We start from the raw sequence: 288,358 nt of genomic DNA on the forward strand, positions 1-288,358 counted from the left end.
CCTTGCTGCAGTCGCATGTGCAAAAGGCAAAAGCCTTCTGACAGCCAAAAACAACGTGAAGCTACTTTTATAAGATCCTCAATCCCACTAATAAGGGAACAGCCCTCACAGCCTAATCAACTCTTAATACTTAAGAGGCCCAGCCTCTAAATACTATCGCATTGGCAACACCTGAATTTTGGAGGGACTACATTCATACCATAGCAGTAGGTAAGACAAACTTAGATGATGGCGGATCAGTAAACCTACAAATAACAATAAATAGACAAAAAAAAAATTCTTCCTAGGGATTAGTGTCCAGAGAGGCCCAGGAACTTGAAAAAAATTGTGCTGTGACACTGTTATTCCAAGCTTATACCAAATTATCATTATTATACTTGGATTCCCTCTCTTCAGTACTCCTCTTCCATATAGATACATTATTTAAATGTTAACAGAAATAATACACAAATGGAATTTCCAATAAAAAAAAAAAAAATCTAGTCCGGGCGCGGTGGCTCACGCCTGCAATCCCAGCACTCTGGGAGGCTAAGGTGGGCGGATCACGTGGTCAGGAGATAGAAACCATCTGGGTTAACATGGTGAAACCCCGTCTCTACTGAAAATACAAAAAATTAGCTGGGCATGGAGGCAGATGTCTGTAGTCCCAGATACTCAGGAGGCTGAGGCAGGAGAATTGTTTGAACTGAGGAGGCAGAGGTTGCAGTGAGCCGAGATCACGCCACTGCACTCCAGCCTGGGGGACAGAGCGAGACTCCATCTCAAAAAAATAAAAATAAATAAAATAAAAATAACACATCAGTCTTGTCTCTTTCAAGTTTTGTGTTTGTAATGATAATCAAGGTTGATGTCAGTATAGCACAGAAGCTGCGTTGATTTCTACATGAAATTTTTGTATCTTATTAGTATTTTGAAGGGATCACAACAAGCTTTCTCGTAATTAAAGAGAAAGTCTTAGTAACATATGAAGACCTCGACAGAAAAAAGTGGAAATCCTGTGGGAGTGCCTTCCTTTAGTCCAAGTAGTAACTGGTCTGACTCGATTTCCAGACCTTTGTGCTATCTGGTGAAGCCAGGAGTGCAGATAAAGCAGTTGTGAAGGACATAGTTTCCCCTGGGTTAAAAAAAAAGTGATTGATGAAGAAAAGCTACTCCTTCTTTTTAATTTGATGAAGCTGGTCTCTACTGGAAGCGAATGCCCCGAGGACGCCCTGATGAGGAAAACGGGAATCAGGGTTTAAGGCTACAGGGATCTACTGACTGTGGTTGGAGAGTAACTGTTAAAGTTGGTTTTATTGGTTCTCCACTTATACAGTTAGATAGATTTTGGATACTTTGTCCCAATCCCATCTTTTTCATAAGCCTGGCTATAGTGTGCAATTTTACAAAACATTCGGCTTTTCAGGAATACACATACCGCTTTACAACAGAACGATCACTCTCACAGGTTGGGTTCTTTGGGAAGTAGATTCTGGGACAGACTTGAGTGTGCAGAATGTTTGCTGTGAAGGACCCTTGAACAACATCTGTGGAAAGGAAGACAAGGAAACAGAGCAAAGGGGGAAATTAGCCACAATGCAGGCTGAGCAGCCTCAGCTGATTCCACTGGGTGGCTCTGGAGCTACAATGGCCAATAGAGTGCTCAATATTGATCCAAAATAGCTGGGCCTTTATACGCTGCCATCGATCTGTTAGTGCATGTGGGCCACCCACTCCTGCCATCTGGGGCTGTAACCTTGAGTGAGGCCGCTTTGCACCTGAAGCAACCGCAGAAGGGGATGGCAGTTGGAAGCTGTCTGCTGAAAACATTGTGACTGGCAGCAAGTCCTTCCTTAAAAGGGGATCTGGACAACATACTTCCATGTCCACTTCATCCTGAATTATCAATAAACTAGAGATTCACAACTTCTACTCCCACAATTAATCATTCTTAGGATTTGGTGTGATCCTTCCAGACCTTTCCCTCTGTAGTAGTTTCCTGTTCTCTGTGTCTGTATGCATGGATGTGCCTGCATAAATGTCATTATACGATAGGTTTTTTTCATTCATCATGTCTCAGAGATCTATCTCATTTGATTCTTTTGGATCTAGCACACCCCTAACAATATTCCACTTATGAGTATTGTTGAAGGAATAGCTGTTTGCCAATCCAGGATCTATTCTACCCTTCCTCCTTCCTCCTGATTTTATTTAGAATCACAACATGCCCACATAAAACGCTATATGATCTCTTGTAGCTAGGGTGATACGTGACACAGTTCTGGCCAAAATCTGGAAGTGGAGGTCACTATGTGAGGCTTTTAGAAAAGCTCTTCAAATGCCACTGACTCTGCTGTCACAATGTCCCGTCCCTTCCTCCTTCCTTCTGAAACACAGTTGCGATGCTCGGAGGGAGGGGTCAGGAGCCTCCTGTGACCTTGCGGTTGGGAACACTTACAGGCAGCAGATTGGAAAGACAGAAGGAGTCTGACACTTGGATGATATTTTGAATTTGCTATACCAGCCCTGGACCAACTACCTCTAAATTGTGCAATGTGAAAAAATAAAAAATAATAATAATAATAATAATAATGCATTTGGTCAGAACACTCCAAATCGAATTAATTGTGTAGAAACAGGAACCAATCCCCAACTAATGCAAGTGTATTTGTTTACTTAGCTGTTCCAAATTGATAGACAATTTGTTTTCGACTTTCCCTCTTACAAAGCTGCAATACGTATCCTTGTGTATGTCTTCTTAAGCATATGTGTGAATGTTTCTCTAGAGTAGATTTAAAAAGGAGGAAACCCAGGCTGTTAGGATATACATGTATTTAGTTTTAACCAGTGACCTGAGAGATTATGATATTTCCACGGTAGTGAATGAGGACTCTTCTTTGCCCTCATCCACCCTAGATACCAACTTTGATGTTATTACTTTGTATTTTTTTCTAATCTGACAATAAAACAATTATTGCTTTATTTTGTGTTTTTCTGATTATCAGTGAGGCTAAATGTCTTTTCATATGTTTGTGGGGTAATTCTGTTTCCAAACTGTCTACATTTTTCCACATGGTTGCTTGTCTTTTTCTTACTGATTTTAGGAATTTTACACTTGACATTTATCTTTCCCCCTGATATCATGATGTTTTAAACATATAATATAAAATTAAATTCTGGAATTTCATCAATTTTTTCCCTCAAGTTTTAGTTGATAATGTCTTAAAATTTGTTACTATGATAATTACAATTATAAAAGTAACTTTTTTACAGTAAAGTTTCACTGGATCTACTGAGAGAAACCAGACTGAATGAGGGGAAAGCCCAATTTACAGACTAAAAATTAGTGATTATTAAATTGCATTAAACAGTAAATATTTGCTACAGTACTTCACTATTGAAAAGATACTTAAAATTAATAAAGTAATTGTTTAACGTCGAATAGGTATTGCCACATTATTCTAAAAACATTTTGCATATTCTATAATGCAGAATTTATCAAAATCTCCACCAAGGATCTTTTTGGAATTCGTATGTCAAAATTTACAAAGTTGTTTATCTTAGTTCAATGTAATAAATATTTATTCAATATAACTAAAAATGAATACTAAGTGCTAGAAACCATGGCAAGGACACATCAAATAAAAAGTCAGCAGTGAAAAAGATTAGAATGATAATTGTAATAATTATAAGAACTAAAATGTACTGTCCATTTACAGTACATATCCAGGCACAATGCCAAGTTATTTACCTTCAATAAGGAGAAAACAGTGACAAATCAGAAACTGTCAATCTAGATAGATAGTTATCCTTGAAATAGAGTTTCTCTCTAAATCCTGTATATGAAATTCAAGAGTCAAGGAATCAAAATATTTTTGTCAATTTCCTCTCTGAATCCCCAGCAAATTATATTTTACCATATGTTTGGTAGATATTATGGAGTTATATAAGTTTCAAAGTGAACTTCAGTTTAGAAAGGTTTAAATTTTTCAAAATTTCTGGATAAGTAGAGTACAAATTAATGTTTACGGTACCTATGGTGCTCGTTTGGCCCTTAGCTAAATTAATCCTGAGTTTAAGGCCCAGCTTTATAGAAACTAGCTTGTGCTAGGAACGGTCTGAGGGTGCCTTATGCATACAATCAGCACCCAGATATCCTAGAGTTTTCTAGCTCCGTTACCCATTACAACTTTTCAACATGCCTTTCAAGCTGTTATTGTTCTTTGGGGAGGAGTACAACATGTTATAATCGAGATTATGGGATTTAAGATAAAAAGCATATATTCAAGTCCTGATTTGGGGACTTAATGACCTAAAATTCTTGAAATCATCTGAGCCTCAATTTTTTCATCTATGAAGTAGGAAGCATAATAAAGCCTTCTTTATATAACTTCTATGAATATCAGATGAAAAATGAGTGTCAAAGTTCTCTGTAAACTGGAATGCACTGTACAAATGCCATTATTTGTGGTTGTTGAATTAAATAATTGCACTGAATGAATTCTGCCTCAAGGTGTTAAGTTTGCCTAGGTGGAGAACAGAATCATTGAGATCTGTCAGCATCTCCTTTACGTTCCTGTGATAGCCACAGTGGCTCTAGCTCTACCTATACCCACATCTCAGTTTCGTCTGCATCAGTGCATCTTTATATCTTGTTAAAAGAGAGTGACGAAACTATGACAAACTGGAAAATCCATATTCTGCCTCGAGAAGGCTGTTGTCACTCAATGGCAGCTCACTAGTTGCTGCCCAGTATTGCCTCAGTCTTTAAATTTCAAGACAAGATAAAAAAATCCATGTGATTTTTTTTTTAATTTTTAAAAAATGCTGTGGGTACCATAAATGACTGGGTCTGGCCCATCAGCTTCTTGTTTGGGATTCATGGCCTAAAACCAATGCAGGCAGAGCTATAATACTTTCTTGTCCATTCCCACTCTAGTCATTATTCAATCTTAGTCCTTCATGTTTTATCACTCCAGTAGGAAAGCAAGGATTGTCTAGGATGAGTCAGCATAAAGGCTGCCATCTACTGGATCAGGTGCCCAACCTTGGCTGCAAATTAGAATCACCCAAAGAGCTTTAAAAAGTGCTGAAATCTGGGTCCCAATCCCAGATATTCTGATTCACATGGCCTCAGGTATAGCCTGATCTTCGGGATTTTGTAAAGCTTCCTGATCAATACTCATGGGCAGCCAGGATTGTGGTCACTGAAGTGATGAAGGGAAATTGGGAGAGTTCGCCCAGTGCCTGGAGCAGTGTTATTAGTAGGTGATTGGGGGTGCATTCTCCAGCTGGCGTGGGAAAGTGCCAAAGTCTTATGGGGATCATGTTAGTAATAGGAATAGTCCTGAGGACTTGCAGAAATGCTCATGGATGAATGAATGGATAAAGAAAATGTGAGATATATATATATGAAATTTCTTAAATCATATTTAATTATTAATTCTTTAAGTACATATATACTTAAATAAATATTATTCAGCCATGAAAACTGAGGAAATACTTCTATATGAGAAAATGTGAATGAACCTTGAGGACTTTACGCAAAGTGAAATAAGCCAGACACAAAAAGACAAAAACTGCATTATCTCATTTGTACTTGGAATCTAAAGAAGTCCAATTCAGAGAAGCAGAGTACAGTAGTGGTTGCCAGGGGCTGTGGGGTCAGGGGAATTAGGAGATGTTTCTCAAAGGGTACAAACCTATAAAATGAATAGATTCTGGGGATCTATTGTGCAGCATGGCAACTGTAATTAATAATACTGTATTGTATGCTTGAAAATTGCGAAAAGAGTGTTCTCGGCCTGGCACGGTGGCTCACGTCTGTAATCCCAGCACTCTGGAAGACTGAGGCAGGCAGATCACAAGATCAGGAGATTGAGACCATCCTGGGTAACACGGTGAAACCCCGTCTCTACTAAAAATATTTAAAAAAAAAAAAAAAATTAGCCAGGCGTGGTGGCGGGCGCCTGTAGTCCCCCCTACTCGGGAGGCTGAGGCAGGAGAAAGGCTTGAACCCGGGAGGAGCTTGCAGTGAGCCGAGATCGCGCCACTGCACTCCAGCCTGGGCAACAGAGTGAGACTCCATCTCAAAAAAAAAAAAAAAAAGTGTTCTCACCACAGACACATGTGAGGTGATGGTTGTGTTAATTAACTTAATTGTGGTAATCATTTCACAACGTATACACATATAAAATCATCATGTGGTATCTCTTAAACATGTAGTTTTAATTCATCAATTTCACTGAGAGATGACACCGTGCCAGCAGCCCATGCTCGCTCTCGGTGACTCCTTGACCTCGGCCTCAGCGTCGGCTCTGGCTGTGCCAAACAGTGTACCTAGTCCTTTAAAAGCCAGGGTAAATTTAAAACCTATAATTGATCATTGAAGGTCTTCGCTGTAAACCTATAACACTCCAATACCACCTTGTTGACAGTGTAAACAAGGGCATAGCCAGAAAGCACTGAGGCCACTGACAACCCGTAGCCTTCCTATCAAAAATCCTTAACCCAGCAGGTTTCCTAACAGAAGATCTAAATCTTAATTAATTACCCATACGAAGGTCCGACCAGATCTAGGAGGAACTCCTTTCAGTACAGGACTACAGACAGTTCCTCCGGGGCAATTAAGGAAAAAAAACACAATGGGTATTCAGTAAGTGATAAGGAAACTCTTACAGAAGCAGAGTTAGGAAAATTGCCTAATAATTGGTCTGCTCAAATATGTGAGCTGTTTGCACTCAGCCAAACCTTAAACTACTTACAGAATCAGGAAGGAGCCATCTATGCCAATTCTAAGTTAATATGGACTGAACGAGATCTTCTTAATGGCAAAGAATAACTGAAATCCCAAACTTACAAGGTTTTCAACAAAAGTAAAGTTGCTAAAAGTTAACAGTGTAACATATATTATCCTAACTTTTAATCTTATGGAAATCAGACCCTACCAGTGCCCCTCAAAGTTCAAGTCTGTCAGTGCGGGGCCATACAACGAATACCCCTATTTATAGGGTTAGAAATGGCCACTGCTACAGGACCCAGAATAGCCAGTTTATCTACTTCATTATCCTACTACTTATACACTCTCAAAGAATTTCTCAGACAGTTTGCAAGAAATAACAAAATCTATTCAGGAAGGATAGTAACTACAATCCCAAATAGACTCTTTGGCAGCAGTGACTCTCCAAAACCGCCGAGGCCTAGACCGCCTCACTGCTGAGAAAGGAGAACTTTGCACTTTCTTAGGGGAAGAGTGTTGCTTTTACACTAACCAGTCAGGGACAGTACGAGATGCCGCCCGGTGTTTACAGGAAAAGGCTTCTGAAATCAGACAACACCTTTCAAACTCTTATACCAACCTCTGGAATTGGGCAACATGGCTGCTCTCCTTTCTAGGTCCCGTGACAGCCATCTTGCTATTACTCACCTTCGGGCCCTGTATTTTTAACCTCCTTGTCAAATTTGTTTCCTCTAGAATGGAGGCCAGCAAGCTACAGATGGTCTTACAAATGGAACCCCAAATGAGCTCAACAACTTCTACCGAGGACCCCTGGACCCACCCGCTGGCCCTTTCACTGGCCTAGAGAGCTCTCCTCTGGAGGACACTACAACTGCAGGGCCTCTTCTTTGCCCCTATCCAGCAGGAAGTAGCTAGAGCGGTCATTGGCCAAATTCTCAACAGCAGTTGGGGTGTCCTGTTTAGAGGGGGGATTGAGAGGTGACAACACAACGTGCTAGAAGCCCTTGCTCGCTCTCGGCGCCTCCTTGGCCTTGGCGTCTGCTCTGGCCTCGCTCAAGAAGCCCTTCAGCCCACCATTGCACAGTGGGGGCCCCTCTCTGGGGCTGGCTGAGGTTGGAGCCAGCTCCCTCTGTTCGCAGGCAGGTGTGGAGGGGGAGGCACAGGCAGGAATGGGGTCTGTGTGCAATGCTCGCGGACCAGTGTGGGTTCCAGGTGAGGGTGGGCTCGGCAGGTTCTGGGTGGGCGTGGGTTCCGGGTGGTTGCAGGCTCAGTGGGCCCCGCACTCCGTGCTGCCGGCTGGCACCTGCTGGGCTTGATCGGAGACTGGGTCCCGTGCATGGACCACCATTCCCTCTTCGCAGGATCATTGGCCATGATGGCAGGTCTCCATCCCATTCTCGCTTCCCCTCTTTTCCTCTTGGTTGCCTGGGATGAGCTCTCTCTGGGCTGCCAGAGTGCCTGCGATAGGTGCTGCAAAGTCCCGTGGTGAGTGCCAGTGAGAGGTGAAGCCAGCTGGGCTCCTGGGACAGGTGGGGACTTGGAGAACTTTTCTGCCTTGCTAAAGGATTGTAAACGCACCAATCAGCACTCTGTGTCCAGCTAAAGGTTTGTAAATGCACCAATCAGTGCTCTGTGTCTAGCTAATTGGGTGGGGACTTGGAGAACTTTTCTCTCTAGCTAAAGGATTGTAAATGCACCAATCAGCACTCTGTGTCTAGCTAAGGGTTTGTAAATGCACCAATCGGTACTCTGTCAAAACGGACCAATCAGCTCTCTGTAAAACGGATCAATCAGCTCTCTGTGAAACAGACCAATCAGCTCTCTGTAAAACAGACCAATCAGCTCTCTGTAAAATGGACCAATCAGCTCTCTGTAAAATGAACCAATCAGCAGGATGTGGGTGGGGCCAGATAAGGGAATAAAAGCAGGCCACCCCAGCCAGCAGCAGCAATGAGCTCTGTTACTGTTGTGTGCTGTGGCAGCATGGTGCTTTTGCAATAGATGTTGTTGTTGTTCACTCTTTGGATCCACGCAGCCTTTATGAGCTGTAATACTGCAAAGGTCTGCAGCTTCACTCCTGAAGCCAGTGAGACCACGAACCCACTAGGCGGGAAGAACAACTCAGGACGCACCACCTTTATAAACTGTTAACACTCACCACGAAGGTCTGCAGCTTCACTCCTGAGGCCAGCGAGACCACGAACTCATCAGAAGGAACAAACAACTCCAGATATGCCGCCCTTAAGAACTGTAACACTCACTGTGAGGGTCCACGGCTTCATTCTTAAAGTCAGCGAGACCAAGAACCCACCAATTCTGGACACATTACCTCAGTAGATCTAGGGGAAAAGTCCTAATAGGAAAGGACTCATACAGTATTTTAGACCATGCTTAAATTTAAAAAAAAATTTTCAGACAATACCTAAAATTTGCATTAATTGTATAATAGTTTTGCAGTATTTAACAAAAGGTGCTTTGTTTTACTTTTGTCATTCACTCTCTACCATATGTGATGTGAAATGAGGTTCAGTACTTTTGTAACTTTAGCACCATGTGCTATTCTTGTCTGTTCAGCTCTCTTTGCCTTCTGGAAACAGAACTCCTCTCTGCTGTAGTAAACCCATTTCTGAGATTCGGGAGAGGTTAATCACGGCTCCCCAAACAGCGTGCCCCCGTCCCACAACATACACCAAGCGAAAGAAGGTGTGTGTGAGAGCAAGGCTAGCCATACCTTTCACCTTCGTAGCCACAGTGGCTGATACAGACAACGGTCCCAAGCAGCACAGGCTTCCCTCAGATTTGATACATGGGTGTTGGTGGAGGGGGTGGGAGGAAGTGAGTCTTTTTCTTGAGGATGGAGAATTGGGTTAGATTCATTTGTGGCCATCTATCTCAGCCTTAGGGAGGGCACTGAAGGAGAGTATAAGGCCAACGTACAGTGAGAGAAACAAAGATGAGAGATGTGGAGAGCTGATAACATCATCATTTGAGCCCTTGTATCCAGCTGTTTGCATGTTTAAGTTACATATGTGAGGATATTTTCCTTTTTGCTGAAGCTATGTCGAGCTAGGTTTTTTCTGTTGATTACTCTACTGAAATTCTCATCTTCCATTCCTAAGCTGATGTAAGCAAAGTTGTCAATTTACCTGAAATAATGATATAAACACCTGCTAAAATAGGACTTAGTCTAGAAGACAGGAAGAGAGAGCTTTATTTTTTATTTATTTTTTTGGAGACTGAGTCTCGTGCTGTCACCCAGGCTGGAGTGCAGTGGCTCGATCTAGGCTCACTGCAAGCTCCGCCTCCCAGGTTCAAGCGATTCTCCCCCGTCAGCCTCCAGAGTAGCTGGAACTACAGGCGCCCACCACCACAACTGGCTGATTTTTAAAAATTATTTTAGTAGAAACGGGGTTTCACCATGTTACCCAGGTTGGTGTCGAACTCCTGAGCTCAGGCAATCCACCCACCTTGGCCTCCCAAAGTGCTAGGATTACTGGCATGAGCCACCACGCCTGGCTGAGAGCTTTATCTTTCATACCAGATTAATATTTTATCAGAAAATAATCATCCACATAGAAAAATAAACTGTATACAAATTAGACCAGACAGTAAATCTGGAGAGATCCAAGCTCTGGTCAGATCCGGCTTTACTCTTTTTATAGGACGTAGGAGAGGAGCTCACAGAGATAAAAGAGGAAGATACACACAGTGTGCTGTTGTTACAGCTCACATTTTTTCTCTTTCACTTTTACATTTTTGTCTTTCACTTTTCTTTCCCCTGACTGACCTATAAATTCAATGTTATTCTCATAGACAATCCCAGCAGTGGTTTTGTGAAAATTGGCAAGCCGACTTTACATTTTACATAAAAATACCAAGGGTCAGGTATAGCCAAGGAAATTGCAAGAAGAAAAAAGAAAGCAGATATCAGATATCAAGACTTATTGTAATGTTATAGTAATTTACAGAGTATGGTATTGATGCAGGAACAGACAAATAGATCAATAAAACTGAACAGAGCATTTATTTTTTTAACCTTTAAACTAATTTTAGACTTACAGAAAAGTTGTAAAAACAGTACAAATAATTCCCTTATATCTGTCAACCCCCTTCTCCGAATGTTACCATCAGATTGATTTTAAAGCAACTTTAAATTTGACGTATAAAATTGTTTCTGTTTTGTTTTAATTTGTGGGTTTTTTTCTTATCATCTGTGACCTTGAAACGTTTTTTTGTATATTTAGTAGTCACTGTATTTTCTCCTTTGCAAATTTTCTATCCTGATAGTTTCCCCATCTTTGGAATCTTCGTGTTGTTCTTGTGAATTTGTCTGAGGTTTTGTATTTTAAATGTGTTAGATGTGTTTGTCATACTTGGACAAATGAATTTAATTTATTCTTTTCTGTTTAATTTTTTGATTAAATAGTTTTGTGTTTTTAAGTATTTTAAAAATCTATTTATATTTTGAGAACCATTTTGCGTTCAGTGGTGGCACATTATTCTATTTTTTTAGAATATATTTTGAATTCTGGAAAAAGCCAGAAACAATTCGTAATCAAGTCTGGTGACCAGAGTACAGATAAACAAATGTTATTGTGGTAAGCAAACTACAAATCAAAAACCAAAACCATCAGCAGCTGGGATAATATGGTGATAGCATTATGATTTTCTTGCGTGATCAAGCAACTGCTTAAAAGTCAATTTCAAAAATACTTCTTAAATGGCAGCATCAGTTGGATGATATGAGCTCCCATGGAAATTAATTTGAAGGATAATGGAAAAAACTATTTTCCCCATTATGACTTCTGTGATCTAATGAAGGGGTACAGGGTATGAAAGACTCTGCAAAAGAAAATGAGTTTTGTTAGCTCTGCCACATTTAAGGTGTATAATGATTGACAAGGTTTGTACTTCCTCTATTCATTCAACGTATTTGTTCAGCATGTACTATATGTGCTAGGCTGCATCATAAGTGCTGAGGATCTGTTAATAAAGTAAAGAGCCAAAAATCTTTGCCTTGTAGAATTCATATTCCAAAGAGAAACAAAGAATAAACAAAATAAACAATGGCGTAGTAGGTTAGAAGGTAGCAAACACTACCTTCTAACACTACTTCAAAAATTAAGTAGGGTGGGAGCATAGAAGGTGTCAAGGTGAAGGAAATGGACATTTGCAATTTGGAAAGGTGGTCAGGAAAGGCCTCATTGAGAAGGTTACAATTTAGCAAAAGCTTCAATGGAGCAAAAGCTTGATGGAGGTGAAAGAAAAAGTCATGTTGATATTCTAGAGGTAAATATCCCAGGCAGAGGATAGCAAGAATCAAATCCCTGAGGAGGGCTGTGCTTGGAGCGGTTTAGAAGTGGCCTCTGTGGCTGAAGTAGAGTGATTGAGGGCGAGAGTGGCAGCAAATGAAGCGAGAAAAATAAGGGGAGAAGAGCGGGTGGATTATGTAAAGCCCCAAAGGCCACTCTGAGAACTTTGGCTTTTATCTTGAATGAAAATAGGAGCCACATGAGAGTCCTAAATCAGGATCTGCCTTATGCTTTTTTAAAACAAAAATATGTATTTTTATTACAGCATAATTTTTTTTTATTCCGCAACCACTCATGAACATTTTCCTGTGTCAATATACATTTTATCTATAAGTAAGATTTTTTTTTCTTTTTTTAATTTATGCATAATAGATATACATAGTTTGGAAGTGCATGTAATACTTTGATATATTCATATAATTTGTAAAGATCAAGTCAGTGTGCCTTGTGCTTGAATTGGATCACTCTGGCTGCTCTATTGAGAATAGACTGTGGGGACAAGGGTTGAAGTAGGGAGATTAGTTAGGAAATTGCTAGAATAATCCAGATGAGACATAGTGACAGCCTAGCGTGGGCCGGTGGGGTAAGAGGTGGTATCTTGGTACAGAAAGGGTTCTAATTCTAGACATATTTCCATTTAATTTTCTCATATATACCCATCTGAATAATAGATATTAAATGATAGTCATAATAGCTACATGTATATCAAAATAATCTTAATGAATTGCTATCAATTTTGATGTTAAATGCTCCTTAAAAGTGTAAGTTATTACAGAAATGTGAAATGTATGCTTGGAAGAAATAAACATCTATGCTGGAGTAATATTCATGTGTGGAAAAGAGGCCAACCATGCCATCTAATTGTAAGACTTTTCTGTGAAAACAGGTGAGGGCTCAGGGTCATTTTAACAACATGGGGAAAATCTTAAAGATTGGTATAATCTTTATACCAATGATGGTATAGTTTGAGCACCAGTCGAAAGGGCCTGTTGGTATTTGATATATTTTGTCCATCCAGAGATAATTGTTTATAGAGGGTTATATTCTTAGACCTCATTGGAATGGCCAATTAAATGAGACTAAAGAGCCAAAATATTAAAGCGTCTTGGACAAGTATATAGCCTTCCTCTATGTCAGACCGGGAAATATTCCCTAAGAAGCAACCTTAGCTTCATGTACCTGAGGCCTTAAAGATTCTAAAAGTTGGAGGTGCCAGAATGCACTGATACATGATGAGGGCCGAGCACCACGCTGGACATTTATGTGTGTTAGCTCATGTCATCCACACAGTAACCCAACCAAATATCCGAAATCTCATTTCATGGGTGCGGAAACTCTGGTTTATCAAGGTAAAATGACTTGCCTAAGGTGGTAGTGAGTGATGGAGATGAGATTTAAGTTAAACTGCATGCATGGAAGTCTGTGACCTTTTTCCTGTATCTTACAAAGGAAATATGCAGAACTCTATGGCCCCAAGGTACTTTAAAGGTCAATGCTAGGAGATAGAGTGTGGATGGACTCTGGCCATTTCCATGGCAACCGGGGATGGGATGCTCAAAGAGATGTGAGAAGTTATGGTTTCCACACCTGCTCTTGCTTTACAATCACCATGACTATCAGAGATATACATTTCCTTTCATGTTGAAAGATTTCCAGGTAACTTCTATGTAGACAGCCTAATCACTGACCTGCCATTCCATGCTTGATGAAGAGCACTCAGAATTAGGGATAGGGACAAAAGTAAATCACCTGTGACATAGAGTCCATAGGTAGCAATCTGAGACTCAGTGGCCAGAAGAGTCCAAAGAAATCTGGGCTTGCAGTTTGCATCAAATGTTAAGAAATTTTCCTCAATTTTGTTTCTAAACAATCCTTTTTGAGGTGCTAAAGGCATCATTTCCTGCATTATGAAAGTCTCATGGAATGATACAATAATAGAGGTGGAAGGAAATTCAGTGATTGTTTCTCTTACTTCAAGAGCGGACACAACCAGGGCTCAGAGGTAAAGTGACTTGTCAAAGGTCACTAGAATCCAGATCTGGTGCTCACTCCAGTGCAGCCGTTCTGCCTCCCTAAATACTTTTCTCAACGTTGTGTGCCATTCTGCTGAAAAAACTTGGTATTCTCAGGGTTTACTTTCAACGTTCAGTTTTGTCTACCTGCGGCTGTCCCCAGAAACAAATTCTGAGTTCTGAAAAAGCTATTCCCTGTCCACCCAGTTTTAATGATTTAGATTTCTTCAGCAAGCACAGGACGTTCGCTTGGTTTTAAATGTCAGTAATTTTTTTCTGTATTTCATTTTCATTTTTAAAGGTTATTCTAATATAAATGGGGGTGGGGGAGCAGAGCTTGCTCTCTCCACACTCGCATTGTTTCTTTAATGCACTAACCCTTCCTGTAGGTCTCTTCATTTGCCTCTCAGTCATGCTTTCAGTGTTAAACAAACCACATTTTCTCATTTATTTCCCCAATAACTTTTAGTCCAACACATTTTGGAAAGAAAAACGAAGGAAACATTTGCTACACCCCATTTCCTATCACTCTTCTGCTTTAAACAAACACTTCTTTAGCTAAAATGTTCTCTGTTCATGCCCAGAGAACCCAGGCTTCATTGAAGGAGCAGTCGCTGATTGGCTGCTGCAGTGTGGGGAAGCAAGGGAAATCAGATCAGTGCTGTCCTTCTCCCGGACCAGCAGCAACTCGTCTGTTTCCCTCTCTCTTTATTTCTCCGTATTTTGGGCCAAAGAATCGGGGCATCTTCTTCCTGGTGCCTCTTCAGTTATACAGAGAAACTTGAGTAACATGCTGTTAGCTTAATATTTAAAAATTTTTTCTGTCATTTTTATAAGGCAAAAATTATTACAAGCTTTAGTTTCTTTCTTTTCGTCTTTCTTTCTTTTTAAAATAATGTCTCTTAAAAAAATAGTAAAAAAAAAAAAACAACGTGTTACTTTCCCCAGGAAGCTCTTCTTGACTGTTAATACAGGTTAGATTCCAGTTATATGCCCTCATAGCCCCTTGTATGTCAGCTTTCAGCATTTAACTACAATTACAATGAATTATTCAATCATGTAACTCACTGATGTCTCTTATCCACTATGATGGCAAGGACAATATATGTCTAATTTACTGCTTTATCCCCAGCCTCGTACAGTGCCATGCACCTGGAAAGTATTCAGTAAATATTTCTTTAATGAAAAAAGTAAAATAAAATAATATCTCTTTACTTCAAAGCATCAAAAATTGTAGTTAAAAACAAAAACAAAAAAACAGGAAAGTAATAGGAAAATCTAGGTTCTCCTTAAACAGTGATGTCATTCTGGTTTGGTCAGTGCTATTTGGTCAATGGGAGTCTCGGAAATTAATTAAGGTTCTTGAGGTTCTTCAGACACGTGGCCCACATATCATGGTTTCCCTTACTTGAAATGTTACTGTATAGCCATAAGAAGGAAAATTCACGGAATTCCAATTAAACAATAAAGCTGAATGAAAGTTTTTTAAAAAGTCACTGGACAGTAGGCTCTGCTTGAGGTTTATCATCTGAAAGAGGAAGACACTTATTTTAAAATATTTGGTTTATTAAAATACCATGACTTGATAGGTAGATTAGGACTATTCCTTTGGACTCAGCATCATGTTGTTAAATTGCAGAGAAAATGACAGAGAAGGAGCAGCACTTTGGTAGAGATGACTTTAAGGAGACTTGAGGGAAAAAATATGGCTTTCCTCCCACAGTCTCTCTCTCTCTTTTCCCCCCACCTCACCTAACCATGAACCTAATGTAATCTTTTTTTTTTAAATTTTTTTTTTTACACAGAGTCTTGCTCTGTTGCCCGGGCTGGAGTACAGTGGCATGATCTTGGCTCACCACAACCTCCACCTCCCGGGTTCAAGTGATTCTCCTGCCTCAGCTGCCCGAGTAGCTGGGATTATAGGCGTGCACCACCACACCCTGCTAATTTTTGTTTTTTGATAGAGATGGGGTTTCACTATGTTGGCCAGGCTGGTCTCGAACTCCTGGCCCCATGATCCGCCCGTCTCAGCCTCCCAAAGTGCTGGGATTACAGGCTTGAGCCACCGCACCCAGCCCTAAAATTATTTGGCTCTTGAATTTCTGACATATCCTTCTTTGGACCACCCTCAGAAAAAACTATAACATAGATATTGTTTTATGATTTGTTTTCTTACGATGAACAGTTAGTACCTTCACGTTCTCCCAATCCACCAACCAGTGTTTTTTTGTTTGTTTTTTGTTTTTTTGGGACAGGGTTTTACTCTATCAGTAAAACCTGGAGTGTAGTGGCATGATCACGGCTCACTGCAGCCTCAATCTCCCAGGCTCAAGAGATCCTCCCACCTCAACCTCCCAAGTACCTGGGACCACAGGTGCACACCACCACACCTGGTTAATTTTTGTATTTTTTGCAGAGATGGGGTTTCACTATGTTGCCCAGGCTGTTCTTGAACTTATGGGCTCAAGTGATTCTCCTGCCTCAGCCTCCCAAAGTGCTGGGATTATAGATGTGAGCCATCATGTCTGGCTTCAACAAGTTTTCCTAAGAAACCTACCAGGGTGTGCTATGGGACACCAAGAGAGGACACACAGATAGGACAGAGCTATTCTTTGGAAAGGGAAGTGAGTACCCCTTTCACTTCTCTGCTATGAACCTGGGGGGTCAGTTTGGGAGGCAGAAGACCTGGAGTGAGCTTTGGGTACAGCGCACAGAACAGAACTTAGAAATCTAAGAGGCAGCATCTAGGGAAAAACCGAAACCAGATCTGGGCAAACTACACAAACCAGTCATGATGCCAAGGGGATTATATGCTGAGAGAGAGGATCAAGGTATGAGGCAGCAGAATGACGGGAGCCTGGGGAAGTCAGAGGGAAACTACAGGGTTCAAAACAGACAGTGGCAGGCGGGGCCCAGGCTAAACCTGAGCTTGGGTGCTCTTAATATGCTACCTATGATGGTGATGGTGTCTGGACAGTGTCTCCTTGGCTCATCCTACCCATCCCATCTGTGCTGGTCATTAAGTCATACACTCTCAGCTCCAAGCCCATCGTTCTATAATAGGCTCTGTGATGCTGGGTGGAGCCCTGCTGACAATTCTCCTCTGCCAGTTGTTTCCCTGGTAGGCTCAGCCCATAGCAGGTGCTAGAGGGAAACTGCTAGGTAAGAGGAGGTAGAACAAGCTGATCCCTCCTGTTCCGGTCAGCCTCGCCTCAACAACAGCCCTGTCCTGGCAGTGATCGTTGATTGCAATACTTTTCCTACATTCCTCTGAGGCACCCTGTGTTCCTTCCATGGAAAGCTGGGTCCCAGTTCTCCTCTTTCAAGCTTCTGTGTTCTAATAACCTCAACCTCTTCCCTTTGCTCCCCTAGCCTAGGATGGTAGCTGCTTCCTGCCATTACTAGTTCTGTGCTATTTCAGTGCCCTCTCTTTGCATTTCTAGTCTTCCAATGCCTTTTAAATCAATTCCTTATATTAAACTCCCTCTGTTAATGTAAGTGTGGTTTCCTTGTGTTTCCTTGACTGGATCTTGCCTGACTGAAGGGTCAATCCTGTTGAAGGTGGGGAACCCACCCGCTTCTTTTTCTACATGCACTGAGTACTTACTCTGGAATTTTGCTGAGGGGACTTATTTAATCCTAATAGTCCAGTGATGTTGCTGTTTTCCCCATTTAATTCTGGTAGCTGAGACTCAAAGAAGTCATGTCATTTCCCCAGAGTCACACAGTACATGCTGTTAAACATGCTAATAGAACTCGATTCAGACCCAGACTTGCCTGACCCCCAAACCCTTCTCTTGTATTCCAACTTGCTGCCTGCTGTTCCTGCTGGTGTCCCAACTTCCCCTTTGCACTGTCCCATCATCTCCATCTCTTTCCTCTGAGTGGAGTGTGTGGAGGTGGTTGAGTCCTGGGGCAGAGGAACAGAAGGGCCCTGAGTGCCCATGAAAGATGGGTGGAGGGGAGGATGTTGAGGCTACAGAGGCCACTGAGTTGAAAGGATCCATGAATACAACACTTTGCCTGGAGTGAGAATGGCACTGCCAGTAGTGAAAATAGCCAGACCAGGGAGGGAAGCATTGGGTGGAAATTCTGTAAGCGAAAGCCAAGATGGGGTGAACTTGGCAAGCAACAGCTTCTGCCTTGAAACTGCTGCCTTTTCCCTAAATAGGTTCAGATATTCTGAGAAAGATTAAGCTACAAGGAAAATGAGTTCTCTTTAGCTTTATCCTTATACAGAAAAGACAGAAAAGATGGAAGTATTCACTGCTGTTTCTCACTTTCTTCAAAACACTTGTGAACTCTGCATTTTAACTTCTCTGCTATACTTGCATTTGCAAATCTTAACAATACATGGAACACTGGACAATTTAAGGCATAATGTCATCTGGCAACACAACAACTTTGTGGGATTGTTTACCTGGCTGATATTCTGGCTCTTACAATGATGTTTCGATGTTTCCCTTTTCACTTCTAGGAGGCTCAGAGTCCAAAGAGTAATACACCTTTTGCAAACAAGTAAACTTTGTGTCACCACAGCTACAATAATTTTCCTTATATTATCTGTGATAATTTTATTTCAACATTTTATCTTGCGTTGTATACATCTTTGTGAATCTCCTTGAAATCTTTTGGGAAAAAATTCTGAGGACATTTCTACCTCCATCTATATGTTCATCTAAATATTTGTCTATAACTTTTTCTCTATCTCCATTTATACTTCATTTCTACTGCCATTTATTTCCTCTGTGCCTCCATCTCTGCACTGATCTGCTCAGACAGCTCTGAGAAATGGACAGTCCAACTCTCTCTTTGTAGTCTTCCAGTTGTGTGTTTTTAACCCAAATTTGAATATGAAAGCCTAATTATGAAGCTTTTGACCTAAAGATGGTTCACATCTGGTCTTAGAAACCTCCTCTGTGTTTCTACAAGAAAGCCAGTCATTGACAGACATACTAATGGGCCTGTGATATAGAACTCAAACCTTAAAAAGTTCTAACCCATCAAGAAGTCCCATTCATCATTTCATTTTCTGGAAAGGATATAAAAAATGAAATGTCAGAGCTATAATGTCAGGATCATTTAAAATGTCAAGTGCTTGTTGTTGCATAGCCTGGCTGTCTGCTGTTCTGATCAAACCTCCAACTGGCATAATAACTACAGAGGATACATCGCATTTTCATGCACAACTGGATGCAAATTTATAATGAATCATATGAAAACATTCTCACTGCCCACGCTGAAGTTTTCTCCTCTTACTACATAGCTTAAGATTTTTCTTTTGAAGCAGAGCATCATTACTAATGCAAGACAGCATTCACCAATGAGAAATAGGTGCAGAAAAAAAAGTTTCTCAAATAAACCAGAACTCAGTCATTTATAATATACAGATGCAACAAGAGCAAAGAGGCAGCAAACACATTTACCACATGCACGTTTAATCTGAGAATGCTAAACTGTGGAAACACTTTCCAACTGATAATCCAGTTCTATTTCAAGGTGTAGATTTAGTGCACAAGGAAACACATATGAGAGTTCTATTTTGAATGGATAGGTATGGAGACAATCCTTCAGTGTAATTATTATGTTTTAATCTGCAGAGAGAGCACAGAAAAGCAACAATGCACCTGTTTAGGATCTTTATGGAAGTCTCTATTGGATTAAAATAAGTGCTATATTCACAAGCCTATATGAATGATAACAAAGACCTGAAATCAACAGCATGTACATGGGTAAGATTCTATTTCTTCTCTATTGAAGTATTGTGCTCATTGATAGCTGGGAAAGGTATTCTCACAGAGACTTCATTTTCACCTTCCCTAGGCCAGCCTTGTCAGGAGATTTGGAGGAGTCTATCTCCGTGTCTGGCTGCTTCCCGTTACAGATTACTCTTAGCACATTGGAGAGGTCGAAGCTCTTGTAAACAATCTCCAGGAGATCCTGATCTTTTGCTATGCCATTGATAAATTCTTCTAAAGTCAATTCTCCTGGAAAATAACCAAAAAAAAAAAAAAAAAAAAAACCAGTTAAGAAGGGACTTTGTCTATACCACTCACTGGCACAAATGATATACTCACTGGTATGTTTACTGATATTCTTTTGATATCCTTTCCCCTCAACCAGACTCTAAGATCTTTGAAGATCTTCATTAAAAAAAAAAAAAAAAAGCATTCAGTGGTGGGGTTGCCAATGAAAATAAAGATAATAAACCTATTTTTATGTTTAGTTGAAAACATCAGGTAATGCCCCAGATGAAATAAGAGCACATATACAATTATATCTCTGCACAGTATTGGTTTTTGGACTTTTAATCTCGAAGATATGACCAAGTCTTAGGAGCATGATAGACTGGAGATTTTTAAGATCAAGACAAAATGACTACTCACAAGGCTATTTTCAATATTCTTCTCTCTGAAGAAATAATTCTTGGGACTGTCCAAAGCTGTGAGAAAGCTTCAACATGTGTTCATTCCACAAGTTATTATTGGTCATTATTTCTCTTCTCTTTTTCTGGTTTTTGAGTCCTAATCTTATCGTCTTGACTTATGTCTTAAGTCTGTGCTGGCCAGCCCAGTGCTATAAATTTATCGCCTTATATCCATGTGTCCTGGCTGCCATGTTTTTCTACTACCTTCATCCCACAAGATGACTTTTAAACATTTTTTAGGGAGGTGGAATTCTCTGTTGATATGAATCATTTGGGTTGGGATTATGAGTGTGTTCAAGTTGAAGGGTACAGATGCAGTTACTGATCTCAAAGAGACTGTACCCAGGGGAGGTTTGTGGATGGGTAGATCAGCCAAAGACAGGTCAAGTGCATTCAAGGACTGGAGAAAGTGCATTCAAGGAAGGAAGTCAGCAGGGACTGAGTCAGGTGTTATGCTGTACCTATACTTTTTAACGGAGAAGACAAATATCTAAAATACCACAACATTGATTCAAATGTCAAAAAGCATGAATCATCATATATTCGTAAGACACCTCCCTTTTGGTTTCAAAGCAAAATGCTAAAATGCATTTTTTAAGAGAAAGATCTAATCTGTCTTCCTTATGTTATGCTTATGCCAAAGAAAGGTCTGTGAAAAACCTCAGTTAACAGCAGTCAGGAGTAGGGCCCCATGTGTGTCACAGAAAAGGTCCAATCGTGGAAGAAACCATAGGGAGTAGAGAAGATTGCAAATTTTGAAAAGTGGTACGTGCGTGGCTGGGGAGAGTCCCATGGGTCAGTGGCAACGGGGCAGGGAACCTCAAACAATCACAGAATAACTGCCCTTTGCAAAAGAAGATCACAGCTGGTAAATTCCCAACCCCAAAGACTTTTCAAATGTATTGGGGCTCAGCATGACCGAGAGAGAAGTGGAAGTGGAGCTAGAGACAGTTTTGACTGTTTAGTTATAAAACTTCTCTGCTCTAACTACTGGCTACAGAAGAGGCAGCATCTGAAAGAACCGGGATATAGTAGTGGTCTCAGCTGAAAAGCAATGCAGGTTACTGACATAGATAAGAGAGAAAAGATGGAAATATTCACTGCTGTTTTTCCACTTTCTTCAAAACACTTGTGAACTCTGCATATTAACTTTTTCATGTTACCTAATCACTTACCATAAAAAAAAATCTCTGTTGCAAATCATCAAACTCTACCTTTAGTAACACATTTACTATATCTAAACTACTTCTTTTGAAATTTTCTTCACTGTTTCCCTCTAGCAGTCAACATTCATTCATTTATTCATCACATTTATTAAGCCCTAACCACAATTACCATTTCTATTACCACACAGTTACCACCAGTATAGCCGACTACAGTGCTATGAATATGGTAGGAGCTCAGAAGGCACACACTGACTAATTGCCTTCCTTTATCTCATGTTCTTTAACATTGCTTTCTATTCTGCTTTAATGTGACTGTGGATTTAGGCCCCAACAAATTAAAAGAATGCTTTCTGTATTTCCCTGGAACGAGTCACCTGTGGAGGTCCAGAAGCTTCCCACTAAAGAATCTACCAGCAAGGCCGGGCACGGTGGCTCACGCCTATAATCCCAGCACTTTGGGAGGCCAAGGCAGGCGGATCACGAGGTCAGGAGTTCCAGACCAGTTGGGCCAACATATGGAACCCCATCTCTATTAAAAATAAAAAAAATTAGCCCAGCGTGGTGGTGGGCACCTGTAGTTCCAGCTACTTGGGAGGCGGAGGTTGCAGTGAGCCAACATCAGGCCATTGCACTCCAGCCTGGGCGACAGAGCGAGACTCCATCTCAAAAAAAAAAAAAGATACAAGATTCTACCAGCAAAAAGCCAACGCCTGTGAGAGATGATAGTGCAGGGAGATCATGGGACTTAGAAGGAATCTAAAGTCATCATTGAGTTTTTATTACTTTGTTTTATATATATACAGACACATTTCAATTTTGAGTCTCCCCCCGTTGCCCAGGCTGGAGTGCAGTGGCGCTATCTCAGCTCACTGCAAGCTCCGCCTCCTGGGTTCACGCCATTCTCCTGCCTCAGCCTCCCGAGTAGCTGGGACTACAGTCGCCGCCACCACGCCTGGCTAATTTTTTGTATTTTTAGTAGAGATGGGGTTTCACCGTGTTACCCAGGATGGTCTTGATCTCCTGACCTCGTGATCCGCCCGTCTTGCCCTCCCAAAGTGCTGGGATTACAGGCTTGAGCCACCGCGCCCACCCGACACATTTCAATTTTTGTAGGACATTATTCAGAAACCTCATGATTTTATTTTTATAAACTGAAATATATGTACTTGGAATCTACATTGTTTAGTGCTGTTTGTTGTATTAGTGGGTGTACTCTGTATGTCTGGGGACCTTGAAGGTCAGTATCACTGGTGCTCTTTCATCACTCACTACCAATTTCAGGAGTTTCATTAGTAATAGAATAGCTACCCAGGAATATTTTTACTTAGTCCTGTTTTTGCAATCCAATTATCCTGCTGATATTCCTAAATCATGCATTTCTTCCCATTTACATCTTAATCTTTTATAAAAAAACATTCTCCTTCACCCCGCAAACCCCCACCAAAAAAAAAAAAAAAAAAGCAGAATTTACTGTGCATGCCTACATTAGTATTTCTGGTCTAAACTGGATCCCTTCCCTACAGCTTATACAAAAATTAGTTCAAGATGGATTAAAGACTTAAATGTTAGACCTAAACCATAAAAACCCTAGAAGAAAACCTAGGCAATACCATTCAGGACATAGGCATGGGCAAGGACTTCATGACTAAAACACCAAAAGCAATGGCAACAAAAGCCAAAATTGACAAATGGGATCTAATTAAACTAAAGAGCTTCTGCACAGCAAAAGAAACTACCATCAGAGTGAACAGGCAACCTACAGAATGGGAGAAAATTTTTACAATCTACTCATCTGACAAAGGGCTAATATCCAGAATCTACAAAGAACTTAAACAAATTTACAAGAAATAATCAAACAACCCCAACAAAAAGTGGGTGAAGGATATGAACAGACACTTCTCAAAAGAAGACATTTATGCAGCCAACAGACACATGAAAAAATGCTCATCATCACTGGCCATCAGAGAAATGCAAATCAAAACCACAATGAGATACCATCTCACACCAGTTAGAATGGCGATCATTAAAAATCAGGAAACAACAGGTGCTGGAGAGGATGTGGAGAAATAGGAACACTTTTACACTGTTGGTGGGAATGTAAACTAGTTCAACCATTGTGGAAGACAGTGTGGCAATTCCTCAAGGATCTAGAACCAGAAATACCATTTGACCCAGCTATCCCATTCCTGGGTATATACCAAAGGATTATAAATCATGCTGCTATAAAGACACATGCACATGTATGTTTATTGCGGCACTATTCACAATAGCAAAGACTTGGAACCAAACCAAATGTCCATCAATGATAGACTGGATTAAGAAAATGTGGCACATATACATAATGGAATACTATGTAGCCATAAAAAAGGATGAGTTCATGTACTTTGTAGGGACATGGATGAAGCTGGAAACCATCATTCTGAGCAAGGACAGACTTAAATGTTAGACCTAAACCATAAAAACCCTAGAAGGGTTCTCACCCATAGGTGGGAATTGAACGATGAGAATACTTGGACACAGTGTGGGTAACATCATGCACCAGGGCCTGTCATGGGATGGGGGAAGGGGGGAGGGATAGCATTAGGAGATATACCTAATGGAAACGACGAGTTAACCGGTGTAACACACCAACATGGCACATGTATACATATGTAACAAACCTGCATGTAGTGCACATGTACCCTAGAACTTAAAGTATAATTAAAAAGAAGAAGAGGAAGAAGAAGAAGAAGAAGAAGAAGAAGAAGAAGAAGAAGAAGAAGAAGAAGAAGAAGAAGAAGAAGAAGAAGAAGTCGTCATCCTGGTTTTAAAAGAAATCAGCCCGTGTAGAGGATTTTTTTCAATTTTAATTTCTTTTCATTATAACTTCATAAAACATTGAGCTGGGGCTGGAACCTTAGCAAAGATAGGGTGGGGAAGATTTGGGAGATGAGAATAACCAAATTTTCAAGGGAGGATGCTGGTGAAGATTTTGAATGACACAATATTGTGTTTATTAGCACGGTGGCACTAGAAGCATTTAGCGACATTTTACAGGAGAGCTTTCGCATGCAGTAGTTTCTTTTCCTTTACGTGGAAACTCAATTCCCTCTTATCTCCTGGTAATTCTCAGTTTCCCAGTTTGATTCAATGTGACCCTCATGGCTTTTCACAAAGTTCTAGTCTAAAGCACTGGTCTTTCTTTTTAGTTAATCAATAAAATTTCTTTATGTCCTGCCCTTGTTTTTTTTTTTTTTTTTAACCCAAAATATCTGCTCACTAATCACCCTTCTTGGCCAGGCACAGAGGCTCATGCCTGTAATCCCTGCAGTTTAGGGGACCGAGGCGGGAGGATCGCCTGAGGTCAGGAGACTGACACCAGCCTGACCAACATGGCGAAACCCTGTCTCTACTAAAAATACAAAAATTAGCCGGGCATGGTGGCGGGCGCCTGTAATCCCAGCTACTGGGGAGGCTGAGGCGGGAGAATCACTTGAACCCAGGAGGCGGAGGTTTCAGTGAGCCGAGTGGTGCCACTGCACTCCAGCCTGGTGACAGAGAGAGACTCTGTCTTAATAATAATAATAATAATGATAGTAATAATAATCACCCTTTTCATTTCCTCTTTGGCCTCTTTTCACCTTCACCATTTGTTATTACGAGCCACTTAAGTCTCCCTTATCCCTGTGCCTTATTTGGCTCTATGTGAAACTAACTGAGGCACTTTCTGCACTTGATGTTGTGAACATCCATAAATCTCCCTAAATCATGTCAAGAATGATGCCTAACCAGAGCATGGTAGAACATGGATTGCTGTTCTTCTGGTGGTAAAGCCTGCAGAATTCCACACTTAATCATTTTACCTGACTTGTCTCCTCTGTTTTCATTTTTCAATAATATAGAATGTTTAGCTTCAATTTTCTGCCTCTGTCTCTTCAAGCTCTTTCCTGATGCTTTTGTTCGTAATATAAAAATAAAACTAATTTGTTAAATTATAACAGTAATATGTCCTCATGATTAAAAAAATTGAACAATACAGAAATATAATGAAAAGAAAAAAATTCCCCTTTAATCTCTTTCGGGCACCTGGTCTGACTTCCCATAGGTAATTAACTCCTGCTAACTGTCAAGGTTTATATTTTATGAAGTTTTTAACATATATGCATATATTTGTTAATTTCAAAAAAAAAAAAAAATTCTAGATACCTTTCTTCCTATAGATAGAATTGCATATTGTTCTTGTTTCTTAATTGAATCTTTTCTTTATTCCTTATATGACATCTTCTTAGCAGACACTCTTTCATTTCACGGTTACTTATAGAGCACCTACTGTGTGCCAGCATAGGAAATATCAAAGTACACAAAACGGAAATGGTTCTTGCTTTCATGGACCTCATAGCTCTTCATCTTGTTATAAATCTAGCATTAATCCTGTACCTTTATTTTGCTTAACCTTCTAACTTTGATTTACTATTATAAGATTTATGCTTAGAATACTTCACAAAAGTTGTGTATTTTTCTGTCACAACAGATATGATGTTGACCATTCTTTTGCAAACAAGTTACAATCAAATTGGGATTTTCATATATGTACCTAAAGTCTTTTTGTTGTATATTTGTGGGCTGTTATCATCTTTACTTTTGGTTTCAATATTCATAAGATGATCGGCACAGTGATGTGCTTGTTTTTTATTTTGAGAAATAAAAAATATATATACATATATATGTCAGCGTATAGTCAACAGCATTTTGGTATACTTAATTGAGCATCTCTATTTCTATCAATACTGATGTTTTGATAAAAATGATAATGAACAATAAAAAACTGTATTTGACGTATACAGAGTTGAGCTTTTACAAATGCGGATAGACATTCTCCTCTGTGGTGCTAACTCCCCCTTTATTTGTAAATGAAGCACTTCATATTATTCTTCTCTGTCAAATACTAGCCAAATCCTTTTGTACTTCTGCAAATATCAACTTTTTATATCTTCATTACTTTTTCTTCCTTGTCTTTGGTTACACTGGGTTCTCTCTGTCCACCAGCACATTTGTTAGCATCTTTTTCTTGATGTGTGGAATGATCCAGCTGTCTCTTGATGAAGCGATGTAACAGCTGTCAATAATTTTTTATACAAAAGCAAGTTCTATCAGTTTTAGTTCTGTATATGCATTTGCTAAGAAATAGTGATTCATAGTTACTCCGAAGTGTATACGGATGTGGATGTGTGTATAATTTTTTAAATTAAAATACAAGTTTTGGGGGCTGGGCATGGTGGCTCACACCTGTAATCCCAGCACTTTGGGAGGCTGAGGCGGGTGGATCACAAGGTCAGGAGTTCGAGATCAGCCTGGCCAATATGGTGAAACCCCGTCCCTACTGAAAGTACAAAAATTAGCTGGGCATGGTGGCAGGCGCCTATAGTCCCAGCTACTTGTAGGAGGCTGAGGCAGAAGAATCGCTTGAACCCAAGAGGCCAAGGTTGCAGTGAGCTGAGATCACACCACTGCACTCCAGCCTGGGTGACAGAGCCAGGATATTATTTTAGGATAATATTATTATCCTAACAATAATAATAATAATAATTTTTATGAGAGGAAACAATTAGTGTATTTAGTTTTATAAACTATTCTAGAAACCATAATTCATCCCCTTTTTCCTGTCATTGACTTATTCTTGTAGGTCAAAGAGCCCATCTCTCTAACTTCAGGTGACCTCAGCTATTGCCCAGGCACAATTTCTCTTTTCTGAATTCACATCTCTTTTAACCCAGCCCTTTCTATTTCAAGTTCCTTTCTAATCACAGTCCCCATTTTATTGATTCATTATACTTTGCCCTTGGGGAATCTTCTTGGATAGTAAACAAAAAGTCTTGAATTATATTCACATTTTCTGGAATACATTATCTGTGTCCTCAAACTAATAGAATCTTAGTTTTTTCCTAAGAATACCAAAATCTTCGTACTTCTCCCGAGGAAGGTCACTTTCCTATTCCCCTCACTCCTAGCACTAGAAGCAGTATTCATGGATATTATCAAACATTCTTGACCTGCCCTTTTGAAAGTCACTGTCTAAACCAAGTCTTAAAACTGTGACGTCCCATCTATTTCCAGAGTGCCCATTCTTCTACATCAATGCTTTCAGCCCCAGGCCGAAAGGGATTCTTTACTCTACTCCAATCCCTGCCATCCTGCAGCACCTCTAAGATTAAAAACAAAGTGAAACAGAATAAAATCTACGGCATTTCTCCAGTTTGATGACCACCATTTTCAGTTGCATATTCCAAATAAAGTCTTCATTGTCCTCACCAGACCCTCCACTCTCCATTTCTCTGGTCCTTTCCTAGCTGCACTTAGCCACCTTATCTACTCTGGGTAGTCTGATTCTGTTTCTTACAAACTTTCACATGTACTGGCATGTTTCATTATGTGATGTCGTATACTAGTAAGTGAGCATACTGAATTGAGATTCAGGAGAGGCAGATCTAGACTGAAGTCCTTAAGAGAAGAAGATTGATGCAACTGATGCATCTTCAAATTGCTTTCTTGAGCAGTATACTCTTGTCCTGTCATTTGGCTTGTTCACAGCAGTGGCTGCATTTGAGCTTCCTCCTGGCCTCACCATCCCATCCTGCCACGCTGAGCTGCCACATTTTACTAGAACAACCTGCCACGCTCAACATGGGAACATGCGTCTCTACTGCCTTCTCGTGTCCACCAGAAGAAGTGACGCATGATGGGCAGGTCGATGCCTTTGGAAGGAGTTTTGGAATGATGACAACTGTGACTGGCATGCCAATGCCTCTTTTCCATTTTTTTAAACGTTTTACTGATATCTTGTATTTTTAACAATGTCAAATTTTCTGTTTTTCAAGGACCGTTCCTAGATCTTCTGCCTCAATCTCAAGTCATTATGCTCACCTACCTGTTTGCTGATATCAAAGCTATATGGTAGAAGCACTCATTTCTCTTGGGCTGTCTGTGTCTTCCCTCTTCACTACTACCTCTGAAGAAGAAAAGCACCTCCTCTGAGCTAAATAGGAACCCAGATTACAGAGTAGAAAGAGCAGATGGAGAAATAATCAGAAAGAGCAGAAATGTAGATAGAAAAGGTAGAAAAAGCAGAAATGGAGGCAAGTGTGGACTCTTCTCCATAAATGTTTAGTCCAAAGGAAGAAAAAAGTCTGACAGTAGAAGAAGATAGAATAATTGAAGGAAAGTTTTCGACAGTAGGGAAAACTTGAGTCTATTTATATGCTGATGGAAAACCTCCAGTGGAGAGGAACTGGTTAATAGAATGTGTTTCAGAGCAAACAGCAGAAGGTACTTCATCCTATATGCTTCCGATTTATTTCCTCGTCTCACCTTTACTCTTTACATATCCCAACATGTCAAGCATCACACATTGGAAATAAATATGGTCAATAAATATTTACTCAGTTGAATCATACTGAGAACATTGGATTGGTCCAGTTATGAAGCCCAAGTCACAACTAGGGTTCTCTTGCATGGTTCCTGCTTTTGTCTAAATGACACTCCCCACTACCACCATCTCCTACTTTGTAAGAAAAGTGATCCAGAAGAGAGTAGCTCCATTACCATCATTGTTTATATCGATCTTACGGAACACCAAGTTGGTGAATTCTTCAGGACTCAGGGTTTGCTGGCCATTGAGGGCTTGTACCGCCTGCAAAAAGACATTAAATCAAAGAGGTCAACTTTTCTGGAAGCAAATACATTTTGCAACATTTCTGCTCCAATGTGACAGAATTTGGGGATGTGTTAATGTCAGTTGCTATCCAACCTGTACCAGTTGTTAAAAGTAAATAAAAAGAAAAGATTGTATGTCAGTTCTGTGTAATGAGACTTGGAAATTAAATGAACTAAATAAAGACTGAAATCCTATTTTATACAGTATAAAGGGATCCATTCAACATATTAGATCACAACAGATGCAATAAGCCCATTGGAGAAAATATTGTAGTGGTCATGGTCATAAGAATTCCAGACCCAGAAAACAGACATCGCTCTCAATTTCAGACAGGTTCATTTGGGTCTTATGGATGAAAGTAAAAGGATGACCACAACGCTGTAAGAGTCTCAAGCTTCCTCTCGGGCTTCCACTGCTGGCACCCCTGGTTCTTTGTGCCTTTTTGTAGAATGATTGACTGGGGAGACAGATATATACAGCTTCAAAGGGCACTGAATTTCTCCCACATTCTGCCAGAGACCAGCGGGCAAATGACATTTCCAGCCTTCCTAGAGGAAAGACGTAGCTAACCTCCCCTAACCCCAAGGTGATTAAATTAAATGACCCAGACTTGGTATAGAACTTCATAATAAAATGAAAGAGGATTATTCATTTGGGAATTTGAACATAACTCTCTTGATTGAACATGAAGGAATCTTTAGAAAAACTTCTAGCTATGTATTTCAATTAGAGGACACAATCATAAATATGGCTGTCTCTCTCTTGCTGCTTCCCAAGCATTACCCACGTTAAGTCCAGGATTAATCATAATAAATGGTGGTAAAAAACCAGTCCTGGCTTTAGCAAGTTTAGGTCTCACAGATCTCATGGTTAAATATAGGACAATATTTAAAGTAACTGTTACATACATATAGCATCACATTTGAAGAAGATTTTAAGGATTTCTCAGTGTTTGGTCAGAGGGCTTCAAAAGCCTAGAAAATTTGGCCAGATATCCAGTATCCCCACGTTCTGAAGTGATATTAGACCACATAAAGAGTCATAGCAAAAAACTGTGAGATCTTGATTTGTTCATCACCAATCTTCAGGTCATATAAGTGCAAGTGAAATATGGAAAGTGGAGGAGCACTGAGGGGATATTTTTGGAGGGAATCGTCAGCTTGCTCTGTTTTCTTTCTTTTTTTATTAGAAGCAGCAGGATCAGGGGACAGGCAAGAAGCTTTTTCTTCTTCCTCTTCCTCCTCCTCCTCCTCCTCCTCCTCCTCCTCCTCCTCCTCCTCCTCCTCCTCCTCCTCTTCCTCTTCCTCTTCCTCCTCCTCCTCCTCCTCCTCCTCCTCCTCCTCCTCCTCCTCCTCCTCCCTCTTCTTCTTCTTCTTCTTCTTCTTCTTCTTCTTCTTCTTCTTCTTCTTCTTCTTCTTCTTCTTCTTCTTCTTCTTCCTCCCTTCCTCATTTACTACATTCATTCTTCCTTCCCCAGTTGCCTAATGGCAGTATCTGAGCACTCCCTGTGTGGGAGCAGGAGGACGCAGGAGAGAAAGGGAAAGCAGGAGAGTTCTCACATGGCAAGTACTGTCCTGGTTAGCTAATTTCAGTGCTCCCTGGCCTGAAAGGTGTAGACGCTCTCTCCTGCAATTCTGTAGGCATGAATCATGCATCTTGATTCCAGCTGTTCCCTTTCCTGCTTAGAATTTCTTAAAATCTGCGGCCGGGTGCGGTGGCTCATGCCTGTAATCCCAGCAATTTGGGAGGTCGAGGTGGGTGGATCACGAGGTCAGGAGTTCATAGACCAGTCTGGCCAATATGGTGAAACCCCATCTCTACTAAAAATACAAAAATTAGCCAGGCATGATGGCAGGTGCCTGTAATCCCAGCTACTCAGGAGACTGAGGCAGGAGAATTGCTTGAACGGAGGTTGCAGTGAGCCGAGATCATGCCATTGCACTCCAGCCTGGGTAACAGAGAGAGACTCGGTCTCAAAAAAAAAAAAAAGAAAAGAAAAAAAGAGTTTCTTAAAATCTGCACAATTGCCGTTTTTAGATTAGGCAATTCTTTCTTGTTCAGGCCTGTCCTGTGCATTGTTGAATACTTAGCAGCCTCCTTGGTCTCTAAGCAATAGATGGCAACAGTACTACCGCATTCTCTATTCTCCAACTCACCAAAATGTCTCCAGACAATGTGCAATGTCCCCTAAATAGAGATTCTCCTGGTTGAGAACAAGTGCTCTAGGTCTGCCTGCAGCTTTGAGTTTCTTCACATCTTCCAGTGGCCCTGCAGGATAAGATCTAACACAGATCTATGCCAGCTTCCTCTCACAGTGTTCCATACCTGATCTATGGAAAACACCCTAGCATACTTTGTCCCAACAAATTCTATGCAGGCAGATACTTCCAAAGTGTGCACTCTTGCTGCCACTGTTTGCTTCTTTAGGCTTCTCACTCATGACTCAAACACTCACTGTTGTGATCCTCAAATTGCAGGATACAACCACAGTTCAATGGTTTCCTAACATACTCGTGTTATTGACCTGGGGGGGTCCTACTAATTAAATTTTCCTCAAAAATCCTTAAAAACCTTTCTCTGGACTGTTTTATACCCTTGAAGTGAGATTAAGCTGTAACTATCTCCTTTGTAGATACTGCCTATGCTCTGGTACTTCCTTGCAATCTCTTAATGCCTGGGCTGAATTGCATTTTAGCGTCTGTATTGTATGTAGAGAGAACTTAGATTATACACTTTTTATTTACCTTGCTGATTTTTTTCACTTGCCTGTTGTATAGAAAGTATGTTTCTAGGCTACCAATTTCTTAATAAGTGTATATTTTATTGCATTAATTTATTTAAACATTTTCCTCTTTTAGTTTTTTAGAATTTTTTGCTATCTTAAGAGATTCTGTGATGTAAATCATAGGACTTTCATCTCTAATATTTGTTTTCCCTGACTCAAAATAAGTAATGCTAACTCTAAAATGAAGATCAGCTTTCAGCCTCTCGACGCAGGTTACCACATTTCCCAGAACGTTTTATCCACTTACACTCTCTCCACAGTGTGTAAGATGCCTTCCTTACCACGCTCTTACCAGAATTTGCTATTATTGTTTTCAGTACTGATTAATATAGAGACAAATGGTATCTAATTATTAAATTTCTGTTCTGTGCTTTTATTATTTCAATTTTCCTATGTTCTTTTTTTTCCCTTTCTAAGCACTTTGAGGGAAAATTCAATTTGCGACTTACTACTTCTCTTTCCTTGGCTCACTAACTGAAGTTATACATTTTAACCAATAAAAATCTACAGCACATTTCCCCGTAAGTTATAGACAAAATCACGTTTATCCTTGTTGTTCCTAATTCTTTTCAGAATCTGATGACTCTTTCCTTCACCCAAAAAAAGCATAACATACAGGCAAAATTTTGTCCTTAAGTTTAAGGGCTAAAATGACTCCTGAAGGCCATTGATTCTTAGATCCCAGACTAAAAACCCTTGTTTCAAGAAATGCTTTGGTGGCATCCTAAGATCTGTATGCTGTATTTACATTTTCATTGTTTTTAGAAGAAGCTGAGTATTTAAAAGAACATTTTAAAATTTACATGGGGTTGGGTATTCTCCATAGAATATTTGATTTCTAATTTTGTGTTGCAATATATAAGGTATAGGCAGAATTTCTAAATCGTTCACTTGCCAAGTGAATCCTAGCACATTTTTTGTGTGAATGATCTATATGAAATTAAAATATTAGCAATATTGGTATTATCCTACCCTTGAACTCTTTCCATATGTTGTTTAACTCTATATTTGCTTATTTAGCTTTCCATTTTTTATCTGCTTTGAACATTTGTTGAGAAGTTTAATTATAAATGTAGTTCTACTCACTTATTTTTCTGGCATTTTTGCTAATATTTCTACTATGTATTTTATTTGTAACTCAGCTCCTTCATCTATGAAACAAAGAATTTGGACCAGATCATTTCTAAGACATCTAATTCTAATGCTCTTTGAGTCTGTGTTACAAATTCAATGTCTTGGATTCATAATATTAATTTTACCTCTTATCTTTATTTAGGTATAGTGTCCCACTTTACCAATTTTTACTCTGGGCTCTTTACTGTTTCATACCATGATAATAACTATCTCCTACTCCATTGGGGTGATGGTATAGGGGCTTAGAAAGGCACTTACTGAACTTTAGATATGGAAAAGATCTGAGATCCCTGAACCAACTATTAGAAATATTTCAGTATAGCTCCCAGAAAGATCAGTCCTCACATACCTTCATTTTTAGTCCATGTCTCTTGTTAAACATATATAAACCATCTCATAGTTTAGCTATTCCTCATGAGGCATTCTGCACTGAGGCAGAGAAAAAGATAAGTTGTTTTACACTATCATATTTGTTTCATTTTTTTCATTGCAATGCTCTGTTAAATTTGTGAATGCCAGGGTGGATTGCACCAAGAAGGAATAGCTGATTTGCTGCTGTTGCCCATTCAGCAATCAATAGGTTAAGTAAAGTTTACATTACTTCAGCAATTCAAAATGTATATCCCAAAAACAGCCAACCCCATAGACAGCTGTTACCTACTCCATAGGAAGGGAAATTGGGTTAACTGTATAGTGGCCTGAAAAGGATACTTTACTGCTTCACTTACCACGAACATGTCCAGTAGTTCATTTTTGTCAATAGAACCATTTCCATCAACATCATACAGCTTAAAATACCATTTTAATTTTTGCTCCATTTTTTCTTGCACGATTAGATTTACAGCAGCAATAAACTCCAAAAAGTCAATAAATCCATCCTATGGAAATTAAGGTGAAAAGAAAAATAAATATTTAAGAAGAATAATTGTTTTTTATTTGAGAAGTCAGCATTCATGAACAGGGCCTTTAGTATAACTTAAATCAATCCAAAAGATTTCAGCATAAAACTTTTCCCTAGTGTTTCATTTAAAAAACGTTTACAGACACAAGTGACTTTAATTTTACAATTAAGTGCCTTAAGTAAATAGGCATTATTTTTTAGTGTAGTTTTAGGCTCACAGCAAAATTGAATGGAAGGTACAGAGGTTTCCTATATACTCCCCTGTCTCCACACATGCATAGCCTCCTCCATTGTCAACGTCTCCCACCAGAATGGGACATTTGTTACAATTGCTGAACCTACACTGACACATCATCATCACCCAAAGTCCATAGTTTACATTAGTGTCCAGTCTTTGTACTTTACATTCTGCAAGTCTAGATATATAATGCCATGTACCCACCATTATAGTGTTGCATAGAGTAGTTTTGCTATCCTAAAATTCCTCTGCGTTGTGCCTATTTAGTCTTCCCCTAACTCCTGACAACCATTAATCTTTTAATGGTCTCCATAGCTTTACCTTTCTAGAAAGTTACATAGTTAAAATTATATAGTGTGTAGTATATGGTACGTAGTTTTTTCAGATTGGCTTCCTTCACTTAGTAATATGCATTTAAATTTCCTCCTTGTCTTTCCAGGGTTTGATAGCTCATTTTTTTTCAGCACTAAATAATACTCCATTGTCTGGATGTACTTCAGTTTATTTATCCATTCACTTCCTGTAGGACATTTTGGTTGCTTCCAGATTTTGGCAATTGTAAATAAAGTTGCTATAAATATCTATGTGCAGATTTCTTGTGGACTTATGTTTTTAACCCCTTTGGACAAATACCAGGGCATTTGGATGATATGTAAGAGGATGTTTAGTTTTTAAGAAACTGCCAAACTATCTTTCAAAGTAGTTGAACCATTTTACATTTCTACCAGCACTGAATGAGAGTTCCTGTTGCTCCACATCCTCACTGGCATTTGGTGTTTTTAGTGTTCTGGATTTTGGCCATTCTAATGGGTGTGTAGTGGTATCTCCTTGTTTTAACTTGCAATTCCCTAATAATATATGATGTTGAACATCTTTTTATGTGCTTGTTTACCACCTGTATTTCTTCTTTGGTGAAATATTTGGCCTATTTCTTAATCAGATTGTTTTCCTTTTTTCAATTTTTTTTAAAATTTCAATAGGTTTTTGGGGAATCGGGGGCATTTGGTTACATGAATACATTTTTTAGTGGTGATTTCTGAGATTTTGGTGCACCCATCACCTGAGCAGTGAACACTGTACCCAAGGTGTAGTCTTTTATCCCTCACCACCCTCTACCCTTTCCCCAAAGTCCAATGTATCATTCCTATGCCTTTGCATCCTCATAGCTCAGCTCCCACATATGAGTGGGAACAGACACTGTTTGGTTTTTTCCATTTCTGAGTTACTTCACTTAGAATAATAGTCTCTACTTTTATCCAGGTTGCTGTGAATGCCATTATTTCATTCCTTTTTATGTCTCAGTAGTATTCCATGGTGTATACACACACACACACACACACACACACACACACACACACACGGATAATTTTCTTTATCCACTCATTGATTGATGGGCATTTGGGCTGGTTCCATATTTTTGCATTTGCAAATTGTGCTGCCGTACACACGCATGTGCAAGTATCTTTTTCATATAATGACTTCTTTTTCTCTGAATAGATACCTACTAGTAGGATTGCTGGATCAAACAGTAGGTCTACGTTTAGTTTTAAGGAATCTCCACGCTGTTTCACATAGTAGTTACATTCCCACCAGCAGTGTAAAAGTGTTCCCTTTTCTCTGCATCCATTCCAACATTTGTTGTTTTTTTGATTATGGCCATTCTTGCAGGAGTGAGGTGACATTGCATTGTGGTTTTGATTTACATTTCCCTGATAATTAGTGACGTTAAGCATTTTTCCATATGTTTGTTGGCCATGTGTATATCTTCTTTTGAGAATTGTCTATTCATGTCCTTAGCCCACTTTTTTATTATTATTATACTTTAAGTTCTGAGATACATGTGCAGAACGTGCAGGTTTGTTATACAGGTATACACATGCCATGGTGGTTTGCTGCACCCATCAATCCGTCACCTACGGATTAGTATTTCTCCTAATGCTATCCCTCCCCTAGCTCCCTACCCACCGACAGGCCTCTCCCTATGTCCATGTGTTCTCATTGTTCAACTCCCACTTATGAGTGAGAACATGAGGTGTTTGGTTTTCTGTTCCTGTGTTAGTTTGCTGAGAATGATGGTTTCCAGCGTCATCCATGTCCCTGCAAAGGACATGAACTCATTCTTTTTTATTAACCCACTTTTTGATGGGTTTGTTTGGTTTTTTCTTGCTGATTTGTTTGAGTTCTTTGTAGATTCTCGCAATTAGTCCTTTGTCGAATGTACAGATTGTGAGATTTTCTCCCACTCTGTGGGTTGTCTGTAAACTCTGCTGATTATTTCTTTTGCTGTGCAGAAGCTTTTTAGTTTGAGTCCTATGTATTTATTTTTGTTTTTGTTGCATTTGCTTTTGGGTTCTTAATCATGAAGTCTTTGCCTAAGCCAATATCTAGAAGGGTTTTTCTGGTGTCATCTTCTAGAATCTTTATGGTTTTGGGTCTTTAAGTCTTTGATCCATCTTGAGTTGATTTTTGTATGAGGTGAGAAACAAGGATCCAGATTTATTCTTCTACATGTAGCTTGCCAATTATCCCAGCACCATTTGTTGAATAGGGTGTCCTTTCCCCACTTTATGTTTTTGTTTACTTTTTCAAAGATCAGTTGGCTATAAGTATTTGGCTTTATTTCTGGGTTCTCTATTCTGTTCTATTTGTCTATGTGCCTATTTTTATACCAGTGCCATGCTGTTTGGTTGACTATGGCCTTATAGTATAATTTGAAGTTGGGTAATATGATGTCTCTAGATTTGTTCTTTCTGCTTAGTCTTGATTTAGCTATGCAGGCATTTTTTTTTTTTTTGGTTCCATATGAATTTTAGAATTTTTTTTCTATTTCTGTGAAAAATGTTGGTGGTATTTTGATGGGAGTTGCATTTAATTTGAAGATTGTTTTTGTTCTATGGTCATTTTCACAATATTGATTCTACTCATCCATGAGCATGGGATGTGTTTTCGTTTGTTTGTGTCATCCATGATTTCTTGCAGCAGTGTTTTGCAGTTTTCCTTGTAGAGGTCTTCCAACTCCTTGGTTAGGTATATTCCTAAGTAATTTTTTTGCAGCTATTGTGAAAGGGGTTGAGTTCTTAACTTGATTCTCAGCTTGATCGCTGTTGGTGTATAGAAGAGCTACTGGTTTGTGTACCTTAATTTTGTATCCTTAACTTTTGCTGAATACATTTATCAGTTCTAGGAGCTTTTTGGAGGAATCTTTAGAGTTTTCTAGGTATATGATCACATCATCAGCAAATAGCAACAATTTGACTTCCTCTTTACTGATTTGGACTCCCTTTTTTTCTTTCTCTTGTCTTATTGTTCTGGGTAGGACTTCCAGTACTAAGTTGAACAGAAGTGGTGAAAGTGGGCATCTTGTCTTGCTCTCAAGGGAAATGCTTTCAACTTTTACCCATTCAGTATGATGTTGGTTGTGGGTTTGTCACAGATTACTTTTATTACCTTAAGGTATGTCCCTTCTATGCCGATTTTGCTGACGATTTTAATCATAAAGGGATGCTAGATTTTGTCAAATGCTTTTTCTGTGTCTGTTGACATGACCATGTGATTTTTGTTTTTAATTCTGTTTATGTGGTGTATTACATTTATTAACTTATGTACGTTAAACCATCCCTGCATCCCTAATATAAAACCCACTTGATCTTGATGGATTATTTTTTTGATATGCTGTTGGATTTGGTTTGCTAGTATTTTATTGAGGGTTTTTGCATCTTTGTTCATCCGGGTTATTGGTCTGTGGTTTTCTTTTTTTTGTTATTTCCTTCCTGGTTTTGGTATTAGAGTGATACTGGCTTAATAGAAGGATTGAGGGAGAATTTCCTCTTTCTCTAGCTTTTGGAATAGTATCAATAGGATTCGTACCAATACTTTTTTGACTGTCTAATGTAATTCCGCTGTGAATCCTGGACTTTTTTGTTGGCAATTTTTTTGTTACCATTTCAATCTTGCTGCTTGTTATTGGTCTGTTCATAGATTCAATCTCTTTCTGATTTAATCTAGGAGATTTGTGTATTTCCAGGAATGTATCCATCTTCTCTAGGTTTTCCGTTTTATGCACATAAAGGTGTTCATAGTAGCCTTGAATGATCTTTTGTATTTCTGTGGTATCGGTTGTAACATCTCCTGTTTCATTTCTAATTGAGCTTATTTGGATATTCTCTCTTCTTTTCTTGGTTAATCTAGTTAATGGCCTGTCAATTTTATCTTTTCAAAGAACCAGCTTTTTGTTTCATTTATCTTTTGTTTTTTTTTTTTTTTTTCAATTTCATTTAGTTCTGCTCTGATCTTCATTATTTATTTTCTTCTGCTGGGTTTAGGTTTAGATTATTCATGTTTATCCAGTTCCGTGAGGTGTGACCTTATTTATGCTCTTTCAGACTTTTGATGTAGGCATTTAATGCTATAAACTTTCCTCTTAGGACCACTTTTGCTGTATCACAGAGGTTTTGATAGGTTGTGTCACTATTATCATTCAGTTCAAGGAATTTTTAAATTTCCATCTTAATCTCATTGTTGACCCAACGATCATTCTGAAGCAGGTTATTTAATTTCCTTGTATTTGCATGGTTTTGAGGGTTCCTTTTGGAGTTGATTTGCAATTTTTTTCCACTGCAGTCTGAGAGAGTACTTGATATACTTTCAATTTTCTCAAATTTACTGAGACTTGTTTTGTGGCCTAACATATGGTCTATCTTGGCGAATGTTCCATCTGCTGATGAACAGAATGTACATTCTGCAGGTATTGGGTAGAATGTTCTGTAAATATGTGTTAAGTCCATTTGTTCTAGGGTATAGTTTAAGTCCATTGTTTCTTTGTTGACTCTCTGTGTTAATGACCTGTGTAGTGGTATCAGTGGAGTATTAAAGTCCTCCACTATTATTGTGTTACCATCTATTTCATTTCTTAGGTCTAGTAATAATTGTTTATAAATTTGGGAGCTCCAGGCCAGGCATGGTGGCTCATGCCTGTAATCCCAGCACTTTAGGAGGTCAAGGCAGGTGGATCACCTGAGATCAAGAGTTTGAGACCAGACTGACCAACATGGTGAAAACCCGTCTCTACTAAAAATTCAAAAATTAGCCAGGCATGGTGGCAGATGCCTGTAATCCCAGCTACATGGGAGGCTGAGGCAGGAGAATCATTTGAATCCAGGAGGCAGATGTTGCAGTAAGCTGAGATCGTGCCATTGCACCCCAGCCTAGGTGATAGAGCAAGACTCCATCTGAAAAAAAAAAAATTGGAGAACTCCAGTGTTAGGTGAATATATATTTAGAATTCTGATATTTTCCTGTTGGACTAGTCCATTTATTACTATATAATGTTCCCCTTTATCTTCTTTAACTGCTGTTACTTTAAAGTTTGTTTTGTCTGATATAAGAACAGCTCCCCCTGCTCGCTTTTGGTGTCCATTTGCATGGAATGTCTTTTTCCACTCCCTTACCTTAAGTTTATGTGAATCCTTATTTGTTAGGTGAGTCTCCTGAAGGCAGCAGATGGTTGGTTAAGTCCTATTTATTCTGCCATTCTGTATCTTTTAAGAGGAGCTTTAGGCCATTTATTTTCAATGTTAGTATTCAGATGTGAGGTATTATTATATTGATTATGTGATTTGTTGCCTGAAGCTCTTTCTTTTTTGAGATGGTGTATCACTCCATTCCCAAGGCTGGCGTGCAGTGGCATAATCTTGGCTCACTGCAAGCTCCGCTTCCCAGGTTCACACCATTCTCCTGCCTCAGCCTCCCAAGTAGCTGGGACTACAGGCATGCGCCACCACACCTGGCTAATTTTTTGTAGTTTTAGTAGAGACGAAGTTTCACCGTGTTAGCCAGGATGGTCTCGATCTCCTGACCTCGTGATCCGCCCTCCTCGGCCTCCCAAAGTGCTGGGATTACAGGCGTGAGCCACTGTGCCCTGCCTTGTTTTTTCTTTTTTTTCTGTTCATTGTGTTATTGTTATATAGGTCCTGTGAGATTTATGCTTTAAGGAGGTTCTATTTTGGTTTATTTTGAGGATTTGTTTCAAGATTTAGAGCTCCTTTTAGCAGTTCTTGTAGTGCTGGCTTGATACTGGAGAATTCTCTCAGCATTTGTTTGTCTATAAATGACTGTATCTTTCCTTCATTTATGAAGCTCGGTTTCACTAGATACAAAATTCTTGGCTGATAATTGCTTTGTTTAAAGAAGCTAAAAATAGGACCCCAATCCCTTCTAACTTGTAGGGTTTCTGCTGAGAAATCTGCTGTAAATCTGATAGGTTTTCCTTTGTAGGTTACCTGATTCTTTCGCCTCACAGCTCTTAAGATTCTTTCATTTGTCTTGACTTTAGATAAGCTGATGACTATGTGCCTAGGCAATGATCTTTTTGTGATGAATTTCCCAGGTGATCTCTGAGCCTCTTGTATTTGGATATCTAAATCTCCAGCAAGGCTGAGGAACTTTTACTTTACTATTCCCTCAAATATGTTTTCTAAACTTTTAGACTTCTCTTCTTTCTCAGGAACCCAATTATTCTTAGGTTTGGACATTTAACATAGTCCCAAACTTCTTGGAGGTTTTTTTTTTAACTTTTTTTTTTTTGTCTCTGACAGATTGGGTTAATTCAAAAGCCTTGTCTTTGAGCTCTAAAGTTCTTTCTTCTGCTTATTTGATTCTATAGCTAAGACTTTCTAGTGTATTTTGCTTTTCTCTAATTGGGTCCTTGATTTCCAGAAGTTGTGATTGTTTTTTATTTGTGCAATCTATTTCACTGAATAATTTTCCTTTTCCTTTCATATCCTATATCTTTAAGTTGGTCTTCACCTTCCTCTGGTGATTCCTTGATTAGCTTAATAGTTGACCTTTTGAATTCTATTTTGCAGTTCAGAGATTTTGTCTTATTTTGAATCCATTGCTGGTGAGCTGGTATGATCTTGGAGTCTTGTTTTATCATACTATCAGAATTGTTTTTCTCGTTTCTTCTCATTTGAGTAGACTATATCCAAGGGAAGATCTGAGATTCAAAGGCTGCTGTTCAGAATTCTTTTGTCCCATGGGATGCTCCATTGATGTGGTGTTCTCCCTCTTACCCTAGGAATGGAGCTTCCTGAAAGCCAAACTGTAGTGATTGTTTTTGCTCTTCTGGGTCCAGCGACCTAGTGGAGCTACTGGGCTCTGGGCTGGTACTGGGGAGTATCTGCAAAAAGTCTTGTTATCTGTCTTCAGGCCTTGCAGTCATGGATACCAGCACAGTTTTTCAGCATCTCAGGGAGCCTGCAGCAGTGATCTAGTTCCTTCAAAGGGTCTGTGGATTACCTCGGCTTTCCTGGTATGTACCTGTGGTAGTTCTTGGAGCAAAAGTCCATGATGTGAGTCTCCACACACTGCTCCATCCATCCGAGCAGGAGCTGCAAGCTCGTCCTGCCCCTCTCCACCATCTTAATCCAGATTGTCTTCTTATTGTTGAGTTTTAGGAGTTCTTTTTGTATTCTGGATAATAGTCCTTCATCAGCTATGTTTTTTGCAAATATTTTCTCCCGGTTGGTGGCTTGTCTTTTTATTCTCTGACAATGTCTTTTGCAGAGCAGAAGTTTTTGATTTTGATAAACTCTAGCTTATTACTTTTCATGAATTATGCCTTTAGCATTGTATCGAAAACATCATTACCAAACCCAAGGTCATCTAGGTTTTCTCTTAAGCTATCTTTTAGGAGTTTTATAGTTTTGCATTTTATATTTAGGTCTCTGATTCATTTTGAATAAATTTTTGTGAAAAGTGTAAGGTCTTTGTCTGGATGCTTTTCTTTGCACATGGATGTTTCATTGTTTCAGCACCATTTGTTGAAAAGACTGTCTTTTCTCCACTGTATTGCCTTTGTTTCTTTGTCAAGGATTAGTTGACTAGATATATGTCGGTCTATTTCTGGCCCTCTATTCCCTCATATTGATTGATGTATCTATTCTTTCAGAAATACCACACTGTCTCAATTACTATACTTTTACAGTAAGTCTTGAAGTCAGGTAGTTTCAGTACCCCAAATTTGTTCTTCTCCTTCAATATTATATTGGCAATTCTGGGTCTTTTGCCTCTCCATAAAAACATTAGAATCAATTTGTCAATATTTACAAAGTAACTTGCTAGGATTTTGATTTGAATTTAATTGAATCTACAAATCAATTTGGGAAGAAGTAACACCTTGACAACACTGAGTCTCCCTTTCCATGAATATAGAATCTCTCTCCTTGCTGGGCGTGGTGGTTCATGACTGTAATCCCAGCATTTTGGGAGACTGAGGCGGGCAGATCACCTGAAGTCAGGAGTTCAAGACCAGCCTTGCCAACATGGTGAAGCCCTATCTCTACTAAAAATAGAAAAAATTAGCTGGGCATGGTGGTGGGCACCTGTAATCCCAGATACTTGGGAGGCTGAGGCAGGAGAATCACTTGAACCCAGGAGGCAGAAGTTGAGCCGAGATCGTGCCATTGCACTCCAGCCTGGGCAACAGAAGTGAAACTCTGTCTCAAAAAAAAAAAATCTCTCTCCTTTTATTTAGTTATTTGATTTCTTTTATCAGAGTTTTGCAGTTTTCCTCATGTAGATTTTGTACATATTTTGTCAGATTGATACCTAATAATTTCATTTGAGGGTGCCAATGTAAATGGTAATATGTTAACTCCACTTATTTATTGCTGGTATATAGGAAAGTGATGACTGATGACTTTTGTATAAAAAAACTTTGTGTCTGAAACCTTGCTAAAATCTCTTATTAGTTCTAGGAGATTTTTTTTTTTTTTTTTTTGCCAATTCTTTTGAGTTTCCCAAAGTTGAGTTATCATGTTATTCGCAAAGACAGTTTTATTTTCTCCTTCCCAAACAGTTTAAATTTTATATTCTTTTCTTGTCTTAATGCAGTAGCTAGGATTTCCAGTAAAATGTTGAAAATCAGTGATGAGAGGTGACATCCTTGCCTTGTTTCTGATCTTAGTGGGAAAGCTCTTAGTTTCTTACCAGTAAGTATAAGGCTTACTGTCAGGTTTTTGCAGATATTCTTTATCAAGTTGAGATTAACTACCTTTTTAGAGAAAATGTTTACTTCTTATGCCAAAGAAACAAACATAAAATTCCTCACCACTGAACTTTTTCAATGTCTTTCTTCTTCTGAATTTCTTCAGATTTTGTCCTCTTCTGAAGACCAAGTACCATTTTTTAATAGAAGGAAAACATAGCAAGCAGACAAATTTTATATTCCTTTTAATAGGAACTGGTTGATATTTTTGGACTGCTAAATTGCAGGTTAGGATTTAAGTGCATAGTTTTAGGTATGAATCAAAATTAATGAGGCTCTTTTTCTATAAAGATTTTGTCCTATTCATCAATCTTGGAGAAGCTTATTTAAGGACTGCAAGTTTAGGTGGTATGCCTTATCCTGTTTTTAATTGGTAAAACATTTTCAGTTGAAACAGAAACAATCTGTGTCACTCTTTAGAATCATATGCTTCAAACCTGGCATACGTAAATGTTCAACTGTCTTAGGAAAGGTGGCCAGCTCTAGGGAGGCATGTGACTCATTCTTCGCTATTTTCCCACGTGAGTTCTAATGCTGACGGTGGCATATCCAGCACAAGAAAACATGCTGCAGGCTGTAGTCTTTTTGGAGTATTTGTGATGCCAGGGTCTGTTTACAAAACTGGGATGTGACAAAAAGTAAACCACTGGAAATAGAGATTTAGATTTATCAGTCTGTAAAGTGCTATGTGTTTGCCTGCATCTTAAGCTTTTGTGAATAGTTTCACGAAGTCTATAAAAAAAGCTACTGAGAAATAACCAATAGTTCTGAATTGGGAAGCAAAGTCTATTTGGCTTTTTAAAGGTTTTTAAAAATAAGATTACCACAATATTTCAGACGTTGGAAGCTAATGTGGTAATCACTATAGCATTGTTTTCTAAACTTATTACACTTTTATTTTCTACACTGTGGATATTTTACTTTTACAGTCAGAAAGTGATAAGAAAACATTTCAAAGTCATTTTACTGCATTTAGTATTAGATTTTTGTGTTTTACGACTTAGACCTCTTTACCCCATCAGTAACTTTGATCTTCTTATAAGAGATAAGATTTCTTCTGACAGATAGGCGTCTATTTCAATGGGTCTCCTAAAAGAAATTCGTTCAAAGACACAAAACCTAACTGATTTGACCTTATTGCTGCTTGCCTTTCCTACTGCTCCCTGCCACTTCACTTTGTTAATCCCCAGCAGAGCTATGACTGAGACAAGCGAAATATGTTATTATAGGGTTGAAATTTATTTAAGATGACAACGAGGTATCATATCTCCAGATTCGGCAGGACATGACCATTATTTTTCAGAAACAGGTCTGGAAGTGTGGATGAAATAAGCTGAATGGACAGTATCCAACCAGAGGTACATTGACTCCCAGGCCTTCCTCCGGGGTCTTTAGGGTTGACCAATCAATTCAGCAGTCTCCTGGACAGTTATTGTGTGAATTTACCAAAGAGTCACAGGAGCATCCTCCCTGGAAGCCTGGCTTGTTATTAAGTTGATCCTCCAGAGTTTCCATAAAAGCCTTTTATTTGATGATGGTCTGTTTCACTTTACAAGTTCCACTTCAGTGACTGCATTTTTCAATGTCACCTGCATGATGAATGGCAAAAGGCTAAATAGAGCAATATTGCCCTTAGAACATTTGGTATTTTATTTTTAGGTACAGTGCATGGGTGGTATTGATATCTTTCAATTCAGGCTTTAAGAGCTCTGGGCAAGCCCTTATCATGAGATGCACATAAGTATTTTCACGGTGTGGTTTTTAAATGAACCACCTGGTTAATCAAACCTTTCTACTTAGACAAGGGCATCCTCTTTCAAAAACTTCTGTAAGCAAAACATTTTGTGTTTTCATTTCAGTATTCTGTCATGCACTCAGGCAAATTGATCTTTATAATTTATCGTCAATTCTTCTGTTCCATTATCTTTCTGTTAAGATTTTGTAGAAATTTGCATTGGTGAAATGACTTTGGCAAATGTGATTTAATGACTTGTGTTAGCGTTGAAGAGGATTTAGGGTACATGCTTATTCTATGAATCGGGAGGGAAAAAAGTATTGTTTTCAGTTAGTCTATGGATTTCAAGGGCTGGAGAGGGGGATAATTATCACTGCGAAGGTGAGATGTCCCTGCAAATGTGACTAAGAAGGATGTAATAAAGTCCAAAGGTGAACCAAAGGAACACTCTTTTTTTTTTTTTGAGATGGAGTCTCCTTCTGTCACCCAGGCTGGAGTGCAGTGGTGCGATCTTGGCTCACTGCAACCTCCACCTCCCGGGTTCACGCCATTCTCCTGCCTCAGCTTCCCGAGTAGAGTAGCTGGGACTACAGGCACCCACCACCACACCCGGGTAATTTTTTGTAATTTTAGTAGAGATAGGATTTCACCATGTTAGCCAGAATGGTCTTGATCTCCTGACCTCGTGATCCACCTGCCTCAGCCTCCCAAAGTGCTGGGATTACAGGTGTGAGTCACCGCACCTGGCTGGGAACACTCTTAACCTCATGTTTCCATAGTTGAACTTCAGAGTTCATAGTTGAACTCTGGCATACATAACTGTTTGGAGATGACGAATTTTTATTGGCCTGAACCTGAGTGGGGTTCATAAATTCCTTTCATGAGAATCATATGGGGGATAATGAAACATGCAGATTCCTAGACCTCCCACCAAAAAACAAACAAACAAACAAACAACAACAACAAAAACCCAGTATCAAAGCTCCTTGGAATATAGTCCAAGAGTCTGCATTTTAAAATGCTCCTCAGATAAGTCTTACATATTCTAAGAGTGAAGAACCATGGACCTAAGCTGTTTTTCTAATCCACACCCTTCTCTGTAGGCAATTTTATCATCTAGCCATCTCTCCAAGTGGCTATTTATTTATTCCAATGTAAATTTATGTAACCTTATTAAAAGTAATTTGAAAAATTATGACCCATATGGCTCAGTCTCAAAATGATATATGCCACAAGAATAAAGTCCAGCAGGCCAGGCATGGTGGCTCACACCTGTAATCTCAGCACTTTGGGAGGCTGAGGCAGGTGGATCACCTGAAGTTGGGAGTTCAAGACCAGACTGACCAACATGGAGAAACTCCATCTCTACTAAAAAAGCAAAATTAGCCAGGCGTGGTGGCGCATGCCTGTAATCCCAACTACTTGGGAGGCTGAGGTCGTAGAAATCACTTGAACCCAGGAGGCGGAGGTTGCGGTGAGCCAAGATCGTGCCATGGCACTCCAGCCTGCACAACAAGCGTGAAACTCCATCTCAAAAAAAAGAGAATGAAGTCCAGCAGTCAAAAATTAATTTCAAAATAATGGAAGGTCTTTGCTTGCATTTCTGGAATACATATGAGTTGCAAGAAATTTTAAGGATTTCTTCAGAACACCCCCTTCCCTTCATCTGCTTCTCCACATATGTCATACTGCTCAATTTTCAATAATCTCCATTTCCTAATCTTTCACTGCCAGCCCTAGCATGAGAACATTTTATCCTTTTACCTCACCAATTTTTCTTATAATTCTACATCACAAAATTGTAAAGAATTTATTTGGCAATGGTAGAATCCCCCTTTGAAACTGAGGAGGGGAAGAAATTAAGAGCTCACAAAGCCAGAACCCATTCTAGTGAGCCTCAGGAAAGGAGAGTTTGGGAGCATACATATAAAATAATTTTAACCCCAACATGTTCATCGATGTATACATCCTGTTCTGGAGTGGATTCCAGGGAAAGTTTAATGGGGGGTTAGAGGAGGAGGTGTCAGGATATGAAAGCATAACAGCTTCTCAGGCCCCTACGGGAGTTTGGCTCCATTATAAATTATGAATTGTTTCATAAGCGGGAAAGGAAAGAAAGAAAAACTATATGGAGACTTCAAATATAAGGTTTCTTCTGGTTTCTAAAACCTGTGGAAGGTCAACATCACTAATCTTCAGAGAAATGCAACCAAAACCACAATGAGATATCATCTCATACCAGTCAGAATGTCTATTATTAAAAAAGTTAAAAACCAATAGAGGTTGGCAAGGCTGCAGAGAAGAATGAACATTTATAAACTGTTGGTGGGAATGTAAATTAGTCCAGCCACTGTGGAAAGCAGTTTGGAGACTTCTCAAATAACTTAAAACAGAGCTAGCATTTGACCCAGCAATCCCATTACTGGGTATACACCCAGACGATTATCAATCATTCTACTATAAAGACACATGAACACTCATGTTTATTGCGGCACTATTCACAACAGCAGAGACTTGGAACCAACCCAAATGCGCATCAATGATAGACTGGATAAAGAAAACGTTGTACATATACACCATGGAATACTATGCAGCCATTAAAAAGAATGAGTTCATATCTTTTGCAGGGACATGGATGAAGGTGGAAACCATAGTTCTCAGCAAACTAACACAGGAACAGAAAAGCAAACACTGCATGTTCTCACTCATAACTGGGGGTTGAGCAATGAGAACACATGGACACAGGGAGGGGAACATCACACACCTGTCAGGGGGTGGGGGGCAAGGGGAGGGATAGCATTAGGACAAATATCTAATGCATGCAGAGCTTAAAACCTGGATGACAGGTTGATGGGTGCAGCCAACCATCATGGTACATGTATACCTATGTAACAAAACTGCACATTCTGCACATGTATCCCAGAACTTATAATTTTTAAAAAGTCAAAAAACAATAGATGCTGGCAAGGCTGCAGAGAAGAACGAATGTTTATATACTGTTGGTGAGGATGTAAATGTGTTCAGCCACCGTGGAAAGCAGCTTGGAGATTTCTCAAAGAACTTAAAACAGAGCTACCATTTGACCCAGCAATCCCATTACTGGGTACATATCCAAAGGAAAACAAATCATTCTACCACAAAGACATACACACCTGTAAGTTCACCACAGCACTACTCACAATAGCAAAGACAAGGAATCAGCCTAGGTGCCCATCAGCAGTGGACTGGACAAAGAAAATGTGGTGCATGTACACCATGGAATACTATGCAGCCAAAAAAACAGAACAAAATCATGTCTTTTGCAGCAACATAGATGAAATTGGAGGCTATTACCTAAGGAAAGTAACACAGGTACAGAAAACCAAATACCACACGTTCTCACTCTTAAGTAGGAGCAAAATATTGGGTACTCATGGACATAAACATGGCAACAATAGAAACTGGGGACTACTGGTTAAGGGAAGAGAGGAAGGGAGCAGGGGTTGAAATACTACCTATTGGGTACTATGTTTACTATCTGGATGATGGGATCAGTAGTACCCCCAAAATACCCAGATAACAAATCTGTACTCCTGAATCTAAAATAAAAATTGAAAAAAAAAAAAAACATGGAAAATATAAGCACATTTTTATATCTACAAAAAAAGCATAAAGGCCGAGTGCGGGTGGCTCACACCTTTAATCCCAGCACTTTGGGAGGCCGAGGTGGGTGGATCACGAGGTCAGGAGATTGAGACCATCCTGGCTAACACGGTGAAACCCTGTCTCTACTAAAAACACACACACACACACACACACACACAAATTTAGCCAGGCATGCACCTGTAGTCCCAGCTACTCAGGAGGCTGAGGCAGGAGAATCGCTTGAACCCAGGAGGTGGAGGTTTCAGTGAACCAAGATCATGCCACTGCACTCCAGCCTGAGTGACAGAGCAAGACTCTGTCTCAAAAAAAAAAAAAAAAGTCAAAATAAGGAAATAATCAAAATAATCAAACCAGAAGTGGAATATATGGTCTTCAGGCAATGTTCATGAGCGCCCAGAAATTACAGGTGTTTTCAGGATACGATCAATTTGTAGGCAGGTAAAAAGTTAAATTATAAGGCTTATATGAGGTGGGGTGTGGCGGCTCATGCTTGTAATACCACCACTTTGGGCAGCTAAGACAGGTGAATCACTTGAGCCCAGGAGTTTGAAACCAACATGCCTGGGCAACATGGTGAAGCCCGTCTCTACAAAAAATACAAAAATAAACCAGGCATGGTGGCGTGCACCTGTAGTCCCAGCTATTTGGGAGGTTGAAGTGAGAGGATCACCTGAGCCCAGGAGTTGAAGGTTGAGATGAGCCATGATCGCAACACTGCACTCCAGCCTGGGTGACGGAGTGAGACCCTGTCTCAAAAAAAAAGGCTTAGGTACGTGTGAAAATATTATTTTATTATTTATTGCTAAGTATAAAAGCTACCATTACTTTAAAAAAAAAAAAAAAAAAGCCTATGTCCTGGGCACTGTGTGAGTCCCTTTCAATGCATTATTTCTAATTGTAACAGTAATTTTGCAGGTCATCTTATTATTCTTACTTTACAGAGAATAAAACTGATTTTCAGAGACATTAAATAAAGGAATTAAGGTAATGAAAATGAGGATGGGGTGAATGCAGGGTTTAAACCCAGTCAGCCATACTGTAAGGCCCTGGTTTTTTGTACCACCCACCGTTACCCTCAGAACTCATTACAATTGAATTCTCTTTCTAGGAGAGGCGTCACAGACTTGAGTAGATGGGACACATTCAGTGCAGTGCGCTATTCTGGATTCCTCTGTGTGAGCTACTTAGTAGTAGGTAGAATTATATAAAGTAAGGAAATTCAGAGGTGCTTGGAGATGAAGATGCTGCACCTTGGAGCCTATGCTATTTTCATACTAGCTCAAGGGAAGTCTGGTCTGAGTACAATAATCTGCTCAGCCTCATGGAGACTTTGAACCCAGACAGCTCTTGGGGCCACCACTTCTAGGGCCCTCCCACACCTCACCTTCAGTGCCATCTGGCTCATTCTCTTTTTCTCCTCCTCTGCTTCCTGGTGTATTTTATGAATATTTCTTCCGTCCGTTTTGGAATCCTTAGCCCTCTGACCCCTGCCCATAAGTTTAACCTCCAGCACCCCATAGACCATAGTCTCCCTCAGCCTACAGTGTTCCCAGGAAATGTTCCCAAATGCCCTTCCAAGGCCTGATGTGTTCACCCTCGTCCAGCCTCAACTGATCTTGTTGTTAATCTTCACCCACACTCTCAACTAGGAATCCACAGTTGGCTTTTGCTGTGCAGTCTGTCTTTGCTTTGATTCAGCGTCTCTCCACCCACCTGGATCCAGCAGGCCTCGTAGCTGCATTATAGGCCCGACTAATTCCTCCATTCTCCCCACCCTGTGCAATCCCTGGGTGAAATTTCACTGCAGATACCATCTGATATGCCCAGTATGGTCCCACCATTGCTCCCTCTCTGTTTGCTTGAGTAACTCCAGAAACAGATACTAAAATGTTATCTTAGTGTATTTCAGAGACATCTGCATTGGGGCTTTTGTCCCAATAATAGAGCTATGAATTTATAAATTGAGTAACGTCATTAAGGGAACTTGGCTTCATTTCATTGCTTCAAATCTTAGAATTTTAGTTCTAGAAACAGTCCTTTGTTTTTATATGGGAAACAGACTGAACTAGTAATAATAACAATCATAATAACAGTTATCACGATGACAATTATAATTACTGGTGTTGATGTAATACTTGCTATCCATATAAGACCAGGCATTGTGCTTTGCACACATGAGGCCAACACAGCATTAATGAAGAGTTCTAATAAGACCCTACACAGTGTTAACCAAGAACCATAGCATCTAGAGTTCTAGTCATATTAAGACTACAGAAGGGCTGGACACGGTGGCTCACACCTGTAATCCCAGCACTTTGGGAGGCTGAGGCGGGTGGATCACAAGGTCAGGAGTTCAAGACCAGCCTGACCAAGGTGGTGAAACCCCGTCTCTACTAAAAATACAAAAATAAGCCGGGCATGGTGGCAGGCACCTGTAATTCCAGCTATTTGGGAGACTGAGGCAGAGAATTGCTTGAACCCGGGAGGCAGGGGCTGCAGTGAGCCGAGATCATGCCATTGCACTCTGGTAGAGCGAGACTCTGTCTAAAAAAAAAAAAAAAAAAAAAAAAAAAACCCACAGAAATAGAAATTACTGTTATTACAGCAACTAGGGATAAACCCATTTATTCTATGTACCCTCTAATTTAGGAAAACAATCCAGGTCCAACAAAAATTCACCAAACTATAGACTTAGATCAAAACTGATTCCTCACACAGCATTAACTTTCAGTTATTTTTCATAGTATCGCTATCTGTGAAAAATTCATGAATTTTCACAACCCCATAACCTGAAGACATTTGCATGCTTTCTTTAACATATGACACTTTTCAATGACATTTTACCAGCTGTGGTGAATTGGTAGCAACATATGAATTGAAATGTCTGTCTGAAAATGGTTACTCAGATGGTCAGAAGTAAGGAAACCCAGATGGCTAGCATAAGCACACTTCACAATTGATCAATAATTGTCAGTGGTAGGCCGGGCGCGGTGGCTCAAGCCTGTAATCCCAGCACTTTGGGAGGCCGAGACGGGTGGATCACGAGGTCAGGAGATCGAGACCATCCTGGCTGACACGGTGAAACCCCGTCTCTACTAAAAAATACAAAAAAAAAACTAGCCGGGCGAGGTGGCGGGCGCCTGTAGTCCCAGCTACTCGGGAGGCTGAGGCAGGAGAATGGCGTGAACCCGGTTGGCGGAGCTTGCAGTGAGCTGAGATCTGGCCACTGCACTCCAGCCTGGGCCTCAGAGCGAGACTCCATCTCAAAAAAAAAAAAAAAAAAAAAAAAAAAAAAAAAAAATAATAATTGTCAGTGGTATTTAATTTATATTTTAGCAACTTTAAAAATAGGCAATATAAGGTCCTGTCATGTTAAATATATGTTAATACCTTTTGTGAATTTTAAAAATCCATAAGGGAAATGTTGTGTACAGGATTTATGACCTAGCCTATTTTCACCCATAGATACCACTAATATTAACAGCAAACACAGTCTCTATGAAACATGGAACTGCTGGAATGTCCTGATGAGAGGCTTGCCTCTGTGAGATCAGAAATACACTGCTGGCTTGGTAATTGGTTACATAATGTGATCTTTATGCAGATCTGAGATCAGACACTGTTGTTCTTGACTTGACCATGACTGCAATAATGCAAGGGGTTCTGAGACAAATGACTTCTCATAATATTTACCAAACGAGCTCCTGATTATTAATAGGTTTTCTGGATATCAGAAAGCCCTAACCATCAGCCCCTAGAATGCAGCCAGCTTAGCAGGTCCACTGTGAATCAGAAGTCATCTCATGTGGGTTTGAAGAAGGAAGACAATTGTCCAAGTTTGACCACTTCTGAATGCTATAGTTAATCACTGCAGACCTAGGACTATAGTCACAGTATCCTTTTGCAACGAACTTCCTCAGATAGGCATTATGGGCTTCCTCTTGTAAGCATCTGTCCTCCTAAACGGATAGTGCAACAGATAAAGTCAAACCCAGCTTTACCCTTACTCAATCGGCCTGTCTCCTACAAGTGTTTCCTTTCCCTTGTAACAGCCTGGATCCTTGCTCCTTAATGAATAGAAGAGGTGAGTTGAGGATGTAGAAAATGGCAGAATTCGATGGTGGGATGGATATAACTATTAATACACTACTTGCTTCAAGGCTTTTTTTTTTTTTTTTGGAGACAGAGTCTTGCTCTGTTGCCCAGGTGGGAGTGCAGTGACGATCTCACTGCAACCTCTGCCTCCCGGGTTCAAGCGATTCTCCTGCCTCAGCCACCTGAGTCACTGGGATTACAGATGCCCACCACCATGCCTGGCTCATTTTTGTATTTTTAGTAGAGACAGGGTTTCTTCACCATGTTGGCCAGGTTGATCTCAAACTCCTGACCTCAGGTGATCCACCAGCCTCAGCCTCCCAAAGTGCTGGGATTACGGATGTGAGCCACTGCGTCCGGCCAAGGCTGATTTTTTTCTTTAACCAGGACTGTAACCAAAAGTCAGAAGAACTGCTTCTGAATTAGTAGTTTTGGACTTAGAATCCCCTTTCTTTTTGTACCCATGACACATATATAGACAGCCCCTTAGTTTTCTGCCACTTAGACTGCAGTCTTTCCTGGATAGCAGTGATCCTCATGTGTACCTACACATTGCAATCATCGGGCAGCTTAAAAAACAAAACATTGTTTTGATTTAGTTGTTCTGAGTTAGAAACACAGTCACTGGTATTTTTAATAATGTCTCTAGGTGCTTCTCACATATAGCCAGAATTAAGAACCACGATTTCAATAGATTTTGTTAAAATACATGAATTACAACAGCTTACATTTAAATGTATGTCAGCGGGTAAAGCTGATGTCTTTAACGGGTAAAATTCTGTGAGAAGCTTAACCAAAATGTGTTTGATAGTATATATGAAAATTCTTTGTAAATTATGAAGTGCCGAGCAAATATGACGTATTTTATTATCACAACAAATGCGTCCTGAGAGCTTCCATGCCAGTAGCTCTGAACCCTTGCTCTTGACCCTTAAGAGATTGCAACTTAATGATTTACAATGTAATATAAGATTTGTTTCCAGTAAAAGTATCTTACGAATATCAACAGTTAATTGTGGTCACTTTGTAGGCCAGAAAACCCAGTATCATAGGGTTGCAGGGTAGCCACGGGTTAATGAACAGCAGTGATTATGACACAAGTTAAAAGGCATGTTGCCTGCTCCAATTTTTAAGGGCTCCTACACAAAGAAGCCAGGGAGCAGATAACCAAAGGTCACTTCTGAATTTCAAGTAGACCTGGGGCTCCCAAGCATGAGTCCTGGGTTATAGTAAGATGACAGTCAAAATACTAAGATGATTCCCATTTAATGAATTTCATTCCACGATTGGCAGCCATTGCAAGGGGCAAATGTTGCCCAGAACAGCACAAATAAATGTCCAAAGCATTGAGAAAAATTAAAAACAAGAAATGGCAGGAAAGCAACTCCTGCAACTGTAGAAACATCTTTCATTTGGAAATACAATACAAGCTTGATAAGAAGTACTGTTAAATCTGCCCTGTTATCAAACCTGTGGGGGCTCAGGTCAGAGTTATCTGCATTTTACAGATAAACATTCTGTTCATTTGTGGACTAGATTGCACATTTTTTCAAAGTTCTTTCAACTGCATTATATCACATGAGCTCAATGATAATGCAGGCAGCAGAGGTCTTGTCCCAGTTTTGGAAATGAACGATTTGAGACACAGAGAGGTTAATGGTCTTGTCCAAGATTACATACCCCATGTAAGGGTCAGAGCGGGGACAGGAGGCCAGACATTCTGATTGTTCCCAAGGTGCTGCCTCCACCGTCCTGTTGTTGGGCTGTGATTTATATCATAAAGACATTCCCTAAGGGGCTCATTGAAAAAAAAAAAAAAAAACCAGCAAGGACTTCTGCTACATTAAAGCTAAGATGTGGTTTATGAACAGATTTGTAGGTAAACCTTCACCACATCCACTGTAATAATCATTATTCAAATCCCACAGCCCCGCTGCTTCTCATTCCTCTTCCCGTCCAGGATAGACCTCTGCCCTGTTTCTAAGAATTCACTCATCATCCCTCACTCCTGATGCCCAGGGTTTGTCCGAAGCTGCTAACTGAAAATAACAACCTAAGGATTTTCTGGGTGTTTTGTTTTATTCTGGAGTTTACATGGACCTAGTGCTGATAACTGCTCTTCTGGCTTAAACTGGCACTCCATTGGTGGTTTGAGTTCCAAACCCATACATTTAGAGAAACCATTTTACCTCCCTCTGTAAGATCTTTGGAGTCCCAAAAGAGGCAAAGACTTTTGACAAGTCTTTTAGACCCCTGTTTTCCTCCTCCATTTCATTCCCCTGCCACCAAAAATCAGACTTCTATTAGTCCAATTTTGCCCTTTGGAAATGGGCTCATCCCTGCCTTCCTGCATGTGACAAGTGAGTATTCTTAGAGGAGTTTGGGCCTAGTTTAAGGGTCAGTAATGACACTCTATTTGGATAAAACCCAGATGCCTAGGTGTGGTCCTGAGGGCCATTTATTTACCTTCACACCTATTACAGCAACCAGAATATGGACCAGAAGCTAGAGGTATCATCAAAGACTGACTTTCTGCTCTGAGACTCTCCAGGCATCTCAGCGCTCAGAGTGCCTCATTTCTCAGCTAGGTTGTAAGTGTAGTCCTGACTACTGTCTGGTTACCCACATGGAGCAAAAGTTCTAGATGAGACACCTCGAGTCTGTGGCCAGTTATGCTCTAGCCGTAACCCTCTGCCTCAACTAGGCCCCCACATGCCGTCTCCCTCTTCCCTCCTATTCTAATTAGCGCTGTTTTCTTCATTGCAATTCTCAACTCCTTTGTTAAAGGTGGAATAACACACCAATTCAAGGGTGCAGTCAGCATTCTAATCCTGAGGTGTAGTTTCTGGCAAATTACTTAACTTCTCTGTGCCTCAGGTTCCTCATGTGTAAACGCAGATGAGAAAAATGGTATCTACTCTATAATATTGTTGTAAGGATTCTATGAGATAATAAACATAAAATGCATAAAAGAGTGACTGGCACAAAAGTGTTGAGCGTTAGCCTTTATTAGTAATAATCACAGTTTTTCACTTCTTTCAAGATCCCCAAATGCCTCAACTTCTCCAGAAAGCCTTACCTAACTAAATCCATCGCTCAACCTCTGCTACATCTTCTGATCCCAGTAAATGAGCCTTGGATCACACAGTCAGTCCTGCTTCTACTATCTTGTTTTATTCTTTGGTTATATAATCTCGATATAACTTATTTCCTCAATTAGGTTATAAATTCTTTGAGGGAACAGAAAATCATGTTTTCTACCTATTTACACACCCCTAGCCCCACACAACCCTACTATTGGAATGTAATTTTTCTATTCTTATCTGCCCTGCTGGGATGGGATTGAAGAATTTCCCTAGGGGACCCTTGACCACATTACCAGGTTTAAAAGCAGCCCTCAACACCACGGGTCCATTTGGAACCTTGAAACCACAGAGTTAGTACAATGTTTTCCCCCCCTCAAGCTTTGATTCTTTATTTACTTCGTTTTATTTTTTGAGGATGTGCCTGTCTTCCCCACTAGATTGTAAAGTCAATTTAGGACAGAGACCAATTCTTATCCATCTTTGTGGCATCCTTCCCTCCTCCATGCCTCCAAGTGCTTAGTAAATATTTGCAAGTGCAGTGAGATAATAATACAGAATGTTAACTATGTGAGTTTGCTCCTGGTAATCCCTCCTGTCATCCAGCTCTCCCCACATTCATAAAGACATTCATTGCCTAAGAGATAGGTCACTGTAGCAGAAAATTAAGCAGGAATCAAGAGTTCATTCTTAGCTCTCAAGTTTCAATGGTTGAAGCCATTCAGGATTCAGAGCATAAAGTTTATGCCATAAACAAAAGATTTAGAAGAATGTATAATTAGACACAGTTTTTCTAGTTTCTCCAGTCTACTCCCAAACTACATAAGGATTCCATAGGCTGGGAGGGTGTGGAATAAAGGAAGGAAGAGAGAGTTGCCAGATACTGAGGGGGAGGGAGGCATTGATATGTGAGAGCCAAGAACGGTTGGATGACAGATAATAGAAACACAACGTTTGGCAGTTGTAAGAGCAGAAGCACCTGTGATTCACTTCCTGGGTAGAGATACACCAAGTTCCCCTGCACCTAATGTAGTGGGGGAGAAAAGGCTGTAGGTGTATTTGGCCAGAGAAGCCTGACCCAGACTAAGAGGCCTTGGAGTATCAAGTAGCTAAGAGAGAATCTAATTTAGGAGGCATAGCTGTGAAGAAACAATAGCCCTCTGCATGAATCAGGAGATACAGAGGGGGACTATCTCCACAAATACTGGTGTAGAGAGATTCTCCCCCAACACCTTGAGGTTTGGATGCACATTCGGGGTTTACATGCAATCCTGGAGAGTGGCGGGAGAGCCCTCCTTGGTAAAGGAGGACTCAAAATATAAATTTAGTAGAAAACTAAAGTAACATTTCTTGAATGCCTGAGTATGGAAGTTGAAATTCTTAGCAGATACACAAATAACAAATGCATTTTAGTCTTTTATCCCTCGCCCCCCTCTCACTTTTCCCCACGAGTCCCCAAAGTCCATTGTATGATTCTTATGTCTTTGCATCCTCATAGCTTAGCTCCCACATATTACTGAGAACATACAATGTTTAGTTTTCCATTCCTGAGTTACTTCACTCGGAATAATAGTCTCCAGTCTCATCCAGGTCACTCCACCTGTACCCCAATAACTTATGGAAAAAAAATTTTAATTAAATAAATATATGATAAACCAAATTTAAAATAAGCATATAAATTATGTGGACAAAACAAGAAATCCAAATAAAAAATAAACATGTAAAGAAAATAAATATATTTTAAACTTCTTCTTGAGATAATTACTCCAATTAAGCACTAACTTACAGTTTGGAAGATATGGTGGCCTCCTTTGGAATACATATGGGGGGAAAAAGGAGGGAAAGAGAGGAATGGAAAGGAAAGAAGTGCATATGTAAAACTGAGGTCACTTCAGTTGTTTCCTGCAGGGTAAACGCACCTGGTAGGAATAATTTCAGAGAAACCTGAGGATACCCCTGTCTGGCAGATGCACCTGAATGTATTCTGAGCTAGAGAATCGGGAGTGGCCAACCCGGAGGTTTGTTTCTTGTCTATGAGGAACATCTAAGCCCCTGTCCCGTACTGTGGAACATGGGTCACAGGTGATTGAGGCAGGAGTTTTAGGTTAAATGAAGGTTGCCAGGTGGAGGTCATTAAGGGGAGGATCTGAACTGAAAACATTATAGCAACCGCATGCTGTTGGGAAGCAACTGCAGTTTTCCTAACCAGCCTGCTGCCACTGGGCCATGCAGTTATGTTGTCCAGCCCCTGCCACCGGGCTCTCTCTCTTGTATATAAGACCCTAATGAAACCCCATGTCTCATTTGCTGGCTCTGGGTGGCTTGTTTGGCCTCTTTAACCTGATGCCTTCCTTATGAAGGTTAACAGGGGTTCAGCACATCTCCCTATCATTTTATTTAATCACTCGGTAAATATGTTTGCTGTCTCCTGTATGCCATCATGCTATAATAGGTGCCCATTCTGGGGAAATGTGGGATTTGAGGGGGTCAATAATCCTCTTATTCTTCATATTTCTGTACTGTTGTTTCATGAGGATGAATTGATGCACCACTTGCTCTTCAAAAGAGAAAGGAGACTTGGAGAGGAGTAAACGGAGGGTGAGAAAGAAGGCAGCACGCCTAAAGTGCAGAGTGCAGGATGAGTGGCAGGGCCAGGTGCTCCTTCATCCTCAGCCTCTGCATGGATGTCAGCAGAGCAGAAGCAAGTTCCACTTTGTGCACTTCCTAGGAGCAGAGCCAGAGTGCAGGTGCATTCCCAGAACAGCAAGTGCTTTCCCGAGAACTGAGTGCTTGGTATCAATCTCCAGGTGAAGCCTATAGATGCTTAGGTGAGAATAGTGCAGCCCCTGCCCCACTTTCACTACCTATAAGGAACCAATGGCCAGCAACAAAAATCTACAGTTTCTGTTGTATCTGTGCTGTCCCGCACCTGGCCCTCAAAGGCTCACTAGGCTGTCAACAGATTTTGCGTTGGCAGTGGTGGTTGCTGTGGCTGGTCTTTGGAGCCCACCTAACTTCAAGTTCCATCATCTCACCTGACTTAGGTGTAACACTGACCACAGAGCCGCATACTTTCATTTTGGACTCATCATGGAGACTTTATGTTTTGACACGTTTGCACCAGTCTAGGACATCGGCTTTCAAGTCAGTAGAATTTTCATAATGGAATGGACGATTCCCAGTTGTAGAAACTAAGGAACTTGTGTTGCCAAGTCTTTCCCAGAGACAGATCTTAATTTTGAGAGGAGCAGTTTCCATCACTGCCCTCACCTACTCCGATTTGCTGTCTTCTGTGCTATCTTTAAATTTTTAAAGAATCCTGTTTTTAAGCATGTACATAGAACATGTACATATTTAAAATGAAATACAACTAAAAGGCTTATAATTAAAAACACTGAACTTGTGGGGTTTTTCCTAGTCTTTACTCAATGTTTGTAATTAAGATGCTTATTCTTATATCTTGATTTATTAATTTTAGACATTGGCTTCCTGTTATACTAAAAGAGAAGTATTTAATTTTATGACCCTCATATAACCCAATGATGTGCTGGAGCGTATTTCATCTGCCAGTGTGAGCTGATTGTTAAATTGTATAAGCTAAGTATTAAACAGTCATTAGCTTGAAAATTGGCCACCGCGCGAGTATTTATGGAAATCAGCAAATGTCACCAGAGTTACCTGCCCTTGAACCCTCTGAGCTAACGAAGCATTCACCAGCACACTATTGTTCTCTCACCAGATTCCCTTAATTGTAGTTAATCTGAAAGTCAGAGTTTCATTTTAATGATTGTGGTAATTTGTTTTTTGAAACAGGGTCTCTATCACCCAGGCTAGAGTGCAGTGGTGCAATCACTGCTCACCACAGCCTCAACCCCTCTGGACTCAAGCGATCCTCCCACCTCAGCCTCCTGAGTATCTGGGACTATAGATACTCAGTCCCAGGTGTGAGCCACTGTGTGAGCCACTGTGTATAGGTGTGAGCCACTGTGCCCAGCTACATTTTTTTGTATTTTTTTAGAGACAAGGTTGTGCTATGTTGGCCATGCTGGTCTCGAACTCCTGCACTCAAGCCTTCTTGGCCTTTCAAGAGTGTTGGGATTACAGGCGTGAGCCACCGTGCCCAGCCTCTAGTACATTTTGTTCTCTGCATAGCTGTGGCATACCAAAATTATTGACTTCCTTGTTTTACATGGAGTTAGTAATTGCCTTTGTAATCAACCTGACATCACCTGAACCTAGCAGACAATTCACTGAAGTAAGACAACCAATAATTATGTGCCTGTGAAGTATTCTTGCCAAACAAACCTCAATCTGTTTAAGTTTCTACAGCTAAATGCCAGTTTATAGGTAATATGAAGAACCAAAAGCAAGTTAGATGACACAACAAGAGGACAATCAGATACATTTAGAATGCGGGATATTCTACAGAACCAATGACTCACTTTCCCTAACAAATCATTGGCATGAAAAGGGAAGGAGATGATTAGAGAATTATTGCAGAAAAATAATGAAGACTTGAGAGTCATAACCACAATTGCAACATGAGCACCTTGTTTGGATCCTAGCTCAAATCAAGAATCTAAAGAAAAAAAAAGTGTATGCTTGAAACAATCAGGAAAATTTGTCCATAGACTGGGTAGTAGATGATATTAGCAATTACTAGTTAATAATAATGTGTATTTCAAAATCACTGAAAGAGTAGATTTTAAGTGTTCTCACCACAAAGAAATAAGTATGTGAGATGATGGATATTTTAATTAGCTTGAGTTAATCATTTCACAATGTATTAACTACTAATAGCCTGCTATTGCTTGGAAGCCTTACCTATAACAGAAACAGTTGATTAACACTTAGTTTCTGTTATGTGTACTGTATAATGTATTCTTACAATAAAGCTAGAGAAAATAAAATGTTATGAAGAAAATAATAAGGAAGAGAAAATACATTTACTCTTCTTTAAGTAGAAGTGGAACATGATAAAGGTTTTCATCCTCATGTTTGAGTAGGCTGAGGAGGAGGAAGAGGAAGGGTTGGTTTTGCCGTCTCAGGGGTGACAGAGAAGGAAGAAAATCTGTGAGTAAGTGGACCCTTACAGTTCAAACCTGTGTTGTTCAAGGGTCAACTGTATATCATACTATAGCATTGTACCCCATAAATATATACCATTATTTGTCAATTTAAAGTTTAAGATACAATTACTGTTATTTTTAGGTATGTTAATGGCATAGTACTTATGTTTAAAAAATGTCCTTTTTGGTATAGATGAATAATAAATATTTTTAGGACAGATTACATAATGTTGGAATATTTGTTCTTTTTAAAAAAACAGAAAACATGTAGGAGGACAAATGAAACAAAAATGGCAAAGTTTTTATAATTGCTAAAGCTGAGTGATGGGTCTATGAGAGCTATTCTACTTTTGTATGTGGAAAATTTTCATAATAAACATGTTTAAGGTATTTCATTTTAAATTTTGGTAGTTTTTCTTGTACTTAGCCTTGTTATTTTTAGTCAAATGCAGCACCAGATTTGTTAAATATCTATTAACAATTTAATATTGCTTATGAAATCCACAAACATAGTAGCTGATTCATCAATGTCATTTTTTAAGGTCTTCCTCCCAGGGTCCCCCTTTTTCCTTCTCAATTGGGATTAGCAGCTGAATGGGTTTTCGGCATATAGCTGTTGATCTGGACTTTCCTGTTCTATGATCCTGAGACTGTCCTTACCTGATTTCCTACGTTGGATTCCTCTTTCCTTGTTTGTTGATATATGTCCTCTGATATGGTTTGGCTCTGTGTCCCCACCCAAATCTCATGTTGAATTGTAATCTTCAATTACAATGTTGGGGGAGGGACCTGGTGGGAGGTGACTGGATCACGGGGCAGTTTTTCCCTTGCTGTTCTCGCAATAGTGAGTGAATTCTCACGAGATCTGGTTGTTTAAAAGTGTGTAGCACTTTCCCCTCCACCCTCTTTCTCCTGCCACCATGTAAAGAGGTGCTTCACCCTTCTGTCATGATTGTAAGTTTCCTGAGGCCTCCCCAGCCATGTCTCCCGTGCAGCCTGTAGAACTGTAAGCCAATTAAACCTCTTTTCTTTATAAATTACCCACTCTCAGTTCTTTATAGCAGTGAGAACAGACAAATAAACCCTCATTTTTGATGGAGCACCTACTCCAGAGCTTCCTTAAAAAAAAGTAAGTGTGAAATAAATTTTCCAGTCTTTGCATGTCTTTATTCTCTCTTCATGTTTGATTTGGCTCGGTAATTTCCTCTCAGAATTTTGGAAGGTTTTTTTTTTTTTTCCACTTTTAGCTTCTAGTGTTGGTGTTAAGAAGCTCAATGCTATTTTGGTTTCTATTTCTGTCTTCCTTCCTTTCTTGAAGACTTTAGGATTTTCTCTTTACCCTTCTTATAAAATTTCTCAGAACATGCTGTATGTCGATGTTTTTCTGCACATTGTGCTGGGCCTTGTGAAACTTGTGTCTAATAGATCTGGGAAATTTTTCTGGTTTTTCCTTTTTTTATTAATTTTTTCCTGAGACGGAGTCTCACTCTGTCACCCAGGCTGGAGTACAAGGGTGCAATCTCAACTCACTGCAACCTCCACCTCCCAGGTTCAAGCAATTCTCCTGCCTCATCCTCCCAAGCAGCTGGGATTACAGGTGCACCCCACCACACCCAGCTAATTTTGGTGTTTTTAATAGAGATAGGGTTTCATCATGTTGGCCAGGCTGGTCTCGAACTCCTGACCTCGTGATTTGCCTGCCTCGACCTCCCAAAGTGCTGGGATTACAGGCATGAGCCACTGCAGTGGCCATTTTTTCTGATTTCTTTTGTCATAATCTTCTATTTTCTCTGGCCTCTTTTTCTGAGAGTCTTATTAATAGGATAGTAGACCTATTCAACTCAATTTAAGGATTTTACTTGGAGAAATGCATGTGCGGAAGGAAATAGGGAGGGAGTCTGTAACAGCTGAGCCAGCTGTCAGACCATGATGTTAATCTGATCCAGGTGAAGAAGAGAGGGAAGGAAGGTTGATAGAAGTGTCCTAGGCATTCCTGCAACCCAAGGTCTGGCAAAGCTGCCAGGGAATCCCTGAGACAAGGCCTGTAGACAGAGGACTCTCCTGTCTGTTAGGAATAACCCAGCCTTAGTATTTTTGTTGCACTCAATCATTGGCAGTAGTCTAAGCCCTGGCAGCATGGACTCAGGGCAAGCACAATTTGAATTCTAAAGACCCAAAGGTCTGAGGTGCCAAGGCCATGGCCATTACTATAAAATAGGTTCCATTACCATTGTGATGGTTGAATGTGTTCATCCATCCATGGTTGATGGTTCAGTGCACCTAAAACAGTGTCAGGCACAGCATAACCACTCAAAAAGTGGGTTTTGTTTTCCAGCTTTATTAAGGAATAGTTGACAAACATTATATATATTTATGGTACACAATATGTTATTTTTATATGTGTATACAATGTGAAATGATTAAATGAAGCTAATTACCATATCCATCACCTTATCACATACTTATCTTTTTTGTGGTGAGAACATCTAAGATTTTCTTAGCAATTTTCAAGTATGAAATATTTTATTAACTGTAGTCACCATGCTGTACAAGATGCCCAGAACTTACTCATCCTGCATAACTAAAATTTTCTACCCTTTGACAAACATCTCCCTATTACTCCTCTGCCCCATCAACCCCAGTCTTTGGCAACAGCCATTCTATTCTTTGCTTCTATGAGCTTGACTTTCTTAGGCTCCACGTATCAGTGAGGTTGATTACGCCTTACTTGTCTTTCTGTGTCTGGCTTATTTCACCAAGCATAATGTCCTCCAGGTTCATCTATGTTGTGGAAATGACAGGATTTCCTTGTTTTTTAAGGCTGAATAGTATTCCATTGCATTAAGCACAGTTTCTTAATCCATCCATTTGCTGATGGATAATACTTGGGTTGATTCCATATTTTGCCGGTTGTGAATAGTGCTGCAACAAACATGGGAGTGCAGATAACCTTTCAACGTATTGATTTCATTTCCTTTGGACATATACCCAGAAGTGAGATTTCTGGTTCCTATGGTAGTTCTATTTTTAATTTTGTGAGGAATCTGCATACTGTTTTCCGTAATAGCTGTACTAGTTTACATTCCCACCAACAGTGTGTAAGGTCTCTCTTTTCCCCACATCCTTGAACTCAGAAAGTGTTACTGTTATTGAATGCCAAGGAGAAACCCACCATGCTGTGTGATTAGCTAAAAAATATTATTATAAATTTTATGCTCTAAATCTCAGAATGTATTTACTTTTATTTTAAGCACTATCCTAATAGGGTTACTTAGCTTGAATACAATCCAAAGCCAGGTTAGAAACGGCACATCAAAAATCAAAAGCTCATGAATATTATAACAATAAGAAAGCTGTGAAATGTGAGTTTGACAGCAGGAGAAAAGACAGAACAACAAGAAAAAGCAAACACAATGATAAAAGCACAAATTTTCAGGGTTTTTAACATTAGGAAACAGCTCCAGAAACTTCAATGGGAATAGGTGTCCCACGGTATTACACAGAACATAACAACTGCTGTTCATAATAATGACCCTGATATATCAAGAAAGTGCTTTACCAGCACTTTGAGGAGGTAGAAAAGTATGACATGCATTTTAAAATAATTTCCATCTATAGCACATAAAAGAAAAAGAAAAATATTGCATGATCTCATTTACATGTGGAATCTAAAAAAAAATCAAATAGAGTGGTTACGAGGAGTAGGGTGGGAGAAGAGGAAATGGGGAGATGTAGGTCAGAGGATAAAAGCAGCACATATGTAGGAGGAACAAGTCTGGAGATTCATTACACACCACGAGGACTACAGTAACAAAATTGTACTTATATGCAACTCATGCTAAATGAGTAGATTTTACTGCTCTTGCCACAAAGACCAAAAAAAAAATGGGTAACTCTGTGAGATAACGGATATGTTAATTTGCTTCAGTACAGTAACATTTTTTCCTATCCATATGTATCCCATAACATCATGTTGTATACCTTAGACATATACAATAAAATTCATTTTAAAAATAAAATTTAAAAAATAAAGTCAAACTTATAAAAACACAAAGGAAAAAAGAAAACTGCAGAGAAGTTGCATAGAAATAGTAAATCTTTGGGGATTCTGGACAGATGCTAATTTTATCAATTCATCTAATTAAATATATGACTTTTTCTGTGCATAATGGCACATCATTTCTTAGTATCACTTGATAATGAACAATCCTTACTCTTGTCATTTTACCACCTGATTTTATGTTGAGATTCCCCACACCTTTTGTGGCATTTGTCATTACTGCTTCGGCTCACTTCCTTCCTAAGCAAACATAAAATGTCTTTGAGGAATAGCAGCAGAACTTCCAAGCCATCTAAATTAAGCTCCCGGGATGGGTCACGCCATTCCTGTGGTGGACACTGAGAGGGCTCTCACACTGAGGACACACACACCTGTCTGGACATTGCCCCTGCTTCCTTGCCAGTTTGCTTCATCTGGCAGCAGATCCTTGCTTCCACCCAGCACTCCTTTCCGCATGTTCCTGTTCTTGCATGTGAACCCCTGACATGTACCATGTTCACAAATACTGGGCTGGCAACCAAACTGCTGGCATGGGATATGACATCAATGCCTTTGGAGTAAAACTCGATGATAGCTCATTTTCTAACCTCTCAGGAGTACTCAGAGCCTAAGAAGCTGCTGTCTAGAGCAACAGACTTCCATCTTGATATTGGGCTGCTTATAGCAGCCGTACAAAGAGTGAAGCACAGAGAATGACAGACAGAAAGAGAGAAGTGAGATTGAGAGCTGAGAGACACATACATAGGCAGAAGCAAATAAAGTCAACATGGCAGCATGCTTATAGTATCTGGAATACATTTCAGGATTAATAACAAAAGCGGAATCTGCCACATTTTCCCATTGATTTGTCAGCTCCTTTAAGATTGCCTTTTGCTTGCATCTACACTAAGTAAAATTTATGAGGAGGAAAGCACTGTCATGCTAAACAGGCAGTGCTTAACTATGTTTGGTAACGAAGCACAAAAGACCATACCATAATGTCCTAAAGAAATCTGTTCCTGACATTGCTACAAGGATTAAAATAGCTGTTAATTTTGCACAGGTTTAATTTTCCCAAGTTCCTGCCTGATACCTCCTTTTAAGTCACCTGCTTCTTGGTTTAAAGGATTGTGCTAAATTCTAAACATCCTATCGAACAACCAGTTTTTTAAAAATTTTATTCAATTTACTTCCCCTTCTTTCTCTTCTATTATCAATTGGATGGCCTTCTAAAGTCATTTCTTTTCTATTAGTATTTTCTCTGTTCCTTTTTATTCTAATCAACATCTACACATTTTGAAATATACAAATCCACAGTAAAATAACCAAAATAAACAAGTAAAAGCAGGCAGAACCTGAGCCTGATATTTCAGGTTGTTGCTTTTTTGTCTCTCTCTCTTTTTTTTTTTTTCAATTCCATATCTTCTTTTCTCTTGTCTTTCTATTTTTTCAAGAAATGAAATTAAATGCACTACAGCTCCTCAGAAATGAGTAAATTCAAGACAATAGTTGAGTAACAATCTTTAGAAACAAAAATTTGTCTGAATTTAAAACTGTTAAGTTTCCATTTTCCCCAAACTAAATTGGTCAACTATGGGGAAAAAAGTAATATGAAGCATTCTAACTTTCGATTTGAGTACAGACAACATGTTGGCTAATTTGTGTTGATTATATCTGCCAATCTAGATGCAATCACTTTTAAAAGCAGAGTCCTGTAATTCACTTTTCTATAAAATGTCACCAATGCATTAAATACTTCGAAAACAGTCTTTGTAAATCAATCTGTACTTATTAGATTTATTTAAATGATAGCATTAGAGTTCCATGCCGAGATTTAATTTGGTTTTAAAATAACCCCCTACATGCAGAACACTTCCTAGGGTGGGAGAGGTTAGTTCCCAATTATTTTCATGCCGTCAGTACTAAAAGTGTTTAATGACTCACTTACCTACAAGCTGTGAGTTGTCTGAAGACCTCTCTATTCAGTGGGATGCACACATTTTACTTAAGGCTATTTTATAGGGAAAAAAAGGAAAGAGAGCAGAACCATAGCATTTTCCAATGAAATGAAAAGTAAAAGACCTTACCTTGTTCGTGTCAAAGGTATTATAAACTTGATCAACATGTTTATTGGCCTTCTGATTCAGACCTTGCAGACCCAAAAGTGTCTTAAATTCATGTAGTGTTTGCAGGCCAGATGGATATTCCGTCATAAATGTTCTGTACCACACATGGGTCCCTTGTGTAGGAACTGCTCTCTGATCACCAGCTACAGATTTGCCATTCCCCATCTTGACTCACAGTCTACAGCTTTTCCTCAGGTTGTTTTCATGTAAGTTTTCGCTGGATTTAGTCCCTTACTCCTCACTAAAACTGAAGGCTAACATATGCCCTCAGAAAGCTACTCTAAACCTCTTACAGCAACAAGCTAAATAAGAATAGAAAGCCAGTGAGATTAACTCATCTGCCCAGTTTTAAAACCAAGGTCACTTGGCAGTTGGTAACTAACATGCTTACAGTCATGCAGAGACATAGTTTTTTGGGAAGGGAAGAGGCAGTATTTTAGAGAGGGTGACCCTTGTTATATTGTTAGCCATCAATTTTGCCTATATTATGGAGTGGTACAGTGGGTCTAATGGCAGGAACTTTGAGGTGCAATCAGGAAGCCTAGATTCTATGCTTTGTTCTACCACTTATTAACTACATTGAAACATTACTCACATTCTTGTCTGTTTCCTCATCTGTGAAATAGGAATAAAAGTATCTGCCTTTTCGTACCTGAGTATTGTGAAGATAAATTTAGATAACATTTTTACATGAAAAAATCATACATTGAGTATTATTAAAAAGAAGTCTATGTATAAGAGAGAAAAATAGGTAGAGAGAATCAAATAGTAGTAAGAAGAACTTTAGATGTAGTAGTCAGATAAAGGAACATATTGGGCTGTGTCTTCTGGTGTTGGTCTTCCCTTCTCTCCCCAACCCTCTGTTCTTACCTTTTTCTGGTCTCTCAAGTATCTACACATGCTATTGGCCTGCGAGCTTTATCTCACTCCAGTTTTCTAATCTGGCTAATCTTGTCCTAACCAAGCCCCATTTGCCAATGAATTTAAGAACAGGGTCAATGGACCTAAGAACTGTATCCAAGGTCCAGTAGTGGAAATGAATGCTTTGTGTGGTCCTCAACCCATTTTGCTACCAACCATACTTAGAACCAGATAACCCCAGGTGGAATATAATTCTGTTACCCCTGAATTATAGTTCCTTGGTTTTTGTTGTTGTTGTTGTTGTTTTTTTGAGATGGAGTCTTGCTGTGTCGCTCAGGCTGGAGTACAGTGGCGCGATCTCAGCTCACTGCAAGCTCCGCCTCCCAGGTTCATGCCATTCTCCTGCCTCAGCCTCCTGAGTAGCTGGGACTACAGGCGCCCGCCACCACGACCGGCTAATTTTTTGTATTTTTAGTAGAGATGGGGTTTCACCGTGTTAGCTAGGATGATCTCGATCTTCTGACCTTGTGATCCGTCTTGACCTCCCAAAGTGCTGAAATTACAGGTGTGAGTCACAGTGCCTGGTCTACAGTTCTCCTTTTCTAACCTCACTCAATTCTTTCTTTTATTTCCATTTTGGCCCAGTTCATACATCTGGTTTCTGTCTTTGTCCCTATTCCTTAGTCCTGACTACCTGTTTATTATAAAATCCTTGATTCCTAAGAAGAAGCCATCGGGGCCTAAATTAATTGTGTTGACCAGAAGTGGTGGTGGTTATGGTGAATATGGTTAATTTTGTTTCAAACATATCAATGTAGACTCTCAATGGGACATTTTGATGTCACAATTAAATAACAGGGCTGGGCACAGTGGCTTATGCCTGTGATTTCAGCACTTTGGGAGGCCAAGGTAGGTGGATCCCTTGAGGTCAGGAGTTCAAGACCAGCTTGGGCAACCTGGTGAAATCCCATTTCTACTAAAAATACAAAAATTAGCCGGGCATGGTGGCACATGCCTGTAATCCCAGCTACTCAGGAGACTGAGGCAAGAGAATCATTTGAACCCTGGAGGCAGAGGATGTAAGTGAGCTGAGATTGTGCCATTGCACTCCAGCCTGGGTGACAGTAAGACTCTGTCTTAAAAAAAAAAAAAAAAAAAAGGGTGAAAATAAGGTCATAGAATGTGAAACTTATCATACCAATTTGAAAGAATTACCTGAAACCATTAGAGTGAATGATATTCTTTTTTAGACAGCAAAAAGGACAAAGGGGAGACAGTGAGGACTCAGCCTCGAGATTATTCAGCTTGGAATGAGAGAAATATCCTGCTAGAATTTTCAAAAAACATTCTTTGGGGAAGTCCCCTTTAAGATTCTTTCTAAATGTCTGCCAGAGGATGCTCAGAGGCACTGACTTCTTATCACCATTAACATTTATTAATCACTAATTTTTAAATTAAAGAAAAAATGGATACAGACGATGGCAGAGGAAGGTAGTAAAAGTTTTCAAGGAGGCAAGAGAATCCTTTGAGGAAGGAAAACTTTGGATGGATCAAGAATATAAGGACCTGAGATCCAGAAACTGTTTCTTCATATAAATGTACTTTAAAGAAAATTGGCCAAGTACAGTGGCTCACACCTGTAATCCCTGCACTTTGGGAGGCCGAGGTAGGTGGATCACCTGAGGTCGGGAGTTCAAGACCAGCCTGACCAACATGGCAAAACCCAGTCTCTACTAAAAATACACAATTAGTCAGGCATGGTGGTGTGGCACCTGTAATCCCAGCTACTCAGGAGGCTGAGGCAGGAGAATCGCTTGAACCCGGGAGATGCAGGTTGCAGTGAGCGGAGATCGTGCCATTGTACTCCAATCTGGGCAACAGGAGTGAAACTCTGTCTCAAAAAAAAAAAAAAAAAAAAAAGAAAAAGAAAAAAGAAAAAAAAGAAAACCTGCATAATGATCATTTGCTGATGCAGAAAATACTTTAAGGTTATTTGTAAAATAAGAATTCTAATATTGAATACAGTATTGAAGTCCAAAAATCAGGAGTCTTGCTGTATAGAACATTAGCCAGTCATAAGATAATGGGAAAAAGCCTCCATTTATGATAGGCTAAAAAATAAATCTAATTGCAATAAATATAACTAGGAATGTGCAAGATGTATTTGAAGAAAATTTTAAAATGGTAGTATAGGGTTCCAATGGAGACTTGAGGATATGCAAAGGCATATCTTGGTCTTGGGTAGAAAGACTTAATATTAAAAACATATCAGTTTTCTCCATATTAATCTGTATTACCACCACAAACCCCCATCTAAAAAATATAAATAGAATTTGAGGGGTAGTGGTGGCTACAAAATGTAATTCTGAGAATCAAGCATAAAAAAATACACAAAAAATTTTGAAAAATAAAATTATTAAGTAGCCCTACCAAAAACAACATGAATCTGGCATGAGAAAAGATGAAGCACTCAATGAAAAATGAATAGATTCTTTTTTTAACTAGGCTCAATTACAAGTAAGAATTTAATATGCAGTAAAGGTGGTATGGTAAGACATAGGAAATAACTGATTATCAATGAATAATTCTGGTACAAAGCTATGGCTATGAGGAGATGCACACACACACACACACACACACATACACACAAAGGATTTCTAACTTACTTCTCACTCCAAAATAAATTTTAGATGAATCATAGGTTTAACAATATAAATCACTATAAGAAAACAAAGCAAAATTATTTTATAATTTTAGCATGGGAGAGTCCTCTCTAAATATGACCATAGAAGCCATAAACAAAAGGAAATTCAATCATAATCTTTTAAAAAATCCCAGATGACTCAAAACACCATAAAAACAAAACTTAAAAGTTTGTTAGAAAGTATCTGTAATATATATCACATAAAAAAGATAATATCCCTAATGTGAAGATAGTTCTTACAAATCAATAAGAAAAATACCCACCACCAAGTAGAAAAATTGAGAAAGTCCAAATTTAAAAATCTGAATGACTTTTAAACATATGAAAAGATGCTCAATCACACTCAAAGTATAAGAAATGTATGTTCAAACTACAAGGATATACCACTTTTCACCTGTTTGATCAGCAAGATAAGAAAGTTTTGTAATCCACCAGGTAGGTGAAGGTGTGAGGAAACAGGAACTCACACATTGCTGTAGGAGTGTAGACTAACACAATTTTTTCAAAGTGCTATTAGGCAATATCTATTCATAATAAAATGCATATACCCTTTGATCCAGAAATTCGTTTGCTGAGACATTCGACAGACATAATTGTACCTGTGTGAAATGAACAAATTTATAAGGATATTCACTGTTGTGCATATGTAAATCCAAACGAACAATAAAAACCTAAACATGCATTGATAAGGAAATGGTTAAACAGATTTAGTATTTCCATTGAATGAAATAATAAGGAGCAGCTGAAGATAATGAGAGGTTATCTCATTATCTCTCGATATATATGTATTATTACATGTATTGGTCTCAATATGGAATGATCTTGAAGGTATATTGAGTGGAAAAAGCAACAGCCCCATCTTTTGGATGCCATTACATCCATATCTATAGCTATATCATGATATATATGGTTTTACAGATAATTGATTGCAGACAGATTTACAAGTAACTGGTAAAAACATGCCTCTTGAGAAGAGTATTTAAGTGGCTAAAGGCAAAAATGAAATAAAGAGTTTACCATATTCCATTTCCATGTTCCAGGCTTTTGCTATGTTCATATACATAAATTAAAATTATACAGTTTCACAAATGAATATTAAATGTTTTATTGTTTTTGTCTAAAGTTTCAGACATTTCTGAACAAAAAAAAAAAACCACTTATCAAGAAAAGTGTAAAAACATGCTTATTTATGTATATGTAAATGTGAAACAACAATTTTTACCTATGTGTAATATGTATACATATTATGCTTAGGAGATTTATTATTTTACTATGACAAAATAATAAAATTATATAAGCTATATCTCAGTTTTGAGAGGATTTGTACTTTCTGCTTTACTGAGTGTTGGCTATAGTGGAGAAAGGGTATAAAGTCTTTCTTTTTCAACATCTTCAAGAGGAGGTGAGTCTGTAGTCCTTTGCATATTGATTTTGAAAACATCTGCTTTTAAATTTTTTTAAGGAATAACAAAATTACAATGACAATATTTTAAGGAATAACAAAATTTAAGCTTGAGTGACATTTTCATTTTTTTCAGTAGCTCACAAGAAAATTAGAGAACTCTAAATATTATTAATATTTCTAAAAGAAAAGGAAGATTTAGACAATAGGATTAGGGGATATATAAATTGTAAATCGGTCTCCATTTCTAGAGTATACAATTTTCTTATGTGAAAAAAATTATTTCTTATTTCTTACTGTTAAACAGAATAGACTTTACAGTAACAACAAAAAAGAAAAATTTTTTAAAGAATCTTCCAATTTTCTTATCAGCATTTTTTAAAAGGGAATACCTTCTCTGACTTAATATTCAGGAGTCTTTTCCTTTTTTTTCTAAAGGGAGTCTATGTCTTGTATCTATAGTCACTTTATTTAAATTGTTCTGGAGGAGATTATCTTCTTTAAGCAAAGCTTCTAAATAAGTGTCAATCTGCTCCAGGTCACCTTCTGGACCACCCTGGAAAAGAGAAGCAACAGTCACACCAGGGAAAGAAGCTGTAGAGCTTATTCCTGTAATTTGGGCAGCTTCCTAACAGTCTTCCCTATGAATCATGCTGCAACAACAGCCACCTTACATTTGAATCATGCTTTTAACCTTTCAAAATGTTTTCTCATTTAATGTCATTTTATGCTAACAAGTGGTTAGAAACTTGGTTCTTTTTTTTATTCTTTAGTGGAAGTTAGTACAACTGTTTTTTCTCTTTTAAAAAATTACTTGCTATATTCCTAAAGCCCCCTCAGTCTAAGCTCATCCTTCTCTGTTATAGGCTGTCATCTCCTATTTTTAAAATTAATGAATCTTTAGCCTTATAGGCAAAAAATAGACAAGTAGCCAAATTTTGTCTTCTCTGTTTCTTCTATTTCCATTGCAGTGTCTTTTCCCTCAGTTCTTGGCTTACTACCCTGGTCTGTCTCCTCTTTATCCTCCCTTTCTCTCTTTTACTCAGCTCCCTATTGAGGCGATTTCATGCTCTCCTTTCCTGGGCTTCTTGATCCAACGAACAGTTAGACGTGTAAGGGGGGGGGGTCTTCAAAAAGTTCATGGAAAATGCATATTATGAAAAAACTACATAGGCACGGATTTCAAAATTTTTGAACAAAAATAAACTCACACTAAGTTTTTATGACATATTTGACCAGGATGTAGTTTGAGGCACTAAAAGGATAAGATAACCACTTTGAAAGAAGCCACGATCAGACCAACATGGATTCTGCTGCAATTGAAGCAAGAACAAAGATCAAATGTATGGTGAAACTTGGGTGGAAGAATGGTAAAATCATTCATGCTTTACGAAAAGTTTATGGGGACAATGTCCCCAACAGACAGCCTATAACAGAAGGATGAGATTAGACTCAGGGGGCTATAGGACTATGGCAAGTAGTTTTTAAAAACAGAGAAATCAGCAGTTTATAAACAGATAACTTGAGAATGGATGAGATGATGTTGAAGAGGAAGCTGGCAGTGTCAGACTGTTCACATCCCTTTGCAAGGAAAAAGTTAATCTTGTTCATGCTCTAACTGGAGAAGATGGATGGTAATTAATAGCAGAAACAATCGCCAACACCACAGACATCTCAAGTAGTTCCGCTAACACGATCCTGACTGAAAAATTAAACTTGAGCAAACTTTCCACCCAATGGGTGCCAAAACCACTGTGCCTAGATCAGCTGCAGACAAGAGCAAAGCTTTCAATGGAAATTTTAGACAAATGGGGTCATGATCCTGAAGGATTTCTTCAAAAAACTGTAACAGGAGATGAAATGTGGCTTTGCAAGTATGATCCTGATGACAAAGCAATGGCTACCTAGAGGTGGAAGAGGTCCAGTCAAAGCAACAGTGGTTGGTCAAGAGCAAAAGTCATGACAATAGTTTTTTGGGATACTCAGGGCATTTTGCTTGTTGACTTTCTTGAGGGCCAAAGAACAATAACACCAGCTTATTATAATGGTGTTTTGAGCAAGTTAGCCAAAGCTTTCATAGAAAAACGCCTGGGAAAGCTTCATCAGAGTCCTCTTCCACCCTGACAATGTTCCTGCTTATTCCTCTCATCAAACAAGGACAGTTTTGTGAGTTTTGACGGGAAATCATTAGGCATATCTTATCGTCCTGATCTGACTCCTTCTGACTTCTTTTTAAAAAATCTTTAAAAAAAATCTGTAAAGGGCATCCATTTTTCTTTAATAATGTAAAAACGACGGCATTGACATGGTTAAATTCCAAGAACTCTTAGATCTTTAGAGATGGACTGAAAGGCTGCTGCCATTGTTTACATAAGTGTTTGACCTTGATGGAGATTATGTTGAAAAATAAAGTTTACATTTTTACTTTTAACTTTTAATCCCATTTTTCCACAAACTGTTTGAGCTCCCTTTGAATGTTCCCTCTTAGCTGACTGATCCAAATCTCATTCCCTTGGGCCCAACTAAGGGATCAACTAACTCTCCAACTAAGCGGATAGATAAGAGGATTTTTTAGGAAGGGCCATTCAGAAGCAATCCCAGCACTAAGTGTCTAGCACCATTAACCTCGCCTCTGCATCTCTTCCATAAAATGTGCTTCAGCTTTACTCCCTCCACCATAGATTTGCTCTAACAAGGCTGGATTGTACTGAGTTCCAGCTTTTGACTGGGATACTGTTCCTACAGATGGATTACAATGATGCTGATATTTACCTTGACTTCCAAATATTCGCTGACCCTGAAGAATGCCCTGTGACCCTGACACAAAGCACTTCTCATCCTGTTAGATATAATCTGATCTTTTGGCTATTATCCTCTGCCTGGTGGACTAAACTTCTTCCAGGATGCTACATTATTTCCGTGCTCGGCTTCTTCATGTGCCTGCCCCACCTCTATCTGCTCTGGTCCCTCATCTCGATTCTCTGCTGTACTCTACTGCAGTGGCTCTGGCAATCAGAGACTGTGAAATAGAACTTTCATGTGGGGGGATGAGAGTAATACATTTGGGCAGGAGCCCTTTAAGTACCTCTCCACTGAGACTAGGCAAAAGAGTTTCATACTCTGCTGGCTGAAGCCCTTCACCCGCCTACCAAACTTTGTGAATACAGTAAATTAAATTAGTATGGTTACTCTGGCTGCTGCTTAAGAACCTAGAGGTTTGGCAGAGGAGTAGTAAATGATTATTCTTTCAGTTTTTCTTAGCCAAATGTGGATTTGCTATTATGAAAGTCAATTATTTTATAAACTTGTTTAATAGTCAGGAAGTGGTATTCAATCTCTAGGATACAGAATTTCTTTGGTCTTTCTAGTTTACTTAAGTGAAACAATAATCATCACTGAAACACTACCATGTGCTAGGCTCCATACCAGACTTTTAACACAAGAAAACATTTGACATCCTTCACAGCCACAAGAACCAAAAGGAGCTCTACTGAAATCCTACTCTCATAGCAATAAATAAACTACACAAATTGGCTGAAGCGGTATGGTTGATAGAAGCACAAATACAATTACCTTTATATAAGAATTAGCATTAAACATCCTTTCAAATTTTAATAACATAATATTTTAACTGTTGCCTAGACCATCAAAGGGGAGAGGGACTTTTCTTTTGGCAATATACTTAAATTAAGCAAAAAACAACAACATAAAAGCTTTTCTGCATTTTGTCTTGTACTTAATATAAATTTCAGATAAATTAAAAAATTTATTTCTTTGAAGTGGGAAAGGACTCCCACTTTTAAATGTTTACAACCAGTACTGAGACCCAGGCAGTCTGGCTTCAAGGTCCATGTTCTTCACACGTTATACAGATGTATGTATGGCGAGTTTCCTTGTCTCTCCCCAGCGGGCAAGGCAATCCAGTCCTCTAGCCAATTCTCCATAAGGGTCTCAGTTCCTGTCCCCTCACCTTCCGTGGCCCATGAAGGCTCTGTCTCCTGTTCCAGCACTCAGGGCCTATATTTGAGGACAAAATGCCACAGGCTCCCTAGGCTCACTGTTCTGGCTTGGATTTCTCAATTTATTTGTAGAATCCACAGGAAGACTTTCAATCTTGACTACATATATTTTCAGTTTTGTTGTATTGTATGCAGCATTTCCATGTGCTATAGAAGATGGGCTCTTCCTCATTAGTTCAACCTATCACATAACTCAATTCTTTATACATTAAAAACATACAAGGGAGCAAGATGGCCGAATAGGAACAGCTCCAGTCTCCAACTCCCAGCGCGAGCGACACAGAAGACCCGCGATTTCTGCATTTTCAACTGAGGTACTGGGTTCATCTCACTGGGGAGTGCCAGACGATCGGTGCTGGTCAGCTGCTGCAGCCCGACCAGCGAGAGCTGAAGCAGGGCGAGGCATTGCCTCACCTGGAAAGCGCAAGGGGGAAGGGAATCCCTTTTCCTAGCCAGGGGAACTGAGACACACAACACCTGGAAAATCGGGTAACTCCCACCCCAATACTGCGCTTTAAGCAGACAGGCACACCAGGAGATCATATCCCACACCTGGCCGGGAGTGTCCCACACCCACGGAGCCTCCCTCATTGCTAGCACAGCAGTCTGTGATCTACCGGCAAGGCAGCAGCGAGGCTGGGGGAGGGGCGCCCGCCATTGCTGAGGCTTAAGTAGGTAAACAAAGCTGCTGGGAAGCTCGAACTGGGTGGAGCTCACAGCAGCTCAAGGAAACCTGCCTGTCTCTGTAGACTCCACCTCTGGGGACAGGGCACAGTAAATAACAAACGCAGCAGCTCTGCAGACGCAAACGACTCTGTCTGACAGCTTTGAAGAGAGCAGTGGATCTCCCAACACGGAGGTTGAGATCTGAGAAGGGACAGACTCCCTGCTCAAGTGGGTCCCTGACCCCTGAGTAGCCTAACTGGGAGACATCCCCCACTAGGGGCAGTCTGACACCCCACACCTCACAGGGTGGAGTACACCCCTGAGAGGAAGATTCCAAAGCAAGAATCAGACAGGTACACTCGCTGTTCAGAAATATTCTATCTTCTGCAGCCTCTGCTGCTGATACCCAGGCAAACAGGGTCTGGAGTGGACCTCAAGCAATCTCCTACAGCTACAACCTACAGCTGAGGATCCTGACTGTTAGAAGGAAAGCTATCAAACAGGAAGGACACCTACACCAAAACCCCATCAGTACATCACCATCATCAAAGACCAGAGGCAGATAAAACCACAAAGATGGGGAAAAAGCAGGGCAGAAAAGCTGGAAATTCAAAAAATAAGAGCGCATCTCCCCCGGCAAAGGAGCGCAGCTCATCGCCAGCAACGGATCAAAGCTGGACGGAGAATGACTTCGACGAGATGAGAGAAGAAGGCTTCAGTCCATCAAATTTCTCAGAGCTAAAGGAGGAATTACGTACCCAGCGCAAAGAAACTAAAAATCTTGAAAAAAAAGTGGAAGAATTGATGGCTAGAGTAATTAATGCAGAGAAGCTCACAAACGAAATGAAAGAGACGAAAACCATGGCACGAGAAATACGTGACAAATGCACAAGCTTCAGTAACCGTCTCGATCAACTGGAAGAAAGAATGTCAGCGATGGAGGATCAAATGAATGAAATGAAGCGAGAAGAGAAACCAAAAGAAAAAAGAAGAAAAAGAAATGAACAAAGCCTACAAGAAGTATGGGATTATGTAAAAAGACCAAATCTACGTCTGATTGGGGTGCCTGAAAGTGACGGGGAAAATGGAACCAAGTTGGAAAACACTCTTCAGGATATCATCCAGGAGAACTTCCCCAACCTAGTAGGGCAGGCCAACATTCAAATCCAGGAAATACAGAGAACGCCACAAAGATACTCCTCGAGAAGAGCAACTCCAAGACACATAATTGCCAGATTCACCAAAGTTGAAATGAAGGAAAAAATCTTAAGGGCAGCCAGAGAGAAAGGTCGGGTTACCCACAAAGGGAAGCCCATCAGACTAACAGCAGATCTCTCGGCAGAAACTCTTCAAGCCAGAAGAGAGTGGGGGCCAATATTCAACATTCTTAAAGAAAAGAATTTTAAACCCAGAATTTTATATCCAGCCAAACTAAGTTTCATAAGTGAAGGAGAAATAAAATCCTTTACAGATAAGCAAATGCTTAGAGATTTTGTCACCACTAGGCCTGCCTTACAAGAGACCCTGAAGGAAGCACTAAACATGGAAAGGAACAACCGGTACCAGCCATTGCAAAAACATGCCAAAATGTAAAGACCATCAAGGCTAGGAAGAAACTGCATCAACTAACAAGCAAAATAACCAGTTAATATCATAATGGCAGGATCAAGTTCACACATAACAATCTTAACCTTAAATGTAAATGGACTAAATGCTCCAATTAAAAGACACAGACTGGCAAACTGGATAAAGAGTCAAGACCCATCAGTCTGCTGTATTCAGGAGACCCATCTCACACGCAGAGACATACATAGGCTCAAAATAAAGGGATGGAGGAAGATTTACCAAGCAAATGGAGAACACAAAAAAGCGGGGGTTGCAATACTAGTCTCTGATAAAACAGACTTTAAACCATCAAAGATCAAAAGAGACAAAGAAGGACATTACATAATGGTAAAGGGATCAATTCAACAGGAAGAGCTAACTATCCTAAATATATATGCACCCAATACAGGAGCACCCAGATTCATAAAGCAAGTCCTTAGAGACTTACAAAGAGACTTAGACTCCCATACAATAATAATGGGAGACTTCAACACTCCACTGTCAACATTAGACAGATCAACGAGACAGAAAGTTAACAAGGATATCCAGGAATTGAACTCATCTCTGCAGCAAGCAGACCTAATAGACATCTATAGAACTCTCCACCCCAAATCAACAGAATATACATTCTTCTCAGCACCACATCGTACTTACTCCAAAATTGACCACGTAGTCGGAAGTAAAGCACTCCTCAGCAAATGTACAAGAACAGAAATTATAACAAACTGTCTCTCAGACCACAGTGCAATCAAATTAGAACTCAGGACTAAGAAACTCAATCAAAACCGCTCAACTACATGGAAACTGAACAACCTGCTCCTGAATGACTACTGGGTACATAACGAAATGAAGGCAGAAATAAAGATGTTCTTTGAAACCAATGAGAACAAAGATACAACATACCAGAATCTCTGGGACACATTTAAAGCAGTGTGTAGAGGGAAATTTATAGCACTAAATGCCCACAAGAGAAAGCAGGAAAGATCTAAAATTGACACTCTAACATTGCAATTAAAAGAACTAGAGAAGCAAGAGCAAACACATTCGAAAGCTAGCAGAAGGCAAGAAATAACTAAGATCAGAGCAGAACTGAAGGAGATAGAGACACAAAAAACCCTCCAAAAAATCAATGAATCCAGGAGTTGGTTTTTTGAAAAGATCAACAAAATTGACAGACCACTAGCAAGACTAATAAAGAAGAAAAGAGAGAAGAATCAAATCGACGCAATTAAAAATGATAAAGGGGATATCACCACCGACCCCACAGAAATACAAACTACCATCAGAGAATACTATAAACACCTCTACGCAAATAAACTGGAAAATCTAGAAGAAATGGATAATTTCCTGGACACTTACACTCTTCCAAGACTAAACCAGGAAGAAGTTGAATCCCTGAATAGACCAATAGTAGGCTCTGAAATTGAGGCAATAATTAATAGCCTACCAACCAAAAAAAGTCCAGGACCAGATGGATTCACAGCTGAATTCTACCAGAGGTACAAGGAGGAGCTGGTACCATTCCTTCTGAAACTATTCCAATCAATAGAAAAAGAGGGAATCCTCCCTAACTCATTTTATGAGGCCAACATCATCCTGATACCAAAGCCTGGCAGAGACACAACAAAAAAAGAGAATTTTAGACCAATATCCCTGATGAACATCGATGCAAAAATCCTCAATAAAATACTGGCAAACCGGATTCAGCAGCACATCAAAAAGCTTATCCACCATGATCAAGTGGGCTTCATCCCTGGGATGCAAGGCTGGTTCAACATTCGCAAATCATTAAACATAATCCAGCATATAAACAGAACCAAAGACAAGAACCACATCATTATCTCAATAGATGCAGAAAAGGCTTTTGACAAAATTCAACAGCCCTTCATGCTAAAAACGCTCAATAAATTCGGTATTGATGGAACGTATCTCAAAATAATAAGAGCTATTTATGACAAACCCACAGCCAATATCATACTGAATGGGCAAAAACTGGAAAAATTCCCTTTGAAAACTGGCACAAGACAGGGATGCCCTCTCTCACCACTCCTATTCAACATAGTGTTGGAAGTTCTGGCTAGGGCAATCAGGCAAGAGAAAGAAATCAAGGGGATTCAGTTAGGAAAAGAAGAAGTCAAATTGTCCCTGTTTGCAGACGACATGATTGTATATTTAGAAAACCCCATTGTCTCAGCCCAAAATCTCCTTAAGCTGATCAGCAACTTCAGCAAAGTCTCAGGATACAAAATTAATGTGCAAAAATCACAAGCCTTCTTATACACCAGTGACAGTCAAACAGAGAGCCAAATCAGGAATGAACTTCCATTCACAATTGCTTCAAAGAGAATAAAATACCTAGGAATCCAACTTACAAGGGATGTAAAGGACCTCTTCAAGGAGAACTACAAACCACTGCTCAGTGAAATAAAAGAGGACACAAACAAATGGAAGAACATACCATGCTCATGGATAGGAAGAATCAATATCGTGAAAATGGCCATACTGCCCAAGGTAATTTATAGATTCAATGCCATCCCCATCAAGCTACCAATGAGCTTCTTCACAGAATTGGAAAAAACTGCTTTAAAGTTCATATGGAACCAAAAAAGAGCCCGCATCTCCAAGACAATCCTAAGTCAAAAGAACAAAGCTGGAGGCATCACGCTACCTGACTTCAAACTATACTACAAGGCTACAGTAACCAAAACAGCATGGTACTGGTACCAAAACAGAGATATAGACCAATGGAACAGAACAGAGTCCTCAGAAACAATACCACACATCTACAGCCATCTGATCTTTGACAAACCTGAGAGAAACAAGAAATGGGGAAAGGATTCCCTATTTAATAAATGGTGCTGGGAAAACTGGCTAGCCATAAGTAGAAAGCTGAAACTGGATCCTTTCCTTACTCCTTATACGAAAATTAATTCAAGATGGATTAGAGACTTAAATGTTAGACCTAATACCATAAAAATCCTAGAGGAAAACCTAGGTAGTACCATTCAGGACATAGGCATGGGCAAAGACTTCATGTCCAAAACACCAAAAGCAACAGCAGCAAAAGCCAAAATTGACAAATGGGATCTCATCAAACTAAAGAGCTTCTGCACAGCAAAAGAAACTACCATCAGAGTGAGCAGGCAACCTACAGAATGGGAGAAAATTTTTGCAATCTACTCATCTGACAAAGGGCTAATATCCAGAACCTACAAAGAACTCAAACAAATTTACAAGAAAAAAACAAACAACCCCATCCAAAAGTGGGCAAAGGATATGAACAGACATTTCTCAAAAGAAGACATTCATACAGCCAACAGACACATGAAAAAATGCTCATCATCACTGGCCATCAGAGAAATGCAAATCAAAACCACAATGAGATACCATCTCACACCAGTTAGAATGGCGATCATTAAAAATTCAGGAAACAACAGGTGCTGGAGAGGATGTGGAGAAATAGGAACACTTTTACACTGTTGGTGGGAGTGTAAACTAGTTCAACCATTATGGAAAACAGTATGGCGATTCCTCAAGGATCTAGAACTAGATGTACCATATGACCCAGCCATCCCATTACTGGGTATATACCCAAAGGATTATAAATTATGCTGCTATAAGGACACATGCACACGTATGTTTATTGCAGCACTATTCACAATAGCAAAGACTTGGAATCAACCCAAATGTCCATCAGTGACAGATTGGATTAAGAAAATGTGGCACATATACACCATGGAATACTATGCAGCCATAAAAAAGGATGAGTTTGTGTCCTTTGTAGGGACATGGATGCAGCTGGAAACCATCATTCTTAGCAAACTATCACAAGAACAGAAAACCAAACACCGCATGTTCTCACTCGTAGGTGGGAACTGAACAATGAGATCACTTGGACTCGGGAAGGGGAACATCACACACCGGGGCCTATCATGGGGAGGGGGGAGGGGGGAGGGATTGCATTGGGAGTTATACCTGATGTAAATGACGAGTTGATGGGTGCAGCACACCAACATGGCACAAGTATACATATGTAGCAAACCTGCACGTTGTGCACATGTACCCTACAACTTGAAGTTTAATAATAATAAATAAATAAATAAAAAAAAAAAAAAAAAAAAAAAAAAAAACATACAAACAAAACTGACAGTAATCCATACTTACAAGATGTTTCCTGACTTCTCCCAAACTGTCCACTAAGATTAAGAGGGTTTATTTTTATTTATGCATTAAAATAAAAGTAAAATATTTCGCTGTCTGAAAAAACTGAAAAAATTACCTACTGGTCACATGTTATTAAGGGGACACCAAGGGTGATCATGCTATACCAACAGCACAAGCAAAGATTCTGAATTAAGATACAAAAGAACGTGCGCCTGTAGTTCCAGTTACTTGGAAGACTGAGGCAGGAGGAATCACTTGAACCCGGGAGGCAGAGGTTGCAGTGAGCCGAGATCACGCCACTGCACTCCAGCCTGGCAACAGAGCGAGACTCCGTCTCAAAAAAAAAAAAAAAAAAAAAAAAAAGATATGAAAGAACAGAGTTTCTAAATGTTCTAATATATGCTTTCACAATTCATTTATTTCGGATTTTGAAATCCTTATGTGGAGAGAAAAGGCTGACTTAAGTGACTTGTCCAGGTCAGTAAGTGAATGACAATGTTAAGAGAAGTTAGCTGAGTTCTCGTTCCGTAGAGTCTACTCCTACTGCTCAAATACAATTTTTTCACTCACCAGTTGAAGTTTCTGCAACAATAGTGCCAGTTTTATACGAAGATTCTTCAGCTTATCCTCAGAGATTTTTCTTTTATTTTCACATTGCCCCAGAGAGATTTCATTATGTATTCCTCTTGTATTTGAATCATAGATAATGGACTGCAATTTCCTCTTTATTTTTTTTTCATATTGGACCATGTAAGTATTCTGTACCTGGGAATGTTTTAAAAACAGTTTTAGCATGTTTTAAAAATATTACTTTCCCCCTAGTATCACTAGACAATTTCATATTCCAACTCTGCCTACATGCACCAAGTGTCAACTTTGTAGGTAAGTACTACAGGTAGTCTAAATTTAGGAAATGTTGATACCCTTAAGGAACTTACATACACTCTGATGGAAGACTAAGAAGAGAAAAATGTTTCTAATTATGTAATTAATTATAATTAATAAGTAATTGTAATTATGAGGAGGAAAGAGACACATGACAGTGAGCTTGGGGACCTCTGCTCTGGAATGAAGAAGAAACCTTGTAAAAGTTGAATCTGTTCTCCCAATGGTGATCACCAGATTATTTAAGGCACAAAATGAGCAGGTGCCTGTGACTCTCTCTCCGCAGCACCAGTAATTCACAGGCAATGACAGAATGGCCCATCACCTGGGGCTGTCTGGCAGATGATGTAGTGTTACTTGTGAGGCAAGGCTGTAGCATCTAGAAAGCACAGAAACTACAGAAAGAGGAATTCCTGTTCTCACTCTCTTTGGGTTCCTTATCATGATACAAAAAGTACAGGCAGTTATATATATGACCCTCATTAATTGAAGAATCTTGGTTGTGTTCCAAAATTTCATGCTGTGCCTGAGGCACTCATGAAGTAGAAACAGGTAATGGAGAGGCCAAATGCTTAAGTTTCAGAATGACATTAATTGCTTGTATAAACATTTCTAGAAGGCCAAGTGACATTCTGAGAAAAGAGATACAGGGCAAATTCCACTTTGATAAGCATTTGGATGTTTATGTAATAAGGAGATTTCTGGGTTCTAATATGACTGGGTTGCCAAGAAAGTTGTGAGGTAGCCTCATTTGTCTTTTGGGCCTATCTTTCCCTCTTCAGACCCTCCACTACATTGACTATGTGCAGACCCTTCTCTGACGTCCACATCATCTCCTTTAGCATTCACTGACCTCACAAATTTCCCCTTTTTCTACAAAATCCTTTAAACAAGCAAGCGAAAATCCCTACATGTAGGAAATTCTGTTTAATAAACATTCATTAACTAGTTCCTAACTTGAAAGCACTGCATTTGATTATAGATGATGTGGAGATATATAAGGTACAGTCTTTGCCCTCAAGAACTTTCTAGTCTACAGTGTGAGATAATACAAGTGTGCAAATAAATCTACAAGTTGATGCCTTAAAACTAAGGCAACCACCACCTCCACCAGGAAGCTTCATAGATGCTTCCTATAGAGGCTGCAGGCAAACCCAGGGAGAGACATCTACTGCCCGAAGGTGGAGTAGGAAGAATAATCCAACTCAGCTGGAATAAGGAGAACAGCGTTACATACAGTTCACATGTCACTAGTCACTTAACAGTTTTCAGAACTCTAGAATGTTATAGCTTTTGCCACGCTGAATAATAGTCAGAAAACACTTTTTTCATAAAAATAAAAGCCACAGTAAAATAAACCAAAACAAGTCAAAGAAATATCAAAAATGGCAAACATTATGGAAATATTATTTGAAAAAACAACAGTATTGCTCAAATCAGTCATAAAAAGGAACCTGCTATTGACACACTTAAATGGACCTGAAGTGATGCTGAATAAAGGCAATTGTCAAATGACACATACATATGATTCCATTTCTACAGCATTCCTGAAAAGACAAAACGATAGAGATGGAGAACAGATTAGTGGATGCCAGGAGTTAGAGTTGACTGTGGAAGAGCTGAGTGGATATGACTATAAAAAGGCAGCATAAGGGAGATACTTATGGTAATGAGAATTCTGCATCCTGATTTTGGTAATGGTTATACAAACTTCCATGTATGATGAAATGACATAGAACTATACACACACATTTTACCAAATTCAATTTCCTCGTTTTGATATCGTACCATAATTATGCATAATTATGTACTGGAGGAAACCGGGCGATGAGTACACAGGACCTCTCTGTACTATTTTTGCAACTTCCTATGAATCTATAATTATTTTGAAATTAAAAGAAAAAAGCAAAAACAAAAAGCCTCAACACTATTAATACGAGATGAGACCAAGAATGTTTATATAGTACACTACAAAGTCATTCAGTCTCTGAAAGTTTACCTTTTAGTAACCAGTAAACTATGTTTTTGTCAAATACTACAGGCCAGCTTTTTGGTTTACTCTCCTGCCTTTCTCTCCAGGAGGTTCTGCTAACCTCTCCAGGAAGTTTCTATGAAAGGTAACGATTTTGACAACTTTTCAAACTCAGTGTAAAAGGACATCTAGTTGTATTAGCTTTTTTTTGTGTTAATATTTTAATTAAGGTGAGAAAATAATTGTAGCAAGATGAGAGGCTTAGTTCTGCTGGTTAAACCCACTCTTGTAGAGGTATCTGCAGATCACAAACCAAATTCTTTCCGAACTACATTAATTCAGAATGGAAACAGGATTTGAAAGAAAGGATATTTAACTGAGATTTTAATTTTCTGCCTTGAATTCAAAGAGTAGGAGCTCTAGCAGTTTCGCAGCTCCAAAATCCTAATGAGTTTGTGCAAAGTAAGGAAGGCCTACAACATCTATAGATTTTGTAGCATACAAACAGGAATATTCATTTAAGTGTTTATGTTGGCAGGTACTAAAGCAGAAACAATCGACTTTGATTCAACATTAACTATGAAGATCCAGATGCATTCAAAGGCACTGGTTGATTGCTGCTAGAATACAGAGTTTGATGACAGGATTATTAACTTCAAAGATTCTATCATCTGAGGAGAGAATGAAATATAATAAACTATTATAAGGTAGAAATGTTAATTAATGCTAAACAAAGTTTTAACTTTCTCCCAGAACACAGAGAGGTCAAGATTAATTTCTCATGGAAAAACTGAGTCTTCACCTAAAAGATAATATTGACTAAGCTCAATGGGGATGGATTTCAAGAGGCTGACTGTGTATTGGGAGAGTGGATAGGAGTATTTTGGGGAATATTAGGAGGGGAAAGGCTCAGAGGTAGACCACTGTAAGTAAGTTGGAACAACTCTGGGGCACTCATTTTAGCTGGAACAGACGGCTTCTGAGGAAAGAATAAAAGATAATGGTTTGAGTCAGGTGATGCAAGACCACCAATGCCATTATAAATCAGCTACTACTACAATAGTAGTTATGAAAACCACGGTTGTGACCAAGGAAGCCTGTCACTTATGTAAGTTTCTCCTATGCTGTGATGTGGCTTTCTTCATTAAATGTACACACCTTCAGCCAAGTTGTTCTGTGTTTCACTTACAAGATCTCATTTCAACAGGAACTTCTAGTCTCCTGACTGTTTATCTTGCTTTGATTTTTTGAACCCAACTTGCTCTGCATGTTAAGGGGATACTGCTCATCATCTACACTAACACTGTTCACCCCGAATAAACACGAATCTTATTCACTCTGGTTCCATTACTAATGGTGTAGACGTTGGAAAAAATATTTGGAAACAGATATAAAAGGGTATATATAAGCTTGGATAAACAGCTATATAACAGTATAATTCTTAGCACATTTTTCTAAGTTTTACAGTGTATTCAAATCAGAGTCCCCTCCCAATAAATGGAGAGCTACAGGAAGATCCAGGAGCCTTCCTGATAAGCTCCTCAAGCTGACTGCCACAGACTTTCAGTTGGGACAATGAATTCCTGGTGGGCCAACAAGCCAACCCATCTACCACACACACCCCACATAAATATATCACTGTCAGCATCTCCTCCATATATGTCTCATGATGTAATGTCAGGTCTCCAGTCAGTTAAAAATAATTCTTCTACACCAACAGGTTGAGAAGTTGTAATATACTTATTGCAAGTAATACATGAGACCTCTATCACAAAGATGAAGTATTAAAGTCTGGATGAGAATAAGATGAAATAGCCAGGTGTGCTGGTACAAGCCTGTAATCCTAGTCACTCTGAGGCTAAGCCAGGAGGATTGCTTGAACCCATGAGTTCAAGACCAGCCTGGGCAATGTAGCAAGATCCTATTTCAAGACAAAAACAAAGCAACACAAAAATAGAGGGGGTGGGCAAAAAAAGTTGAAAAAAAAAGTAGAATGAAAAGAACTTGGGAGTGGGAAAATCAGGGTTCCAATTCTGAATCTGATCATGACACTGGAATATTATCTTTCTGAATCTCTATTTCCTCATTACTGAAAGAGATAGTGGTACCTACCTACCAAAGTTGTGAGGATAAATGAGTTAATATAGAAAAGACCTAGTTCAGTGCCTGGCTCTAGTGGCTCTCAATCAATTAATCCCAGTTTTACATTATTGATGAAAATAATATTAGTGGTAGAACAGCATCAAAATATATTGAAAGTAAACTTTGTCTTTTATTCTTGTTAGGAAATGTTGACAAGTAACTCTTCAAACAAAATGTTCAGTTACTACTTTTTCAGCAAAATTTTATTCAGAAAATAAATTCACTTTTTAGTTGAACAGTAATGGGAGACCAATAACTACACCCCCCTCTTTCATTTCCAGTTGTTTATCACCATCCAGTTGATAGAAACATCAAAGGCAAACCTATCAACAAGGGTTGTTAAATTTAGGCCCAGTCTGAACTTTAAGACTGTCTTTGTAAGAAGGAATATGGTTTAGGTTCTACTTGTCAAGTTTGCCTTCGTTGTATGTCTCTGGGGAATTTATTTCACCATTCTTTTTCAATTATAAAACAAAAATATTCAGATGTCTTCCATTTTATTTGCTTCTTGGACTTTTGGCTAAGATCAAATGCAAATGTACTCCATTACCTATAAAAATTATGAATGAGGCAGTGTCTCTGCTTAGAGTCATTCTTTGCACAACTCCAAGAAGTGCCAGTCACCTCTTCATCTTTACAGATTTTCATGTTATGAGAGCTTTCCAAAGTTGGCTGTAAACATAAGCATACAGAAGAAGATGCTAATGTTTGCACTAATGATGGAGCTGGTGGCTAGGTGACAAAGCACAGGTAACGTGTCAACAAAGACCCAACATTTCAGTATGATCCTGGTGTCAAAGTTCTTGCCTGTGCGATGAATCTGGGAACCTTCATGGCCATCCTGGCTCCAACATTCATCCCCTATGTCAGCTTGGCCAAGTTCACAACTTGGAGTCCCAGGGTTTTTTTTTTTAAGAGTAAAATAAGGGATTTGAGGGCATATGATTTTTTGAGATATTTCTGTAGTAGAACTGAAGGGCACTCTGGACTCTTTCTCCCCCAGGAAATCCTTAAGGACTAGATACACAGTATTATTTGATAACTGTTAAAAAAACATCTACCCAGAGAAAGAGAAAGTTTGTAAGGAAATACACAAAAATATTAGTATCAGTGATCTTGGAATGGTTTGAGGCTATGGATGAATTTTTAAAAACTGCTTTTACTTCTTATATTAGCATTAATTACCTTTATGTCTACTTTTAGAATGGAAAAATCACTAACTTAAAAAACTATTGCTAAGGTACTTAAACAACTCAGATATCAAATTGTTTGAAATAATTTAAAACTTTAATCTAAAATTTATGCTTCAGTCTAGCATTTTGAGGTTTCAGTGAAAATATTTCTTAAAAGCTCAGAATGTCCTGTTTCCTATTCAAGATACAGTCCTATTCCAAGTGTTTCATAGCTTTATGTTATAGAAATGTTAGTATTTTAAAATTCAAAAAGATATTGCTTTATGACATCTGATACGCTATACATTAATATAAGTCTCGATAAGTGAATGCAAATTTGATTTCCTTTCAAACCTAACATTTGGAAATGTACATTATTTATTCTTTGGAACACAGGATCATTTAGAATATAAATGGCGATACTGAAAGGACGCTTACCTGGTTGAAACACATTTTCAGCTTTTGGTTTATATGCTCTGGGCACTGCTCCAGCTGTTTTCATAAATGATAATAGAACAGGATATTAGCTTTTAGAGAACCTGCTGTCTACAGCAGAGTTATATCATGCAAGCATTGAGTATAAAAAGCATCAAAGTCTAGAACTGGCCAACATTGGCACTATGGGCCTTTTAAGTCTGAATCTAATTCAATTAATTAACTAAATTATACTCAGCTTCCTTCCAAAAAAGGATTAAGTCAGCTTACATAAATGAATACAGCACAGTTAAAAAAACTGTGCAGATACAGAAATCAAGGTGAAGAAAAATGAAGCGATAAAATAATAAATATTCAAAGGGAGATGTCAAGAGGGCAGCTGGAGTCTGGGTTTCTTGGAAGGGAGTGCCAGAAAAACAGATGGGGAAGTCACTGGCATGTGGGGGGTAGTATTAATGTTTTAAAGTTAGAGATTAGATGAGGTCACCTACAAACAGCATTTAATAGAGAAAAGAAAGTGGCCCAGGAACAAGCCTTCAGACATGCCAACACTGAGAAACCACGTACAATAGGAGCTGCCACAAAGAAGATGGGAGAGAGGAAAGCAAAAAAATGGGCAGTGTGCAGTCAAGGGAGCTACAAAAAGAAGGTGCTTCAAGAAGGTGAAAGTGGTCACCTGGGTTGAAGGCCTCTGACAGGTCAGGTAAAAGTGACACTGCACTTATCAAGAGGTCACTGGTGGCCCTGACAAGAACAGTAATAGTTCAGCTGTGGAATCAGAAGCCCCATGGGAGAGGATGAGGTGAGAGTAGAGGGTAAAGAGGCAGAAACAATGATTACAGACTAGAAAATTAGGGATGGTGCCCAGGATCAGACTCATATAGTCCTTCTTGCATTCATAATTTGTGCTGTTTTCACCAATACCAACTATATCCATCATCTCCACAGGCAACAGTGAGCATGGAGATGGAGAAGAGACCTCCCATCCTCCTGCACTAGGCAGCTCTTCCCTCCACTTCTGCTGAGCAGCTTGCTTGTAAGGCATGCGCACCTCACTCAACTTCACCGCAGCCCTGCGGGAGCCCTTTGTAGACTACTCATTGTTACTGAAGCATAGCCCATAGATGTGAGGCTTACTCTTTGCACCCCAAGTAGCTGTTGGAAGGTTTTTTTCCAATCACATTTGGTACTGTTTCTGAGAGGTTTGGTCGACACAATTTTCTTCATCTATCTCAGTGATGTCTTGGTGATTTCAGTAAGATGAGTGCTTTGGATACCTAATGTGCCTGACCTACCCAATCCACAGCTCAGCTTCTCATAATAAGCAGCTGATGAGGTGTATCTAAGGAACAGAAACTTTGTTTTTGGTAGGGGAGAGGGAACTCAGGGACTATGTCCTGTTTCTTTTCATCTCTGCAACTATCTGTCTGTAAGATCTTTTCCACCTTATGTAACTCACAGTCACAATGATTTCAAATATAGGTTTAATTACGAATCACCATTTAGCGTAAAGATGCTCATCTTCATTCACTTAAGCCATTCTAGGTCCTCTTATTGGAAACACTTTACATTTTTCTTTACTGAGGATTAAATTCAGGATATTCTATCATTCCCGCACAGTTCCAAAAAAAAATAAAAAATAAAAAACAACTCACCTCACAACTTAATGCAGGTTCTTCCAATTCTGATGGTAGCTGATACTCAGGAAAAAAATACAGAAGAATCTCCCTAGGAATACAAGTAGAGCAGATATGGGAATACACGAGGATAACAGAGGTAGCACTCACCTGTCAGAACTGGATTTGTCTTCTGGGTATCAAACATCCTGGCAAAGACGAATATTAGTTACCCCCAAACATTTTGTTTTTAGAATTGACATCAAAGTGTTTTTCAGAAAGCACAGACGGGAGAGGAAGGTGAGTGTGGCTATAAAAAAGGCAATAGGAGGTGAAGGAACTGGTCTGTACCTTGACTGCATCAATGTGAATATCCTGATTGTGATACTGTTCTACAGTTTTGCAAGAAGCTAGGTGAAGGACTCAGGGGATCTCTCAGTATTATTTCTTACAACTTAACGTGAACATATATTTATCTCAAAATAAAAAGGTTACTGAAAGAGAGAAGGAAGGAGGGAGGGAGGGAGGGAGGGAAGGAAGGAAGAAAGGAAGGAAGGAAGGGAAGGAGGGAGGGAGGGAGAGAGGGAGGGAGGAAGGGAGGGAGAGAGGGAGGGAAGGAAGGGAGAAAAAAGAAAAGAAAAGAAATCAGCCAACCTCACAATGCCTCGCAGTCCATAAACAACCAGTCCAGGAAAGGCCTGTACCTAGTTAAGTGTTCTCTTCTGCAAAGAACTCAACATTGCAAATTTCCTGGAAGAAACTAGGCTGACTACAGACTTACTGACTTTTTTCCTGAGAAAACCAAAGAGTTTAAGTCTCCAGAGTAATTTTTTCATGAGGGACTCCAAGACTGCTCTTAGAAATCATACGTGGACCCTGCTCTTTCTAAATAGTGGTGGCCGCTGTTCTGACAGGTGCTTCATTTTGTCAAAAGGCAGTAGCACCCATCCTTCTACTGTGACAGTTTTTCTAGGATTAATCACCTATATGACACATATTTCATTCCTGGGAGAATATGAGATCTAGAAATTTATAGCCACCACATCTTAAAAGTGCATAGTATTCTAATGCTGACGTGTTCCAAGAGCTTCATGTATATTATCTAAGGGATTTACAACATCTTTCCAGTTGTAAAATAATATGGTAAACCAAAAACAAAACAGCTCTTTCTTATACAATTTACATTCCTCATACTTTAAGTATATTATTTGTATTAATACGCATTTATAATTTCAAGAGGATTAAAACCAAAAAGCTGAAAATTCTTGGCATTGCCCAAACATTAAATATGACATACAACACCCGTCAGAGTTATTTGTCTGGCTAGCAAGAAGATAAATGGGGTAGGAATGGGATTAAAAAAAAAGTGGGGTTGGGGGTTTCCGGGTATATGAGATGAGAAGAAATCACATGGCATAGAAAGAAAAGTTGCAACAGGAGTTCCTGGGAAAGGCCACCTGGGTCAACATTATGGCCATTTTGTTGGAGCAGGAGCGTGAGAGACCTTTTACACAAACTAACCTTGCTACTCCTCAAATCCAGGATCCCTTTCCCAATCACAGGCTTGAAACCTTTTAAGAGTATTAGTTCTTTCCATTGTGAGTATAAATTCTTCTGTCTTTAAATTTACAGCAAATCAGAAATCCCCTAAGAATATGCTTTTAGACAAATAAATATTAGATGGCAGCATTTACTAGCGAAGGGGAGAAACCAAAGGAGAAGGTTGGCGAGAGAAAAAAGTTCTGGATTAGTTCTCAATTACTTTCCATCTGGCATCTCTGTTTCAAAATCTATAGCAAACATCATCTATAGTCTGAATACTGTCTTACGTATGTACTATTATTTCTAAAAACAGACACATAATAGACATCTTTAAACATGATTTCATGTTTACTGAAATCACAGTACCTTTTGCCATTTTGCATTTTCTCAACTCATTAATTCCACAGGCATTCTTTAAACCCCTACTAAAACAACACTTTTGACCTTCAGTGCCCCACAGAGCCTGGCATCATGCCCCCATGCTAGGAACCCAATACAATCTTACTGAATTGATTTGGTCTAGTGGGGAAATAGAGACAAGAAAGCAAGCTGTTCCAACACCATGTGATAAATGCTTGGAGGACAATGAGAAAGGTGCATCACGGAGACCAGAAGAAGGGGCTCTAACTCATATTTCAGTAGCCATAAAGGAAGAGTGGGAGTTAGCCAAGTGTAGTGGTTGGGGGTATGTGAAGGAAGTATTCCAGGCCACTGGCACCATACACCAGAGAATTTTGTATTTTTCTTTGGTAAAATATCTGACCAAAAAGTTAGTCAGATTCAAGTATTTTTTCTTTGTGGTTTTTTTTGTTTTTTTGTTTTTGAGACTGAGTCTCACTCTGTTGCTGAGGCTGGAGTGCAGTGGTGTGCGATCTCAGCTCACTGCATCCTCCGCCTCCTGGGCTCAAGCAATCCTCCCAACTCAGCCACCTGAGTAGCTGGGATTACAGGCGTGCACCGCCACACCCAGCTCATTTTTGTATTTTTTTAGAGATGGGGTTTCGCCATGTTGCCCAGGCTGGTCTCAAACTCCTGAGCTTAAGTGATCCACCCACCTTGGCCTCCCAAAGTTCTGGGATTACAATTGTGAGCCACCGCACCCAGTCAATCCAACTATTCTTTATAAAGTACTAGAATTGTGCCAAGCACCGCTGTAATTTTCTACACATAATTTCATGCAATCTTTAGGGAAACTCTTTGATTGAGGAATTATTCCTATTTTCTCTGATTTCCTGGCTATTAAAGACACCCCCACCACCACACCCAAGTCAGTTCCCTGTACCCTCCTTCAACGTCTGTCTCCCTCCTGGACTCCCTGGTATTGAGCCTTTTACTCTCTTCTACATCAGATTGCTCCTAAATCACTTCTCCCTTGGAGATTCTGGTCTGTAAGACTGACTAGAGAGGAAGACAAACTACCCAGCAACTTGCAGTCTCTAAACACAAACACACAGGCCTTTCCCTTTTCCTGCATATTTAATTCAGGAAAACAATTAGATTCTGCAAAAACCTATAGGATACCAAAAATCATAGACTTAGGGTCTGATTGTAGATGCTTAAGAACTCTTTAAAAATTACTTCAGTTTTATTGTCTTAAGTCCCTTTCTTTAATGATATTCTTCAGCAATACTTTCTTTGTTCTTGAGGATACATCTTATCAAACCTCTCTCTATCCTCAAACTTGGGATTTCCCCTAGAACAGACACAGTGAGCCATGAATCCATAAAGTACATTTCAACGTGGGCCAGGAGACACGAAGCACAAAATTATAGGAATAAACCAGCATTCATTCACTAGGAACCACTGCATCAAGTAGATGCATCTGGGGCAACTCCTGAACCAAATGCTGCCATTTCAATAGGACTTCTGTCCCACTTAGGAACAGGAATAGTCCTTCCCTTGAAGCATTTACTCAGAATTTTAACCCCAGAGTTGATAATAAAATCAGAAATTTGTTTTTGTTTAACATTGTCTTTCTTCTCAAGAATTCAAGAAATAAATATCCTAAAGATTTCCTCCAAAGTTGTTACTTTCATCCAGAATCTTGGCTATGATACCCATCTCAGCTGAATTTCTGTGGAATCCACATTCATATCTGCAAGTTTGAATTTGAAGTTTTTATAGAGTTCAATTAAGTGAGCTGAACCACTAAATCAACACTATCTCTATAAATCATGGCCAAGCTTTGAAAGGTTCCAGTTAAGGGCCATTTCCATTTCACTCCATAGTCATACTCCTTTCTCAACAAAATAATTTTTACTAAGAAAAATCTTTGACTCATGATGATACAACTCTACTCTTTCTAAACATGGTAGACATGGGCAGGAGTCCATAGAGTTACCTGGTCATCCAGCTTGTCTTTTTAAACAATAACCTAGTTAATTAGCTTAGTCCTGGCTAAGGAGAAGAGCAAGCCTCCTGCTGGAGGTTGACCAAAACTTTCTTCCTCAACTCAGTAAAAGACTAGTATGAAATGGAAATGGCACAGTTCTAATAATGTTTTTTTGGCAGACCTCAACTGCTAGTATATGTATTTTCATGGCCTTTTCCTTTAACAACTGGCAGAAATGTTAAAAAGTGACTTTCTTTTTAAACTTATTTTTGGTATTTTAAAAATCTAAGATAACAAAAAGCATGTTTATATTTTTATAGAAATGAAATAAACGGAGTCTGCCTTATCAAGTTTACATATACAACAATAAACCAAAACAAGGCATTACAGTTCAACAGTTAAGAGCAAGGACTGTGGGGTCAGATTGCCAGGAAGTCAAATCTAAGCAAATGCTAGGCAAATTACTTAACCTCTACATGTCTCAGTTTTCTCATCTGTAAAATGGGGATAATAAAAGTGTATATTTATAGGATTGTTGTAAGATGACTGAGCTATCATATGCAAAGTCCTTAGGACTATGCCCAGCATATAGTTAGTGCATAACAAATATGTATTGTTACTAATATTATTGCTATTATTATTATTGAAAGAGATTTGAAATGTAATACTACTCCAACATTTAGGATCATCTGACAAAATTTAATAGTCTGGAACCAGTTCAGCTTATTTACCACTAACTTAACTCAGTTGCACTCCAATATTTAAAAGTATTTTAACATTCAGTAATACTACCTACTACTTTTTACATGAATCCCTTTCAATTAAATTAAAAGTATTATTTAAATACATGCCGATATATGTTAGACATACTGTGGACAATTAGATCTGTTTTCAAAGATGTTACTTTATTTGGGAAGTCAACAAACGAATACACAAAAAGCAAGAAGTAATATAAGATAGGAAAATGCCTAACTGAGCAAAATTAGGTAATGAGTATGTACACTAAAAACTGTACTTTAATTGTTAGCATTAATTACACAGAGATGGCCAGACACTACCTTGGCATTGTGGAAACGGATAAGGATGATGTCACATCCAAAGTGGCCCAAATGGAGGAACACCCTTCACACTTAAAAGGTCTCTAACTACTACTCTTTTTATCATATGACAAGAAAGGTAAATGTGGTAAACAATTCTGAGTATTTCTTTATACTTTATATCCTTTACATTGTACACAGCGAGCCACATTCTTCATGCCTTGAAAAACTTAAAGTCTAGTAAATTCAAGAAATTACATGTGGACCAGATATAAAATAGCAAATAATACTACAAAAACAACAACAAGAAAAATAACAAAATACCTAACAAAGAAAACAAGAAATCTGTTTTCACTGGTGAAATTTGAGAAAACACACTACATGTTGCTGAAGGCAAAAGAGAAAACTGGTATGACAAGGAGCTCATTTTGTTTTAGTTAAAGCTGTGTTCTGTCCACATTTTTTTCATCATTGACTATTTTTAATAAAATAATCACACAAAATTTAAGCTGATACAGAATAGAGCTGATATATTAACACATTCGGCTTTCAGAGTGCTCAGCTGATAACAGTATGATGATTCTAAGCAGTAAAGAGTCTGTCTGTTCATTAGAGAGATAGTTTCTGGGAAATTTTAATTTTCTAGTGATGCCTAATGATAGAAGTGGATGCAATTTAAAGTCTTAGTACACTCAATCAGATTATCCCCTTTTTGTTCACATGTAACTCACTAAAATAATAGAAATGTTACACTTAGACAAACAAAAATTAGCCAAGAAAAAAATCAGGAAAATAATGAATTTGAAAAAGAAAGTTGATCTATCTGAAAAAGAAATTTAAGTAGCTATACATCCAAACTCTGCTGCAACACACTCAGATAGGTATCTATAGGTCTCCTAGTGTGAAGAGAGGGTATGTACTACCTATGATTAAGAGCATGGGATTCCAAATCAGAAAGCCTTACCTTAAACCCCAGCCCCATCCTTCGTGTTTATGTATTGTCCATGAGACTTGTAATGTGTTAGTTCCTCTAAGCTTCAGTCTCCTCATCCATACACAATATTTAAAAATAACACCAATTTCATGAATTTGTGAGAATAGAAATTAATTTATAAAAAGTGGGTGGAGGCCTGAAATATACAGGTTCAAACCTTATAACTATTATTGTTTAGCTATTGTTATTATTATTTTTATGGAGACAGGGTCTTGCTACGTTGCCCAGGCTGGTCTCGAACTCCTTCTTTCAAGCAATCCTCCCACCTTGGCCTCCCAAAGTACTGGCATAACAGGCATGAGCCATGGTGCCTGGTGTGACAATTACTATTATTAAGAAGGCCTGGTTCACTTGTAGAAATGTCCAAATAATTGGATATGTAGTCATATCCATACATTTTTAATGATATTCACATTTATTCAAATATATACAGGCACACGCATATATAACTTACTGTATACTACTATGCTTTAGTGACCAACCAATAGGCCTGAGTTTTAGGACCAGTAACACATCAGAATTCAAATTTATAGCAACCCACCTTCAAAGTTGAGGACCTTAAATACTACTTCTAGAAAAATACAGGCAGAGGGTAGGAAACTAGTTAGAGAATCCCATTATTTAGGGATTATAGTGTAAGCTACAGCAGTATAATACTGACATCTATCTAGATCATCGGATAAGTGGCCTTTTTCAACCTTATAATGCCTGAACCATGCTGAGGTCTGGCCTGCTTTTGTCCCATTTCCAGGCTAGTGGAAGACTGCCAACCAGACAGAATGGGATATTTGGTGGTCAGAACTTGGTGTTCTGGAATGTAGCAGTCTGTCTTCATTGCTCCATCAACAACTTGTCTCTGGATCCCTAGTGTCAGTAGTGAAAATAGGTCCCTCTACAAAGTCCAAGGTGGGTCCATGCACATGTAACTAAGAGTGCTTCCTCCCTTCTGGGGCAGGACTGTTGTTAGGCATGAGACAGCAGGTGGGGCCTTCATGCCCATGTCATAATCATAGCCCTGCAGCCCTGGATGCTGCTACAGAGACTTTCACCAAGCCCATGGCATCTGTAGAACTGGGTTCAAGTCTACTGAGGTTAGCAGTCTCCTCTCACAAACGGGACCACAGCCTGAGCCTTAGTAGAGGCTACAGTTCCTATGTAAGTGTTCTCCTCCATCTTTCTCTTTCTTCCTAACTGCTTCTACTGTTTGAGAACTCTCATCTTCAAGAAGATTATGTCAATCACTGATGAAAAAATCAAGCAGCTATCCTAAGGAAAAATACTATTCCAGCTAGGGCATGTGTTTGTTTTCCCTTGCCCAGAGCCTCTTACCCCACACAAGACCTTTAAAAGCCAACAAAAGTGTGTGGATCCCAACAACACCAATAAGGTACACTGATTTAGTGGTGCTACTGGCCCCACCTCCCACCCTCCCACATGGCACCTATTTTAGAGCATGCTTTGGTATACAGACTTCTTTGACTTGATTTTAAGGCCCCCATCTATTATCAGTCTCTATTTGAAAAAACCCTGAATCATGAACTTTTCCCTCTCCTTGTCTCCATCCTTTGCGAAATGAGACCCAGACATTTAAATTCCTCAAATAACATGCCCACAAATGTTAACATTCTACACAGAACAAAACAAGCAAAACTCAATTTCCCTCAATAAGTTCAGTATCCAAAACTAAAACAAACAAACAAAAAACCCCAGATTTTTTTAAAAGGCCATATAATGTCATAAGAGTCTTTGTTGGGGAAAAAAGAAAGAAAATTCAGTAAAAATTATTTATTACATTCAAGAGAAGACTAATGTCTACCATACTGCCAAACTATGTAACAACAGGCAGTTACCAGTTCTATTATAAGGGACATTTAACCCATAGCAAATCTAAATCAGCATAGTTAGGAGAAAAGTCATAATGTCATGCCATTGAATTTATTCAGTATCATTAAAACTCAGTAGGGAAAACAACAGGAGTTGTCACTCCTTAGAAAGTGAAACAAAGCACGTGGAAATATTGTGAGTAAACATCTTTACCTTAATTTAGACTTCAGTTTTCTCACTGTTTCCTTGACAGGTGTGCTTTGAGACGACGCTGGCAAAGAAGCAACTTTATCACTGCCACTCACACAAATTCTGTCTTTGCGTCCAGAACTTAGATTCACATCTTCCATCGGCACATTAAGCAACCTGAGGTTTATCATTTCAAAGTAGAAATCATGTTAGGTATTAACAATTTCAGAAACATTAATATACAAAAAAGAGTGAAATGTTCATATACAACAAATGAGAACAAAAACATATGTGTAATGCTAAAAACTGCCACCACTGTAGTTACATGAAACAAATTCTCAATTAGAAGAATTTATATTTATTCCAGTCACATATTTTTTTCAAAGTTTTTAGGTAGTAACAACTAAGTAGAATTCGTAATAATTTATTTTTAACAGTAGTCATATACCACTTGTCTCTCATTTGCTGAAAGAGACTTTTGAAACCTGTTAAACTACTACAGAATATTTTTTGTAAGCCTCATGGTAACCATACAGCAGAAATCTACAATGGATATACTTAAAAAGCAACAAATTAAAACATACTGTAACCAAGTAGCCCCATTTTTCTAAGAAAAAGAAAATGAGTTACTATTATTTTTTATTATTTCTTATTTTCTCTTTTCTCCATTTCCCCATTCCCCACTTCCTACATAGTCCTTTAGAAATGCAATTAAAACCTTTTACCTCCCCTTCACTAGAAACTTCCTAGAGGGCAAGTTCATCTAACTGTATGCTTAGAAGCTGGGTGGAACTTCCAGCCACCAGGAGACTGCCTCCAGAGATAACAGTTGATTTACAATCCAAAATCCCACTACGAAACTCTCCCCCACCTAGAAAGTTTCCAGGCACCTTTAAAACCTATTTCTGCCCATGAAATGCTAACTCTACTGCCCAGTAGATAAGGCACCAAGCTAGCATGGGGACCCACCCACCTGCTCACCTCCTCCCCTGAGGTGCCATTCATGATAGGCCCCCTTTAAAAGTGTCCACTTTCTGCTCCAAAGGTGAAGTGGTACCCTGAAGGCAGTAAGCCTGTACTTCTTCCCCTAAGCTAGCTTTGGAATAAAAAGTAACTTTCTTTACACCAGACCTAGCTTTTGTTAATTAGACTGTAAGCAGCGGGCAAGTGAACCTGCAATGTGGTTACAATACAGAAAAAAATCACTTAACCACGAATGCAAGAGACTTTTAAACTAAAGTTTATTTTAGCCTGAGAGAAAAGCACAGAAATCAAACAAAAAAAGAACCAAGTCAGTTGAGAGAAATACTTAGTCATGACCTGGAAGAGGAAGAAGAATGTTCAGAGCTACTGGGGTGGAGTGAACAGGAAGCAAATGGAAAGAGATGAGATGAGCGAGGTCAGTGTTGGGATCACAGGGCATCGTGGGCATGGGGAGGGAACTAGAGTTTCCTTTAAGCAGAGTGGGCACTACCATTGGAAGTTTTCAGGCATGGGAACGAGGTGATCTGATGCAGGTTTTAAAAAGATACATGGCTGCAGCATGAAAAATAACTCACGGTAAGGATGTGCAGTTTGTTGATGAGACGAAAGCTTTCAGTATCATAGGGAACAAAAAGTACAAGAGTCTGGGGGCAGTACAACATGGGAAATGAAGCTGGGGAGGGCAAGTAGGGGTCAGATCATGACGGGTTTTGTTTGTCAAGTAATAAAAAGATTTTTTTTTGTAATCCTTTCATGCTGATGTCCATAAATTAAGATCACAGCTCCAGAGACTTTTACATGTTTATAAGATGAGGATCTTTTAAAATTGGATAACAGTTTATATCAAATGGAATGTGCTTCTACTGTCAACAGCTCTTTGGCATTAATTATACTGTCTAACTTCAGCTGATTTTTTTGAGATTAAGAACATTATATAAACTAATGCTTAATTGCCTGTTAAAGAATACTTACACAACGTCTGAATGCTCATTAGTTATAACCTCCTGTATGCTGACATTTTATTAAAGAAGTCTTTTTCTTTAACCATTTTAGGGATGTTAAAGACTCATTCATGTTGGCATTGAGGTTGAAGGGTAAAAAGTACTATACTAGAGCACAGGAGATTCCTCTCTAAACCTCTGTTTCTTGTTCTGTTGAATAATAATAGGGCCTACTTCATAGAGTTATACTGAGGATATACAAAGAATGTAGCTCAATGTTTAGTGTAAGTGTTCAGTAAATAATACCTATTATTGTTGTTATGATCATCTTTATCATCACCATCATTCATAACGCATTTGATAAGTTTCTTCCATTAAGATTATTTTTCCCTAGAAGAAAACCTAGGCAATACCATTCAGGACATAGGCATGGGCAAGGACTTCATGACTAAAACTCCAAAAGCAATGGCAACAAAAGCCAAAATTGACAAATGGGATCTAATTAAACTAAAGAGCTTCTGCACAGCAAAAGAAACTACCATCAGAGCGAACAGGCAACCTATAGAATGGGAGAAAATTTTTGCAATCTATCCATCTGACAAAGGACTAATATCCAGCATCTACAAAGAACTTAAACAAATGTACAAGAAAAAAACAACCCATCAAAAAGTGGGCAAAGGATATGAACAGACACTTCTTAAAAGAAGACATTTATGCAGCCAACAGACATGTGAAAAGATGCTCATCATCACAGGTCCTCAGAGAAATGCAAATCAAAACCACAATGAGATACCATCTCACACCAGTTAGAATGGCGACCATTAAAAAGTCAGGAAACAACAGGTGCTGGAGAGGATGTGGAGAAATAGGAACACTTTTACACTGTTGGTGGGACTGTAAACTAGTTCAACCATTGTGGAAGACAGTGCGGCGATACCTCAAGGATCTAGAACTAAAAATACCATTTGACCCAGCAATCCCATTATTGGGTACATACCCAAAGGATTATAAATCATGCTACTATAAAGATACATGTACACGTATGCTTATCACGTCACTATTCACAATACCAGAAACTTGGAACCAACCCAAATGTCCATCAATGATAGACTGGATTAAGAAAATGTGGCACATAGATACCATGGAATACTATGCAGCCATAAAAAAAGATGAGTTCATGTTCTTTGCAGGGACATGGATGAAGCTGGAAACCATCATTCTGAACAAACTGTCACAAGGACAGAAAACCAAACACCGCATGTTCTCACTCATAGGTGGGAAGTGAACAATGAGAACACATGTACACAGGGTGGGGAACATCACACACCGGGGCCTGTAGTGGGATTGGGAGGCAGGGGAGGGATAGCATTAGGAGAAATACCTAATATAAATGACGAGTTAACGGGTGCAGCAAACCAGCATGGCACATGTATACCTATGTAACAAACCTGCACGTTGTGCACATGTACTTTAGAAGTTAAAGTCTAAAAAAAAAAAAAAAAAATCACCCAGATCAAGTTATGGGACATTTCACCCAAGAAGTCGTTAAAGCCCCTTTCCAGTCAATCCTCACCCCATTCTCACTCTGGCAATCACCATTCTGATTTCTATCTCCATGGATTATTTTTGCTGCCTCTTGAAATTCACATAAAGGAATATACTGATTTTGACTTTTCTTATTGCAAAAAAAGATTGTTTTTTGTGGATTGTTTCTAACATTCATATTGTGTTTACAAGTCAACAGTGATTACAAAAAAACCAACAATCTCATAAAGACCAAAAAGTATTGCATGAAATAATATATACATGCATATACACACTCACATACACACAAAGTGTTTTAGTTTGTTTTTGGATGAATTTTAAATTGTAAAGCAAATTTTCATAAACAATTCTAAGTCAAAGTATCAGCCATGAGAAGGCCTGGCAACAGCACTGGGGAAAAAAATTATGTCACTTATTTAATCAACAAATATTACTGAGTGCCAAATATGAGTCAGTGTCATTCTGGATATTAGAGACACAGGGATAATAGCAAGACAGTCCCTACTCTCAAGGAGTGCATTGGCATCTAGTGAAAAATAGAGAAAATAAGCAAGCTACAATTAAAAAATGGTAAAAAGAAATAGGTGGTAAAGGGGATACTTTAAAATAGTAACATACTTTTTGAAAAAAATAAAACAGGATGATAAAAGTGTGGCTTATCAGAAATGGGATGGGCTACTTTAGATGGAGTTGTCAGAGAAGATCTTTCAAAAGCTTAGAATTATGAAGAAGACAAGAAGGCCTCTGTCCTTTAGGAGCCTGTATGCAATGGGAAGACAGAGATTCAAACAGATAACTTCATTTGACTGTGATCACTGCTCACCACTGCATGTCAGAACACAGAATTTAACAAATAACTACTGAACGAATTACAATACAATCTCAACATTGCAACCGTGCCTCTGTGAATACCTGAGTTTGCTGAGGAGAGTCAAGAAGACCCTAAAGAAGGGAAAACTTGAACTAAGACTTAAATGAAAGGGTAACACACTGGCATATGAGTTGCTGAGGCATTCAAGTAAAGGAAGTGGTACAGACAAAGGGATGAGATGTGATAAAACAGAACTACTAGTAATTTAGAACCTTTGGGAAGCAAAGTGGGGGCTAAAAGTAGAGGCAGTAGAGAAGAGGATTTGTGCCATGCTAAGGAGTTTGTAACTTACCTTAAAAGTAGTGGGGGCTGAAAAGGCTTTGGAGTAGAAGAGTAAGGTGATGAGGTATGAGTGCTGGATTGACTCACTACCCTGTCAGCAAGTGCAGGGAAATAAAAGCCCCTCTCCGTTTTTTCTTGCTCTTAATTCAATGTGCTCCTATGCAAAGAGCACAGGATTTGGATTCAGAGAAACTGGGTCTGAACGCCTGGAAAGCAGCTTAGGTTTGTAACAGAGGATAAGGGTTTGCTTCTTTGAAAACATTCTTTTAATTCTATTGGATATCTAAAACATTCAGCTGATTTCATTTTAAAAGTGATAAAATTCTTATGTCAAGAAAATTCTAGCATGCAATGATTATAATTACATGTATGTATGACAATAAGATAATGAACCACAGGGGAAAAAAATCAGTTAATGATTTCATAATCATACCTTATATATGTGTGACATTTTCAGTTCTTTGACTACATTAAAGTAATTTGAATTGGTTACTTGCTGTGGGTAGGAAGTTAAGCCAGCTCCATTTCATTATTTCCAACTCTTCACGAAAGAAATGAAAAGGTTTGGGGGAAAGGTGTATTGCTAATTCTTTCATATCTCTGTTGTAAAATTTGGTTCCATTCTTGATTGCTTTTGTTGCTATTATTTTCTTTCTTCTTGTATTTAAACATTGATAATTACTTTTCAGCAGTATAATTGCACTCACTTGGAATTTGTATAATTGTAGTACACTCACCTTTTCCAGCTAGGTAATGAAGAGCTTCTTTTCATTGCTAGAACATCATTGCACAGCTCCTGTTTTTCTTCAAAAGAACATAGACAAACAATCGCATTTGGATGATCACACAATAAACTGAACCAAAAGAAATGTTAGCGGTTCATTACCTACCTCTGTATAATATGGATTTGTATTCAAACATCCATTTATAAAACTGTACCAATTGTGAGGAGATTTATAATATGTTCTTAAGGTAGTTTATAATGTTTCAAAATAAAGTTTATGTAGTATAGACAGTTATCCAACAGACTCTGTAACTCTTTTTTGATAATTTTTAAATTGACATTTTTTACCAGAGCCTGGAGTACTGATCAGAACTTTTGATTCCCTGCTTTCGCCAGCCTCTACCAAGACAACCATCTTCCCCCTACCATCCCACTCTCTCCTATTTGGGGTTCAGGTTCAAAGACATTCTGACAGATCCTAATACAAAATGTGTCGCCAGTAGGAAGGTGAACTTTAAAGCGGGAAGAGACCTAGAGTCATTTAGTTAGTCTCCTCATTCAGAGGACCTCAGAATTATAGGTTCACAGAGTTTGGTGATTTATTTCCAGTTCACGGCAAAGCAGAAATTCTATGATCCACTTGGATTGTTCTAAGAGTGTCTTGGGGACAGTATAAGCAATGAGTCAATGTGTCCGTCTTCCATGTAGAAGTCTTTATTGTAACTGTCTAGATATCTTGTTCCACTAAGTAAACCTTTACCAACAAGTTTAGGGTTATTGAAGGCTAAGTAGCAGAGGACATCAACAAGCAAAGTTCTAGATGGTGGGTAAATGGCTGAGGATCTGCCTGACCCTTTTAAGGAAAAAGAATGAATGGACAGATATTTTCCACCCATGCTGCAGGCACCATTGGTTTTACTCACTGACTTGCAATGCAAAGTGAAAATTTTTAACCCAACAGCTAACTAATTCAAAATAACAGTCATTTGAAAACATTTCACAATTTGTTCCTGCCAAACCTAGGAAGAGTATTTAAAATTAAATACTAATTTTAGGATAAAATTACATTAGCAATTTTTCTAGTACAATTTGGAAATCCAACAGAACCATACTTGAAGGCACAGTAGTAGTTTGAACTGTCTATAAAAGATTGGCTTTAAAATTAAGACACCCTTACAAAAGAAATCCTGATGGTGGAATTGCAAATTATTGTAATTAAGATGAAAAAGAAAAAGTGTGATTTCTTAGGGACCTCACTAATGGGCTCAAACATAAAGTTGTGAATGAATAGCTGATTAGGTTACCTAAGCAACAAAGTATGAAGGAAGGAAAAACATGCCACCAAAAGAGAACATAAAACCATGACATGGATTGATAAAAAAAAGGATTAGGAATGATGAAAACAAATGAGCTGAGACTAAGATCTTTGAAAGTTATTTCAAAATAAGACAAAGACAATGAAAATAATGGATGTGCTTCTTGGGTCCCATGGTATAATATCAAAATAAAAAGATAATGGCGTAATAATATTAGAATGCATAATAAAAGAATTACAGTAATAACAATGAACACTAAGAAAATAAAACATTTTGAATCCAGTTTGTTTTCAGCTTCTCTATCCAGGAAATTATTACTGGATTGAATATTATAAGATGGCAACTTCATGCCTTAAATAAGTTCAAGTCTTTTACCTGAGACACATTACATCGCCTGGACATGAAGAAACTATTTAATAAACGTGTTTATTGAACTACTTTTAGGGACCTCAGAAGAATCATGAAAAGCAAAAAGTTACTAAAAGATGAAAACACGGGAACTGTCATCATCATAATTTTCAAAACAGATTTTGAAAAGTATTGACTTGATTTCCATCCTAATCAACATTAGAATGAGAATTCAAGACAGAGAGTGGCGTAAGTCTATGGAAATTTCAGGCAGCGTGGCAGTGCTGGGGACGCTGTCCTCAGTCAGAAAGTGTCTCTCTGCTCTGCCAAAACACACAATGTTGGCAGCTCACCCTCTCTCTACTCCTGTCACTTCTAGAACAACAAACTTAATTTTTTAAAATCCAAGTTGCTGACAAACTTCTGATCTATATATTAGGCTGTCAAGCCATATTGAAAACGTCTCAAACATTATAGCTAATATATATATACGTGAGCTGATTTTTTTTACCTTGGTTTATCAGAGGAATTTCCTTTTTTTCTTGTTTCAGTGAAGCATCAGTGTTGCTTTTATCTGAAACCTGAAAAATAAGCTCTTTATTTAAAACTGTACAGAAACATAGGACATATTATAAACCTGATAAAAGACCTTGAAAAGCAGTGTCCCCAGCAGAAAAGAGATCATAATGTTAGCAGCAATGCACTTGTTATAAAGGGAACAAATGGTACATGTACAAAACAATAATGGCATAAATCTCAAGGATGATTGCATTATCATAGTCATGTTTACTCATTTGATTTCTTTAAAGGGATTTTTGTATTTCTACTAATATTTGTGCAGGTATTTAAAAATTGATATTACACATGGAGGTAATAATGTCTACAACAAATGGGTCAAGTATTTGATTCACCAGAAACAACCATTGAGCCTCTATTGTTTTGAAGAAGCTTAGGGTACCTCTGGTTGCTGCAAAGCAGACAGAGTAGGAGTTCAGCATCTGTGCAATGAAAACTTTGGAGAGTTTGGGGCTGGGGCCTGTAGTTTCAAAGTGTAATAGATAAGGAGATGGAGATGGGGAGTTGACCTGGAATACTGGGGGATGGGGTATCTCATCTTCTGACAGAATCCCAGGCAAGTTGCCTGAAAGGAGCTGTAGAGCCTTAGTGTGTTGATTGCTGGAGCCAAGAGGGTTACTGGCACCTGGAGAGAGAGGATGGATATGTGTTCGTGTGCGATTGGGAGGCTGAGAGGGTGGGAGTGGATAGGGGACATTTGAGGGGTGGAGTGCACCATTCATAAGCCAGGTCTATGATCACTTTGGGAATTCTGTTAAGATCCATTTTACAAGGCTCACATAAAGCTGACTTACACTTTGGGAATATACCCTAGATGAGAGACAGAGAAAGAGAGAGAGAATGTGTCTGTTTATGCCTTCGGGAAAAGACAACCAGAATGCTCCCTCTATGTATTTTGTAAATCTGTGAGAAGGTAGAGGAACAGGCAGTTATGAAAGAAAGAAAGCAAGCAGAAGGCAAAAGCTCCTGTCTGCTCCTTGTTCTGAAGACCCCTAAACACACACTGATACACACACAACCACGTCCCCATCTGCAGGGAGCTGTCAGTTTTTTTCAAGTTTGCTCATTGTAGATATATCTTTCATCTTTCATGCCCCCTCCAACCTGCTAAACAAATGTGGTCTAGAGAGGATGTCAACTCGCTTTTTTCCCCCCCTCCCAGGAAACAAAGGAGTATTTTTACATAGCATTCTGGAAACTGTGCTCTCTCAGGAAGCAGGTTAAATGGGCACACACGTAGCCTAGCAACACAATAACTGTGCAGCTGTCTATCATTGCCATTTTCCATTTCACCTAAATCAAGAGCAAGAAAAGCCTTATGGATAAGGGGGAAAGAAATAAGACTACTTATAAGCTACTTTTGTCTATTTCAAAAAATTTTTGTACTTAAACTGTAAATAAGTGACTGCCCCAGGAAGTAATCAAAACGCATATTTTTTAAAGATTCATTTTGCAAACCATCTTGAAAGTGACCTTAAAGTCTATGCTTTATTTACTTCTGATCAACATAAAATTTAAAGTTTTTTTCTGACGCGCTGATATATAAGGAAAATCTACATGATATTAAGTGTCTCCAACTTTGGACTAAAGATTTTTCGGACCAGTTTATAAGCAGCAGCATAGACTATTATCAACAATAGCTAATAGGAACCACAAGATAGGCTTATGAGAAGAACTACTTAATGCGTTTCATTATAAGCACTTTGTTATAATCCAAGATGATTATATCAAAACGTGTTAATTTTCTTGGTAACTTTCTTTTATGATAAAATCAGACAAGATGAAAGTATCCAAGGTTAACAAAAATGACAGCACTCCCAGAAAAGAAATTTTGTTGTTGGTGTTATTAACACAGCCTCATGAAATTAATTATGTTTGTATTCTATTGTTTAGTTCTCTGCTTTGAGCTCTGAAGGGCTGTTTTTTCTAGGATCAGATATGCCCTCTTACCCCAAAAATGTTACTTGTACAAAGCTCTGCCATCTCTATAACATGAAAAATTTCTTTTCTTTTCCTTTGTTGTATTATCTTTATTCTAATGTTTAAAAGATTTTTGGATAAATGATTTAAAGCCTACAGTATTTTCTTTGAAATAACATTGTGTAAATCTGATTTTATAGGATGCTACCTTCTGTTACAATATAGTTGAGAATCTGAATTTTTTCAAGATGAGACAAGAAAACACACAGCTGTTTTTTCAATTACATTGCTTGTATATTTGATCTTACTTACAAAGGTCTTTCATTTACATTAATTGGTTTCCTTATAGAAATGTTCTTCAGTCACTTAGGCTTAACTGTGTCTCATATTCTGAAGCTGGAGGAAACCTCTTGCCTGAGATTTTTACCTATATCATGAAATAGACAACACCTCACACAAAGTAAGTGAGATTATAGTTAAGTCCTAACATAGAGTTTAAGACACCTTAATTAAAAGTATGTTAACAATGAGCAGGGTGGGATTTGTCAGTTCTCCAAGGGATGCAATGGATCAACATAATACTGCATGCTCAATTTTGTAAAGTATCTACTTAAGAAGATAAATAAATCATAAATAAGTCAGATGAAAAAAAGAACACACCACAGGCAGCTGTGCAACACCTACTTAATTTCATTGCTGTTAAGGAAACTTAAAAACTGGGTAATATCACTTTATCTGATTTCTTTACTTCTACTCCTTTACCCCTCCACGCCTACTTCAAGCACTTATTATGAAGGAGCCATAAGGGCTATAAGACCAGTAAATACCTTTCGGCCAACTTCAAAGACCCCTTCTGTTTGCACTCATCCGCAGTTAACATTATGTTCCAGGCCCTCCCCTTCACTCAGTAATTTATTCACTAACATTGGGTTTCTAGTGTGGGCCAGGAAGTATTACGGGGAAAAGGTCAAAGTCCTGCTGATATGGTTTGGCTGTGTCCCCACCCAAATCTCATCTTGAATTGTAGCTCCCATAATCCCATAATCCCATAATTCCATAATCCCATAATCCCGTAACAGGGGGGACCTAGTGGGAGGTAACTGAATCATGGGGGTGGGTTTTTCCTGTGCTGTTCTTGTGATAGTGAGTAACTCTCATGAGATCTGATGGTTTTATAAAGGGCAGATTTTCTGGAGGCCAAAAGTAAAGCAACAACAGCTCATGGAAGGGGTTGGTGGTAAAGTTATGACCACAACCATATTGCTAGAGTAATAATCTTGGACAAGAAAAATACTTTCTTTTTTAGAAGCTAGGAACTAGTGGAGACCCCAAGAAGATGAGCCTCATGACTATGACTGGACTCTAGCTTGACTAGAAGGACAAAAGCTGGGTCTTAGAAGAAAAGAACTATTAACACATTGTTTAGGTCAGATTTAGGGTGAATACAGAGAGAAATGGGCTTAAGAGAGCTTAATCTGGGCAAGGCATGGATGATGGATTGGTCTTTTAAAATTGATTCAAGATACTTGGCTGGAGAGGCCCATCTAAAAAACTTTGGAAACACAAGCCAAAATGCTGAATGTTAGCCAGTGCAATATATAGGTAGACCTTGAAACTCTCATGACTGAGTAAAGTATATTTATGTACTTCAACTGACCCAAGTGGAATGGGCTGATTGAATGGATGTAGGGGACAGTTATGAAGGTGGGAGGTAAAGGGAGATGTCACATGAAGAGTGATTACACAAGGAGGAGCAAAGTCTAAAAGCTGGGGCTCAAGGTGCCCACCTCCTGGCAGTGTGACCTTTAGTGAGTTTAATTTTCCCCATCTGTGAAATAGGGGTGAAAAGAATACTTGCCTCTCAGGCTATGAAGAGGTGACATGAGATGATGGAAGAACAGTACCTGAATTTCATCATGGCCACACAGAAAGAGAAAAGACCGACTCTACTAGAATACACATGCCTGTGCGTGCACACACACACATGAATTTCTGGACAATTCAGCTTTACAGGGTCAGAGATAACAAATATGGACCACCCCAGCTACCCTAAAATGGTGGAGAGGGCTGTAGCTGTGCTAACAAGATTATGAAAAATAAGAAGTTTGCTGAAACGCAGAGTCCCATACCAAATATCTCCGAAGGAGAGGCTATCTAGAGCATTTGGAAGAGGATTAAGATTTTTTAAAGAAAAACTCCTCATTATTTTCCTGGCAGTTTTTTTAATCTCCAGAAAATGCCTGGAGCTTTAACCAAATCCCAGTTGGAAACTTCTACAGCTCCAAATGATGTGCAAGGTCTTGCCAAGAACACGCTCATTGCATGGACTTTGAAATGAATGGCCCACACTGGCTAAAAGGCCAAGCATAAATATCAGAAAGAAAAAATGTGGTCAGACGTGGTGGCTGGCACATGTAATCCCAGCACTCTGGGAGGCCAAGGCGGGCGGATCTTGATGTCAGGAGATCGAGACCATCCTGGGTAACACAGTGAAACCCCACCTCGACTAAAAATACAAAAATTAGCTGGGCGTGGTTGTGGGTGCCTTTAGTCCCAGTTACTTGGGAGGCCAAGGCAGGAGAATGGTGTGAACCTGGGAGGCGGAGCTTGCAGTGAGCTGAGATTGCGCCACTGCACTCCAGCCTGGGCGACAGGGTGAGACTCTGTCTCAAAAAAAAAAAAAAAAAAGAAAAGAAAAAGAAAAAATGCTGTGGAAGCAATACCAACAAAGAATATGAGCAGAAGTAACTAGAGATGTGACAAATGAAGCTTCATACCACAGGAATGATTTGGAGCATGTTAAATGGGAGGCATGGTGCAGAACCAAGTGCCAGACATTAGAAATGATCAGAAAATAAGGATTGTCCCCACTGGGAAAAGAGGAAACAAGAAGAATGTGGTTTTTAAAAATTACTTCAATAAGGCTGGGCATGGGGATCATGCCTGTAATCCCACCACTTTGGGAGGCCAAGGTGGGTGGATTACTTAAGGCCAGCAGTTCGGGCCAGCCTGGCCAAGACGGCAAAACCCCATCTCTATCAAAAATACAAAAATTAGCTGGATGTGGTGGCACACGTAATTCCAGCTACTCGGGAGGATGAGGCAACAGAACCACCTGCAGTGAGTGGAGATTGTGCCACTGCACTCCAGCCTGGGCGACACAGGGAGACTCTGTCTCAAAAAAATTTTAAAGGTAAAATAAAAAAATAAAAAATTGCTTCAATAGGCCACAGGCCTTAGAATAAAAGTAATAAGAAGAACATTCAATCAAGAATTGAGGGGCTCAGTGGTGGTAGGGAGAGAAGAAGTTAGGAAAACAAATAAAACATAACAGTAAGCCACAGCAGTGAGGTAATTTTGGAGAATGAACGATCAGATGGCTGAAATAATCAGCAACAGTAGGGTTAAATATGAATCTGGAAAGTAACAAATACTTTTGTCATTTCACTTGAAATTGCATAACTATAAGTACAAGAACCAGAGTGAGATGTTGCCTGAAACATGGAACAAAGAAAAATAAAGTGCCTTAATATGAAAAAAAAAAACCATTTCAAAAGGCAGACTGATAGACATTTATTAATTTTATTAACATAGCAAAAACAAATCTGCCAGTCAGAATGGAGTTATTTTCCTGAAAGCATGAAAAAAACAGTTATAGGAGCACAGGCAGGAATAAGGCAAAGGTTCCCAGAGTCAGTGCTCTTTTAGTATTATAGTTGCATTGGTAACATCATCTGCGTCGTGTCTGTTGGGGAGGTGGACACAGCAGGCTGTCTTAGCTGGACGCCTTTTAAATATTCAGGCACCCAGCTCACCAGCAACTGTCAGATTATAATTGGCCAGTCCATGCAGATGGGCATAATGGGACAGAATGCATAGCTTAAGTCAATATGTGCCTTCCGATTGAACTGAGGCTGTATTTATCTTTTAAATAACTAAACTGATATTATGCTATAATACAACAGTTTTATGAATTTGGATAATGTGAAGTCATCCCTGTGAGATGAAGTTTCTTTGGTGTGCTGAATATACTATATTTCTTAGTTTTCTTAGTTTCTTATACCTAAAATAAGACCCTGGGTCCCACATCTAGTAAATTTGCCAAAATAATAAATGCCACATTTAGGGGTCAGGGGAGGGAGTCTTTTGTGGTAGCTAATTATTCTTTCTTAAGTGACAACTTCCTGCACCACCATTAGCACTGAGTGCCTTCCTTCTTGAAATTTAATAGACACAGGGGCACACACACACTCACACATGCACACAGATACACGCTATAATTAGAAGATAACTAGGAAGGAGCACGGGGGATGGGATGATCTTTTTTTAATTTCTAGGTTTAAGAAAGTACAGACAGACAACATTGAGGAGCAATTATTTCCTACTTGCATTATTGCAACTCCAGCCAAACAGAAATTAATGTGCATCTCTGGATAATATGTGTTTATCCAAGTTAATTAGACACCATGAGTATGAAAACAGACATCTTGCTAGGATCACAGAGACACAAATCATACCACATAGCTACACACAGTAATATAAGAACTTGAGAACTACTACCTAAAAAGTCAATATTTTAAATATAAATGCCATCTCTAATTCATGAAAAGGCACTTGCCAAAAGCTCTGTGCAGAGCTGAGAGAGGTGACAAAGTAAAGGCTACATGAAAACTCACACAGACTTTGAAACTTCTGAAAAGCAAGTGGTGAATAGTAATATTCACAGGTACAACTATATTACATTTTGCTTTGAAGAGGTCAAGAAAGGTGGCATTATTTACAACATCAGTTGCAGTTTTGTCTTTCTTTCTAGCCTCTGATTAAATTTTGACCCTTTTCCTTTTGAAAATACTTCGGTGTTTACTTTTTTCATTTAGTTGTTCTTCACTGTTAATAGTGAGGCTATTTCTGTTCCCATTCACAAATCATGTCTATACCTTTTTAACATCCCTTTAAATGGCTTCTTCAAATGATTACAATTTATGGATGAAATGATATGATGTCTGGGAGTAATGGGGGCAGGGAGGGGATATGGATGAAACAACAATGGCCATGAGTTGCTAACCACTGGAGCCGGGAAATGGGCACATTTCCCATGGTTGCACTATGTTTAAAATTTTCCAAAATGAAACAACTTTTAAATAAAACCTTCATTATAGTTATGTCATGTACCTTGTGACAATAATTTTCTGGTGAAGGACATTATCATAAATTAAGCTAAAGTCAGAAGAAGTGATATGTCTCTCATTGGCACAAGTGCAATTTAAACCTAATCCACAATTCTACATAGCATTTTGAGGGACCTTACCCTAAAGACATGTCCAAAGAGGCCATGTCCTTTTCTAAATACTCTCACTTATCATGTCAAAAATAGAACCATCCAGGCTACTGTAGTTGCTCTTACGCAGGTTCAAGTTTAGCTATAAGCTTCTTGGCAATCAAGGTAAAAAGGAAACTATAATGAGTAATAAAATTTATATTCAGATAAAAGAAAACATCAGATTTTTTCCCTGACATTAAATTCTCATGTGTCAATTACTTTTAGTGATTTTTTTAACAGAAAGGACACTATATAACATAATGAACACCATGGCTTCACAGATGAAACATTTCTCATATAGTAAGTCCTTGAATCATTTCTTCCTAAACACCAAGGGCTTTTTACGTTTGCTTTAGTGAAGGCAAAGCAACTCGATTCTACAGGAGCCCAGACAGGTCCTCCTTGATATCAACTATCAAGTTAGAAATAGGAACACATTATTTTCCTATAAGGAGAAAATGGGGAGCATGCCCATAATCCTTGAACAGACTTTTCTCTGCCTAATTTAAGTCAATTCAGAAGTAAACCTTCTGGTGAGAGTCCAAATTACAAATTATAGAAAGGATCATATTCTTCAGATTTGGGAATGAGTTTTCACAATGACCTTCAAGTTATATATATAACTTTTGTAAATTTTTGTATATTTACATATATATTAAGGCTTTCTTAGCCTGATAACTAAAACAGAAAGGGGCCGTGGATTAGGGGTGGAGATGCGTAAGTTCCAGATGTATCTCTACTAGTTTATGTAGCCTTGAGCAAGTAACTTAAACTTTTCTGAGTCTTATTTCTTCATCTAAAAACTAGGTTATCCAACTAAATGTTTCCATTACTTTGAGGCACTAACAGATCCCTCTAACCTTTGTGAATATGAAAATGTCAAGGTGTCATTTAGTGTGTAGTTTATCTCACCAGGATAATATCTGAATCACTCTTGCTGTTGTCATCTTCAATCAACACCTTACATTCCTCTACAAAGTTCAGACTCTGCTTCTTTTTCATTTCCCAAAAAGCGGCCTATACCAAGGAATTAACAAAAAAAAAAAAAAATACAAGGATTAGTTGCAATCAATGGTACCATTAAGCTACCTTCACTCTTCATTCTGCCTCTACATACTGTAGACTTTTGTAGGATATATAGCGAAAATTCAATTTCTGATCTTTGCATATGATAAGCATGTGGTAAGATTTACTCAGAGCATATCTGCCTTCTTAATTGATGCTTAGGTTAATATTAAAATTAATTATATTTCCTGAACCTTCTCTGTTGGTGGTAATGCCTAGTGTGTTTATTGGACAGGATATTAGAAATTTACTACAAATAATCCTCGAGTAATCAAACGTTGTTTCAATTACAGTTTAAAACCTGATTAAATTAATTTTTCAAGTGCTTATAAAGAATTTCACAATCTCCTGATTTATCCAGGAGAAAATGGGGATTTCTAGATTTTCTTAAATATATAATATCTTCTGGAATGAAATTAGCTTATCTTTCTATTTTTGTTTGTTTGTTTGTTTGTTTGTTTGTTTTGAGACGGAGTCTCGCTCTGTCACCCAGGCTGGAGTGCAGTAGTGCGAACTTGGCTCACAGCAACCTCCGCCTTCCAGTTTCAAGCGATTATCCTACCTCAGTCTCCCGAGCAGCTGAGATTACAGGTGCCCACCACCATGCCTGGGAAATTAGCTTATTTTTCTAAGAGCTGATATGCAATCTGTCTCCATTTCTTCATCTTCCACTTAGCGGTAAATTCATTACTTTTAATGGCAAAAACAGCAATTACTTTTGCATGAATCTATAATCTGGTTTCTACCCTTTCTACTCCAACAACAAAAATATTCCTGAGATCATCCCTCTTACCTCTAAATCATTAAGTCAACAGACAATTTTTAGGTCTTTGGCCAGTTGAGATGGTTTCTCAACAGAATTCAGCCTCCGTGACAGTCTCTCTTCAAATCACCCTTTTCCTCCATTTTGGTTTTAATGAAACAGTAAATTCCTGGTTTCTTCTCTTACTGCTCTGGCAATTCCTTCACAATCATCTGTGCACAGCTGTACTCTCGTAGCTAGCCACAAAATGCTAAAATTCTGCAAGTTTCTGTCTAGTCCTTCTTTTCTTCTTACCCATTCAACCTCATTCATCCTTAGGCATGTAAATACCTCACAAGACTGTCTCCTATTTAAACTTCACCTCTGAAATCCAGACTTATGTTTATGACTTTTCACTTGGCACATCCTCTTGGAAGTCTCAAACTATGTAAGCTGAACTCATGCTGTTCTCCAGAAGCCCAGTCACCTTCTACAATGACCAATTTCAATTAATGGAATCACCATTCAACCTGGTGAAAGAGCTCAAAATTCTGTAGTCATTCTGCCGTTTTCCTCTACATGATCCTCTATATCCAATAAAGGCAGCCCCCAGGAAAGGGCAGTGTTACCTCCTCCATCACCATCATCCTAGCCTACACCACTGTGATCTCTCCAACAGAGCACAGTCAAGTCTCCTAACTGCTCTGCCCACATTCACTTTTGTTAAGCATTATCTGTGAAACAGAAACACCATGTACTGGTTATCAGTTCCAGAGGAGGAGTCTCAAAACTTCTGCCTATAGTATCTTGCTTATTGGAGTTGCCAAAGAAAACACAATGCAGTCAGGCACTAGATGGAACAATACTTTACTCACATAGAGAAGAGCAAGATCAGCCTCAGAAGTATGTATCAGTCCCCCATGCCCAGCAGGCTCCCCCATCAGCTAATGCTAGGCAATTGGCTACATGCACCCTTCTCATACTACAGGAGAAAGATGCTGTGTTCCCTCCCTAAGGAAGACAGATATAGCAGTGGGGTTGACCAAGGTTTCATGTGACACACACATTTAAGTAGAACAAAAGAGCATACACTGGACTTGCAACAGAGAAAATATTTCCATACGAGGCAATAAACCCAGCATAGGCCATGTGTGGTCTTCATCTCTTGGTAAGAGAATGGCTCAAGGTCCATTCTTATGCAGCAAGGTGGAGGCCAAAATGCTGTACCCCTGAGACTGTCTTTCCCAACAACTCTGCTCTCTACTAACCTTTCTTCTATACTCAGCCAACGCAATCTTCACTAAAGAAAACTCTGGTCATGTCACTTCCCTGCTTGAAACTCTTCAATGGTTTCCCATTACTTACAGGATAAATGCAAAACCCCTTATGGGTAGCCTATAGGACCTGCCCTACTCCTTCACACCACAGTCCCTTTCCATCTCTTTTCCCTGCCATAGATTACTTGTCTTTTTAAAGTTCTTCATATTCACCATGTTTCCTCTTTTTCCATTGCTTAGAAGTGCTTTTCCTTCCCTTTTACCAATGTAATTACATTTCAATCCTAAAAGGCTAGTTACCATATTTTCTGGGAAGATGTTCCTGTCCTACCAGAATCAAAAACCCTTATTATAAACACTCATGCTACTGTGTCATAAAAACTGCCATAGTAGCAGTTGACGTTTGTCTCTGTAATTATTGGGTGTCTGTCTCTATCACTAGACTGTAAGTTTGATGGTGGCAGAAACCATATGTGGTTTTATTCCTAAATCTCCTGTGACTGGCATACTGAATAGCACATAGTAAAATTATACATATACAGACACATCTATGTATATACTGGTATAAGTATATATATCTACATGAAGTGTGTGTATATTGCTTCATATAGCTTTACATATTATATGTTTATGCACACACACATGCACGTGCATACTGAGTCCCTGTATTTAATGTGTAAAATGTTTTGTTCTAACACTTGGACACACTCTCAACTTCTCAATGGACTGTATGTTTTTAGAGCATGTAACATATCTATACAATAAACTGACAAACCCTAAATCTTGAAATTGCACAGCTAATGAGTCTTTCTGGAATTCTGAGTTAAAAGAGGTATGATTATAAAGTGATAACATGCAGGAGTTCGAACACAGCAAGGGTTGAATATCTGCTGAATATATAAAATGTTACATTCAAGTACAATACATAATTCAAATCAACAAAAAACTTGAAATTCTGTAGGTTGTAAACAGATTCAGCTTGGCTCATATAGTCTCAAGAAAAGATTTGGGCCAAAATTTCAAAATTATAGGAAAATGGACTTGAAATACTTTAAGAGGATGAGCTACCCAAAAAATGGTATTAAGGAAAGGCTGCCTTAGGAAGTAAGAATTTTTACTAAAGATTTTCAGAGAGTCTGTATATCATTTGCCAAAGATATTATAAGGAATGTGTGAGAGATTTCTATAATGTAACTACTATTCAAAATAATTCCTTTGGAAAGGATCATGCATAAAATATCTTGCCTCCCACCACGACTAATCCAATGTCTTACACTGGGTAGAACTCAGCAGATATTTGCTAATTAAGTAAGTTTATGGCTTTCAGAGCCTATAGCAGTTCATTTGAATATTTCCTATGGTGAACAATATCTACTCTTTAAGGTTGAATTTAATTTGTGGAAATAGTAAAAGGGCATTAGAAGTCAAATGTGATGGACAAGGTAGATAAACTAGGCAGTAAATTTTGGCTTAAAAAGATATAAAATGAAAGTTATTGAGATGATGTCTATAATCATTCAGCACTGAACCTAGCACAGGGTAAATGCCCATTCAATTGTAGGCATTCATATTGTTATAAACTGAACCTGAGGGCAAATCCTCAAAAAAAAGAATTAAATAATGGCAACTCTGTAAGAATAAATGTGTTGTGATTCTTTTCAAAGAAATAAACTCATCTGTACACATGAAAATTTTAGAGTGGTGCATTTGTTAACATGACTCTTAACACTTAGTAACACATTATATCCCAGTTTTTTCAGAACCTTGATTACAGGGTAACAATATGTATGATTTAGCTAAGCATTTTCCTATAAAGCATTGAATGCAAAACTTAAAGATTAAAGGTTTATCCTATATGAATATTTCTCCCTTAAATCCAAATTTAAAAGCCTTTTCCCACCTGGGCATCCTTCAGGGCCTCTTCAGTTGGTTGGGCTCTCCAGACACTGGTAATATTAGCAATCTGACTTTTCTTTCAAAACAGAGAATACAGAAAAAAAATTAGAAATTGGGACCTTGTCCAGGAAACACACACTGCAATGTATATTTTATAATTAGAGTGTCTTAAAATGTGAAGATGAAGCAAAACCTTGACCGAATGCTATTTCCAGAATAAGTGAATTGTTTTGTGAACAAGAAACAATGATAATACCTGGGATCTCTCAGCTAGTTTGACATTTTCTGGCAGAGCTACTGGAGGTCTCTGCTGTTGAGAGTTCATTTTCTCCTCCATAGACTTTTTCATAATTTTCGTTTCTGAAATATATTCTACATCAGAGTCTGTCTCTTCTATGTTTCTTTTCTGTCCTCTATGGCTCACTGAAAGCTCAAAGGATGAAAGAGATTCATGCTTCAAGTCATCGCCCAAAAGCCTGATTCTCTGGGTTTTGGTGTTTTCCTTAAATAACAAAGAACATGTTTTTATTTTTTGGTAGATAGCTTATTTATAATTAGTCACCACTTCTTTCATAACCTCATTATAATAGGTATTTCTTATTACTAATAAAAAGTTTAAAAATCAAAAGTTTAGAAACAACTTTAGCAAATGTATAATGCCACAATGGCTTATTAAGAATTTGATTCCTAAATAGCTGCAAAGTTGTGCTGGGTCAAGAAATCTGATTTTGAGGATAAAAAAGCCCAGCAATTGAGAACACACTGTGCATTCTGACTTCATCCCAATAGAGGTTCACTTGCCTTTGGCTCCCTGCTGCAAACAAGGCTGGTCCTCATCCCTATTCACATTCACATCCTGCTTCCTGCCCCTTGCTAGCTGCTACTGCAGTCAATGAAAGATACATTTGCTAAGAGATCTAGAATACACGTGCCTGCTTGTTAGAGCCTATTCTCTTTTGTAAGAAACCAAAAATAACTATTAGAAGGAGAGGAGTTGAGGGCAGAGCACCGAGTGACATTCTAGTTATTCTAAGCATATCATTATCCTCCATAGCCTTAGTGTCCACTAGTCAAGTAACCTTCTCCGCAACAGTGCTGAGGGCTCAATGAAACTCTTTAGCTCCCATTTTCCTTCACATAAACCACTACCATTTTGTAAAGTTACGATACAGTCGAGTATACTAGTTTGTTCATAGCTAAGTCAAATCTCAAGGCATGAGACAATGTTATTATTACGGAGGACTTACAATGACATGTTACAATCTATTTCCCATGGCAAGTTACTTGCAGGTGATTTTTACTGCTTTCCACTCCAGAAGAATCCCTTTCTTCATCTTGCTCTCAGACTCTGGTGATAATTTATTATAAAATGGGTAGGTTCTAAGTCTGGTTTTGCAATTCAGGTATGTGGTGATCTTAGATAAATTACTATAAAAGGAGGGAGCTGGATTATAAGACTATACCAGCTCCAACTTATTACTGGGTTCATTGGTCTCTGATTCCTTGATATAGTAGCAGAAGGTGCAAATTAAAAACACACACACATAAACTAAAAAGACAGGACAGAAACAACTGTTCCAATATTTAAAGTGAATAGTAAAGAAATGCCAAAGATACAAAATAAATTATGTATATCAGAAATCTGTTTATTTAAAGGTTGTCTGAGTTTATAAATCTCATCATCTGCCTGTTAAGAAATGTGAACAATTAAAATTATAAAGAGTTCCATATTTTTGTGTGTGACTGATATAACTGAGAAGCTCTAACTAAAGGCTCAAAAATGTTCCTCTCTAAATTTTAAATTCTACATAAGAACAGATATTTGAGGAATATAATGTAATATGACATTTAGCAAACACAAGAAATGATATAGGAACTACATATACAACATATTTCTAGGCAAATACACATCCGTAGACAAAAAACATATATGTATATATCCCTAGAAAGTACTGGAAAGAAATACATCATTTTAAAAGGTTATTATGCACAGGAAGGAAGATAATGGGTGATTTAAATTTTGTTTATGTTTTATTTTCTAACTTATCCCTAATAAACATGTATCACTCTAACAATAATAAAATGGCAGTTAAAATCTATTAGTGCTTCACTGTGTGAACCTCATAAACCATGAAGACCGTTGGCCCTCGATAAGGCTTATCCTTCACATGGTTAAAACATGACATAAATTGCTTAATCCTACATTAATTACTCACCTTATCTGCTGAGGTTAGGCAGGTGGAAATGACAGTGATTTCGTCCACTGGTATAAATTGAGGCTTTATGGGAAAACAAACCATTAAGGCAAATGTAAGTAAAAATAACCTTCAGTTGGCATAGGGTAATAATTCAGCATTCTCCATTTCTTAAAGAAAGGTCAAGATAGCAAACCCTCATGAATAATTGTTCAAGAAGTGCATTTAAGTTTAGATATACTGTAGTAATGTTCTGATTAGTAGTGACAAGATAGTGCAAGAAAATCCAATGGTTTGTTGAAGCATTATGGATCAAACGTCTTTGAACAAGGCATTGCTCTGTTGAACTGAGTCTCGTGTCCAGCCTCCACAGCCCTTGTCTCTTTTCTCTCAAGACTCTCTGTTCCCCAACTACAGGGTCCCGGGTCTGGAAGGAATCCTGACCTTAGGCAGCAGCACTGTCTAGTTCAGAGCTCTGGGCATCAGCTTCAATGGACTCTTGAGGGTAAACTGGCCCTGCCTATGTCCCTAATGCAGTCAGTGCCCAATCACATTTACTATTCCTCAGGCTTATTTTCATGTTTCCATACTTTGGCCTGAAATGACTTTTCCAAACTTGTCCATTTGTCAAATTCCACTCATCCTTCAGGTCTCAGTTCAGATAACTATCCTGAAGGTCTCCTCCAATTCCCCAAGGGATAATTAATTGCTTTATCTTCTATGCCCTCATGGCATTGTTTCTCTCTACATGTTTATAGAGGTAATGTAGTCACATGTGACAACACATTTTTAGAAGTATATTAAAATGAAGCCTCTTTACTACTTCAATCTCCACTTGTCTAATTCATATTCCATTAACATGTGACCACTGATACCACCATCTTGTTCAATGTTTCTGGAGATCTGTTTATATTTCATATATATAAGCATATATATGTGTGTGTGTGTGTATATATATATTTTTCCCACTTTTTGTGGCAGGGAAAGATGGTAGTATATTATACACACGGTCTGCATCATGCTTTTTTATTTAAGGATATATCCTAGAGGTCTTTCTCTTTAGTACATAAAGAGCTTCTTATTCTCTTTTACAGCTGTATTGTTGTATTCCAGTGTATTGTTGCAAAAAAATGTATTTAACCAGGTCTGTTGATTGACATTTGGATCTCCTTAATCTTTTACTATACAAACAATTTTGCAGTGACCAACCTAGTAAATAGGTAATTTCACATTTGGGTTAATATGTCCATATAATCAATTTCCAAAAGTGAACTTTCTGGGTCAAAAGGTACATGCATTTATAATTTGGATAGACACTGCTAAATTGTCTCTGCCAGGCTTTTTGGTGGCCTAGCATATAGTCATCCTGTGATTATTCCAAGAGTACTTGAAAAGAAATACATACTCTATTTTGAGAGTGCAGAGTTTAGATAGATAGATAGATAGATAGATAGATAAAATTATATGTATATTGCTATTATTATTATTATTTAGGTATCCCTGAGCTGAGAGTAAGTTAAAGTTTCCTATTACTAGTATGATTGTCTCTTTTTTTCATATATCACTTGTAATTATTGCTTTATTGACATCATATACACGTTTGATATTGGTTCAACCATTTTATTTTATCCTTTACTTTTATAATTTAAGTTTTCAATGATACATAGTATTTTCTCTTTTTCTAGTGACCTCCATTATGGTGATAACTTTATATAATATTTTTAGTTTTCTCTGTCTTTAGACAGGATCTATGTATTTCCTACTCTGAACAGTGGCAAAATTTATTTTCTCTTCCCTCTTTTGTTCCCCTGATTTTTATCAACAGTATGAGCCTTCCCAGTGTCTAACTTAGTACTAAGAAGTATGTTGAAATCAAATAAATGACACCTCTTGGTCTCCTATTACAGTTGAGGCAAACATCAAACTACTTTTCCCCTTCTATCACCCTTGCCTTTCCTTTTTTGTTAGCCGAATTATTTTTACATTGCCAGGGTATTTACACTCAGTCTGGTATTTAATGTCACATATATTTTAGGCTTTTTGCTTTAATTAAATACAGTCAATGCTCACATCCAGTTCTTTGCTGTAGAATTTTCAGACATCTCTTGCTGGTTGAAGTTTGATCCCTGGTAGTTTCCTCAAAAAGAGATCATGAGAATATTTCCTGAGTTCTTTCCTATTTTTATTTTATTTTATTTACTTATTTATTTATTTGAGATGGAGTCTTGTTCTGTCGCCAGGCTGGAGCGCAGTGGCACAATCTCCTCTCACTGCAACCTCCACCTCCCGGGTTTGAGCGATTCTCCTGCCTCAGCCTCCCAAGTAGCTGAGACTACAGGCGCACACCACCATGCCCAGCTAATTTTTGTATTTTTAGTAGAGACTGGGTTTCACCATATTGGCCAGGATGGTCTCCATCTCTTGACCTTGTGATCCGCCCGCCTCGGCCTCCCGAAGTGCTGGGATTACAGGCGTGAGCCACCATACCCAGTTCTTTCCTATTTTTAAAACTATTTACCTGTAGGCTTTTTATGTGAAGAGTAATTTAGTGAATATAAAAGTCTTGGTTCACACTTCCTTTCCGTGAGGATCTTACAGTTTTTACTTCATCACCTGGAGCTGATTTTTTTTTAGCGAAGTTTGAAGCCAAAGTGAACTGTTTTGTCCCTATAGGTGACTTGATGTTTATACCTGTTGGTCAAAGGAATCTATATTTTTTATAGTCGAGTAATTTTATTATAATATACATCTTACTATTGACTATTCTCGGGGCAGTTTTTCCCTATTGTGTAGCATACCATTTCAAACATGTAGCTTCAAGTTTCACCCTTTTCCTGAAAAGCATGCCTGATTTATATCTTTAAAAATGTGTTCTTTCATTATTCTGTTTTCTCTGGGTATTCAAATTATGCAAATATTGTGTCTCCTTCTTACTTCTATCATTATCATTTTCTGTGTAATTAATTGTAAGCAATTCTTTCCTAATTTCTATTATTTTTATTTGCTTTTTACTTTTATCCTCTACACCAGGGGACAGCAAACTTTTTCTGTAAAAGGTTAGATAGAAAATAGTTTTGCAAGTCAGTGTTCTCTCTGTCTCTCCTCTCCCTCTTTCTCTCTTTACCATCTAAAAATGTAAAAGTCATTTTCAGCTTGTGGGCCATAAATGAACAGAGGGTGGACTGGATTTAGCCTATGGGTAATAGTTTGTGACCTTTGCTCTATATCCCCACTGTCCTTACCAAAATGATAATTTTTCTTGTGTTCTTTCCAATTGTATGATTTCATTTCTTCTGTTTCTTTAAGTTCTGAAAATTACGTTTTATTTCATTGTCTCCTACAGTCTCAGCATCTCTTCACAAATCCTTATATTTCTGTTTTAGAATCTTCTTGCATAAAAATGACTTTTTTCATTGAGTTTTAAAAAATGTATGTATAAATGTGTATGTTTAATTTCCTTCCGATGTGCATTTTAATTTTTCTTTTTTCTGATTTACAGCTTTAGTGACATATAGCTGACAAACAAGTAACAGCACAAAATTCAAATATATAATTTGAAAGCCTTTGATATATGTATAATAATCAAGATAATTAACATACCGATCATCTCCAAAACTTTCTTGGTCTCCCCAGCACCTCTTCCAACCCTGTCCCATTCCTAAGCAACCACTGATCTGCTTTCTCTTGCTGTCAATTAGCTGCATCTTCCGGAGTTTTATATTAAGTGAAATCACACAGTATGCAATCTTTTTTTTGTTTGACCTCTTTCACTCAGAAGAATTATTTAAAAACTCATCCATATTGCTGTGTGAATCAAGAGTGCATTTCTTCCTGTTACTAAGTAATTTTCCACTGAATGGACATGCCATAATTTGTCCTTTCACCTTTTGATGGTCATCTGGATGGCTTCCAGATTTTGGCAATTACAAACAAAGCTGCTTAGTATAAGCACACAAGCACAAGTTTTGAAGTGGACATATGCTTACATTTCTTTTGACTAATACCTCGGAGTGGAATATCTGGGTCATATGATAGGCGTATCTTTAACTTTTTAAAAACTGCCAAACTAGGCTTACCCCTATAATCCCAACCCTTTGGGAGGCCAAGGCAGGAGGATCGCTTGAGGCCAGGAGTTTGAGACTGCTGTGAGCTATGACTGTGCAGTCCAGCATGGGCAACAGAGTGAGACCACATCTCAAAAAACAAAAAAACACTGCCAAACTGTTTTCCTAAGTCATTTTACCATTTTGCATTTTTAATGGTTGCTCTCTATCCTAGGTCAACATAGCATAATCATTTTAACTTTATCCATTGTAGTGAGTGTGTAGTGGTTATCTCATTGTGGTTTTAATTTGCAGTTCCCTTAATTATTAATGAAATTGACTTTTCATGTGTTTATTGGCTATCTGCAAGTCTCCTTTGGTTAAGTAGCTGCCTAAATGTGTCTATTTTTTAACTGCATTGTTTTCTCACTATTTGTTTTTGTTTTTGTTTTTGTTTTGAGACGGAGTTTCGCTCTTGTTGCCCAGGCTGAAGTGCAACAGCACAATCTTGGCTCACTGCAACCTCTGCCTCCCAGGTTCAAGCCAGTCTCCTGCCTCAGCCTCCCGAGTAGCTGGGATTACAGGCATGCACCCCCACGCCCGGCTAATTTTGTATTTTTAGCAGACATGGGGTTTCTCCGTGTTGGTCAGGTTGGTCTTGAACTCCAGACCTCAGGGGGTCCACCCGCCTTGGCCTCCCAAAGTGCTAGGATTACAGGCGTGAGCCACCAAGCCCAGCCGAGTTTTAAAAGTTCTCTCCATACTCTAGATACAAGTCCACTGTCAGGTATTGTTTTGCAAATATTTTCTCCAAGTCTGTAGCTTGACTTCAATTTCTCAACAATGTCTTCTGAAGAGCCAAAGTCATTAATTTTGATGAAGTACAATTAAAAAAAAATTCTTTTTATAGTTCATGCATTTTGTGTCATATTTTAGAAATATATGCCAAATACCAGGTCACTAAAATTTCTTCCTATATTTTCTTCTAGAAGGTTATCTTTTACATTTAGCTCCATGATCCATTTCAAAATAATGTTGTATATAACAGGAAATAAGAATAAATGTTTATTATTTGGGGGGATATATGACTATCCAAATGTTTTGGTTCCATTTGTTGAAAAGATTCTTATTCTCTCATTAAAATATCTTGGTCCCTTAGTTGAAAATCAGCTGGCCATATACTTGTGGGTCTATTTCTAAACTCTCTATTCCATTTCATTGCTATATTTGTCTCTTTTTACACCAATACCACACTGACTTAACTACAGTTTTATTACGAGTATTAAAATTAGGTAGTATGATTCCTCCAACTTTGTTCTTTTTTAAGGTTATTCTAAATTCTTTGCACGCCATATAAATTTTAGAATCAGTTTTTAATTTCTATCAAAACACTTGCTTGAATTTTAATTGATGCTAACTGGGGAGAATAGATATCTTAGCAATGTTGACTCTTCAAACTCGTGACATAGAATCTCTCTCCATTTATGTGTTTTATTTAATGTTTTCAGCAGTGTTCTATAGCTTCCACTGTACAGGTCTTACATGTCTTTTGCCAAATTTATCTCCAAGCAGTTAATATATTTTAATGCTATTGGAAATGGTATTTTTCAATTTCAATTTCCAATTGTTTGCTGCTAATATATAGAAAATTAATTTTTATATATTGATTTTGTATCCTGCAACCTTGCTCAAGCTCATTTCAGTAGTTCTAGTAATTTTCTATAAATATTATCTGTTTTCTATACAAACAATCAAATTTTGAAAGAAAAAAAACTTTTACCTCTTCTTCTGCAATCTGAGTGCCTTTTCTTTCTTTTTCTCTCTTTTCACACCATCTAGAACCTCCTGTACAATGTGGAACTAGAGGGTGAGAGTGAAACTCCCTTGCCTCATTCCTGACCTTAGTGGGAGAACATTGATTCTTTCACTAATAAGCAAGATTTTAGCTGCAAGTGTTTTGTAAATGCCCGTTATCAATTGAGAGAGTTTTCTTCTATTCCTGTTTTTCTGAAAATTTTATCAGGAATGGCTATAGTTGCTTCTTTTTTGTATTTATATTTTGCTAGAATTCTTTAACATTTTTCTTGCAGTATTTTATTTGTTATATAATTATATGGTTTCTTATTGATATTTTACTGGAATCTTTTTTTTTTTTTTAATGTATCTGTTTAGATGCTATACTAGTTGCTTTTTTAAAACATGTCATTCTAAAAGTTGGATTTTCCAGGACCAGCTCTTTCCCAGAGCTTTCTATAGAAAGGGTAAGTGGAGGGTAAATTTCTAGGCAAGTTATTTTTCACAAGCCTAGCTTCTTTTCCTCTGATCTCTACAAAAAATACCGCTTCTGAAAATTGTGCCTTATTTGAGTCCTTTCATGTGCATTTCACATTTTCTACTTCTGTGAATCAAAGTTGGTCTAGTAGGGTTCCTGTTGCCTGCTGGCTATTGCAGATAACGGCTATAGCTTTTCCATCTCTAGATGTATCCTTCTTCAGTAAGTGTATTTGTATTGATTCTTTTGATATGCCATCGCTGGGCTCCTCCTTCGATTTCTCTTCCGTTCTTCCTGTGGAGCTCCTGCATCATCTCGATTGTTTTGAGCAGCTCTGAGAAACATGCTGATATACATCTATGCTATGGCTTGAATGTGTCCCCCAAAAAGTATGTACTGGAAACTTAATCTGCAATGCAACCGTGTTGGGAGGTTGGGCCTAAAGGGAGGTGTTTAGGTTATAAGGATTCCATTCTCAAGAATGGATTAATGCCAATTATTATAGGATTTGAGACTGCAAATTCAATCTCTCTCTCTCTCTCTTGCCCTCTTTCACTCTCTTGCTTTCTGCCATGGGATTACACAGCAAGAAGGCCCTGACAAGATGCTGGCACCTTGATATTGAACTTCCCAGCCTCCAGAACTGTGAGAAATAAATTTCTTTTCTTTATAAATTACCCAATCTATGGTATTTTGTTATAGTATCACAAAAGAGACTAAGACAGTTTCCTACTTTGACTAAAATTTCAGTTTGCATTTTTGTCTTCCATTTTCTGTGTTGCTCTTAGAAGACTTTCAGAAAAAGAATGGGGAAATGCTATGTCTATATAGCCATATTTATACCAAAAGTCCCCTGTAATACTTTACCTACCTTTATCATTGTATGTATCACAATATCTAATAGTTATATGTTGACATGTGGGTCTCTTTCAATAAATTGTAAGCTCCCAATTATTTGTTTTTATCTGTAGTACCTCGTACAAGATTTTGAGTATTATAGGTTCTCAACAATATGTTGATGATTGGCAGGATAAACAGATGCTTCTAGAGCCTACTGCTCATCTCTTTCATAGACAAAACAGTGCCATAAGTCTACTCTATATTCAAAAGGTGGTTACTTCTCCACTACTTGTTGGAGCTTATCACAGTATTTGGATGCTTTATATTAAATTCCAGTGTATACTCTCTTCCAGTGTTTGCATCACTCTGGGATGAGTCTTGTTCCTGATACAGTAAAATGGATTTCACAATGTACAATTCTCTTAAATTATCTGGGTTTGTAATATTTTGGGTGCTACCTTGAAGATAATTATTTTGTGCTAGTTTTATTGTAATGGATTTTGACCTGAACTATTAATCACATCACTAAACAGAATTTTGAGTAAATAAAAATTTTATAAGTTCTATTTTATGTTCCATAAATTATACTCTTTCATTTTAATATCAGAGTTGCTTCTACAAAAGAACTTGAGATATTATAGAAAAACACAGCAAAGATGTCTCAACTACATTTTGAGTAGAAAGACATTAATAATTTGTTTGTTTTTTGAGACAGAGTCTCACTCTATTACCCAGGCTGGAGTGCAGTGGCGCGATCTCGGCTCACTGTAACCTCTGTCTCCTGGGTTCAAGCGATTCTCCTGCCTCAGCCTCCTGAGTAGCTGGGATTACAGGCTCCCGCCACTACTCCCAGCTAATTTGTTGGTATTTTTAGTAAAGATTGGGTTTCACCATGTTGGCCAGGTTGGTTTCAAACTCCTGACCTCAAGTGATCTGCCCTCCTTTGCCTCCCAAAGTGCTAGGATTACAAGCGTGAGCCACCACACCCAGCCCCAAATAAAACATTTTATGTTAATACAGAAGCAAGAACAGACACAGTAATGACCTCCAGTAACACGATGAAGGCAAAAATTCACTCATAATTGGAAGAACACAGCAGGAGACAGAGGAAGAATTCAAAGACAGCTGCACTGAACACCTTTTCTACCTTAGATCTATACCTAGAAGGTTTTACCATAGTCAATGAATGGGTTATGTTTTAACTATATATTTAGTAAAGTGCACCATATCCTTAAGAATGTTGGATATATTCCTCCCACCCATTTGAGTCCTGCTCATCTTCTTTAATTCTATCACATGCTTTCACTTTGTAACTCCAGGGGCAGCTCAAGTTCAGTCACCTTGAGCAACTTACATCATCTTTTCATCTCTTAAAAGTTATCCACCTCTGTGGGCCGGGCGCGGTGGCTCAAGCCTGTAATCCCAGCACTTTGGGAGGCCGAGATGGGCGGATCACGAGGTCAGGAGATCAAGACCATCCTGGCTAACACAGTGAAACCCCATCTCTACTAAAAAATACAAAAACCTAGCCGGGCGAGGTGGTGGGCGCCTGTAGTCCCAGCTACTCGGGAGGCTGAGGCAGGAGAATGGCGTAAACCCGGGAGGCGGAGCTTGCAGTGAGCTGAGATCCGGCCACTGCACTCCAGCCTGGGCGGCAGAGCGAGACTCCGTCTCAAAAAAAAAAAAAGTTATCCACCTCTGAAATGCTTTTCTCGTCTTTGTAATTTATAGTTCTTCTAATTCTTTCAGGATTATTATCAATGTTCCTCATACGCATAGAAACTTCTTTTCCCACAGTTCTTTCTCCGAATGTATTATAACCCTCTTGACTTCCCTTCCATTCCCAATTCTGTCTGAGAAAAAGCGTCTATCACATCAGCTATGCTCTGCCATGCCATCCTCATAATTCTCAATCTTGGATCAACGACATCATTTCCCATCTTTGCAGAAATTCCAGGCTGCTAAAATTTGTGCAAGTTGAGTATCTCTTATCCGAAATGCCTGGAAACAGAAGTGATTCCCAGGACAGTCTGTCTGGGAATCAGATTTGGGACTTTTTGAATTTTGGAATATTTGCATATATATAATTAGTTATCTTGGGAACCCAAGTCTGAACATGAAAATCACTTATGTTTCATATACACCTTATACACAGTCTTAAGGTAATTTTATACAATATTTTAGACACTTTTGTGCATGAAACAACGTTTTGACTGTTTTGACTGCAAACTGTCACATAAACTACATGAATTTTCCTCTTGTAGTGTTGTATCGCACTCAAAAAATTTTAAATTTTGGATTATTTTGAATTTCAAATTTAGATCAGCGATGCTTAAACTATATATAACCATTGAATCCACACTACAAGAAATATGCATAGTTCTCATACTCTTCTGGACAATCTTTTCACTTGTCCCTAACTAGCTTCTGTATCCATCTCCACAAAGATTGTTCCAAATCTTTACTGTACCCTCCACACAAAGCCCACCTTTTTCATAAAAGTTTTAGGTGTGTGTGAACACCCTTAACTTCTTTTCCACAATCTCAGAGGAAAAAAATGTCCCTCCTCCTGCCCTAACTTAAACCCTGCACCTCGGTTCTAGTAATCCTTTCTTCCTGTCCTTACTGGACTCTTTACAAGAAAAAGGTCCCGGGCTGGGTGCGGTGGCTCATGCCTGTAATCCCAGCACTTTGGGAGGCCAAGGCGGGCAGATCACTTGAGGTCAGGAGTTCGAGACCAGCCTGATCAACATGGTGAAACCCTATCTCTACTAAAAAAATACAAAAATTAGCCAGGCTTGGTGGTGGACACCTGTAATCCCAGCTACTGGGGAAGCTTAGGCAGGAGAATCGCTTGAACCCCGGGAGGCGGAGGTTGTAGTGAGTTGAAATCGCACCACTGCACTCCAGCCTGGGTGACAGAGCAAAACTCCATCTCAACAAAAAAAAAAAAAAAAAAGAAAGAAAAAAAAAAGAAAAAGGTCCCATCACACCTGTGTGCTATACTTCTTCAATTTTACTGCCCTTTTCCTCTTAGTCCAGAAGCATTGTCTAATCTCTCCTAACCACGAATTTACCTCAACCCTACCTAATGCTCTAGCTATAACCCCATGTTTCTTTGCTCCTTTAGTACAAAACTTCCTAACACAGCTTATTACCCATGGCTTCTACTTCTTTACTTTCCATTCACCATTTCCCCTCATCCCACCTGGCTTTCCCTCTGAAACTTATCTTGCTGAGGTTGGCAATGGTCTTTCTGTTATAAGGCCCAATGGACTTAGCACAATGCTTAGATCATAATAGATACAAAGGAAATACCTGCACACTTAATTTAATAATCCAATGGAATTGAAGTGAAAAAGTCAAAGCAAAATAGTAAAACACAAGATCAGGAGAAAGTTTTCTAAAGCATTAAGACAAAAAGGATTTTTGGTTTATCTATTGAAGCATCCTCTGTGGAAAGAGTGATTTACATATAATTAGTGCACTAAATTTGCACATGTTAAGTGTACTAAATGAAGTTGACCTAAATGAAAAATGTAAATAGTTCCCCTAAAAGTTTTCCTTCTGGTTCTAATTAGAGATACAGATTTCCACTAATAGATACATTTCAAACAACAGACAAAGATTTTCAGCATCAGTTTTGGGGTTGGCCTATAGTTTTAAAAATACATTTTTAAAAAATCATGTGTGTACTTTTTTTGAGGAATACATTCTTACATCTTTGATTGCATTTTTGTAAAATAGAAATCTGAATAACACAGTTAACCTACTTCAAAATCTGAGTTACTTAATGAGTAGCTGTTTACCAATGATAGCATCTTTTTTTTATCATTATCATCATCTTTTCAGATTTCAAAGAAGAATCATTACCCTAGAAAGCTTGAAAATATCAGTATTCATTTTTAAATGACACTTATAACTTCTCCCAGCAAGACTATTACATTTCTTTATGAGTTTAGAAAGTCCCGCAAATCGCAGACTGAATCAGTGAGAACTGCATAAGATGAACTGTCTCTGGAAGTAGAAAAACTGAAGAATCCTTAAACCAGGAATAAAGAAGTGAATATTGGTGGTGCATAGAATCATCTGGGAAGCAGCAGAAATGCAGATTCCAAAGCACCAGACCCAGAGATTCTTGTTTAGTCCGTCTGGTGTAGATCTCAGGAGTGAATATTTCTATAAAATTGTGACGTTTTCAGACAGACAGACTCACAGCCCTGAAAAGTAAAGAATGCTCCTTTCTAATTTTCTATCAATTCTTTGTGGGACTATAGAGAAAATACTTTTATGTTTCTGTACAGTTAGGATTTTCTGATTAAATTTACTTCACTAGGGACTTGGACTAAAAGAACAAATCTTAGAATTTAATCTGCAACTGATTATTAGTGGAGAGGGCATGTGAAGAGATTTGCCTCCAGAGACATTTACCTCCCTGGAAATATGTGTTTATATTTTAAGGGAGGAATAAAACCTGGGACCACAGAGACAAGACCAGAATTGTAAAGTTGGAGAAACTAGTCTTATCTTTCCCTACCCCCAGGGATCTGTTTACATTCCAAAGGGTAGGAGTTATAACTCAGGGCTCTTCCCAAAGAGCAAAAGAGTGTGGAGAGCGTGGTTGCCGCTCTCCTATAGAAATGTCCAGATACATTATCTTAGGATTCTTTGCCTACAGTACAAATTGTAAGATATCATCTGATCTGACTCTTACCCGATCCATTGTTCCAGGGTAAAAACTGGAGCAAAGGGTAATTAGCATGATTCCTTGTATTATATATAATACTTTGCTCTGCTCCAGAAATATCATGTTTATATTCAAAATGGTATCAGTAAATAAAGATATTTGAAATGTAGCCGCTTGTGATAGAAGATTGGCAACTAATACTCACGGGTTCTAAAATTTGAATGGGTCTTTGCAAACATCTAGCTTAATTCCCCACCCCCACCTTTTTTATTTGTTAAAATAGGAAGTGCTTGACTGTGTCCTCTCCCTATTCCCCTCCCAAAGGAAGAGAGGAATGATCACCAATAGCAAATGAACGGCCAGTTGCAGTGAAGCAACACAGCAATTCCACGCTCAGGAGAGAACGCTGTGCCTCCTCCTCGTGGTTTCCTGTGCCCTAAACGTTCAGAGAAGCTTCTCTAGAAATGACCTATAGATATAGTCTTACTCTGCTTCTTTTCACCAGGCTGGGGGTACTCAGACCAAGGACTACAGACACCAGACAGACCTCAGGCCTGAAGGCAGGGATCCTAACGCCAGGCCAATGCTTGTCCACCACATCCTGCTGCTTGCATCTCCTCCTTCAAAGAGCTCCTAAGCATTCCTCCTTCTGTAAAGCTTTCCAAAGTCACCTTGCCTTCCAAACCTGCCCACCATAGACAGAGCTACTGAGAAAAAGACATTATGATTACTATTAGCAGTTAATTTCTCAACTTCTCTCACACAGAAGAGCTACTGAGCCAAACTGAAAACAGAAAAGCAGAGTCGTTCAAACAGCTTTGAACTAAGAATCAATCCTACATTTCAGATCTACGCCGTATTCCTACATTGTTTATATCACGTTGGCCAGAGGGGCAATACAGTTTAGTAATAGAATGAGGGGTCTGGAGCCAGTCTGCGTTGGCTGAAATCATGGTTCTGCAGTTTCCTAACTCCATCTTTGGCAGATTATTTCTCTGTGACTCAGTTTCCTCATCCACAAAATAGGAATCATAACGATCATAGTATTGTACTAAGGATTAAATGTCAGTGCATTTACAGCACTGCTAATAGAGGCACATTCTAAGTGTTATTATCATTTCATCCCTCCATTCATCCTTCTCGTTAGGTTTCTTCATCCATGTAATACGTACAGTTACAGGAATTCATTTTAGAATTCACCAAAAGTATACATAATTATGGAAATCGTGGGGAAGAGATTGGAGAGAAGAGAATTGGAAATACGAAAAATATGTAATTCTCCTTTATTACAAAAAAACCCTGCAGTGACCACATGGTATAATACATGCAAAAACAAACAGTGGGTGAACCGTGAAGTATATATAGCTTAAGCAGCAACATCCCTCCCTTACACAAGCCTCTTCCATGGCACTGTCCTAACTTCTTATTTATAATTTGGCATTTTCTGTTTTAAAAGGGACCCCAAAAATTGTAGGAACCTCAGACTCAAACAAAACAAAACAGAAACAAACTAGATCTGCTGCTGTTCAGAAGCGCTCTAAGCAATACTTCGTTTTATTTTCAAATGCCAGAAATTATTCCTAGTGGTCTTGGCTTGTGCCTACGAGACCTTTTTGGGGTTCTGCCAAGTGGAGGAAAAGTTATTCTAGACCCTTGTGAAGCAAAGTTCATGGACAAATGTCAGTTAGTTCTTTAGGACTTGATGCAAATCCCTGATGTATCAGGAGACCTAACAGCCTGGTTAGAATGCTAGACTTGGTGGGGGAAGACTAACGGAAGGAGTGGAGACGTTAAATCACATGTTGGTAAAGTCCAAGGTGAAAAATAGAGCCCAATTAAGATTAAGTATGAATTTTACTCTGGCCTCCAGGAATTGAGACAGAGGGAGCAGATTCAGATCACATACATGGTCAGGGGACAAGGATGAATGAGGTTGAATCAGGAGTACAAGATACAAGCTTTAAGTTCAAAATCAACAACAGTCATGAAACACAGTTCCCCAAACTGAATTCAAAATGTAAAGTTAGGTCCTAAGTAAGAAGGACATTGGGTCAAGCAAATTGAAAAACAGGATTCAAGCTCAGAGAGGCAGGGCTCGGGTGGGCTGGTGCCCAGAGCGTACAGGCGCGGAGGCACAGACTTCCTTGAGAGGGGAGCAGCGAGCAGCCTCCTGTGGAAGGAAGCTGAAGACTTATATCTTACTCTGAGCAGAGTCAGGAAACAGACCCTGAGGTGTACCTTGGACACCAGGCAGCCTCTGATAGTCCCTGATTAACATGCACACTAACTGGAGACTGGTTGTACATGGAGTTCAGATGCTTAAGGAGTTTTTGTAGGGTAGAGATCAAATAGGTGTATTCGCATTAAAACCCAAATTAGTATTCCCTGCAGTGAAAATCATTTCAGGCAACACATCTGAACCTCTACTCCTTGCTCCATCTCTGCTGTGAGATGTGAACAGGAATGACTGACTAGTATGCAAAGGGAGGGATGTAATGTGCCAAGACTGCCTGCAACTGCCAAAGCTATTACTGTCCTTCTGGGAGGAAAAATGTGTTCCCTCTGGATTCAAACTCCTCTTGGCCTTTGACAACAGCATTTGGTCACTTCTGTGAAACCCAGGAGTAGACACAACGGATGGCATTCCTCAGTGTCAACCCCATGGTAAAATAAAGTTGCTTATGAAGCCAGGAGCTGAGAATGTCCTGAGTTCCCTGCACCACATTGTGCCACAATGCCAGGCTGTTCTGATGCTCTTTAATCATTAGTGTTGTCTGAGTCTTCAGTAAACCACAAAAGCTGTTCCATCAGGAAGTATGATGTCAGCTTCTCAAGAAAGGACGAGTAAGAAAATAATTTGGAGAAGCAGTGCAAGTTAAAGAGTTGAACTCCTGTTAGACACCTACTGTGCCCAACATTGCACCAGGTGTGGTGGTAGGAGGTACACAGAAGAAAGCAACACATGATATCTGCCTTCAAGGGACTTGCACACTAGTTAATCACAAGCAATTTGTTTAATGTCTCATTTGGTATGCCATGAACACAGGGCATAGGACGCACAAGTGTGAATATATTATGCATTATCCCTCTTCAAAAAGCAATTCATTACCATAGAAAAATGAGATATTTGTAGTAAGAGTAATAAAGTAAAATATTTCATCTACAATAACTAGAATAGCCTCTTGTTAGACAAGGACCTTTAGGTGTCACAAATTTTGGATGATGACAGTTTATATAAGGAGACTGAAAAGCACTCTTGAAGAATAAATATATTTTCTATGGCATCTGTCACTATAGTTATACAGATTTGAAACCTCAGCAGCCTACACAATAATGACACATTAAAAAGATTAAGTTCTACATGGAAAAATGCATTCACATTCTTCATCACAAAGCTGTACTCAGATATGCCATTCAATTTGAAAAACACAGCTAAAAGTTCGGCAAGACTACTTTGCTCTGCATTTACGGCTAAAACAACCAATGTGGGAATTGCCAGATTACACTATTTCATTTCTGTGTGTATGTGTGTCCACATGAGCACTGAAAAAGAACAGAATTCTATTGCTGGAGTTCCTTCACACCAGGCATGAAGTCTTATAAAGGCTATATATTTGATGGGATGACTATGAACATGACAAATGAAATCCAAATGCAGTCTCTGTATTCCAATCCAAATACGACAGTTTATTGTGACCAGGTATAAGAACATTTTGGTCTTCAGTAATATACGCAGAAGGTGGTAAGTCTAACCTATGTAGAGTCAACCAATCCAATCAAATATAAAATATTCATCTTTTAGGAATTCTGCATAAATCAAATTATTCTTTCCATCCTTCACTGTTTGCTAAATACTTATTATATGAAAGCTGCAGGCCTAGGTACCATTGGAAATACAAAGATGAATAAAAATAGTCCTTCAGTTCAAAAAGCATATAGTCTGATACGGGAGACAGATCAGATACATAAGTAACTATAATATTAGACAAAAAGTGACCATAATACCAGGTAGAAAGTAAAACACGCTCTAAGAAAGACCACATGGGACAAAGGGAACTGGAAGGAAGGAGATACTTTGACTTCATACAGGGATTGGCAATAGTTTTGGATCTTGAAGGACTGGAGAAAGACCAGAGGCTGCTCCAGACAAGAATACAGAAACAAAGGCCTGCAGAGCAGCATGGAAGTGAATACTCGTAAGGAACATGGAGAAGCTCAGTAGAAGCACCATACAGAGTGGAAGAAACCAATGCTATTATATTAATAGAAAGGCAACTAGTGTCAGATTATAGACAGCCTGCACTGTATGCCAAGAAATGTAGAGTAAATAGAAAAGATTAATTCAGAAAGACCTAGGGGACACATAAGCAATTCATCACACATCGCACAAATATATTGATTATGCAAATATGCTACTCATTAACATTACTTAGGTATAAAGGGGTAAATACAGGGTAGCTTAATTCAGGGATAAAGGTATGATCTGTCTTTTAATGATTGAGGGTATTAAGTGGATTTTAGATGGTACCATAAAACTCTGAATAAAGTGTAACTAAAACTAGATTCTGTGTGCATAATGACACAATCATCCTTGTCATACAATAGAAGGTAGAAGAGAAATTGTAAGTTAAAACTGAGAAAGAGGTAAATTTGGGAATAAGGAGGTCCTGAAACACAGATAAATTTATTTTATAACATTATGGTTTTAAAATTATTGCCTAGGTTTACCGAAAAATAACAATTATCCAGCTAATATGCCAATAACAACTGAGCAATCCAGTGAAACAATGGAAATAAAAGCTTCATCACTTGGCCAGCAGGTGGCACTTGTCACTCGGTATAGAAAACAGCAGGTAATGTGGAATGAAGCTGAAAGTAGTTAGAAACAGATTACTCATTCATCTATTCAGAAGGATTAAGATGGGGACGGGTTGTATTCAGAAGTACAATTTATAATGAGGATCTTGGTTTGTTGACATAGCTTATCAATTACATGGAGGACAACCCCTTTACTCTATAAAATGCACCGCAGGAGACGGATCTTGAATTTGAGCTCTCCTATTAGGTTTACTGAACTTAGGTATTTCCCTTAACAAATATGATTTGCAATATATAAGTTTGTTGCTACTGTAAATGTTCTTATGTCCTTTTTGTCTGTATTTTTCCTACGAGACTGTGAGAAAAATGGTGCTGGAATTAGGCAAAAAGGAAATAAATTCCAACTTCACCATTTAAAGCTATTTGACTTGATTAAAATTATTTAACTTTTTTGGATTTCACTTTCCTCTTTGTTAAAATAGATATCACTAGCTGGAGTGTTGTAGGAATTAAATAAGATACCATGTGGAAACGATACCTTTAGATCTAGCTACTTCATTTTCTCCTACGGGACAACATCTAATGATTAGGATAACTCTCTTACCATCTAATCATTAGATACCCATAGAACCTAAAATACAGAAAGATCTTTGATTTATCTAGTCAACCCTTCATTTTCCAGATCAAAATGCCTGCTACCATTAAAGCTGAAATGCAAGAGAGTTAAGAGATAGGGTGTGCAGGTTTAGGTCATTTTTATACTCACTACCCAGGTCTGGTCAATGGATAAGTGGTCATTGGGAGTGGGAGGGAGGAAGAGAAGGGCAAATAATAACTACATGGCATATATTATATGATTTTGTGATACTGAATGGGCGAATGGACACCAACAATAGACATACAGTGAATCACAGTAATGAATTAGCCAGTTCTTGATTTTCCGGTGATGTCTAGCCTACACCCGAAACTGAATGGGGCCAACGATGCCCTGTTTTTCTAGCTTTCCCATCCTTTCTTATATCACATTCCAAAATTTCTTCTAAAGGGTTTTAGAAAGAGGACAGGAAATTTACATCGAACACTGCATGATTTTTAGTCCTATTTTTGGCATCAGATAAATATCACCAAAACATAGTTTTTTAACACGTTCATGGATTATTTTGTAAAAGGAGGAATCAAGGTCATCTTCCAGAGGTCTTCTGTTCAGTAATTACCATGTCATAACTATATGAGAGTTGCATCATTATAACAAGACACGCCATTTTTAAAAGAGAGATACCACACAAATACTGAGTTTAATTTTTAAAATAAGTAAAATATGTAATTTTTAAAATATGCTTAGCATGTAATCTAAGTGACTGGTTCCATGAAAGAACAAATCAGTGCTCATCTCCAAGTGTTCCTTTAGGTTGTTTTTCTTACCTGAAATGCCCTATCCTTTTCCCTCTATTTATCCTAAATACACTTCAAGATACAAGTGTCACTTCCACTATATAACTTTCTTTGATTTTTCTTTTTTTTTTTTTTTTTGGACACAGAGTCTCTCTCTTCCCCCAGGCTGGAGTGCAGTGGCGTGGGCTCACTGCAACTTCTGCCTCCCAGATACTCCCACCTCAGACTCTGAAGTAGCTGGGACTACAAGGCGTGAGCCACCACACCCAGCTAATTTTTTTGTATTTTTTGTAGAGATGATGTTTCACCATGTTGGCCAGGCTGGTCTCAAATTCCTGACCTCAAGTGATCTGCCCACCTCAGCCTCCCAAAATGCTGGGATTACAGGTGTGAGCCACCGCGCCCAACCCCCCATATAACTTTCTGTGATTGAAGCTGCCCTCGCAGTAAACTTCTATTGCAGTGTCAATTACAATAAGAAAACACATTTGAATTAATATTACTTTATAGTGGTTGCTCATTTTTAAATAGCTGTTAGACTTGGTCCACAAAAAGACTGTATAATATCTGAGGGCATGTTTTACTTACTGATTCAACTACCTATTGAGTATATGCCAGGCACTGTTTTGGTTAATACAGATTCACAGTAAGTAAAATCAAGACTATTCCTGCTCTCATGGAACTCACATTTTGGTATTACAGATACTCTGTATTCCCCGTAATTCCCAGCCTGGGGCAGACCTGAGGGCAAGTATGTGCTCAATGATCACCTCAAAATTAACTGGTTGCCTTTGGTTGAGTGAACCTCAACCCAAAGCTTTCCTTGGTTACCACAAAAGCAGGGTCAGTTATAGGTCCCGAGTACTAGAAAGTATGTAAAAGATGTTAGGAATCTTTTCACAAAAGGATTTTGTAAAATTTTCCTTTTGCAAAAAGGAAAAGGAGGGTGGAGAGGGTTATGTCCTTTGAAGTACTGGAAGTGAATTTCTATATAAGTACTGCTAAATTTCTTTGTTTACATTTGAAACAAACTGAATCTATAACCTTGGCTTAAATCTTATAAAAAAAAATCAACTACCAAGAAAAAAGAATACAGAACTGTTGGCCCAAATCTGCTATTCCATCAGCTGCCATCGAATTCTCTACCTCAGTGATGAATACAACATCCAATCTTAAACAAACAACGAGCTAATTAAGTCTTGGTGATTGGCATTATTAGTATACAGGGGTTGGCTATGACCGCTATAGAAAAGAAAAACAATGTCCAGAGATGGCAATAAACATGCAATCAATTGTTAACGTGCTGAATGCCTTCATAAAGCTACAAAGTGTGGTAAATAAGAAACAAAACTAAAATATTTCATAACAAAAAGATCCGAATGTACCTAATTATTTATTAAAAGTCTGTGAAACCTTTATTTCTGACTTTTGTTATCAAACCCATGACTAGAGGTCTTAAAAACTGTAGAAAGTTGAGCCACTTTTTGGAGGTGGGGAGTGCTTAGGAGAATGTGTTTCCAAAGTGACTCTCAGTATCTTTCCAAGAGAGACCCTAAGACTCCAGGGTAAAAAAGAAGGCTCTGGTTTCTTTGGTTGTACTCTCAGGTGGTCTCTGACCTGCACTGCAGAGCCCTAACAAGCCAAGTGAGGTAAAAGAGTGATCTATGAGCCCAGGAAAACACTTACTATAAGCTGCTATGGCTGGGGAGCTTAACTCCCACTTCATCACTGAATTTTCTATTTTAATAAGCATTTTATTTCCTGACATCTACAGAAGTGTCCACACATTTGGACATATGCTGCAAGTGCTGTTTGAGGAAGCCGACAGGCTACACAATTAAAAAATAATGAATTCAAGTGCTAAATCTATAGAAATTTAATTATTAGTCAAGAAAATAAAAATAATTTTTCTACATGCCACATTTTCTTACACTCGAAATTGTCATGGTTACCTATGTTGATTGATAGTAATGTTTAATTTATTGAATTTTCTTAACAATTAAATATGACTTTGATTTTCTAAATTAATAGGTTAATGTTTTTTAAAAGAACTCTTTACCTTAAAACCCTCCCTCAGGGAGGAATGAAATAAAAACAGCCTGACCTTTGGAGTTACACAAACTTGTGTTGCGCCTTGACCACATGACCTTGGACATGCTAGCTGACTCTATAAGGCTCTATGAGCAGCTGTGGAGTAGAAACAAATGTCCCTATTTCTCACATGCATTGTTGTGTAGATGGGCTTAGATATCACATATACAGGAATTTTTTTTTTTTTTTTTTTTAACAAAACTCACCCTTTAGAACATGTCTTAGATCTAAAATTAAAAGACATCAAAAACGACAGAAAAAAGAGTATACACATTTTATCGTATAAACCACTTTAGTCAATTTGCACCTATGAAACCAACGGTTCAAGAGTCACGGGAGAACTGGCAGGAATTAATTACAACTCACCTGTGGCTGCTGTTCTGCCAGTCTATTTTGATACTTTAGGACCGACTCTCTAAGTTGCTTCTCTTTCTCATTTTTTGATGGTGATATTGTGCTCATGGTGCCCAGCGGGATGGAAGGTAGATGTTCTACCTGATGACAACTTCAGAATCAACAAGTACAAGATTAACATCAGGAGAAATATAAAACTACTTACTGTCTGTAAAAGATGATTTACTTCTATAAGCAGTTACTCTTTATGTCATATATCCAAAATTCAAATACAAAGGAAAAGCATTGTATTGGTGGCTTTCGATAACAAATAACCTTACATCTCCAATTTGCATGGAAAACAGCCTAATAAAAAATCTGGACAACAGCATATATTTACGAGGATGGGAAAGCGTCAATTATATTGCTAATGCTTCACTTATTCTACATTATCATAAAATGAGGCCTTTTGCAAAAATTATTTGAGATCACTGAGCTTATCTCATCATTGCCATTTCCCCCCCAAAAAATGGTAGCGAAATATGTATCTCTTTAAAATATAGCAAATAATTATGCCTCTGAAACATATGGATGACCCAGGATCACTGTGAAGACCAGTGACTACATGATGTGATGTAGGATTCAGCAACAGCCTCGGGAGGTAATGAGATGCGTTAGAGCCCCTTCCCCAAATCGCCCGCTGGTCCTGACAGCAGCATCCTGCCCAAGTGCTTGCTGCCATAAGAGTATCTGCTTTCCAGCCTTACAGATATGCTGTTCTAATAACTTGTGGGTTAGTAAATACATAATAATGTAGAATGATTTGTAAATGAACAATACACAGGCTATGGATCAGCATATCCCTTGTTTTAATTACAAAAAAAAACCCGAATAACCCTCAAAGCTTATGGTTTGGAAGGTTTGAGGCCATTTTTCCTTTTCTTACTTCTGCGTTTGTGGCTATGTACTGGGGAACTGAGTCAGCCAAACTGCTGAAAAAGTAAGATATTATTTTGTTCACTTTGGTATCAAGGCTTAATACAGACAAGAAGTTCAGCTCCCACTGGGCATAGCTTTGATTCAGGGCATGGCGGGGAACATGCACTAGTGTCGTAAGACGCTGAGGTCAGTTCTGCGAGCCTGCTCCGGGTCAAAGAGTTTTCTATTATTGATTGGGGGTGGGGAGGGGAGAAGTTACACTGAACCACCAAAAAAAGGAGGAAGAGACAAAGTCACAGAAAATGCATGGGTGTTAGGCTAGGCAAGGGAGGAGGAGGCAGAGGATCAAGAGAGGACTTTCTCCCATCTGAAACAGTGAGGGAAAAGGGAGGCAGATGAGACCCACCATTTCTCTGTTTTTCAGGGCTGCAGCATATATTTTTCTCGCCCCATACCAGCAGAGAAGAGTTAGGAACTACAATCAAATTCAGGTACTACTGTGAAAAAACACTTAATTCCACCTACACATGGTGTTTGTTATTATCGCTATTTTCAAAGAAAGGTGCTAGATAAACAAACCCTAGGGACAACTTCTATACATACAGCAACCCACAGTGTTGATTTGAAGACAACTGTGGGGTGGCATCTATATAGGCTTCTACTTCATTTCAGAAAAGAACCTGTGACAACATTAAGTTTTTATTCGGAAAGAAGAAACCTCAAGCATTTTATTAGAATGCAATTCATTCAATTGTCTTCATTTAAAGATGTTTGGACACGAATTACACTTTAATATGCAATACAATCCATAGATATTTTTTAACATCCTTTTCAAAATTCAGACATTTTTGGTTCAGCCAAGTAATAGGCATCATTTTTACTCTGTTGGTAATCCCTATTTTCAGTGCAGATAAGTGCATAGTATGAATGCAATGGAAGCATACTGATCGCTATTTCTCAGATACTGTGTCAAAAACATACAGCCTTCCTCTGCGCTTGAAGTGGAAAACAAAACCAGGCTCCAATGGTTCGAAAAAGGAATGGCTCCACCTTACCCTGTCCAGGTTACTGAATACTACCATTTGTAAGATGTATTTTGTCCACTAAAAAGTATCTGAATGAAACCAGGCTTCCTGACGTGGAAAAGGATGCCTTCCAACAGACAATGTGGTAAGGCAGGAAGGGTACAGGTTTTGCATCAGAAACTTAGCTTCCAATTTCAGCTGTAGTGAAGAATTCTGGGCAAGTTACTAATCCTTTCTTAGCCTCTCTATTTTCTTCTCTGAGAAACGGGGAAAGTTCATAGGCCTTTTATAAAAATGGAATGAGATAGCATATATAATTGCAAAGTAAGAGAAAGTTATTACCATGTTTCCAGCCCAAGTTCTAGTTACACATTGTTCATTCAAATGCTGTCTGTTGGCAATGGCCTTGCTGACAATTGGCAATTAACTACTGACAAGAAACCGTATTTTCTGTAAATACAGACAATGACACTTTTCACCCCATTACTCTGTCCCTCTACTCATAGACTACTCCCTAATAAATAACTATACTTATCATCACTTTATTACACTTATTTTAAGTGATTCTATCCAAATCCAGTGGCACGTATGTCAGGGGTCTTGCCTAGTAATAATGTATTTTGAAGCATATTCTCATATTCTCAAGGTATGCATGGCCCATCCTACCATTTTGAATCAAAGGACTGAGCAAGGTCATCAGATTAATTTCTTCCCCCTCCCTGGGAATCATCATATCTACATCACCGTTAATGAGCTCCCATGAAGGAAGTGCCAAATCTCAATTAACTGCCCTTTCAATCAATTTTTCTTTACATCTCCCTTAAATCTCTTGTTGCCACTTTAAGCGTATTTTTGTCACAGTATTTTCCATGAAAATAAAACACAGATGGTTAATATCATGTCAGTATATTTAAAGAATCAAGGACTTAAGAAAATTATAAATATAGGAAAACTTTTTTGCATGATAGGCTTTTAAGGTCCATCAGTTTTCTGTCAACATGGCTAATTTATCTAGCCACTCATCACAAGTGGCACTGTTCTTATGTGAAAAAGAGACAGAATTAAATGAATACGATCTTGTATTTGATAGCACAAGGTGACTACAATCAACAATAGCTTATTATACATTTTATGATAACTAAAAGTACTATTTGAAATGTTCTAACACAAAGAAATGATAAATGCTTGAGGTGATGAATACTTCCATTTACCCTGATGTGATGATTACATACTACATGCCTTATCAAAATATCTCATATCCTCATAAATCTATATGCCTATCATGTACTCATACAAATTAAAAATTAAATTTTTAAAGAGAGACAGAATACAGCTTTGAAACTAATTTTACAATGCTCTGAGATGGTACTGTTACTTTTCAGAAGGGGGTGAGTCTGTGCCAGTGCAGGGACAACAGTAAGTTGAAGGTAAGGGAAACTGCAGAGGACAGCTTCCCAGTTCTGTGGGTCTGACAGTGCCCAAGACTAGTCTAAGAAGTCCTAGGGATAGGGTTACATCTGTGGGGAGTAGCCTAAATTCGGGGATCAAGGGCCTCCAGTGACCAGGGGCTTTCAGCAGATGGTCGTAACAATGGGACTTAGCTGGATCCAGAGAAGATGCATAAAGATCCTATTATTATACCACATTCCAGTGTATGGGAAGCTGGGTTAAAGGGGGGTTATATAATTTCTGAGATTTCACAGCTAATAGAACCAGGAGTCAAACCCAGGCAGTCTGTCTTCAGAGTCTGAACTCTAAATACAATCCTAGACTATATGAAAGTTCTTAGTTCATGGTAAGTTCACATGATTAACTATTCTTAATATTGAAACTGAGCAAATACTTTGTTCCTATTTGGGAGATATTTAAGTCCCAAGTTGGGGATGAACACAGGTTAGGAAACAGAAGATCTTGGCCAGTGGCTTCATACTTCGGTTTCTTAGCCTGGATTTGGGTTTTAATTCTGTTTTCCAAAATAAAGAAGAATAGATCAGTGTTTTATAATCATAGTCCCTGGAGCTCTAGGCTTTCTGCAGAGTAGGGAACAGAAATAAAAAATTGGACACCTTTGGTTCCCAGCCTCCAACTCAATCAGGATAGTTTTGCATTTATCTACTTTATTTTTGGGTTCTGTGACAAATTTTTATTTGGGAAAAACAAGGTTGCATTGCAAAACAAGAAAGGGATACAAAAAAACCTGGACCATGATTTGAAATCTAAGAGCCTTTGCCACCTCTGACATTTTTCTTCAGTCTCCAAATATAAACAACCTGGGGACTCTAGGTGAAAGGGGTTTTAGCAGCAGTTTCCAAATGTTTTCTTTTTCTTTTATCTTTTTGCTCTTCTTTTTCAGAGCCAGATAAAAAATAACCAAACAGGAGTTATTACCCTAATGTCTATATTAAAAATATTGACTCTCATATCCAGCTCAAAGGACTTAGAATAGACTGCATGGAAAAGCAATGCTTGACTTAGGGGTGCCTTTGTTAAAGGGGAATACTAACCATTTTCCCTATGGGGGAAAACACTAGTCTAAAAGGGCTTGTAATAACGTTGACACCCTTCAATATTTAATCAGTCTTTTTCCTGTTTTAGTTTGAGCTTTTTCCTCAAGAGTGTAAAGCAATGAAATCAATATATGATTTAAGCAGAAAAAGCATATGGTCTAACAGTTTAATGCCCTTGGAGACACTCTCTGAGTAACTAACATTCCTGTACAATAAGAGCATATGTTGTATGAAAATGAACTGGAAGGAAGAACTCTTAAGTACCAGGTTGTGGTCTCCCACGGGTGGAAGTGCAGAGCTGCACACCCCAACGTCTTCAGATAGTTACAACGAGATCTCTTTTATTTGATGGAAAAGCACACCAATGAAATATTCTTTGCACAGGTAGCAGGGCATTAGAATTTGAAGAGATACCAGATACTAAGCTAAAATCTATATTATAAGTTAACATTTTCAAAGTCCATACATATGAACTTTAGAAATTAAAAATGAATAAAGAATTTTAGAAAATAATCAAAAACTACCTGTTTTCCAAGCGGTTGGGATTATTAGCACAAATCCAAATGTCAAAAAATTCTTTTTCCTGATAATCAGTAGAGGAAGGCAAGACTCTCCATTTAAGACAAAGATCTGACAATCAAAACAAAATGACATATAAAAGAGATCAGAAATGAATCCATCATAGTAAGCTGTCAGTTTGCATATACCAGAAGTATGAGGTATCTCTCAATCCAAAGACAAGCGAATCCTGCATCATATACCATTATCCTTGATGGCACATCTACTCTAGGGTTCTATGAGCTACTTCAGGACCCCACCAACAAGTTATTATTATTATTGTCTCAGTTCCTTCCAGTTAGTTTCTGCTACTTTCAGCCAAATGAACCTTAAATAATACATCTACTTCACCTCTTCTAAAATCAAATTAAGAATTTCAGTGACTTGACTCTCCCATTTTCTCTGACCTACTACCCATCTGCTGACAACACCACTTTCTGTCTCCAACTACATGATTAACATAAGAAGGAACCATGGTCTCAACGAGTATAAAATTAAATGGAAGGAAGGAAGGAAGGAAGGAAGGAAGGAAGGAAGGAAGGAAGGAAGGAAGGAAGGAAGGAACGGAGGGAGGGAGGGAGGGAGGGAGGGAGGGAGGGAGGAAGGAAGGATCAAGTTTTCTGAGCCATATACACATTTTCTTCTGTACTTTCTTCTGTTCTTAGTCCCCTCTCCAGTCTAGAGTTTCTGATTTCTTCACCCACTTTCCAAAACAGTCCTTCCTTGCCTTTAGGATGAAGGCACACTTGTCTCTCCAGGCTACACTTAGGTTTAATCCTGAATTCCCTCCAGATACACTGCTAACGGCTCATAGGTTAACACTTGTCTCTTTCATCTAAGGCAGAGACAGTCAGTATACACAAAGGTTAAGAACTTGAACAGCTCCACCTCTTACCACCTCTATGATCTTGGACAAATTATTTAACTTCTTATATTTCAGTATCATTATCTATTAAAAGATTAATATTATATTGTTCTTATCTAAAAGTTACTGAGAATGAAATGACATCCTCCTCCTCCTCATCATCATAAAAACCAACACTGCTAGACACTATCCTTAGCACTTAGTAAACTTTATTCACATTATTCTTAAAACTATAATGTAGCTACAAATACTAATCTCATTTCATAAAAGAAGAAACTGAGACTTAAAGAAGTTAAACAATTTGCCCAATTTTGTACAGCTCTTGGGTACTGGAGATTGGATTCTAACAGTACCTGGTACAAATCAAAATCACAGTAATTGTTATCCATTATTATTAGCATGTGACAAGCTGTCACATACTGTCATCAATTTCCTCAATTATACCTTCTAAGTATCTGTCATGTATGATTCTTTTAACTCTCACTGCCACACCTTCATTCAGACATTTATAATTCGTCACCTGGATCCTAGATTACAATAGTCTCCTGTTCTAGCCCTTCACCAAGTCATCCTTCATTGAGCTGCCAGAACAACTTTAACTACACGTTACCTGTGACCAGTCAGGTCTTCCTTGGAATACTCCCAGGCAAAAGGTGGGGGAGGTGCTCCCGGAGAGCTGTATAATACTTCTATAGAGTTTTACACACTATAGGCTGCTTTTTTGTTTGCTCATCTGTTTTTCTCTACTGAGCTGTTAGTTACAGATTAATATTAGAGACTGTCTTTAATTCCCTATCCCTTTGTGTAGTAGCTAGAAAACATATCAATAAGTGCCGAATGTAATTACCCTCCTATGGAAAAAATTCCAATACCTCCTGCTTGCTTATGAAAGTAAAACCTTATCCTGACATTCAAGAATCTCTAACATCTTTACCCAACCTAATACTTTTGTCTTATTATTTATTCATTGTTCAGTAATTCAGTTGTCAGTTATTAAATTCCTACTAGGTATTAAACAGTGTTACATATTAAAAATAGAAAGATGGCTCTTTCTATTACTCTTTCACAAACATCTTAGCTGAAGTGTACACCTGATATTAACTCACCTTTCGCTACTCCTCATCTCTGCCAGTCAAAATTCTATTTTAATTTATTTATTTATTATTTTTTTGAGACAGGGTCTCACTCTGTTGCCCAGGGTGGAGTGCAGAGGTACAATCACAGTTCACCACAGCCTCAACCTCCTAGGCTCAAGCGATCTTCCCACCTCAGCTTCCCAAGTAGCTGGGAACACAGGTGTGCACCACTGTGCCTGGCTAATTTTTGTATTTTTTCTAGAGGTGGGGTTTTGCCATGTTGCATAGGCTGGTCTCGAACTCCTGAGCTCAAGCAATCTATCCACCTCAGCCTCCCATGGTGCTGGGATTTAGGCATGAGCCACCATGCCTGGCCTGAAACTACTTCAAAGACTATCACAAATGTGACTCCACCATAGAATCTTGCCTCTACTCCCCAATCCTTTGCTTTGAACCCTCAAAAAATTATTTGTCTCTATTATATCATTTACCTTATTTTTCCCTGTATTACAATTATTTTCACACTTACAACTTTCTTCTAGACTGTAACCTCCTGGAAAGCAAGATGTCTTACTAACCTTTGTCTCCCTCCTCCCTCAATGACTTGCATCCCACAATGACTTGCATATTTAAGAACTCTTAATATTTGGTAATTAGAACGGAATTCAACACTCACCACATTGTATGATGAATGGGATACCCATGGCTTGTCTTCTTTGATGTTGAATAGAATTTAAAGGTTTCTCCATGTCGATGTCATTCTGGCATCCAAATTCATTGCAAAACAATGTTAGATTTCTATTAGCTTAAAAAAAAAAAAGCAGGCAAAGAATAATGAAAAAATCACTAAAATCAAAACGATTGGCAAAGGGAAGTTTGTATATACAATATGATCTCAACTGTGTAAATATTAATACGTATACAGAAATAAGAGATTACTCTGAATAGTGATGAGTGCAAACTATTTTCTGCTTTAGTCTTTTTGCATTTTCCAAATTATATGCAGTAAATCTGCAATGTCTTTATAACAAAACTAAGAACAATAGCATGTATTTTAAAAGTTACGTGTTTATGCAATGAAACATACTGACATTTAAAGCATTGTTCTTAAGCATTCCCAGGAAAGACTGTACTGATTACACTTTAAAGGGCACCCTTAAAAGTATTGATATAAATATTTATCTTTCTTATCTCACAGACAGAGGTGGGGTTTTTTTCATCTTTATTTTATCTCTGGTTCCTTTTCTCTCCAGTCTTTATTGTTTATGCACGATCCTATTTCCAAATTGTGTATTTCCTCCTTGCTTGGAAACACTACTTACCATGGAGGACTGTTAGAGAGTCGTTTTGTTCTTATTCTTTGAACCAGCAAATAGACTGTTAGGAATTATCCCTAGACACATACATAAGTTGCCATGTATATTATAGCATTGCTCGACTAGTAAAAAGTTGGAGATAATGTAAAAGCATATGAATAAAGAACTGACAAATTCTGTTCCCCAAAAATGGAACAGTGGGCAACCTTTAAAAAGGAAGAAGTAGAGCTAAACGTAGTGTTGCATTAAGATCTCCAAGTTATAGTTTTAATTAAAAAATATATATATATATCTCAAAGAGTATCCGTAGTGTAATTTTATGTAATGTATGAAAAGCCTGTCCATATAAAATTGCAATGTACATTTTCTTGAATGGATGCAAAAGAAAGTTTTAATAGTGGATATCTTTAGAGCAGAAAGAGAGGTAGAGAGGAAGGCAAGGGAAAATACTTCTACTTTTCACTTTTTATTTTTCTCAACACTTTGAATATCTTTACATGTGCATACAGTTAAAATTGAAAGGAAAAAAAGAGAATCCATGTTTGACTGTTTTGTCCAATATGATAACCACTAACCATGGCACCAGCCTTACAACAACCTTAACACATGGCTATGTAATCCATGAAAAATGCAAATAAATGATCTAACACCTTATTATTCCTGTTAAAATTTTGGCTCAGGGTGCTATGGGCCTTAGAGATCAGCAGAGAAAGAACTCAGCTTTCAAAAGGGTCTTCACAGTTGGGCTGGCCTAAGTAGACCTCACAAATTCCCAGGTCTGCCTTCTTGACCCTTCACAAAATCCCCAGCTGCTCTCGCTCCAAATTCTCCTACGGATTTGGCTTTTGGGGCTTTTAATTCAGACTTTCAATTTCTTTTCTTGGCCCAGTATTTGGTTTTTTTGGAGAATCAAGCAATTCCATCTTAAATACTAATCTGCCATGTTGACTTGTGATTAACCCCTGTTCTGGAAATGCCTCTAAAATTTCTACTTTATCTACTGTTACTGTAAATCCTGCCCTTAGGTCAAAACAACCCTTAACCATAAAACCTGCCGTTAGGTAGATTCACATCGCATTCTTACAATTCACTGAGGGGTTGACTTCAATTGTCCTACACATTCTTTCCCTATGGTTTTTAAGTCCTGGGTCTGGGGGTAAATGGCACAGGGATCCACCATTCTTATCTCACCACAGCCTAAGACATAGCTTTTGTTCTTAAGACCCTATTAAATGTTTCTTTCTAAGAAACTGGATTTGTCAGCCTCTTTCTTTGGCCTCTCAGCTTCCTCAGTCTTCGAGGGTAGCTTCATGTAGACTTGTTAACAGTGGAACTGTCTTGGTTCATCTCAAACTCTTCTTCTCTGTACACCAGATCCTGATGTACTACTCCTTGGTATCCAGAAAGGTTGATGAGGTTTTGCTTCTCTGATTTCTTTCTGTGTGTGTGTGTTTTTTTTATTATTATACTTTAAGTTCTAGGGTACATGTGCACAACGTGCAGGTTTGTTACATAGGTATACATGTGCCTTGTTGGTTTGCTGCACCCATCAACTCATCATTTACATTAGGTATTTCTCCTAATGCTATCTCTCTCCCAGCCCCCCACCCCCGACAGGCCCTGGTGTGTGATGTTCCCCACCCTGTGTCCAAGTGTTCTCATTGTTCAATTCCCACCTATGAGTGAGAACATGTAGTGTTTGGTTTTCTGTCCTTGGTGATAGTTTGCTCAGAATGATGGTTTCCAGCTTCATCCATGTCCCTGCAAAGGACATTAATTTATCCTTTTTTATGGCAGCATAGTATTCCATGGTATATATGTGCCACATTTTCTTTATCCAGTCTATCACTGATGGACATTTGGGTTGGTCCCAAGTCTTTGCTATTGTGAATAATTCCTCAGTAAACATATGTGTGCATGTGTCTTTCTTTATAGTAGCATGATTTATAATCCTTTGGGTATATACCCAGTAATGGGATTGCTGGGTCAAATGGTAGTTCTAGCCCTAGGTCCTTGAGGAATTGCCACACTGTCTTCCACAATGGTTGAACTAATTTACGCTCCCACCAACAGTGTTAAAGTATTCCTGTTTCTCTACATCCTCTCCAGCATCTGTTGTTTCATGATTTTTTAATGATCACCATTCTAACTGGCATGAGATGGTATCTCATTGTGGTTTTGATTTGCATTTCTCTGATGACCAGTGATGAGGAGCATTTTTTCATGTGTCTGTTGGCTGCATAAATGTCTTCTTTTGAGAAGTGTCTGTTCATATCCTTTGCCCACTTTTTGATGGGGCTGATTTTTTTACTTGTAAATTTGTTTAAGTTCTTTGTAGATTCTGGATGTTAGTCCTTTGCCAGATGGGTAGATTGCAAATGTTTTCTCCCATTCTGTAGGTTGCCTGTTCACTCTGATGGTAGTTTTTTGTTTTGTTTTGTTTTGGTTTTTGTTTTTTGTTTTTTGTTTTTTTGCTATGCAGAAGCTCTTCAGTTTAGTTAGATCCCATTTGTCTATTTTGGCTTTTGTTGCCATTGCTTTTGGTGTTTTTGTCATGAAGTCTTTGTCCATGCCTATGTCCTGAATGGTAATGCCTAAGTTTTCTTCTAGGGTTTTTATGGTTTTAGGTCTTACATTTAAGTCTTTAATCCAGCTTGAGTTAATTTTTTTATAGGATGTAAGGAACGGATCCAGTTTCGGCTTTCTTCAGATGGCTAGCCAGTTTTCCCAGCACCATTTATTAAATAGGGAATCCTTTCCCCATTTCTTGTTTTTGTCATTTTTGTCAAAGATCAGATGGTTGCAGATGTGTGGTGTTATTTCTGAGGCCTCTGTTCTGTTCCATTGGTCTATACATCTGTTTTGGTACCAGTACCATGCTGTTTTGGTTACTGTAGCCTTGTAGTATAGTTTGAAGTCAGGTAGCATGATGCCTCCAGCTTTGTTCTTTTTGCTTAGGATTGTCTTGGCTATATGGGCTCTTTTTTGATTAAGACAGAATCTCACTCTTTCATCCAGGCTGGAGTGCAGTGGTGCGATCTTGGCTCACTGCAACCTCTGCCCCCTGGATTCAAGCAATTCTCGTGCCTCAGCCTCCTGAGTAGCTGGGATTACAGGTGCGCACCACAGTGCCTAATTTTTGTATTTTCAGTAGAGATGGGGTTTCACCATGTTGGCCAGGTTGGTCTTTAACTCCTGAACTGAAATGATCCACCTGCCTCAGCCTCCCAAAGTGCTAGGATTACAGGCGTGAGCTGCCGTGACTCACCTACTTCTCTGATTTCTACATTAACTATTTCGTCTTTACTATATCAAAGCAGAGGGTGCTGTAGATTAAAAGAAACATGGATTTGAGTGCTGGCTCTGTCATATATTAGTTGTATAGTAGTGGGCAAGCTACTAAGCTTTCTTATCTATCAAGTGAGTGACTGCAGTAACCTGTCTTGCAAATTTATCACAAAGAATAAATGTGAAGGCACACTAAAAACTATAAAACCTGGAAGATTCTGAGAAGATGATAGAGTAGGAAGCATCAGAAGTCTGTTTCACCACCTAGACAAAAATGGCACTGGCAGAATCTCATGTAACTATTTGGGAACTCTGGAGTCTATTTAAGGCTTGCAACTTTCAGGGGAAGGGATGGATATTAAATTGCAGTTAATTTCAGTCATTTCAGCTCTCAGCCAGTAGTAGCTACCCATCCTACACTCCATGTTCCTGGAAGATCTTTCACATAGCTTGATGAAATTAGGGCGGGGAGAAAAAAAGATCCTGTCCTCCAAATAATGGGGACTTCTGCTCTGATCACTGATTGCTGGCTATAATCACAGAAGCGTAGATGAAGAGGTGAAGGTCATTTTTGTTATGCCTCTCCGTCATGGTTGCAAGCCCCTCCCCTTCTAGCTGGAGTGACTTCCAGGGGATTTAAGGGGTTGGTGTCTTTTTTTCCTCCTTTCATTTGTCTCCTTTCACCTTATGGAAATCAGATCTTGAAGACTAGTGCATCCAAAAGCTGCTACATGTATAGAGGAAATTAGGAAGTCACTGCACATGTCCCGGCAAAGGCACGGGCTCAGAAAAACCCAAGAAAACCTTAAGTGTATAGCTCGGGCTGATCTGCCCAGAGAAAGCCTACAACAATTTAAACAAACAAACAAAAAAAAAAAAACAGTAAGTCTTAGAGAAGGAAGAGACTCTGATTTCCAGAAATACAACACTGTTAGATTCAAATGTCCAGTTTTCAACAAAAGAAAAATCACAAGTCATACAAAGAAACGGGAAAGTATGGCACATTCCAAGCAAAAGAATGAATCAACAGAAATTGTGCCTGAAAAGAACCTGATGGCAGATCTAATAGACAAAGACTTTAAAATGACTGTCTCAAAGACACTCAAAGAACTGAAGAAAGAAAGAAAGAAAGAAAGAAAGAAAGAAAGAAAGAAAGAAAGAAAGAAAGAGAGAGAGAGAGAGAGAGAGAGAGAGAAAGAAAGAAAGAAAGAGAGAGAGAGAGAGAGAAAGAAAGAGAAAGAAAGAAAGAAAGAGAGAGAAAGAAAGAGAGAGAAAGAAAGAAAAAGAAAAAAGAAGGCCAGGCACAGTGGCTCATGCCTGTAATCCCAGCACTGTGGGAAGCCGAGGCAAGTGGATCACCTGGGGTCAGGAGTTTGAGACCAGCCTGACCAACATAGTGAAACCCCATCTCTACTAAAAATACAAAAATTAGTCAGGTGTGGTGGCACACACCTGTAATCCCAGCTACTTGGGTGGTTGAGATATGAGAATCTTTTGAAACTGGGAGGCAGAGGTTGCAGTGAGCAGAGATTGTGCCACTACACTCCAGACTGACTGACAGAGTAAAACTCTGTCTCAAAAAAAAAAAAAAAAAGTCAAAAAGTCAAAAAAATGATATATGAACAAAATGTAAATATCATAAAGAAATACAGAACTTAAAAAGAAAATAAAAAGAAATTATGGAGCTGAAAAAAATACAATAACAAATTTAAAAATCACTAGAGGGATACAGAGTCAGATTTGAGAAAAGAGAAGAGAAAATCTGAACACAGAAGTGAACTTTAATACAGAATAATGAAAACTAATTCTAATGAATAACAACAAAAAAATATTGAATAAAAGTAGCCAGGAGCAGCTCACACCTGTAATTCTAGCACTCTGGGAGGTCGTGGCAGGTGGATCACCTGAGGTCAGGAGTTCAAGACCAGCCTGGTCAACATGGTAAACCTCGTCTCTACTAAAAATACAAAAAAACTAGGCCGGGCGCCATGGCTCAGGCCTGTAATCCCAGCACTTTGGGAGGCCAAGGCAAGTAGATTATGAGGTCAAGAGACCGAGACCATCCTGGCCAACATGGTGAAACCCTGTCTCTACTAAAAATACAAAAATTAGCTGGGCGTGGTGGCACACACCTGTAGTCCCAGCTCCTCAGGAGGCTGAGGCAGGAGAATTGCTTGAACCAGAAGGTGGAGGTTGCAATGAGCCAAGATCATGCCATTGCACTCTAGCCTGGTGACAGGGTAAGACTCCATCTCAAAAACAAAACAAAACAAAACAAAACAAACAAAAAAAAAAAAAATTAGCTGGGGGTGGCACACACCTGTAATGCCAGCTACTCAGGAGGTGGAGGTTGCAGTGAGCCGAGATTGCACCACTACACTCCAGCCTGGGCGACAGAGTGAGACTCTACCTCAAAAAAAAAAAAATTGAATAAAAGTGAACAGAGCTTAAGAACTAGGCATCATCAAGTAAGCCAATATATACCTTATGGAAACCCTAGAAGAAAATGAGAGAAGAAAGGGAGAGACTATTTAAATAAATAATGGCTGAAAATTTTCTACATTTGGTGAAAAATGTGAATGTAAACATCTAAGGTGCTTAAAAAATTTCAAGTAGGATGAACTCAAAAAGACCCAAGAAACATCATAATCAAACTGCAGAAAGACAAACAGAGAGTTTTGAAAGTAGAAAGAAAAAAGCAACTTGTCACATACAAGGGATCTTCAATAAGATTATCAGAAGATCTCTCATCAGAAGGGAAGCCAGAGGCAGTGAACTGATATTATTAAAGTGCTAAAAGAAAACAAACTATCAACTGAGAATCCTATATTTGGCAAAACTATCCTTTAAAAGTGGGAGAGAAATTAAGACATCCTCAGATAAACAAAAAGCAAAAGAGTTCATTACCACTAAGACCAGCCCTGCAAGAAATGCTAAGGAAATTTTGCAGGTTGACATGAAAGGACATTGGACAGTAACTAGTAACTGTATAAAGAAATAAAGATATCATTAAAGGTAAATAAAAGGACAATTATAAAACAAGTATTATTGTAACAATAGTTTGTAACTACACTCTTGGTTTCCTACATAATTTAAGAGACTAATGCATTAAAATTATTAGTTTATGTTTTTGTACGTACAAGGTATAAAAATGTAATTTTATGACATTAATAACTGAAAGGAGTGGGAAAAGAGCTTCTTGACCCTTTTCCTGTTTAGAAAAAAAAAGTACAGTTCATTGCCAGCATTCATTTAACATATTCTTTGAGGCTGAAGCAAATCTGACTGATTTTCAATGTGAAAATAAAATATAAAAACTGATCTCAGAGTTATTTCTAAACAGAACTAACACCAGAATCACCTGAATAATCAGAATTGCCTATTTTGAAAAAATCAGATACATCAAATGAATCTATGGCCAACAACTGTTTGAGAACAACGTTAACATCATGCTTAGAATGCTTTGTTTTCCTAGGATTTACATTTTCAGTGATCAAAAATTACCATATTTTGTAAATAGAAATGTCACTACTAAAAACAGAATGCTATAAACAAAGTTGATATACTAGAGCAATGTGAAAATAATAATTAAAAGTGAGCTATTTCACAGTAAAGTTATCTTGGGATAAATGTTGTAGCTGCAAACGCCACTGGTGAGTATCCTTGGGGCAAACAGGAAGAGTTCAGAATCAGAGTTCTTGTATGTTATTGAAGTTAAGCTGGTATATATTTAAATTAGAATGTTATTTAAGTTTAGCATGTTAAATGTGATCTCCATAGTAACCACAAAAAAATGGCTAGAATATACTTTTGTTTCACTACAAAATATCAACAAGATACAAAAGAAAATAATGCAGGAAATGAGTAACAAAAAGCTATAAGGCATAGATAAAACAATTAATAAAATGACAAAATTTTCTCCTTATCAGTAATTACTTTAAATGTAAATGGACTAAACATTCCAAAGACAGAGATTAGCAGAATAAATTTAAAAACATAATCCCAGCATATGTTGTCTACAAGATACTTACTTTTGACCCAAAGACACAAATTGGTTGAAAATGAAACGATGGAAAAGTATACTTCTTGCAAATAGTAACCAAAAGAGAGCAGATATGGCTAAGATAATACCAGACAAAACAGACTTGAAATCAAAAAAGTTTATGAGAGACAAAGAAGGACATTATACTTTAATGGGAGGTTCAGTATAGCTAGAAAATGTAACAATTACAAGCATTTATGTACCTAATAACAGACCATCAAGTATATAAAGCAAAATTTAACAAAATTGAAGGGAGAAATAAAGTTCTACAATATTAACTGGATACTTTAATACCTCACAATAACTGATAGAACATCCAGACAGAAGTAAAATAAGGAAATGGAGGACTTGAACAACACAATAAACCAACTATATCTAAAAACAAAGAGTCAATAGATTTTAAAGGATAGCTATCACATAAAATACCTTCTCCAACCACAACAGGATGAAATTAGAAAACAATAACAAAAGGAAAATGGGAAAATTCACAAATTTGTGGAAATTAAATAACAAACTATTAAATAATAAACAAATCAAATAAAAAATCACAGGTGTAATCCCAGCTACTCAGGAGGCTGAGGCATGAGAATCACTTGAATCCAGAAGGTGGAGGTTGCAGTGAACTGAGATCATGCTGCTGCACTCCAGCCTGGGTGACAGAACAAGACTCTGTCTTAAAAAAAAAAAATCAGGGAAATTTAAAAATATTGAGAGATGAAAACAAAAACACTACATACCAAAACTTAAAGGGCACAGCAAAAACAGAGCAATGAGGAAAATGTATAGCTTTTACAAATGTTTATATTTAAAAAACAAGAAAGACCTCAAATCAAAAACCTAACTTTACAACTTAAAGAACTAGAAAAAGAAGAACAAACTAAACCCAAAGCCAGCAGGAAAAAGGGCATAAAGGTTAGAGCAGAGATAAATGAAATAGAGAAGAGAAAAATAATACAGAAAATCAACAAAATCAAAAGTCAGTTCTTCAAAAAGAGAAACAAAAGTGACAAACCTTTAGCTAGACGAACTACGACAAAAAGAGAGAAGGTCCAAAATACTAAAATAAAAAATGACAGTGGGGACATTACTATTAATTCTACAGAAATAAAAATGATTATGAGAGTACTATGATCAATTATACAACAAATTGGATAACTTAGATGAAATGGATAAATTTCTAGAAACACAATACCTATCAAGACTAAACCATGAAGAAACAAAAAATCTGAATAGGTCTACAACTAGTAAGGAGATTGAATCAGTAATAACAAATATCCCAACAAAGAAAAGTCCTGGAACTGATGACTTCTTCAGTAACTGCTACCAAACATTTAAAGAAGAACCAACATCAATCTTTCTCAAACTTTTTTTAAAAGTTGAAAATGAGGAAATATTCCTCCTTAACTCATTCTATAAAGCTGGCATTATCCTATCTCTTTGACACTCCTACAAAAGAGAACTACAGACCAATATTCCTTTTGATGATGCAAAAGTTCACAACAAAATACTAGCAAACTGAATTAAGCATATTCAAAAGACTATACATCATGACCAAGTGGAATTTATTCATGTTCAATATACAAAAATCAATGTAATAGATCACATTAAGAGAATAAAGAAAAAAACTGCATAATCATCTCAATTGATGCAGAGAGGGCATATGATATAATTCAACATCCTTTCATGATAAAAACACTCAACAAATTAGGACAGAAGGAAACTACTTCAACATAATAAAAGCCATATGTGAAATATCCACAAAGAATATTGCACTCAATGGTAAAAGACTGAACCTGTTTTCTCTAAGAAGGGACAAGGCAAAGATGTCCATTCTCACCCACTTCCATTCAAAATAGTTCTGGAAGTCCTAGCCACAGTGATTAGGCAAGAAAAAGAATACAAGGCATCCAGGCTGCAAAGGAAGAAGTAGAATTATCTCTGTACACAGTTGATATAATCTTGTATGTAGAATACCCTAAATATTCCATGCAATTTTTAAAAACTGTTAGAACTAATAAAAAAATTCAACAAAGTAGGACACAAAGTCAACACACAGAGATCAGTTTTGTTTCTATACACTAACAATGAGCAACCCAAAAGGAAAAATTAGAAGACAATTCCATTTACAATACTATCAAAAAGACAACTTAGGAATTAACTTAATCAAGGAGATGAAAAAAATTTATAGTGAAAACTGTAAAACATTTCTTAAAGAAATTTAAAAAGACATAAATAAATAGAAAGATATCTCAAGGTTATGGACTGGAAGTTTAACTTAACTCTGTTAAGATGTCATTACTACCGAAAGCAATCTACAGATTTAATCCAATCCTTATGAAAATTCCAAAGATCTTTTTTTTGTGGAAATAGAAAAACCAATCCTAAAATTCACAAGAAATATAGAAAGATCCTAAATACCCAAAACAATCCTAAAAAACAGTAATAAATCTGGAGAACTCACACTTCCTAACTCCAAAACTCACTAAAGCTACAGAAATCTAGAGTTAGCACTGACATAAAGACCAATGGATAGACAGTCCAGAAAAATTAACTCTCACATAATCAAATATGGTCAAATTATTTTTGACAAGGGTGTCACAACCATTCAATGGAGAACAGACAGTCTTTTAAACAAATGGTATGGAGAAAATTGGGTATCTACATGTGAAAGATAAAACTGGACTCTTACATAACACCATTTGCAAAAATTAACTCAAAATGAATCCACAACCTAAATGTAAGATCTTAAACTAGAAAACTCTTAAAAAACAAAAAGCACCATTAGATTTGGCAACACTTTGTAAAATACATGATACCAAAGACACAAGCAACAAAAGAAAAAATAGACAAATGGCAACCCACAGAATGAAAAAATATAATGGGAAAACATATAGCTGATGACTGGTAGCCAAAATAGAGAGGGAACTCCTCAAACTCAGCAACAACGACGGAAATAATCCAACTCAAAAAAAAATCAAAGACCTTGAACGGACATTTCTCCAAGGAAAATATATAAATGGACAGTAAGCGCAAGAAATGATACCCCAAATCACTAATCATTAGGGAAATGTACATCAAAACTACAATGAGATACCACTTTATGCTCATTAGGATAGCTACCATCAAAAAAAAGAACCCACAAAATAACAAGTGTTGGTGAAGATGTGGAGAAACTGGAACCCCTGTGCACTGTCGGTGGGAAGTAAAATGGTGTGGCCACTGTGGAAAAGAATATAGTAGTTCCTCAAAAAAATTAAAAATAGAATTACCATGTGATCTGGAAATTCCACTGCTGGGTATATACACAAAAGAACTTAAAGCAGGGTCTCAATTTTCCAAAGAAGATATATAAGTGGCCAAGATGTATGTATTTTTTAAAATGCTCAACGTGACCAGGGAAATACAAATTAAAATCACAGGGAGATATCACCTCATACCTGTTAGTATGACTATTACCAAAGACATGAAAGGTAAGTGTTGGCAAGGATGTGGATAGAAACAAACCTTAACACACTGGTGGCAAGAATATGAATTAGTGTAGCCATTATGAAAAATAATATGGAGTTTCCTTCAAAAATTAAAAATAGAACTACCATATGATCCCACATGTCCTCTTCTATATATTTATCCAGAGGAAATGAAATCAGTATGTTAAAGAGATATCTGCACTCCCATATTCATTGCAGCACTATTTGTAAATAGCTAAGATATGGGATCAATCTAAGTGTCCATCAATAGATGAAGGGTTTCAGAACATGTGTTACCTATACAATGGAATACTATTTAGCCTTTTAAAAGAAGAAAATGTCATTTGCAAAACCATAAATGAACCTGGCAAACACTATGTTAAGTGAAATAAGCCAGGCACTGAAAGACAAATACTGCATAGTTCATTTATATGTGGAATCTTAGAAATAGAAGCACAGAGTAGAATGATGGTTACCAGAGGCTGGGGGAGGGGGGTGGGGAGATGTTGGTAAAAGGATACACAATTTCAGTTAGGCAGGATAAATAAGTTCAAAAGGTCTATTGCACATCATTATGACTATAATTAATAATAATATGTACTTGAAAATTGCTTTTAAAAAACACAGGACCTTGAAGAGAAATGTGTATACCCATTTTCATAGTAACATTATTCACAATAGCTAAAACGTGGAAGCAACTCAAGTGGCTATCCACAGATGAATGGATAAGCAAAATGCGGGGTGTGTGTGTGTGTGTGTGTATGTATGTATAACAGAGTATTATTCACCCTTAAAACTGAAGGCAATTTAACATATGCTCTAACATGGATGAACTTTGAGGACATTGTGCTAAGTGAAATAAGCTAGTCACAAAGGATAAATACTTTATTGTTCCACTTACATGAGGTACTTAGAGTAGTCAAAATCATAGAGACAGAAAGTAGAAGGGTGGTTATCAGAGGATGGAAAAGCAGGGAATTAGGAGCTATTGTTTCATGCTTATAGCGTTTTAGTTGTGCAAGATGAAAAAAGTTTTAGAGATGGATGGTGGTGAGAGTTGTACAGCATTTAAATGTCTTTAATGTTACTGAACTGTACACTTAAAAGTGGTTAAGATGGTAAATTTCATGTTATATGTATTTCATCACAATGGGAAAAAAAAAAAAAACACTAAAGAGCCCTGCAGAAATTTAAGTTTGCTGTTGTCATTATTTTTCCTCTCTTTAAAAGTTACTTCTCCAGGAGCACTGCACTTTTCCAAAGGAGGAAGTGTGCTTTATAATTCTGTATGTCTTCAACATATAGTTCAGCATCCTGCACCTAACAAGCCCTCAACCAATGTTGCTGCTATTCTTGACAAAATGCCTGATTAATATGTTGTCTGAAATAAAATGAAAGTGGAATAATGTCTCTTTCAAAAAACATTAACCAAAATATTTCTATCCACCTATGAAAAGAGCCATGCAGATAACCCCAAATTTATTAACTCCAAAATTATATATTATTTTAATATGCTCACAATAGGTTGATTAAAGAATTCAGTTTACTACTACAAAAGAGTAGATGGCTGAAAGCACACAGCTAATTTTCAAAATTATAAAAGAGTACATATCTTAAGACTTTTGTATGAAGAACCAATAAGCTCATTAAATTAATAGGATAATCTGGGATTAATGCACACAGAATTAAAGTCTCAATTTCTAGAATAAGTATCTGTGAGAAAAAAACTGAAAGGTTAATTTACTGCTGGCTATGTATGGAATATTTTATTCAGCAGATTCCTAATGTTTAAATTAATCTAATGAATTGTTCAGGAGCCTCTTTAAACCAAGCACCTGGGGGAAAAAAAAAAAGGGAAATACTTGTAATTCCAGCACTTTGGGAGGCCGAGGCTGGCGGATCACGAGGTCAGTAGATCGAGACCATCCTGTCTAACACGGTGAAACTCCATCTCTACTAAAAATACAAAAAATTAGCCGGACATGGTTGCGGGCACCTGTAGTCCCAGCTACTTGGGATGCTGAGGCAGGAGAATGGCGTGAACCCGGGAGGCGGAGCTTGCAGTGAACTGAGATCACGCCAGTGCACACCAGCCTGGGCGACAGAGCGAGACTCTGTCTAGGGAAACCCCAAAGAAAAGGGAAATGTTGCAATTGCTTACTAAAAATTTGTCAAAAACCAGTAACTACAAGAGCAGTTGACACATATTTTGCCTCTTAAAAATAAGAGAAATGTGTGGGGCGAGGTGGCTCATGCCTGTAATTCCAGCACTTTGGGAGGCTGAGGTGGGCGGACCATTCAAGGTCAGGAGTTCAAGACCAGCCTGACCAACATGGTGAAACTCCATCTCGACTAAAACACAAAAAATTAGCCAGGTGTGGTGGCGGGCATCTTTAATCCCAGCTACTTGGGAGGCTGAGGCAGGAGAATTGCTTGAACCCAGGAGGTGGAGATTGCAGTGAGCCGAGATCATGCCACTGCACTCAAGCCTAGGCGACAGAGTGAGATTCTGTCTTAAAAAAAAAAAAAGAGAGAGAGAGAAATACAACATCCTCTTAGATGTCAGTTTTGAATCTGTTCATAGAACGTACAATGACATCCAGGGAATCAATTAGCCTAGGAGAGATGTAATCAAATTCAATAGTAAAATACCACAGCAAAGCTTTGATGGTCTCCATCAAAATAAGGAGGCCTGAAACAGTTTATAAACTCAAAGCACCAGAAAAAAAATGGTATACCTGGAGAATGTTAAATCAGTTCCTGCTTTCAGGTGGTTCTGTATCTAAATAGATGACTATATTCCAAAGATCTCCTGAGACAGAAATTTCATACCTTTTCTCAGGGAACTGGTAAATCTCTTCCTCCTCTGTTGAATACCGTCCTGTTTGTCATTACCCTTCTCATTTAAAGCTAAGGTAAGAGCCAGGCATCAGACCCGTCCTAATCTGGTCCAAGGTGGGATCGCTTATCATCTTTGTTCTTAATGAAAGGTCTGGATTAGGGATGGCAAACTGGTTTCAATGGATAATGTCAACTCCACTCAGTTGGTAATGATGCCTGATACACTCTCGAGAAGAACCATTAGGCCAACTGCTGCTTATCAGGAAGAATTGCCATGATGACTTAGTGTGTGGTGCAAGGGTAATGAGAGAGCCCCAACATAATTGAGGCCTATTTGCTATCCCTGTTTGTTTTTCACTTCCCAAGGTGGTCTACTTGAAGTGAAAAAAAGCAAGGCAAGATATATTCAGTGGTGGTGAAGATGCTACCGTCCTTCTTCCCTTTCTCTTGGCTCTTGGGTATGGTGGCGTGTGGTTGTGCTAGTCTCATGTTATGAGTCCAGTCAGTGGCAAAAGTTATGTGGCAGCTGCTATCAGAACACTTTCACTTCTCTACTCTACTGTAAGCACAGTACACTCCCCTGCAAAATTCCAGTAGTCTGCAGCTGGTCCAATTCACTCCAAATGTCAAATTCCTCATTTAACAAGGCCAAGCAGCATCATTTTCTCTAGTTCCGTATCACTGGTTACCCACCTTCTCAAGTGTGAGGATCTCCACATTCTGCAAGAAACTTTTAGAACCCACACCCTCAACCTAAGAAAATATATGACAAAAAATAAACAAATTATGAATTTGTTTATATTTTATATTTTACTACCCACAACTACATCTCTATACATTTGAAAATCTATAGCATCTAGATGTATGAGGCATAACACCATCTTAGACAATTACTGGTAGACTTAGGAATTCGTGGACTCCGTGGTATACTCTGAGATCCCCGAGGGCATTTTGGCTCCCGATTGGGAACCACATGATTCTGTGCATGGAGACTAGAAGGCAGACGGCTAGAGGCCTCATTATGGCAAATCTTAAAAAACAACACTGGGAAAAATTATGTTTCTTCTGGTTCTTTCTTCAGGAAGAAATAAATTTGACCTTCTTTTTTTAGGTTATATTTTTACTTAGTCATTGTCACTGCTCTCCTTTGGATACATTTCAGTTTCCCTCTAAAATGTGGAAATCAAAGCTAGACATAAAAATCAAATCTAAAGTGTATTCCTAAGGAATTCTGTGTTATCACGGGCAATTGCCTAGTCAGCTTTGTATGTCTCCCCAGTACCTGAGTTAGACTACCTTTCTACCAGAACTCTACTTACTCAAGATGTACGTGAAGCTTACTGACTAACCTAATGTTCCTAAAAGCCTAAAGATCCATATTTGATTTTTATTAATACAATGTAAGCTTAATTCTGGCTACATTATTTCATTTTTCATGGATTAAAGGAATATTTTAAAATAAACTTTATTGTGTGTATTTAAAGTATACAACACGTGTTATAGGATACATACAGATAGTAAAAGGGTTACTACAGTGAAATAGGTTAATATATCCATCTCACATAGCTACCCATTTTTCTTGTTTTTGTGGCAAGAGCAGCTAAAACCCACTCACTTAGTGTAAGTCCCATATACAGTACTTTTTTTTACTTCAAAGATGCATTGCGAGCTGCTTTATTAGAGTGAAATGAACCATTTAGCAAACTGTGAACTTCGTAAGCAAGTGTTTAAAACATGATTTTCAAAGACATTCCTTACCATTGTGTTTAAAGCCATAATGTAAAGGGTTTACATGTGCACGTTTAAAAGATGAATCTCAGCATGTTACTTCAAAGATGGATTGTGAGCTGCTTTATTACAGGGAAGTGAACCGTTTACCAAACCATAAACTCCCATATACAGTACAACTGTATTACCTACAGTCCTCATATTGTACATTCAGTTTCTGACTGCAGTTTTAAATTCAGAGTCATTCAATATAACTTACTCTTCTTAAGCAGGCTGATGAGGAGAGTTTTGAGGTCTTCTTTTAGGTATGGCAGGGAAAATCAAACTATAAGAATCAAATTTCATTGAATTCCAGAAAGAATAAGGGTCTTAGACTTTTTAGTATTTTATTTGCAATATGGGTGAGATCCTTGGAGATATTTTAGCAAAAAACTTCATTGTAGCTGTAAAAAATGTCATTATCATGATAATACAGGTACAGTCAGAAAGAAAAGGAAGCATAAGTGCTGTCAATGGTAATAATTTCAATTACCAGCTGAAAGCAATGTAAATGAATTAAATCTAAGAATGTGGTTTTTTTTCCCAACAGTCAATTTGATGAACCCTTGAACCACCTTTTTATTTGCTGGGAGCAGACATGAAGTAATGATTTTAAACAGAGTATATATTTATGTCATGTATATCAATTAGGCAAAATGTCTATATCATATTTTAATCTTTTAATTGTCTCTTATTCTTTTCACATCAAGCTTTTATCCAAAGCAATTTTTTAGCAGTATAGAGTTCAGTTGCTTCTGTTAAACAGTAAAAATACCAACATGGGTAACCAAGTAGTAGATGAAAGTTTTTCCTTATAGAAGTATTAGAGCTGATGAAGAAAATATAATATAATTAGAATATAATTTTTTGAACTCCTAAGGAATCTGAGCATTGATCACTAATTGCTAATATCATTAAAAGAGAGACAATCAGCCTCCCAGTGGAAGAACACACTACTACCTATGAAACATCTTGACAAAAAAGACACATCTGAATGGGCAAGCTGCTAGTCTACCAATTTAAATAAAAATGAACAGAATGGAAGAACCTTTTGAACTACTCCTAGTAATGTAGTGAGCAAAATCTAGACTGTGTGATAACTATAAGACCACCAATCTGGTTTTCTTACAAATAAACTTAAGGAAGAACAGAAAGGAGGGGAGTGGAAGAGGGAGAGAGTGTGAGAGAGTGATAGAGAAAGGATCTTGCAGTTTATGACAGGAGATAATTAGAAATATGAACAACAGACTGGATATTTTATTATATTAAGAAGGTAGTAACTTTTAGGTAATGATATTTGTACTGTGATTTTTAAACAGTACTTACTTTTAGAATAAATGCTAAAATACTTATGGATGTAATTATACAGGGTCTGGGACTGCCTTCATAATCCAGTTGTCAGGGAATAGTTGGGCTACAGATGAAACCAGTTCACCTACAAGGTGATCACTGAGGCTGGTTGATGGGTTTAAAGAGTTTCATTATAACATTCTCTTTAATTCTAATTTTGAAATCTCCCATATGTATTAGTTTGCTAGGTCTGCCATGACAAAATACCACAGACTGGGTGGCTTATACAACAGAAGTTTATTTAGTTTCTCACTATTCTGGAGGCCGGAAGTCCAAGATCAAGGTATTGGCAGGCTTGGTTTCTTCTGAGGCTTCCCTACTTTGCTTACAGATGGTCACCTTCTCCCTGTGTCCTCACACATTTTTTGATTTGTGTGCACCTATCCCTGGTATGTCCCTTTGTGTTTCAATTTCCTCTTCTTATGAGGACACTAGTCAGACTGCATTAGGGCCCACCCTAACAACTCTATTTTAGCTTAACCATTTCTTTAAAGGCCCTATCTCCAAATACAGCCTGAGCTACTGCGAGCTAGGGCTTCAACTTATGAATTTGAAAGGAATACAATTCAGCCCCTAATACCATAATAAATTTAAAAATAACATAAAATATGTTGATAATATTTTTAAATAAAACAGGATGCATACATAAAATCTTTAACTTCAAAAACTGAATTAAAAAGATATGAACTGTTTCTGAGACTACATCTTCAAATAAACTTGTCTCATATTCTCACCTTTTAATATTTGCCTCCTCACTCGATGTGTATCCTTAGCAAAGTTGTTATATTCATTTTCCTGATAGTCCCTTTCTGAGATCTTAGAGACTAAATTGCATCATATGGAAAACAAAATTCTGTGGTGAGCAACTAGCTATATCCAGGCACTACAGCATTGTCTACGTTTTAAAGAAAATATTCATGTAACAAATATTATTTCTCACTTTCAAAATTATGCACAAACTGGGGAATTGACAAGGGTTATGCGATAGCACAATCAGGAAAACATGTCCCAAGGCACCCACTTTTATCTCCGTGGAGATCACTGGTAGAGGGTCAGGGTGTCTGATTTTCCTGTCCTATGCAACTGGGTTTACGTGAAGTCATACAGAAAATACTAGCCAGACTTTACATAAATCTGGGAATATAACACATTAGTTAGAAGTTAGCATTAGATTCCCAAAAAAAAGGTCATTACAACCTGAGAGAATGAGGCCTAATAAGGTGACAAACTTTACTAGGGATAAACGTATGATTTTACACTAGGGCTCAAAACCACTTACTGGAAAAAATAAGAAAAGAGAGGTATGGCTTTACAAGAACACATATTAATATTCTTGTTAAAAACTTTAACTGGTAATGAGGACACTGAGGGTCAATAATGTGTTTACTGATAGTTCACATATTATTAGGTGTACCAGTAAGATTCCAACAACTCAAAAGAAAGATGAGGATCCCATTTCAGTCAAGGCTGCTCAGGTTTCATCTGGCATATTTTGTTTCTAGGTAATACACTTTAAAATATAATGCTAGGATGGTAAATATATTTAATACCATGTCAAATGAAGAATAATTGCTATTCTTGAACTTGGAAACATTAGTCAAGATTAAACAAAGACTGAAGACAGACATAATCTTGTCTTCAAATACTTGGGGGCCTGCCATTTAGAAAAGCTTTAGGCCTCCCTTCCTTGGCCCCAAACAGGAAGAACTCAGTAAACCCAGCTAACCCCTCCCTATCCCTTAGGAAATATCACTTCCTCGGGGAGGCCTTCCCTGGCCTACAGACTGTGGGCTCCTGGCCACTGGCTTCTGCAGTTTTCATTCTTCTCTGTTGGGCACTAATCCTATTTCTAATTGTCAAATCGTGTTAGCCTGTGTCTTAGTAAATTCGGTTGCTTATAACAAAATACTATAGACTAAGTGGCTTATAAATAACACGCTTATTTCTCAGTTCTGGAGACTGGGAAGTCCGAGATCAAGGCACTGCCAGATTCTGAGTCTGGTGAGGGCTTGCTTCCTGGTGCTTAGATGGCTGTCTCTCACTTGAACATCGCATGGAGAAGGGGATGAAGGGTCTCTCTTGGACCTCCTTTATAAATACACTAATGCCAGTCATGAAGGCTCTGCCCTCATGACCTCATCACCCTGCTAAAGTCCCAGTTGCTAATACCATCATCCTGGGGGTCAGATTTTCAACATTTGAATTTGTAGGGGAGACACAAACATTCAGACCATAGCACCTCCCTAGACTGTAAGTTCTCAGAGAAGACAGACCATGTCTGATTTGCTGGTCCTAGAACACTAGTGCCTAGCATAGTAAAATGAAAGAACCCATGAGACATGGATTTGGATTTAATATGAAGATGTATGTATTTTTTAATAGTGTTGTGCAAATTCATGGGCTGCCTCAAGAGGGAGCAGTTTTCCTTTCACAGGTGGCCCGCATTCAGGCTTAAAATGGCAGCGAGAGTGAGGGGATTAAAAGTGACTGGGCTAAATGAATTTTACCCTTTTGCCAACTGAAGAACTATGATTTGAATTCTTCTGCAAAACATCAGCTCAATTCTGATCCATTTTGGAAAAGTTTAGTAATACATTTTTCATAATTGCTCCTGTTCAAACCCAAATTTCATTTAATGTTTCTCCCCACTTTTTATTTCTCCTTCTCTCCCTACTCCCCAAAGCTGATGATTAATATTTCCATTTTATTATAAGGATGTATAAAGCTTCAGAAAACATAGTGGCAGACAGTGAGGTGAGGTCAGACTTAGAAACGAGGAAAATATTTCTGAGATTCTTAGCATCAGCTGAGGTGAAAGTAAATATAGATTTGATAAACGACCCAAAGTCATTACCTCTCCACTTCTCTTTTTGCCGATTCGATTTTTACAAGGACCCAGTTTTCCCTAAAAACACATCAGACTTTCAGCAAATATAAAGACTGCATCTTTTACTCACAAGGCAAAAACAACAACAACAACAAAAAAAACTACCTAAATACTTTTCATTAAAATATATGCCCTATAATACTGGTTTTCAGATAGTCAAATATTACATAACTTTGGTTATTCCTGTGGGAGTTAATAAGCAAAGACCTTGAAGGTCAATCTCCTTACAAATTACTGAAACTACCAATTCTGACCTTGATTACTTGATTTAGTTTGATAATGAAGTTTGAGGATGAAGTGAAACATATGAACAAATACACATGTCTGCTATCCTTCCTCTAGTCTCTATCTTCCTTTTAGAGAAACATCTTTTGTGACAGTATCCTCTAGCCCTCTATCAATTCATAGATAATTATGGACTTGTGAAAACAATATGTTATCAACCAATAATAATAAAAATACAAATATATTTATTTTAAACCCCACTACATCTGTTGAAAAGGTTAAGAAACAGGTAGATAGAAGCAATTAGGTAGAAGATTGAGGAAACAATTAGATAAGGACAGGGAATTAGGTAAGCAGTGGGGGCTAGTAAATGATACCCTGTACCTGGGAGTACAACTGTTGGGAGGGAACCCACATACCAAGCAAAGGGGCTTCAAGAGAGCTCCACCCACAAAGAGGACTGAGTATGACTCTCCCGAGTGTGACATAGATGGAAATAACTTTTACGACCTTTAAATCTAATGCCTACCTCTTTCTGAAGACTTAATTCCTTCTTCTAAGGATGAAGACAAGGAAGGGATTACAGCGAAGACAAGAGGAGTATGGGGAGGTTCATGATTTTCAAATGCTTAATGTTTTCCTTTTGTACCATGTCATACTAGCAGTTAAAGACCAGAGAGTAGATGTTTGACTTAAACCTCACTATGTTTATGTTGATATTGATACCTTTACACGTTTTCTACAGCTTTAAGCAAACCCTGCCAAACAATGTAATCATTCTCATGTTTAGCATAACTTCAGACATGTCTCTGAAAAACAAAAAAATACACGTGAAAAAAGATATGCCTATCGCAGGAAAAATTACATAGGTATACTCTTCAGAGCAGTGCTTCTCAAATTTGATTGTGAATATAAATCACCGGGAGATCTCATAAAAATGCAGATTTTAATTCAGTGGGTCTCAGGTGGGACCTGGGATTCTGCATTTCTAACAAACTCCAGGTGATGTTGATAATAATGGTGCACAGAACACACTCTGAGTATGTTTTAGACCATGACATGAAAACCCAGATTCGGCAGGAAATCTGTCCCCTCAATCTCATTCCCCCTTTCATAATTTTCCACTGAGTTCCTACACTTTTCCCTGTTTTGCTGGTGAGAAAGCTTTAGGTACAGCTGGATGGATACAAATGAAAAGAAAATGTTCTAAAATTACAACTTCAAGTGAAGATTTTAAGTTGACTGAAGGGTACAGACATATTTTTAATGTACATGAATTATACATACTTCATCCAAATCAATGAATACATGATATCCTATTTCTTGACATAAATGGAGCCCTATGTCTGCATAACTTAAAAGTAAGTTTATTTACAGACAACCTATAGAATGGGAGAAAATATTCACAAACCATTCCTCTGACAAAGGGCTAGTCCCCAGAATCGATAAGGAACTTAAAGAAATTAGCAGGCAAAAGACAATCCCATGAAAAAGTGAGCAAAGAACACAAATACTTCTCAGAAGAAGACATACATGCAGCTAACAAACATGAAAAAAAACGGTCCACATCACAAATCACCAGAGAAATGCAAATCAAAACCACAATGAGATACCATCTCATACCTGTAAAAATGGATTTTGTTAAAAAGTGTAAAAAAAAAAAAAAAAAAAATGTTGGCCACGCTATGGAGAGACAGGGACACTTACACACTGTTCATGGGAATGTAAATTCGTCTAGCCACTATGGAAAGCAGTTTGGAGATTTCTTTAAAAACTAAGATTTCAACTATCATTCAACCCAGCAATCCTACTACTGGGTATATACTCAAAGGAAAATCAGTTGTTCTACCAAAAGGACACACGCATCCACACGTATGTTCATTATAGTGTTATTTCCAATAGCAAAGACACAGAATCAACCCAGGTGTCCATCAACAGTGGACTGGATAAAGAAAACGTAACACACGCATACCATGGAATACTACACAGCCATAAAAAAGAATGAAACTGTGTCCTCTGCAGCAACATGGATGCAGCTAGAGGCCATTATCCTAAGCAAACTAATGCAGACAAAGAAAACCAAATACCACGTGTTCTCACTTATAAGTGGGAGCTAAACACTGGGTAAACATGAACATAAAGATGGGAATAATAGACACTGAGGAATATAAAAGGGGAGAGAAAGGGTGACAAGGGCTGAAAAACTACCTATTGGGTACTATGCTCAATACCAGGGTGACAAGTTTAGTCATATCCCAAACCTCAGCATCACACAATATACCTCTGTAATGATCTTGCACACGTACACCTTGATTCTAAAATATATGTTGAAAAACAAAAAGTTTAATTAACGCACAGCACACCATCTCATTGTTCAGGTGTCTCTGGGGAGTGAGGTGATCTAAACAAATCACATTTTTCAGATAACTAAAGTTTATCTTTTTAAGTTTCCAGATCTATTTATTTTAGAAATTTTTATTTGAAATCTTCCTGGAATTAACATACTCAAGAATTTTTAACTATACAAAACAAAGTTTAACATATCTGCCTTGGTGTGGTGGCTCAGGCCTGTAATCCCAGCACTTTGGGAGGCTGAGGCAGGTGGATCACGAGGTCAGGAGTTCAAGACCAGCCTGGCCAAGATGGTGAAACCCCGTCTCTACTAAAAATACAAAAATTAGCCGGGCGAGGTGGCAGGTGCCTGTAATTCCAGCCACTTGGGAGGCTGAGGCAGAGAATTACTTGAACCAGGGAGGCAGAGATTGCAGTGAGCCGAGATTGCAACACTGCACTCCAGCCTGGGTGACAGAACAAGACTCCATCTCAGAGAGAGAGGAAAAAAAAAAAAAAAAAAAAAAAGTTTAACGTATCTACAGTTACCCAGGGCCAGTAGTTTTTACTCTATGGTATGACATAACATTATACGAGCTACTAAGGTCTGCATGGGACTATGTGCTCTCACACAGTGGAGTCCCAGAGCCCTGAGCAGGGTTTCTCAGTCTATTTGGAGCTATCTTGTGTTTCCTTCCTCCATGGTCAGCTGCCACCGCACTCTGTTCTCTGATTGCCATTCCCTTGCAATTTCTAATCTGCTACTTTGTTTTTCACGATAGTTTGGGAAAGATTCTGAAATGGGCTCCCTTCTCACTCCTTCTTTCTGACTCCTGTTTTTAAAGCAGGAGCTCCCTTTCAGAGTTTTCAGTTGCTGGTAATCTGAATTCAGATAATCATGTCAGCTTAAAGAAATCACAGAAAGTAATCCCTCTGTAAATATCTCCTACTATGACTATTGAATACTCACTGATGCCGGTGTCCTTACAGTACTGGACCAAGTACTGTCCCATGACTTTTAGTAGATGATTATACTCTTGGACATTGAGAAATTCCTGTTTATTATGGGATGGTTCCATGACCTCCAAGGGTATATTAACAATTCCAACCACGCCTGCGCCAAGTCTGAGAAAATATATGCATATTTAAATTTTTAAAATTTGGCTAAAGAAAAAAATCAAATATATTATGGTCATTTGAAATCATTTCTTTTTTCCAAAAATAAATTGATTCTGTTGGTCTGGACCATGTCAAAGTTTAACAAGTTATCTAATGACGTTATCATAAATCTGTGGGGATCCCAACATGTTTGGTACCATAATGAAAAAATCACTTTAGCACAATGTTACTGAGTTAATATGACTCGTTTTACAAACCTATCACCTTACATGGAGAGTGAGGGTGGCTGGGAAGGCAAGGCTTTTTGACATTAAAAACCATGGTGCCTTACTGCAATAAACTGGCATAATCTTCTAAATGACAATAGCCAGAGAACCACTTTCTTTCTCTGCATTTCATCTATCAGATTGGATTTCTCCTCTTCATTGCAAAGGTCCTTGGGGTGCTCAGTGAATTCCATGAAGGAATCAGAGCTGGCTTATCCCAGAGGGTATGAGTATCTCACTGTAAATCTGCTTGGTGACAAAACCTGCTTTGGGAAAGAGTATACAATTGTCTAAGCCTTTAGGGCTCCCCACTGCCTTTTGTATGGCACGTGTGTCAAAGCCTCACAATTTGGGGTCCCTGCCTATCGTGTTTTGCTACCACTTCACTCTTCCACCTTGCTTTCCTTTCACTATTCATTTGCTAAGTCTAAATTTGGGCTTCATTCTTCTAGAAGGCCTAAATTGACTTCCCCAGTTTGCTTTACTGCCCCTCCTAAATGCTCTTTTTGCACTGGATGCTCACGTCTAACATAATATTCATTCATTCATTCAAGCTCAGCACCTAGTCCTGTTCCAGGAACTAAGAATATGGTGAGAACCAGAAGTATAGGTTCCCCCGGCTTTGAAGTTTCTCTTTTACAGAAGGGTGGCAGGCATGAAGTTAATAAACAGATAAGTATACAAGATCATTTCAGATGGTGATAAGTGGGGTGAGTAACGTAACACAGGTGCTGTGATATGTGAAGAGTGACAGGTGGGGGGAAGGGAAGGGACCAGTTTTAATTAGACAGTCAAGGAAGACCTTCCTGTGGAAAATACTTCAGGCCCATGGCTGAATGGCATGTTAGAGCCCGCAGTAAGAACATCTGAAGACAGAAGGTTCAAGGCCGAGGAATGGCATGTCCCAAGGTCTCAATGTAGAAATGAGCTTAGGAGGTCTGAGGAACAGGAAATGCAGAGAGGGTAGGGTATTAGTAGGGGGTGAGGTCCCACAGCCAGTCAGAGGCCAGATAACTGGAAGCCCACGGCAAGCAGTTCTATTCTGAGTGCACTGGGATTTAAGCAAGAAATCCAACGAATCTAGGTTTTATAAGATAATTCTTGTCATTTTCACACAATATAAAAATATGCATTTATATGCTTGTCCCTTTCACTGGATTATACATTCCTTAGCAAAAGGGCCATTTATCAGCAGAGCTTAGTATAGTGCCTGGCATACAACGCTGCACTATAGGTGCTTATTAAACAAACAATGAATGAATTGCTAATTCCTCGAGAGTGAAGAAGCAAGATAGTAAATGCTCCCGACCCATTCTACTGGACTTGATTATCTTGTCTGATCCTGTCCTTTTCTGTGTGTCTCTTCAGGACTCTACATCATTGATGAAAGCAGTTTGAGAAGTTTCAGACCATTGGGAAAGCATGAGAATGTATTACTCTAAAATCCAAATAGGCTAGAGAGTTTCAGTAACATATGATCATACAGGTAACTGGCATGAACTCATATATGTAGGGGCTGCACAAAATGTTAACAGGGTTGCTTTACAAGACTATGGATTTTTCTTTTCTTTCTCTTCTAAAATGTATTCAATATGCTTGTATTATTTTTAAATTGGTAAAGCATTAAAAATTTAAGCCAAAGAGATGGCACAAGGAATGGCCCTACATCAAGCTGCTCAAACAATGCATTGAAAAAAATTTCCCAAAGTGTGATTTTTCCTTAGAGCATGCATGCAGATTCACCGATATTATAAATGAGACAGATTAATGCCCGCATATCGACAGGAAGGGTGAACAGAGACTATGACACTTGCTCCCACTGTGATTAGTCACTCATCTCACTCCACAGACAGCGTCTTACTGTAACCTCCCTCTCTCTGCTTGTACCTCTGAAAGCAAAAATATACTTACAAGGACTTCAGTTTCAACTGTGAGCCCACTTTTTCATGCATTTTGATCAAACGGTTATTACTGTAAATGAACATTCCAGCTTGGCTTCGGTTTTCCACGTTCACTCCATAGAACAGGGAGAGTGTTCTGGCTTTCTTTAATTCTCTAGAGTTAGATTTAGAAAGTTTAAAAAGTTGTTTATTAAATAAACATATATAGTTTATGAAACAGCTAATAATTAAACTAGAAGGTTAACGTCAAAGGCATATATCCAAATATTTTGCAAAATCTGGTAGGCACACTCAGATGTCTCTGTATAGCCAAGTATTCTGCATAAACATGATGCCAGTAACTATGCCAGTCAAACAAAAGCATTCACTGATTTAAAAACACGTCTGCCAATTTAAATCGACAAGAACTAGAAAATGCTAAAAGAGTTGTGAAATATTAACTGGGAAATATTAACTGGTCTTATAGGTACATTGCAGCATTTTTTACAAAATGATGACTTGGCTATTTTAGGTATTTCTAACAGTAGGTGTGATTTCTAAATTTCAGCATCTTCTCAAGTCTCCAGATATCCCACATAGACTGGAATGCGCCAAAAGATATTCTCTGGCTTCCTCTTAACCTTTTCCAAAATACAAGGTAAATAAGTTATTATCATAAAGCAAGTTTACAACAGCAACAGATATGAGCTCCTGTTTTTCTGACTGAACTTCTATATTATGTTTTGTGTGAGTTTTCTATTAAAAGCATAAAATAGAAATTGAGAAATACCACAATGTGATAAAAACAGTTATGGTAAGGAGTTGTGATATAAATATCTGTAATATCAGAGGCTGCTAGAAGCTACGAAAATGCCTGGATGTGAGAGGCAGACTTGGTTTCAGATACAAGCCTATCTTTGTAATAACTATGGTTGTGCCTCTTAAACTTTCTGTCTCATTTGAAAAATGGGACTAATACCTGCCTAGCCACTTGTGATGTTATAAGAACTAAAAGAAATAATGTTAAATATAAGCCTGGAACAGATTAAGTACATAACAATCGTTATTTTCTTTACCCAATCAAAGATGACAACAAAAATAATTCTCCTGCACTTACCCTGTAGCTCCCCTCTCTCCAAAAACTTGGTCTTTTGTTTTATGACCATGTGCTATTACATTTGACATAATATACTTACTGGACTAATTAAATGCATCTACCATTAAAGAACAATTATAAAGTTCTATCAGTCCTTCCATGTGGATATTATATATACAGAACATAAGATATGAGTTAATATACTATATATTTATTAAACACATGTATATCTAAGGTTAAACATATAGGAATCAAACTTTTTCTCAAAAATCACTACTCAGTAATGAGATTCCAACTACTCAACAAAAGTACTGACTGTATAAGGGATACCTAAATAGGGTATTACAGTATATGACATAGTCACTCTATAATATTAAATGATATACTGATATTCTTCAATTAAAAAACCCAGCATTTGACCATTAAAACAAGTTCATGGCAACTGGCATTATTATTAATAAAGTGTTGATTGGTCAGTTTTCAAACATTTCACTGTATGAACTGTCTCATACAGTGAACTTGTTTCAAGAAGGTTTTTATTTCTAAAGCCTTAGGGCTTCATTTTTAAATTACAATTTCTATGACATTTATTTAAATTTTTCTGGTAAATGCATAAGTAACATTTCACATTTATTTATTTTGATAAATGCAAAAGTGACATTTAAAATTTAGGTTTTGAGGAAAGTTATGGTTGGATGTCAGTGCATGGTTCACGAAAAATAATGTTAAGAACTAATCATACTTCCCTTGAAAATAGTTTCACAAAGGTATCACAGCTTTCAAAGTCCGATCTTATGTGGGCAGCAGTGATTATTTTCAGTTTAACTTGTTTAGCATTTGAGTTGGACAGCAAGTTAATCTTACAAATGTAAATATCTGGTTTTGTTAACATATCCTTGCTATTTCTATTTTAGCGATATATAAGCAATACATTCACGTGAAACATTACTTCCTATCTTAAATTTTAAGCTACTAGACAAAGGGAAGAAACTGGAACCAATTCTCTAGAATTTAAATGGCAAATGACCCAGAGGCAAAGTGAGTTATCAGCTGATCCTCCGGGCAGTTCACTCCCTCATCCAGACATCGTCATCTAGCCCAAACAATTAAATGCTGAACTAATTTTTCACTTTTTTTAGAAGTCTTAACATTATGTAGACACACATGTGTATGTGTAAATATACACTTTATCAATGTTTTACATTGCTTATCTTGGTTTTGGGACCTTGACTATATTAGATTTCAGATTATAAGACGTCATAAGCTGAAAAAAAAATTGTCACAATAACCACTAAATCTACCTACTTAGAAACCAGAATTTGTTTTAACACAGTACAGAGGATTCCTGCAAACAGAAAACCTTATGTCTCACCTTTGTTTCTCTTTAAGATTCTTTTGCTTTGCTTCTACATCTTCCAAAGCTCTCTGTAATACATCCTGGAGGAGTGCATTGGTTAGGAGAGAACATTATGCCACTGAATTAACAAAAAGCAAGTTGATATTATCCTATTATTCAAATGTTTCAAGGGTAACAATAGCTCACATTACCTAATGCAATTCTACCATCGTAGATTCTCAATACTTGATAAATTATTCAGTTCCAACACCTTAGAAGATAAACCAAATCCTAACCCACTGTTCTCTTTTGTACATATTCAGATATCCTCTCTGCCTTTTAGAGAAAGAAACTTTATTCTCCATAATGGCACAAAGGCTTTGACAAAAACTACATGAAAACTTGGGTGAGTTATTTAGTGTACCCAGGCTCTGACTTTTGTTTGTGAGAACAATAAATGCTCAATTATGTGACCACTAAGTGTTTTTGCAGGAAAAAAAAAAATTGAGAAAATTGGTTAGTAGCCAGCAGAAAATATCTCCTTCATATCGAATTCTGGATACATCTAATATTTCTCAAACTTTCCCTTTATAGGATACCCCATGCCCAGTTATCTTTCTTATTAACACTTTTGATTTGATATTTCAACTCATTCACTACTCTAAATCTGGTACGCTCCCTCTAACCAAGCAGAAGAGGAATAATTCATGATTGTTGTTCTCAGGCATCAGAATAGCCTCTTAACATGCTTCATCCTCCTGAGGTGAAAGGTAGGTATCTCTTTTGATGTATGGTACACCACTGAATGAACACTGAATTTCCAGTAAAAGAAAGTGGAAAATGGTTGGCAAGTATATTCCATTTAAAATTCATCTGCCCAGAAGAATTTAAGAGGTCAAAAGTTCAGGTCATTCTGCTTTGCTCTCTTCTCTGCCTTAAAGAAACCGGACTGCATCAGATCAACAAAGCAAACTGGTCAAGGACTTCCCTACCCTGCCTGGCAGTGCCCTCAGAGCACAGAGCAGAGGCAGCGAGAAGAAACAGCAGGAGGCAAAAAGGAAGCAAGGTCCTGACCCATTAGTCTTTCTCTGGACTCTCACACATATAAAGCAAAGGGAAATGATTTCTTAAAAACAAAATTTTAAAAAGCTTAAACGATTAAAAATCAATAATCAATAACAATAAGATAGGTTTACCTTTAATTTAAAAAATGAAAAGAAAAAACTAAGAGAAATTGGGTCAAGCCATGGACAGAATTAGCTTTGGGGCATTAGCACGAACTACTCTTTGATGTCATCCCTTACCAAAGACCTTAGATATGAAAGATCTTTATCAGACACAGCATTGGTCCTGGAAAGTTAAATGGCAAAATCACTGAAAGGATTCATACATTCAGTCTGTAGAAGAGGATGAAGAGAAGGTGAAGTAAGGCATTTTACCTCCATATTCCTACTTATCCCTTTGCATGTAAGCAAATAAATATGTTGCTTAATGATTAACCATCGTTTAAAGCTTCACACCATATTTTTGGTAAGAGTTAGCAAACTTAAAATACATGTCTTGCAGCAATATTCTATTTCTCTTAGTTGCAATGCATTATAATTAATAACAATAGTTCTTTTTAACTTATCTTACTCAAGGGCATATTGTAAGAATTACAAAGAATGTTTATGAACTGTGTGGAGCAACTCATAATAAAAGAGCTTTGGAAGCTGGAAGCATTGTTATTAATATTCATAATTACAGTATATAATTCCTGGCACTAGCAAAAAGGATTGCTTATTAGACTTTGCCTTGCTTTCCCCATTTATTTAGGTCCACAGGGAGCTACAATTTGAATAGATATTTTCAAGGAGACTTGATAGGCTAGTTTTTTCTTCTGCTGGCTTTTCATTATTTTTTCCCTTTCTCCTGTTACTTTCCTTTCTATTTTAAAGAAATTGCTTGTGATGCTCTTCCCCATTTCAAATTCACCCCATGTTCTGTTCATCTTTTGTCTCTGCCTCAGCCTTGCCCCCACTTGCTGAGTTTCCTCTCCTTTCTCTGCACTCATCTATTCTATTGACCTGAGTTAAAATCAACTTAATCTTCTGAGCTTATCTGCGCTTAAAAGTTTAGGAAGTAGATGGTAAGAGACAACTACGCACAGGAAAACGCAAATGACACAATTTGCCATTTAATAAGACTACTCTCTTTACATGTTGTACCTTGGCAGAAGATAAAGAGGTTCTGTCACACTGGTTTACTTTGATTTGTGCTTCTTTCAATACGAATTCAGCTGGAAGTAGAAGCCGAATAGTTATCATACAGCACAATTATTTCAAGCAATTTTAAGTGAGTATTTTCCATACATATAGCATGACCAGTGAAAAATGGCATATAGACCATGATCTCAGAAAACCCTATGTTCCTCTTATAACTTTTACACATTTGAAATCTTCCTTCTATTGGGCTTTCATTTAGGTACGACAATTTATAGGACATAAATATACAAATATAAATTCAAAAGTCATAAATGAGTTTTTAGCTGACAGAAAATGCTTTAAAATCCACAAAATATAGATGTAGAGCTACTACTCACTCCCAGATACTGGGGAAGAGAGCTTTGTTCCTGCAGTAGGAGGAGTGGATATGTAGAACATCCTTCTGAAAGTGGATGCAGTGCAGGGATCTAAAATGACCTAACACAGTGCTATGACAAGCAGGGTTTCTTAGTTTATTTTATTTTTTAAAATAGAGACACAGTCTCACTATGTTGCCTAGGCTGGTCTTGAACTCTTGGCCTCAAGTGATTCTCCCACCATGTCCTCCCAAAGTGCTTGAATTATAGGTGTGAACCACCATGTCCAGACAGACAAACAAGGTTTCTAACAAATATCAATCTAGTTGGAAGTGTGTTCAGGATCATACTTATAATAATAAATAATATCATGAGTAAACAAACTCAGAGATGGAAAGAATGTATTCTGAAGTTCCACAGAGACAGAAACTACAATTAATTAATTGTAGTAGCTCCTACAATGCCTAGAGCAATGTATGTCTCAGAATCTAAGTGCACAATTAAGATTTGCTGAATGACTGAACAACAATGATGTAGGCTACAGGTAATCGCATACCAATCTTTACTGCTTCTTCTGCCTTTTTAACTTCATTTTTAAATGCTCCTTTAAAAGAAGATGTGACATAAAGATACTTTCTGAAAAGAAAGAAAAAAGAACATAATCAAGTCAGACTATCATTTTAAAGTACATAAGAGAATATTCTTTAGTAAGACTATATGCTCCAGAGATACATAATTATTAAGAAAGATTCATCGAGTGAGTTACATCCAGCTAGTAAATTAGCAAACTTTATACCTAAGCGAAATTCCTTGCCTTTCACTACTTAGAAATGTTGCTTTTGTAAGGAGACTTCATGAGAGCGATAAGAAAATCTGCCCACACAAATGTTCACTTAGACATCTAAAATAGGATAATTTTCTTTAAGAAATTTTATGAAGTTGTTCCCTTATCAAAGTTTATGGTTAATATGCATAGCCCTCTTACTCAGATTATCATCAACATCGGATAAACTACTTATCCTAGTCCCAAAACAATTATCTCTAACTGCGATGCTCAGAAACACACATTCATGTATCATTTTAAATTGCCAAAAGCACATTTTCTACTTTATTGATTGAGAAACCTGTTTTCAAGGTCCATTGTTTTAGTGATCGCAAAGATGCTCTAGAACAATAAAGGAAAAAACATATACACGTATATATCCATAAATTCAAAGAGAACAAAGCATAGGTGAGAAAAGCTCTACAGAACCTGAGGTTCTCTGAATACAGTTGGAAGTATGTGCATCTGTTACAGAAAATTCCCCAAACTGGGCTTTAAAACATTGGTTTAAATCATCATAGAGAGAAAAATTCTAGAATAATATTTGGTTTGAGAATGCTAGAAGCTCTGTAAACTCTAAATGTACATCAATAAGAAAACAGTTAAATAAATCATAGTGCTATGCAATATATTTAACAATGACAAAGTCTCCAAGATATAACTGTAAGAGAAAATAACAAGTTGTACATAATTTTATGTTTAAAAAAACCTGTATGTGCATGCATGCATGTGCACATATATATAACTGTGCAGAAAACAATCTGGAAAGATATTTATTAAACTTCTAACAGAGGTTCTCCTTTGGGGAACATTACAGATTGCTATAGCACAGAATGAATGACAAGTGGTAAAAAGGGCTTTTAGTTGTTTGATTTTTTCCCCCATATCTAATTCTGTATTGTATAAATTTTTATTAATTTTACTACTTTTATGAGGAAAATAGAACCCTTCTCCATCAAGAGAAGTAAAAATATGAAGAAACACTAAGTACCTTTCAACGCTTTGTGCTGAAGAAGTATGGAACATAATACAGCATTTTGGGTGACTGGTTTGATCAGAACAACTTGCAGAAATTTAAACTTTCATTGACTTTAATTTTCACACTTAAAACATTTGTTCAAAATACTCTGGCCAATATCAAATACAGTATTTTAAAATTTAAGCTGAAAAAAACAGACTTCAAGTAAAGAAAACTACAGTTCTGAACTTTTATTAATACAGAAAAAAATTAGCCCCCCGTTGTAAATCATAACTACATTGTAGTATTCAATCATAATTCTTTCTTTTAAGTTATAAGAGTTTACCTGGTTTAATCATATTGTGAAAATAATTCTAATCCTTAATTATTCTTTACAACATGTAATTAGGCAGGATCAATAATTTTCTGGTTCATATAATATTGATAGGTAGAGATGTGGATGTCCAATAGACCTCCCCAATTTAGTATGTCCACTATGATATGAAGAGAAGTCCATCCACCATTCCTCCTAACCTCTACATTTGTACTTCCCCTATCATTCCCAAGACTTTGTTCAGGATAAAAATTTAGAAGGCCTTCTGGACTCCTCAATTTCTCTCCACCCCATATCCAATTCATTGGCAAGACCTGTTGGCTCTATCTTCACAACACATCTGTAATCCAGACACTTTTCATCCCTTCCACCATTACTACCTGAGCTCAAGCTCATTTCTCTCCTAGAATACAGTAATAGTATCCATCCTACCTCAACTTCCCTCCTTTCTTCTTGTTCCATGAAATCAGTTCTCTACTCAACAGCTAGAATAATCTTTTAAAAACATAGATCAAGTAATGCCACTCCTCTGCTCAAGTTATTCCATTCTCAATACAGCCACCCCTTCGTGTCATGTTGCTTCAGGCCTTACCTGATCTGCCCAATCTACTTCAATCTGTTTTCTGTGTTCTAGCTAGACTAGCCTTTGATTGCTGTCTTTGCACTTACTGTCCCCTCCTTCTGGAACCATCTTCCCACAAAATTATTGCATAACTCACTGTGCTACCCACCATCCAAGATGTCTCCTGTGTTTTTTTCCCTCCTGGTATTAATGCCTATGTGTGGTGCCCCCACCGCAACACTAAATCTAGGCTGACCTGTGGCATGGCAAAAGTGATGGTCTGTCACTTTTGAAGATGGGTTCTAAAAGGCTGCAAATTCTACTTTGTTCTCTTGAATTGCTCACTCTGATAGAAGTCAACCATTACGTCATGAAAATACTCAGGTGGACCTATGCAATGGACCTTTGTTAAGAGGAACCAACTTGCCCCAAAAGACACACACACTCATATGTTTATTGCCACATTATTCACAATGGCAAAGACATGGAATCAATCTAGGTGCCTATCAATGTTGGACCCGATTTTTTAAAAAGTGGTACATATACACTATAGCATACTACACAGCCATAAAAAAAGAATAAAATCATGTCCTTTGTAGTGACATAAATGCAGTGGAGACCATAATCCTAAGTGAATTAACACAGAAACAGTAAAACAAGTACCTCATAATCTCATTGATAAGTGGGAGCTAAACACTGAGCACACATGGACATAAACATCGAACAACAGACACTGGGGAATACAAGACGGGGGAGGAGGGAGGCAGGGATGGGGGTACGGGTAGAAATCATCCCAATTGGGTACCATGCTCATTAGCTGGGTGACAGGATCCATACCCCAAACCTCAGCATCACACAATATACTCATGTAATAAACCTGCACACGCACCTCCTGTATCTAAGATAAAAGTTGAAATTTAAAAAAAAAGAATTACTTGATATTTTATCATCCATTTTAATTTACATGTTGTCTTTCCTCCCCCACTAGAATGTAAGCTCCATGAGGGCAGGAATTTTTTCTTTTTTTCTTTTTTTTTCTGAGACAGAGTTTCACTCAGTCGTCCAGTCTGAAGTGCAGTGGTGTGATCTCAGCTCACTGCAACTTCTGCCTCCTGGATTCAAGCGATTCTCCTGCCTCAGCCTCCAGAGTAGCTGGGATTACAGGTGCAAGCCACCATGCCCAGCTAAATTTTTGTATTTTTAGCAGAGATGGGATTTCACCTTCTTGGCCAGGCTGGTCTCAAACTCCTGACCTCAGGTGATCCACCTGCCTCGGCTTCCCAACGTGCTGGGACTACAGGCATGAGCCACCATGCCCAGCCCAGGAATTTTCTCTTTTTGCTTTTGTAAAATGTCCAATGCCTACAAGAGAGCCTTGCACATAGTGGTCATTCCATTCACTTGCTCTTATGCATCTGTATAATAACAACTACTATTGGTTTACAAACATTTCAGAAACCTTACTGTTTTTATGTTTAACATAAAACACTGTTTTATTTTAGTCCTCATAATAACCTCAGTGGCAGAGGAATTCCCAATTCACAGTGGAGAAGAGTAAGACTCAAGTAATTGCCAAAGGTCCACAACTAGTAAATGACAAAACCTAAATTCCTATCCAGGTTTGGCTAATCCAAATTTTGCTTCCAACTATCATACTATAATAAAAGATTAATTCAGTACTGTAAAAATTCAAAAATGGACACATAACATGCATGGTATACAAAAGAATCACTGTTCAAAAATTACTAGTCTGATGGGTGGGTGGGGTGTTAAGGGTATGGAAAGCATCCCTAAATACTGAATTCTGTTTCGGAAGCATAGTGTTGCAGAGTATTCAACAACAGAACATAGCGTTAACGTCCCTGAATAGCTTAAAAAGGACCATGAGGTTCCTCTGAATGCAGGGTAACACCCACCCCAACTCATCTGGGCTCCTTTCAGCATCATGGGTCTATGGTTAAGCAATGTTAATGAAGAATGTTTGTTGCCTAAGATCAAGTAACACAACCATATAATAATTTGCCTTTATTATATAAACAATATTTAAGACTCCAAGAATTATAGACTTATAAAATGTTTAAGAGACCTGAGAAATCACCTAGAAATTTTTTCCAAAGTAATAATTTCTTCCATGATCTAGACTCCTCCAGAGACAAATTTGCACTCATCTTGGGTGGGAGTCTGTTCCATTGCAATATACTCGAATGGGAAGCAGCCATCACTTGATATAAGTAATTTAGGTAGATTACACTCAATTTACTAAAATTCCCTCAGAAAATAGAGACAAATCCACATTTTCCATGGGTTTAAACTGTTTCACTGAGAGAAATTTAATTTGAAAAGATTGGCTATATTGATTGATCCAGGAGACACTTGGCGCTCCCCAGAAGAATAAGACTGATGAAAAGGAAACATTGCTTTGATATTTATTAGGAAATGAATGAACTGATTTATAGGGAAAGTCTCAGGATTGGAATATTTTATTTTCAAAAGATGATGGGCAGTATAATTAGAAATCAAAAGTAAAGCTTTTGCAAAATTCATTGGTGTGTGCTCAGGGAGTATGATGCAGAGACCTGTAATTTCAGTATTAATATCTTTAGGAGTGATTGCAAGTGCCCTCTCAGGACAGCTACTGCATTTTCATGCAAATAAGACAAGATGACAAATGTAGACATATTATAAAGAGTTAATGTGGTACAGGAGAAGCAGCATTGAATTTGGCTTGGTAAAGAATTTACAGCCAGAAGGTTTGAGTTCTTCTCAGAAGGTTTGAGTTCTTCTCTAACATTTCCTTATCTCTAAAATGATGATGATAACCTCACACACAGTCTTACTGCAGAAATCAAATGAAATAGTTCAGGTAAAAAGGCACATATATAGGCAGTGTACACAAATTAAATGTTTCTCCCAATAGATATCAAGGTCCTCAAAACAAGAATTAATTTTATCTTTTTTCTATTTTTCCATAAGTTATTGGGGTACAGGTGGTGGTTGGTTACATGAGGAAGTTCTTTAGTGGTAATTTGTGAGATTCGGGTGCATCCATCACTCAAGCGGTATACACTGCACAATATGTTGTCTTTTATTCCTTGGCCCCTCCCACTCTTCTCCCCAACAAGTCCCCATAGTCCACTGTATCATTCTTATGCCTTTGCGTCCTCATAGCTTAGCTCCCACATATCAGTGAGAACATACTGATATCTGATTTTCCATTCCTGAGTTATTTCACTTAGAATAATAGTCTCCACTCTCATCCAGGTCATTGCAAATGCTGTTAATTCATTCCTTTTTATTGCCGAGTAGTATTCCATTGTATACATATACCACAGTTTCTTTATCCACTTGTTGACTGATGGACATTTGGGTTGGTTCCACGATTTTGCCATCGTGAACTGTGGTGCTATAAACATGCATGTGCAAGTATGTTTTTCAAATAGCTTCTTTTCCTCTAATCTCAGACTCACAGAAAAATCTGATAAATGTTTGGCGTGTAAATGAAAGACTACCCAGAAACCACAAAAAGAAAATGACCATTGTGATGGCATGCGTGGTTGGACAAAATGGATTTTATAACATGTAAATATAAACTTAAAGGCCGGGCCTAGTGGATGGCCAGGCACGGTGGCTCACGCCTGCAATCCCAGCACTTTGGGAGGCCAAGGCAGGTGGATCACTTGAGGTCAGGAGTTCGAGACCAGCCTGGTCAACATGGTGAAACCTTGTCTCTACCACAAATACAAAAATTAGATAGGTGTCGTGGTGCACGCCTGTAATCCCAGCCACTCAGGAGGCTAAGACAGGAGAATCACATGAACCAGGGAGGCAGAGGTTACAGTGAACCAAGATTGTGCCACTGTACTCCAGCCTAGGTGACAAGAGAGAGACTCTGTCTCAAAACAACAACAGCAAAACCTTGAAAACATTTATGTTAAAGTAAAAAAAACATAAAATATAAATCAACCAGATACATATTTATAAATATATTCATTCTACATGTATAATATAAGCATGTACACATATGTTTAATAGTTCAAATGTATTGTGTAAACAGAAGATATATGTGAACTGTGATCATTTAGTGGAACTAATTGCTGTCAAAGCACCTAAAATTCACTGAAGTAAAAAACAAATTTCTACTCGGGGTGATGATCTAACTTAGCATGCTCACTGCAGTGTGTTTTATTACTGCCAAATATTTGTTCACATCCAATTACTCTTTAGCAAACCTTCCCGGATGTAGTTTAAATTTTGTTTATAATGTAAAAATCTTACTATCAAAGTCAATGTCCTCACTTTGACAACTTTAGGGAGCACATCAATTTTATAAATAAAAACTCCGTGAAGATAACTGAAGAAAGATGAGTTACCTGGGTCTGTAGAGGCAATAGCAAAGATGTTTAGTCTTAACCCTCTTGGCTTGAATGAATATTCTCATCCATGGGTTAAAATACAGAATAGATGTGTAGGCTCTGAATGACCACCTGGCTGGGAAACTGAAATAGAAAATACAAAATGTCACAATACAGAGGACACAACAACCACATCTCTTTGAGAAGAAATAACATCAGACTATCAGGTTATTATTGTTACTACAAGAAGCTTCAGGAACTTTTCTTCTAAAACTAATGACACCACAAACACCAGCAAATCTCACAACACTCACTTCATTAAGGAGGCCTCTAAACACAGGCACAACACAAGTAACCTACACTTTGGTTAGAACTGAACTTTTGTTGGCAACCAACTGACTCTAAGAAGGCTTATATCAGCAATCTAAAATATACCTTCCATTAAAGTTGTTGACCTAGGAGAATAAAGTCAAGTCAAATAAACAAAACAATCCCTCATTCAAACATAATAAAAAGAATCCACGCTCACATGAGTAAAAAGCATTTCCATCAAGTCTTTATAAACAGAGAAATACAGTAAAAATGTTTCATTTGCTTTTAAAATTATGATCAAGAAACATAAAATTTCATTCCATAAGAGCAATAAGTATTAAAATAAGTATTTATGGCCAGTTGAGGGGAAGCATCTGACCACATGATAATGAAAAAGGAGAAAAGAGAAAAATAAAGGATGGGAAGGCAATAAAATGGAAGCAAAACCAATGTAAACAGCCTATGAAGAAAACTACCCTTGTAAAACTGCACTTTGGGAAATTACCATGTCATTGTGTACTTATAACTCCAGGGAACTTCTATATTAAAGTCCGTTTATGAACTGTAAATCCTCTCCAATAAGATAGGAAATAAAGATCCACAACAAGCCCAGCCACGCTGAAGAAGCGATGCTCTTTACCACTCGGTCACAGAAAAGGCCACTCTACAAGGTCAAAGGGAAAGCAGAGAGCTGTAAACCCATCATTTTTACACTTGTACCTCAGTCCAGAATAAGACAAAGATGATGGGAAAAAAATGTAAGGCCTGTCTAAGGGGAAACTACTCAACAGGTCAACACGATTGCCAGTAACTCAGTAAGACAGGCAGAGCTCCAAGAAATTTTCAAAAATGAAGATGAAGCCATAAGAAATTCAAGAATTACCTGGTTGGTTTTAAGTTCCTTCAGGCAGGATCTGAAGCTCATTAAAAAGTCAGGAATTTATTTTAATTGTTCCAAAGGAAATTCTCTGAAATAAGTCTCGAGCAGAATTTTCCCAGTATAAATTACATATTAGTATCTAGTCCATCATTCTTACTCTCTAAATATTAACACTAATGTGTTTTTTACTGCAACAAGATAGGCTGTCTGTATTCGGGTGTTGCACTACAAATACAACAATGCGGTTGCTTTTAGTATACCTGGAACTGCACAATTAAGTATGTCCTCACCTGATAAAAGAAACGGAGAGAAGTCACCTTGGGACGCTTGCCATTATTTAAATCCTTTCTGGATCTCCTGATTTTAAATTGCTCTTAGAACTGGTAGCTCTTTCTTTTGACTCTCTTCAAAACTGATACATCTTTATCATTTGAAGGTAAAAGTCAAAAGTAATTCAGAGACAACTTTGAGAATTTGAGAAATACGGTGAGAGATAAAACCAGCTAAACAAATTTTGGCTAAAAAAAAATATATATACATATATATACACACACGTATGTGCTATGAGGACGCAAAGGCATAAGAATGATACAGCGGACTTTGGGGACTTGGTGGGGGAAGAGTGGGAGGGAGCCAGGGGATAAAAGACAACATACTGTGCAGTGTATACCACTTGAGTGATGGATGCACCCGGATCTCACAAATTACCACTAAAGAACTTCCTCATGTAACCAACCACCACCTGTACCCCAACAACTTATGGAAAAATAGAAAAAAGATAAGATTAATTCTTGTTTTGAGGACCTTGATATCTGTTGGGAGAAACATTTAATTTGTGTACACTGCCTATATATGTGCCTTTTTACCTGAACTATTTCATTTGATTTCTGCAGTAAGACTGTGTGTTAGGTTACCATCATCATTTTAGAGATAAGGAAATGTTAAAACTAGAAAAGAACACTAATCCTTCTACCTTTTAATAGCCTAATTGATTCACTCATTCAGTAACTAGTTATAGGTAAATATTCACAGCATGCATGTTGGGGATCCTCAAGGTCTCCCCTATCTTAGGAGATTCACTGGAAGGACTCATGGGCCTCAGCACACAATTGTACTCATGGCTTTGACTTACCACAGTACTGTAAAGAGGACACACAGTGGCTCACAAGGGAAAAAAAATAGGTGGAGTCTGGAGTAATCTATTTGCTAGCTTTCCTACATCCTCTTCTCCTTATGAAAGTTCACACAGAGCATACTTTTCTCCCAGCTATGAAAATGCAGCAACATGTGTATGTTTCCATCTAGGAAAGCTTATTAGAGACTTAGCATCCAAGGTTTTTATCAGGAAGCTAGCCACACAGGCACCTTCGGCCTAGCATGTAGCAAAGTTCCAGAGTACCAGAAGGAAAGGAGATTTGCATATAAGCCATATGGTTTGCACAGTCTAGCACAGCAAGCCACTGTTATCACCTAGGAAAGGTTTTATGTCATTGTAGGAAACTGTTTACCAGGCAAGTTCCCAAAAGTTGGCCATAGACCAATTTCACAAGCAAGCCTTTCTAAGAGAAGACACCTGCTATGTTAACCTTTTTATCTCACATGCCTACTTTTGGAAGTTCCTGTTTATTTGTGACAAATAGAAGAGTATTACCTCTTATTTATGATGTCTTTGATAAAAAGAAGACAAAGAGGGCTAAATATAAAAGATGTAAGTGAAATGGACCACTCCCATTATACATGTTAAACTTTTTTATATGATGCATAAGATCCTTCACGGTCTGACCCCCACTTAATTCTCCAACCTCATCTCTTGTCTTCAATCTGGCCATTCAGGACCATTCTCAGTTCTCCAGACATGTAATCATGCTTTCTTATCCAAGGCTGGCATATTCAGTTCTTCAGTCACTCTTGCTTGGTGCACCCCTTTTCACCCTGTGGTATATAACCTGAAATTGCACTTCCTTTCGAAGCCTTCCCTCAGCCCTGAGAGAGGTCAAGTGCTCTCCTTTGTGCTCCCCTTCCTTCTGTACTTCCCCTGTCAAAGCACCTGCCACTCAGCACTGTCATCCTCTGTCTGTGCATCTGCATCCCTAACTGGCTGTGAACTCCATGCAGCTAGCGAGCTCATCAATAAAAATACGTTGAATAAATGAAAATCATTCAGGACTTCCTTGGCTTAATTTGGAATAACAACAGAGGGTTCCTTATGTAAGAAGGATATTTTAATGAAGGATTATCCTCAATGGCAATACTACCAGTCTTTACAGATAAAGCCATCCACTTAGGAAACAGAGATAAAAATGTGCTAAATAGGGTATCTTCAGAAGATGAAAGGAAAAAATACTATTATTCCACACTCACCAGGAACCGTTTCCATGTATTCTTCAAGTGTTTTTCTTCCTGTTTCCTCCTAAATACCTTTCTTTCCTCCTAAATACCTTTCCTTTCTCTCCTTACACTTTGCCCAAAGTGCCCATATTTCTGTCTTTCCTCTCTCATTTTCTATGTAACTGGCTATGATAAGAAACTGAAGAAGAGACAGAAAAAACCCCTACAACACACACACACACACACACACACACACACACACACACACACCCCAGTCATAGGGTAGATGTGGGGAAAGAGGAGAGTATTTCAAGGCAGAAACTGGCTTCATAGTCTGGATATAACAGGAGGGCATGGAGTAGAATCGATGCTTTTGTCCCCTGCTCAGCACTGGGTATTTTTAACAGTCTCTAATTTAGCCCCTACCTGTGGCTGTGCTCTCTGTGTGGCCTCTTTCTTCTCCCAATCTGTCCACAGTATTCTGCTGCTGTTTCAAATGCTGCTCCATGTGCCATGTATCATGGGTGGATCAGTGTGTTGCAGTCATCAAACTGTGTTAAGGGCAGTGAAGGAGCCAGAAAGTAATGTTCTGTGGCCAAGGCCACATTTCCTTATCTGCTGATTCAGATTCTCTGTGGCTGGAGTCTGGAAATGTGAGGTTTTAAAAGCTACCCAGGTGATTCCTTTGACTCTGCCAGGTTTGGACACCACTGCCTAGCTGACCTAGTGTACGCGGTGGTAAGTAAGGCAGGTTGCCACAAAGAAGGGAGGAGAACAGTCTCTCACAGGTGTTTGGACCTAGATACCAGCTGAGAAATACAACCCCTACATTATCCACAGTGGGCACACAGACAACAGACCCCCATCTAGCCCAACAACTGGGCTACTTTTATAAGGTCCTGGGTTGAGAAAATGCCTCCAACCTGCAGACTAAATTAGGCTCCTTTTGCAATATCTCAGAAGTGCCATATTTTTATTCATGAAAATATTACATAACCAAAATTGTTTTCTAAATTACTCAAGTCCTTAAAAATATCTGAAGACATTTTGAAGTTGAAATTAACAGGGTTTGTATTATCTTGAATATAAATAAGTGCATAAAGATTTATAACTAGTTTAAATTCTGGACTTTGAAGGGGATAACCAAATTTAATATTAGGGTAGCTTATACCTATGAGAAATGTCAACTCGAAGAGGTAATTTTTTTTAAAAAGTTACAAGCTACACAAAGTAATGAAAGTGCTTCTTTTGTGACAACCACAGTACGGCAAGCAGCACATTAGAACAATTTGAAGCTATAACTTTTGATGTATTCCTGGGCAGCTCAGTTAAGACATAAAAAGTAGAGACATTATGGAATGCTGCCCAATGACTGTCAATTTAGAAACATGCTGGCAATGTGGCACCTAATTTTAAAACATTACCTAGCACAAAATTTCAACAGCATTACACTGTATTATACCACCACTCTCAGAGCTGTTTTTTTGGATGGGTTTTTCTAGCTGCCTGAGATCGATCCCGAGCCATGGCAGATTTCAGGGATGTGCCAAGCCCCTTTGATGACAGACAATTGCATGGCATGCCTTTTTCACTAGGGGCTGTGCTTTTTTCTATTTTCTTACAAAGTTGAGTGATTAATATTTATAATGTTTTGAAGATAGTTAAGTCACTGAAAGCAACATGAGCACACAGAAATAATATGCAAAGGAGACAGGGTGAAATGGACACATGGTCCTGACCTCCAAAAAGGGAATCAAGAAAGATGATATAAGGTGTGATCTGGCCTTCACAGTTTGGAACTCGAAAGAGATTTCAAAGGTAACAGAAGTACTTTACAAAAAATTTTAAATTCCCTCTCTCACCGTAATGAAGATCTCCAATGATCTTCAAGGATGAAGGACAATGGAACTGATATTGAAAGTCCAAACACCTTATAATGAAAGCATCTGTCATGTCCCTAGAAAATTATCTAGACATTGACATTCAAATCAATTTAATTCATTTTTTATTTGCTATGTACCAGACACTGAGTTACTTTCCACAGCATGATAGTAAGCTAGAAAGAAGTGTTGTAGGAAAAAGTAGAATGAGGGGAATTGTGGAGATTACTAAAATATACAGAGATTTTCCATGTGCCTGGTACTGTGCATGTTCTATTTAAACAGCTTCCGTGTGAAGTAGATGATGTTATAGCCTTATTTTATAGATGGGAACACAGAAGTTTGGAGACTGAAGATAACTTGCCACTAGAATTAAAGCTCCCCCAACAGAACTCAAGTCACTCAACGGCATATCAACCTAGAGTTCTAGTCTCTTCAATTTGTTCCTACAGAACTGAATTCAAAGATCTGATGCCAATGTTTTCTAGTTCTATACATACCTCACTGTACAATATAAGTCATATGGCAGTAGACAACCAATATCTCCTAGCCATTCAATTAAACCGAATGTCTCTGCTGATAGATCATGCCATTATGTAAAAGAATATCCTTTTGGAAAAATAAAGACATTTACAGAATCAGGCTAGTAGACTAGGAATATATATCATTCTCCTGCTAAAATTCAAGGAAGACTATTAACAGTGTGAAGAATAAGAAAACTATATGACTCAAAGACAGACACACAAAGGGAATTATTAAAAGTTAAGAGAAAATCTTGGCCCATGCCTACGTCCTGAATGGCATCGCCTAGGTTTTCCTCTAAAGTTTTTATGGTTTTAGGTCTTACATTTAGGTCTTTAATCCATCTTAATTTTTGTATAAGGTGTAAGGAAGGGGTTGAGTTTCAGTTTTCTGCATATGGCTAGTCAGTTCTCCCAACACCATTTATTAAATAGGGAATCCTTTCCCCAATGCTTGTTTTTGTGAGGTTTGTTGAAGATCAGATGGTTGTAGATGTGTGACATTATTTCTGAGGCCTCTGTTCTATTCCATTGGTCTATATATCTGTTTCGGTACTAGTACCATGATGTTTTGGTTACTGTAGCCTTGTAGTATAGTTTGAAGTCAGGTAGCATGATGCCTCCATTGTTTTTTTTGCTTAGGATTGTCTTGGCTATATGGGCTCTTTTTTTGGTTTCATATGGATTTAAAGTAGTTTTTTCTAATTCTGTGAAGAAAGTCAATGGTAGCTTGATGGGGATAGCACTGAATCTATAAATTACATTGGGCTATATAGCCATTTTCACAATATTGATTCTTCCTATCCATGAGCATGGAATGAAAACACCAAAAGCAACAACAACAAAAACCAGAATTGACAAATGGGATCTAATTAAACTAAAGAGTTTCTGCACAGCAAAAGAAACTATCATTAGAGTGAACAGGCAACCTACAGAATGGGAGAAAATTTTCGCAATCTATCCATCTGACAAAGGGCTAATATCCAGAATCTAAAAGGAACTTAAACAAATTTACAAGAAAAAAAATCCCATCAAAAAGTGGGCAAAGGATATGAACAGACACTTCTCAAAAAAAGACATTTATGTGGCCAAAAAACATATGAAAAAAAAAAGCTCATCATCACTGGTCATTAGAGAAATGCACACGAAAACCACAGAGAGATACCATTTCACGCCAGTTAGAATGGCAATCGTTAAAAAGTCAGGAAACAACAGATACTGGGGAGGATGGGGAGAAATAGGAATACTTTTACACTGTTGGTGAGAGTGTAAATTAGTTCAACCATTGTGGAAGACAGTGTGGCAATTCCTCAAGAATCTAAAACCAGAAATACCATTTGACTCAGCAATTCCATTACTGGGTATACACCCAAAGGATTATAAATTATACTACTATAAAGACATATGTACACGTATGTTTATTGCAGCACTATTCACAATAGCAAAGACTTGGAACAAATCCAAATGCCCATCAATGATAGACTAGATAAAGAAAATGTGGCACATATACACCATGGAATGCTAAGCAGCCATAAGAAAGGATGAGCTCACGTCCTTCGCAGGGACATGGATGAAGCTGGAAACCATCATGCTCAGCAAACTAACACAAGAACAGAAAAGCAAATACCACATGTTCTCACTCATAAGTGGGAGCTGACAATGAGAACACATGGACACAGGGAGGGGAACATCACACACCGGGGCCTGGCGGGGGGTTGGTGGTTAGGGAAGGGATAGCATTAGGAGAAGCACCTAATGTAGATGATGGGTTGATGGGTGCAGCAAAACAACATGGCACGCGTATACCTATGTAACAAACCTGCACGTTCTGCACATGTATCCCAGAACTTAAAATATTTAAAAAGGTAAGAGAAAATCCTGAAAGTTCTCCAGAGGAAAAAAATAAGTAATTTACAACAATTTGGTAATCACATTTCTATCAGACTTCTGATCAACAACATGTATTCAAGAAGTCAAAGAAGCAAATGGTTCTAAGGGAAACTATTTTCAAATCAATGTTTCTATAACCATTTAAACAAATATTGAAGTGGAAGGGAAAAATAAACACACTTGTAGAGATACAAAGCTTTCAACAGATTCTGAAAGAATCATTTCGGCATATAATAAAGCAAATTAACTAATAAATCCACGAAAGAAGATACAGGATGGAAGATATAGTAGTAGTAAACAAACAAACAAAAAACAAATCTTATAATTTAGTCTAAATAATTGTTCACGTCTGCTGTAATAAAAATATGTAATTAAAATTCTACATAAAATAATTTTAAAAGGTACAACTGAGAAAGAACAAAGATAAATGCATACTAAGACCGTACCTTATTTGTGAAATGAAATACATACTAATTAACTCTACAGTTTGATAATAAAATCATAAGTTTAGACATGTTTATTAAAAATGTAAAGTAATCCACTGAAAGTATATAATGGAGGAACTTTGCAAATCATTAGAATAGAAAAAAATAAACTTTTCCTGTTGGGGAAAAAACCACAACTCAATTATTATCAAAAGAGGGGAGAGAAAAAATGAAGCAGAACAAAATAAATTAAAAAATAAGAAAGCTCAAATAACAATAAAAGAAGCAAGGCAAATACAACGTACAAGCAGGCAGAGTAAGTCCAACCATAGCAAATGTCACAGTAAGTGTGAATTAGCTAAAAGATAGAAGCAGTTAGAACAAGCAAAAAAATATAGTGATATGCTGTTTATAAGAGACAAATCAAAATCAAAATATCACTGCTGCAAAGAAAGTGGTGACAAAATACAGAGTAGGAAAATGTTAACCAAAAGAAAGCAAGTACAGAGAGATTAATATTAGACAAAAAAGAAACAAAGTGGGGGAAATAACAGACACAGACAGGCACTATGTATTAATAAGAGCTTCACTTAAGATGACGCATAAGTTACAATCTAATGACTCAGAAAAATAGATAGCAAAAACTAGTAGAAATACAAAATATATGTACATAGCAATAAACATTGTAGAAGATTCTAACATACTGCTCTCAGAAACCAAGCAATGAAGAAAAAAAGACATAGAAGATTTGAATACTTAATTAAAATATTTATGTAAATGAAATGGATACAGCTCTGTCCCTATCAGAGGCTCACTTTTAAAAAAATATTTAAGACATAAGGCCATAAGAAATCTCAACAGATTTCAAAGAGCAGATATCATAATATAGGCTAGATTCTCTGACCACCATACAATTAGAGCAACAATAAAAAGATATCTGACTTCTCTCTCCAAAAAGCAAACCTATGCACTAGTAGATTTTTAAAAACATTTTTAAAAAGCAACTCTTGAATAAGAGGAAATTAAAATAAAATTACAAGCTATTTAGAAATAAACAACAGTAAGAATTCTACATTTTGAAACCTGTAGAATATAGCTATTATATAATGCAGAGGAGAAATAAGAACCTTATTGCTTAGATTAGAAAATGAAATTTAAAGTCAATGAATAAAACATACACCTCAAGGAAGTAGAAAAAGAAAAATAAATCCAAAAAAGATATAAAAAAATAAAGAAATGCAAAATAAAAGTAATCCCAGTGGACTTACTTTTAAAAATCCAAAACTGTTTTATTTTTAAAGTCAACTGAAATAAATTTCTTTGGCTAAGAAAGACAGACGGTAGAAAACACAATATAAGAAAGAAAAGTGAACAAAATCTGTCAGAGGAAAACATAAATTTTAAAAAACTCCACGTCAACAAACTGGAAAATATAAATAAAATGAACATTTTTATAAGAAATTATAAATGACAAATTTAAGCCCCAAAATTCCAAAATCTGAATAGAATAACAGTCCTAGCACCATTAAAAAGTAATAAAAGAAATAAAGAAGGCAACAAGATTTTCAAGGAAGTTCTAAAAGATCTATGGGCAGACAAAAGACTCACTTTATATAAACTCTTCCAAATCACAGAAATGGGGGAAGAAATTCCAACTTATTCTATGAGGCTACCAAAATTTATATACCAATCAATACTAAAAAAGGAAATGATAATAAAAGCACAGTTATAGCCAGTCTCATGTACAAACATAAAAGCAAAAAATTTAAAGGATCAACAAAATAAACACAGTCATGTAAAAGAATAATACATCATGATCTTGTTGGGTTTATCTGAGGAATGCAAAGATCACTCAACATCATAAACTCTATTATAATAAAACACTACTTTAAAGGAGAAAAACAAAACTAAATCACTTCAACAGATGTCAAAAAGCATTAAAGTTGAAACCTGTACAATACAGCTAGCATGCAGAAAAGAATAAGAATCACATTTCCTCACGCAAAAAATAAATAAAACAAAATGTACTCTATACACTGAAAATACACTTCTCAATTTCACAAAAGCCATTGATTAAAAAGAATAGTAAAATATCACATACAATAGTCAAACATAAAAGAATGCCATTAAGACAAAAACAAAGCAAAGAGGCATACCTGTTACCATTTCTATTTAAGTAGCCAACTAAATTAAGAAAAAAGAAAAAGTATGAGCAGTAGAAGACAAAATCACAAAGCTGTCCTCATTTGCAGATGATAAGACTATACAGAAAATCTACTGAAAACTATTAGAATAAAAGAGTTCAGTAAGTGGTCAGATATAAAATCAATAGGCAATATAAAATCAATGGTTTTTAACAAATGAATAATTAGAAAAGCAATGGAGGAAAAAAATCTTATATGAATACCAAGAAGAGTCATAAAATATCCAAAAATATATCTAACAAGAAATATACTAGAGCTATGTGAAGAAGTAATAACAGTTAACAATCACTGAGTACATATCATGTGCCAGGTAGTGTCCTAAGCACTTTTCATGTCATAAATCACTCAATCTTCTCAACAATCTTTGGATATAACACTATTATTTTTATCATCACTATTTTCAGATAAATAAACTGAGGTCCTGTGAGGCTAAATTCCTTTCCCATACCATGTATTAGCCCGTTTTCATACTGCTGATAAAGACATACCTGAGACTGGGCAATTTACAAAAGAAAGAGGTTTAATTGGACTTACAGTTCCACATGGCTGGGGAGACCTCACAATCATGGCAGAAGGCAAGGAGAAGCAAGTCACCTCTTACACGGATGGCAGCAGGCAAAGAGAGAGAGAGTTTATGCAGGGGAATTCCTCTTTTTAAAACCATCAGATCTCATGGGACTTACTCACTACCACAAGAACACCACAGGAAAGACCTGCCCCCATGATTCAATTACCTCCCACCAGGTTCCTCCCCACAACATATGGGATTTCAAGATGAGATCTGAGTGGGGACACAGCCAAACTATATCACCATGATAATACAGCTTATAGAACCATACACTGAACCCAGACAGTCCTTCAAAGTCTTGTTTTTAATTACTATGATATACTATGATGTTATAAAGCTCCACTCAATTATGTAAAGGAAAGATTGGAATAAGAACCAACATACAAGTGTGTCAGTTCTCTCCCATTTAATTATAAATTCAAGGAACTACCAATCAAAATCCCAAGAGCATTTTTATAATAAAATTTGAAAAGCTAATTTTTTAAATTCAGATAAAAAAAGAGTATTTGCAAGAATAGCAAATAACGATTTTTAAAAGAACAGTGAAAGAAAGGCTTGGTATTTGCCCTTCTAAATAACAAAACACATTATAAAGGCTGTAGCAGTTAAGTTCTAATGGGGCAGGAAGTGAAAAATATATCAATGAAGGCGAATAGTTCATCCAGAAACAGAACCACTTACGATAAAAATTTAGTTTATAGTACTGATTTATTTCACATAAGTGGAAAAGGCTGAACTATTTCATAAATATAATTTGTTAGAAAAATATTAAATTAATCCTTCACCCTCCAGGTACACACACTTTGCACCATATTCAAAAACAATCAAGATAGATTAAAAGACTATACAGAAATAAACTAAGATTCGTAGAGTAAATTAAAAGAGAATACATTTAAATCACAGTTACAGAAAGCATTTTTGAGTAGAAAATTACAAAATAAGAAAAACATAAAGAAAAATGTTGACAGATATGAGCTCAAAATATTGAAAAATTTTATAAGGCAAATAACAATGCTAAAAGTCAAGCTGAGAGACTTCTGCTTCCAAAATGGTGGTGTAGAAGTAGAAGCAAGCTGGCTTCACATTCCCCACAACAGAAAACCAAAAACAAATATACAGTGCCAAAATTAACACCAGCAATACCACAGAACTCAAATATCAGGATGGGCAAGTTCCTAGAGCATAGAGAAATGAAAAAATTCTTAGCAGATGGTACAAGAATAAAACTTTTTTCTTTTTTTTTTTTTGACAGAGTCTCACTCTGTCACCCAGGTTAGAGTGCAGTGGCACGGGCTTGGCTCACTGCAACCTCTGCCTCCCAGGTTCAAGTGATTCTCCCGCCCCAGCCTCTAAATAGCTAGGACTACAGGAACATGCCACGCCTGGCTAATTTTTGTATTTTTAGTAGAGACAGGGTTTCAGTATGTTCGCCAGGCTAGTCTCGAACTCCTGACCTCGTGATCTGCCTGCCTCGGCCTCCCAAAGTGCTGGGATTACAGGCGTGAGCCAACACGCCTGACCAAGAATTGAACTTTCATACCCATGATGATCTTTCCCCTAATCTGCCCATCTTCTAACATACAGAAAATTTCCTCCTGACTCACAGTTTCTACACCAGAAAAAGCGAGAGCAAGGTGGACAACCAGCTTCCCCACTATCCTGGGCTCCCCAGCAGGAGATCTGTCCCTGCTGCAATCTACTAGAAGCCTCACAAGTGCCTGGAGGGAGAAACGTCCTTGAGGACAGCAGGAAACTACCGTCCTCAGTCCTGGAAACTGTGCTAGGTAACTTAGACAAATCATGTGGCCGTTCAGCAGCACCACACTGCAGGAAGTATGTTCCACAGGGCCCTTGGGCACAAACCCCCGTCAACCTTCCTACACAGATGGGAAATCCCCCTTAGGACCTTCCCTACTTAGGACAGGGCAATGTTCTGATGATTTACTAGAGCCAAGGCCAATCTGGGTTATAGCACCACCTAGTGCCGAAAAGAAGACAGCAACCTAGGAGAACAATTAAAAAAAAAAAAAAACAGGTAAATTATGAATAATCTTCAAGCAAATATACCCAATGAAAACAAAACAAAAAACAAAAACCAGACAGAGAAGACTGGGAGAGGTCATTAATCCTTCAGTGCAAAGACACAGATGTACATTCACAAGAAACAACAGCAAACAGAAAAGCAGGACCTGCCCAAAGCAAGGAAGCAGTGATTGACCCTAATGAAAAAGCAGTATGTGAGCTCTTGGATAAGGAACTAAAAATAATAGCTTTAAGGAAACTCAGTGATCTCAAAGTAACATAAAAAAGTAATTCAGGAATTAATCAAAGAAATTTAGCAAAGAGATTGAAATAACTTAAAAATCAAACAAATATTGAAACTGAGAAATATATTTACTGAATTAAAAAATTCATTCAAGGCTCTGAACAACAGAATAGATCAAGTAGAAGAAATAATCTGTGACCTCAAAGATAGGTTATTTGAAAATACACAGAGGAGCAAAAATTAAAAAAAAAAAAAAAAAAAAGAAAGAAAGAAACAAAGATTGCCTACAAGATATAGAAAATTACCTCAAAAGACCAATCTAAGAATTATTGGTGTTCAAGAGGGAATAAAGCAATACCAAGGGGTAGAAAGCTTATTCGAAGAAATAATAACAGAAAATTTTCCCAAATTTGAGAAAGAGATAAATATCCAGGTTTGGAAGCTCAGAGAACACCAAACAGATCCAACCCAAATAAGGCTACCCCAAGGCATATAAGAATCAAACTCTCAACAGTCAAAGAGAGAATCCTGAAAGAAGCAAGTAACATGTAAAGGAGCTCCAATTTGTCTAGCAATATAATTTTCAGTCGAAACCATACTGGCCAGTAGACAGTGAAACAATATTTCCAAAGTGCTGAAAAACAAATGCTGCTATTCAAGAATACTACATCCAGCAAAGCTATCCTTCAAATATAAAAGATAATGGTATTTCCTAGACAAACAAAAGCTGAAAGAATTCATCACCGCCAGACCCATCTTACAAGAAATGCTAAAGGTATTTTTTCAATCTGAAAAAAATAAAATACTAAGGTAAAATAAAAATATTTTCAAGATATAAGATCCACTGGTAAAATTAACTACATGAATAAACCCAGAATACTATAATTGTGGTGCACAATCTACTCATTATGCTAGTATGAAACCCAAAAGACAAATCTATCAAAAACAATAATATCTACAGCAACCTGGTAAGAGAGAGTAATATAGGGCTGGGCACGGCGGCTCACACCTGTAATCCCAGGACTATGGGAGGCCGAGGCGGGCAGATCATAGGTCAGTAGTTCGAGACCAGCCTGGCCAACATGGTGAAACCCGATCTCTACCAAAAATACAAAAAATTAGCCGGGCATGGTGGCGTGCACCTGTAGTCCCAGTTTTTCAGGAGGCTGAGGCAGGAGAATTGCTTGAACCCAGGAGGCAGAGGTTGCGGTGAGCCAAGATGGCACCACTGCACTCCAGCCTGGGTGACAGAGTGCGACTCTGTCTCAAAACCAAAAAGAAGAGAGATAGTAATATAAAAATACGTAAATTGAGACAACTAAAAGTCAAAATGTGGAGGTGATCAAATTAAAGTTTAGAGGGGTTTTTTTTTCATTTTTTTCTTTTTTTGTTTGTTTCTATTCTTTGTGATCTAAGTTGTCATCTCTTTATAATAACTTGTTATATCTCTAAGATGTTTTTGGTAAGCCTTTTATGGTAACCACAGTGCAAAAATTTATTATAGACACACTGACAATAAGAAGTAACAAACTAAAACATACAACCAGAAAAAAATCAGCCACAAAGGAAGACAGTAAGAAAGAAAGTGAGGGGTTATAAAACAACCATGAAATTAGCAACAAAATCACAGTAGTAAGCCCTTACTTATCAACAATAACACTAAATGTAAATAGACTCAATTATGCAATTAAAAGTCACAGAGGAGCTAAATGGATTAAAAAAACAAGACCCAACTTATGCTGCCTGTAAGAAACTTACTTTATCTATAAAGACAAACAGATTCAGAGTGAAGGAATGGCAAAAGATATTTCATGCAAGTAGAAACGAGAAAGGCAGGAGTAGACACGTCAGATAAAACAGATCACAAGTCAAAGGCCATAAAAAGACACAAAGAAGGTCACTATCTAATGATAATGGAGTCAATTCAGCAAGAGAATATAACAATTACATATATCTGTGCACCCAACACTGGAACACCCAAAAATATAAAGCAAACTCTAATAGATTCAAAGGAAGAGATAGACTGAAATACAATAATACTAGGGGACTCCAAAACCCCACTCTCAGTTATGGAGAGATCATCCAGACAGAAAATCAACAAGAAATCTCAGAGTTAAACTATATGGTAGATCAAACAGGTCTAAATGACATTTACACAACTTTTCACCCAACAGCTGCAGAATACACACTGTTTTCATCAGCACATGGAACATTCTTCAGAAGAGACCACATCTTAGGCCACAAAACAAGTCTCACCAAATTCAAAAAAGTAGAAATCAGCCAGGTGCGGTGGCTCACGCCTGTAATCTCAGCATGGGAGGCCAAGGTGGGTGGATCACCTGAGTTCGGGAGTTCGAGACCAGCCTGACCAACATGGAGAAACCCTGTCTCTACTAAAAATACAAAATTAGCTGGGCATGGTGGCACATGCCTGTAATCCCAGCTATTCAGGAGGCTGAGGCAGGAGAATCGCTTGAACCGGGGAGGCGGAGGTTGTGGTGAGCCAAGACTGTGCAATTGCGCTCTAGCCTGGGCAATAAGAGCAAAACTCTGTCTCAAAAAAAAAAAAAGAAAAAAGAAGTAAATATCATATCAAGTATTTTTTCTGACCACAGTGGAATAAAACTAGGAATCAATAACAAGAGAAACCATGTAAACTACACAAATACAAGAAAATTAAGCAACATGCTCCAGAATGATTAACAGGTCAATGTAGAAATTCAGAAGGAAATTTGAAAATCTCCTGAAACAAATGAAAAAGAAAGTACAATATACCAAAATCTATGGGATGCAACAAAAGCAGTGCCAAGAGGGAAGTTTATAGCATTAAAGACCTACATCAAAATGTTGAAAGCCTTCAAATAAATAACCTAAGGTTATTTATAACCTCAAGGAACTAGAAAAGCAAGAACAAATCAAACCCAAAATTACAAGAAAAGAAATAATGATCAGAGCATCACAGCACTGACTAGTCTTTTAAACAAGAAAAAATGATGAAAGCATAAATAAATAAAATTGAGACCAAAAAAAAACCACAGATCAACAAAATGAAAAGTTGCTCTTTGAAAAGATAAAAAAAGTTTGAAAAACCTTTAGCAAAACTAAGAAAAAGAGAAGACCCAAATAAATCAAATTGAAAATGAGAAAGAAGACTTAAGAACTGAGACCATAAGAAACACAAAGAATCATTAGAGATGATTATGAACAACTATGTACCAACAAATTGGAAAACCTAAAAGAAATGGATAAATTCCTGGACACGTGCAACTTACCAAGACTGAACCAGGAAGAAACAGAAAATCTTAACCGACCAATAATGATAAACAAGATTGAAGCTGTAATAAAAAGGTGCCCATCAAAGAAAATCCCAGGACCTGATGTCTTCACTGCTGAATTGTACCAAACATTTAAAGAAAAACTAATACCAATTCTACTCAAACTCTTCAAAAAAACTGAAGAGGAAGGAATTCTTTCAAACTCATTCCACAAGGCCAGCATTGCCCTGATACCAAAACCAGACAAATACAACCAAAAAGGAAAACTGCAGGCCAATATCACCGATGAACACAGATGTAAAAATCCTTAACAAAATACAAGCAAATCCATTTCAACAACACATTAAAAGGATCATTCACCTTTATCAAATGAGATTCATCCCAGGAATGGAAGGATGGTTGAACATATGCAAATAAATAAACATGATACATCACATTAACAGAATCAAGGACAAAAACCATAGGATCATTTCAATTGATGATGAAAAATCATTGATAAAATTCAACATCCCCTTATGATAAAAACCCTTAACAAACTGTGTAAAGAAATAATATACTTCAAAATAATAAAAACCATGTAAGATAAACACATAGTTAACATTATACTGAATGAGGAGAAATTGAAAGCCTTTCCTCTAAGATCTGAAATAAGATAGGGATGGCCCACTGTCTCCACTTTTATTCCCAATACTGGAAGTCCTGGCCATAGCAATTAGGCAAGAGAAAGAAATACGGGGCATTCAAATCAGGAAGAAAGAAGTCAAATTAGTCTTGTTTGAGAATGACATGATCTCATATTTAGAAAAAACTAAAGATACCACCAGCAAACTGTTAGAACTGATAAACGAATTCAGCAAAGTGGCAGAATACAAAAGCTGCATACAATTAGTAGCATTTCTATATGTCACCAGCATACAATCTGAAAAAGAAATCAAAAAAGCAATCCCATTTATAACAGCTACAAAGAATATAAAATACCTAGAAGTCAACTTAACCAAAGAAGTGAAAGATCTATACAAAGAAAATTATAAAATACTGATGAAAGAAATTGAAGAGAATGCAAAACATAATGGAAAGATATTCCTCACTCATGAATTGGAAGAATTAATACTGTTGAATATTAAATACCACCCAAAGCAATTTACAGATTCAACACAATATCAAAATACCAGTGGTATGCTTCACAGAAATAGAAAAAAATCCTAAAATTTATATGGAACCACAGAAGTCACTGAATAGCCAAAGCAATCCTGAGCAAAAAGAACAAAGAACATCACACTATGTGACTCCAAAATATACTATGAAGTTACAGTAACCAAATCAGCATGGTACTGGCATAAAAACAGACACAGAACAATGGAACAGAAGAAGACAGAACCCAGATATAAATCCACACATTTACAGCCAACTCATTTTTGACAAAGGCATCAAAAATGTGCAAAGGGGAAAGGACAGTTTCTTCATCAAACGGTGCTGGGAAAACCGAATGTGCATATACAGAAGAATGAAACTAGACCCCTATCTCTCACCATACACAAACATCAAATCAAAATGGATTAAAGACTTAAATGTAAGACCTAAAACTATGAAACTACTAGAAAGCCAGTTAGAAAACATGGGGGAACTCTCCAGGAAATTAATCTGGGCAAAGGGGTGTGTGTGGGGCGGGGGGGTTTGTGTATGTGTGTGTGTGTAAGACCTCAAAAGCAAAGGTAAATAAAACAAAAATAGACAAATGGCATTACATCAAGCTAAAAAGTTTCTGCAAAGCAAAGAAGACAATCAACAAAGTGATGAGACAACCCATAGAATAGGAGAAAATATTTGCAAACTATCCATCTGACAGAGGATTAATATCCAGAATATATAAGAAGCTCAAACAACTCAATGGCAAAATACCAAATAATCTAATTTTAAAATGGGCAGAAGATCTGGTAAACATTTCTCAAAAGACAACATAAATAGCCAAAGGTATATGGAAAAATGCTCAACATCACTAATCATCAATGTAAACCAAAACCACAATGAGATATCATCCTGCCCCAATTAAACGGCTTTTATCAAAAAGACAGGGAATAACGAATACTAGTGAGGATGTGGAGAAAGGGGAACGCTTGGATGCTGTTGGTAGGAATGTAAATCAGTACACCCATTTTGGAGAACAGTATGGAGGCTCCTCAAAAAACTAAAAATAGAACTACTACATGATCTAGCAATTCCATTACTGGAAAGAAACTGAACCTATCAAAGAGATATCTGTATTCCCTTGTTTATTGCAGCATTATTCACAATAGACAAAATATGGAATCAACCTAAGTGCCATAGTGGATGAATGCATAAAGAAATGTTGTACATATATACAACAGAATACTATTCAGCCATAAGAAAGTATGAAATCCTGTCATTGTAGCAACATGGATTGAACTGGAGGTCATTATGTTAAGTGAAATAAGCCAAGCACAGAATGACTAATATAACATATTCTCACTCATGTGTAGGAGCTCAAAAAGTGGCTCTCATTAAGATGGAGAGTAGACTGGTAGTTACCAGAGGCAAGGTAACAGGGTGGGGATGAAGACAGGTTGATTTAATGGGATGAAATATACAGTTAAATAGAAGAAATAAGACCTACTGTTCAACAGATCAATAGCGTAACTATAGTTAACAATCATCTATGGTGCATTTCAAAATAGCTAGAAGAGAATAATTAGAAGGTTTGTAGCATAAAGAAAAGAAATATTTAAGGGCATGAATATCCCAATTATCTCTATTTTAACTTTACAAATTATAGGAATGTATCATATACCCTGAAAATATGTACATCTATAATCTACCAATATACTTTTTTAAAGTTTTTTTAAGTTGAGTTGATGGAGAAAGAAGGAGGTGTGTGTAATTCATAAAGGATAATATAGGGGATATTTGTAGTGATGCACTGGTAGATTTGTATCAAACCTGATGCACTGTGTTCATGTCCTGGTTATCATATTGTACTTTGGTTTTGCAAAATGCCACCATTAGGGAAAATTACAACCACTTAACCCAGTAATATTATTTCTGAGAATCAATAGTAAATAAATACTTGTCTAAGTATCTAACAATGTAAGTATAAAGACTGGCATTGTTCTCAAAAGTGAAAAATTAAAATCAACCTGAATGCCCATCAACAGAGAAGTACTGATATACAGGTGGACCATCCCTTATCTGAAATGCTTGGGACCAGATATGTTTCAAATTTCTAATTTTTTTCAGATTTTGGTAAAATATCAACATTTGGAAAATCTGGGTGAAAGGTACATGAGAATTTTCCGTATTATCTTTAAAACTTTGAAAAGTCAAATTTTTTCAAAAACTTTAAAAGGGTAAGTTAAATCTAATATAAAGTGACAGATAATAAATATCTAGAAGATAGATTTAAATCCCAAGTAGCAAAATAATTTCTACAGTAAAAGAGAGATTGGGGGAGCTGAGGTGGAGAATGAGGACGCACTTTTATATTGCTTTACCTATTTATGAAAGTTTAAATATTTTTCAATGAGTTAATATTTGTAATACTAATTGAAGCTCCTCCCTTCATTCCCACTCCATCCTCTGTCCCCAAAATTAATGCCTCTTGAACAAGTGCTGAACCACTTGGCAAACAACAAGGGAGAGTGAGGTATATGGGAAGTAAAGAAAACTGTTGCTTGGCAATCAGGCAAGAGAAAGAAATAAAGGGCATCCAAATAGGAAGAGAGGAAGCCAAACTACATGTGTTTGCAAATGACATGATTCTGTATCTAGAAAACCCCATAGCCTCAGCCCAAAAGCTCCTTTGGCTAATAAACAACTTCAGCAAAGTTGCAGATACAAAATCAATGTACAAAAGTCACTAACATTCCTATACATTAACAACAGCCAAGGGGAGAGTCAAATCAGGAAAGCAATCTCATTCACAACTGCTATAAAAAGAATAAAATACCTAGAAATACGCCTAACCAGGGAGGTAAAAGATTCCCACAAGGAGAATTACAAAACACTGCTCAAATAAATCAGAGAAGACACAAACAAATGGAAAAACATCGCATGCTCCTGTATAGGAAGAATCAATATCATTAAAACTACCTTACTGCCCAAAGCAATTTACAGATTCAATGCTATTCCTGTCAAACTACCAATGACATTCTTCACAGAACTAGAAAAAATTATCTTAAAATTCATATGGAACCAAAAAAGAGCCTGAATAGCCAAAGCAATCCTAAGCAAAAAGAACAAAGCTGGAGGTACCACATTACCAAACTTCAAATTATACTAAAGGGGTACAGTAACCAAAACAGCATGGTACTGGTACAAAAACAGACACATAGGTCAAAGAAACAGAATAGAGAGCCCAGAAATAAGGCTGCACACCTACAACCATTTGATCATCAACAAAGCTGATAAAATGAAGCAATGGGAAAAGACTCCCTATTGAATAAATGGTGCTGAGATAACTGGCTAGCTATGTGCAGAAGATTGAAGCGGGACCCCTTCCTCACACCACATACAAAAATTAACTCAGGATGAATTAAAGACTTAAATGTAAAAGCCAAAACTATCAAAACCCTGGAAGATAACCTAGGTAATACCATCCTGGACATAGGAACGGGCACAGATTCCATGACAAAACACCAAAAGCCATTACAACAAAAGCAAAAATTGACAAGTGGGATCTAATTAAACTAAAGAGCTTCTGCACAGCAAAAGAAACTATCAACCAAGTAAACAGACAGCCTACAGGGTGGGAGAAAGTATTTGGAAACTATGCATCTGACAAAGGTCTAATATCGAGCATCTATAAGGAACTTAAACTTACAAGAGAAAAAGAAACAACTCATTAAAAAATGGGCAAAGGACATGAACCTTTTTCAAAAGCAGACATACATACAGTCAACAAGCATATGAAAAAAAGCTCAATATCACTGATCATTAGAGAAATGCAAATCAAAACCTACCATCTCGCACCAGTCAGAAAGGCTATTATTAAAATGTCGAAAAATTACAAAGCTGGAGACGCTGCAGAGAAAAGGGAATACTTATACACTGTTAGTGGGAGTGTACTAGTTCAACCGTTGTGGAAAGCAGTATGGCAATTCCTCAACGAGCTAAAAAGTAGAACTACCATTCAATTCAGGAACCCCATTACTGGGTATATACCCAGAGTAATATAAAGCATTCTGTCATAAAGACACACGCATGCAAATGCTCACCGTAGCACTATTTACTATATCACAACAGCAAAGATATGGAACCTAAATGTCCATAAATGACAAATTGGATAAAGAATATGCAGTACATATACCATGGAATACTATGCCACCATAAAAAAGAACGAGATCATGTCTTTTCCAGGAATGTGGATAGAGCTGGAGGCTATTATCTTTAGCAAACTAACACAGGAACAGAAAACTAAATACTGCATGTACTCACTTACAAGTGTAAGCTAAATAATGAGAACACATGGATACACTGAAGGAAACAACAGACACTGGGGTCTTGAGCGTGGAGGGTGGGAGGAGGGAAAGGAGCAGAAAAGGTAACTGTTGGCTATTGGGCTTAATACCCGAGTGATGAAATAGTCTGTAAAACAAACCTCTGTGACACGAGTTTACCTACATAACAAACCTACATGTGTACCCCTGAACCTAAACTAAAAGTCTAAAGGAAAAGTAATGCTTGGATCCAATTCAGTGGCGTATCTTACATGTAATTTTAAAATCCAAATTAAGATTCCATCCTGGTATCCATATAAAGAGGTCTATGTCCTGTGAATGAAATACGATCTCTATGTAAGGAATGCCAAAGTAGAATCACAGTCCTGTAGATTTCGCAGATGAGAATCCATACTAACCACATAGGTGGTCATGATGGGCAGTGACTCATTTTGAAACCCTCCACTAGCCTGTTATCTTCTGTAGCCACTCAACAAAGGACTTCTGAAAATGATTCTAAACTTTAATCATCTGTATGACTGTAAATGAAGCTTACTAAAAGCCACCAATAAGATGGAGGGAAATAATTAACTAAAGATTTTGTTTTGCACAAATGGACTATTTAAAGAGGAAAAAATATAACTTAATGGAAGAAAATATCTACAAAAGTTTGAGATGTGGGATTTGGGTCCAGAGTTCCAAAAAATTACCACAACATAAATTAGTAAACACACCTAGCCCAGCCCTGAAGAAACATCTTGTTTTCTGTCATTAGTCCACTTTCATTTTCAGTGTTCAGTATTCTTGGCATTACCCCCACCCTTTGTTTCAAACTCTTGATTTTCTTTTGATTTTTTACAAAGCTATTTTTTGTATCTTCTTCGCTTTCAGGAAACACTGCCTAAGTTTATGGCAACATATAACTTTAAGATAATTTTTACCCTGCAAATTCAACTCACTTTCTGCATATAACCCTGGAACCTATATCTGATTCCCTGGCACTCTCCATAAATCATATTCATAATTTCAAAATTCAATTTGACATTTCACACATAAAATGCAGACTTGTGTTATCACGTGCATTCTGAAATTCTGATGACTGCTATCTATTAGAAATTTTTTTTTAATTTAAGTGGAAATAGGTCACCTTTAAACTGATATTGCCAAACCACAGGCCACCACTGACCATGTGCTTGAACATCACTTCTACTGAAATTCTCTTGACATGATTGTCATGTTGTAAGGAGACCCTGCTACGGGTCTGATTACTGCTGTTAGTGCCTCAGCCCAAAGCAGAATGATAAAAGGTTTTGAATCCTATGTTTAAAACTAATGTCAAAGCTGGGCACAGTGACTCACGCCTGTAATCCCAGCACTTTGGGAGGCCAAGGTGGGTGGATTACCTGAGGTTAGGAGTTCGAGACCAGCCTGAGCAACATGGTGAAACCCCATTTCTAATAAAAATACCAAAAAATTAGCCTGGAGTGGTGGCACATGCCTGTAATCCCAGCTACTTGGAAGGCTGAGGTGGGAGAATCACTTGAACCCAAGAGGCAGAAGTTGCAGTGAGCTGAGATAGCACCACTGCACTCCAGCCTCAGCAACAAGAGTGAAACTCTGTCTCAAAAAAAACAAAAACAAAACAAAACAAAAAACCCACAATGTCAAATATTCACAAGAACTATATGAAATAAATAATGCCAAAACACCTCTCCCCTGAGGCCAATAAAGCTTGAAAGTTTGAATCTTCATATTCCTATACAGAAAATTAAATTATTTTCAGAATCAGCAGCACTCTACTATCTGAGACCAAACCTGGAAATTACATAGTTTCAAGATTTGAAAATTGTTTTGGACAGCTCTAGAATCCTACCCAGCAGAGATAGGGGGATACAATAATCACCAGGAAAAGAAATGGTAAAAAATGTGTCATATTATAAATTGCACCGTATTAGAGGTTCAAATATCAGAAGCCATAAATGAAAGAGGACTCAAAAAAAAGATCCACCTTGGACCAGAACTAATCCTTTAGGACTAAGAATTAATGTCTTTTCTAGTCTCTTACTGAAGAGTAATTGGGTGTTAATGTTAAAACCCACGGGACCACACCATTGTCCATAACCTTGTGTGGCAAAGTATGTACCATTTTTTAACAAGTTAAAAATGCATGTATGTTGGCCAGGTGTCGTGGCTTATGCCTGTAAACCCAGCACTTTGGGAGGCCAAGGCGGGCAGATCACCTGAAGTCAGAAGTTCAAGACCAGCCTAGCCAACAAGGTGAAACCCCGTCTCTACTAAAAATACAAAAAAATTAGCTAGGCAGGGTGGTGCATGCCTGTAATCCCAGCTACTTGGGAGGCTGACGGATGAGAATTGCTTAAACCCACGAGGCAGAGGTTGCAGTGAGCCAAGATGGCACCACTGCACTCCAGCCTGGGCAACAGGATGAGACTCCACCTTAAAAAAAAAAAAAAAAGAAAAAAAATGTATGTTCTAAGTTTAAAGGGAGCTTGGGAGTGATGGGGAGGAAACAGTAGGTCAAAATCAATAATGAAGTGGAATTAAGGGCAAATCTTTTACAGAAGAAAACTACAGAGGCACTGCTACCCCCGAGGAGGTGGGGAATGGTGATGCTATCCCTTCTTGGCACCATCACGGTATTCATGTCAGAGGCCATGAAATGTACAGCATCCTTGGTTCAGAAATTATGAATCCTCTTTACCCTGATTCTTCCTTATAAATCCCAGCCCTGTCTTTGAAGGCTTTTCTTGTGATTAAACTAAAACAAAATTCTGCTGAAAAACAAATTAGAAAATCCAGTGTGATCTATGTGCCAAAGTGAAAGTGTACATGTTTTACGTCTCATTCATTTTCTTTATTTTATAATTAACTGCCTAAATAGCTAGAGAAGCTCTGGCTTCATTACACAATCTGGAAACAGCAAGAACATCTTTCCAAAGATGTAGCTGTCAAATTATCCCTCTAATAATGTATTGTTTTCTAATGCCAGTGTAGAAATGCCAAGGCACTCTGACAGATAACTGTTTCAAAATGCTTTTAAATAGCATGAAATATCGGTTTTGGAACCAGCTGGCAACTAGAAGGGCAGAGGCAGCAGGAAAAGGGGAAGACAGTAATGGAGATGTTGATAATTCTGGGACTCCTTTCTGACACTGGTACATTAATGCTGGCACAGGGGTTCCCAGCATTTGTGGAACAGCCATTAGGCTGAATATTTTTTTCCGAAAAAAAAAAAAAAAAGCCCTCCATTTCTGTGTAGATTAGGAATTCCACATGTTGGAATATGAGAAAAAACATACCTCAGAAATAAGGAGAGAAGATCATCTAAAAGTGTGTTATCAAATAGTTATTTGCTAACTGTGGAAAGAAATTTCTAAATTTCACCTCATTGGGAAAAGCAAAAGAAGTTCTCTGTAACCTGACGTGTCTACGTGGGTCTTAACACCTTAGTCTAAAACCATATGGTAGCTACTGGCCACCTGTGGCTATTGGGCATCAGTCCAAATTCATATGTGCTGTATGTTGCAAAACATACACTGGATTCAAAGACTTTGTATTTAAAAAAAGAATGTAAAATATCATCAATATTTTTCAGCAACAGAGCTAGACTTCGTCTCAAAAAAAAATCAGTATTTTTCATATTGAAATTTAAATGACAATATTTTAGACATATTGGATTAAATAAAACCATTATCAAAATTAATTTAACCTATTCTTTTTACTTTTTTTTTTTTTTTTTTTTTTTTTGAGACGGAGTCTCGCTCTGTCGCCCAGGCTGGAGTGCAGTGGCCGGATCTCAGCTTACTGCAAGCTCCGCCTCCCGGGTTTACGCCATTCTCCTGCCTCAGCCTCCCGAGTAGCTGGGACTACAGGCACCCGCTACCTCGCCCACCTAGTTTTTTTTTGTATTTTTCAGTAGAGACGGGGTTTCGCCATGTTAGCCAGGATGGTCTCGATCCCCTGACCTCATGATCCACCCGTCTCGGCCTCCCAAAGTGCTGGGATTACAGGCTAGAGCCACCGTGCCCGGCCTCTTTTCACTTTTAAGGTGGCTATACTAGAAAATTTAAGATTAAATTTGTCCCTTATTGTGGCTCTCGTTATATTTCTACTGTACAACAATGAAATACAAAATAAATCACCCTGGATTAAATTACCTTTACAATCTCTTCTAGCTGCAGTGTTCTGAGACTAAAAAACTGCAGGCTCAAGCTAAGTTTTAAGTAAAAATGTTATTTTAGAGAAACCTAGCTTTTGTCACTATTTCATTCTTTCTCCACACTTTTTCATGCAGAAAATAACGATAAAATTGCCATTTGGTCATATTCCTTTTTGCTTCACACTCTCCCGATGTCTGTCCATTTTTAATGATCTGTAATGAGTAATAAACTCCGCAGGTTTTTTGCAGTCTTAATATCTATAAATTAGGAGTCAAGGTATTAGAACGCTTTAGGAGTCTTATATTCCAGTGGTCCCTAAACATGCTGGCACTTCTGAATCACCTGGGGAACATTTGAAAAAGACTGATTCCTCGGCTTGATATCTGGACATTCTGACTTAGTAGGTCAAAATGAGGCCCCAGATCCTGTACTTCTCAAGAAACATCCCAGGTCACTCTGAGGCTTGAAGTTTGGAAACCACTGGTCTAGCCCAACTTTATTGGTAACTAGGATAAGATGAACTGTCCCAGTGCTAAAGCCCAGCGACCTCAGACCTGGAGCTAGGACGCAGGGCTCCTAACTCTAGCTCACCACCATTGTTGAAAAACGTTCTGTCAAACACACACATACTCCTCCAGAGCTCCAGCCACCAGTATATCCTCTTTGTCAGTTTTAACATCCAACTCTGGTTCTCCATTAAGCAGAAGCTTCAAGTTATAAATAACCAGCAAAGTACCTGGTAGAAAAATAGATGTTTGACTTGTCAGTATTTTAAATACACTAAGTGCTAGTCATTGTGCTATCATCTCATCTATGGAACTGAATCTGTTATAAAATTTTCTTTTGTACTTCAGGAAATAGTATGTTTGGCTAAGTCTTTGGCTAAACCAAGATATGTCTTATAGCAAGTTTCACTCCCTGCCAAAGAGTGCTAAGTTTCTACAGTATGGTGCCTCTTATTACTATTCAATTCATTACAAGTCTTTCGATGTGGATTTTTAAACTTTGGCACTTTTTTCATAATTTGCATTATGAAATTTGTTAAGAGCGTGAGCCAAGCTTGTGTTATAGGTAAAGCTCTCATTGGTAGTACTAAATTTAACACATATAAAAACAAAGAAGGGTTTTTAAATATTGTACAAATAAGAAGTATTGTTTTCATACACTATAGCAGGTGTTAGTAAATTTTTTCCGCAAAGGGCCAGACAGTAAATATTTCAGGCTTTGCAGGCCATACGGTCTCTGTTGCAACTATTCACAATGCAGCTCTGCCACTGAAGCATGAAAACAGCAACGGATAATACATAAATGAATGAGTGTGGTTGCGTTCCAATAAAACTTGATTTACAAGAATAGGTAGGGGGCCACATTTGACCCGAGACCATAATTTGCTGGCCCCTGCTCCAAGGCACGGTTAACAAAAAAGTCCAAATTATTTCTAGTTGATTATGATACAAAGTCAAACAGGATCATCAGAGAAATTAAGAGGACAACTAACTATACTTTTTGGTAGTTTTAAACACAAGGGAGAATAGCATAGTAGCTAAGAACATGGGCTTTCAAGCCTAAATATCTGTGTCTAAATCCTGGATCAACTGTGTCAGTAGACACAGTGCATTCGACATGTTGAACAGAAAGTTGGTGGAAGTGGAAAGAATGAGGGAAAAGATCTGTTAATCTGGAGAAGAATGTCTGCAATGCTTTTGCTAACTCTTTGCCACAGAGACATGAATTCACTACTTCATAAGTTGCTAACTCTCTTACATACCTGTTACCACCCTATCTCAAATGATGCAGTAAGTGTCTCCTAACTTTGCTATCTAATAACCAGCAAAGGCTGTGGAGTCCCTGTGGTCATAGCCTGTATCATCCTCTTCTCACCCAGTTTCACCAAGCTCATGCAAGTACACACCCTTCTCCCAGGGTCAGGGATTTACAATAATTTATGTTTGGATGCTCTTAAGACAAAGCTCACATGGATAAAATAAATGACTGTCCCGAGTGTGAATCCACATGAGATTATAAGAACAAAAAAAAAGAAAATATATGTACAGTGTCTTTGATAAGACACTGAAAACAAATACTTCCCTCAAATTGTCAGAGTTTTGATGATCTTACCACATTTTCCATAGATCACATCAAACTGCTGCATCAATTCTGCTTCAGTTTTAAATGGTGAGTATTTGTAAATTATAGATAATTCCATTGCGAATTTCTGGGGATCATCTGTGACAGATTCTCTGGTTCTTATTAACCATGAGGGCATTGGAACTACAACCTATTAAAAAAAAAAACACACATCAATTTATTATAAAATACACAAAAAACATTATTCTTTTGTCTTATCTATTTCATTCCACTCTTCATCTAGACAAATTACAAAACACTTGAGTTAAAAGTTCATTTTCCTCCTATAATCTAGTTGTATAAGAGACACATAACAAATGTGTATAGACAGGATTGTATTTTAAAATACTCCATTGTGGAATATGGGAACAGATGGAGTGTACTTCAGCTCCCTCTTGAAGGGTAGAATGGCAGAGGAAACAACAGAATCAGCATTTTAAAAGTTGAAAAGCAGATGACAGCACACGCAAGAAAAGCAATCTAAAACCCAAGCCAGAAAGAAGAGCCAGCCTGATTTGCAATTCAGAATTCCTGCGCTGAAATGCTCAGGGACTGATGGCAGGAGTTAACTCTAGAGTTGGGGTAGGGGGAGAGGAGAACTAGAAGTAGCATCTACTTCCCCATCTGGCTCCTCCTCAACCCCCAGGGTCTGGATATTTATTCTCTGGAAAGAGTAGAACAATGGATTTCTAGACTGGAAGACATACCAGGCACTGCTGTTGGGGGCACCTTACTGAGATTAGATAGACGGAATGAAAGTACACTGTGCAGATGCTGAGAACCTCAGATCTCATCTCCCATTTGTCTCCCAGAAGCTGACAGGTAGGCCTGGAGGCAGAAGACTAGGAGTCTTTCTTGAAAAATCTGACCAACCCAGAAGGAAAGACGCAAAGACGGTTACATTAAGGATTCCCCAGAAAAAAAAAGCTCAGTTAGATCACATGATTGTGACAGTCACAGCAGCCAGGCCCCACTCACACTCTCAGAGCTCGCACTCAGCATCTTATTGGACTAATCTTTAAAGTATTCAGGAGTAATGGCCATCTAAGAAAAGCCTCTAATATGATAATAGAGAACAAACAATTATAAACAAAGCAACTCAGTGAAAACAGAAACCATAAAAAGAAGATGAAAATTTCAACAGGGCAAAAATCAATTACCGTTAATATCTTCAGAGTTATGAGAGAGAATACTGTATTCATGAAACAAGAATGAGATATCCTTGAAAAAGAAACATTCAGCGAAAAAGAAAGACTTCTTGGAAGTTAAGAATATGATTACAGAAAGAAATTCAGTGAAAGTACCAGAGGCATTTGAATCAGTGTGACTCCATCTTGAACAGGGGCTGCGTCAAATAAGGCTGAGTCCTACCGGGCTGCATGTCCATTTTAGGCATTCTTAGTCACAGGATGGGATAGGAGGTGGGCACAAGATACAGGTCACAAAGACCCTGCTGACCCAGATTCACTAAGAAGCTGGCCAAATCCCGCCAGAACCAAGATGGTGACCTCTGGTCATCCTCACTGCTCATTATTTGCTAATTATAATGTATCAGCATGCTAACAGGCATTCCCACCAGTGCCATGACAGTTTACAAGAGCCATGGGAACATCAGGAAGTTGCCCTATATGGTCTACAAATGGGAGGAAACCTCAGTTCCTGGAATTGCCCACCCCATTCCTGGAAAACTCATGAGTAATTAACCCCTTTTTAGCACATATAATCAAGAAGTAACTATTAGTTGAGCAGCCCAGGCCACTGTTCTGCCTATGGAGTAGTCATTCTCTTATTTCTTTACTTTTTTCTTAATAAACTTGCTTTCACTGCACTCCATGAACTCGCCTTGAATTCTTTCTTGCACAAGGTCCAAGAACTCTCTCTTGGGGTCTGGATCAGACCCCTGTCTGGTAACAAAAGGGTTCAAAAATAAATATTAGAACATCTCCCAGAAAATAAAACAAAAATATAAAACTCAGAAAACAGGAAAGAAAGGCTAAGAAAATTAGAGAACCATTTCCAGAAGACAATAGCTAAAAAACAGGAGTTACAAAAGGACAGAAAAGAGAATATGAATAAAAGAAAATCATCAGTTATTACAAGAAATTATTATCCCGGAATTGAAGAATATGAGTTTCCAAATCAAAAAGACCCAACAAGTGACCAGCACAATTGATGTAAATAGGCCACGCAAAGGCAAGACACTGAAATCAGCATACTGGGACAAAGAAGATTCTTTTGACCTTCAAAGAGTAAAGGCAAAAAACAAACACACAAAAAAACAAAAAACAAAAAAAAGAATGGGTCACATATAAGATTAAGTAATTAAATGGCTTGAGACTTCTCGATTAACAACACTAGAAATTAGATAATGGAGCAAAACCTTTGAAACCGTGAAGGAAAATAAATTCCAACCTAGAAATAATATCAAGCCCAACTACCATTAAGTGTTAGGTAGAATAAAAACCTTTTAATGCATGTGAGGTCTCCAGATATTTTGCCCCCTATGTTCCCTTGCTCACGAAGTCACTGGAGAACATGCTGTACCAAGAAGAGAGAGCAAGCTACGGAAGAAGACATGGTATCTAGGATCTCAGAGATGACACAGAAGAGAGGGGAAGGGAATCACCAAGACGATGGCAAGGGCGATCCCAGGATGGCAGCTGAACACCGCCATGGAAGCAGGAGTGTGAGCTGTAGCACAGGAGAAAGCCCCAAGCAGACTTTATCAGGACAATGGAACTGAGAGGACAGCACTTTGAGACTGGGGTTAACAGAGTGATGTGAACACAGAAAACCAAGCAAATATTCAGTGATAGTAATACACATAAAAAACTAGGCAGTCAATTATTAATCTTAGGGGAAATAGTTGTACATGAAAAGGAAAAATAATAGTTGATGACTTGGTATAAGTTGAACAGGGTTTATAAAGTCTTATAAAGTAAATACTGAATACTGTCATAACTAAAATTACAATAAACCTATGTTGAGGGTGGGGGATGAGAAGACTGTGATTATATGATAGAAGCAGAGAAAAAAGGTAGGTAAATCCTCTCTTATAGTGGGAGGTTAATAGATAATACCTAGATAAAATCAGGAAGTAGCAATACAAGCATGCTATTTAGAGATACGAAGGTAAATATCAAAAGAACAGGCCACTTATTTTTATTTTTATTTTTTCGAGATGGGATCTCACTATGTTGCTCAGGCTGGGCTCAAACTACTGAGCTCAAGTAGCGGGGACTACAGATGCACTCCACCATGCCCAGCTAGAACTTGTTAATATTGTTGCAAGAGGTTGTCTTTGTGGAAGTAGAAATGGGAAGTGGTTGCTGTTGTTAGTTTTTTTTTTAAAAAAGGGAATGGCCCATTTTAAGAAAGCTATAAGTAAGGGTTAGCCCAATTTTCCATGCCCTTTACACACATAACATGCAACATAAATGCTTAAAGCATCACTTTTTCTCATGTCAGGTTCCCACACGGCTTACTCCTTTTTACCTGCAGACTGCTCCTGTCACCCAGCCCCACCCACTGGCAGTCTCATAGCCCTACACCGTCCATCCCAACTCCATATGCATCTCCAGGTCTGAGACTTGTTGGGGCCATTACTGTCCAGTACCAGCTTGTCCAGCTGCAAGTTGTCCTCTCTCCATAAAACCCTCATTGGCCACTCGAGGCCCTCTAATCTCTCCATCCATATCATTGCTTTTGATAATCTGGTAACAGCAGCCACACAGACTCACTGAGGAGCATTCTTTTTAAATTCCCTCACTTTTTTATCCAATTCATATGTGTCTACCTTATTTTCTGATAAAGCTGAAGACTCTTAGATGGTCATATGATCTTCTGCTTCTTTTCTACCTTCATAGAGTCTATCCAGTACCAGGCAGAGAGTAGTTCCTCAACGTGTATTTGTTGTATTGAATTATAACTGATAGTCATACTAATAAAACTCAAGCACTGGTTCAGCAAATGGATCCAGAGGCAGCAAATGCCTCTGGATCAGCAAATGGAGTTGAAATTCTGGTCACCAGAGTTACAGTTTTAAGTCTACTTTGCATTCAATTTCTTTACATTTTGTATTCCAAGTCTTTGACTCCAATATTTTATTTTTAAAATGATAATCCATTTATGGCACATATGGTGGAAAGATTTTTCAGGTTTCTTCTAAAAAGCTCATCATGTCTAAGAGAGCCTCTTCTTTTGGGAGATTCGAGCATATGGATAATGAAAATGAAGTTCTCAGGAAAGGGTTAAGAGGACAGGTCTTTGATGTCCCCAGAATGTCTTGATACCTTCTCTCCATTTCCCAAACATATTCCTAAGTTTCTAAATCATATCAGAAAGAACCCATGACAAGACTTCACCTCCTGAGAGAGTAAATGAAAGCAACATCATTGCTATGGGAACAGAAGGAAAACCTCAACTCTTACCTCACTAAGACTTTCTTCTTCACAGAACGTCTGAGAAAAAAACACACAGGTCATCGTTTCTTCCTTCTTCGTAAAAAGAATAAAGTCTTTTCCAATTCTCATGGACCCACTGTATTGAAAATGAAGAACATCATGTTTTACATCTCAAATACTAAAAAGGAAGAAACAGGCAGGCTGTTACCACTGTGTACTGTAATAGGATGTTCTTTCCAACACTGTTCTGCTGACCCGTCATCAAGAGGGTACAATTTCTTTTCTTTCAAAGCAAAGCAGAAGAATTTGAACTAAGCCAGCTCCACACTTTCGCTTGCGATTTGGTTGCTGGGGAAAGGGTCCATTCAGGGCTCGAAAGAACAATCATCTGTCTCAGGCAGGAGTCGTACAAGTGAGCCTCATGTCCTCACCTTACAATGCAGCACACTGAAAAAATGAGCTGCAGACACAGCACCTAGGTTAAAATATGCTTTAAGAAACAACAGAACATAGAGATGCAACAAAGCCCTAAAGTCCAGGAGTACTGCTTCAGGGATCTCTGAAGGAGGATTTATCTTATTATTTGGGAGAATTAACTTAAAATGCTGTAATGATAAAAGTCAGTTACGGGCTGGGCATGGTGACTCATGCCTGTAATCCCAGCACTTTGGGAGGCTGAGACGGGCTGATTACTTGAGGTCAGGAGTTTGAGACCAGCCTGGCCAACATGGTGAAACCCTGTCTCTACAAAACTACAAAAATAAGCTGGGCATGGTGGCTCATGCCTGTAGTCCCAGCTGCTCAGTAGGCTGAGGCAGGAGAATCGCTTGAACCAGGGAGGTGGAGGTTGCAATGAGCCGAGATCATGCCACTGCACTCCAGCCTGGGTGAGAGAATGAGAATCTGTCTCAAAAAAAAAAAAGTCAGTTTTGTATATGGAGATTATAACACAAAGTAGGTCACCCCTGCCTCAAGTTTATATTCTTTTTAAAGCTTTACATGCCTGCATCATTCTGTGTAAACTGCTTTATAAACAGTGTTCCCAGTATCAATAATATATGTCTTAAGGGAAAAAAAGATTCTCACCTTTTAAGACCATTGCCGTATTGCCCTATGAACTTCAAGGTTGACAGCCGTTTTTTGGATCGTCCAAAGTAAATGATGTCTGAAGCCTCCTCTGTAATTGACAGTGACTTTTAAGGTGGTTAGGAAGACTCTTTGACACTGGCCTGAGGCCCAGTTGTCAGGATCTCACATTCCTCAGAACATCAGGGCAAATCGCTAGCTCTTGGGTCAGCCCAGAGACAAGGATTTTCATCAGGATCCATAGTCTCTGACAAGGGTCCTAATGGTATTACAGTCAGCCCAAGGTACCGCGGGCTCCACATTCACGGACTCAACTAATCTCGGACTGAAAATATTCAGAAAAAAATAAGTTGCATCTGGACTGACATGTACAGACTTTTTTTTTTTTGGTCATTATTCTCTAAACAATAAAGTTTAACAACTATTTAATAGCATTTACACTGCATTGGGTATTATAAGGAAACTGGAGAAGATTTAAAGTATACAGGAGGATGCATATAGGTTATATGGAAACACCGGGCCATTTTCTTTCCACAGCTTTTGGTATCCTAGAAAGGTCCTGGAATCAATATCCTACAGATACCAAGAAACAACTGTACACTGAAAGAGATGAGACAGACCTAACCCTGTGGCCTGAGGTAGAGTTTAAAAGTCTGAGCCTTAATTTCCATGTTCTGGAAGAGGGAACTACTGAAGACCTATATCACAGTGTTGCTGATGAAGATAAATGAAACAAATTAAATGAGATGATGTATTTGTGAAATCCTGAACACAAAACTTGGCACTTGGTGGGTGTTACCAAATTATAAGTGTTGTGATTATTTGTACCACTAGTAATTTCCCCACAAATTTAACCCTTAACCAGGCCCGTGTGAGACTAAGAGGGGCAGGATGGCCTCTGCTCAGATACCACCTGGGAAAGAAGGCTAATCATCTCAGACGTTCCAAGTCATTCTCCTAACCTCTCCACGTGTTCTGGAATTCTACACAGTAATCCTTTGGACTTCAGAATATATTAATAGCAACCTCCAGGACCAAGAATGTTCTTCCTGTTGGCCTACCTGAATACATGCTGAAGAACTGTCCTGAGGACCCTGTGTCAGTCTCGGTACAGACATGCTACAGTTCAGTGGCACATGGTATGAGGTGTGTAGAAGCCACCAAACACTCTGCTTCTCTGAAACTAACTGGACCTTCTACGATGTGTTCCTATGAGGGGTTAGGCATTAGGTGAGGATATCCATAATGACAATATTAGCTAGTTCTTATTGATTGTTTAGTATGTGCTAGGTACTACGTTGTAAACTTACATGCACAGTTTATTTAATATTCATAACAAAACAAGAAAGGTATTATTATTATTATGACCTGCAAGTCACAGATGAGCAAATGTAAGTCTAAGGAGTTTTAAAAACCTGCCCAAGGTCACAGAGCTGATAGACGGTATAGTTAGGATTATAACCCAAAGTTGTAAGTCTTGATACAGACATAGTATAGCTCTGAACCAAATCCCATGTGTTCATTACACACTACACGAACTCACATGCATGGTTACCAGGTTCTGAGTATGGGAATAAACCACTGAACAGGCCAGGCATGGCTCCTGCCTTGGACAACATTATGTTGCGGTAGGAGAAACAGATTGAAAGTAAACTAATAAACAAGATCATTTCTGACTGAGAGTATTAAGTGAAGAAAACAAAACCAGGGTAAAGGGATAGAGAATTAACAGGAATGTGGCCTGCAAACAGAATGATCAGGGAAGCCCACTGCCAGATGGTTAACATGAGATGGATTCAAATGATGAGGGGCCAGCCATGTGTGGGTGGAATGTTGTAAGCGAGGAAGTGGGAAGAACAAGAAAAGGCCAAAGAGATGCACAGAGCCAAATAATGTAAGGCCCTTGGAAGAGATGCTGAGAGTACAAATTGTATTAAGTAATAGAAAACCACTGAGGGTTTTCAATAGGAAAATAATATAATAAAATGTACATTAAAAGAAACAAAACCACTCAGGATGCTGTGTGGGGAACAGACTGTAAAGGGGCAAGACCAGAGAATTTTTTAAAAACCCAGAAGGTACTGTAGTCATTTTCTATGGGTCCAGATTGATGTAGCTCCCTTTGAACAAGGGATAGATTCTACTTTTAGTCATCTTCCTTCTACTTTATTACTACTTGATGCTACTATGTAACTGAAGTGTGAGCTCCTTCTGAAGGTCTGAATATTCATCACTTGTCTGTGTTTCTAACATTTTTTTCATGACCCATATAAAAAGAGTTGCTTCTTTTCATAAGGAATTCCCTTAGAATATATCACATATATTCTATCATTTATTTTAGGAATTCAAAAACAGGAACTTAACATTCAGGCTAGAAGAGAAAAATCACTTTTTTCAGCACGGGTTTTTGTTGTTGTTGTTGTTGTTGTTACAAACTTTTCCTTCTCCTTTAGTTAAACACTAAAAGACCAAGAATACTTTTAATCAAAATGACCTGGAAAAATCAAAATCATCCAAAGTCAAAACAAAACTGAGTGTAATAGTCTTTCTAAACTTAATAATAAATACTCTTCAAGTATTCAGACCAAGGGGAAACTTCAGAGCCAAAATCACATATTTGCCATGTCTCATATTCTCAGCTTCTAACAGCAAATCAATATCTGAGCATATTGACGCATCCTTTCCTCGGTTGTGGAACAGACCACGGCAGTTCCGTATTACTTGAACTCTCTCACCATTTTTAAAATCTAGCGGTCAAAAACCGTAGTTTGTGGAACACACCGTGTTTAAAGATTTCAGGAAAACAATAAATCTAAAACAGCCCAACGCACTCAGATGGAATCCTATTTCAATTTCACAGCACACAGACACTGTGTGCCCATACTGTGCTAGCTTTGTGCTAACCTTGAATACACAAAGATAAGTCATGAAATATATTTTAGATGTATTCCTTATGATGGGAACATTCATTTGAAGCAACTAAATTTTCCAAAATGCAGAGGTAAAAACAAGGCTAAAAGCAAGGAGAGGTAACCTCTACCTCAAGGGTAAGCAAAATTAAAAATAGCCTAAAGGCACAGGAAACGGCCTGGGGATCTCCCAAGCAATACCTAAAGGGCGAGCTAAAAACAATCTCAGAGTCCATTCAGTGACTATTTGTTTTCCATTCATTCCCAGATGCTTATTTCCTACAATCAGTAACATTTGCCTTTCATTTTTCTGACAATATTTACATACATTTACTTTTTGTCTTGGTTTAGATGGTTACAATAGATTCACTCTGCCAGCTGGGATACTTAAAAACTTCAACAAAAAGTCAGGGGCTTATTTCCCTTAATAGCCCCATACCTGTTTTTGCATAGATAGCTCAATTTATTTTTATTTATTTTGTAGGTTTTCAGACTGTTTCCTTTAACAGCCAGTTAGGTATCTAGATAATTAACTTACCAGGGCTCATGCCACATCCATCATCCAGGAAACACAACATGAAGCCCCCCTGCAGGTTTTCATTATCCACTGTAAGAAAAAAGCAGTTATTACTAATAAATATCGGGCTAATGTGTTAGTCAGAAAGTCGTGCTGCTAGAATAATGACTCGTCTTCCTCAAATGCGGCCACAGAGCAACAGAGTTATGGCACAAAGATGGAGCCCAGAGTGGAGTCTTGGCTACAGCTTCACAAGAAACTGCAGGGAAAAAACAATCATGCAACATAAAGGCTTTAAATTAACATAAAACATCTACACGTGAAAAAATTACGTATACAGCAGGACATGTTCTGCTCTGGAACTGGACTAGTCCTTTAAATGTCAGGCATTTCCTCTCTGTGGGGAGGGAAAAAGGTAGATGGTGAAGTGACCCCAGAATCCTTCGCTCAAACTGACCAACTTTTGTGCCCTTCCACCAGGGCACAATTATAAAATAAATCTAGGCCATTCTTATTAAATCCATCAGGCTCCCTTCTAAGTAGTTAATTCCCATAAGAGCCATTTGTGAGTGTTTCCTCATGGGAACAAATATTTACCTCTTGAAGACGCATTTATAATCTTTGAAAATGGCTAAGTTATTTGAAATCAATTTTGATGATTTAAAGATATCATTAAATTACATAATATGATCTTTGGTTTACAAAAATGTTGGAGGTAGGCTGGGTGTGGCGACTCATGCCTGTAATCCCAGAACTTTGGGAGGCCAAGGCAAGAGGATCACTTGAGGCCGGGGGCTCAAAACCAGCCTGCCCAAGGTAGTAAGACTTTGACTCTAAAATAAATAAATAAATAAAGTTAAAGGTGCAACTAAAACTAATGAGACTAATTTTAGTGCCCAGTTTGTAAACTGGCCCTGAAAATAATTTCAGTAGTTGGACATATGAGTTCTAGGACATTTCTCTTTCTTAAATGACAGTGTTATTGAAAAGAAATCAGGCACATTCCTCAGCCCCGGGCTCAAAACAAACAAGCCCAGTACAAACACATCCCATCCTCCCATCCCACCACATATCGCCATATATCTCTCAAACTTCCTGAGCCCAGTACAAACACCACCTGGAAAGTCTCCGATAAAGAGGCAGCCGTTCAAAGTTTTACTGAAAGCGCGGGAACCAAAAGAATTCCTTTGTTCCCCTGTAACTTTCGGGCTATAAAAAGCAAACACTCGCATTGTTCAGGGCCCTCTTGTATGCAAAGGAATGGAGGGACCAGGTTCGAACTTGTAGTAAAGATCCTTGCCGCTTGGCTTTGACTCTGGACTCTGGTGGTCTTCTTTGGGGAACAAATGGTCTGGGCATAACATTATAAAGGAATAAATTATGCATAATAAACTGCACATGTTTAAAGTGCACAATTTGACAAATTTTAACACACACATGTGTGAAATCATAACCACAATCACAGCAGCGAACATATCCACACCTCAAATGTTTCCTTCTGACCCTTTGTAAACCCTCCCTTAGGACCCTTTCACGTCCCATCACCTTCACCTTACCCTCAAGCAATCACTGATATGCTTTCTATCCCCATAGATTCATTTCCAGCACATTTATTAAGTCAACTTCTCTGTTCAAAAGTCACTTAGAGACTGGATGCGGCAGCTCACGCCTGTAATCCCAGCACTTTGGGAGGCCAAGGACGGAGGATGGCTTGAGCCCAGGAGTTCAAGACCAGCCTGGCCAACATAGTGAGACCTTATAGCCACTAAAAATTAAAAATAAAACAAAATAGGCTGGGCACAGAGGCTCATGCCTGTAATCTCAGCACTTTGGGAGATCAAGGTGGGCGGACCACAAGGTCAAGAGATTGAGACCATCCTGGCCAACATGGTGAAACCCCGTCTCTACTAAAAATACAAAAATTAGCTGGGTATGGTGGCGCATGCGTGTAGTCCCAGCTACTCTGGAGGCTGAGGCAGGAGAATCACTTGAACCCGGGAGGTGGAGGTTGCAGTGAGCCAAGATCGCACCACTGTACTCCAGCCTGGGTGACAGAGCGAGACTCCATCTCAAAAAAAAATAGCCAGGCATGGTGGCACATGCCTGTAGTCTTGGCTACTTGGGAGGCTGGAACAGGAGGATCACTTAGGCCTATACTTCAAGTTTGCAGTGAGCTTTGATCACGCCACTCCACTCCAGCCTGGGCAACAGAGCCAGACTCCATCTCAATAAAAAAAAAAAAGGCCACCTAGAATTAGTATTTTAAAAAGTAAATAAGTTTCAAGATAGCCCATGAACACATACTTATAAAACATACTTAATCTTTCTGAGTTTATAATTTCATGGTGATGTGCCCACTTCTAATTCCCCCTTCTCTCTCTAATTCACTTCTTTGTCTGTAAACGTTTAAGATCTGGCCTACCATTTCATTTTCCCAGTTCCTTCTCTCTACCTAGTCCTCTGGTCTGCTTACCTCAACTTCTGTGTCAGGACATTCCTCCTCTCCCCCTTTAAGGTATTTGTTCTGTTTAGTCCTCCCTCTGAGGTTGATATTTCCTCACTGTTCAATGAGGGGAATCCAACTCTGCTGAGTTCTCTGCATAAGGCAGTAGCTCTCAATCTTGGTTGCACATTGAAATCAACTAGAGATATTCTAATGTAACTGATCTTGGATAGGGTTCAGAAATTGGTATTTTCTTGTAAAATCTCCCTCGGTTATTCTAATATTCATCCAGGATTGGAAACCAGGTTCAGCCTCAGGCAGCTCTGCACAGCCGCCACAGCTGATTTGCACTTCTTTGTAAATATTTCTCCTGAAAGGAGCTTGCAGAAAGAAGGGTATTCCTTCGGTAAATGGCTGGGAAAGACCAAAGATTCCTAGCAGACATATACTACAGTACTTCCCTTTTTTGTAAATCCATATTAGTAATTGGAGACAAACAAGTACAGCCTCAAAATTTAATACTCCCCATTATCCACTCTGAAACCTGGCCTTGTTTATTTCAATTCCTTAAAACTATGAATTTCAGGTATATTTTATCACCTGTTAATTACGTATGTCCAAAACAAAACAGACACCTCCTCCCATGTTAGACTTTCTCCTCCTTCTTGTTTCCTGTTCAATAAATGGCATCACCCTGCCCCAAAGCTTCAGTTGTCCAAATCAAAACCTCAGGATCATCATTATGTTCTCCATCGCCTCACCCCACACATGGGCAACTATCTGGTCCTCTCGATTTCACTGCCTTAATTATTCCCATTTGACCACTTTCTCTATCCCCAGCATACTGTCTGGTTCAGGAAACCACCATCTCTTTTCTGGATCACAACAGCTCCCTACCTTCTTGCTCTCCCTGCAGTCATAGGGTGCAGCCAGTCTTCCATCTGTTGTGTATTTCATTGCTCTCCTGCTTAAAACCTCTCCATGGCTTCCCACTGCTCTCAGGATAAAATCCAACCACCTAATAAATCCTGTTTGTCCTCCATGACCTGGCCCTCTGGATAACTCTCCAAGCTCATTTCTTGTCTTCCCCTCACCTGCCCATACTGCCACCTTCCACTCCCGCACAAATACTTCCCTTGAATAAATCTTTAACATCTCAAACATTTTTTTCTACATTGTCTCCATATTCCAGTTGCTGCATATAATGCCTTTCCACCCTTTCCACGCTTCACTCACCAGGTGAATGCCTATTTTCTCTTTCAATTAGTTCATATCAGACTTCCTTTAGGAAGCCTTTCCTAATCCTTCCATGTCATTAATGCCCATAATTAATGTCCCCTTTATCTCTGTTTTCCCACCTTTGTAGTATATTAAAATACCTGTTCATATATCTATTTGTCTTTTGGACCAATGGTTCCTACACTTTTTTGGAACACAGTACCCTCGGAGATATGAGGAAAGCTATGGGCCCTCTACCCACCAAAGTACAGCTACATACTGCATTTTTCATGGGCTCCACACTAAAATGCCAGTTCCTTAAAAGTGTAAACCCAGCACCTAGCCCAGTGCCTGGCATTTAGTAAGCACTAAAAAAAAGTACCAAATGCATATCCATGTTTACTGGAACTAATACACACAAACGTATAAAACACCACAGTGAAACATATTTCATTTGAATTTTATAGCCTTCAAATTAATTACTTGACAGAAATTTAAGACTGACAATAATTCAAGATCACAGTAAATTATTTGAAAACTAGTCCAATCTTAGATTAACTTTGTATCCCCAGAATAATTCTATGTATTGATGCATAAGCATTGTCCCTTTTTTATCCATTTTTTTAAGAAAATCACTTTGCTAGGTTGATAGCCATATGATGGCTTGCCTCAATAAAAAATGAATAGGTAAATCAATAAAAACATGAATAGGTAATTTTAAACCAAACTGAACTACAAGTTCAGTTTTTTGCAAAATACACATAAACACAAAAAAGAAGTGCCAGCCAGGCGTGGTGGCTCACGCCTGTAATCCCAGCACTCTGGGAGGCTGAGGCAGAGGGAATCACTTGAGGTCAGGAGTTTGAGACCAGCCTGGCCAACATGATGAAACCCCATTTCTACTAAAAATACACAAATTGGCCGGGTGTGGGCCTGTAATCCCAGCTACTGGAAAGGCTGAGGCAGGAGAATTGCTTGAACCTGGGAAGCAGAGGTTGCAATGAGCCGAGATGGTGCCACTGCACTCCAACCTGGGCAACAGAGTGAGACACCATCTCAAAAAAAAAAAAAAAAAAAAAAAAAAAAGAAGAAGTGCCACTTTAATCACAACTTGGTCAAGATCTTATTTTGTTTGTTTATGATGATGCTGAGTACTTAGAGAACATGGGGTGAAATAAACGCTCTCATTCCCTGCTGGTCTCCAGTCACAAACTCCAAAGAATATAATGCATGGATTCTGATTACATTTGTTGTGTTTTGTGACTATGGATAAGTCTTCTCAACCCTCCATCAATTGTGTGTGTGCGCTGAAGGAAATGCAGCTTACATCTGTTCCTCCTCCTCCATTGCTAGTACTATTGCCCTATTATAATTCTCAGGAAATCTTGCCTAGGTAATTCCCATAGCCATATCTCCCTGCTATCCTTGCTTTCATACTTCTCCAGACTCTCTTATAAGGTATTTCTGGAATGAGTATCCTTCTTTGAAAAAAGAAAAGAGTACATGTCTACTTAGAAAACTGACACTGCTCAATATTCTTCAGTGGTCCACTGACTGCAGAAAAAACCTTAGTATGGTATTGAAGACGCTCATTCATTTGGTTCTGACACTCAGTGCGAGTCAAGCGAGCCTCAGCATTGTTCCCTGAGTGCTTCTTCACCAGGTATCTGTGTGGCTCCCTCCCTCACATCACTCAGGTCTTTGCTGGTACATTAGCTATTTAAAGAAACCTTCTTAGACCACCCTGTGAAAAACTGTATACCCCTTCCATGGCTCTCTGTTTTCTTATCCTGCTTTATGTTTTTCCCTTTTAGCACTTATCATTGCCTGGTACATTACGTATTTGTTCATTTCTGTGCTGTCTATCTCTCCCCATTAGGATACATGTTCCAGGGGAACACAGACCTCAACATGTTGCTCAGTGCACTATCCCCAGCACCTAGAATAGTAGACAATAAATTATTCCTGAATAAATTAATGAATCTGTGAACTAGCCTACATCCATTTGTTTTCTCATAATTATTATCTAGACAGGAATATTCTTTTCTTCCTGGAGTATCTGACAAAAATCACATCCATATTTCAAGCTCTAGCCCCTTAATAGGAGGCATAATTTCTTCTTTCTCTGTGTTCCCACCATACTTTGAGTCTCTCCTAGGCAAGAGTGTTCATCCTAGTTTACTCTATATAATTGGATATGGAAGAGAAGATGACTTTTTCTCACTAGAAAGGCCCTATTCTGTGCCTTCACTCACTTTTTCCCTGTGGAGGTGAGCTCACTCACCTACTGGTCACTTAGGGAAGAATAAACTGGGAGGCTCAGTTCCCACCCTGCATTTTCCTCCTGGGAGAAAGCTGCCTGCAGACAGCATGAGTCCTGACCCCTTGTCCCAGGGCAGACAAGTTTCAGAGGAAGCCCAACTCCACTGGGCGGGTAAGTCTGCCCAGGGTCTGATCTGCAAGTCCATTTGCTCTCTCACATTAAGCTACATACTCCAGCCTAACATTTATCAGCAGTAAAGGCTGACTCTTTTTTTATTTCTCAAGTTTTTTAGGACCTGGAGAGGAGAAGGAGATGAAGAGCGTCATTTATTGTTTCCTCAGTTATCTCAAGAGGTCCACGTCTACCTTCCTCATGAAGCATAAGCACTCCTCTGGCTCAGAACACTCAGTTAACTGAGGTGCTTTTTAAACAGAGATATGGATTTAGATCATGGAGCATATCCTCTCACCCGTGACCAGTAGCCAATATTGCAGAACAGCTGACAGAAAAGTAATAGGGATGCAGCGCTACTACCTGGGCATTTCTCTAGGTAGTGTTAACTACACAGCTGGATCACAGAACCTAACTTCATTAGCATCACAGTCTAATGAGACAACTAATGAGTGCAAAAATACTTGATGACTACGAATCAAGTCAGCAAAGAAAACAGATTTTCTAGCCCTCATACCACACATTCACGTACACACTTTAAAACTAATCAGTTGGGAATGATGTATGCTTAATTATGAAATAACCATTAACTTAGTATGCTTTTTAAAAATAAAACTGTTTCTCATGGCAGCAAATTGAGTGTTCCAAATCCCTCTGATACATTCACAAAACTCTGGAAGACCTAATTTTGTAAATGGGTCCTTTAGCACACAATTTGACTCTCAGAGTATACTTTCCTCACCCTGGCTCCCCACAGGGTCACTGTACCCACAAAGCACTTAGATTACATTAAAATGCTATAGAATGTGGTTTTATTTCATGAAATAAAATACAAGCAAATAACTACAGGCTTTCCATCAGAAGAATATAAAAGAAAAAAGCAAATCTGCTCACCTGAAAAGACATCAAGCCTTTCAGCGCCTGCATCTCTGGAAACAATATAAACATATTATTGCTTCAAGATGAAATGAATTGCTTACATAAGGTATAACCTACTGTCAGATATCAAACAATACAAAAATCCACTTAAACTGCTTCAAAATCAATTTCTAACATGTTTCACTGTGCTATTATATCATAAGACCTACGATTAGTCATAATTTGAGAATATGAAAAAGACTGCAATTCAGAAATGTGAAAGAAGAGATGGAATTTAGTGAGAATTACACAAAAAAACTAACAAAATGGATATAATTTTTTAAAAAAAACAACAAAAAAAGCTGGCTGGCAAATAATCCAGAAGTCATGGAATGTTTTTCATATTTTAGTTCCAAAATAAAGAAAAATCAAATTACTAGGCAATAGTGTACTATAAGAAGACGTTTTAAAGAACATACATGGAAGGAAAGAAATCAAAATGCTAATAGGAGTTTTCTCTATGTTAGAGATTGGAAAACTACAGCCATGGACCAAAATGGCCCATCAACTGCTTGTAAATAAAGTGTTATTGGAATACAATCATGCCCATTCATTACATAGTATCTAAGGTTGCCTCAGCACTACAATGGCCGAGTTGAGTAGTTTCAAAGGAGACCCCATATTCCACAGAGGTGAAAATATTGACCATCTGGTCTTTTACAGAAAAGGATGCTGACCCCTCTTCTAGGTGATGAAGATTGTTTTTAAAAAAAAAAAAAAAAAAATCTCCATTTTCTAAAATTCAGATATTATTTTTGTATTTTTTTACAATTATTTTTAAAAGTAAAACTTTTAATACAAAAGGAGAAAGGGCCAGAAGACTCTGGCTTCAATACCGAGGATGTGACAGAAGGGAAGAAGGCATAGGGAAAGAAGACTTAGCTGATGAATAAGAAGGTAAGTTAAGGCAGGGAGGAGTCTAAAAGGAAGCTCAGTGCAACAACAGGAACTACGTAACTCTGGTGGGGAAACCTGAGCGTCTCTCAAAAGTTCCATCAGTTCTAAACCCAAAACTACCCCAAACAAATCTGAGTAGGTACACTGCTCGTGCTCCACAGGCCTAGAAGTTACTCCCATATAGCTCCTTCCTCTAGCCAATTGCTGCTTCTCAGTCCTCCCTATATAGACACTCTGGAGTCACCACGGCCATTTCTTGAGCACCTCCCATGTACCAAGTAAGCACTGAATGATATATTTTTGAAAATTCTCTTCCAATCCTTACCATAGTTCTGTAACACATAGGTATCAATATCTCCATTATATAATCATGCATTACACAAAGTACCACGTACGCAATAAACGCTTAATAAATGCCAATGTATTGAAATGGAAGTTTTTAAAGAGAGGTTTTTTATGCAGCACTTCCACAGATAAAGGCATAAAATAATTCACCTTTATCATATATTAAGACATTTTATAATAATCTTTGTTCTTTAGCCCAGGACACTTCCTCTCTGAAGAGCTCTTGTATTAGGAAGCGGGCCCTAACAAATCCTTCCTATATCACCACATATTCTTCTCCTCTCTCTACAATATTCTTTTAATATCTTTCAGTTCTAATTTTTAAAACTACAGGAAATCATTAACATAATGAGTACAATGATATAAAAGAATTTCTTAGAATAACATGGGGACTCTCCTTCATAAGACCAACTGAGTATCTTAAGTCTGCTAAATAGCTTCTTCTGATGTCAAACACTAGCACCTAAGCAGTGGTGGAAAACTCAAACGTCCATGAAGAAAGAGGGACTAAAGGGCTGAGGCTGGCCACGGGGGAAAACTGGAGGCAAAGCTGAAGGCACAGGCTGGTCCCACGAGGGAACCTGCTACTCACCTCCAGCCCCTGATCCCATGGAGGAATGTGGCCTTGAGATTGCTACTTCTCCTAATCTTTCAAGGAAGGCGGAGGGCCCAAAGTTTTTATTTGGTATCTCCAGTATCTTAAACCTTATAAATAATTCCTTTTTTCTCCCTTCCTTTTCTTTATCAACACTGTGCAAACTTTCATCATGAGCCAAACACACATAAGACAGGCTGGACCTGGTCAGGGGGCTGCCAGCTTACAAATGCTGCTCTAAGAATCGGCTGATGGATCACATGTCTGAAGTCAATCTTTCTTTCCCAATAACCCTCTACTAAGAAACCGCTTCCATTGTTCTACTTCTTCCACATTCTGATTTTACTTGTCCTCCTTTGTTGAATGACTGAAATAAACAACTTCAAAGGAGAAAAGACAGTTGGAAAAATCGACAAATGTGTTCTTTCAGACTTTCAGATGTCAAGTTGCTGAAAGTGGGCCATTCAGTAGGAGGCAGGACCGATGACATAAGAAGATCCTTGCTTCCAAGCTTTGAGCAGAAGAAACAGTAGCAACCCTAAGCTCCTTTAGGGAAACTAATCAGAAGTGCTCATCTGCCTTGGCTTCATCCTTATTAGCTCCTTCCAAGCTGAGCTCACGGCTCTGAACAACAGACTTTATTCTTTTTCTCCACTTCCCTCCCTTTTTATGATTCCACTAGCTCAACAGACAGAGTTTCCTAAAAGGAGCAGATGACGACTTTCCACTTAGTGCAGGGCAGGAATTTCTGGATGGCTGGTTAATTGACTACACTTTGTGGTCACACTCTCAGAAGGGTCATCTCCCATCTAAGGCAAAAAACGGGGAACAAATACAAAAAAGCTAAAATACTGTTATCAACCAACGGCAGGGAATTTAGGCTTCTACTGAGAACCTTGATCTAACAACTGCATATTACCTCCTGGATGGACTTTGCTTTCTAAGGAAAAAGTAGGAAAAATCTTCTGTTAAAGGGTATACCAATATAAAACATGTCAAATGCTTTATTCAATTTAACTAAACAAAAAAAAATTATCCCCTCATAAGCTCCCACAAATACACTACTGAGTAGAACTTAAATTGTCTAAGGGGTTCCTTAATCATTAATACCTTTATTGGAGACAATAAAATGTGGTAGTGAGGTTCTGCAGCCAGACAGCCAAAATTTGAATGCCAGCTCTGCCAAATATGAATTATGTGACTTTGAATAAATCATCTAATCTCTCTATGCATCAATTTCCACATATGTAGAACTAGGTAGGATATTAACTCCCATCTCAGAGTGTAGATGCAAGGATGCATGACATAATGCTCTTATATAAAGTGTTTATGTATGTCTGATACATAGTAAGAGATCAACAAGTTAGCTATTTTCTTAACCATACAATTTGCTTCAATGCAGACTTCAATAAATGCCCAAATCCATGTGTAAATTCTCAAGACAAGTATACACTGACATACAATTCAAAAATATCTAAATGAATATGTACTATTAAATGGTTATTAACATAAAAACAGACTTCAAGTTTGATCATAAATAAAAATTAAATAAAGGTCAATAATTCTTTCTCTCAACTATCCTCTTCCCTAGAACACCTTGATTTTGTAGGAAATCAAGTCACAAAACATTCCAGATGGGAAAACATGACATGATCTTTTTATCTTTCCATGTAACTAGACAAGAGTTTGGTCATGAAATTCCCTCAATAAGTGTTGTTCACAGCTGAACCTTACCTTGCATTGTCCAGCAATTCAGCCAGTGCTCCAAAAAGGAAACTGTGAGTGGTGCTGATGAAGAAATGAAGAGAAAACAAAAAGTTAAACCAGGTGTGTAATCAATGTAAAAGCTTTAAGATACTTGCAGACAAACGTTCTCCAGTTCCAGACATCTAATGAATTAAGAAGTTACTCTAGAAACAACTCTCTCAGCACGGTCAAGATTTGGAACTAGATACCCTCCATTATGAAGCCAGGGTTAAAAACACTTTTGCCAAAATATCCTGTCCACTTCTAATAAAATAAAAACTTAAGGGTGTTAGTGTCTATCACTGAAATAAACTTTGACCTTTTAATATTACTTTATAAGCATGTTTTCAAGTGAGTTTTTTCCCCAGAGGATTTTTCATTAAAATTGTATTATTTAAAGACAAAATATTTCTGAAGAATACTGATCAAAATCCTTGCCTACTAAAAGGCCATAAGGCTCCATCTGCAGGCAAAGGAATTGGCAGGAAGCCCTTGCGTGCCTCACCAATCTGTATTTTTCTGGGGAATCTTTCCGCTGAAGCCTGCTCCTTAAATAACCTCAAAAACGGCCTCAGGTCACTCTCTCCTGTACCCTCCAATGCCAAGTCCTCGGTAACAAAATGCTCCAGTCAGCCTTCAGTATTTACAACATTTTGGAGGTTGCATAGTTATCTGAGGGTGGAATCACACTAGCTTAAGGCTCCCAAGCTTGCCTCTAATTTCCTGATGCGGATATTTCAATCAGCAACCTTATCACAGCATTAAGGGAATATTCAGTATGCAATTTTCTTCCTATATTTAGTAAACAGGTAACAGAAGTAAGAGAGCCTCATTTATCAAAAACACATCTGCTCTTCTATACAACAGAAAGCATCATCTGCAATGTCTCGGAGTCTCCAAACACCTCAGGACACAGGACAACACTTTAGCTTAAAATGTATTTTTAAAACACACACACACACACACACACACACACAGAATATATCCCCATATTTTGAAGTTTCAAACACAGAGGCTGATTAAAAGTCTCTTGAGTCCAGTAAGCTTTAAATTTTGTAATTAACAAAAAAAAAGGACTAAAATGTTATTGTTACAAAAAGATGTCCTTCACCCAAAAGAAAGTCATTATAAAAATGGAAAATAGTGTAAAAGAGAAGTATGATATGCTTTACAAAATCAGGACTTTAAATCACAAGCCCTTCTAGGAAATTTAAAGTACATGATTCAATATACAAAAATTCAATACATAAACAATCCTTTAGAAAAGCAACTGCAGTAATTCTGACCAAAACATCAATGAGTTTCTGCACTAGCTCATTCGAGAGATTGTACCTGACTGCCTACCATTGCCCATGTGTACAGGTAGGGTCTTGGATGTCTTGGAGCTCAAGCTGGTGGGGTACATGGAAAACACACAAGCAAACAAACTTATAAAGATGATATTACAGATTTTGACTGGGTGCTACCTTCATAGTAGTGATGGGTAAGAGTAACTGGTAAGGAGGGGCATGGTGGTAGGGAAAGCACCTCTTAGTAAAAGGTATTTAAACTGCGTCCTGAAGGATGAGAGAATTCACTCCCTTACAGAGTACGATAGAAACCTTCTAGCAAGAGCAAGAGATGCAAACACCCTCGAAGCAGAAGAAGAGCTAAGACGACCAGTGAGCTCCACTTATGGTAAAATGGGGAGAACAGCTTGAGATGAGAGCATGACTGGGTCATGCAGGGCTTCCTAGCCCACAGAGAAGAACTTGTAATTGGCTGACATACAACTGGAAACCACTGTAGTGTTTTAAGAAGAGGGGCATAATTTGGTTTACATTTTAAAAAGCTCACTCTGGCAGCTTTCCAGGAAAAGGACCATCGAGCAGCCAGAACGGAAAGCAAAGAACCCAGTTAAGAGGCTGTCTGGAGTAGTCTGGACATGGGATGGTGGTGGTTTGGACTAAAGTCAATGGCAGTGGAGACAGAGAGAAATGGATGATTTGAAACATATTTAGAGAAAGCATGCACTTGATGGATTGGACATAGAGGTAAAGGGAGAAATTTAAAAATCACTCCTTTTGCAGAAGGAAGTCTCAAACAACAATCTATCTAGGCTGAGCTCAGTGGCTCATGCCTGGAATCCCAGCACTCTGGGAGGCCGAAGTGGGAGGATCACTTGAGCTCAGGAGTTCAAGGCCAGCCTGGGCAACATAGCCAGGCCCCATCTCTACTAAAAATTAAAAAAAAAGAATTAGTCGGGCATAGTGGTGCATGCCTGTAGTCCCAGCTACTCGGAAGGCAGAGGCTGGAGGATCACTTGACCTCTGGAGTTCGAGGCTACAGAGAACTATGATCATATCACCGCATCCCAGCCTGGGCCACAGAGCAAGACCCTGTCTCCAAATCCAACCAACCAATCTACCTGGAGGAGCTGAGAAGTCTTCGATTTGTATCTAATTTTGTTGTTACTCCATGTCGCTGTCACTTGTTAAGTTACTACACCACTAGTTGAAAATGGGACTGGGGAAGTGGCTACCACAGGGTGGTTTGGGGGAATGGAGGTTGTGAAGCAGTAGCCACAAAATCCATATAAAACTGAGGGCTGAGGAATTTTTCTGAGATAAAATTCACAGTCCTTCCAGCACCGCACTGAGCATTTTTCTTAAATTCACTCAAAACTATTATTTCTTCATTTGTCTTCCACCTCAACTACCTTTTAACTTTTTGTTCCACCTTTTCCAGCTTGACATCATTCTCTGTAGAGACATAAAAACTGAGTATCTGCTGAATATTGCCTGTTTAACTCTGTTATGTTAAAATTACACAGTTTGTCCCACACAGCAAGGCTGGCCTTCCCTGGCTTTCTTTATACCTCCACTTTTGTGGTTTCAAATTTGGTACATCCCTGATATCAGTCCATATATTTAGTAAATCCAAATAACCAAAAGATGCCAAACAAAAAAAAAAAAAAGAAAGAAAGAAAAAGAAAAACCCTGACGTACCACTGTGAATTAAACAGCACTAACTGCTGTAATTTGCTGTATGGGAAATGGCAGATTAGAGAAAACACCTCTGTCGTTCTCCTCTGCAATCCGAGTATCTGAAATGACACCTGAGAAGCTCTAAAAGGCAGACAGGCACGGCAGAGAAGAAGAAATGACCAAATAACTAAAAGGTGAGATTCCTATCCTTAGAGAGGTTACATTTTTGAAAAGACTCAGGAGGCCACAGAGTTTGAAATCAATATCTGCAAATTACTGTGTTTGAGGGGCAACTTTCATGTTTAAATTGTCAGTGAGTTAGGCCGACTAAGGTTAGGCAGGATTGGTGGAATCACGGTTCTGCCGACCAACAATTAAACAGTTGTGTTAAATGATAAATGGGGGGCCTTCCATCCACTTGGTGTTCACTGAAGAGTACCAAAAGCGTTCAGCCTGGCCCAGAATATATCTTTATCACGCTTTCATGGTTTTAAAAAAGCCTATACAGCTCAAACACATAAATAAATCCATAAATCAAGTTCACTTGTTGAGTATTTCCTCACGGAACCGGCAAAACCTTTCTTCGTGGCGCAGAGACCCTCCCGGACCCCGACCCCGACCCCACCTCGGCACTCACGAGTTGGCGTGGATGAAATCCAGATGCAGCTGGGCCCGCCGAAGCGCAGCGTACCTGTCGTCCATGCCCTCGAACGCGACCCGCGCAACTCAACGGGACAAGTACACCTGACCGGCAGCCGTTCGCCTGCACCCGCCCCCACACCCACGTCCACGCCCACGCGCAGAGGCCGGGCTCAGCAAACACGTGCTCCCCCTTGCGGCGGGACCGCGAAGTTCCCCCTGCACCGTCGACCCAGTTGTCTCCGAGGTTGGTTGTTGCTTGGTCTTGGAGCCACAATTTGAGAATGATGCATCTGAGCTAGGTTTTCCTGGAATTGAGGTTTATGTAACCTTCTCAGACGGTTGTTCCCCACCCTGCTCCTCTCAGTCACTCCCCAGGGGTAAAATGGAGCCCAAAACTGGGATTAGAATTTGATTCGAAATGATTACACACTTACACAAGATTGTGGGGGAACGTGGGCGGCAAAGCAGGACAGTGCGGGGAAGGTAAGTGGGTAGTTCTCTTTGCTTGTCCATTGTGTTACATACAACCAGAGGTAAGGGTGCTCTGTCCTGTAATCCTAGCGCTTACTTTCCTGTGTCTCTTGGGTTGATCATGTTTTTTTCTATTTGGAAGAAAAAATGAAAAACAGAAGTGCCAAGCCGTAGATAATACAAAAGGAAGACTAAAGACAATCAGAACAGAATTTGGACTTTAATATAGAGACTTGTCCCTAGGTGAGAATAGCGGCCCCCACCTGAATGGATCACTAACCTTTTTTACCTGTCAGCTGACATGCAGCTATTGCACTTGCTGGCCTGGCTAAGTGCCTAGATATTCTGTATTGCTCCAAAAGATAGAACTAGGCAGGTAGAAGGTAGGGTTGCGGGATTGGTGTGGGTAGATAAATATGAGGAAGGACTGCACGGATGTGTAGAACAGCTGTGTAAATAAATGGTGTTTCTCTACTTACAAAGCACTGAGTTCTTAAGTTACCAAAACCCAACTGATTCAATGTCTTTTGACTTGGAAACAAAGGTAGTTCAATAATACTCAGCAAAGATTTTACATGATAGTCATAAAGTCAGAAACAAACATCTTTTAAATAAAGAACTTGAACTAGATGTGTTTGTAATTTCCAGGCATCATACAGGCAGTGAAGCTCTCAGAAAAGAAAAAATAAAAAATAGTTTTGGAGTAGTCATTCTACTTCCAAAGAGAGGAGTTTATCAACTACTACATTTATGGGAATCAGGAGAGGAAGAGAGATTTGAATGGCAACCCAAAGGAACATGATGTTCTAATTTCAAAACTGGAAGTAAACATAAACATTTCAAGTAATTTTCCTGATTGCGTTTTTGTTTTAACAGTGGCTGATGTGGCGATGTTTTGACAGCAAAATTCTCTTTACTAAGCAACTTGAGCTATCTTTCCAATTTTTCCTTCTATAGAACTTCACAAATATGGTATTTTATTTTTATTTTATGGACAAGAAAAGCTTGACAAGCCTCTTCTGGATTTATTTTACTACCCAACTTCCAGCTGCTATCTCAAAGCAATTTACCATCGGAAGGGCACCGGAGCCACCAGCCTATAATTAGTAAAGGCTGTAATATCTAATTTTTATCAGAGGGAAGGGGGTGATTATTGCAGAAGCACTCCTTCTAATAATCTGAGCAGAGACTTCCTACGGTAAGTGGCTAGCCCCAAAGCACCAGGCAGTACTGGTTAGCCTGCATGACAAGGACAGAGAGAATCCATTAGATTGTGATTAAAAAGAGGCTTGAAAGTCACTGCACAGAATCCACCAAAAGCCTTTCCCCACCTCCCGATTTCAACACTGTTTAGCCACTCTGCCATCATAAAGGCAAACCTCGTTTCTCCACCAGGAGTACTTTTGTGATTGCTTATTTCATCCATATCCTTCAACCCTGCCTCAAGATTCATTTTAACATTATCTCATTGTTAAAAATACTGGGGGAATGGCAGGAAGGGGAAATTTAAAATGAGAATGCCATTTGATCATCTTATGGTTGGTACTGATTTTAAGGAAAGCCTGTTTGGGAGAAAAGACTCTTCAACTCTTCCTAACTTAACATTTCAGGTTTGTAAAATTCATATTGTAGTCACAAATAATGGCTCAAATCTTTCAAACTACACTTTCCCTCTCATTTAAACAGCTGTTATGTGAACCAGCATTTCATTGCTCTTCACAAGTATGTTGAACTCAAGACAGATTTTATAAGCATAAAAAACTGATGTTTGAACCTACCGACCATCCACAATGGTTGGCCGTTTCTTAAGAACTAGAATTTAGAAGTGACATTGGCATACTATAATAAACACAAAAAGAAATGCTATTAAATTGATGATATTAAAAGAGGCCAAGGACCCTCAATTGGCAATAGGAAAATACATCTGAAAACAAGTCACACTCTTTGCTATGGCTTGAATATTTGTCTCCTCCAAAACCCATGTCAAAATTTAATCCCCCGTATGGCAGTTTTGAGAGGTAGGACCTTTAAGAGGTGACTGGGTAATGAGAGCTCTGCCCTCATGAATGGATTAATTCATTCATAGATTAATGGGTTATCAGGGGAGTGGGACTGGTGGCTTTCTGAGAAGAGGAAGGGAGACCTGAACTAGCATACTCAGCCCTCTCATTATGTGATGTCCTGGGCCACCTGGGGACTCTGCAGAGAGTCCAGTAAGAAGGCCCCTTCCAGTAAGAAAGCCCCTACAATATATGTCCCCTTGACTTTGAACTTGTCGGCCGGGCGCGGTGGCTCAAGCTTGTAATCCCAGCACTTTGGGAGGCCGAGACGGGCGGATCACGAGGTCAGGAGATCGAGACCATCCTGGCTAACATGGTGAAACCCCGTCTCTACTAAAAATACAAAAAAATAAGCCGGGCGAGGTGGCGGGCGCCTGTAGTCCCAGCTGCTCGGGAGGCTGAGGCAGGAGAATTGCGCGAACCCGGGAGGCGGAGCTTGCAGTGAGCAGAGAGCGGGCCACTGCACTCCAGCCTGGGTGACAGAGCGAGACTCCGTCTCAAAAAAAAAAAAAAAAAAAAAAAAGAAATAAAGTCCTTTTCTTTACAAATTACTCAGTTTTAGGTATTCTGTTATTAGCAACATAAAGTGAACTAAGACACCCTTCTTACTTATTTTATTGCATTCATGTGAGACAATCTGATTAGTGTGTTTTTGTCTCTCTCAGTCTACTCCATGTTAGACAATGGCTAGAGTTTTCATTGCATTAATCTAAGTTATTTATATTACTGGAAATCTTTATGCCCAAGTTTGCAGCACAGTGGTAAGCATGTCTGAAGATTGTAGAAAAATATGAGGCCTTGAATTTGCCCAAATAATAGTGATGGTAGTAGAAGATTGAGAAAATAGGGTAGTCACTTTGGTTTAGGTAACCCAATAGCCATTTCCAACTGTCTTATTTCCATCTCACAGCTGAAAGCTTGCTTTCCTGTACTCTTCTGTAGTGAGGGATGACCATCTGACCCAGTCTTCAGAAATAAGATAGATGTAAAAGTATGCTAAGTGGTTTCTAGAAAGGCTTTTGCTTTCATATTAAAAGGCACAGGCAGGCCTGGCTCTGTCTCCCTCCTTCTATGTGTCCGCCTTGAATACAAGAACAATACCTGGATCTTTGGGTGTCATTTGCATCCATGAGGAAAAAGTCAAGAAAATTACTTGAAGCCTCTACAAACATTCTTGAATTACTAAAACAAAACTCAGCGATCTCTCACCTCCAGATTTTTTGTTACAAAACACAACTGAAATTTAATCCTTCTTTGTTTAAGTAATTAGAGTTGGCTTTTCTTTTACTTGGAGCCAAAATTATTTTAACTGGTATGGAGTAGCAAAGCATAATGCCAGAAAGCACCAGAAGTAAACATTCTTTTCATCGTTGGGCATCAGCAAAAGAATATTTATTATAAAGAGTGATATTTATGTTTTTTCTTGACAGAAGTAGTAAATGTGAATTGGCTGAAAGGAAGGAAGACACTGCAGATGGGAGCAGCCATTGGAACAAAAAGACAGAGGAAGGGGCACGACATACGTGTATGGAATATAACAACTAGAATCACTAGACTGAAGCGCAGGAAGGGACAAGGGTGGCCAGGTAAAGAAGGAGAGCACTGAAAGAGGGGTTCGTGTGTCAGGGGTTTGCATGTCAGTAAACAGGCTTGTGTTTACTGTGATGCATCATTTGGGTCATTACTGGCTCATCTAGTGAATCAGCCATTTATTTGGTGAAAGCCAGCTCTGTGGTCATCCCAAGAAAGTCAAAAGAAAAACACCTGTTCTTGCATTCAAAAAAGTTATAGTTTAATAGAGGCAAATGTATCAGGTTTCAATCTAGGAAACAGAAACCATTCCAGGTACTTCAAGTACAATGAAATATAATAAAGGGAAATGGATATTTATAAAACTTCTGGGAGGAATAGAAAGGCCAAAATCAGGGGCTCAACGCTGGACAATTGAATTCAGGCAAACGTCATAAAGCTGCAGAGCACAGGGCAGCATCTGCTGATGCCACAGCTTTGTTGTCTCCGGTTACCTATGGGGATGGCTTCCAGATGGTAGAATGCTGAGCCTGGCCATTGCTTCTAAACACTCACATCCCATGTTCTGCATGCTAGCAGCAACATATTGAAAAAGAGAGAGAGAGACAGAGAGAGAAAGAGTTAAGAAGAAAAGCATCTGACTTCTGATTTCTAGAACATAGTCTAGTTGGTAGAACCCTTTTTCACAGCCAGATCCTTGGTTGCTAAAACATCTAAATGTAGTTTCTAGTTTTTCAACCTCTCTAACAAGACAGATTGAAGAGAAAGTACACAGAGACAGAGGGAATTTCTACTGCATTGACAGACTTTTAAGGCATCAATTAGAGCAATAAGGTCTTAGAGGTTCTCTGAGAGAAGGCTGGTCTCCAAGGAGGGAGGCGGGTTAGGAAAGATCTCAAAGAAGCAATGAAATTTGAACAATGCCTTGAAAGATGAATTTACATTTGCCAGGAAAAAGAATCGGGATTGGCATTCTAGGTAGACTGCCCAGTTTAAAAAAGAAAAAGTATGAAGCTGCCTGGGCATTCAGTAAGTAACTCATTATGTCTGGAGTGTTTTGTGCAAAGTGGGGCAGGAGAGGAGGAAATGGAAGTTTAGATGGAACTTGAAGCGGAACTCAGATCATGGTGAGTCCTGAATGCCATGCAGAACAATTTGAAATGTATCCTGAAATGAGTGGGAAACCAGACCCAAGCCTCCAGCAGTGGAGTACTGTGAATAAATTTAGGCCTCATAAGGATCATTCTGGGTGCATGTGGAGACTAGACTGGAGGAGTTCAAGACTAGAAGCAGAAAAGCCAGCTGGAAGAGTGTTGCAATAGAAAATAAGAAACAGAACTCTTGAGCTGGGGAGAATCTTGATATTAAACAAAGAAAAAGTGAATTGGATGCCCTGATAACTTATTTAGCTGGAAAGGTCATCCCTAAAAGACATGAAGTGAAGAAGAGATAATTGAGATAAGAACCAGAGTGGTGTGAATGTAAGGTCTTGATTAGGAAAACTTAGGAGCAGGCTTTTCTAAATGGGATCAACAGATAGGAAATGCATGGAGAAAACATGTTTTGGTGGCTTAATTTACTTCTTCTGGTATCTGAGAAAAGCAGAAAAGAAATAGGGGCCAAAAGTCAGTTCATGCTTTTAAGTCTTAAATCCTGGGCAGATGGCATTGTTGTTGATAGTACTGGGCAAGTCACAAAAAATTACCAGGTTGTGAGGTGGAAGAAAATGAGTTCATTTTTATCAAAGTAGGATTTAGCACTAACTAGCATATCGAAGTAGAGGAAAATTGTCAATGAAGTTTAAATAAATATATGGTTTTCCTATCTTTAATGGAATTAGCTAACAACAGGTTGTCATTTTTTTCAATAAAATACACTTTTTTGTTTTGGAAAATAACTGGTAAAGTTCGTGAAACTTGTGTGCCTCTAAAATCAGAGGCTGAGGAGCCAGCTGATGGGGATGAAGGGAGCCAGTTAAAAATACCAGAACGGAGAGAAACACAGATAGGTGAACAGAAGGGGACATGCAAAGTCTATAGATATTACTTAATACATTTTAAGACTGACCAAAAAAAATGTATAAAGAAAATTTTCTGCACAGAACCCCCATTTAGATGCTATTGTCCAATTTCTGAATTGAAGCTGTCTGTCAACTCAGTTGGCTTCCAAGAATTATGCACCAGTCTCAATCTGAAAAGACAAGACAGGGTTTCCTATAATTGTATTTGCTGGGATTTGTCCATGGAAAATGAAGGGAAAATAGCACATACAAATTCCTCTCAAACTTATTTTATCTTCTTTCAGCAAAACCTTTTGAAAAAAACCCTAGCAAATAGCCAACTTTGGTGCATTATTAGAATGTAAAGTGATAAAACAAGACACATTGATCTTTGGGGCACTCTGTAATAAAAGCCTTTTAAGAAGTTCAAAGGTGGGAAAAAACCTCACACATGTAAGGAAGACTTGTACCTTGACCTTTGATCACAGCACTTACAGACATGCAATGAATCACTGGTAATTCAAAGGAAGAGGTAAGCACACTTTTCCTGCTGTCGCAAAAAGAACTGCCTCTTAAAATTTCTTATCTAACTCAAATTGCAGACCTTTGAAGTGAATCAAATTGTCTTGTATTTTCTCCAATAGACAAATGTCAACCTGAGGAACTCACTTACCCATCATTATATTATCTTCCTCTCATATCATACTACAACAACATGCAGAAAATGCCTGGTATATTTTAGACACTCAAAACTTTTTGTTTCTAATTGACAATTTGTTGACTATCTGATTTTCCTTTTACTAGTGTTGTGTCCCTCCCACATCAAATTGCCAGACTTCTGTCATTTGAAGTAAGCTTTAAAATGTGTCAGCTGGGCATGGTGGCTCACGCCTGTAATCCCAGCACTTTGGGAGGTTGAGGTGGGTGGATCACGAGGTCAGGAGTTCAAGACCAGCCTGGTCAACATGGTGAAACCCTGTCTCTACTAAAAATACAAAAATTAGCCGGGCGTGGTGGGACGTGCCTGTAGTCTCAGCTATTCAGGAGGCCAAGGCAGGAGAATCGCTTGAACCCAGGAGGCAGAGGTTGCAGTGAGCCGAGATCGTGCCGTTGCACTCCACCCTGGATGACAGAACGAGACTTCATCTCAAAAAACAAAAAAAATATCGTGTCATCCTAAATAACAGAGAGAGGCTCTCTAAAAGGAAAAGATATCTATTACGGAATAGAGCATTGCAATAGGAATATGCATGCCTAGTAAACTATGTGCATATTCAGGGAGGTAAAGGAAGTCAAAGATTTTTTAAAGAGAAAATGAAAAGGATAACATAACTGTTTTGAAATAATTATCCTTGGCTACAAAGATCGACAACGCAAAGGTGATTCCCGTCCAAGGTTAGATGAGCAGTTGCTGGGCAGATGTTCTTGCAGAAGTATTTTTTGTGCAAGGTCACGATGGCCTTTATGCAAGGTTGTGATTTTTGCAAAGTCTTCTATGACAGTTTTGTTATCAGACATACAAGCATGAGAACCCTCTCTGCCTGGCCGTCCCCAGCAGTTTTGTCAGGGTTTCTTGTTTTTGTTTTAACACTAGTGACTATTTTAATTCTGACAACTTTCACAGTTGTCATAAAAGCATTTTAGAATAGGCACAGCATTTGTGTATGACCAAAACTGCACACTTTTAGAATCATTTTTTGTTTTATTTATTTATTTTATTGTTGGATGTTCATTATTTTTGTTTCACCATAATAATTATATGACCATAAAGTAATAATGTAAAAAAAGTCCAAGTTGTAAAAGAAATAAGCCTAGAATGTGATGACAGGGACCCTCTACCATCAGTCCAGTACTCCACCATCTCTTTATTTGTAGCCTGAAATTTCTTTAACAAGGCATAATATCTTTCACTGTACAGACACCCCTGGGAAAAAATAATAGGGTGTGGTGGAGGAGAATTGCTGAATGCTGGCTGATGTAAAAGTACTAGTTTCAAGGTTCCAAATTGTGAAACACTGATATTATCCTGCTCTTCTGGCTGAGAGGCATTTGCTGGATATTCCTAGCTTCAAAGGGGACTGAATTCCTGTCCAGATAAGGGGACTAACTCTTAGACTTTATCCTGGTATGAAGGTTAATGATGGAGCATCTTCATGGGTCTTCTGACTGATAATGTGAAATGCCATTGGAAAACATTGAATCAGTAACAAATGCCAACAGGCTTTGATATGCCATGTGTATACGGAGATTGAAAGTCCGTGACATCTCTCAGGCTTCCAAATTCCACACCTTTTTGTGTGGAGAGGTTGGGAGGAAGAGTGAGTTGTTTGTTCTGAGTCTGAATCCCTTCCACAGTGGCTTCCTGCCTTTGCATCATTCTCTGTAACAAGCATCTTTCAGTCTCTCTTTTTTTTTTTTTGGTGGGGGGAGCATGGGAGTATCTATTTCTCTTGGAATCACCCACTAGTCCCTCCCCTACTTCTGGAAGAAGCACTCTCTACCCTCTAATCAGTTACCATCAAACTAGTAGATTGGGTTGTCTCTATTCAGAATGTCACTCCCTGCCAAAGCAAATCACCTCATCTTCTAAGGGGGCCCCCGTCTCTAGGTAGCCTCTCACTAATGAAGAATGATAGTTTGAGTGGATGTCATCACTCCAAAAGCAACCACTCCAAAAGTGATATTTTCTTTTTCCATACATCCAACCCTTACAGATAAAAGTCTTCATAAATACCAGAGATAATGAATATTTATTATAATTAATTTCCCACTGGCAAAATTTTCTCCCAGAAAGATGTATGCCATATGCCAAGGAGTTCATGGGACTGGGCTCATTAGATTTGGATGTATTTTTTATTTTATATTTATTATTTTATTTTATATTATTATTTATTTTATCAACTGAAACATTGAAAACTTTATTCAAGACAGCTAGGTGTATGACAAAATTGTATACAGTTGATCATATACCTACACCCTCTTGTGTCTTTCACCTGCCTCTGGTGCACAGACATACCCCAACCTCTGCCATAGTCTCATCTTTATACCTGTATCTCAATCAGATCATGAAGTATTTTTGTTTAATTATCTTAGATTGGGTGCTAATGTTGTTTATTCTTTCTAGGTTTGTGGTTTCTTTTCCTTTCTCTCATTTTCCTTTTCAGGGCTACATGTCTATACTCTTCACCCAAAGTTCTTATCTTTATAGCATCATAGTTCTCATCTAGAATAACCAAAGGCTTAGGTATTAGTCTGTTCTCATACTGCTATGAAGAAATACCCAAGATTGGGTAATTTATAAAGGAAAGAGGTTTAATGGACTCACAGTTCCACATGGCTGGGGAGACCTCACAATCATGGCAGGAGACCAAGGGGGAGCAAAGGCACATCTTATATGGCAGTAGGAAAGAGAGAGCATGTTCAGGGGAGCTGCCTTTTATAAAACCATCAGATTTCATGAAACTTATTCCCTATCATGAGAGCAACCTGAGAAAAACCCACCCCCATGATTCAGTTACCTCTCACCAAGCCCCTCCCATGACAGGTGGGGATTATGGGAGCTACAATTCAAGATGAGATTTGGGTGAGGACACAGCCAAACCATATGGGCTTACTACTCTTGAGAAGAAAAGCTGATGGTAACAGTGGAGAATACAGCATCCTACCAAAACTGCAACATCAAAAAGGCCAGACTCTGTAATCATTATACCTCTATTAAAAGTGGAATTTCTACAAAATTCCTCCTAGGAACCTTTGGTATGGGGATAATCGTAGTTTTGAGATCCTTGGAACATGCACTAAATTTGATTTTCTAGTTCCAAAGGATAATATTCTCAGGCTTGCTTGAGAAACATATATTACAATTGATAACAAAGAAAAATGATTATGATAATTCATTTAATGCCTATTACATGACCAGGATAAATTAAATAATCTGGATTTAAGAATCATGAGAAAGTCATTAATTCCACCTGAGGAACCTCCAAAAAATGGAACCAAGGCCTGCTGTGGGTATAGGAAGCCCCTGGCAAGCTCCCCAACTCACTCTTGCCCATTTCCATCTTCTCTGGTACATCTTCTTTCCATGAAAAAGAAATTAACCCATCAACCTGTTGGGTGACCTCAGTGGGAGTGAGAACTAAAATTTCACATTAGCTTTAACATGCTGGCCCAGAAATACAAATAATTTCACAATTTTGAATTACTAGGAAGGAAATGGAATTGGGAGATGGAGAGGGAAGATTGTAGAATAGCGTTTCTTGTCTTTCTCAAACCGCTCTTCTATTCAAGAAGGAAAGGGAAGAAAAAACAGTTCATCAGTGGACCCATTCTACTGGGGCTGTTCCTTCTGATATTCTCTATCAGCTTTCCAAAGACTCCTTTTTAGTCTGGGCACGGTGGCTCACACCTGTAATCCCAGCACTTTGGGAGGCCGAGGCGGGTAGATCACATGAGGTCAGGGGTTCAAGACCAGCATGGCCAACATGGTGAAACCCCATCTCTACAAAAATTAGCCGGGCATGATGGCGTGCACCTGTAATGCCAGCTACTTGGGAGGCTGAGGCAGGAGAATCGCTTGAACCCAGGTGAGCTGAGATTGCACCATTTCATTCCAGCCTGGGCGACAGAGCTGAGACTCGTCTCAGGAAAAAAAAAAAAAAAAAAAAAAAAAAAAAGTCTCTTTATGGAAAACCAGAAGTTGTTAATAACAAAACTGCCCACATTTGAAGGGTTTTGTCTTTGTTACTGTTATGGACTGAATTGTGTTGCCTCCCCTCAAATTCATGTGTTAAAACCCTAAGCCTCAGTACCTTAGATTGTGACTGTATTTGGAGATAAGGCTTTTACTGAGGTAATTAATTAAAAACAAGGTTGTTGGGATGGGCGCTAATCCAATCTGACTGGCGTCTTTCTAAGAAAAGGAGATTAGGACACAGACACCAGAGATACGTGTGTGCACAGGATAACCATGTGAGGAGGCAGCAAGAGAGTGGCCGGAAAAGATCCAAAAAGGAGACTTTGGAGGAATTCAAACTGCCAACACCTTCTTGGACTTCCAATCTCTAGAATTGTGAGAAATAAATTTCCATTACTTAAGCCACCCAGTCTGTAGCATTTTGTTACGGCAGCCCTAGAAAACTAATAAAGTTACCCAACAATCACGCATGAGAAGTAATTTCTACTATTCTTATGCACCCACTGTGACATCCCTCATGATCTCCTTCTGACCTCTTGCACCTTCCAAGCCAGGACTCAGAATTCTGTTTACTCTCTCCTATTCCCCTACCAACTCATGGCATTTAATTCCCATAACCTTCCTCCATATCCCTTTGCAGTATCTTAAGTCTCTTATTTTTTCCTCAAGGACCCAGGAATTTCAAGGAATCCTTTAAATCCTTCCAAGCTAAGCCTTTCCCTGGTGAATCCAACTGTTGGTTTTATATGCACTAGACTGAAACACATGTACTTAGTTTTGATCCTGAAAAAGTCACACTACTGAGGGCTCAATTACAGGCTGCAGCAGAAAAAGCATCATAAAATCCTAGAACAACCTTTACCCTAATCTATGCTAGATTATCAAGTTTATCTTCTGTGATTACCAGAACCATGGGAACAGATTGAATTCCCTATGGAACTAATACTAATGTCCACAGAGCTACCTGCAGAAAAAATCTGGCCTTTTTCACTTCTGCAGTGAATCTCCAGAAATGCTTTTTTTTTTCCTTTTTCTTTTAGTTTAGTGAAGCATGGAAGACTTAGGAAATGACAGACTGTGTTTTGATAGTGAGCCAATTGGGCAAGGTCCCCTGATAGTTCTGTGCTCTGTAAGCGAGCTAGCACATTGCTGATGCTCAATAAATGTCACATATTGTCAACTATCAATTATTCAGAGTGTAATGAGAAAAATGCCTTGGCATGCATTACCGCGAAGCTTAATGACGAAGCTGTGTGACTCTAATACCATATCGTATAACAGATTGGCGTTTTGCTTAAACTGCTAGACTGTATACATTTGTATTAATGATACATCTTCAAATGACTCCAACTCGTTTATAGTGACAACCAACAGAAATCACTGAAATTATTGAACATCAGTAACATAGAAAGTTTTTAAAGTAGGCCTGAAGAGTATTCATACATGTACTGTTATGGCCCCAAATGATGCCTGGCTGCTGCATCGTATCCACTCAAGCCCCCTGACCTTTCCTCAGGCTCTCTTTTCCTGGATTTTTCTCCCTCCCACAACTCAATTTGTCCTCATGGGAAATTCTAAGTCACCTCACTGGGAAGCATTCCCTGAAACTGTCTTCTCCCACACAAGGAGCAATTTTGATGTCTGTTTGTAATGCCAGTACTTGGAACAGTGCACATGGAATATGTTCAAATAGATGGATTTTGAAAAGTACTTAGAGCCTAGAAAGTGTCCCATAAATAGTTGTTGAATGAATGAATAACAACTGAAGGATAAGACTAAATTCTCAATTTTCTGTCTTTTAATGCTGCTCTGTGGTGCATATACAAATTAGGAAATAACTGGAAAAGAGTGAAAAAAAAGAGACCTTGGACACCATGAGCTTAATTGTCATCTTCAGATCCAAGGTCATATTGGATCATCTGAAGATCCAAGATTGGTCATTCTAAGATCCAGGATCCAATACGACCTTTGATCTTAAGATGACAAGCCCCATAAAATGGGGAACTCTCCTCTTCCTCAGTGCAGGCAGGATCAGTCAGTATTTCAAAGATCCTGAGCTACCTACAACTACCTATTCAAGTCCTTAAACTACATTTCCAAACATTAAACCTAAGTTATCTCAGGCTGCAGCAAAGGTTTTTTTGGTTTTTTTTTGTTGTTGTTGTTGTTATTGTTTTGAGATGGAGTCTCACTCTGTTGCCCAGGCTAGGCTGTAGCAAATTTTAAAGCCTGCAGTAACCACACTAAAATGAATACAAGGGGGTCTCTAACCTTTTAGCTAATTTCTCCAAGTTAGTCTGGCTCCTACTGTTAATATATGGTGAATATATGCCCTCATATCCTGGTGACAGCAGCATTTAAGCCTCAGTAGGTACGATAAGTATAGTGTACTTGAGTCAAGTGGAAAGATTAAAGAGAGAATATACTTCATATGTGTCCTCAGCAAGGCCTGATTTTATTCTTAAATTGAGAAAAAAAAAATGAAAAAATTTCCGCTTCCAAGACAGAACCATATTCTACACAATCATTGAAAAGTAGTTTCTAATTACACCAACTAGGTCTGAATCTTGTTATCTTGTGCCTTGCTAAAGAGCTACTTTCTGCAGGCAGCTCAAGACTCTACAGAAACCGTCATTCATTCTTAGGACGTGATTGCTAGGTCATTCTCTGCTTAAATACCAGGATATTCTCTCACTTCTAGGAAAGAAATGGCCCCCCTGAGAGGTTTGACCTGATAATGATGACACATTATACTAACAATACAAATTATAGCAAACCTTTATCTATAGTCAAATCAGTTAAAAATGATTCCCTTAACAGGTGCTGTAGTAAAATTTTGTTCTCATGTAGCAATTATTTGAGAGTCTCAGATAACTTCATAAAAATAAGTGCTATCACCTGCTCACTTCCAATAGGTTGACTGTAGTTGAAAGTTCATTTCAGTGTTAAGAGTTAATATCTTCTCCTCCCCCAACACGTTGGCTGGCTCTACAGATTTTACTGATGCCAGTAATGACATTGAATCATGCCAAGCTGTACTATGCCCTTCATTCCTTCTTATCAGAATGTTATAAATGAGCATGAGCATTACATTTTCCAAAGCTTTGTGGTTTGTTGTGTTGGACTGCCTCGCTGGCATGACTCAGAACAGAAACTAAGTTCAGTTTGCTTCTTGATAGTGTAAAAGTTTTTTGTTTGGGTGGTTTTTCTTTTCTTTTCTTTTTTTTTTTTTTTTTTTTTTTGGAGACAGAATCTTGCTGTGTCACCCAGGCTGTAGTGCAGTGGTGCAATCTCGTCTCACTGTAACCTCCGCCTCCCTAGTTCAAGCAATTCTCCTGGCTTAGCCTCCCGAGTAGCTGGGACTGCAGATGTGTGCCACCATGCCTGGCTAATTTTTGTATTTTTAGTAGAAACAGGGTTTCACCACGTTGACCAGGCTCGTCTCATACTCCTGACTTCAGGTGATCCACCCGCCTCAGCCTCCCAAAGTGCTTACAGGCGTAAGCCACTGTGACCGGTCAAAAGTTTTTTGGTTGGTTTTTTTTTTGGTTTTTTTCTTTTTTTTAACCTTTCTTTTTTCTTCCTTAAAAATTTTTAAATGATAGCAGATCTGATTTCACATGTTTCTCTTCTAACATTTATTTTTCATTGATATGTAATATGGGAGCTTACCAAGGTCTGTCATATCATATTAAAGTAATGATTTCTAAGTATAAAGCATCAGGGTTGTAAACAGACTCAGCTGATAAGCTTCATTAATTCTTGCCGCTTGATCTTTCTATTTTTCAAAGATATTCCAATTTGATTTCAAAGAGCATTTCTATATCTTTGTGATGAAGATTGCCAATTTTCATGGATTTCAGCTTTTTTCTTTCATAGGTCATAAGAAGAGACAAGTTCTGGGGAAAACTATTTAAAACCCACGCATCAACATCAAAACAAAACTATGACATGAAGTCTGTTTTCTGTAGTCAGTTAGAAAAGACTGTAAACTGATAGGCCAGTGCAGGAAAATACTGACTCAAATTAATTCAATTTAATTTGAATCAGTTAATTCAATTAAGTTCAGTAATGTTTACTAAGAACTATTATATAACAAGCACTGTGCTAGGCACTTAAGGCACACAAACAGGCATAAAAGGTAGTACCAGCCTTCAGGAAGCATGTAATCTACTCGGAAATACTGAAATGTACCTACGTAACCATCGTGTGGGAATGGCCTAATGATTGAAGGTATGCAGATGTAAGAAAGAGCAGCCAAATCTGAACTGGGGGATCCGGGAAGGCTTCATTCACCAGGAAGGATAACAGTTTCTGGCCCATAAAGGATCTTGTATTATGTCTTCACCTTCCTGATAAAACTGAGTTGCCCAGGCCACATTCACCTCTGGGCCCAATTGGGGCCACACTCACCTAATTTGCCCGTTTTACTGGCTCATGCCGTTGTGTGCGAACCGCATCTCTACTTCTGCTGTAAAGCTTTACCCTGTTATTTCTGAGCACTCCTTGGATAAGTTATGAAACTTGATAATACCGTCTCCATAGAATTGCTGTATTAAATGAGACAATGTGTAAAAATTTATGGAATACCTGTTATTATTTTATACTTGCATTATCTAACCCATCCAAAATAATTGACTGATGACCCATTGAGAGAAGTGACGTGAAAGAGATAGGAAGCAAAGCCCCTCTCCCATTCCTCCTCCAGACAAACTTCGCTTTAGGCCTATAAGTTGAAGAATGATAAAAGTAGAGAAAAGAAAGATCAATTTCTCTTTTGGTTCTATGATCTCCCAGTTTAAAAAACAAAAGTATTTGTTCTCACTCATAAGTGGGAGTTGAACAATGAAAACACATGGACACAAGGAGGGGAACACACACACCAGAGCCTGTCAGCAGGTCGGCAGGGAAAGGGAGGGAGAGCATTAGGACAAATACCTAATAATGCATGCGGGGCTTAAAACCTAGATGATGGGTTGATGAGTACAGCCAACCACCATGACACATGTATACCTGTGTAACAAACCTGCATGTTCTGCACATGTATCCCAGAACTTAAAATTTAAAAAAAAGAAAGAAAAAAAAGTATTTTCCTATGATTTTATTGATATTCTTCTAGTCTATCACACAACTAAAAATTTATACCTTTTTACAAAGTAAAAAATAATGGAGACTTATGGAATTGTGGCAACAGCTATTGCATCTCCAAAGTCTTGTATAGGTGGACACATGGCCTAAGCTTTCAAGATTTTGCAGTGTGTGTTTCTAGTTAGCTGTCTTCTAAAGCCTTTCATTTATCAGTAAGTGGAGGCATAACTCCCAGTTAGGGAGATCCAGGTTTCTAAACACCCTTTACAATGTAAAGATAGTCATCAACAAAGTTGTTTTCTACCACTTTTATAGATCCATACCAATTTATCACAGATTGCATAATCTTAATGAAACTGGCACACAGGCATAATTTGTCATTAAGAATAAATTGTATGATGATGAACTTAAGTCGATTAATCAAGGCACTGAAAAGGGCAATTGTTTGAAAAATGAAAGTACTGTTCTGGTTGTATTGATTATGTACTTTTTTGGAAACAAACACATTTTACAATGCAGTAAAACATTCTTTGTTTTTAATTAAACTTTTTTTTTCTTTTTTCTTTTTTTTTTTGAGATGGAGTCTTGCTCTGTCAACCAGGCTGGAGTGTAGTGGCATGATCTCGGCTCACTGCACCTTCTGCCTCCCGGATTCAAGCTATTCTCCAGCCTCAGCCTCCCAAGTGGCTGGAACTACAGACACGTGCCACCGCGTCCAGCTAATTTTTGTATTTTTAGTAGAGACCAGGTTTCACTATGTTGGCCAGGCTGGTCTCGAACTCCTGACCTCAGGTGATCCACCTCGGACTCCCAAAATGCTGGGATTATAGGTGTGAGCCACCACACCCAGCCAATAATTATTATTTTTGATAGTTATTATTATTACTGCTGGTAGTGATCCATGGTATAGATATATCACGTTTTAACATTCAGCTGTTGAATGACATCTGGCTTGTTTTTAGTCTTTGCCTATTGCTAATAAAGCTGTTATGAACATTCTTGTACAGATTTTTTTTAACGTAAGTTTTTATTTCTCTGAAACAAATGCCCACTAGTGCAATTGCTGGGTTGGATAGTAATTGCAAATTTGAATTTTTAAGAAACTACCAAACTGTTTTACAAAGTGACTGGACAATTTTACATTTCCACCAGCAATACATGAGTGATCCAGTTTTTCTACCTTTTTTAACATTACATTAATCCATGTAGATGGTAAAATTAGTAAATAAATAAATTAACTACACAAGAACAGCCTGTAAAAAGCCAGTTCAAAAAGTCCAAAGGGTAAAAAGGCAAGAGCTATATAAAAAAGCCACCTCAGATGAGGGCGTCTCTCTGACTGTGTCTCAGCTCACAGGGCTTCCAGGTATGCAACAACTGCTTTACACTTCTGAAAAGTACCTGATACGCCATAAAGCTTTTTTCAGCTAAATTAAAGTAAATAATTTTTTTTTTTTTTTTCCAAAACAGGATCATGGCCTATAAAATGCTTCAAGTAGCCCTGTGTTCAACATTGCTTATCGGTAAGAACCTATTTCTTTTTTATTTATCATTGCCTCCTAGAACCATCAGATTGATAATACCTTTTGTCTTTTTAAAGAAATGAACAAACACGTTTTTATCCATAGGCCTATTCTACAGCACTGTGGAAACCAAACTATTGTAGAATGCTGTGGTTTTGAACATGTTAATGTTAACTGTGTGTGTGTGATCATTTTATTTCTAATTATATATTAACATGATACTGTTGCTAAGAAGTCTAATTGCTGTCTCCAAAGAAGTGCTGTTGTGTCCTTGAACAAAGAAAATTTTAAAATATCTTTCAGAACTATAATACTTACATAGTACCATTATGTGAAGACCTCAGAGTACTTTGGGAACATGAATTAATTAACCTTTAGGGCAAGCTGTAGCTCAAAGTGGTGCTTTAAAGGCAGATCAAGGAAGGCACCAGAGGGCAGGCGATTTGCTGCCAAATTGACCCAGTAACTCAGTGGCTTCTATCAAAATTGAACTGAGAGGTCATTTGTTTTGCTTGTAACAAAAACTGAAAATACTTACAAAGATATAAATTATCTTCATGGTTAAATCTCTATAATTTATAAATATTTCTGATGCAGATGCTTGCATTAGAATAAACTTTTCTTCTATGAAAAGCTTGAGACTCATGCACAAAAATTTTATTTTTCCTGAAGCCCTTCCCACACATAGATAGATAGATGTATTTATGTGTATATATATAATAAGCCTTCAATTCCTAAGCATAGAAATAATTTTAATAATGAGTTTTAATCATCAATATTGCAATTTGCTGTTGGGTCATGTTTAAATCTGTGATTTAAACATTTTTAGCCAAGTTATTATAAGCCGTTATAACCAAGGCATATACAATCATACATAATTACAGCCCACATCGCCAGATGAAGAAAGTGAGGCTGGCTCAGTTTAAGTGAGTGTCTCAGAGCACATTGTAATTTAAAGTCATGGGCTGGTTATAACTCACCAGTGTCATGCTTTGCTGCGACCACTGATCCATGCAGTTGACTTGAGAGGGGGTAATGGTGGTGGATGCCTGCAAGGCTAAAGCAATGCCGGCTACTCCACATTCACCTATAAATGCTGCAGGGTCAAAAATATCTGACAAAGGAAATTGTTCGGCAAAATTTTTAAAGAGGCTTCAAAGACTTTCTTAAGAAACAAGTTTGAGTTTACTTCAACTCCAACTGAGATACAGATGTGTCTACCTATAAAGACAACTGGTTTGATTGACTCGACTCTAAAAAAGTAATAATAAAGTTATCTAGTTGAAGTTTATGAAATAACAAGTTGAGAACTAGAAACTAAGGACAGAGGTGCATGTACACTGCTGGGTTAGCCCTTCAGATCTCAGGAAGGAAGCCTTCGCTGCTTACAGATTGAGGAGACTGACGTCTTCAGAAGCGGATTCATTCATTACAGTAATTGGTTTAGCTGACAGTTTCTACATCATATAGCTCTAGAGAAGAAAGTAATAGCTTGAATGAACTTTCTTTGCTTCTTTTCCTCCACATTTTCTTTTAAGAATACAGCCTATTCATCTGTACTTCTCTGAAGCCCTTTGCTTATAAGAAAACCATTTTTTTTAAAGTTTCTTTTCTTTTTTTTAAGTTTTCTCTATTATAGCTTAGTTGTCCAACAAATTACTTTTCTTTAGAATTTGATTTAAGGGAGGTAGGGAGAAGGTCTTATTGTCCATTTTCCTGATGGGAATGCTGAGGCCAAAAACAATGAAAGGCCTTATTCAAATAATTAAATTTATGGGCAGAGTTGCCAAGTTATTTTATTGATTATTTTCAAAACAGTAACTTATACACATTGGAGCTGATTCTCTGGCCAGAGAATTAGAAGTTCAAGTGTTGTGACTTGATTTTAAAAATAAGCATATAAACTCTCTTTAACATTTAGGTCAAGAATTGCCTTCTTTCAGAAATGAAGGAGAGTTACAGAAAAAAAAATTTTCATTGCCTTCTTCTATAATGAAATCAGCAAATACTAATGCTACTAATTTAAATTCCTTTTATGTGTCAGGGGCTTTGCATAGGCTATCTTAGTCCATTCTCACGACCACTCTGAAAATATTAATAGATGCTATGCTCCTCATTTTACAAAAAGAGGGAACTGAGGGCTTAGGGAATTCAAGTGACCAAGCTGCACATCAATCAATGGTAGACACTGCATTCATGTCCAAATCCTACATTTACCACATATGAGAACAAAACTCTTCTTTCTGCTACACAAACTCTCCCCCCTGGCACTGCAGTGCCTGACATGGGCTAGCAGAAGCTCACAGAGCAAGACCTCCTCTTGAAAAAGTGGTAGAGGCAGTATCGTAGCCACTGCTTCCCCAAGAAACGACCAGGAGTTAAGAAACTGGGTGACCTTACCTAACAAAATTGAGCAGAACCAGGACACCACTAATGACTTTCAATGATAGTTCCTAGTTGTACTAATGGTGAAGAGTAGCAACAGGGCATTTATTAAAACCAGACAGCTTTATATCACATGCAGAGGAAATATGGAAAACAGACATCTTTGAAAAGTGTTTTTCTAAGTGAACCAACTCTTGAACACTATTAAGAATCATACTGGTGTTTTTTGTTGTTTCTCGTTTGTGTATTTTTTAAAGGATTCCTTTCATTGTTCTGCTAAAATGAAAAATAGATTTATTTTCCCTCAGCAATCATGAAATCCTGATTGGATTTGGCAGCTGGAGTTGACCCACACATGAAACGATTTGGGGGTCCATGCCCATATTGTTGACCTGCAGTCAGATCTGTCCATAAAGTGCAAGTATGTCTTCTGGTTTTAGACAGAGAGAACAGTAAGCTGCCTTTGGTCTGTTTTTCCTCTCGTAGTTCCAGCTCTTACTTTTCACTCCACGGTTAGTAACCAATGCCAGTTTGTCTTGAAAGATTTTTTATTTGCTTTGTTTTTTGACAAGAGCTTTTAAGCTCACATATTCTAACACACAACCCTGTCAGCATCCCCAATCCTTTTCTTTTTGCTTTCTTCTCTACCATAGGAAGACTAGCCCTTTTCAGTCATCCCTGCAACCCTCCAATCCTTTAGAGATTCTGTATTCTCTGACACAGTTTTGGTTTATTTTAAAAGACTTTGTTCTTAATTTTACCTACTCACTTGGGCTTATGATTGATTGATACTCTCAAGAAGATACATAATGAGAATAAACTGGAAAATAATTTGGTTGGAAAAAAAATGTTGTAGGAAAATCCAGGTTCTTGTCACATGACCAGGAAGGATTAGGTTCGCAGATACTTTGAAGGGTGAGGGAGATGGAATTTATCAGGCGAAAAGGAAAACAGTAAAACTACACAGCAAAGTGGGAGATGGGTTCCTGTTAACAGGCCCTCATATCACAGATTGAATCCCAGGTTCCTACAGAGGAACAGGAAGGACCAGGCCCCTCCGGCTGCAAATGGCCTGAACTTCTGTGGCTCCACCCCTTCTTCCAATGAGCAGAGCGGTCCCAGGTTCTCTGGGGACCCCTTTATACTTGGTTGTCTCAGTGTCATTGCTTATGACTAGATTCATTGAGCAGTCTGGGTGCTGTAGAAAAACTGTTTTCTAAACATATGGCATCATCTGTCATGGCACTGGAGATGGGGATCCCATCAACACATACAGGCAATGACCCAGAAAGAGTCACTATTGAACCAAATACAATGCTGCCTTTTGTGAGTTATGAATGTCCATGTCTACAAGATTATAAGTAATAAAAGAACCACCAGCTCCAAAGACACGTCCAAGGAAATTATGTGGCCATAAGAGTGAGTGCCAACATTGTGTATGTGTGTTGAGAGCAGGTTAGAACAGATTTAAGTTAAACCTAAGTGACACCACTTCCTATTTACTTTTCAAAATACTCAACATGTCAGCACTTGTAATGCCAGTAAAGTGGAAGTTACTGAGTTAAAAGGTCAGTTAGAAAGCATCCTGTTATACCTTTGTTCTTTGTTGTTGTTTGTTTTGTTTTCGTTTTTGTTTTTTGAGACGGAGTCACTCTCTGTCACCCAGGCTGGAGTGGAGTGGTGCGATCGCAGCTCACTGCAACCTCCACCTCCCAGGTTCAAACGATTCTCCTGGCTCAGCCTCCGGAGTAGCTGGGATTACAGGCGTGCACCGCCATGCCCGGCTAATTTTTGTATTTTTAGTAGAGATGGGGTTTCACCATGTTGCCCATTCTGGTCTCAAACTCCTGACCTTATGTGTTTCACCCACCTCGGCCTCCCAAGGTGCTGGGATTACAGGTGTGAGCCACCCTGCCCGGCCCCTGTTAGACCTCTGAACAGGACACTAGAATATGAGAGTTGGTCCGCAGTTCAGCACCCCTCTCCGTTTTTTCCTGTGTCCTTTCATCCTCTTTGCCTTCTGTTGTGTCACTTCCTTTATCTGCCCTGTGGCTTTTCACTTTTTGTCTTTTGTAAACCCCCTTCATTTTTCTCTCTTTCCTTTGATTTTTTTCTTGATTTCTCTCTCCATCTCTTTCCTTCTATTCTCCTCTTTTTCTTCATGTTTTTCTCTCATAACTCAAATTGCTTCTCTTCCATTATCTGTCTCTCTCTCTCCTTTTCTCACCAATTTTTATCCAAGTTCAAGCAAAGTGAGAGAATACGTTCTACTAAACACAACTCTTCTGTCTTCCACTACACATTTTTGGGTCAGTGACCAACTGTAATGGGGAAATAAATAAAATAACTATGCCATTGTGTGTAAAAATTACTTACTTGGTGGGGAGCGGTGGCTCACACCTGTAATCCTAGCACTTTGGGAGGCCGAGGCGGGCAGATCACTTGAGGTCAGGAGTTCGAGACCAGCCTAGACAGCATGGCAACCCCGTCTCTACTAAAAATACAAAAATTAGCCAGGCATGGTGGTCTATGCCTGTAATCCCAGCTACTCAGGAGGCTGAGGCACAAGAATCACTTCAACCCCAGAGGCAGAGGTTATGGTGAGCCAAGATGGTGCCACTATACTCCAGCCTGGGCAACAAAGCAAGACGCCATCTCAAAAAAAAAAAAAAAAACAAAAACAAAAAAAAAACAAAACAAAACAAAACAAAACTACTTACCAAAGAGAATATTCAAATTTTAGAAAATATGAACCAAAACATGAATATTTTAGTCTCTCACAAAATAATAATTCCTCCTACATTTACAGAAATCTTTGAAATTTTTACACCATTACTAAGACGTTTATATATCCTTTTTTCCAGATCCTCTTTTGTACTTAATTCCTAGTGACCATTTATACTTTATTTCAGTACTTAATTTGTGTGTGTCCATAATTTTCTGGGCTGTTATTTCATGTTTTCTTAAAAAATAAATATTTTAAAGGCAAGGACTGAGACTCAGCTGTTCAATAAAAATAGTAAACAATAAATATTATTGTGTACTTATACTGAGTGCTAAGTGCTTTACTTTCACCATCCCATACATAAATATCTTTGAACTTTAAGCAAGTCTGCACTGCCTACTCTCCATTTCTAGTACCAGGTATCAGGTAATAACCCGGATATCAGTATTACCTAGACCCTAAGGGAAATAGCTAGCAGTAGACCTATCCTATGAATCTGCCCAGATATTTTATGTCTTCTGACCCCACTGAATCTCATTGCATTTATTTCAAAAACATAAAGACATTGAAGGTTACATGTGGGAAATAATTCAGTTGTGCCTATCTGGGAATGACAAAAGCGCCCTGGCGTGTGCTCTGTTTGTTTTTTTTTCCCCTCCTTTTTTAGTGAGGCTTTGAGCAACAGATTATTGGGTTCTCTAAGCTATTCTTTCTTATCACCCTCCAACAAATAGGACCTTTCTTCTTTGTCCAGTTTTGATCAAGTTGAGAAATAAAAAAATATGATTATGGAAGGCAATCGATTTCCTTTATTCCTGAGAAGGGCTAATTTGGAAAATGTAGCTTAGGATAAGTACATAAAGGGACTGATGATTGGACCCCCAAATTTGGCAAATTTACAACTGATTGCAGGTTGCAGAACCAGAACACGAAGCATGTCCTAGGAGGGCAGTTGACTCTCAAGAGAAGAAGAAAGAGCTGAGCTGGGCATGGGCAAGTTATACTTCTTGGATTTACAAATTAACTGAGGCACTGCCCCTTCCCAGGAGCAGAGCACATATAGGGGTGAAGAGGGGCCTGGGCTTTCCCTAAATGAACTTCCTCTACATCAAGGAAAACAGACATCTGCCACCAGACTCCGTCCTTTAATTCTGTATCTTATTTTACCTTAGACTTTCTGATCTTTTAGATATATAGGTTCCTACCACAAGTATCATTTCAAGGTTATGTGTATAGGATATAGAATATTGTCTTTCCCCTACCATTCTGTTTAAAGAGTTTTGTTCAGTTTTCCATGGGTGCTAGTAACATAGAGACTTTCATTTCTAATGATGCAGTTTTCATTATTCTCATACTGCTCATTAGCCTGTGATGGGCACTCCCCACTTTGTTCATAATATGAATACATTTTTATCTGTTTTGCTTTAATTATTGGGTAAGTCTACTTTGACCTCTCTTTCACTTATTTCTGACTGTGGCAGCACTAAATTTTTCAGTAAGTTCCTTGAAAGTAGTAGGAACTGTGCCCACTTAGCATATTTTCTGTGCTTCCGATAACACGATACCATGCATAGAAAGTAGTTTTTGATTAATGACCTATTTGTTATTAATACATTCCAGATCAAAATATTAGAGCTGGAAGAGACCTTAGTGGTTGTATAATCCAGACTTGTTTCACAGAACAGAAAATGGAAGTGCAGGAATAAGAAGTGGCTCAATGACCTAGCTGGTCACTGGCGAGGCCAAGAAAAGACTCTGGGTCTCTGATCCTTCTTGACTTGTGTAAGGAGAGCTGTGATCCCAAATAGTATTTGCTTTATACTCTGAAGTGTTTGCCTTGCTTCTACTATACAGAATTTCCTGCAGAGGGTATTTGAGAAATGTTTAGACAAAACATTTACAGATCCTATTAAAGCTGACTATGATGTAGGTGAAAAAAGGGACATGTATAGGGAGTTGTAAAGACAGAGAGAAAGATATTTTTCATAGCTGATGATCATGAAGTTTAGGAAATGCATTAACCTGGTTGATATTGCCTACATTTAAAAAAAAAAACACACACTCATTTAAAAATCAACAAAGCAATAAAACTCAGGTTCAGTTTTCAAACCCCAGCAATATTATATATGTTCACAAAAGCAAAACCCTGGTCTTGCTCTCACTAACTTTCAAGGTTGATCAGGCAGAATGAAAAAGGGAGGAGAAATTTCTCAAGCAGAGAGGATAATAGCCTGCCCTTCTATATTACTTGCATTTTTATTTCCAGCTCTGCCACTGACTTACTATATGACCTTGAGTGAGTCATTTCATCTCTGCATGTCAATTTTCTCAATTTGTAAAGTAGGATAATAAATACTACTTTCTGTCTCTCTCATGGGTGATGTTATCATCATCACCATCAATTAAGATTTATTGGATGCCTATTGGACTTATAATGCTGAGGTAGGTGGTTTATCCTAGGGAGGAGAAGGAGATTGTATCGGTAAAACACTTTCCATGAGCAAAAAGGTAAAAGACTTACAAAAGACAGAATTATTAGAGCTTAAAATAGCTATGGTATATATTTAAAGCATGCTTCTCTGCCAAGATTTATGCAACAGCGTTTTTTTTCTTAGTGATTGTATAATGCACCAAGATGACTGTGGTACAGAATTCTGGTTTTACTTTTAGATAATTCCAAGCAACACTATCTTAAGCAATTACTACAGATCCACTGTATAGCTATAAATGATATCCTAAGCATCATTTACTTAGCACTATTTATTGTTTATTGATGGAATTGGATCTATTTTGCATAGCCACTAATTTTGTTTTGAAAAAAATACCTATTTATTAACAGAATAATAACACATAAAATATGTAACACTGTAACTAACACCTTTTCTTCAAAGAGAATGATCAGAAATCTGAAAAGTGACCCATTAGTGCATTTCATCTAAAAGCAAAAAATCAAAGCTGGTTCGTCCACCCTGGTCAGCCCAAATGAATGCGAGTTCCTTCCTCCCGTCTTCATCAAATCAATCCTGTCTTCCCATCCCACGTTCACGAGATTCAGGCCCTTCTTATCTCTCATCTGGACTATAGAATAGCCTCTGATCTTGTGTCCCTCACTCTTCTCTTTCTTTTACTGTCTGTCCTTACACCACTGACAAAAGGATCTTTCAGGGTAAATCTGTGAATGAATAAACAAAATGTGGTATATATACATATATACTAAATACATAAAGTATTACTTAGTCTTAAAAAGGAGTGAAATGCTGACATCACAATGTGGAAGAACTTTGATGGTATTATGCTATGTGAAATGAACCAGATGGAAAAGAACAAATACTCTGTGATTCCACTTACATGTGGTGCCTAGAACAGGCAAATTCAGAGGAAAAGAAAGTAAAATAGTAGTTACCAGGGGTTGGGGAGGGGTTAATGGGGAGTTGTTTAAAGAGCAAGAGTTTCTGTTTGGAACGACAAAATAGTCCTGGAGATGGATAGTGGTGATGGTTACAAAACATTGTAAATGTACTTAATACCACTGAATTGTACACCCAGAACTGGTTCAAGTGGTATGTTTTATGTTATGCATGTTTTACCATAATACAAACAACTTTTTTAAAAAGTAAATGTGGTCCTTCCTATCATTTTCTTATTCAGAAATGAGTATTAATTATTTACAATAAAGCCCAAACTCCTTGGTATGACAGTTAAAATCATTCAGAATCAAGCTCCAACTTACCTTTCCAATGTTATCTTTGACCACATCTACACCACAACCCTACCTTTCAATCATATTGGCAAAATGAAAGTCACCGACCCTGAATCTTCCTTTGTTCCTCCATTCCTTAACTCTCCAGTTTTCTTCAGCCTGGAATACATGCACTTTGCTTCCATTCCCTTCATCCTCATTGTTGAAACGTAACAAATCTTTGAAGCCCAACTCAAAACGAATTTCCCTGTGAGGTCTCCATGACAGTATCAAAATTGCTGCAACTATGGATGGTCTGATCACAATATGTCTTCTTTTAATTATGTATGAACTCTGACTATAATGTGAATTATTTAATGGTAAGGGTTATTTGTTGTCTTACCTTTGCATGCAGTAGTGATTAGCAAGAGTTATTTTTGTTTATCTTTCCATACAATGATGATGATCAGAGCAGGGACTAGAGTGAGAGAAGTGAGGAACTTATGGTACAAAATTTGTATGACCCTGAAAGTGAGTTCCTTGTGTTTTGTACCCTACCCTAGATGTCTCACATGCCTCAACTTAGTCTCAACCCTTGTGATTAGCTATTTACCTTGATATCAGTAAGTGCATATAATGCATTCTATAAGTTATCTACTACTACATAACTACTTTTTCCAAAGCCTTAACAGCTTCAAACAACTAACATATTATTTCAGTTGCAGGGTCATGAATTTGGGAGTGGCTTAGCTCAGTGGTTGTGGCTCTGGAGTTATTATGATGATGCAGTAGAGATGTCAGTGGGGGCTGCAGCCATCTGAAGGTTTGACTGGAACAAAAACATCAGGTTCCCAGATGGCTCACTTACCTGGCTATTGGTGGGAGGTATCATTTCCTTGTCATGTGGTCTTCCCCCTCAGGGCTGCTTGAGTGCCCTCACAACATGGCAGCTGACTTGACTTAGAGCAAGTGGTCCAAAAGAGGGGCTAGGCTGAAGCTGTAACATCTTTTATTTCCTAGCCACAAAAATTGCACACAGTCATTCCGCAATAGCCTATGGTTACATACGTCAGCCCTATTAAATGAAAGAGGGGACTACTATACAAGAATATGAATAACAAGAAGTAGTAATCTTTGAGAGCCACCTTAAAAGATGGTTTCCACAGACTTGCTGGTTGGATTATACTAAATTGGATTAGCTAGCAGCAGAACAGTATTACTTCTGGCATCTGTCACTAATATCTCCTAAGTTTAAATGTTAACTAATTTTTTTATTATATATAAAACTCTTCTATCTAGCCACCTCTAACTATTGTTTTGAGATGGTGAAACACAGCATTCCTCTGGCTTAAAATTTTTTAAAAAATGTTTCCCCTTCTCCCATCCTGCTAAATCCAATTTTTCCTTCAAGGAGCAAGTGAAACAACTTCCTTGACCATGAAAATGCCTACTTGTACCCCAGTGTCTTAGTGCTCAATAACACCACCTTCTCCTAAATTCCTTTAGTGCAACCAAATCCTGTGTTGCCTCGCTTTGTTTTTGTCTTTGACCCTGGATCCCAACTAAACAGAAAGCCCTACAGAGGGGAATTTTTATACTGTATAGCTTGCTATAACCTAGGTTCATACAGAAGGTTGGTCAATAGAGGACTGCTAATAATGAGGTTGTTAAGTGCCTAATGTAACATTACTCACAATCAGATGTTTTAATAAATGCTTCTTTATCACAATGAACAGATTGTATTGTTGTCACCTATAGGTCGGGTGACCTTTATATTGATTCAAGTTATAATTCTGAACGCAATTATGTTTTACTTGAGAATGAAAATACAACACAGATTGTTAAAATTTCAAGATCTTTAAAAAGTCTGGATTTTTTAAAATTATCATCTCTTTTTTCTTCTTAATCCTGGAATAGGAAGGAGTTGGAAAATATAAGGTGGTTCAATTTGATGGTGAATCGATCGATGCCAACAATTTAAACCACAGTGTCAGGTTTGGGAGCAGCCTAGTTCAAACAGAAAGATCAGTTCTATTTTGGAGGACTAGGAAAGCAAGAATAAGATTGTTGACTGCCTAGTTTGAGCCAGATGGTTTATAGTCATCAATTTATCCAGTCCTTACGCAAGTGTGTGTGTGTTATTATACCCCTTAACATGCAAGAAAACTAAAGTGTGAAGAAATCAAGTAACTTTCCCAGAAAAGTGATAGTGCTGGAACTTGAATCTGGGTCTGCAGGCCCCCAGGCATGAAAGGAAGCTCTGAAATCCTGCTCCATCCACCACATAGCACTGGCTTTCAAGATGAACTAAATGCAGGTCAAATTGAGTGGTTAGCATACAGTGGTGACAAAGGGCCAAGGAATAGCTGTCTCACTCAGAGCTTAGCTTTTCCCGAGTTTCCTCCTCAGTCCCCCAGCCGACCAAAGGTCACAGCTGGGTGTCTTGAAGAGGAAACATTGAGATGTAAACTATTGCTCTAAAAGATGCTGTGCTCTTGGACTCTAAATTGCAGGAGCACTGGGAGCGCCATTTTTGTTGGAGGACCCAGCAAACCAGTTCCTACGTCTCAAAAGACATGTAAATTTGCAGGATTACTGGGACCCAGATCACAGTTCAGATGTGTGGGGAAACACACTGGCTAATCAGGTATTTATGTTAGAAACAAATGGTCCTTCACCATTTATCTTTTTAAATAGTAATTGCATTAGCTGACCACTAATTAACACACGACTAGCCTATCCCTGGTTTTTCTTCTCTGGACACTCTGAGCTACATCTACTTTTTCCTCCCCATGAAGTGGTTTTTGCTTGGTAAACTCTGCCTCTTGCTTAAAGACTAAACTCAAATGTCCCCTCCCCTCTGAAGCCTTTCCCTTCTTCTCAGGGCGACATTTGTCTTTCCTTCTCTCCCTTTTTGTATGCTCTTTCACAAGTAAATAGCTCTCAAAATGTCAATTGGAATTACTTGTTTTGTGTACCCAGCCTACCTACCTGGACTATAAAGGTAGGGTCTGTATCTTATCCTTCAAGGTAATTATTCTCGGAAACTAGTAAAAAGATTGTTATATAGTCAAAGCTTAATAAATTATTACATGTTTGTGTAGATGGATGAATGGATAGTGGTCAGACTTTAGTTCACTTTCAGTTGTTCAGTAGCTAAATATCCTCTGTGATAATTATTCAAGGCTTTAATGTTGTTCCTCCATTTGCTTGCCTTTTGTACATTTTCCTATTCATTTGCATTCTTGCTGCAAGAGAAACAAAGAAGAAACTTGCATCGGCCTTTTTTATTCTATGTTTACTTTTCTGATAGAAGAAGACATTAAAACTCCAGGCCAAATGAAATTGCTGAATTATCTGAGGATTTCAATTATTCATGATCTCCCTCTTACAATTTAGCAATTTAGGAAACAAAGCTATACAATGAATGAATTAATTCCTTCACTTATTCTTTCTCTCTTTCCACATATCTCAGGCTCTGATTATCATCAGGCATGAGGACTGCATAAAGCCATAAAAAGTTGAATGTCCTTGTTTTCATGGGGCCTTGATCCTGTCCTTACTCCACATGACTGGGTCTTAACTGGTCTACCAGGATCTGCTTGTTTTGCACTTGCTGATGAAAACCACTAACTGAATAATGCATCTAGTTTTATGGCTGTTTTTGTCCAATAGGCATTATTTAGTATTATTAAAACAAGACATTTGTTTATTTGGCCAATTAAGTAATTAAGTAGGCTGGTAGACTGTGTCTTCTTTATAGAATGTTGACATTTTCAGGTACACTCCTGCCTCTACTTGTAGACAGTTTTGTACCAACTGACAGACACTATGTAATGTAGCAAGACTCTACCACATTGGTTTATACTGTGGCCCCACAAGTACTGTAAAATATCTGAGCATTGAAATAAACAGATTATTAAAAGTATGAAAACCAAGGTCTATTGGTATAATTCTTCCATTATATTTTTCTCATCTTTTAGGAATAGCTGTATGATAATCAGAATAACTGATGCAAGATATGTTCTACACATTCAGAGATCATGACTTGTGTTTCCTTTTCTTGCAGGCTCGTGAAACGTGGATTGCTTTGAAAACAACAGCACAGTATTATTTGGATGTGAATACCTTCACCTTTGACACGTCTATTGCCCAGTAAATATGTTTTCCTGGTTAAAGCAGGAGGATGAAGACAGTGGAAGTTGGAATGGCATTGCGCCAAAACCATGGGTTTTGGAGACCTGAGGGTATATCTGTGCTGTTTACTACATTATTTCTTATGTCTGTCTCAAAGTTGTTGAAAAGAGTAATTATGAAAACCCATGTAGAAACCTGGAATAGGACATTCTCAATAAATGGTAGTTCTCAAAAAAAGAACTTTAAAAAAAAAAAAAAGGCTGTAGTAATAACATTTACCAAAAAGATGGCATTTATGGGAAAAGGAAAGCAAAAACAAACAAAAAAAAAGTAGTCTCATTAAACCACTCTGTTCATAGTTTTTACTCTCTATTGCCTCTTCTTTGAGAGAGTTTTTTAATTCAAAGAAGGGAGCTCTCAAATGGAGCTGATATTCTTCTCTCTTCTTCACGTTCTTAAGTCAGTCTATTTTAAAACCATGATTTTGAAATGTTTTTCATCAAAGATGTACTGCTGAGTGGAGAATACAGCCTTAACTTATATAACACAGTAGATAGTGGCTAGGAACTTAATGAAGTCATTCACTCGTAAGTGCAACTTCCTTCGAAGTTTTGTAAAATATTTGTAAGTTTTGCATTCTGTTCCATAAGGTATTGATGTTTGTTTTAATATGAAATAACAGTTTTGACTCACTGACTAGGCACATTTTATAATTTTTTTCAAATAAAACTGAAAAATTGGCCATAGGGAAAGTGGACTGCATTTATCCTGTAACTTTCCTTATATTTATGGATTACCACCTCAGTTTGGGAAGCAATGAGATTATATAACTTAATTGCCAAGATTGCCCCCCCCCAAAAAATCACAGGTAAATGGAATTTTTGTCTTCAGGAGTCTATTTATCTCCATTCTCTATTCTCTACTTCAGTTGTTCTCTATAACAATTTATTTTGAACGTTTAAGGTAAATGGAAACATTTCCCTAAGACCTTAGTTGATCTTATGTGGTCTTAAAACAATCTTAAGCACTTTTGAGTAAATCAGAAAAACAAAATGCCAAAAAGCTGCACTGGAAGGACTTTGGCCTCAGCAATTTCTTCTCGAAAAGGACACTGACAGCTGCTCAGTATTCCACATTTCCCATCCTACGGCCTGGAGGTGTTTTCAGTGAGAAATTTAAGGCTAATTTATAACTTATTAAGTTAACTGCTATCCATTTCCAATAAATATAAACAGATTTTTAAATTACATCTGAACAAACAAAACAAAGATGATGAATCATTTGGTTTTACAGTGGGAAATAAGTTTGAGGTTGTACGTAAATATATCTTCAGTGTTTTAACAATAATATACATTTTACTAACACAAAGTTTCATTTAATTATTTAATAAAAAAATTGAGAATGCATGTGTATTAGGGTTCTCCAGAGAAACAGAACCAATAGGATATGTATACATAGAGATACTCCTGAACTTACGATGGAGTTACATCCCAATAAACCCATCACATGCTGAAAATATCATAAGTCAAAAGTGCATTTAATACACCTAACCTACCCAACCTCATAGCTTTGCCTAGCCCACTGATATGGTTTGGCTCTGCGTTCCCACCCAAATCTCATGTTACATTGTAATTCCCATGGCTGGGCACAGTGGTGCACACCTGTAATCCCAGCACTTTGGGAGGCTGAGACAGGCAGATCACCTGAGGTTAGGAGTTCGAGACCAGCCTGACCAACATGGAGAAACCCTGTCTCTACTAAAAATACGAAATTACCCAGGCGTGGTGGCACATGCCTGTAATCCCAGCTACTTGGGAGGCTGAGGCAGAAGAATTGCTTGAACCTGGAAGGCGGAGATTGCGGTGAGCCGAGGTTGTGCCATTGCACTCCAGCCTGGGCAACAACAGCGAAACTCCATCTCAAAAAAACCCAGAAAATTGTAATTCTCAGTGTTGGTGGCAGGGCCTGGTGGGAGGTGTGGCGATCATGGGGGTGGTTTCTAATGGTTTAGCACTATTTCCCTAGTTCTGTCTTGTGACAGAGTTCTCACAAGATCTGGTTATTTAAAAGTATGTAGCACCTCTCCTTAGCTCGCTGTCTTCTGCCACCATGTGAAGATTTGCTTGCTTCCTCTTCACCCTTCCGCCATGATTGTAAGTTTCCTGAGAACTTCCCAGTCATGCCTTCTGTACAGCCTGTGGAAGTGAGTCAATTAAACCTCTTTTCTTTATAAATTATCCAGTCTCTTTATTGCAGTGTGAAAATGTACTAAACATACTAAACATACTCAGAACACGTACTTGGGCTTACAGTTGGGCAAAATCATCTGGCAACGCAGTCTACTAGAGAGTACTGTGTTTGTGTGGCTGATTGGGAGCCATGGCTGGCTGCTGCTACCCAGCATCGGGAGAGAGTTCTGTACCACATATTGCTAGCCTGGGAAAAGATCTAAATTCAAAATTCAAAGTAGGGTTTCTACTGAATGTGTATTACTTCCACACCACAATTAAGCTCAAAAATTTTAAGTTGGACCATAGTAAATAGAGGACTGACTGTAAAGAGAAAGAGATTGATTTTAAGGATTGACTCATGTGATTATGGAGGCAGACAAGTCCAAAGTCTTCAGGGTGGGCAGGCAGGCTTCAGGCCAGGGAAGAGCCCACACTGCATTTAACACCCAATGCAGTCTGCTGGCAGAATTCCCTCTTCCTTACGATAGGTCAGTCTTTTGTTCCTTCCAAGACTTCAACTGATTAAATAAGACTCATTAATATTATACAGGATAATCTCCTTAACCCAAAGCCAACCAATTTAAAGTAAATCTTATCCAAAAATACCCTCACAGAAGCATTCAGAATAATATTTGACCATGTTTACATATTCTACTGGAGGATTACAAACGTAAATACTGTGGTGACTCTGAATTCTTCTGAAGCAGGTTTTCATTGTGAAGTTTAAAGGGAACTCTGTTGGTTTGCCTTCTTCACCTGCTTCATATAGGGGCCCACTATGTAACTGGAAATGACTGGTAAGGATAATCCTACTAAATCCAGACTCCCAGAGGCTTCTGTCCAAATTTGAGGTTCACAGGTCTGACTCTACACAAGCAATATTCTGTCTAAGCTTTCCTGCATTTTCTGTAGAACCAGTCAATATATATGCCAAGGATCAGGCTGACCCTTTTTATGTCTCTTGGACATCCTACCTGCTAGAATTCCTGTAATGCTGATTCACATGCTTTCCCAGTGGACATTTCAATGCTATATTAGTCCGGGGAAACAATTCCAAGTCTTCCTTTGATGATATGAAAGGCATGGTGCTGATCTTGTTATGGATCCTATTCAACCATTTTTCAAAACCTTCTACTGATTAAAAAAAGGAAGTAAACATTTATTGAGATATATATTTTGCTGTGCGCTATACTAAACTGTTATACCCTTTACTTTATTGAATTACAACAATCTGATAAGGTAGGTCTTACAGATCCCATTTTAGGGCAATGAAAATTAAGGCTTAAATTGTCTAGATAGTGCTAACTAGAGGCAGCTCTGTAACAGCAATTAAGAATGTCTAGACTTCTGGCCAGGCACAGTGGTTCACTCCTATAATCCCAGCACTTTCAGAGGCCAAGGTGAGTGGATCACTTGAGGCCAGGAGTTCAAGACCAGCATGGCCAACATGGTGAAACCCCATCTCTACTAAAAATACAAAAAAAAAAAAAATGAGCCAGACATGGTGGACTGCACCTGTAATTCCAGCTACTTGGGTGGTTGAGGCATGACAATTGCTTGAACCTGGGAGGTGGTGGTTGCAGTGAGCTGAGAGAGCACCATTGCTCTCCAGCCTGGGCGATAGAGTGAGACTCTTTCTCAAAAAGAGATGTCTAGACTTCAATCATGGCTCACTTTGGCTGGCTGTGGAGTCTTATTGACACCTCTCTGTGCTCAGCTTCCTCTTTAGTAATATGGGAATAATTGGATCTACTTATTGTGAGGAATAAATAAGATGAGGTAGAACGATGCCTGGCATAGGACTAAGCACTCAATAAAAGTTAGGTATTACTATTAGCTTTCCTAAGGTCACATAAAAGTCTATGCTCTTTTTGGTTTTTCACAATCACAATGTATTCCAGAATTCTGTTATCCGTAACGCAAAGGTCCCCCAAACTTGGCCTTTTTAAATTATTTCATCTACTCCCCTCAAATACTCTTTCTACCGTGTATGATTTATTGATTCATGTATTCACTCATTTAACAAACACAACTGCCATCTTTCCTTGGCCTAGGCATGGTGAAGGTACAAAGAGGACTGAGACACAGTTTCTTCTCCATAGAGCTTCGAATTTAGTAAGAGAGAAAAACATCCACTGCATTTATACAGAGGAAAGCTACACTGATTCAAATTACAAATTTATATGTACACAGAGGATGGACAGCTTACTCAGCCTGGGGGATTCAGGGAAGGTTTCACTGAGAAGGTGGATTTCGATTTAGGTTTCAAAGAATGCAGAAGAGTAACATATGCATATGTAATTATAGCATATAAAATGGCTATAACTACAACTTTTATTTATAGCAGTTTATAGTACACTTACCTACATTCATCACTATCACTGTTGTATGTAAGTATACCATTATCGGGAGGCTGAGGCAAGAGAACGGCATGAATCCAGGAGGCGGAGCTTGCAGTGAGCCGAGATCATGCCACTGCCTCCAGCCTGGGTGACAGAGCGAGACTCCACCTCAAAAAAAAAAAAAAAGAGTATACCATTATAGTATTGCAGCGCAGTTGGCCTTCCATATCAGTAGGTTCTACATCCACCAATTCAACCAACTGTGGATCAAAAATATTTGAAAAAATGAACAATAAAAAATAACAATAAGACAACTGAAAATAATACAAATGTTAAAAGCTGTACCCTATAGCACCTATTTACATAGCATTTCCATTGTATTAGGTATTATAAGTAATCTAGAGATGATTTAAAGTATACATGAGGATGTGCATACATTATATGAAAATACTATGCCATTTTATATAAGGGACTTGAACATCTGCAGATTTTGGTATCTGTGGGTGGGGGAGGGGGTCCTGGAACCAACCCTCTGTGGATAGCAAGGAACGGTTTTAAGGGTAGGATTTAATTAAGATTTATATTTGTAACTCCAACAATATCTAGGACAATGTCTGGTGTGCAGTAAGTGTTTAATGAATAAATGGGTACTGATGAGGATGATGCCTATCAGAAAGTCATAGTCACAAGAGTTTGCTCTTACCTTTTATGTCAGTGACAGGACAAACAAATACGATGTGATGTAATTTATCCTCATTGCTGTCCAGTGAGTCAGTAAGAGAACTGAATAAGGACTCAACAGTATTTTTTCATTTCCGCTTCTTCAGTTTCATCCACACAGCAGAGCCAGTCTCAAAAGATATCCATTTTTGTGCCAATTCATTATAATTTAAATAGAATAACTAATGGATGAGAACCACTGTACACATAACAAATTAAAAATGAAGGTATTTAATTTCTTGTGTGGATTTTACTTATTCCATTTACTTTCCTCAGATTGATCTCAAATATCTCAAGCAATTGAATCAGGCAGAAAATATATATATCTCACACTGTTATCTTCAATGACAGTGGCAGTCTGAATGAATTTTATTGAAAGTAATTTAGCATTGACTGGTTAAATATACAAACTACTCATCTAAATCAGAGATAGTGCCGGACTACTTCAAATTAGAGACAAAAAACAAATATTTGGAGATTACATCACAAATTGGAACTGTCTTAGAAGGCAGTTCAAATGTAAAAATGAAATAAATTATTTAGATTTAAAATGTTATACTCCATCCATCAGTGACAAAAGCAGCTGCACTTTCTCTGTCTGATCATAACAATAGAAAACAAACTAGTTATTTTTTAACAGACAAATTGAGGAAAGCTATGTCTTCTTAGCTCCATTCTTTTGCCCCATCGAAAGTATACTTTTGAAGAGATATTCTGGTGGTCTCTAATCCAGGCAGTAACTATACAGAGAAAAAAGTATCCTGACCTGTAGTATAGTTGAACTTTTAACTACCTTTAAAGACCAGACAGGAATTCTCTGGCATTTTTCCTGAGAGTTTTAATGTTTAACGTTGGGTTGTGCCCCTTGGGGAAAGAATATGGAGGGCGTATAGCCTGGTATTTAAGAATGTAGCCTCTGGAGGCAGAAGCCTGTTTAGATCCTATAAACACCTAAGGGTTGCTATTGTTAAAGTTACAACTATACCTGATTATGGTAGCAGTGTTGAGGAAATTCCTACTGGGGACCCCAGTCAACAAATTTTTTAAATTTTTTAAAAATTTTTGGGACTTTTTTAGAAACAGGGCCTCACCCCGTCACCCAGGCTGGAGAGCAGTAGTGTGATCGCGGCTCACCACAAGCCTCAAACTCCTGGGCTCAAGCTATCCTCCCACCTCAGCTTTCTGTGTAGCTAGGACTACAGTTGCATACTACCACACCCACCTAATTTTTTTATTTCTATTTTGTAGAGACAAGGTCTCACTATGTTGCCCAGACTGGTCTCAGACTCCTGAGCTCAGGAGATCCCCTTTCCTTGGCCTCCCAAAGCCCTGGTATTACGAGCATGAGCCACCACACTCATGGCTAACAATTTTTTTGATCACCTGAATTTCTCTGATTCACATACTATTACAGATCATTTCCCCTTACTGTGCCATAAAATAATTACCCGAATGATGAAATCTTTACATTTTCAAATTCAAGGAGTTCCCAGTGGTCAATAATCCCAAAGCAACCAAGATTCGTCTTGCTGTTGTTCTGTTTTTCTAAAGAATCTCACACATGTTCTGTTTTTCTAAAAAATCTCACACATCATCCGCACCAGTTCTACATTTGTGGGCTTGCTATGTTTGAGGCACTACAGGACTTTGTGCAGGGCGTCAAAGATGAATGAGACCAGTTCCTGCTGGTAAGGATCTCAAGAAGTGCAGTGACGTGAGGGGCTACTGTCTGTGCACACTATGATGAGGTAAAGTGCCACAACAGAAGTCCTGTCCGCAAAGGGTTCTCAATGGCTGGATGACTGCCTGGAGCTCCGATCTCATCCTGCACTCTTCTCCCCTCTCTCTCGCTCACTGACATGTTCCAGAGCACTGGCCTCCAGTATGATTTTACGGCACATCAAGGCTGCTCCACCGTCAGCAACTGACGCTTCCCTCTTTCTGGACTCTTCTTCCCTGTGAAATTTAAAAGGTTGATTTCTCTCCATCTTCCAGGTCTCAGCTCAAGTATTCCTCTTCACGGATAGCATCCTTACTATCTGGTATTAAGTAGCTTGCTCTATCACTTTATTCTTGCTGCTGTAACAAATTACCACAAATTCAGTGGCCCACAACAACTTGAATTTATAGTCCTTTTTTAAAACTATTTTCTTATTTTAGAGACACAGTCTTGCAATGTTAGCCAGGTTTGTCTTGAACTCCTGGCTTCAAGCAGTCCTCCACCTCGATCTCCCAAAGTGCTAAGATTATAAGCATGAGCCACCATGCCTGGCCCTTAATTTATAATTATATAGACCTTTAGGTTGTAAGGCTGACATTAGCCTCACTGGTTAAGATCAAGGTGTCAGTGGGACTGTGTTTCTTTCTAGACAATCTTGAGAGAAATCAGTTTCCTTGCCTTTTTCAGTGTCAGGAAGAAAATATAATTTTCTTCATCCCTCAAATGTTTGTAGTTGGGATAGACCTTATAACAAAAGAGACATCATCAAGAGAAAAACAGTTTATTTTAAAATACAGTGCATATCACACAGGACAAACCTCAATGAAAGGTACAGTGGTCCTTTCTTATCTGCAAGTGATATGTTCCAAGACCCCTTCTAGATGCCTCAAACATGGATAGTACTGAACCCTACTGTATTAGTACTTTCTCACACTGCTATAAAGAACTACTTGAGACTGCGTAATTTATAAAGAAAAGAGGTTTAATTGTCTCACAGTTCCACCAGCTATACAGGAAGCATGACTGGAAAGGCCTCAGGGAACTTAGAATCATGGCAGAAGGTGAAGGGAAGGCAAACACGTCTTCACATGGCAGCAGGAGACAGAGAGTGAGGGGGGAAGTGCTACATACTTTTGAACAACCAGATCTTGTGAGAACTCGCTATTATGAGAACAGTCGAGGGGAAATCCATCCCCATAATCCAATCATCTCTCACCAGGTCCCTACCCCAACATTAGAGATTACAATGAAGCATGAGATTTGGGTGAGGACACAGAGCCAAATCATGTCACCTACATATGCTGTTCTTTCCTATACATATATACCTATAACAGTACATTAGGAAAGAGTAAGAGATTAACGCCAAAGACTAATAATAAAATAAGACAATTATAACAATATATCCTAATAAAAGTTTTATGACTGTGATCTCAACCTCTCTCTCTCTCTCTCTCTCAAAATATCTTATTGTACCACCACACTCAGTTTTGTTTTTTTTTTCTTTTTGAGACAGAGTACCACCCTGTTGCTCAGGCTGGAGTTCAACAGCGCAATCTCGGCTCACTGCAACCTCTGCCTCCAAGGTTCAAGTGATTCTCCTATCTCAGTCGCCTGAGTAGCTGAGATTACAGGCACACACCACCACACCCGGCTGATTTTTGTGTTTTTAGTAGAGGCAGGATTTCACCATGTTGGCCAGACTGGTCTCGAAAACCTGGCCTTAAGTGATCTGCCAACCTCGGCCTCCCAAACTGTTGGGATTACAGGCGTGAGCCACCATGCCTGGTCTATACACACAGCTATTTTTTAATCGCAGTTGACCGTAGGTAACTGAAACCATGAAAAGCAAAACTGTGGATAAGGAGAAGTTACTGTAATTCAAGGCAGTGGCTTAGAACTCTGGCTTATTTGGCATGTTTAACAAAGAACAATAAATCTATAGAGAAAAGACAGGATAAAGTAAAGGGGAGGAAAGAGAGAGGAGAATTCCTCCACTGCTGCTTCTTAATTGCCTTTAGCTCAGCAATAATTTTTATAACAAGGAGGCATATTTTGGGGTGAAATTTCTAAGACACTGCATTCCTTGGCTTATGGCCCCTTCCCACTATCTTCTCTGCCTCTTCCATCACCATCATTCTCTCTTTCTCTCCCGATTCCTCTCTCTCTGATGAAAGCTGGGAAAAGTTTTCCATTTTAAAGGACTTGTGCTTAGGTTAAATTCACCTGAATAATCTAGCATTATCTGCCCATTTTAAGCTTCTTCACTTTAATCACATTGACAAAATCCTTTTTGCATATAAGGGAATATATTCACAGGTTTCTGGGGTTAGGATGTGGACTTTTGGGGGCTGGTTATTCTACCTATCATTCTTAACCTTCCCCTAGTTTCTCTCTATTTTGTTGCCATTTTTTAATGTCTTTGGTTTTTCTTTGAGATAGCATCTCACGCGGTCACCCAGGCTTGAGTGCAGTATAGCAATCACAGCTCACAGCAGCCTCAGCTAATTTTCTTTATTTTTTGTAGAGCAGGGTCTCTCTGTGTTGCCCAGGCTGGTCTCAAACTTCTGGCCTCCCACCTTGAGCACTCAAAGTTCTGGATTACAGACATGAGCCACTTTGCCGGGCCACTTGTTTCTTGTTATTTTCTATACTACTATAGGAAATTATCTTGTTTACTAATCTATAATTTACTTATTTTTATATATTTAGTCCATGAAAAGCCACCCTTCCACCGTTTTTCCCCTGTGCTAGTCTGTAATCTTCTTAAGAATCAGAACTTGAGCTACATTGATCGCAGTAGCATCCCCAGCCCCTAGAGTGACTACCGGTAGAAATTATTCTTAAATAAATAAATAAACTAAATGTTTATGACTGGTATAAGCTTTAGAGAGGAGGCACAGCTTAAGTTGCTTGAAGATAAGTAAGAAAATTATTGGGTGACAATCAGAGAGACTTTCCAGCATGTGCAAGAAAGAACAGGATCACCACAGAATGACGGTGCAACGGTGCTCTTGGAGGAGGTCAAGGATGCGAGAGGCTGAAAAAAGTTAAGTTGGAGCCAAATCACTAACAACTGCTTAGAAATAATAAGAAATAAATAACAAGAAATGTTGAATGATTTTTACATGGAAAAGTAACTTGATTAACTTTGCATTTTAAATACTTCATATCCCTGTTATCATAGTCAAAGAAGATTGCTTGGAGGGAGGCCAAGTGGGAGGCTGGGAAGCAAGTTTTTTTTCCTATCTTCCAAGATTTTAGCTGTTTAATCCAATGAACTAATGAATGCCAAATCATTAATAGAAAATTGCTAATAGAAAATCCATCTCTTTATTTAGGTAATGTGTATTATGGTAGTTGACACTGGAGATAATATTCTTTCCCCCACCAAGTGGGGAAGACTTTTGGCAACATACCAAGCAGGCTCCTTAAGAGTTTTTTTTTTTTTCATCTTGAAGGACAAGTTATATAAAGTCCACTGCTATAATAATTTCTTTTCCTTTCTTTTTTTTTTTTTTTTTTTTTTTTGAGACAGAGTCTCTGTTTGTCACCCAGGCTGGAGTACGGTAGCGCAATCTCGGCTCACTGCAAGCTCCGCCTCCCGGGTTCAGGCCATTCTCCTGCCTCAGCCTCTGAGTAGCTGGGACTACAGGCGCCTGCCACCATGCCCAGCTAGTTTTTTGTATTTTTAGCGGAGACGGGGTTTCACCGTGTTAGCCAGGATGGTCTCGATCTCCTGACCTCGTGATCCACCTGTCTCGGCCTCCCAAAGTGCAGGAATTACAGGCATGAGCCACCGCGCACGGCCCCGGCCTAATAATTCCTTTAAAAACCAAAAGATTCAGTTGTATATGTTCCAGTCTGGCAGTGTCATACGAAGTTACATTTGGAAAGATATTCAAGCAGTCTCTTTCTCTCTTGCTCCAATTTTACAATGGTATAAACAAAACAAAACATTGCTACGTGATGACGGCTTATACTTAAGCGGTAAGAAAGAATAAAAGACGCCATCAAACTTTCAAGTGTGGACGACATGAGTAATGAGGGTTTTCAAAGGAGAAATGGCAGCAGGAAAATCTGATAGACTCTCAAAGTCTAGAGATGATGTGTTTGGTTTTAAGCACTTGATTTCATGTTCTATCCTCCCTTCATCCCATTTCCTATTCAGAAAACAGTATGCACAAACACAGACGTTGTATTTGGGAAGTTATGGACTTACTTCCTAACTGAAGATTTTCATGTGAGAAAGACTTTAGTTAATAACGTATCAGCATTGGTTCATTAATTGCTACCAACGCATTACACTAATGCAAAATGTTAATAGGAGAAACTATGTTTGTAGGAATAATGTCATGTGGGAACTCTGCTCAATTTTTCTGTAAATTTAAAACTTCTAAAAAGTAAAGTCTTACTCTTTTAAATGACAGAGAAAGCACCACCTTGACATTACTTAACTATAGCAGTGCCACCATCTGCTTACCTACCAGAATGTTTTACTCAGAGATAGCGCGATCATGCACTTGATTTGCCCAGGATGATCCAGTTTATGTCTGTTGTCCAGGTGTAATTATTAACCCACCCCGCCTTTGTTCTCAGAAGTCTTCCATTCCCAGTGACAAATTGCATGGTCACTGTACATAGAGGGGAAAAGAGAAGTAAAATATTTTTAATGTACGACTTTGACTGTGCCCTTCTTTTTAAGAGTTTCATTTAAACCTTACAATGTTCCTATGGGGACAACTTTTTCTTCTTCAATTTCCAAATGGGAAAACTGAAACTCAGAAAGGATAGTTATTTACCTGAGACCATACAATTCAGCACTGGCAGAACCACCAGTTAAACCTTGATCTCTATGACTCCAAAGCTCATGCTCTTTTTACTGTAGTATTTCAATTCTGGAAAAAAAGCCAGGTGATCTTTGGACATCTTTCCAGATGCTATAATTTTTGAAAGAATTCTATAGCAGCTACACTAAGAAGCTCATATACACGGTATGAGGTAGTAGATAGTAGAGATTTTATATAAAGAGTTTTGTTTATAAAACCCTGAGCACTTTGGGAGGCCGAGGCGGGCAGATCACAAGGTCAGGAGATCGAGATCATCCTGGTTAACACAGTAAAACTCCGTCTCTGCTAAAAATACAAAAAAAAAATTAGCCTGGCGTGGTGGCGGGTGCCTGTAGTCCCAGTTACTCGGGAGGCTGAGGCAGGAGAAAGACGTGAACCTGGGAGACGGAGTTTGCAGTGAGCCGAGATCACACCACTGCACTCCAGCCTGGGTGACAGAGCGAGACTCTGTCTCAAAAAAAAAAAAAAACCCCTCTGAGAAATTTTTCTTCAGTAAATTTTGATGATGTCACAATTAATGTCTGTTCTATCCCTGGACAATCTGATAATAATAATGTCTGTAATCCATTATCTCCCGTAAGTACAGTGATAGGTAGCTCTCAGATTTGCTGGCTGATCTCAGCATATCAGAGAAAAGCTATTAATTTGTGCCACTACATCTGTGCAGGGAGGAGGGAGTCTTTGGGGAAGGAGCAAATCCCGCAGGCTGTGGCAGCAGCTCATGTTTCCGGCTGACTGGAAACACCAACCAACCTTTTTTTTTTTTTTTTTTTTTTTTTGAGATGGAGTCACGCTCTGTCACCCAGGCTGGAGTGCAGTGGCGCGATCTTGGCTCACTGCAAACTCTACCTCTCGGGTTAACACCAACCAACCTTTTACTTTTCCTCCCACAACACATTTGGACCCATTTCAAAGACTGCAATATCCTGGCCAGATCTTCCATACACATTCTTCTCTCTCACTCCCAAATTCTCACAGTGCATCCGCTATCCCTGCCATTTGTCATCCTTCCAAAAAAGTAAGGCCTGCCTTGGGATGGGATAATTTCAGTTGTGGCAGAAGAAGAGTAGTAGCAGCTGGATTAGAAGTTGTTTCATAAAGGATCTCTTCAAAAGATGATCAAACTTTTCTGTCTCAATAGAACTTTAAAAAGTAGGTAATGGGCCAGGCGCACTGGCTCATGCCTGTAATCCCAGCACTTTGGGAGGCCCAGGTGGGTGGATGGCTTGTCCTCAGGAGTTCAAGACCAGCCGGGGCAACATAGTGAAACCCCGTCTCTACAAAAAAATACAAAAATTAGCTGGCGTGGTGGCTCATGCCTGTAGTCCCAGCTACTTGGGGTACTGAGTGGGGAGGTTCGCTTGAGCCCAGGAGGCAGAAGTTGCAATGAGCTGAGATCATGCCACTGCACTCCAGCCTGGGCAACACAGTAAGACCCCATCTCAAAAAAAAAAGGTAGATAATGAACTTTATTCTTTGTGTGGTACTTTATGAGCATCGTCTCTATCATGAGACACACCTGGATTGAGCCTGAGCTTCACGACTGAGTTGTGCCAATAATACCTCTGTGTTCTATAGTTCTTTGTTCCTCTCTGTTCCTCAGTTTCCTTATGTGGAAAATGGAGGCAATAAAAGTAGCTATCTCATAGGGTTGTGGTGGGCTTGAATGACATAAGGCATGTAAAAAACAGCCTGACAGTGTAAGTTCTGTGAGGACAGGAGAGATTGATTTCAGCCTAAATATGTAGTACAGCAGCGCATTAAAGTATGGTCTGGAGGCTCCTGGAGACCCACAGGATGCTGAAAGGGGTTCCGTCAGGTCAAAACTATTTTGGTAAAAATACCAAGATGTTATTTGCCTTTTTCACTCTTTCTCATGAGCATAGAGTTTTCCAAAAACTACCTGCAACAGATACATGCAGAAGCAGATAAGGGAATCCAGGGGCTTTCTATTAAAGTAGAACTTAAAGAGATTTGCCAGATTATAAAACTATGTCATAGTTCTATTTTCTTTTGTTTTGGAAAATATATTTCTGTTACATGAAAATATGTTAGTTATATTAACATGTAATGGGTTTATATTATCATTGAATGAATTGATGAATACTTTTTAAAAATAGCCCATTTTGGCTTGGCGTGGTGGTTCATGCCTCTAATCCCAGCACTTTGGGAGGCTGAGGCGGGTGGATCACTTGAGGTCAGGAGTTCAAGACCACCCTGGTCAACATGGTGAAACCCCCTCTCTACCAAAAATACAAAAATTAGCCAGGCATGGTGGCGCACACCTGTGGTCCCAGCTACTCAGGAGCCTGAGGCAGGAGAATCACTTGAACCTGGGAGGTGGAAGTTGCAGCAAGCCGAGATCACACCACTGCACTCCAGCCTGGGCAACAGAGTGAGACTTGGTCTCAAAAAAAAAAAAAAAAAAAAGTCGTTTTCAATTTCTAATGCAATACATATCAGTGGTTGTAACCCACATAATCATGCTGGAGCCGAGCATGCTGTCAAGTACCTGTAATCCCAGCTACTCAGGAGGCTGAGGTGAGAGGATCAGTTGATCCCAAGAGCTTAAGGTGGTAATGAGCTCTAATCATGCCACTGCATTCCAGCCTGAGCCACAGAGCAAGACCCTGTCGCTTAAATCAATCAGTCAATCAATCAAAACTCACTGGGACCTTAAATAGTGTCTAAGAATATAAAGGGGTCTCAAGACCAAGAAACCTAAGTACTACTAATCAAGCACAAGCCTGACACATAGTAAGCATTATTAGTAAACCATATAGTAAACATGATTTAATGACAAGCATAGAGCCTGGCTTAGGATAACTGCTCAATAAATGATGTTGCTATTGCTGCGGGTGTCGTGATGTGCGGATGGTAGTAATGAAAATCATGGTAGGGGCCAGGCGCGGTGGCTCACGCCTGTAATCCCAGCACTTTGGGAGGCCAAGGCGGGCAGATCATGAGGTCAGGAGATCGAGACCATCCTGGCTAACACAGTGAAACCCCGTCTCTACTAAAAATACAAAAAATTAGCCAGGCGTGGTGGCAGGCACTTGTAGTCCCAGCTACTCGGGAGGCTGAGGCAGGAGAAGGGCGTGAACCCGGGAGGTGGAGCTTGCAGTGAGCCGAGATCGTGCCACTGCTCTAGTCTGGGCAACAGAGTGAGACTCTGTCTCCAAAAAAAAGAAAAAAAGAAAAGAAAAGAAAAGAAAAAGAAAATCATGGTAGGAAGTATGATGATAGCCTTCTACATGACTGAAGTAAATAACGGTGATTTTCAGATGCAAATCTTACCTTGCTTTAGGCTGCAGATATGAATTAGACTTTAATGTAACAAAATTATGTTCAGTGTTTCGACTCTCTTCCTCTTGGCTTACTCTTTTTCTAATGGAGATGCTCATTCTTTTCTTACCTAAAGAGTTGTAGATTGAGTTTGGATCTGAAAAATTCAAAAATGTTATGTGTGGTTTCAGACTGAAGGACTTGGAAGTCAGAAACTTTGGGTTTTACAAATTAAGGAACCAGGATATATACTAAGTATTTGCTGTGAAAATTGGATGTGAGAACATTCCTCTAAAACTTCTCATTGGATGGAGTGGTAGACGTTCCCATCTCCCCAACCTTTCTCTCAATTTCTCCATCTTCCTGTATATCTAGTCTAGCTGCTGGAGGAACATAGATCATTTTATTTGGATATGCTGGTAAATTGGCTGTCCAGAAAGAAAAAAATCTTCGGTTTGTGGTATTTGCTGATTTTCATGGAGTAAATGCTGCTACCATAGCCAGTTTCAATTACTAATGTAATATTACTGAACTCCAACTTGGGACAAGAAGAACATACTGCAATTGGCTCTCACAAGCTGGTTTAAGCTGTTTCCCAGCACATCTGTTTCTGGCCCTCTATTTTGGTAGCACCAAGTTGAAATATCTGACTTGCTCTCCTACATCTTTAATAGCTGGCCCATCCTGTCCTCAAGTTTTTGTCTAATACTCCCACCTAGTCAACATCCCCAGGTCCCAGGATTATTTCCTGCTACTTCTGCCTTTATGTTTTAGCTAACGGTGTCACCTCTGAGTCCTAATATGCTCTACGACATCCTTCTGCCTACTCATTTGCTATCCAATCTTTGTGGAAAAACTAAAGTACTTCTTCCTCCCTAATCTTCTCTGAACACACGAAGCTATCTGTCATGTGTTTCCTGTAAAATGATAGGACATATTGAGGAATAATATTTAATCTCAGAAATGGTAACATTATTATTACCCAAAATGTGTTAGTATGGTGTTGTCGGTGTTATTGAAAGAGCTTAGGACTACATAGAGAGCACTGCATCCCTAACCCTGCCATTAATATACTAAGTTGTCATTAAAAAATCACCTAAGGCTGGGTGCGGTGGCTCACACCTATAATTCCAGCACTTTGGGGAGGCTGAAATGATTTTATCTTTTAAGACTTGGAATTCAAGATGAGCCTGGGCAACATGACAAAACCTTGTTTGTCTCTACAAAAATTAGCCGGGTGTGGTGGTATGCACCTGTACTCCCAGCTACTCGGGAAGCTAAAGTAGGAGGATCACTTGAGCCCAGGAGGTCAAGACTGCAGTGAGCTGTGATGGTGGCACTGCACTCCAGCCTGGGCAACAGAGCAAGACTCCGTCTCAAAAAAAAAAAAGGGGAGGGTGGGGAGAGAGAGAGAGAGGGAGAGAGGGAGGAAGGGAAGGAGGGAGGGAGGGAAGAAGGAAGGGAAGGAAGGAGGGAAGGAAGGAAGGAAGGAAGGAAGGAAGGAAGGAAGGAAGGAAGGAAGGAAGGAAGGAAGGAAAGAAGGAAGGAAAGAAGGAAGGAAAGGAAGGACAGACCTAGACATTCTGAGCCTTGGTTTACTCATTTGTAAAATGAAGGTAATGGAATACATGATTTCAAAGAATATTGTCCATTTCAATTTATTAGATTCCATTATTCTGTTAAAAAAGTAATTTTTCTCAACAAAAATCTCAGGACCTACTCCGATTCTTAAATTTCAATGTCATTTTTATTTTGAAATAAGTCAGCTTCACCATGTTTTAGCTTATTATTACCCTTTCCTAATATTTCATATTTAAAGTAACCCTGTTCCCCATCAGCTTTCATCTCACTTTCTCTATAAGATCAACTTCATACCTTTCCGACAGATAAAACAACATGTAAGTGCTTTTGATGAGTTGGTTCAAATGCAAATTAAAACAATACTTTTTAACTAACTTTTAAAAAATGATCATGTCAAAGAATTAAAAGCGCACAAAAAGCTACCTAGGCAGAAAACTCCTCAGAAGGAAAGTTTGAGATTCTTGAATATTTTTAAGTTCCTTCTGATGAAGTGTTTTCTGTATGGCTGTATCTTCAGGGTCTAAAATAAGCCATTAGAGAAAAACTGATTTGAGGCCGTGCTCGGTGGCTCATGCCTGTAATCCCAGCACTTTGGGAGGCTGAGGTGGGCGGATCACCTGAGGTCAGGAGTTCAGGACCAGCCTGGCCAACATGGTGAAACTCCGTCTCAACTAAAAATACAAAAATTATCTGAGTGTCATGGAGCACACCTGTAATCGGGAGGCTGAGGCAGGATAATCACTTGAACCCGGGAGGAAGAGGTTGCAGTGAGCTGAGATTGCACCACTGCACTCCAGCCTGGGTGACAGGGCAAGACTCCATCTCAAAAGAAAAGAAAAAAAAAAAAAAACTGATTTGAGAAAAAATTTTGTTCACATGCAGCTTCATGGAACTAGAAAATATATGGTGAGATTAAGTTTTTATATTTACTGAGAAACCAAACTATATTCTGTTTTTTTTTTTTTTTTTTTGAGACAGAGTCTTGCTCTGTCGCCCAGGCTGGAGTGCAGTGGCCAGATCTCAGCTCACTGCAAGCTCTGCCTCCCGGGTTCACACCATTCTCCTGCCTCAGCCTCCCGAGTAGCTGGGACTACAGGTGCCCGCCACCTTGCCCAGCTAGTTTTTTGTATTTTTTAGTAGAGACGGGGTTTCACCGTGTTAGCCAGGATGGTCTCGATCTCCTGACCTCGTGATCCGCCCGTCTCAGCCTCCCAAAGTGCTGGGATTACAGGCTTGAGCCACCGCGCCCGGCCCCAAACTAGATTCTTATACAAAATGCAAGTAACTCATAATTCGTTCCACAGTCCTTTCGTTTATATCTTTCTGGAGATTCCAAAGTTTTTTTTTCTTTTGTTGCAGAGATGAGGTCTTGTTATGTTGGCTAGGCTGGTCTTGAACTCGACTCAAGCAATCTGCCTGCTTCAGTCTCCCAAAGTGTTGGAATTACAGGTGTGAGTCACTGTACCCAGCCCCAAAGTTTTCTTTTTTATCTCTAACTTAAGTTGAGTTCCAATCTTTTCAGAATCTTACGCATCTTTTCTCTTTGCCCACGTTAACTCAGTGTGTGATGAGGTAATTGCAAGGCAAGGAGCTGTGTGTAATCCCTTTTGCACGGTTTGACTTGGCATTCTAAAATTTACAATTTCACCAATGGGGACAAGCAGAATGGCTCAAACTGATATGAGGTGAAATTTTTCAGCTGTTTTCTCAGCATGCTAGGTAGTAAAATCAAGGGACTGCACATTGTAAGTGAATATAGAGGTCATCTATTTTCTTGCGACTTACAGTGTAGTTGAGGACCAGAAGCATCAGCAGCATCAGCTTGTTTGAAATGAGCTCAGGCCTCATCTCAAACGTGCTGAATCAGACCCTGTATTTTAACAAGATCTCCCAAGTGATTTGCTTACCTGCAATACACCATCTCCAACTAAGTGGTAATGCAGCCTATGCTTGAGTGTGTTCAATCACAGCAATGCCCTACTTCACAATGCAACTCATTCCAATTCCTTCTTCCTCCAAAATATCCTAACTACGACTTAAGATTCATTTGGAAACATTGCCTTAATAACTTCTCTTGCTCAAATGAATCATTCAATGTCCAAATTTATTAGTCCCAAATTTGTACCCAAGTGCAATCTGAACCTCTCCATCCCTATTTTTCGATCTTGTTTCTGTGGTGCCTGTACGCCAACAAAATTGCTCTACCTGTGTTTCATAACAAACCTAGCAGTCACTTCTGCCAGTAACCTGGTCCACAACATTCTTCCTCTTTTGAGCTCTCTTTCGTTCTCTCTCTGCTTGTATAGATTCTCTCCACCCATAAAACCCTCACCTCTTGTGATTTTTCCAGTCACTGTAACAGGCTTTCCCCGTTTTCATTGGTTTTATTATTATGTAGGCATAGTAAGGCCAACATATCAAGAGATGATTGCCATTTGAAAAGGTTGTTTGTAAGTTGTAATTCCCAAGACAGGGAGGCATGCTATGCTATGGGACTATGTATGGAGAAGCACCAGAGTCAGTTAGGAGGCAGAGGGAGAGGGGAACCCAAAGGCAAGAGCCTTTAATGTGGTTTTCATGGGGAGAAATGAGGAAGGAGTAAGCAGGCTCAGGATTGGCTAGCATGAATGATTTTACTGGCTCTGGGGCATAGAGGCTGTGCCTAGTTGTCTAATACCTGGCCCTGGGATAATAAGGGCATGTGGAGAGCAGCCTGGAGTATGAGACTCCAATAAGATAGGTAGCTGGAAGTATGAGCTCTGGATTGGTTGGTTTGCATTTGAAAGCAATGCTCAGGCCAAGTTAATGACTATCTCCAGTATTTACTCTCTCTAGGAATTGGCTAGCCCTGGGAGGGGAGTCCTTCTGGGGTTAGTAAGGCTT

General features: G+C 38.4%; 3 protein-coding genes and 1 pseudogene across 4 annotated transcripts; 1 reads left to right on the forward strand and 3 right to left on the reverse strand.

The window, feature by feature from the left end:
* Positions 1-19,463: 19,463 nt before the first annotated feature.
* Positions 19,464-67,737, reverse strand: GUCA1C (guanylate cyclase activator 1C). Of its 2 annotated transcripts, none has more exons than XM_007985883.3 (4): positions 67,183-67,737; positions 33,973-34,122; positions 29,214-29,301; positions 19,464-20,029 (listed from the first exon to the last, which is right to left on the reverse strand). In XM_007985883.3, the coding sequence occupies exons 1-4, from the start codon at positions 67,384-67,386 to the stop codon at positions 19,836-19,838; spliced, it is 636 nt and encodes a 211-aa protein (XP_007984074.2). In that variant the 5' UTR covers positions 67,387-67,737; the 3' UTR covers positions 19,464-19,835. The 2 variants fall into 2 exon arrangements, with proteins under 2 accessions (XP_007984074.2, XP_037859221.1); XM_038003293.2 differs by having other exon boundaries at positions 19,819-20,029; positions 29,174-29,301; positions 67,183-67,470.
* A 4,138-nt stretch (positions 67,738-71,875) lies between these two features.
* Positions 71,876-238,592, reverse strand: MORC1 (MORC family CW-type zinc finger 1). The gene is made up of 28 exons (XM_038002617.2): positions 238,452-238,592; positions 234,837-234,890; positions 231,242-231,276; positions 224,274-224,342; positions 220,827-220,917; positions 219,768-219,876; positions 215,329-215,488; positions 213,841-213,946; positions 187,049-187,174; positions 180,558-180,637; positions 179,649-179,719; positions 177,478-177,542; positions 175,041-175,184; positions 172,715-172,869; positions 148,907-149,035; positions 146,256-146,361; positions 141,294-141,432; positions 120,806-120,868; positions 118,846-119,091; positions 118,594-118,665; positions 114,522-114,626; positions 106,305-106,374; positions 104,143-104,209; positions 98,807-98,959; positions 90,904-90,976; positions 89,252-89,305; positions 83,213-83,407; positions 71,876-72,744 (listed from the first exon to the last, which is right to left on the reverse strand). The coding sequence occupies exons 1-28, from the start codon at positions 238,514-238,516 to the stop codon at positions 72,598-72,600; spliced, it is 2,949 nt and encodes a 982-aa protein (XP_037858545.2). The 5' UTR covers positions 238,517-238,592; the 3' UTR covers positions 71,876-72,597.
* Positions 132,916-133,111, reverse strand: LOC119626132 (small nucleolar RNA U3; annotated as a pseudogene).
* A 17,051-nt stretch (positions 238,593-255,643) lies between the features above and the next one.
* Positions 255,644-270,260, forward strand: C22H3orf85 (chromosome 22 C3orf85 homolog). Its single transcript, XM_038002598.2, has 4 exons — positions 255,644-255,666; positions 255,771-255,823; positions 267,126-267,259; positions 268,682-270,260. Exons 2-4 carry the CDS (start codon positions 255,775-255,777, stop codon positions 268,769-268,771), a joined length of 273 nt encoding a protein of 90 aa, XP_037858526.1. The 5' UTR covers positions 255,644-255,666; positions 255,771-255,774; the 3' UTR covers positions 268,772-270,260.
* The last annotated feature ends 18,098 nt before the right edge of the window (positions 270,261-288,358 follow it).

Source organism: Chlorocebus sabaeus, chromosome 22 (assembly GCF_047675955.1).
Source record: "Chlorocebus sabaeus isolate Y175 chromosome 22, mChlSab1.0.hap1, whole genome shotgun sequence".
NCBI lineage: Eukaryota > Metazoa > Chordata > Mammalia > Primates > Cercopithecidae > Chlorocebus > Chlorocebus sabaeus.

Bases quoted from the DNA above. Each gene is read 5' to 3' on its own strand.
- GUCA1C (XM_007985883.3), bottom strand. From the start codon at position 67,386: ATGGGGAATGGCAAATCTGTAGCTGGTGATCAGAGAGCAGTTCCTACA. The intron at 34,123-67,182 runs GTAAGGTCTTTT...TAATTTCCATAG, and splicing joins ATACCTTTGACACGAACAAG to GATGGATTTATTGACTTTTT. The intron at 20,030-29,213 runs GTAATGGAGCTA...GTTATTTTCCAG, and splicing joins GATCGATATAAACAATGATG to GAGAATTGACTTTAGAAGAA.
- MORC1 (XM_038002617.2), bottom strand. From the start codon at position 238,516: ATGGACGACAGGTACGCTGCGCTTCGGCGGGCCCAGCTGCATCTGGAT. The intron at 224,343-231,241 runs GTGAGCAGATTT...TTTTTCTTACAG, and splicing joins AAGGCTTGATGTCTTTTCAG to TGGATAATGAAAACCTGCAG. The intron at 177,543-179,648 runs GTACAACATGTA...GCACTCCTCCAG, and splicing joins CCTCTTTATCTTCTGCCAAG to GATGTATTACAGAGAGCTTT.
- C22H3orf85 (XM_038002598.2), top strand. From the start codon at position 255,775: ATGGCCTATAAAATGCTTCAAGTAGCCCTGTGTTCAACATTGCTTATC. The intron at 255,824-267,125 runs GTAAGAACCTAT...TCTAAATTGCAG, and splicing joins GTGTTCAACATTGCTTATCG to GAGCACTGGGAGCGCCATTT. The intron at 267,260-268,681 runs GTATTTATGTTA...CTTTTCTTGCAG, and splicing joins GAAACACACTGGCTAATCAG to GCTCGTGAAACGTGGATTGC.